This window comes from Mustelus asterias, chromosome 11 (genome assembly GCF_964213995.1).
Source record: "Mustelus asterias chromosome 11, sMusAst1.hap1.1, whole genome shotgun sequence".
Taxonomy (NCBI): domain Eukaryota; kingdom Metazoa; phylum Chordata; class Chondrichthyes; order Carcharhiniformes; family Triakidae; genus Mustelus; species Mustelus asterias.
The window spans coordinates 54,219,788-54,508,145 of NC_135811.1; positions in this window are offsets into that span (position 1 = coordinate 54,219,788).

Below are 288,358 nucleotides of genomic sequence, written 5' to 3' on the forward strand. Positions count from 1 at the left end.
GAGGGAGAATTTAGCATGGCCAATCCACCTAACCAGCACAACTTTTGGATTGTGGGAGGGAACTGGAGCATCCGGAGGGAACACACACAGACACGGGGAGAACGTGCAAACTCTGCACAACAGTGACCTAAGCCGGGAATTGAACCCAGGTCCCTGGTGCTGTGAGGCAGCAGTAGTAACCACTGTGCCACCATGCCGGAAGCAGAAGTAAAGAAGTTGAGAGTGCTGATGACTTTGACAGCCAGTGGTAAAGCGTTACAGGCAGCTCCACACAGGCGGGTCCTCTTCTAGCAGGCTGCTTCAGCCATCATCTTGACACAAAATCCTGGTTTCCTGAGGACTGATGATCCAACACGTCCAGGAAACTGATTCCCTGCCTGTACACCCTGTGTGGTAGGTATTTCCTCCTGCAAACTGCTCATCCCCTCGCTCTGGTGGGGTGTCGAGTCCATGTGGAAAAGGCAAGCTGTTCCCGCTGTTGCTGTTGCTGTGCTGTTCATCTTGAGCCTCATCTGCAGTCCAAGCTGATGCAGCATAAATGGCACCCATGCTGATCTGATAAATCGCAGCTCCAAAGTGAAGGTCAGGCATACAAACCTCCTGAATATCATCCAAAATAGTGAAAGTCACCTCTCAAAGCAAGTAACATGAGCAAATGCCTTTCACACAATTAGGCAAGAAATCAACTGTGAGGTTTCAGTGTTTATGAGAATTTTTGCCTATCATTTCACTAGCCCCTTCAGTTTCTGCTGTGTTCTCACACTCCGCATTCACTGACGTGCTTAAGGAGCCACAAGAACCCCATGCACCCACAGTTAATTCCCGTAATCCATGTTAGAATCTCGATTAATGGGCTATTACCATATTGACAATGACAAACTGCCTCTCCAGAGGAGTTGCTCACACTGCTGTTCGGTGTTCAAGTTGGTTGTCGGAGCTGGCTTTCTGGCACACTGTTAATTTCAGCACTTTTAACCTCCTGTCCTCTCTCAAACTCACTGACCCCTGCAAGTGAACATTCCCCCAATTAAGTCTGTTGATACATTGGCAACTCCAAGGACTGTGCAGATGTAAAAATGGGCAACTTGAATTTTACTGTTAGTCTGCATCAAGCCAACTTGTTCTTTTCAATGCTGCCAGTCTGACATGGAGAATGCGACTGAGTATGTGCAGGAAGTGCTCCTCCTAGTGTGGTGGTACAACTAAATACAGACTCCACTAAACAATGGAGTATTGGGGGTGATCGTGGGCCCACTCCCGCAGTCTGTGAGAATGTCGGCAAGCGCTCAGGATCTGGAAGACACAGATCTCACCGGCGAGATTGCGATTTCAGATCTTCCCCACCCCTCGCCGTCAATGTCATCAGGTTCACATCATAACAGGCTATGAACCTGATTTACATTCATTTAAATATATTTTAATATTATTACCACACCCCCTCACTAAATATTGACTGCCCCATCATATATGGAAACTGCACCAACATGACGTGATGTCAGCGCAGTTTACAGCAGATTCACCTCGGTGTGAACCTGCTGTAGGGGTCTCCCCGGGGGCATAGAGGGAAGTATAACTCCCGGGGAAGAGGGACATGGCCAGGTAATGGACTGGTAACGCCCCCAGCCAATGCCCACTGGCACAGGCTGACACTGCCAGGTTAGCATCATGCCCATGACAAACTGGCAGTGCTAATCTGTGCCAAGGGCGGACCCAAATGGAAGCGTTATTGGGGAGGGGGGGGAGGAGGGATAAATTCATTTGTATGTAGTGGCAGATCAGAGTGGGAAGGGGAGCGGGGGATGCCAGCAAAGGCCTTTTGGCAGGGGGTGGGAGGAGAAATGAGCTAATGATCAGGGGGAAAGGGGTGCTGGCTTTGATTGGAAGGGGGAGGAACTGATGTCTTGGACAATGGAAGTGGCCAATGATCATGGGGGACAGGGCATTAGAGTGAATGCTGGCTCCAATCGGAAGTGGGGGGGAGTGGTGGAAGGGCAGCGTAGAGCTCCTGAGACCTCCACAGCGAGGTGGGGGAGTATTGTTGCTTTTCTAATCGGGACACCCTTAAAAGATGGTGCCCGATCTCACAGCAGCCGGACTTTGCCAATGTGTTGAGGCCTCGATCCCCTGCAAGATAGCTTGAAATACACCCCCTTGGTTTTTTTAGGCAGAGTATAGTAAGATCTGGAGAGAAATCCGACCTTTTCTCACTGGAAACAACGGCCTGCCATTTTCTGGTAAAATTTCACCCGCACTGTGTACAGTTTTGGTCTCCTTACCTAAGAAAGGATGTACTTCACTTAGAGGGAGTGTGGCAAAGGTTCCCCAGACTGATTCCTGGATTGGCATCCCACAAAGAGAGACTGGGTCAACTCGGTCTTTACTCATTGGAGTTCAGAAGAATGAGAGGGGATCTCATTGAAACGTAAAAGAAATTCTGACAGGGCTGGATAGACTGGATGCAGGGATGTTGTTTCCTTTGCTTGGATGGGGTTTAGAACAAGGATCACAGACTTGGGATACGAGGTAGGCCAATTAGGACTGGGATGAGGAGAAACTTCTTTTCTTGGGGGTAGTGAACCTGTTAAATTCTGTACCACAGACGGCTGTGGAGGCCAAGTCACAGATCGTATGCAAGAAGAAAATAGATTTCTAGACTTTAATGGCACCAAGGGGTATGGGGAGAGAGCAGGAGTATGGCATTGAGATAGAGTATCAGCCATGGTCATATTGAATGGTGGAGGAGGCCCAAAGGGCTGAATTGCCTATTCTTGCTCCTATTTTCTATTTTTCTATGCAATACAACTCCACTTACATTGCTTCACACCTGCCTAGCTAGACTCCCAATCATGCTGGCCAGCAGGAAGCTCCACACATGCCTGGATAAACTATACATAGAGCCTTCTTTTAGCCATTTAAAAAGCCAATGTTCATTAAGAGACCTGGGAGAGGAAGAATCCCATCTTTAAAGTTTTAAACAGAGGTCAAGTCAGCTTAAAACGATCCCAGAAGATCCAAAGAACTCCTGAACACGTTGTACACCAGGTTGGTTGTGGAGATGGATTAACACTTGCCTCTGGGGAGTCTCGCTTAGCTCTGCTCTCGATTCAGAATGGGCCCCGATCCCAGCGCTACACTGCCAGTTTAGTATTAATGCAAAACACAGATTACTCCAAACCAACTCCACATTTGAAGTGAATGAATTAATTTAATACTTGTGCTTGCATAAGTGAGGATAACAGTGCTGGTGAATAGAAAATGTTTTCATTCTGTATCCAATGAGTATATTAAAAATTCAAATGGTACTTATGGCAGTATCTTGATTTTCCAGGGAGTCATGAAGAACGCCATTAATATTCACAGCACACGACAATTACTGACCAATTTACACACATCGTTTTTGTTGCATTTTCAAGAACTGTGGAATGTGCACAGGGCCATCATTGAAAATTTATGTGATTTGATTTTTAACATGAGAAAAATTGAAAATAAACATTCGTTATTGAACACAACAGAATTAATTTTCTTTTTGGTGAAATGTCTGTGCTTCTCAAGGTAAGATGCTGGGGATGAGCTGCCAAAGAAAGTGGTTGAGGCAGATGCAAGAGCAACATTTAAAAAAGCATTGGGATAAGTACACGGATGGGAAAGGATTAGAGGGATATGGGCCAACCGCAGGCAATTGGGACTAGCTGGGAGGGCATGGGAGAGTTAGGCTGAAAGGCCAGTTTCCGTATGTATTGCTCTATCGCCACCTTTCTCACTTAGTATGGATGCAGCTCCGGAAGATGCACAGCAGTGTGAGTTTCACCTGTAGAAAATGAAGTGAGAGGAACGTCGCTCCTGTTTGCACCTGAGATTTGAATGCCAAGTACATGTCAGCTGCTCCAAAACCCAATCTTGCATGTTGTGTTTAAATAGCCAAAAAAACCCGCAAACATTATTGCAACAATGGCCCTGATTTTACCATAAGAAGTCTCACAACAGCAGGTTAAAGTCCAACAGGTTTATTTGGTAGCAAATACCATAAGCTTTCGGAGCTTGCTGCTCCTTCGTCAGATGGAGTGGTCTCTGTTCTCCAACAGTGCACAGACACAGAAATCAAGTTACAGGATACTAATTAGAATGCAAATCTCTACAGCCAGCCAGGTCTTAAAAAGTACAGATAATGTGGTTGGAGGGAACATTAAACACAGGTTAAAGAGATGTGTATTGTCTCCAGACAGAACAGCTGGTGAGATTATGCAAGACCAGGGGCAAGCTGTGGGGGTTACTGATAATGTGACATAAATCCAACATCCCGGTTTAGGCCGTCCTCATGTTTGCGGAACTTGGCTATCAGTTTCTGCTCAGCGACTCTGCGCTGTCGTGTGTCGTGAAGGCCTTCACGACTGGTGCTTACCCCAGTCCAACGCCGGCATCTCCACATCCTGATTTTACCGGCATGCCCGCCCTGGAATCAGGGTGTGCAGAACGGCATTCTCCGTTGGCCCCGGGCGTGATCTTACAAGCCTTGGGCAGGCGTGCTGGTACAATTCCGGCAAATATCTGGTTTGTTGTCAGTGTTCCAACAATGCTCTGCCCATATCACAATTTAAAATGTTCACATTTGATTCAGTGCTCATAAGTACAGGATTCAAACCATCAGGTGCCATGGTTATCCCTTCAAGGTGGCAGCGTTGCTGTTTACACACTGCTTCCACTGATGCTGCAATGCAGAAAATACATTTCACTGCAAGACTAAGGATGGGGTGTGAATATATCCTAAAAGTCCCAATAATTTTGATGGTCATGCCTTCAGTCAACAAGTTTGAGAATTCCTTCCCTAAGTCTCTCCATCCTTCTATACTTCTTTAATGCCCTCCTTCAAACCCTCCACCTTCACCAACTTTCTGCTCACCTTGATTAACCTCTCCTTCTTGGGATCAATGGCGATTTTGTTTGATTGCGCTCTCTGAAGGTCCTTGAAATTTTTTTTTTCTACACGAAACACACAATGTGCAAGTTGTAATCTGCTCTAACCACTTATAGTTTCTCATGCCAGCCATTTCAAGGACCTCTCTGAGTGATCCTGTGATGCAGGGTTAACCAGCTGAAAAGGAGCTCTGGTACTCAGCAGTTGAAAGGAGTTCAGTCAATGTACAAGGTTGGAATAATCAACTCATTGAAACCTTGAACAATGCTAGTGGCTATTGGTAATAATTCCCTTATCATTTGACTTCATCACTCTCCTTGCAAATAAATTGGTTCCTGTAAGTGCGTTGTCAATATTTACTGTTTACACATAAATATTACAAGAATATTTTAATGAATTGTTGAGGAAAGGGTAGAATTTCAACGTCAATCAAGACTTGTATTATTGGTTTTCCTTTTCAAAAATTGGAACGAATAATAACATTTGCTTTTTTACTACCACTTACCTCGATCAATGCCACGCCAACATCTACCCTGCAATTTAAAAACACCAAAGGTGATTCCTAGGTACCTGGTTCACCATTAGTGTCCACGTAGTGCATAGAACATAGAACATAGAACAGTACAGCACAGAACAGGCCCTTCGGCCCACGATATTGTGCCGAGCTTTATCTGAAACCAAGATCAAGCTATCCCACTCCCTATCATCCTGGTGTGCTCCATGTGCTGATCCAATAACCGCTTAAATGTTCCTAAAGTGTCTGACTCCACTATCACTGCAGGCAGTCCATTCCACACCCCAACCACTCTCTGCGTAAAGAACCTACCTCTGATATCCTTCCTATATCTCCCACCACGAACCCTATAGTTATGCCCCCTTGTAATAGCTCCATCCACCCGAGGATGCAGTTGCGAATTCTGTTGTAGGTTTCCCTTTAAGGCAGCAAGGTCAATGCTCAACAGACCAATCGATTCATTATTCAGTGGTGAAGACGTAAATACCACATACTGCTATATTTCCATTTTAATCAATCCTGGTGCCTGTAAAATTCAATCACTGATACAACCTAGCTCAACTGTAATCATTCCAAAATTGCGCCTGTCCTTCGACAAGTCAGATTGTTCTCTAATAACCCAGGTGTGATTGAATGATCGCAATGGGCCTGGCAGTGGACTATAATCAAGGACAGCAGACTGATTGAAGGACCACTTTTGAAGTCCTTTAATGAAGTTCTCTGTCAATTCCAGCTAAAGGTCATTGTTTTTTTTACTGCTTTTCCCCATAAACTCATTGTTTTTTTTCATGCAGGTACATTGGTTAAAAATAATTATCTGCTGTCTTAAGTTTGCAAATATCTCAAATCTCCAACTATTTTGAATTAAAATAGTCTCCAGCTATGTACTTCACAGTTGCCCAAATGTCTAACTTTAATTGGTGATCTGTGCATTACAACGTCTGCTTTTCTAACGACGAGGAGCAGGACTCTGGATAATAGATCCCTGAGGTAATCAGCAGTGACTTTCCAGTCTGGAGTATAATCAATCCAAACTGGGAAAGTCTCAATTTGTCTTCAAAATTCAATGAGCACTTTTGTGCTTCTTTTCACCTGTACTGAGGTTTTGGATGATGCTGACAAAGCGATAACTTTAAAGTTTAATCATGTACCACACCAAATTTCTTTTTTTATATTTATATTCATTCCTAGGATGTGAACGTTGCCGGTGAGGCCAGCATTTGTTGCCCATCCCTAATTATCCTTGAGAAGGTGGCAGTGAAGACTTCCTTCTCTAAAAGGCATTATTAGTGAGACAGTTGAGTTTTTGCAAGCATCAGGTTGCTTTTATAGAGTAAATGAGGTTTACAAAAGAGAAAGAGGCCATTGAGCCCATCATACTCAGGAGCTATCTCATCGTACTTCAGGAGGTATCCCATTGAACCTGAGGAGCTATCCCATTGAACTTCAGGAGCTATCCCATCATACCTCAGGAGCTATCCCATCAGACTTCAGGAGCTATCCCATCGAACCTCAGGAGGTTTCCTATCTACCTCAGGAGCTATCCCATCATACCTCAGGAGCTATCCCATCGAACCTCAGGAGCTATCCCATCGAACCTCAGGAGCTATCCCATCTACTTCAGGAGCTATCCCTCATACCTCAGCTGCTATCCTATCTACGTCAGGAGCTATTCCATCATACCTCAGGAGCTTATCCCATCGTACCTCAGGAGCTATCCCATCGTACCTCAGGAGTTATCCCATGATACCTCAGGAGCTATCCCATCATACCTCAGGAGCTATCCCATCATACCTCAGGAGCTATCCCATCGAACTTCAGGAGCTATCCCATCATACCTCAGGAGCTATCCTATCTACCCCAGGAGTTATCTCATCATACCGCAGGAGCTATACCATCATACCTCAGGAGCTATCCGATCAAACCACAGAAGCTATCCCATCGTACCTCAGGAGCTATCCTATCTACCCCAGGAGTTATCTCATCATACCGCAAGAGCTATACCATCATACCTCAGGAGCTATCCGATCAAACCACAGGAGCTATCCCAACGTACCTCAGGAGCTATTCCATCTACTTCAGGAGCTATCCCATCATACCTCAGGAGCTATCCTATCATACCTCAGGAGCTTATCCCATGATACCTCAGGAACTATTCCATCTACCTCAGGAGATATCCATCGTACCTCAGGAGCTATCCCATGATACCTCAGGAGCTATCGCATGGTACCTCAGGAGCTATCCCATAGTACCTCAAGAGCTCTCCAATTAGTCCCATGCCCCACTTTTCCCCTGCAGCCCTGCATTTGTTTTTAAAGTGTTTATCCAATTCCCTTTTGAATGTTACAAGCGAATCTGCTCCATCCTTTCAAGCAGCGCATTCTATTTCATAACTCACTGTTGAAGAAAAGCAATCCTACTCATTGCCCTTCCGGCCAATTACCTTAAAACTGTATCTTAGAGTTCCTGAACCTCTTGCAGTTCTTTATACGTACTCTATCAAAATGCCTTGTAATTGTGAAACACCCTCCCTGTTGCAAGAAGACCAATCCTCTCTCCTTTAATATTGCCTTTCTTTCATTCCCCAACCTTTCTTTCATAGTGATATTTCTGCTGCCAACCTACAATATTTACCAGTCATAGATTTCAATTTCCCAACTCATTGTGGTGTGGGTCCCTGATGGTCTACAGTTGCTATTCTGAAAGGCTTTAAATTACATAAATGGGCTGAAATATGATTTTTTTTCCCAAACTAATAGTTAGAACCAACGCACAAGCATACAACACTGACCAGCAGGAAGAGTAGAGCTGGTTGATCAAGCCTGCCCCACAGTGTGATTACTAGAGTATTGTAACAAAACACTTCTTTAGTCCCCCAATTCTCATCCCCCCATTGTCACTACCCACAGTGACACCCCCAGTCGCAACTCTCCAACTCCCGTCCCACCATCCATGTCCCACTCCCAGCAACAACCCTGGGAAGGGGCAAAATAAGAAGTTTAACAACACCAGGTTAAAGTCCAACAGGTTTATTTGGTAGCAAAAGCCACACAAGCTTTCGGAGCCCCAAGCCCCTTCTTCAGGAAGGTGGCTTGGGGCTCCGAAAGCTTGTGTGGCTTTTGTTACCAAATAAACCTGTTGGACTTTAACCTGGTGTTGTTAAACTTCTGACTGTGTTTACCCCAGTCCAACGCCGGCATCTCCACATCAAGGGGCAAAATAACAGAGAAAATAAACAAGGCTTAAAAAAACGCTGGAAAATTCTATTCCAACTGAAATCAGTCCAGAATATCGGGGGTAGCTTTGAGCCAGAGTTCTCCGTCCATGGGAATGGGACTTTCACTCAAAGTCTGGAGAGACTCAGAAAGCATAATTCGCAATGGTGAGTTTCTGAGTTCCGACCTGCCTCCACTGGCAGAGGAGCGTTAAATATACTGCGTGACCCCAGGAAGCTCATTTTGATACATTAGCATATCCTTAGCCAGCATTCTCTCCGGGACTTGCCCTCCCCCTCAGCCACGCCAATTACAACAGGTTCACCTGGAGGTGAACCTGTCGTGGGGATCTCCCCAGGGCAATAAGGTGAATATAGCCCCCTCCCCACACCCCCAGGGAGAGCGGCATGGCCTGGCAGTGACCTGGCAATACCCCCAGTACTGCCCCCTGGCACAGGTTGGAACTGCCATGTTGGCACCGTGCTGACCTGACAGTGCCAAACTGGCAGTGCTAGCCTGTGCCAAGGGGCAGGCCACAGTGGAAGCCAAATGGGAGATGGGGGGATTCATTCGGGTTTGGTTATGTGCTGGGAGCATACGGAGGAGCAGGGGGATGCTGGCGATGGCTGTTGGTGGGGCCGGGGTGGTGGGGTGGAGTGGGGTGGGGGAATGCCAGCTCCGACTGTGGAGCAGGGGCTAGGGGGGAAGGAACTAATGACCAGGAGGGGGAGGGTGGGTAGAGAAGTGCCGATTCTGATCGGGGGTGGGGCGGGGAGCCCCTGAGACCTCCGTGGTGGGCTGGGGGGAGAAGTTTATTCCTGTTATTATGGGGGGCCCTTTAAAGATGGCACCCGATTTCTGTGTATCCGGGTTTTGCCAGTGTGTTGAGGCCATGCCCCTGCGTGACAGCATGAAACACGCCCCTCGTGATTTTTTTTAGGCAGCGTGTTGTAAAATCTGGAGAGAAAATTGATTGTTTCTCTGCCATTTTTGGATAAGATTGCGCCAATGTAGGAAGGCATTTCTGAAATTTACAAAAAGCCATTGTCATACATGCCCACCTGGTTCACTAATGTCCTAAACATCGCTGGTCTGGCCTACATGTTACTCCAGAACAATAGGAATGTGGTTGGCTCTCAAATGCCTTCTGAAATGGCCGAGCAAGCCACTCAGTTCAAGACAAACTTGCTCATCCAGTGATCCCCACATCCCATGTATGAACTTGATAAGGAAAAGATCTCAAACATAATTGACAAAATGAATGTCAGTGCGGGTCGGTAGGAGCAGCACGGTGGCACAGTGGTTAGCATTGCTGCCTCACAGCGGCAGGGTTCAATTCCAGCCTTGTGTGAGTCTGTATGGAGTTTGCACATTCTCCCCGTGTCTGCATGGGTTTCCTCCGGTCTCCGGTTTCCTCCCACACTCCAAAGATGTGCAGGTGGATTGGCCATGCTAAATTGCCCCTCAGTGTCCCGAGAAGTGTTGATTAGGGGGATTAATGGGGTAAATACGTGAGATTACCTGGATAGGGCCTGGGTGGGATGCTCTGTCAGAGAGTCAGTGCAGACTTGGGTCGAATGGCCTCCTTCTGCACCTTAGGGATTATATGAACTTCTGTGAAGTGTGGAAACCAGCCAAGCAAATCAATGGTGCACTCGCACTTCACCAAGTGAATTAACATTACTCTGACACACCAGCCACCTCACTGGTACCTCCTGAACATGTTAATTCTCAGCCGCCATGGTGTCTGATGCTCATAAACCAGCCCGAAAAATATAAATTAGCCTTGAGTTTGGCTTTTGTGCAGAGTGTGTTAGGAAACAGGCTAACGTACGTTCCTATGTTCCTATGATCACTTTACTGAGTCAGATGCAGCAGGCAATGAAGATGTAACAGAAGGCGAAGGAGGTTGCTGGAAAGTCACAGGACAGGGCAAGGCTCAGGTGTGCGGGTCGCTGCAGTGCAATGCTGAATGCATTAACAGCAGTTCATTCACAACTTCAGGCAGCAACTTCAGCCACACTCTGCATGCAGGGCAGAGGTGGTCATTATCATTAATGTCATCATGCTGCTTATGCGTTAGACTTGAACCAGGAGCCCTAATACGCTCCTTCAAGTGCAATCAGACATTTACCACTTAAATCTTACACCGGAAGTATCAGTGTTAATCAGGCTGATTAGTACAATGAATGCGAGATCTATCCTGCTGCTGATTTCTCAACACGTGACCAGATATAGATCTCTATGGAATCCCAGGTTTAAGTGACCAATAGTTGCTTTGCCAAATCGATTTTGGGCTAATCATCAACAATTTGATCACAATTTGATTGTACAGCCAATATTTAGGGAAGGCAGTGGCGTTGTGGTATTGTCACTGGACTAGTAATCCAGAGACCCAGAATAATTCTCTGGAGACCTAGGCTCAAATCCCACCATAGCAGATAGTGAAATTTTAATTCAATTAAAATCTGGTAGTTGAAAGTCTAATGATGACCATGAAACTATTGTCGATTGTTGTAAAAAACCCACCTGGTTCACAAATGTCCTTTCGGGAATGAAATCTGCCATCCTTACCTGGCCTGGCCTACATGGCACTCCATATTTACAGCAATGTAGTTGCCTCTTAACTGACCCCTCAACTAGCGATGGCAATAAATGCTGGCCAGCCAGTGATGCCCATATCCTATTAAACAAAATTAGCTGCCCTGCTCTAACATAATGTGGAGATGCCAGCGTTGGACTGGGGAAAACACAGTAAGAAGTCTCACAACACCAGGTTAAAGTCTAAAAGGTTTATTTGGCAGCACAAGCTTTCGGAGTCTCAGGCTCCTTCTTCAGATGAGACTCAACCTGAAGAAGGAGCCTGAGATTCCGGAAGCTTGTGCTGCCTAATAAACCTGTTGGACTTTAACCTGGTGTTGTGAGACTTCTTACTTTGCTCTAACATACCCATAGAATCCCTACAGTACAGATGAAGGCCATTCAGCCCATCGAGCCTGCCTCAACTACGATCTCACACAGGTCCTATCCCTGTAACCACGTATTTACTCTGCTAATTCCCCAGACACTAAGGGACAATTTACCAAAGGCAAAATGACAGAGAAAACAAACAAGGTTTCAAAAAAATGCTGGAAAGTTCTATTCCAACTGAAATCAGTCCAGCATATTGGGGGTAGCTTTGAGTCAGCGCTCTCCGTCCGTGGAAATCATCTTTGGACTATGGGGGGAAACCGGCGGAAAGCCACGCAGACATGGGGAGAATGTGCAAACTCCACACAGACAGTGACCCAAGGCTGGAATTGAACCCGGGTCTCTGGTGCTTTGAGGCAGCAGTGCTAACCACTGTGTCACCGTGCCGCCCAAATTTGGACTTGAACTCTTGGAGAGAAATGATGTCTACCACCGCCACCCCCCCCCCCGCCCCCCCCCTTCCTATAACGCAACATTACAGATCAGCTGTTGGGACATGCCAGAAAACTGCTTATAAATTGCTCTCTGTCTTAAGCCTAACTCCAGCAGCAATGCCTCATTACAAGTTAACAAATGCCAATGTTTCACAAACACTCCAAAATGGTGTGTTATGAAAGATGAGGTCTCGGCATTACACCATCTCGGGCATGCTGTACTGTGACTCAGCTTGTTACTGCTGGCAGAATACCTTGTACACAGCTGAGTGCACTGCGTTTTAGCGATAACATATTGTCCCTGAAATGGGTTGGAAGCCCTCATGTAGAACCAGTGTTAGCTTCGAAGACTGTGACCTGGAGTGAGCTGCTGCATATTTTAGCGCAAACGTCAGATTGTGAACACAGTCTGCAGATTACATTTCATTTGCCAGTACATTTGGGAGAGGAGAACCAGCAGAAACAAGAAAGAACTGCCCATGATGTTCTGTCACACACAAGCTGTATTGTCAGGTGCACTGTTAACACTCTGTTCAGCGTGTTACAACAATCCCAATCTAGTTACATGGCCTTTAAGGATGGCACGGTGGCACAGTGGCTAGCACTGCTGCCTCACAGTGCCAGGGACCTGAGTTCAATTCCTGGCTTGGGTTACTATCTGCACATTCTCCCCATGTCTGTGTGGGTTTCCTCCAGGTGTTCTGGTCTCCTCCCACTGTCTGAAAGGCACGCTGGTTAGGTGCATTGGCCAGGCTAAATTCTCCCTCAGTTATACCCAAACAGGCACTGGAGTATGGCGACTAGGGGATTTTCACACTAACTTCATTACAGTGTTAATGTAAGCCTACTTGTGGCACTAATAAATAAACTTTTAATGTAGCCAAATGGATCCAGACACTTCACAGGAGCATTATCAAATAAAATTTGACATCATGTCAAATAAAGGCATGAGGACACGTGATCAAATTATTTATCAAAGGGTTTAAAAACTGTCTTAAAGAACTGCAGAGAGGTTAAAGGAGTGAATTCTAGAGTTTGAGGCCTGAACAGCTGAAACCATGGCCATGAATCTGGAACTAAAAGGAAAGCAAATTCCTAAGAAAGCTAAGGTTTTCCTACTAAGGAAATATTTAACATCCAGATAGCATTGCCAATGGATGGGGAAATCATTTTGTTAGTAGCATAGGAACATAGCAATTAGGAGCAGAAGTCGGCAAATTCAGCCCTTCGAGCCTGCTGCGCCATTCAAACAGATCATGGCTGATCTCTTCCTGGTCTCAAATCCACCTCCCTACCTGTCCCCCATATCCCTTTAACCCATTTTTAAAAATCAGAAATCTATCTATCTCCTTCTTGAAACCATTGAACGATTCAGATTCCACTGCGCTATGGGGTAGTGATTTCCACAAATTCACCACCGCGTGCGAGGTTTTATATCTACTGCCTCTCAACCTATACAAAGAACAAAGAACAAAGAACAATACAGCACAGGAACAGGCCCTTCGGCCCTCCAAGCCCACGCCGCTCCCCGGTCCAGGATTGATTCCTGAATCCAGGATCCCCGCCCAATTTTCCAGCCTATCTACATACCAATATCCTATCCACCGAGCTGTCCCTCACAGCTACGATGCTTTGTTCATCACAACCTATTAACTCACCCCCACCCCACCATTCCAGACCATGTGATCTCCAGGGAGAGGCGAAAACCCAGAGTGAAAACCCCAGGGCCAATATGGGGGAAAAAAATCTGGGAAATTCCTCTCCGACCCCCGAGGCGATCGAAACGAGTCCAGGAGATCACACTGGCCCTGATCGGAAAATGCTTCCCAACCCTAGTCATTTCCACTTCCACGAACACCATATGAATTCCCTGCCCCCGAGACAGGTTCCGAACTATCCGCAGTCTCGCTCTGTACTGGCACCAGCAAGATGATCATAGAATGAAGCCTTGAAACGAGAAACAAGGAACAATTAGCCCGCGCCGCTCCCTGGTCCAAACTAGACCACTCTTTTGTATCCCTCCATTCCCACTCCGTTCATATAGCTGTCTAGATAAGTCTTAAACGTTCCCAGTGTGTCCGCCTCCACCACCTTGCCCGGCAACACATTCCAGGCCCCCACGACCCTCTGTGTAAAATATGTCCTTCTGATATCTGTGTTAAACCTCCCCCCCTTCACCTTGAACCTATGACCCCTCGTGAACGTCACCAACGACCCGGGGAAAAGCTTCCCACCGTTCACCCTATCTATGCCTTTCATAATTTTATACACCTCTATTAAGTCTCCCCTCATCCTCCGTCTTTCCAAGGAGAACAACCCCAGTTTCCCAATCTCTCCTCATAACCAAGCCCCTCCATACCAGGCAACATCCTGGTAAACCTCCTCTGTACTCTCTCCAAAGCCTCCACGTCCTTCTGGTAGTGTGGCGACCAGAACTGGACGCAGTATTCCAAATGCGGTCGAACCAACGTTCTATACATCTGCAACATCAGACCCCAACTCTTATACTCTATGCCCGTCCTATAAAGGCAAGCATGCCATATGCCTTCTTCACCACCTTCTCCACCTGTGACATCACCTTCAAAGATCTGTGGACTTGCACACCCAGGTCCCTCTGCGTCTCTACACCCTTTATGGTTCTTCCATTTATCGTGTAGCTCCTCCCTACATTATTCCCACCAAAATGCATCACTTCGCATTTATCAGGATTGAACTCCATCTGCCATTTCCTTGCCCAAATTTCCAGCCTATCTATATCCTTCTGTAGCCTCTGACAATGTTCCTCACTATCTGCAAGTCCTGCCAGTTTTGTGTCGTCCGCAAACTTACTGATCACCCCAGTTACTCCTTCTTCCAGATCATTTATATAAATCACAAACAGCAGAGGTCCCAATACAGAGCCCCGCGGTACACCACTAGTCACAGGCCTCCAGCCGGAAAAAGACCCTTCCACTACCACCCTCTGTCTTCTATGACCAAGCCAGTTCTCCACCCATCTAGCCACCTCCCCCTTTATACCTGTGACCTCTTGTCCTAGATTGCCCCACAAGGGGAAACATTTTGTCTATGTTTACTCAATTAATCCTTTTTAAAATTATATATACCTTGATCAGATCCCCACTCATCCTTGTTCTTCAATGGTTTGTTAGGAACAGGGATGACAGAGAACTGAAACTCCAGTTTGCTCTCCATACTATCCATAATCAATGTGTTTTTGAAAATGAAGATGTGTGTGTTTCTTAACCCTTAGGCTTGTGGTCAATTTAAATAGCCAGCAGCAAGCTTTCATGGGTTTAAATAAAGGGGATTATTTTTTCACACATTCAATATGCCAGTCTAACATGATGTCACTCACTCAGCACTTATACATATATACAGATACATACATACACATTCAAGAAAAATACACTTAAAGAGAGTCGTGCATTTTTACAAATGGCAAACATAAAAATAATTCATAATTCACATTAGGAAAAAAAAGCATTGCAAGCCCAGCGAAGAAGGCATTTCATTCCTGAAGAGTAGTCTAGGTGGGATCAGTAGACAGAGTTGATTATCAGAATTATTGCAGTATTCCCTCGAAGAGATGGGTTTTTAGCAGGTCATGAAGTTAGTTACTTGCAGTCTTCTTACCAGGACATCAAGTTCCTGTACTAGTGGGCTTTTTAATATATTCTTTCATGGGATTTCAGCATTGGTGGCAAGGCTAGCATTAATTGTTGATCCCTGCTCGTCCTTGAGAAGGTGGTGTTGAGCCCCCCTCTTGAACCGCTGCAGTCCATGTGGTGTAGGTACATACAAAGTGCTGTTAGGGAGGAAGTTCCAGGAATCTCACCCATGGACCGTGAAGAAATGGTAATTATAGTTCCAAGTCTGGATGGTGTGTGATTTGGAAGGGAACTTACAAGTGGTGATGGCCCTTGTCCTTCTAGATGGTAGAGATTTTGGATTTGGGCGGTTTTGTTGAAAGAGCCTGAGTGAGTTGCTGCATCCTATAGATGGTGTACACTGTACTCATTCTATGCCAATAAATTAGTAATTAAAGTACTGATTATGTGGACTGCTTTGCCCTGTTTGATGTCAAGTTTCTTGAATACTGTTGCTGCTGTGCCAAAGTGGAGAATATTTAATCACACTTGTGACTTATGTCTCACAGGTGATGAAGAGGTTTTGAGGATGCGGGTCTGCCACTCATTGAAGAACACTCCGGCCCAGATCTGTAGCATGATGGAGCAATTCTCTGAAAATGGCTGAAAAGTCTCACCGCCAAACCCGGCACTTGCGGGTGCGTGAGCGTAGTCATGCCAAGTTTCACGCAAGCGTAATTCATGTAGGTAGCTGGTCATTTGAAGCACAGCTGCCTGAACAGAAGTGGGATTTTGGAATTATTGGAGCAGGATTTTCTGGCCATTCCTGCCAGAAGGATTATGCGGTCCCGCCAACGGCTTGCCCCCCGCCCTCCACCATGGGTTTCCTGGTAACGGAGGGTGCAAACAGCGGGCAAGCCCATTGACTGTGGCAGGACCGGAAGCTCCCATTCCAGCCAACGTCAGGCCACTTCCGCAAAACACACCGCAGGGGTCTGGAAAATCCCAACCCGGAAGAGTGAGCAGATTAAAACAGGTAAGAGGACATATGGACTTGGTGGATTTGTTTGAATACCCAGGGTACCTCTTTAGAGAGGTACGGTATCGCTTTGCAAAGGGCCCCAGGACAGATTTAGGAGAGGCAAAGCATTGTTACATTGTTAAAATTAAAGATGATTATGCACCTTTTAAGCACATACTCATTGGAAATATTCAGCTGGCAAGGAATCTGTCAGGGAAATGTCCAGCTGTCAAGGAAGTGTCAAAGCTGTTAAGAAAGTGTCCAATAATACTAGGCGAGTTCGACAGGGAAAGGTTGGTGGGGAGCAAGGATTGGGACAGGTTGGCATGGATGGGGCATTGGCAATCTGTGGGGGGGGGATGAAGGCTCAAGTGCTTTTTTTAATTTGAGACTTTTCTTTCATTTATTTAAACATAATGTCAATGCACAGACGCAGGTCTTCCATCCTGCCCGCCTCCTCACCCTGCATCCTCTGCACTCATTCTGGGGTCACCGGCCTCGACCCTTAATTCAGTCCGGCCACCAACACCCCCCATGACTGAAAATTCGACCTGTGGTCGGACATTTTTAAAGGCCGGATTCACAGAGCCTGGAAACCCAACCTGGATATGAAAACCTAGGCCTCAGTCTCTGACCTAATCTGGTAGGCTGGTATTCATGGGGCTGGTCCAGTTTAGCCAACAATGACCTCCTTGACATTGATATTGAGGGACCCTGGTAGTATGGGAATCATAGATTCTTCCCATTTGTTGGCTCATTTACCATTGTGAGCCTTCAAGCTCCATCCCTAATCTACATATCGAAAATAGGAGTATCTTAGTTAAATCTGTCACATTTGTAGAAGGAAAAGTAATCCTCGATATTGCACCAACAGCAATTGCTGGCTTCTCTCCCTCTCCAGTGTAAAGGCAATTGGCATCTGTTCAATTGCTCAGCAGTGACACTGAGATTGAGAACTCAGCGAAAGATTGAAGTTGTATTCCATCAGTCTATAGTGAATCGCAAAGTGCTGTGTCAAACTGACCTGAAGATTTTATTTATGAGTGAGGGTTTAGTGAACTGGCAGAGGTGTAATGGCTTAATGGTTCAATTTTCCTTGGCCTGTGTCTTAACCCTTTGCTAACATGACTACACCATCTTATTATACCTACTTCAAATCCAAATATAATACATAAATGTGTCGAGCCCCCACACCCCCGTGAAAATAAACAGCCAGAAACAAACTCAGCAGGTTCCTTCCTTTTTCTATGGCTTTCCAAAGATGACTTTCACCTTCTGACATCTCTTAAAACAGCATTCAGTTTCAAACCTCAGCTCCCAATAATAGATGGATGGCATTAGTTTTCACCCAAGGAGAGATAGCTCCAGTTTTACCTACAGATGAATGGGTGACCCCATAAATCATCGTGGCACAGGCAGCTGGTGGTGTAGGGGCTTCATCTGAGAACACATAGATAACACCTGACTATACCCAAGGATAATAGCTTCTCAGAGCTTATTTACTTCAAGGAAACACACAAGCTATAACTTGTGCATCTCTTCTGTCAATCTGTTCTGATGAAACTAAAAGAAAAACTCAACCACAATCATCGTTGCAATCTTACCAGAGTCGGAGAATAGTTTAAATAGACACAGAAAGTGCTGGAAACGCTCAGCGGGTTAAAGTAGCATCTGTGAAGAGAGAATTAGAGTTCAAAATTTTGGGCTTCAAAATCTTCTGTCAAACTTTGATCTAAATGTTTCTCTCTCCACAGGCACAATCTGACCTGCTGTGCATTTTGATTTGATTTTGATTTTTGACTTGATTTGATTTGATTTATTATTGTCACATGTATTGGTTTTGTTTCTTGCGCACTATACAGACAAAGCATATCATACATAGAGAAGAAAAAGAGAGAGTGCAGAATGTAGTGTTAGTCATAGCTAGGGTGTAGAGAAAGATCAACTTAATGCGAGGTAGGTCCATTCAAAAGTCTGAAGGCACCAGGGAAGAAGCTGTTCTTGAGTTGGTTGGTACATGACCTCAGCTGGTGGTGTAGGGGAAGAAGGTGGAAGTGAGTATGTCCAGGGTGCATGGGGTCCTTGATCATGCTGGCTGCTTTTCCGAGGCAGTGGAAAATGTAGACAGAGTCAATGGATGGGAGGCTGGTTTGCGTGATGGACTGGGCTTTGTTCATGATCCTTTGTAGTTTATTGTGGACTTGGACAGAGCAGGAGCCATACCAAGCTGTGTTACAACTGAAAGGAATGCTTTCTATGTTGCATTTTTAAAAATTGCTGAGAGTCGTAGCGGACATGCCAAATTTCTTTAGTGTCCTGAGAAAGTGGTGGGCTTTTTTGCTGTCTTTATTTTTGGATATCCGGAATTCTCAGAAGATGGACAGTCCATCAAATCCAGCAGTCCCGGGACTGAAGTTGTGCTGGATTTCAGATATCGATGGATTTCAGGTCAGGCGATTTGGGCCATAGGCATTTCAGGTCAAGCCAACTCGGGTGGGGTCAAAGATTGTTTGGAGCAGGGAATAGAGCAGCAGTCAAAGTGGCGATGCTGGTAATCAGTCTGCAGGCACACTATGTCAATGCAGCGCCAAGCTGCATTGTCCAAGTAAGTTATTTTATCAAACTTTTACCCAATTAAATTAGATGCATGGAACATTATAAAAGTGTTCTGTTTTCAGACAGTCCGATTTTGGACTGCCAGATTTGAGACACTATACTTGTAGTTTGCTTTTGTGATGCGGAGTAGTTTAATATTCTGCCCCAAAGTAAGCACATTTGGATTTACATTATCCCAATCCTGGAGTTGCACACACTCTATAATTTCTCATGTTGATAATGAAAACAATTTAGTCAACTTGCACCACAAATAAAGTGCGCTTCATCCAAAAGTAGAGAGATGGTATTTGAAATATTTTAAACTAGCTTTGTAATTAAATGTGACTTTTCTGCTTGTAATCCAGCCCTTTGCCCAAATTCCAAATTGGCCTGATCTGTGGTGTGCAAAACCCCTCAAGCAGGTCTGGAAATATCTTTGTAACATTTCGAAGGTCTAAATGACAGCGGTACAAATATAACATCCAGATTTCATGTTTTTGTCCAGTCGAGCTTGGTTAAACTTGCTCACTACTTTTTAAAAATGTAAACTGGCTAAGGAACAGAATATGCCAAATATAATTCATGGTCTAATGAGGAACCAAGTGGTAAAGCTGTCAGCCTTGTTGCAGTGGTTGCATGTCTGATGCAGAAAGGTTATGGGTTCAGGCTTGCTCCAGAAATTTATGTCCGTATCAAACCGATACTTCAGTGTAATGCTGATGGAGTGCTGCACTGGCAGATGTGCCAACTTTCCGATGCGATGTTAAGGTAAGACCCCATCTACCTTTTCAGGTGGACATAAAAGTTTCTGTTGTAACATTCAAAGGACTAGGGCAACACTCTCTCTAATAGCTGCACTGCACAGCTCCCTTTAATATTGTCACCCGGACATGCATGTACACATCTTAAAGGAACCACTGCTTGTGTGTGAGCCTGCGTGGCATATTCCCAATTGCTGCAGAACGGGACAGCCAGGCAGCTTAGAGGGAACATTGCCAAGGGAACGTTCTCCCAAGGTCCTGATTAATATTTAACCCCTCATTAACATCACATTATCTATCCATTAATTCATTGCTGTTTGGGGGAATCTGATCTATGTCAATTGGCTCCTGCATTTCTCTGCAGTACAATAGTAGGTGCATTTCAAAAAGGTACTTCAGTGGTTGTAACCCACATTGCCGTGTCCTAAAGTTAAAATAAAGGTGCTATGTAAACTTATAAAGAATATTGGTTAGCCCACACATGGAGGACAGTGAACATTTCTGGTCTCCACATTATAAAAAGCATATAAAGGCACTGAAGAAGTTCAAAGAAGGATTTACTAGAAGGATACCAGAATTAGGAGGTTGCACCATTTAGAAAAGATTGAACAGAATGCAGCGCTTTACTTTAGAAAATAGAAGACTGAGAGGTGACTTAATAGAGGTCTTTAAAATTATTGATAGAGTAGTCTTAGGAAGGAATCGAAGACTATGTTGATGGAGCTAGATGATGAACAATGCAACACAAACACCAGCATGGTTGTTTGGTCTGATCTACATCATCTACAAGGCACAAGTCAGGAGTGTGATGGAATACTCTCCCCTTGACTGTAGAAGTTTGACACCAACCAAGATGAAGCAGCCTGCTTGAATGGCACCCCATCCGCTACTTAAATATTCATTACATCCACCACCGACTACAGCAACTCATCAAGGCTCTTTCTTCAGCACCTTTCAAACTCACGACCTCTACAGCCTGGACAGACAGGGGCAAAAGGTGCACGGGAATACCACCACCCACAAGTTCCTCTTCAAGCCACTCGCCATCCTGACTTGGAAATATAGCGCTGTTCCTTTACCGTCACTGGGGAACATTCATGGAACTCCCTAACAGCACTGTGGGCGCTCCAGCACCACATGGACCGCAGCAGTTCAAGAAAGTGGCTCACCACCACCTTCCATTTGAGGAGTGGCAACAAATGCTGACCTAGCCAGAGATTCCTATGTTCCATCAACTAATAAAAAACCTTGGCCTTTTTCAGTGCAGTAAATATTCTCTAATACTATGTAATAAATTTAAGTCTTTTTCTCTCTTCATAAGTTAAGGATGTAGCTCTTGAATTTTCATCCAAATTCAGTTAATGGAGAGCGTGCCTGAGTGATCTTCCAATTTATGGTGCTATTGAAGCAACACCCATAATTAATTTTAATGAATGACTAAGTGTCCTGGAACATATCATTCAATTCCTCACCATTCCCTGGGTGTTTATATAAGAGGTTAATTTCGATGTGTGTGTGCTTTGCTCTGCCTTTTCTCAAGGAAAGGCTTCAGTTACAGTTGGCTTCTCGGGAAATTAGTGGACAACATTCATCTATTTCAGGTTTCATTGAAACATTACTAGCGTTTCCTCTTCAGGAACACTGCTGTAGCCCAATCAAGCAGAATCCATTATGTTGGCTCCTCAACTACCAATGCCTTTTCTACAATTTCTGACCCATGGTGACAGGGCAACCAATGTGTTGTAAGTAGGCACATTTTGTGAGAATACATCCTTAGGACAAATCAGCCTGTTTGATTGGCACCCCAACCACCACCTTCAACATTCACTCCCTCTAATGCTGATGCACAGTGGCAGCGGTGTGTACCATCTACAAGATGCTCTGCAGCAACTCACCCCATTTCTTTGACAGCACCTTCCAAAGCCGTGACCTCCACATCTAGAAGGGCAAGCGCAGCTGATGCATGGGGAATACCACCAGCAGCAAGTTCCCCTGTAAGCCACGCACCATCCTGACTTGGAACTATCTCACTGCTCCTTCGCCGTCACTGGGTCACAATCCTGGAATTTTCTTCCTAACAGCACTATGGATGTACCCACATGGCCTGCAACAGTTCAAGAAGACAGCTCACCACAATATTCTCAGGTGTAATTAGGGATGGATAATAAATTCCGGCCTAACTATTGATGCTCACGCTCCATGAAAGAATTTTTAAAAACACTCCTTAGCAAGAATGGATACCCAGTATGCCATATGGCAGTCCTGGCATCCAGAGTGGCGATGGGACTTCAGCAACTAAAGAGCTATCTTTCCTAATGCAAAACAGAAAGTTTGAACGAGAGAAAGCATTTCCCTCTGTCTCACACCAGAAATAGCAGCGGGAGCCCATCAACTTTAATCTCATTCTTTAAATCCTGCCCATGAAAATAACATCACTATTTCATTAAAAAGAAACAGCAGCCCCTACCCACTGTGAGGAAAAGGCAAAGCAAAAAAGAATCATTTTTAATAAAAGTGTGACATAAATTAGTCACTGAGGCTGGTGCTAAACATGTCCTCTAAAACTGGGAGGGGAAGTCTGCAAAGTCTCAGGATCTGAGTCCAAAGATGTGTAGGTTAGGTGGATTAGCCATGGTAAATGCATGGGGTAGGATGAGGGAGAGGGCCTGTGTAAGAGAGTCAATGCAGACTTGAGGGGCCGAATGGGCTCTTCTACACTATAGAGATTCTATGATTCTATAATCTAAGGGCTGCCTCACTTATTAAGCTTCATTAATGCCAGCGCCAATTGGTGAAAGAAAATAAAATGTCCATCTCTTGAGAAGGATGAAAAATCATGCTGGGCTTCATTTCAATGTATTAGAATATTTAAAGCAAACTATGACAGTAACTAATTAGACTTGTCTAAATGACTTACTGGAATATTGGGATTTATCAGTGACAAAGAAGAATTGTGAGACTGGCACCCTCAACATCAAGGTAGCATTCATCTGAGTATGGCACAAGAAAGCAGAGCAAAACTGAGGTTAATGGAGGTCACGAGGAGCACCCTTCAGTGAAGCATGGTTGTTGGAAGTCAGTCATCTCAGTTCCAGGATATCGGTGCAGATGTTCCAAGGGGTCAGTCCAACCTCAGCTGCTTTATAAGGTCAGGAATGGGGCTGTGAATGATTCCAAAGTGTGTCACTCCACTCACAACACTTCCAATAATGAAGCTCCTGTCGACCCACAGAAAGGTCAGGATAATATCCATCGGCCAAAACCAGGCAATATCTGTGCCTTGTAAATGATTGGCTATGAGCAAAGAGACAACCTACATATCTCTCAGAGATGTTCAAGAGCATCAATAAGACACCAGCAATCTTCTCGAAGTCATCATTGACAAGAACTTTAACTAGATCAGCCATAGAAACACTAAGACTACAGGTGCAGGGCAAAGGCTGGGTATTCTGCAATGAGTAGCTCCATCTCCAGACCTTTCATAAGCTGGTGACAGTCTGGATGGCTGATGTGCCAAATGTCATGGAAAACCCAACATTCCAAAGATGGTTGCAACTGCAATAACATTCAATAATTCCAAATCTCAGCATATTCAGGATAGAGCAATTCTCTTGTTGACTGTACATCACCCCAGATGCAATATCCTCCCCATCTCCATCACTCACATACAGTGGCTGTAGCATGTACAGGGTGTACTGCAGCAACTCACCGAGTTTACTTTAATAACACCTGCATCCCATTCAGTCTCCACTACATAGGTGGGTAGAGCAACAATATCATGAGAATATCATCACTTCCAAGTCACAGGCTGTCTTGACATGGATGTATATCATCCTTTCTTCACCAGTACTAGGACAGTATCCTGGCAAATTCTCCCTGATACAGTTCATAAAGCAAGCCCACCATCATTTTCTCAGGGCAACTTGGGGGCAGCACAGTGGTTAGCACTGCTGCCTCACAGCGCCAAGAACCAGGGTTCGATTCCTGGCTTGGGTCACTGTCTGTGTGGAGTTTGCATATTCTTCCCATGTTTGCATGGGTTTCCTCCTGGTGCTCCGGTTTCCTCCCACAGTCCCAAGTTGTGCGGGTTAGCTTGATTTGCCCTGCTAAATTGCCACTTAGTGTCAGGGGGATTAGTAGGGTAAATACATGGGGTAATGGGGATAGGGCCTGGGTGGGATTGTGATCGGTGCAGACTCAATGGGCTGAATGGCCTCCTACTGCACTGTAGGAATTCTATGGTTCTAAGTATACAGTCTTGCCGTACAGTCTATTCTCTGACAACAATTTATTTTTAATCCAGGTGTGTGTATCTGAGTCAGTTTTTCCAGTCCCCTGACACCAGTTCATGTCATCAGCGTTTGCAACTTCAGGAGCTTCAGCTCAGAGTCTTTGAGCTAAAGGCCGAGCTGCAGACGCTGCGATGTATCAGGGAGGGGCAAAGTTACCTGGACACACCCCTTTGGATAGAGTCTTCTCTGATTTGGTCAGTGGCCAAGGTCAGGAGGGCATGACTGCGAGTGAGGCAGTAAGGGGATTGAGAAGGCCCTGCAATTGTGCAACAGGTTCAAGGTTCTTGCAATCTGAAAGGATGAAAACAATGGCTGCAGGGTGGTTGCACAAACTGAACATGGAATCATAGTACAAGAAGCCATTCCAGTGGGGGCTGGTAGTTGTGTTGCCAGCCAAATGCCAGGATTTGGAAGATCAACTCTGGGCTGGAGAGGAACTTTCAGTGGTGGGGGAGCATCCAGTGGTCATGGTTATGTAGTTACCAATGACATAAATAGAATGAGGAAAGACGTTCTGCTGAGTGAGTATGGGCAGTTTCAATAAAAAAGCAGAATATCAAAGGAATATCTCTGAGTCATGAGCAAATTTCTGTAGAGTAAGTAAGATGGGAGAGTTCAATGCATGGCTCAAATGCTGGTGTGAGAGAAATGGGTTTTGATTCATAGGGTACTGGGTACTGGGGAAAAAGGGAGCTGTACCATTGAGGTGTTCTTCACTTGTACCATGATGAGGCCAGTGTTCTAGTGAGTCATATAACTAACAGTGCACCAGCAGATAACCAGCGAAGGGTAACAAACATAGTAAAACAATAGAATTAAAGTCTCTGTATCCGAATGCATGTAACATTCTTAACAAGCCAGATGAATTGATAAGGCAAATAGAAATAAATATGTATGATCTCATAGTCATTACAGAGACATGGCTGCAAGATAACAGAGACCAAGGACCTGAGAACTCAGGGGTACATGATATCTAGGAAGGACAGGAAACTGGGAAAAGGTGGAGGGGTAGCTCTGTTAATTAATGCTGACATTGATACAATAGGTCCTTAGGGATGGGATTTACGAACATTTAGAAAGATGCGGATTAATCCGGGATAGTCAGCATGGATTCGTGAAGGGCAAGTCGTGCCTCACAAATTTGATAGAATTTTTTGAGGAGGTAACTAAGTGTGTTGATGAAGGTAGGGCAGTTGATGTCCTATACATGGATTTTAGTAAGGCGTTTGATAAGGTCCCCCATGGTCGGCTTATGATGAACGTGAGGAGGTGTGGGATAGAGGGAAAGTTGGCCGATTGGATAGGTAACTGGCTGTCTGATCGAAGACAGAGGGTGGTGGTGGATGGAAAATTTTCGAATTGGAGGCAGGTTGCTAGCGGAGTACCACAGGGATCAGTGCTTGGTCCTCTGCTCTTTGTGATTTTTATTAATGACTTAGAGGAGGGGGCTGAAGGGTGGATCAGTAAATTTGCTGTTGACACCAAGATTGGTGGAGTAGTGGATGAGGTGGAGGGCTGTTATAGGCTGCAAAGAGACATAGATAGGATGCAAAGCTGGGCTGAAAAATGGCAAATGGAGTTTAACCCTGAGAAATGTGAGGTGATTCATTCTGGTAGGACTAATTTAGAAGTGGATTACAGGGTCAAAGGTAGGGTTCTGAAGACTGTGGAGGAACAGAGAGATCTTGGGGTCCATATCCACAGATCTCTAAAGGTTGCCACTCAAGTGGATAGAGCTGTGAAGAAGGCCTATAGTGTGTTAGCTTTTATTAACAGGGGGTTGGAGTTTAAGAGCCGTGGGGTTATGCTGCAACTGTATAGGACCTTGGTGAGACCACATTTGGAATATTGTGTGCAGTTCTGGTCACCTCACTATAAGAAGGATGTGGAAGCGCTGGAAAGAGTGCAGAGGAGATTTACCAGGATGCTGCCTGGTTTGGAGGGTAGGTCTTATGAGGAAAGGTTGAGGGAGCTAAGGCTGTTCTCTCTGGAGCGGAGGAGGCTGAGGGGAGACTTAATAGAGGTTTATAAAATGATGAAGGGGATAGATAGAGTGAATGTTCAAAGACTATTTCCTTGGGTGGATGGAGCTATTACAAGGGGGCATAACTATAAGGTTCGTGGTGGGAGATATAGGAAGGATATCAGAGGTAGGTTCTTTACGCAGAGAGTGGTTGGGGTGTGGAATGGACTGCCTGCAGTGATAGTGGAGTCAGACACTTTAGGAACATTTAAGCGGTTATTGGATAGGCACATGGAGCACACCAGGATGATAGGGAGTGGGATAGCTTGATCTTGGTTTCAGATAAAGCTCGGCACAACATCGTGGGCCGAAGGGCCTGTTCTGTGCTGTACTGTTCTATGTTCTATGTTCTAATAGAGAGAGTGATGATCTTAGTTCTGGAGATCAAGATGTAGAATCAGTTTGGGTTGAGATAAGAAATAGTCATTTCTGAGTGATTTATTGGCCCAGTAACAGTAACCACACTGTAGGACGGGTATACAGGAAGTAATAATGGGCACTTGTGAGAAAGGCACAGCGATAATCATGGACAATTTCAATCTATGTATAGATTAGATATATCAAATTTAGCCTTGATGATGAGTTCATAGACTGTTTTCAAGACAGTTTCTTAGAACAGCATGTTCTACAGCCAGCCAGGGGGCAGGCTTTAAATTTGCTGATGAAACAAAGATAGGTAGGGAAATAAGTTGTGAAGAGAACATAAGGAGAAATTGCAAAGAGATATAGCAAGTGGGAAAAAAGTTGCCAGGTGGAGTATAATGCAGAAAAATGTGAATTTGTCCATTTTAGTTTGAAGGACATAAAAGCAGCAAATTACTTAAACAGAGAGAGATTGCAGAACTCTGAGGTACAGAGGGATCTGGGTGTCCTGATGCAGGAATCACAAAAGGTTAGTATGCAGGTACAGCAAGTGATTAGGAAGGCAAATGGAATGCTGTTGATTATTGCAAGGGGAATGAGATAAAAAGTGAGATGTATAGGGCACTGGTGAGACCACATCTGGAGTATGGTGTACGCTTTTGGTTTCCTTATTAGAAAGAATATAAATGTGTTCAATACAATCCATGGAAGGTTCTCTGGGCTGATTCCTACGATGGGGGAATGATCTTATCAGCAAAATCTGGCCCTGTATTGACTGCAATTAATAAGCAGAATATCAAAGAAATATCCCTGAGTCATGAGCAAATTTCTGTAGAGTAAGTAAGATGGGAGAGTTGAATGCATGGCTCAAAGACTGGTGTGAGAGAAATGGGTTTTGATTCATAGGGTACTGGGTACTGGGGAAAAAGGGAGCTGTACCATTGAGATGTACTTCACTTGAACCATAATGGGTCAGTGTTCTAGTGAGTCATATAACTAAGAGTGCACCAGCAGATAACCAGCGAAGAGTGACAAAAATACTAAAACGATAGAATTAAAGTCTCTGTATCTGAATGCACGTAACATTCTTAACAAGTCAGATGAATTGATAAGGCAAATAGAAATAAATATGTATGATCTAATAGACATTACAGAGACATGGCTGTAAGATGACAGAGACAGGGACCTAAGAATTCAGGGGTACATGATATCTAGGAAGGACAGGACACTGGGAAAAGGTGGAGGGGTAGCTCTGTTAATTAAGGTTGACATTGATACAATAGAGAGAGTGATGGCCTTACTTCTGGAGGTCAAAATGTAGAATCAGTTTGGGTTGAGATGAGAAATAGTCATTTCTGAGTGATTTATTGGCCCCGTAACAGTAACCACACTGTAGGACGGGTATACAGGAAGAAATAATGGGCACTTGTGAGAAAGGCACAGCAATAATCATGGACAATTTCAATCTATGTATAGATTAGATATATCAAATTTAGCCTTGATGATGAGTTCATAGACTGTTTTCAAGACAGTTTCTTAGAACAGCATGTTCTACAGCCAGCCAGGGGGCAGGCTTTAAATTTGCTGATGAAACAAAGATAGGTAGGGAAATAAGTTGTGAAGAGAACATAAGGAGAAATTGCAAAGAGATATAGCAAGTGGGAAAAAAGTTGCCAGGTGGAGTATAATGCAGAAAAATGTGAATTTGTCCATTTTAGTTTGAAGAACATAAAAGCAGCAAATTACTTAAACAGAGAGAGATTGCAGAACTCTGAGGTACAGAGAGATCTGGGTGTCCTGATGCAGGAATCACAAAAAGTTAGTATGCAGGTACAGCAAGTGATTAGGAAGGCAAATGGAATGCTGTTGATTATTGCAAGGGGAATGAGATAAAAAATAAGTTGTATAGGGCACTGGAGAGACCACATCTGGAGTACGGTGTACGCTTTTGGTTTCCTTATTAGAAAGAATCTAAATGTGTTCGATACAATCCAGAGAAGGTTCTCTGGGCTGATTCCTGTGATGGGGGAATGGTCTTATCAGCAAAATCTGGCCCTGTATTGACTGCAATAAAAACAGAAAGTGCTGGGAATCCTCAGCAGTCCAGCTCTGTGGAGAGAGAAGCAGAAATAACACTCAAGGCTCTTATCCATTAGAGTTCAGAGGAATGAGAGGTGATCGTATTGAAACATATAAATCCCTGGAGGGGTTTGACAGGGTAGATACTGAGAAGATGTTTCTCCTTGTGGGAGAGACTAGAACCAGGGGACACAGTTTACAAAAAAGGGGAATTTGCGATAGAGATGAGCACAATGTATTTCTCTCAAAGGGCAGTGAGTCTTTGGAACTCTCCTCTCTAGAGAATGGTAGAGGCAGAGTCATTTGTTACTTTAAGGCAAAGATAGATGGATCCTTGATTAATAAGGGACTCAAAGGTTACTGGAAGTAGGTGGAATGAGGAGTTGAGGCCACAAGCAGTTCAACCATGATCATATTGAATGGCAGAGCAGGTTCAATGGGCTGAATGGCCTACGTTCACAGTTCCATTCATAGAATCATAGAATCCCTACAGTGTTGAAGGATGCCATTCAGCCCATCGAGCCTGCACTGACAACAATCCCACCCAGGCCCTATCCCCGTTACGCCATGTAATTACCCTGCTAATCCCCCTGACATTAAGCGGCAATTGAGCATGGCCAATCAACCTAGCCCGCACATCTTGGAGTGTGGCAGGAAATCGGAGCACCCGGAGGAAACGAACGCAGACAAGGGGAGAACGTGCAAGCTCCACACAGACAATTCACTCAAGGCCGGAATTGAACCCGGCGCTGTGAGGTAGTAGTGCTAACCACTGTGCCACCGTGCCACCCATTTCTGCACCATTACCTAAAGTGATCAGCTAAGATACCCCTTAGTGAAGCTTTATAATGTTCCATGAAACAGTGATGAAATTGGCCCGCTAAATTAGAACTCTAAAGTAAGTTCAATGCCTCCGTGACAACAAATGGAACATGGGTTAGAAGTAGAACGGAAACACGATCTCCAAGCTGCACTGCCTTCCAGCACTCCTCTCAAATGGGAAGGAGAGATTCAATTTACTTACTTCGTTTATCCCAGAAATTATGTTGTTGGCTTTATTGGACAAACACTTAATGCATTTTTATAACATTCCTCACTCCATTACAGCAATAGAAGCAGTGAAAAGAACTTAAATGTGGCTGCAAGTCTCTAAAGGAAAGACAAAAAAAATACTCCAGCTACAAAAAAAACAAAATTTTTGGGTTCCTTTTGTTCTTGGAATTCAAGTTAAAAGACCAAGCGTTTGATCTCTCAATATTTGTGGACTAAAAAGAACACTAATTATGTGTCTCAGCCTTCAGTAGTATAAAAATCATCCCTGCTAAGTAATCAAAAAGCGATTATAATGTTATAACAATCTACATTATGACCAGTGGTAGAGACTCGAGGAGGGCCAGTAGTATTTCCTCTATGTGCACCAGACAGGCCCTGCATTAATAAGAGCGCCATAATACAGAGAGTTACATACAATCTAAAATCAGGCCATTCAATCCAACTGGTGTTGTTTATATTCCTCACAAGCCTCCTTCCACCCCTCTTCATATATCCTTAACAGCTTAACCCTCTACTCCTTGCTTCTTCATGTGTTTTCCCAGCTTCCCCTTTAATACATCCACATTGTTCACCTCAGCTCCTTCTTACGGTGGCAAGTTCCACATTCCAAATAGCCACACTCTGGATACAAACGTTTCTCCTGGATTTCTATTGGATTTGTGACTGTCTGTTCATGGCTCCCTGTTTCGAACTCCCCCACAAATATTACTAGAATCAGTCAGGGTGGCAAGGTGGCACAGTGATTAGCACTGCTGCCTCACAACACCAAGGCCCGGGTTCAATTCTGGCCTTGGGTGACTGTCTGTTTGGAGTTTGCATGTTCTCCCCGTATCTGCGTGGGTTTCTTCCAGGTGCTCCGGTTTCCTCCCACACTTCAAAGATGTGTAGGATAGGTTGATTGGCCACGCTTAATTAACCCTTGGTGTCAGGGGGTTTAGCAGGGTAAACGCTTGGGGATATGGGGATAGGGCCTCTGTGGGATTGTTGTTGGTGCAGGCTTGGTGGGCCGAATGGCCCCCTTCCGCACTGTAGGAATTCTATGATTCTGTGATATGAAAATAGGGGAACTAAGTAGTTAAAATATAAAATGGAAGAACTGGAACAGAGTGTGGACTATTTCCCAAAGCAGTTGTTTATAATCAAGGTATGAAAATGATTATTGATTGTGAAATCATACATCTATTTTCAAATGTATCTGGGAGAAGCCCATTCCCCATGTACAGCTTTTCTCATCTTGTATTTTTAATAAAACATTTATTTAAATTGCTGGCAAGTGTTATTTTTATTTTGGTTATAAGCGATGAATGAATTGCCCTCTGCACAAATTCAGTTTGACCCAAGGTAACGAAACCTCAGCAATCCCACTACCCTCCCTGCCAGAACTGGAACTGTTAACACTGATATTTCTTACACAGTAAGCAGTTACAGTATAAAGTTATTAGCACCATGTTAGCTCTTATAAACAATGAAAAATCCTGGGCATTGTGTCCACACAGGAATGCACATTTAATTCAATTGAAGCTGAAAATATCGAATGTAACACTCCCCTTGTTGGCTTAAATTGCCAATGTGACTAATATTGATTTGCTGAAACATAGATCAGCAAAGATTTCACAGAAACAGACAACAAGGTAACCACTTGAAAAGCTAAAATTTGGACAAGTAACCTTGCCCGGTTTCCTTTTCTTTTCAAAATGCTTCCAGCCACTCTCTCTAATTTGTCCCAGCTGAATGTCTGGGCAGATGAGAGCTTTCATTTCTTTTTGGCCTCAGGACACTCCAAAAGGATTCAGAGGCAATCAACTTCCTTTGAAGTGTGATCAATAAATAGCCAACAAATTATGGTGCATAATGGTCGGGTAAAGCTTTTGCAAAGGACATAGTGAGAAGCAAGGAGAAGAAAAATAACTGAGAAGATTTAGGTCAGAATTTTATTCTGGAGGCAGGTTTCATAAAATCCCTACAGTGCAGAAGAAGGCCATTCGGCCCATTGAATTTTCACCGACCCTCCGAAAGAACAATCATAGAATCCCTACAGTAAAAAAAGAGGCCATTCGGCCCATCGAGCTCGCAATGACAACAATCCCATCCTATTCCCATAACCCTACATATTTACCCTGTTAATGCCCCCGAAACTAGGATCAATTTAGTATGGCCAATCAACCTAACCCGCACAACTTTGGACTGTGGGAGGAAACTGGAGCATCTGGAGGAAACCTACGCAGACACGGGGAGAACGTGCAAACTCCACACGGACGGTGACCCAAGCCGGGAATGGAACCTAGGCTCATTCTCTGCCCTATCCCCATAACCCCATGCATTTACCATGGCTAACCCACCTAACCTACACATCCTTGGACACTAAGGGGCAATTTAGCATGGCCAATCCACCTAACCTGCACATCTTTGGACTGTGGGATGAAACTAGAACACCCAGAGGAAACCCATGCAGACACAGGGAGAACATGCAAACTTCATACAGTGACCGGAGGCTAGAATCGAACCTGGGTCCCTGGCATTGTGAAACAGCAGTGCTAACCACTGTGCCACCATGCCGCCACTCAGATTCCTTATGAGAGGTTCTAATGTGTGAGGAGAACCTGAAAGAATGGGTTTCCTGAATGTCCTGCAGAATTTGACAGCAGGGTTCCTTCACATTTTCTCTCTTGTGGTCTTCCCACCCACAGGCAGTCTGACAGGATAGAAGCCGTTCTTAGTGACAGGGCTGGGCCACAACGCAAGGCAAATGTCAGGTGATAGTTCTATCTTCCAATAACAGCCCTGTCACACCGCAGTAGACCTCATAGTTTGCTCAATTATTTGCTGGTATCTTCCTAGACTTATTGCCAACATAAGCTTGTGAAGTCAATCATCCCAAGTCAAGATTTACTCCCAGGTCTATCAGGATTTGGTTATTCTTCATTTGGAGGAAAAATACTTTTCTCTCCTCCTCCTGTTACTCCTCGCTAGGCACGTACTCCAAGCCTATTCTCTCACACATGCATGGCATGCACTCATCATTTTTTATTGTAGATAACTAGGAATACATTTGAGGACAAGAGAATGATGTTACTTGCACCTTCAGCAGATTTTTTTAATGTTGTATAATTGATATTGCAATCATTACCTTCAGGAAGGAAGCTTTCTATATTGCAGCTGTGTGCTCAGAGCTGAAGGGCATCTGCGCTGGGCAATGGAGCATTTTCCTCATTTTAGCATTTCATTTCAGTATCACACATACCCAGGTCAGGTATTGCACAACGAGGACCAAAATAAAACACACTCTGCTCTAACCTAATGCTGAATCTTGTTTTCAAATTGGAAAAAAAGGTTTGTCTTTTCTTTTGTTGCGTTTTTCTATTCAGTCATTCCATTTCTGCAGCTTTCTAAATGATAAGTGAAGTTAATTATTATCACCCCATTGCGAGTAGATTTAGCGTAATCCCCTGCCTGACAGAAATCGAAATGAGGCTATCCGATGAAGCCTTAGCATCAACAAAAAATGGAGTTTCATTTGTTGACTCTCAGCTGGATTCAATCCCAGCTTCCTGGACAATGTTCACACTTAAGGCATTGTCCTTTCCCTTCACAGATATACCATTCTGCACTGCCTCGGCAGTCAAGCTTTCACTTCAAGCTAGCTTCCATGTCATATTGGTTCTAGTCTGGTCACCCACTCACAACTAAATGAGCCTCCCCTGTGTTCTTTCCCTGCCTTTTATGGTCCTTTTGCAGTTTTGCCATCTCTGTTAAAGTGTCACTTTCACCAATTTGACATGGAAATAAAATCTATCGCATGTTCGTGCTCCTCTTTGAACAGATGCTACCTATTTGCTCCAACAGTTCAGCCAGCAAGAGAGAGGTCCATGGAATGATTGAAGGCAGAAACAAACATTGTTTGTCCATGTGACAATTAATTTATTCAGTTCATCACGACTGGCTTGCACCTAAGGTCACTCCGACTGAATATTTAGCATTCATCATGGTCTAACCTGACATTAAAGCAAGTCGCCATTGCCAGTTAGGGACCTAAAGAGATACATCAACTAGTCACAACTAGATAAATGAATTCCTTCTCTTTGTTTAATTACTGCTAATATTCCACAGTTCAGGTCATAATGCTTAAAGTCACTCATTTAACTCCAACCAGATACCTCTCCAGCTTTATCATAAAGTTTTTTTTTCAATAAATGTTTACCTAGGGATCAGTGAAGACTGAAAATCAGGCAAGGTTCAATCCTCGCAGGCCTTGCTAATTATTCCCTGCTTGTGAGCTTCTCTTTGAGCTTTACTAAGCAGATAACAGCTGCATATAATATGTTAATGCACTGCTTATGAACAAGTTCATGCCCAATCTTCCAGGCCCTGAATTTTACATTCCGAGGTTGGGTGCGCTTATATTTGTGTGAAATGACAATGGGAGTGCGTCCCAACGTCATTGTGCACTTCTGCAATCTTGAATTTCGTGGGTGCACGGGGGAGTCGGATCCAGGCCCACCAACAATTAAAGGGCCAATTAAGGCCATTAAAAAGCCTATTGATCACAGAAATCCTATAGTGCAGAAGGAGGCCATTTGGCCCAATGGGTCTGCACTGATTAGAACATAGAACATAGAAAACCTACAGCACAAACAGGCCCTTCGGCCCACAAGTTGCGCCGAACATGTCCCTGATTCTCTGACAGAGTATCTTTGCTAAGTCCTCTCCATTGTCCACTCCCCGTAACCCCACACATTTACCATGGCCAATCCACCTAAGCGTGAGGTGCATACTTAAACCATCTGTAGTTTCTAAATCAAAAGAGATTGTGGGATGAGGAGCAAGTAGGATGTAGAAAGATGAATTCGGTAAGAAATACCATCATCTTCCATGGTATTGGTTATGGTTTTGGTCCTCATATCTTTCAAGATCAATTAGTACACAAGTAGATACAGGAGGTGATTAGCATTGCAACTGTTCTTTACCGCTGTCACAGTCAAACAAATAAGAAAACATGGATCCTGCAATCCCATAATGCACTAGCTTGCAAAGTATGGCAAGCTAGACAAAACATGGGGCGGCACGGTGGGACAGTGGTTAGCACTGCTGCCTCACAGCACCAGGGACCTGGGTTCGATTCCCAGCTTGGGTCACTGTCTGTGTGGAGTCTGCACGTTCTCTCCATGTCTGCGTGGGTTTTCTCTGGGTGCTCCGGTTTCCTCCCACAGTCTGAAAGATGTGCTGGTTAGGTGGATTGGCCATGCTAAATTCTCCTTCAGTGTACCCGAACAGGCGCCGGAGTGTGGCGACTAGGGGATTTTCACAGTAACTTCATTGCAGTGTTAATGTAAGCCTACTTGTGAAACTAATAGATAAACTAAACTAAAACTAAACTAGCATACAATACATAAATATTCCTCCCCCCTTACTGGAAATGTCCGTTTAACAAAACATTTTCTGAATTAGGGAAAGACGGTAGGCTACCTGAAAAGAAATACGTGAGTTCACCTTAACTGCAATTCAGATGCTCAGGAGATCTTCTGTGCCGGTGTCGGTTACAGTGACGTCTGGCGCGTTTACAGAGAAACGTTCATTGGAAACTGATGTCAATTTAGGATTTGTAGCATAATTTGAAGTTTTACCTGATGCCAGTGAAGGTGGGACAACTTCAACTTCAGTCGAGCTAATTGAAGAGTCGGCATTCCTTGATTTGGACGTGGCGCACTAGATGGTGAAATCAGGTTCTTCGATAGGAGCAGTATCCTTAGATGGAGCTTGACTTGGCAAAAGTTGGTCAACATAACTCCGCCAGTTTGGACTGTGTAAGAAACAGGTCCTGTCCAAGAAATCATAGTACACGAATCCATTCAGACCATAAGACCATAAGATATAGGAGCAGAATTAGGCCATTCAGCCCATCAAGTCTGCTCCGCCATTCAATCATGGCTGATGAGTTTCTCAACCCGATTCTCCCACTTCTGCCCCGTAACCTTTGATCCCATTACCAATCAAGAACATATATATATCAATCTTAAATATACTCAATGACCTGGCCTGCACAGCCATCTGTGGCAATGAATTCCATAGATTCACCACCCTCTAGCTGAAGAAATTCTTCCTTATCTCGGTTCTAATCTTTAACCTGAGGCTATGCCTTTGGATCCTGGCTTCCAGTAGCTCCAGCAGCATAAATATGAGCGAGAACCTCTTGTCCTGAACAGAAAACTCTGGCTTTGATCTTTGTGCTCTTTTCTCCATTTGATCACACTGTTGCTCTTGCACAACCTGTTGTGTTTTGGATAGTTTCAGCAGATTAAAGCAAGTATGCAGTTACGTGTCCCATTAGCAGAAATGCAGAAGGTGCTATAGTCGCAGCATGAACATAGAACATAGAACAGTACAGCACAGAACAGGCCCTTCGGCCCACGATGTTGTGCCGAGCTTTATCTGAAACCAAGAGCAAGCTATCCCACTCCCTATCATCCTGGTGTGCTCCATGTGCCTATCCAATAACCGCTTAAATGTTCCTAAAGTGTCTGACTCCACTATCACTGCAGGCAGTCCATTCCACACCCCAACCACTCTCTGCGTAAAGAACCTACCTCTGATATCCTTCCTATATCTCCCACCACGAACCCTATAGTTATGCCCCCTTGTAATAGCTCCATCCACCCGAGGAAATAGTCTTTGAACGTTCACTCTATCTATCCCCTTCATCATTTTATAAACCTCTATTAAGTCTCCCCTCAGCCTCCTCCGCTCCAGAGAGAACAGCCCTAGCTCCCTCAACCTTTCCTCATAAGACCTACCCTCCAAACCAGGCAGCATCCTGGTAAATCTCCTCTGCACTCTTTCCAGCGCTTCCACATCCTTCTTATAGTGAGGTGACCAGAACTGCACACAATATTCCAAATGTGGTCTCACCAAGGTCCTGTACAGTTGCAGCATAACCCCACGGCTCTTAAACTCCAACCCCCTGTTAATAAAAGCTAACACACTATAGGCCTTCTTCACAGCTCTATCCACTTGAGTGGCAACCTTTAGAGATCTGTGGATATGAACCCCAAGATCTCTCTGTTCCTCCACAGTCTTCAGAACCCTACCTTTGACCCTGTAATCCACATTTAAATTAGTCCTACCAAAATGAATCACCTCACATTTCTCAGGGTTAAACTCCATTTGCCATTTTTCAGCCCAGCTTTGCATCCTATCTATGTCTCTTTGCAGCCTACAACAGCCCTCCACCTCATCCACTACTCCACCAATCTTGGTGTCAACAGCAAATTTACTGATCCACCCTTCAGCCCCCTCCTCTAAGTCATTAATAAAAATCACAAAGAGCAGAGGACCAAGTACTGATCCCTGCGGCACTCCGCTAGCAACCTGCCTCCAATCCGAAAATTTTCCATCGACCACCACCCGCTGTCTTCGATCAGACACAGTAAGAAGTTTAACAACACCAGGTTAAAGTCCAACAGGTTTATTTGGTAGCAAAAGCCACACAAGCTTTCGGAGCTGCAAGCCCCTTCTTCAGGTGAGTAGAGTCACCTGAAGAAGGGGCTTGCAGCTCCGAAAGCTTGTGTGGCTTTTGCTACCAAATAAACCTGTTGGACTTTAACCTGGCGTTGTTAAACTTCTTACTGTGATTACCCCAGTCCAACGCCGGCATCTCCACATCATCACTTCGATCAGACAGCCAGTTACCTATCCAATCGGCCGACTTTCCCTCTATCCCACACCCCCTCACTTTCATCATAAGCCGACCATGGGGGACCTTATCAAACGCCTTACTAAAATCCATGTATATGACATCAACTGCCCTACCTTCATCAACACACTTAGTTACCTCCTCAAAAAATTCTATCAAATTTGTGAGGCACGACTTGCCCTTCACGAATCCGTGCTGACTATCCCGGATTAATCCGCATCTTTCTAAATGGTCGTAAATCCCATCTCTAAGGACCTTTTCCATCAATTTACCAACCACCGAAGTAAGACTAACCGGTCTATAATTACCAGGGTCATTTCTATTCCCTTTCTTAAACAGAGGAACAACATTCGCCATTCTCCAGTCTTCTGGCACCATCCCCATGGACAGCGAGGACCCAAAGATCAAAGCCAAAGGCTCTGCAATCTCATCCCTTGCCTCCCAAAGAATCCTAGGATACATTTCATCAGGCCCAGGGGACTTATCGACCTTCAGTTTATTCAAAACTGCCAGGACATCCTCCCTCCGAACATCTATTTCCTCCAGCCTATTAGCCTGTAACACCTTCTCTTCCTCAAAAACATGGCCCCTCTCCTTGGTGAACACTGAAGAAAAGTATTCATTCATCACCTCGCCTATCTCTACTGACTCCATACACAAGTTCCCACTACTGTCCTTGACCGGCCCTAACCTCACCCTGGTCATTTTTTTATTCCTCACATAAGAGTAAAAAGCCTTGGGGTTTTCCTTGATCCGACCCGCCAAGGACTTCTCGTGTCCCCTCCTAGCTCTCCTAAGCCCCTTTTTCAGCTCATTCCTTGCTAACTTGTAACCTCAATCGAGCCATCTGAACCTTGTTTCCTCATCCCTACATAAGCTTCCCTCTTCCTTTTCACAAGACATTCCACCTCTTTCGTGAACCATGGTTCCCTCACTCGGCCATTTCCTCCCTGCCTGACAGGGACATACCTATCAAGGACATCCAGTATTTGTTCCTTGCATGTGGCATGTTCCGACGTGTCAACGGAAATGTGTCCAGATGCTTTCAAATAGAGGAATATCCTTGTGATGACCTTCAAGCATGTTTCATGGTTTGAACAAATCTCTGCTAATTCAATGGTGGATGAGTGGTATAGTGTTAAGGGTGATGTGATGAATTCTGTTACATCTCAAAAAATTCTCAAAACCCTGTTGAGACAAACTGAAGTCCACTGTCTGTCACAAGTTGTTCTGGTAACCTGTAACAACTGAACATTTCATGTGTCCAGATGTGGCCAGGTGTCCAGACCACCGCCAACCTGTCCTGGTCCCCCCATGCTGACACTATCGTTAAGAAAGCCCACCAACGCCTCTACTTTCTCAGAAGACTAAGGAAATTTGGAATGTCCGTTACAACTCAAGCATTCTATCTGGTTGTATCACAGCTTGGTATGGCTCCTACTCTGCCCAAGACTGCAAGAAACTACAAAGGGTCATGAATGAAGCCCAGTCCATCACTCAAACCAGCCTCCCATCCATTGACATTGTCAACACTTCCCACTGCCTCAGAAAAGCAGCTAGCACAATTAAGGACCTCACACACCCCGGACTTACTCGATTCCACCTTCTTCCGTTGGGAAAAAGATACAAAAGTCTGAGGACACGTACCAACTGACTCAAGAACAGCTTCTTCTCGACTGCCATCAGACTTTTGAATGGACCTACCTTACATTACATTGATCTTTCTCTACACCCTAACTATGACTGTAACACTACATTCTTTACCCTCTCCTTTCCTTCTCTATGAACGGTATGCTTTGCCTGTATGGTGCGCAAGAAACAATACTTTTCACTGTATACCAATACATGTGACAATAATAAATCAAATCAAATCAAATCAAATCAAAAGGTGGGATAGCTTTGTCTTCGCTGAATAAACCTGCTGAATAATGGTCAGACACAATTGAAAAATGTTACCTGTGTGGGTGTTGGTGAAACTTCTTGACACCAAACACAACCAACAATGTTTCTTTCTCCAGCTGGCAATAGTCCTTTTCAGCCTGGGAGAATGTTCTTGAAACCTAGCCACTGTGCTTTTCTGATCCGTCCTCCATTCGATGGGACAGTCCGGCTCTTATGACATAGCAGGGAGGGTCAAGGGTCAGCACTCACTGTGCTTGGCTGTACATTATAACCCAGCTAAAGAGTGATTGAAGCAGTTTCTTCAGTGCTGTAATGGTTTTTTCTTGCTGTGAACTCCATGACCAGCAGTGGTTCTTCCTCAGGAACAGGGGGAGTAGTGCAAGCACAGTGGACAGATTAGGTAAGGATTGGCTGTAGTAATTTATCATCATTAGGAATGACTGATGTTCTGTAACTTTACAGAGTAATGATGCATTTTTAATAGCTTGTAGCTTGTCTTCAACAAGATGGGGGAAGTGATGGACCAGTGGTATTATCACTAGACTATTAATCGAGAAAGTCAGCTAATGTTCTGGGGACTGGGGATTGAATCCCACCATGGTCGGTGGTGAAATATGAATTCAATAAAAAATATCTGGAATTAAGAATCTATTGATGACATGAAACCATTGTCGATTGTTGGAAAAACCCATCTAGTTCACTAATGTCCTTTAGGGAAGGAAATCTGCCATCCTTATCTGATCTGGCCTGCATGTAACTCCAGAGCCACAGCAAAGAACAAAGAACAAAGAAACATATAGCACAGGAACAGGCCCTTCGGCCCTCCAAGCCCGCACCGCACCCTGGTCCAAACTAGACCATTCTTTTGTATCCCTCCATTCCTGCTCCGTTCATGTGGCTATCTAGATAAGTCTTAAACGTTCCCAGTGTGTCCACCACCACCACCTTGCCCGGCAGCGCATTCCAGGCCCCCACCACCTTCAGTGTAAAATACGTCCTTCTGATATCCGTGTTAAACCTCCCCCCCCACTCACCTTGAACCTATGGCCCCTCATAAATGTCACCACCGACCTGGGAAAAAGCTTCTCACCGTTCATCCTATCTATGCCTTTCATAATTTTATACACCTCTATTAGGTCACCCCTCATCCTCCGTCTTTCCAGTGAGAACAACCCCAGTTTATCCAATCTCTCCTCATAACTAAGCCCTTCCATACCAGGCAACATCCTGGTAAACCTCCTCTGCACTCTCTCTAAAGTCTCCACATCTTTCTGGTAGTGTGGCGACCAGAACTGGGCGCAGTATTCCAAATGCGGCCGAACCAACGTTCTATACAATTGCAACATCAGACCCCAACTTTTATACTCTATGCCCCGTCCTATAAAGGCAAGCATGCCATATGCCTTATTCACCACCTTCTCCACCTGTGACGTCACCTTCAAGGATCTGTGGACTTGCACACCCAGATCCCTCTGCGTATCTACACCCTTTATGGTTCTGCCATTTATCGTATAGCTCCCCCCTACGTTAGTTCTACCAAAATGCATCACTTCGCATTTATCTGGATTGAACTCCATCTGCCATTTCTTTGCCCAAATTTCCAGCCTATCTATATCCTTCTGTAGCCTCTGACAATGTTCCTCACTATCTGCAAGTCCAGCCATTTTCGTGTCGTCCGCAAACTTACTGATCACCCCAGTTACACCTTCTTCCAGATCGTTTATATAAATCACAAACAGCAGAGGTCCCAATACAGAGCCCTGCGGAACACCACTAGTCACAGGCATCCAGCCCGAAAAAGACCCTTCCACTACCTCTGTCTTCTGTGACCAAGCCAGTTCTCCACCCATCTAGCCACCTCCCCCTTTATCCCATGAGATCCAACCTTTTGCACCAACCTACCATGAGGGACTTTGTCAAAAGCTTTGCTAAAGTCCATATAGACGACATCCACGGCCCTTCCTTCGTCAACCATTCTAGTCACTTCTTCAAAAAATTCCACCAGGTTAGTGAGGCATGACCTCCCTCTCACAAAACCATGCTGACTATCGTTAATGAGTTTATTCCTTTCTAAATGTGCAAACATCCTATCTCTAAGAATCCTCTCCAACAACTTCCCTACCACGGACGTCAAGCTCACCGGCCTATAATTTCCCGGGTTATCCTTCCTACCCTTCTTAAATAACGGGACCACATTAGCGATCCTCCAATCCTCTGGGACCTCACCTGTGTCCAGTGACGTGACAAAGATTTGCATCAGAGGCCCAGCGATTTCATCTCTCGTCTCCCTGAGCAGCCTTGGATAGATTCCATCAGGCCCTGGGGATTTGTCAGTCTTTATATTCCCTAAAAAATCTAACACTTCCTCCCTTGTAATGGAGATTTTCTCTAACGGGTCAACACTCCCCCTCTGAGACACTCCCAGTCAACACATCCCTCTCCTTTGTGAATACCGACGCAAAGTATTCATTTAGGATCTCCCCTACTTCTTTGCGCTCTGAGCATAATTCCCCACTTTTGTCCCTGAGACGTCCGATTTCTTCCCTGACAACCCTTTTGTTACTAACGTATGAATAAAATGCCTTGGGATTCTCCTTAATCCTGTCTGCCAAGGACATTTCGTGACCCCTTTTTGCCCTTCTAATTCCTCATTTGAGTTCTTTCCTACTTTCTTTGTATTCCTCCAGAGCTCCCTCCGTTTTTAGCTGCCTGGACCTAACGTACGCCTCTCTCTTCTTTTTGACCAATCCCTCAATTTCCCTGGTTATCCACGGTTCTCGAATCCTACCCTTCCTATCCTTCTTTTTTACAGGCACATGCCTATCCTGCAGCCCTAACAACTGTTCCTTAAAAGACTCCCACATGCCAGATGGGGATTTACCCTCAAACAGCCTCTCCCAATCAACAACTGCCAATTTCTGCCTAATCCCACTAAAGTTAGCCTTCCCCCAATCCAACAACTTACCCTTGGGACACCACTCATCGTTTTCCATCACTATCCAAAAGCCAACAGAATTGTGGTCACTATTTGCCACATGTTCCCCTACCGAAACTTTGAAGATCTGACCGGGCTCATTCCCCAGTACTAGGTCCAGTATAGCCCCCTCTCTAGTCGGGCTATCTACATATTGTTCCAAAGAACCTTCCTGTACGTATTTTACAAATTCCTCCCCATTCAGACTCCCAGCCCTACGCAATGTGGTTGACTCTCAGCTGCCCTCCAAGGCCAACTAGAGATGGGCAATAAATGTTGGCTCAGCCAGCAATGCCCGTGTCGCACAAGTTAATAAAAAAAAGGTCAAGGTAAGTGTGGTGAACCATAGTTGGTTACCACTATGAGTGCTGAACCATAGATGGTCAGCACTATGGGTACTTGTAGATATGTTACTGTTGTCACTGTTGGGGTTAGGGTTGGGGTGTTCTACCTGTTGATATTGTTCTGTGGTACACTCCAGTTGGCTCCGCCTACCTGGAGGAGTATAAAGGTCACTGCACTGCCTGGTGACCCTTTAGTCTGGGATTGTATTGTATATAGTATGCTCCATTCTTGTTAGTAATAAAAGCCTTTATTTCCCGGGTACGATCCAGCCTCCCGAGTGATTTAATCGCGCATCAATTTTATTACTAATAAAATTTTGGTAAAAAAAAACCATGGAGCAAATGTTGAAACCCGATCGGCTTACTTTAGATCCACGTGCGGCGGGAGCGTCAAACACTTTCGACCATTGGTTAAAGTGTTTTCAAGACTACATCGATGCCTCAACAGCCATTCAAAACGACGCCGATAGACTGCGGGTCCTCCACGCAAGGGTAAGCGACACTGTATACTCATCAATCCGCGATGCCCAAGACTACAAAGGGGCCATCGAACTACTTAAGAAACTGTACAACAAACCGCCAAACGAGATCCATGCTTGACACCTTCTAGCCACTCGACGGCGGCAGCCCGGCGAAACGACAGGACAGTACCTGCGCGAACTTCAGCAGCTAGCAAGAGCCTGCAACTGCAAACCAGTGTCGGCGGCCCAGTATACGAACGACTTGATCCGAGATGCGTTCGTGGCGGGAATCGGCTCATCGTATATTCGCCTGCAGCTGCTAGAGCAAGGTAACCGAGACCTCGCTAAAACGGTGGAATTGGCTGACACGATGGAAACGGCCTCCAGAAGTCTAGAAACTTACCCCACCGACCACGTGGGAACATCGTGGCAAGTAGAGCCACCGACTCAACTCTATCCAGCCGCTCCGAAAAACTGCGTGATTGTGATTTCAACCTCGGACCTGACGACGGCGGCAGCTCCAGGAGGCCCACGGTGCTATTTCTGTGGATTGGCGAAACACCCTCGGCAGCGATGTCCAGCTAGAACGGTATTTTGCTCCGCGTGTGGGAAGAAAGGGCATTATGCCAAAGTCTGCAGGGCCAAACCACCCTCCAAGCATAGCAGCGCGGCGTGTGATTCTCCAGAGCCTGTCTCCTTGTCTCCAGCTTCTTCGAGGTCTTCCACCACGTGCGATTCCAGAGCGCCGCCATTCCTGACGACGAAGACGCAAGACACGTGCGACCTGCAGGGGCCACCACTTTTAGCGCCACCGACCACGTGCGATTCATGGGCGCAGCCATTTTGGTCGGCACCGACCGCAGACGACCAGCAGGGGTCATCATCCTCAACCATCTCAGCTGCCTGCAGTTGCACTCAAGACCCAACGGTGGCGTCAATCATCCTGGACCAGGCCAAGCCTCACAGACTCGACAAGTCCATGATGGGCATAGAGGTAAATGGACGCCTAATTCATTGTTTGTTTGACAGCGGGAGCACGGAGAGTTTCATTCACCCTGACACCGTGAAACGGTGCGGTCTCCGAGTACGGACTGTCAGACAGACAATTTCGATGGCGTCGAGGTCCCGGTCTGTTACCGTGCTAGGGAGCTGTGTGGTCAACCTAATGGTGCGGGGCACAGTTTATGTGAACTTCAGGCTCCTCGTGTTACCGCACCTTTGCGCTCCGATACTCCTGGGACTAGACTTTATGGTCCACCTGAGGAGTGTAACCCTCCAGTACGATGGGCCACTCCCTCCACTTTCAGTGGGAGCACAGCAGCCTCCAAATTGCCCAGCGCGCTCCACGAGTAGCCTCTCGACACTCAGAATCACCCCACCATCCTTATTCGAGAATCTCGTGCCAGGCTGCAAGCCCATCGCAACTAAGAGCAGGCGTTACAGCGCTGAGGATCGGATCTTTATTCGATCTGAAGTTCAGCGGCTCCTCAGGTTGGGATCATTCAACCTAGCACTAGTCCATGGAGAGCGCAAGTTGTGGTGGTTAAAACTGGAGACAAACCCTGGTTGGTCATAGACTATAGTCAGACCATTAATAGATACACACAGCTGGATGCGTATCCTCTCCCGTGCATATCTGACATGGTCAACCAGATTGCGCAGTACTGGGTGTTCTCCACCATTGACTTGAAGTCAGCTTACCACCAGCTCCCCATTTGCCCAGAGGACCGAAAATATATGGCATTTGAGGCGGATGGTCGTCTTTACCACTTTTTAAGGGTTCCTTTTGGCGTCACGAATGGGGTCTCGGTCTTCCAGCGTGCAATGGACCGAATGGTGGACCAGAACGGGCTGCGGGCTACCTTCCCGTACCTGGATAACGTCACTATCTGCGGCCATGACCAGCAGGACCACGATGCCAATCTTCTTAGATTTCTACGCACTGCATCTCACCTGAATCTGACCTACAACAGGGAGAAGTGTGTATTTAGCAAGCGCCGCCTAGCAATTCTCGGATACGTGGTGGAAAATGGGGTCCTTGGCCCTGATCCAGACCGTATGCGTCCCCTCCTTGAACTTCCCCTGCCCACTAGTATCAAAGCACTGAGAAGATGCTTAGGTTTCTTTTCATACTATGCACAGTGGGTTCCCAATTATGCGGACAAAGCCTGTCCGCTCATAAAGTCTACCACTTTTCCCCTAGCAGCAGAGGCTTGCTTAGCCTTTGAAGGGATAAAAGCCGACATCGCGAAAGCCACGATGCACGCTGTTGATGAGTCCATCCCCTTTCAGGTGGAGAGTGATGCATCTGATTTCGCCCTGGCCGCCACACTTAATCAGGCGGGCAGGCCCGTCGCCTTTTTCTCTCGCACCCTCCAAGGCCCTGAAATTCGGCACTCCGCGGTGGAAAAAGAGGCTCAGGCCATTGTGGAGGCCGTCCGGCATTGGCGCCATTACTTGGCGGGAAAACGGTTCACCCTGCTCACGGACCAGCGGTCCGTGGCGTTCATGTTCAACAACACATTACGGGGTAAGATCAAAAATGATAAAATCTTGAGGTGGAGAATCGAACTCTCCACCTACAACTATGATATCATGTACCGTCCGGGGAAGCTCAATGAGCCCTCAGACACCCTGTTGCGTGGAACATGTGCAAGTGTGCAGGAGGATCGATTACAGGCCCTCCACAATGATCTCTGCCATCCGGGGATCACTCGGCTCTTCCATTTCGTAAAGGCCCGGAATCTACTCTACTCAGTGGATGATGTCAGGTCCATAACCCGAAGCTGCCAGGTATGTGCTGAATGCAAACCGCACTTCTACCAACCTGACAGGGCACACCTCATTAAGGCCACTCGCCCTTTTGAAAGACTGAGTGTGGACTTCAAGGGCCCCCTCCCTTCGACAGATCGGAACGTGTACTTCCTCAACGTGATTGATGAGTACTCACGATTCCCTTTTGCCATTCCCTGTTCAGATATGACCACTGCCACGGTTATCAAAGCATTACGGTATCTTTTCACCCTGTTCGGTTACCCCAGCTATATCCTCAGTGATAGGGACTCGTCGTTTATGAGTGACGACTTGAGGCAATACCTGCTCTCAAAAGGGATTGCCTCGAGTAAAACTACGAGTTACAACCCCAGGGGTAACAGGCAGGTTGAAAGAGAAAATGCTACAGTCTGGAAGGCTGTCTTACTGGCGTTGAGGTCCAAGGGTCTTCCAGTCTCCCATTGGCAAGAGGTACTTTCTGATGCGCTCCATTCCATCCGGTCCCTCCTGTGTACGGCAACCAACGCTACTCCACATGAGGATGTTTTCCTTCCCTAGGAAGTTTTCCTCTGGGACCTCATTGCCGTCTTGGTTGATGTACTCAGGACCTGTCCTCCTGCGGCGGCATGTTAGGACCCGCAAGTCCGACCCTTTGGTTGAACAGGTCCAACTCCTCCACGCCAACCCTCAATATGCCTATGTGGCATATCCTGACGGGCGAGAGGACACGGTCTCTATTAGAGATCTGGCGCCTGCAGGGGACTTGGAAACCACAGTCGCTCCCACACCCCTAGGTAGGGACCCCTTGACCTTTATCTCCCCTCCTGACACGGCGCGGGCAGTATCGGGACCACCACTTAATCCTCTTACTCCCGTGTACAGCTTGCCTGAGTCCAGGAGATTGTCGCCACCTCGAGGCATGCTCGAGTCCAGCAGATTGTCGCCACCTCATGGTCCACCTGTCCGTGAGGAACTGGAGGAGTCACTGGACACCGCCTTGGAGAGAAGGTCACCACGGTCACCAGAACCGGCGTTACCGCCAGTGTTGAGGAGGTCGCAGAGACGGTGCGGTCCTCCAATATGACTGAACTTGTGAATATATGAACAGTTGTTCTGTTTTTTTTTGTCCCGCCGGCCTTTGTTTTAAAGGAGGGGTGAATGTGGTGAACCATAGTTGGTTACCACTATGAGTACTGAACCATAGATGGTCAGCACTATGGGTACTTGTAGATATGTTACTGTTGTCACTGTTGGGGTTAGGGTTGGGGTGTTCTACCTGTTGATATTGTTCTGTGGTACACTCCAGTTGGCTCCGCCTACCTGGAGGAGTATAAAGGTCACTGCACTGCCTGGTGACCCTTTAGTCTGGGATTGTATTGTATATAGTATGCTCCATTCTTGTTAGTAATAAAAGCCTTTATTTCCCGGGTACGATCCAGCCTCCCGAGTGATTTAATCGCGCATAAGTTACCTGAGACAGAAACAGAAAATGCTGGAAAATCTCAACAGGTCTGACAGCATCTATGGGGAGAGAATAGAGCCAATGTTTCAAGTCTAGATGACCCTTCATCAGAGCTTTGGCGATTTTTCAGTTTTTGTTTCAGATTCCAGCGTCCGTAGTATTTTGCTTTAATCGTAGGTTACCAGAGGCCTGGAATGTGTATTTCTCCTGTTTCAAATGCACACATAATTCCATAAAACCTTTCAACATTTCTTCGAGATTAGGTAAAGGTTCAGCCTCAGTCAATCCAGTGATGAGGACGTCATCTAAGTATACAAACACACATAGAAATCCCTATAGGATACTCCTCGTAGTTCACTGAAAAATGGCACATGTGGACAAAACTTCAAAAGGAAGCTGAGCATACTGGGTATTGATTGTCACATACTCTCTTAACGGGTGCTGTCCAATTCCAACTGCTGATGGACATGACTCATATCTAGCTTGGTGAATGACTTGCCTTCTGCTAATTGGGTGTACACATTGTCAATTTTGGGAATGGGATATTTGTCTAACTTTGTTGTTCTGTTGATCATCAGTTTGTAGTCACCACATTGACGTATGATCTGGTCTCGATTGAGAACTAGGGAGAGTTTCTGTGTGGATATGGCCCACTCAGAAAACTGAACAGGCAGAATTATTCCCAGATTTTCCAACCTACAAACTCTGCTTCCACTTTTTCTCTGAGGGTGTAAGACACCTAGCCTTGAAGAAATGTGGTGTTGCCTGGGGATCGATGTGTATTTTAGTTTGCGTGCCCTTCAGTTTTCCAAATTCACCCTAAAAAGCAGTGCCATATTTCTTCAAAAACTCTGGAATTCCATTGGTTTTTAAAGCATTTTTTAAAGTTTATTTATTAGTGTCACAAGTAGGCTTACATTAATACTGCAGTGAAGTTCCTGTGAAAATCCTCTAGTCACCACACTCCAGCACCTGTTCGGGTACACTGAGGGAGAATTTAGCATGGCCAATGCACCTAACCAGCACGTCTTTCAGACTGTGGGAGGAAACTGGAGCATCCGGAGGAAACCCATGCAGACATGGGGAGGACGTGCAAACTCCACCCAGACAGTGACCCAAGCCAGGAACCAAACTTTGGTCCCTGGTGCTGTGAGGCAGTAGTGCTAACCACTGTGCCACCATGCCGTTGGACGTCAAGTGAAATATTTCTGGCCAGTCGAGGTACATTGCTTGCAGCAAATCTCAACCCAAAAGGCTGGGACCCTCCCCATCTATGACCATCACAGGAAGCTGGCCTATTCGCTGTTTGTAGCAGACTGGAACAGCAACAATGTCCTTGAGATGAATGGCCTGTCCAGGGTAGGTTCTCAGTTGGGTGGATGTGTACTCCAATGTCAGTAGCGTTCTCCCTTCGGAGAGGTACTTGAATGTGTGCTCCTGAACAACAGGAGCTGAAGCACCTCCCACTGCAGTTGCTTGCTATTCACCTGCACTGTCATTGCAATGGGTGCAGGTTAAACAATGGTCCCCTGATGCAGAGGGTGTGCAGCAGCAGCATCAGTTTCTGCAGTGTCAGTTGACTTGATCAGATTTGCACTGTGCTCTGCTATGGGTTTATTCTTTGTTCTGCACTTTCTAGTCAAGTGTCCTCTCTTGTGGCAATATTTGCACAATGCATCTGTTCCATGATTCCCTGCACACCTATAGCAAATGTCAGCTGATGCATTGTAAACAGGCTTCCTGACTTGTCGTTTTGTAGACATGGAATTGCCGTTAAATCTGCTTTGCCGCCCCCTGCGCTATGCTCAGCGGCAGGTTTCTGCCTAATGTGATGCAGTGCTCCATTGTTCACGTGCTGAAAATACTGAAAGTCTCTTGTGACACTCTCCACAGCGAAAGTTCCAGAGTGCGTTTGAAATCAATGATATCTGGTTTGGCAAGCAAACAGCATTGGATGGTGTTTCCGTTCACCTTGCATACCAGTCTGTCCTGCAGCAGATCATTCAAGACATCCCCAAACTCACAGTACTCAGAGAACTGTTTCAGGTCACCACAAAGTTGGCAATAGGTTCCCTGAACTTGTGTTGAACTTGAACCTTTGCATAATTCCAGACAGTTTTGGCTGAATATGGAACTTCACAAGCTCCACTGACTTGTTATATGACTTAGTATGAGGTGCATCCAGGCAGTTAGACTTCTGATAAGGTTATATATTTTTATACTCACATTCAGCAGGATAACTTTACCTTTACCTTCGTCAGTAATTTCATTCTCCATGAAATAGAAACTGAGACTCTCAACATGCCGAGTCTTGTCCTCAGCATCTGCATCAGATGGGTTGACCCTTCTGCAGGTGCTGGCCACGTTCTTCTTTTTGCCATAGAAACCGTACAGTGCAAAAGGAGTCCATTCAGCCCAGAAAGAGCATCTTTACCCCACCCTATCCCCATAACCCCTTTCATTTACCATGGCTAGTCCATCTAACCTATACATATCTTTGGACTGTGGGAGGAAACCGGAACTCCCGAAGGAAACCTACGCAGACACGGGGAGAATGTGCAAACTCCACACAGATGGTGACTCAAGGCCGGAATTAAACCCAGGTCCCTGGTGCTGTGAGGCAACCGTGCTAACCACTGTGCCACCGTGTCACCCTTTTTTTGAATGTACTTACCACTCTAATAGCACTGCCACTTTAAGAGCTATCTCTGTAGCTTACTGATTGTTTCTCTATGCTTTATCCATCCTTTTCTGACCTAGGCAGACTCCCCAGTGATTGTGGGCCTTCTTGCCAAAGAAAGAGCATTCATTTCTTTGTTCTCTATGCAGGTCTGGTGTATTTTGAATTCTGTCTGCTTCCATGGCTTTGATCTTCCCATGTGTTTGAAACCTCAGCAGATACACTCTTTTTTAAAAACTGTTTCCTGTGTTAAAACAAATGCTGCAGCAACCTGTTGGACATCAAGGGCAATTATTTGGGTTTTTTTTGCAAAGCAGCAGTTGATTTTTCCTGTCTCTATGTTTCCCGTGCCGTTTCCAGAATTCCCTTCGAACATGCCAAGTCTTTAAAACATCTCTGCTGTTTCTGGACTTTGTGGTACTCACAGCGACCAGGGTGAAGCACACGGCATCAGTCAGATTTATCCTCGTCGCCAGTGTAATAGCTTGAGGCAGGAGGTGGTTTGCTGCAAACAAATGTATACTTTATTGGGAACACACATTGAGATGTTTACAGGCTCGACACCATCTTACTACCCAGAGCACAGCATTGGCGCCATCCCCTGGTTGATTGGCAGGAGCGAGGGGCAACCAGTCCCATTACTACAGAAATGTGACAGTGAGTGTGGGGTAATGCGCTTGGATGATATATCTGCCACAGGTGAATAGTTGACAGTATGAAAGCCGAGATGCGAGGGTGAGACTTGCAACAGTGCTAAGTGAGTGTGAAGTGAGGCAATGAACATTGGCGATTTCAGTCATCCTTGATTAAGACTGTTGATTGATAAGTGAAATGGGTGCGGTGAATGGAGCAGTTGGTGGGGCTAGCGGTTCATTTGGTTTGCTGACCTTGACCATGCACGAGAGATCATTAATCTTTTTGTGCCACTGCCAGTGACACCTATTTGCTCCCACTGTCTTTGTAATGTCTATCCGGGAGGCATCCTGGTCCCCTCAGGGAAGAGGACATCACTCCCACCCCTCCGTCCTTTCCCCCCTCCCTGTCTATCTGCTGCATCCAGTGTTGCAGCAGGGAAGCTTTGGGGCATGCTCTCTGCCCCGTCTCACCATTTGCGCTCTTTTTGCTCATAGACTCTTTGACAATAGTGTCCATCATCTGCTGCAGCCGGAATGCCCTGCGCCTTTCAGAGGTGCAGACTGGCTTTAATTAATGCAGGCTTGTTTAAATGATGCTAGCCTTGCACAAATGTTGGCCCTTTCCTAGACATGCAGCAACTCAGTCGCACATTTAGTACTGGGCTGCACACTACTTGCATTGTAATTAGCAGGCAGTACGATGTTTGCGCATTGTGACCCCTACGCCCATTTTCAGGAACAATCACATTTTTAGCCTATTGATTTGAATGACTCCCGCGGGGATGTTCAGCTACTTGTAAAGCTTATTTGCTAGTTGGATGTTAGACGTGATGCTGTTAGATCGTGACTCTTATACAGGAGGACACTGATTAAGTTGCTTAATTCTACAGAAAATATTTGTTTACCTTTAGAACTCACAGTGTAATCTTTTCTGTCAAAGAAATTGATAGATATAATGCAACTAATGCAGTTGTAAAATCATTCACTGTTTGGTGTCAATTTTAGTGATTTTATTTCAGGGACACATTGAATGTATACCTGGTCTGATCTTTCTTTTAAGTGTTTGTCAATAGAAAGCGCTGACAGGGGAAAGGTACTCTTGGAAAGCCATGGTAATGACATCAAATACTAATCAGCTTCTATTCCAGAGTTTCAATCTCATTCAGTTAGTTCAAAGCATTCACGTCAGCATCCTGTAACTATGGATGTAGATCACCTTTTATGATTTTATGCAATCACTCTATCCTTTCTCCCCCAGTGCCTGGCAATGGTTAGAAACCAGCTACAGCCAGGATTTAGGTATCTATCAGTTTTGTTCTGAGATACAGGTTAGGAAGAATCACAGAATCCCTACACTACAGAAGAAGGCCATTCGGCCCAATGAGTCTGTACCAATCACAATCCCACCCAGGCCCTTTTCCCGTAACCCCACGCATTTACCCTAGTTAGTCCCCCTGACACTAGGGTCAATTTAGCACAGCCAATCAGCCAAACCTGCACATCTTTGGAGTATGGGAGGAAACTGGAGCACCCGGAGGAAACCCACGCAGAGAGGTGGAGAGAATTCCACACAGACAGTGACCCGAGGCTGGAATTGAACCCGGGTCCCTGGCGCTGTGAGGCAGCAGTGCTAACCACTGTGCCACTGTGCCGCCCAAGAAGCCTGAGTCCAGGGACGAACCTAAACAGTAGATATGTATCCTTGCCACTGAAGTGCACTTAAGATGGGAGTATCCCTCGAAACCGAGTAAGAGCGGCACCCACAACATATCCTCAATTGAAGTCAGCTCCTTCATGTGGAGAAAGACACTGAGGACAGTTTTAACACAATCCCCACCCCCCTCCCCCAGCCGCCCACCATCAGGATGGGGTGCAATGTTGGCTTTATATTCCGCACAATGTTACGCTCCATTGATATCAATGTGGGTGTAAATGGGCATTCCACCTGATCCCAATGTGTTTCCCATTCAGGGAGTTACATTATAAAGAACCCCCATGTAATCCTCAGTTTTTTCTCAAAAATATACTCTATTCAGGAATTTCACAAATGCACATTGTAAAACATTTCAAGTTGAAAGTGCCATGAAATTCAGCTTGACTCATACAGTGTGTTCCAATCTAAGGTGCCTCCATACAATTGAAATTCTCTTGATATTTACAATATGCATTCCACGTCAGACATACAACCTGAAGGCAAATATATTTCAAATTGAAAACTGACAGAAATTGCAATAGAATTCAACTTTCCTTCATGCAGCATGTTGCACTCTGAGTTTCAATACTCATGATATTTACAAAGTACATTCAATGCCAGGTGTACAGCCCAAGGTGTTCTACAAACTTTCCAGCCCCTCAGTTCACTATGGCAGAAAGGTTCTGGACAGCAGAACCTTTCCCCATTGTACCTCTACCATGGCTGCCTCAAGCTTGAGGTTTTTGTCAATGTTTCGCCCTGGCAGACAAAAGAGCATCTTTCACCGAGTTTATGATTCTCTAGATGCAGTTGATATTTGTCTCCATGTGCATTCCTGGGAACAACCCATGGAACTCAGAGTCCTGCATCACGAAGCTGCCGGGGCGAAACATTGACAAAAACCATTGCATCTCTCTCCAGACCTTCTTTGCAATGGCTCATCCCCGAAAGCAGTGAACAACAGTCTCCAACAGCATTGTCTCCATGGACTGCCTTTCCACCATAGCTGAGCTGAGACTGCGAATGCAAGAGGACAGGAAGAAATATATTGGTGCTTTAACACACTGTACCATGTCTACCTTGGCCTAACCCGACATGTTCATATAATATGACCTGGAAAATAAATGAATTTTACGATCCAAGCAATTGCTATGTTCTAACCAAGATCATAGGGCTGTAATAAGAACCTGCTGTAATTGGACATTTTATGAGAATAACCTTCATATCTGTTGTGGATTTGTATTCGCAGTTCTAGTATAAACGAGTTTTAAACATCCTGTCACTCTTTCACACAATTCACCAAATGGATCCCAGAGGAGTGTGATAGTGTGTCATCATTCATAGCCTCTCTGCATTAAATCACTCAGTCCTGTGCTTAACTGTAAAGCACTTTTATAAGAGATTCCCCTGTTCAGGAATAATTTGAGATGTGCTGCTTTCTAAGTCTCTTTGCTCCTGAAACCCCACTGTGGTATGTTAATGTAAGGATGTTTAATGGTATTTTAAACAGGTTACAATCTCCACTGAAACAGCGCAGAGAGACTTGAACTTCACTTGCTCCACAACCCTCGTTTATGCTGGGGCTTGACTTCCACGTGCCCGAGTGATGTGACACGGCACCATCCCACTCCCTGGGACCGGGGAATTTAATTTGAGCCTGCATCAATGCTCCTCACAGGTGTTAAGTGAAAACGTTTTTATCGGCTGTCCCTTGATTCAAGGATGAGATCTATTTATGTAACTGAACAGGCCAATTCTCAACCCAACAGATCACAAGGATCACAACTGGTCTCCGAACACAGGAAGGCCCCATCTGTCTAAAGTTAACAGGGGCCGTGGATGGTGGGTCTGGGGAGGTTGGGGGGCGGGGGGGAGCGGGTGGAGTGGGGTTGGGGGTGGAGTGATAGTCAGAAAGACAACAGGTTTTGCATCACAAGGTTTCTCACCCTATTGCATGCCTACCCCCATCCCCCAACCCCCCCCATCCCCCAACCCCCCCTGCCCCTCCCACCCCCCGGCGCCACCCCTCCACACTCCGTCCCACCCAACCTCTTGCCTCCCAGCCAGCTCTCAGGGGAGCATTAGTTTCCACCATCCATGTTTGAATTCCTCCAGATAAGTTGCCACCCTGTTATCAGGCCAAATTCACAAATGACATCCTATATGATTACAACAAAAGGAAACCATCCCTCCTTATCCTTCTTTGACATAATTAACCACGCCATCCACCTCTGACACTGCACCATCATCAGCTAACTGCATACACCCAGTTCCATTCTGATCTATCTAAGCCAGAGAATCGCCTGCTATGACTTCTCTTCCCACTTCTGCCCCATTTCATCTTGTGATCCCAAGGATCTATCCTTGGGCCTCTCTTATTTGTCAATTACAGTGACATCATCTTAAAACACAGCATTACAAGAACACAAGATAAACTTATTTAAGATTCCTTACCTGAGAAAGGATATACTGGCACTGGAGGGGGTGCAGAGGAGATTCACTAGGATGATTCCGGAGTTGAGAGCGTTGGCTTATGAGGAGAGACTGAGTAGACTGGGACTATACTCATTGGAATTTAGAAGAATGAGGATGGATCTTATAGAAACATATAATATTATAAAGGGAATGGATAAGATAGAAGCAGAGAAGTTGTTTCCACTGGCAGGTGAAACTAGAATTAGGGAGCTTAGCCTCAAAATAAGGGGGAGCAGATTTAGGACAGAGGTGAGGAAGAACTTCTTCACCCAAAGGGTTGTAAATCTGTGGAGTTCCCTGCCCAGTGAAACAGTTGAGGTCGAAATGGTCGAAAGCTTCATGTTTTTAGGTGTCCAGATCACCAGCAACCTGTCCTGGTCCCCCCATGCCAACACAATAGTTAAGAAAGCCTACCAATGCCTCTACTTTCTCAGAAGACTAAGGAAATTTGGCATGTCAGCTACGACTCTCACCACCAAAGAACAAAGAACAAAGAACAATACAGCACAGGAACAGGCCCTTCGGCCCTCCAAGCCCGCACCGCTTCCTGGTCCAAACTAGACCATTCTTTTGTATCCCTCCATTCTCACTCCGTTCATGTGGCTATCTAGATAAGTCTTAAACGTTCCCAGTGTGTCTGCCTCCACCACCTTGCCCGGCAGCGCATTCCAGGCCCCCACCACCCTCTGTGTAAAATACGTCCTTCTGATATCCGTGTTAAACCTCCCCCCCCCCCCCCCCTCTCACCTTGAACCTATGACCCCTCGTGAACATCACCACCGATCTGGGAAAAAGCTTCCCACCGTTCACCCTATCTATGCCTTTCATAATTTTATACAGCTCTATTAGGTCACCCCCTCATCCTCCGTCTTTCCAGTGAGAACAACCCCAGTTTACCCAATCTCTCCTCATAACTAAGCCCTTCCAGACCAGGCAACACCCTGGTAAACCTCCACCAGGCAACACCCTGGTAAACTTCCTCTGCACTCTCTCTAAAGCCTCCACGTCCTTCTGGTAGTGTGGCGACCAGAACTGGACGCAGTATTCCAAATGCGGCCGAACCAACGTTCTATACAACTGCAACATCAGACCCCAACTTTTATGCTCTATGCCCCGTCCTATAAAGGCAAGCATGCCATATGCCTTATTCACTACCTTCTCCACCTGTGACGTCACCTTCAAGGATCTGTGGACTTGCACACCCAGGTTCCTCTGCGTATCTACACTCTTTATGGTTCTGCCATTTATCGTATTGCTGCCCGCTACGTTAGTTCTACAAAAATGCATCACTTTGCATTTATCTGGATTGAACTCCATCTGCCATTTCTTTGTCCAAATTTCCAGCCTATCTATATCCTTCTGTAGCCTCTGACAATGTTCCTCACTATCTGCAAGTCCAGCCATTTTCGTGTCGTCCGCAAACTTACTGATCACCCCAGTTACACCTTCTTCCAGATCGTTTATATAAATCACAAACAGCAGAGGTCCCAATACAGAGCCCTGCGGAACACCACTAGTCACAGGCATCCAGCCCGAAAAAGACCCTTCCACTACCACCCTCTGTTTTCTGTGATCAAGCCAGTTCTCCACCCATCTAGCCACCTCCCCCTTTATCCCATGAGATCCATCCTTTTGCACCAACCTACCATGAGGGACTTTGTCAAACGCTTTACTAAAGTCCATATAGACGACATCCACGGCCCTTCCCTCGTCAACCATTCTAGTCACTTTTACAGATGCACCATAGAAAGCACTCTTTCTGGTTATATCACAGCTTGGTATGGCTCCTGCTCTGCCCAAGACCGCAAGAAACTACAAAATGTCGTGAATGTAGCCCAATCCATCACTCAAACCAGCCTCCCATCCATTGACTGCCACAGAAAAGCAGCCAGCATAATTTAGGATCCCACGCACCCCGGACATACTTTCTTCCGAAGATACAAAAGTCTGAGTTCAAGTACCAACCAACTCAAGAACAGCTTCTTCCCTGCTGCCATCAGACTTTTGAATGGACCTACCTCCATTAAGTTGCTCTTTCTCTACACCCTAGCTATGACTGTAACACTACATTCTGCACGGTCTCCTTTTCTTCTCTATGAACGGTATGCTTTGTCTGTGCAGCGCGCAAGAAACAATACTTTTCACTGTATACTAACACGTGTGACAATAATAAATCAAATCAAATCAAATCAAAATCAAATCTCGTTGAATGTTTTTAAGGCAAAGATAGATAGATTTTTGAACAGTAAAGTAATTAAGGGTGATGGTGAGTAGGCAGGTAAGGGGCTACATCCATGAAAAGATCAGCCATGATCTTATTGAATGGCAGAGCAGACTCGAGGGGCCAAATGGCCTAGTCCTGCTGATAATCCTTATGTTCTTACACTCTTATATAGAAGCAGGAATAGACCACAAGGCCCATCAAGCCAAATTCAATGTTATCATGGCTAATCTTGGGCTTCAAAATTTCCCATCCACCCCCCATATCCTTTAATTTGCTGAGAGACTAAATATCTGTCCATCTCAGTCTTAAATGTATTAAATAATGGAGCAGCCCCAATCCCCTGGGGTGGAAAATCTCAACGATTCACAACTCTCTGAGTGAAGAAATTTCTCCTCATCTCAGTTCTAAATGATTGACCCCCTATCCTGAGACTATGCCCCCGTGTCTTAGATTTCCTGACAAGTTGTGCTCACTCAAAGACCCGAAAATCCCACCCAAGGTCAATGGACCTTTCCATGGTCTGCCCCCCTGCCTGCTACAATTCCTGTGGCGGCGGGACAGGAAAACTCCGCCCAATCTTTCAGTGTCCACTCTATCAGAATTCTGTACAGCCCCGATTGATGGCCCCACCACCAGCCCCCGATGCAGAGTCCCTCCTTCCCTCCCTTCCCCTCCGGCCTCTCCCCATCTGGCTCCTCCCCATTAGACCTGCCCCTGTGAGGACCTGCCCCCTTGGCACTGCCCCCTTGGCACTGCCCAGTGTCTGGTGGGACCTGCCAGTGTGCCAGCCTGGCAGTGCCAGGGTGCCAGGCTGGTACTGGCAAGGTCCTAGGCTAGCAGTGCCAGGCTGACACTGCCCAAAAGGCACTGCCCCCACACCCCCACCTTCCCGGGAGGCCTCAAAGGCCTCTGGTCCCACCAGCGAGGCCATCACGTCTGGTCCCCCATTGCTGGGGATCAGCTGTGATTCTCGCTGGTGTGGACCTCCACTGGTGAGGTTGGAAATCCACATTAGCCCGAGCAATGGTGTCCGGAGCTCCATAATCAGATTTATATGAGGTTCTGAATATTTAAATCGGCCTATCGCCATTCCCCAGCGCATGGCTGATTACATTTTAAAAAAGGCCCGGGAGAATCGCGACCAGCCAGATGCTGGGCGGGAATCAGATATTTGTGGATCACATTTAAATTTCTGGCCCCGCCCTGCTGCTTGAGTAACTTAACGGTTCAGGAAAATTGCACCCCATATCTTTGTTACCACATTCTTGACTATTCTAACCCTCTCCTCACCAGCCTTCCATCCATCTATTGGGCGTCATAGTGGCAGGGACCCGGGTTCGAGTCCTGACTTGTGTCACTGTCTGTGCGGAGTCTGCACGTTCTCCCTGGGTCTGTGTGGGTTTCCTCCGGGTGCTCCGGTTTCCTCCCACAGTCCGAAAGACGTGCTGGTTAGGTGCATTGGCCATGCTAAATTCTCCCTCAGTATACCCGAACAGGCGCCAGAGTGTGGTGACTGGGGGATTTTCACAGTAACTTCATTGCAGTGTTAATGTAAGCCTACTTGCGACACTAATAAATAAACATCTTTGTCATCCAATCATGTTTTTTTTCACATCAAGTCCAATTCGTTTATCATCTCTATGCTCATCAACCTACACTGAGTCACATCACAACTATAAAGCAGTCATCCTTGTTTCAGTTCCTTCTATGATCCCGTCCCTCCTCACCTCTGTAATATCCTCCAGCCCTACAATATTCCAAGATATCTGTGCCTCTCTAATCCTGCCTGCATGAACCTGCTCAGTTTTGATTGCCCCACCATTGGTGCTGTGTCTCCAGTTGCCTAGACAGCAAGCTCTGGATAGCCCTCTCCCTGCACCTCTCTGCCTCGCATTTCACCTTGAACTCAGTCCTTAAAACCTTTGGGTCATCTGCCCTAATGAGTGTTAAATTTTGCTCTATAATTCTCCTGTGAATCACTGTGGGATGTTCTAAGATGTAACAGTCGGGAGAAGTACAGGTTGTTGTCATTGCTCTGTGTATCACATTCAGCAACTGCAAAATTCCCTACGCGGTTGGCAAAGATAGTCAAATCTCACCTTTCACCTGCAATACGCATGAATTACGAGCTACTCATGCTCCCGCAATGGCTACCTTAACTCACCTTTCACTGGTAACAGCTATTCGCCATTACCTTGTCTCACGGAATCTAAAAATGTTTTTCTATGAGAGAAATAGATTGAAATTGCAGCTGAATATACAAGATAGCCAGTATAGTACATGACAGTTGAAGATGTATGTATTACTGCAGTAGATCAGAGCCTGCTCACTTTGGTAATAAACTAAAAGAGAATAGTACAGATCTTAGGTTCGATACATGATTGCAACTGCACTAATTTATTTCTTGTCATTGCTGCATGGAAGCTTGTGATTTATTGGTGCAGATGAAAACAATCATCCCTGTAGCTTTCATGGTTTGAGGCTGGAAAGCAAAATAGCGTAATTTATCTGCAACATCTTTACATTCTCAAACAGTTCATAATCTTTGCTTTGCAGCAGAGCGTCCATTAATACATTTAGATTCCAGTCATAGCTTCTGAGCTTTGCTTAGATCCGTTGTTGTTATTTTCTCTTCCTCGTGTTTATTTGTTAACAGCACTCATTTTCTGCACCTGATTTACCGCTGATGCCATTCTGGCTCTGGGTTTTTACCACATTAGACAGGATTTTCCATGGCTTTTACAAAAGGCTTTCTAAAGCATTTGTGCAGGTGTTTATAGATATATCTTCACAGGAGGGATCCCTCAAAGAAAGTGGTCTGGAATTTGCGGAAGCCATTTGGAAACACTTTTTCCTGATTGCTTATTAGTTATTAGTACACAGGTCTTTGAGCAAAGATAAACACCCTTGCTCTCTGCTGATGTCTTGAACTGTTTATCTTGACTGGGATATGATGTGGGCACAGGCTGCCTCAGGACAATCCAACATTGCAGCAGGAACATGGGCAGCCTCAAGTACTATATCTGCATGTGCAAACGGTCTATTGCCTGCATTAGGCTTGGTAAAGGATGCATCTTACTCATCCTCACTCAATATGCCAGATTGTGTAATTCTTTTATTATTCATTTACAAGATTTGGATGTCACTGGATAGGCCAGAATTTATTTATTCCCCATCCTTAATCACCCTTCAGAAGGTGGTGGTGAACTGCCTCCTTGTACTGCTGTAGTCCACGTTGTGTAGGCACAACCAGGATTTTGACCCAGCGACAGTGAAGGATTGGTGATATATTTCCAAGTCAAGATGGTGAGTGACTTGGAGGGGAACTTCCAGGTGGTGATATTCCCAGATGGCAGCTGCCCTTGTCCTTTGAGATGGTAGCGGTCGAGGGTTTGGTGTTGCCTAAGAAACCTTGGAGAGTTCTGCTTTCACTATTCTTTGGTGGTGGAGGGATTGAATGCTTGTAGAAGGAATAGCAATCAAGTGAGCTGGTTGGCCTGGATGGTGTTAAGTTTCTTGAGTGTTGTTGGAGCTGCACCCATCCAGGTAAGTGACTTGACTTGATTTGATTTTCATTTGATTTATTATTGGCGCATGTATTAGCATACAGTGAAAAGTATTGTTTTTGCATGCTACATATCACACTCCTGACTTGTGACTTGTAGATGTTGAACAGGGTTTGGGGAGTCAGGAGGTGAGTTACTTGCTTAGTTTTACATACTATCATTAGTAATCCCTTTGTCATGAGTTCCATGTCACCATGTCAGTGTTCAACCAACACATCTTCACTCAACTAATCTACCAGAACAGACAGAATAGTAACTCCAGTATTTGTTGTTTGTGTTTTTTATGTGCAGATTTGCTGCCACGTTTATCCACATAACAACAGTGACTGCACAGCAGAAGTAATTCTATGGGTGGAACAGCCTAAGAGTGTGATTAGATTCTGCAAAATCAAGACTTTACTCTTTCTTGTCACTCTGCCATTCACTTTCAGAAAGTCTCTGTTGTGAAATAAAGACTTGCATTTATATTACGCCTTTCATGACCTCAAGATTTCCCAAAGCGCTTCCCAGTCATTGATGTATTTCTTAAATAAAAACAGAAAAAGTTGCATTGTGGCGAGAGTCCAATGTGATTCTCCTTCGGAGCTGCAGAGAAGCAGAAAAAGGATGTGCGCTATGCTGTTGAAAAAGTGGGCAAAGGGCATGGTGAAGCAAAATAGAAAGTCAGGGATAGGTTGGAGGCCAGGATAGATTAAATGACAAAGGTGATATGGAACTCAAGACAAAGGGATTGCTAATGATAGTATTTAAGATTAAACCTTTGGTCCAGAGTACATGCTAATAACAGAATAAAGATCAGCACAGTGATTAGTACTGCTGCCTCACAGCGTCAAGGACCCGGGTTCAATTCCAGCCTCGGGTCACTGTCTGTGTGGAGTTTGCATGTTCTCCCCGTGTCTGCGTGGGTTTTCTCCGGATGCTCCGGTTTCCTCCCACACTCCAAAGATGTGCGGGTTAGGTTGATTGGCCATGCTAAATTGTCCCTTAGTGTCAGGGGGATTAGAAGGGTAAATATGTGGGGTTACGGGGATAGAGTCTGGATGGGATTGTTGATAGTGCAGATTCGATGGGCGGAATGGCCTCCTTCTGCACTATAGGGATGCTATGGAATCAGCATTGTCTGAAATGGAGTGTGCAGCCTGATGCTTCCAATGTGCTCCCTCAATGGGGAAGCAGCTGTTGCGGAGGTGTCTGAGGGAGCTGCAGACCCGTGAACAATAAATAACAACCAAAAAGATGGGCAACTAGTCCCCAGATATTTTGGATACCTCAACCTCAGTCCCCAGATATCTCGGATATCTCAACCTCAGTCCCCAGATATCTCGGATACCTCAACCTCAGTCCCCAGATACCTCTTTAAATTTTATATCTGCCCTGACAACTGATCCTGCCCTGGATCGAGGTTGAAGCTAAAATGTAAAGGCCCCCTAGCCAATCAACCCATCTACCAACAGCAGAAACAGATGGGCCACGTAAAATTGTATTTAATTGGCCCCTTAATGGGCTAAACTGCCTATTTGATTGTCAGTGGGCATGCTCCTGACTCTCTCTCTCACGTGCATGCTGACCATAATATTGCGTGAGTGAATGATGATGATTTAACATGCTCCCGGGTCGGGGGTGCGCTCGCCCGAGCAACGTAGAGTTCTGCCCTTGCGAGTGGAACTTAAACCCACAGAACCTTTAGACTCAGAGGAGAGTGTGCTACCAGCTGATCTATGGCTGACACCTTGGATTTGCAAATGACTACATTTTAGCTCGATGTCACTTGAAAGCATTTTTCAAGTCATTACTTAAAGCGCAAATCGCACACATTGTCAAATCTCTGAAGCACCTTCTGACTTGAGTGGACGAATATATTACAGACCTTAGCAGATGTTCCTAAGCTATTTGTCAAGCAATATAACTGCGTAAGCACAACGTATGTTACTCACGAGGTAATTGGTGCACTACTCTATCAAAGTGGGATTTATATTCATGTGCAGCCAAAAATACACACATTGCATTACATATTCCAGCACCCGGCAACATAGTGCAGCATGTAATGTTGTGCAGGCTGCAGACAAGTGCAACAGCTAAAGAGGGTCCAGAATAACATTTATTGGGCAGAACAATCATCTTATAATAGGTTGATCTTTCTCTACACCCTAGCTATGAGTGTGACACTACTTTCTGCACCCTCCCCTTTCCTTCTCTATGAACGGTATGCTTTGTCTGTATAGCATGCAAGAAACAATGGGCGGTATGGCGGCACAGTGGTTAGCACTGCTGCCTCACGGTGCCAGGGACCCAGGTTCAATTCTGGTCTTGGGAGACTGTCTGTGTGGAATTTGCACATTCTCCCTGTGTCTGCGTGAGTTTCCTCCAGGTGCTCCGGTTTCCTTCCACACTCCAAAGATGTACAGGTTAGGTTGATTGGCAATGGTAAATTGCCCCTTTGTGTCAGGGGAATTAGCAGGGTAAATGCATGGGGTTACAGGGATAGGTTACAGTGCATCCTCGATAGGCCGAATGGCCTCCTTCTGCACTGTAGGGTTCTATGATTCTATGAATAATTTTCACTGTACCCCAATACATGTGACAATAATAAGTCAAATCAAATCAAATCTTCTCCATGAGATTCACAAACTGGAATCACTGCTATTGCTGTTTACATGTCTCCCTGTGAATGAGGCACCTTTTGCATTTCAATATTCAGGAATTTAGAAACCTCAAGTTCCCAGAATCTCAACGTCAGGGTAAATTTTAATAAAACATCCTGAAAGACCACTTGCTGGGTGAACAGTGGGCAATAAAGACAGACAGGAGATCGCAGTGGGTGAGATCTGCTCATAAATTTTCAATCATCCTGAAATCTCCAAGCGGTGACCTGGGCCATGAGAATGGTTACTGCAGTGCTTTTATTGACAGAGGGATAAACTGAGCAACTATCAATCAGTTAATGTGGCAACAGTTGGGACAAGTACATGGAATCCAACATTTGATCAAATTAGTAATCATGTAAGTCAATAATATTATCGACCATTAAAAATTTGTAAAAGGCAAACTGGGCTTGAGGAATTGAATGAAGTGTTTTGAAAATATGACCAATTGAAGATGAAAGTAGATGTCATTGTCATGGATTATCACAATGATTGACAAAGTGTCTCATGAGTGGCTCATTAGAAAACTTAAAACATGTAGGGCAGAATCATACGAGAATTTGTCAGTTCTGGTGAGGAAAGTAGCCTGGAACTCTCCAGCTGCACTGGCTAGTTTTTTCTCCAGCTCTTGTCCCTTTAACTGCAGAAAAAAATAGTGGGTGTAGTTTGCGCCATCACTCTGGCGAAGCGGAGACTCTTCGGGAACCCGCTCCACTGAGATCGTGGCGCCATCTTTGAACGGTGCCCCAATCACAAACAAATATTATACTCCACCCTTTCCCCACTCCGCCCCAACCCTCCCATCATTCCCAGCACCCCATCCCTCTCTGTATCTGTTCCCCCCCCAATACCACCACAGATAGATGAGACCCCACACACGAGGCTCCCCCCAAGTGGGCAACGCCAGGGGGCATTGCCAGGCCACTGCCTGACCATGTCCCTTCCACCAAGGGCTATACTCATCTTTGCGCCCCGGAGGGATCTCTACGACAGGCTGACGTCTGGGTGAACCTGGTGTAAACCTTGCTGATGTGATGTCACATCGGCGAGGTTTGAAAATCTCATGAGGGGGAATATCTGGCGAGGGGAGTGTTTAATTGTATTTAAATTTATAAAAATATATTGAAATCAATATGGCCATGAACCTGATTAAGTCACTGGTAGAGGGGCGGCGAAAATCAGATATCATGATCTTGCTGGCGACATTCCCGATTTCCAGCATGTGCTGGATCTTGATCTCCTGCCGGCAATCTCACGGACGGAGAATGTGAGCTCAAGATCCCCCCCATAGTGTATGAGAACATTTGGTTAACATACAGGAGAGTAAGTCTAAATGGGTGCAGACTGGAAAAGGTTTGAAATGGTACCCCAGAGGTCTGCATTAAGTCCACTTTTTGAATAAATAACTTATTTGGTCTTGGGTATAAGGAACATGATTTCAAAATGTACCGATCACACATCAAAGGTGCGAGGGTTGTGTCATCACAGGCAATAGGGCATGGAAGTCAGCAGGCCACCTCAATCTCAGCTGTGGATCCTGGAGAGACAGTTCGACGTAGAGGGAGGGTCAGTAAGATTAAGAAACTGTAGGCACTTAGTGGGCAAGGGTGAATATTGGCACTAGTGTATGTTTTGTTTTGAATGTTTGGTATTAAAATCACTTTGTTCACCCACAGAGCCTCCACGCTGTCTTTAATGCCACCAAGCTAGGGGGATCCACCGTGCTCACCCGGTGTGGGAGTGTAAAAATGGCAGTGTTATGTCCTTCCCACCCTCTTGCCGTCCCTCACTAAGGAAGGGCACTCCCTCAGCTGTGGTACAGACAGGAATCCAGGAAGGAGGGCACAGGAAGCGCTGCCTGAGTACCAGCCTTCACAACCCCTTTAAAGTAAGGGACGTCACCCCACCATGAAGGGAAGGTATAGGCCTGCAAGCAACCCCTCACGACCCCTCTCCCTGAAACTGCAATTCTGAGACCCCCAACCCTGGCCCCGAGTTGTACTTATCTGTGTCCCCAGGTCCTCTCCAGTATCCGTGAAGAGTGCATACTACAGAAGCTGCTGGCTGCCTGAGCGCTCAGCTCCAAAGTTCCCCTCAGAGGTGAAGGCGCCAGGTTCACGCTTACGGAGAGCTGTTATAAATGGCGCCAGCTCCTGCAGAATATCTGGTGAGGAGGGAAGTCCCGGAGAGAGAGCTCGCTAATGACATGCTAATGTATTAAAATGAGCTTTCTGTGGTCCCTCGGCGTGTTGCATGCCACTCCACCGTTGAGGGGCCGGTAAGATTGGAACTCGGAAACTCGCCGGCGGGAATCGCACTCTCCGGATTTTGAGTACGCAACGCCATTCCCACAGGTTGAGATTGCAGGCTCAAAATCACCCCCACAGTATGGGTAATGAGCCCAGAAAACCCTCCCAATGCAGAGGACTAATCATCCTTGTAATGATGCTTATGGTTAGGGAGGGAGTGTTCAAGATGTGAGCTGTAACCGGCCTGAGAATCCTTTTGTATCTTCACCACCATGGATAGATACAACAACAATAACTGTGTACTCTTTGAATAATGTCACGGTGGTCCATGCAGAGTTCATTTACAAAGGAGCAATTCTACGGGATTGAATAAGTTAACCGTCAACATTTTGTTTAATCTTTCTGCATGAAAATTTGCTGGCCTCGTGAAGGAGATAAACATTTTAACCATGGCAAGAATTGGAAAGTTCTTGCTCCCAATTCATCTGTTCATATGAAACAGATGGATGGAGGAGAAGGGGAAGGCAGCCAGCGATTTAGCCATAATTTATATATTGCATTACTTCTTAAAAGAATAACAACACCTTGACAAAGGGTCATCTGAACTCGACACGCCAGCTCTTTTCTCTCCTTCCAGATGCTGCGATTTTCCAGCATTTTCTCTTTTGGTTGAACGTTTTGCGGTTGTGATTAGTGTGGAAGAAGGCACAGAGAGATTGGAGGTCACAGGGAAATCACAGGATTGGCAGGTTGGATGTGGAGAAGATGTTTCCTCTTGTGGTAGAATCTACAACCGTGGCTCTCTGTTTAAAAATGAGTGATTGCTCATTCAAGACAGAGGAGACGAGAATTTTTTTTTATCTCAAAGGGCCGTGAGTCTCCAGAATTCTCTTCCTCAAAAGGCAGTGGAAGCAGAGTCTTTGAAAATGTTTAAGGCAGAGCTAGAGAGATGGTTAAAGGTTATCAGGAGTAGACAGGGATGAAGGGCTGAGGTTACAATCAGACCAGCAATGATATTATTGAATGGGGGAGCAGGCTCGAGGGGCGAGTGGCCTACTCCTGCTCCCAATTCGTTTGTTCATATGAAACAGATGGGAAGGAGGAGAGGGGAAGGCAGCCAGCGATTTAGCTATAATTTCTATATTGTATTACTTCTTAAAAGAATAACAACACCTTGACAACATCGGAAGAACCAATGACCTTAGCGAACTGCTTCTTTTTCTGGTTTGTAGCACCTGTCAAGGGTCAGTTTGTCTTTCTGTAATTTAAATAATGATACATGGAATAAACAAGGCCTCAGGTCAAAGCCAAGTATGAAAATAGTTCAGGTATGTTTGTTTTATCTGTGTCAGAGGAGGACAAACCTTGGCAGAGTGAGGTACTAATGAGTTCTCGAAGATCCAAAAAAAGCCGCCAGTTGTCAACTAATCTTGAGGTCTTTTTGCTACAGATCAAAGCAAACTGTTGCCCTAGAAAAATGGGATTAAATGATGCCAAAGGTTATTTTTAGAAAAAAGGACAGAAGAATTGTGATTTATTGAATTTGACATTTTCAAAAAATTATACCAGACTCAAAGGGCCACATAGATTTCTCTCCTTTCTCTCACCCTGTGTTATAGTAAAACTGCATCTATATAGTAAAACACAGAGTGATACCGGTATATTGGTAAATCGCATTTTGCATTGAGATGGAGGCTGGGATTTTACGGCACCCCAACGGTGGGTTTTCCAACAGCATGGTGGTACAGTGGTTAGCACTGCTGCCTTACAGTACCAGGGACCCAGGTTCGATTCCCAGCTTGGGTCACTATCTGTGTGGAGTTTGCACATTCTCCCCGTGTCTGCATGGGTTTCCGCCGGGTGCTCTGGTTTCCTCCCACAATCCAAAGGTGTTTAGGTTAGGTGAATCGGCCATACTAAATTGTCCTTCAGTGTCCCAAGAAGTGTAGGTTAGATGGATTAGCCATGGGAAATGTGTACGGTTACAGAGATAGGGTGGGGGAGAGGGCCTATGTAACATACTCTGTCAGAGAGTCGGTGCAGATTCGATGGGCCAAATGGCCTCTTCTACACTGTTGGGACACTATGATTTTATGTGGTGGGTCCCCACTGGCAGGTGGGTTCCTCGGCAGTGCGGCCTGTGAACAACATTAATGGCCATTGGCTTCGGCGGGATTGGAAGGTCCCACTGCTGGCCAATGGCGAGCCGACTCTGCCACCGGAAAACCTGCCACCTGAGGGGAACACAGCCTGAGGATTTATAATACGGTACGCAATTATCAGAGATAATCCTATCGGCATGGGAGGGTGATGCCAAGATTTTCAGCCAACAATCTACTTTTCAAGAGTAGTCATTCTTGGAAAGTGGGAAATACGCCGTCTAGTTTGCAAGCTGCAAGCTCCCACAAGCAGTGGCGACATGACAATGACCAGGCAATAGTGATATTCTGTCAGGGTTGTGTATTGTTTAGGATGCAAGGGGAAATTCCTCTGCCCTTCTCTTCAGTAATGTCATGGGATCTTTCATAAGCTGCTGAGAGGGTGGACAGGGCCTTAGTTCAATGTCTCATCTGAAAGGTGGCACACCTCTCTCAGTGCTGGAGTTTCAGTTTGGATTATGTGCTGAAATCACCAGTGGAATTTGAACTGACAAACTTCTGACTTGGAGAAGAGTGTGCTGATAATGTCTGACACTTTGGATTTGTGAATGCCGACATTATAGGTAGATGCCACTAGCTTGCACATATCATTAAATATCTGGACTGTCTTCCAACTACAATGGATGAATATATCACAGTCCTTAGAAAGTCTCAGTAAGATACTTGGCAACAATATCAACAAGGTAATCAGAATGAATGTTATTCACAAAATTGGTGCACTCTTATATCAAAGTGGGATTTATATTTCTATGCAGTCAGAAATAAACAGACTAGAGTACAGATTCAAGGACCGGCAGCAAAGTGCAGCATGTAATATATTGCACACTACGAACAAATCCAACTAAAGAGTGTCCAGAATAACATTTATTGGGCAGAGCAACCATCTACTTCAGGAGATTTGCAAACCATCATTCCTCATGGCAATGCCTTGACCAATCAGTCAACCCGCCTTGTTTCAATTTGAACAATGCTGGTCAGTTAACTGTTCCATTCTCCATGGCAACGTCTCCACCAATCAGACTCCGCTTGCCAACCAATCAACATGTTATTCTCATGCAGTATAAATTATTGTTTCCTCATTACTGTTGATCATTTCTTGTGAGCTGTCCTGTTGAGTGCAAGACAAAAAGCTTTGATAGCATGTCTCTTTTTTCAGCAATACATAATAAAAATGAAAATTTGCTCAACAGACAGGAAGTAAAGAGTTGGGGTAATTGGGTGTTGGTCGGACTGGAGAAAGGTTGGAAGTGATGAATCCCAGAGGTCAGAATTAGGTCCTCTTTTGTACCTGGATCATTTGGACTGTGGTAAAAGGAATACAAGCACACAAAGACATTTGCAACCACCTTCATCCAGGAATGTTGAGTGGATGATCCATCTCAACCTTCTCCTGAGTCATAAACATCACAGGTGTCATTCTTCGATTCACTCCATGTGATATGAAGAAACGGCTGAAGGCACTGGATACTGCAAAGGCTATGGGCCCTGACCACAACTTGGTAGTAATACTGAGGATTTGTACGCTGGAACTAGCCCACCCCGTTCCAGTCCAGCTGTAACACTGGCATCCACCCAACAACGTGTATAATTGTCCAGGTATGTCCTGTCCACAAAAAGCAAGACAAATCAGAAACAGATAGTTACTGCTCAATCAATCAATCTTTATCATCAGCAAAGTAATGAATGCTCTTCAGTGCTTGATATGGATTCTGTCGGGGCCACCCAGACCCTGACCTCATTATAACCTTGATCAAAACATGGACAAAAGAGCTAATCTCAAAAGATGAGGTGTGAGTGACTGTCTTGACATCAAGGCAGCATTTGGCTGAGTGTGGCATCAAGGAGCCCGAGCAAAACTGTAGTCAATGGGAATCAGAGAGAAAATCTCCATTGGTTGGAGCCATATCTGGCATAAAGGAAGATGGTTGTGGTTGTTGGGGGTCAATCATTTCAGCTCCAGGACATCACCGCAGGAGTCGTTCAGGGTAGTGCCCTAGAGCACTACCATCTTCAGCTGCTTCATCAATGAGTTGCCCTCCATCCTATGGTCAGAAGTGAGGATGTTTACTGATGATTACTCAATGTTCAGCACCAGTCACAATTTCTCAGATACTAAACTGTCCATTGCTGCATGCAACAAGACCTGGACCTGGAGAATATTCACATTTCATCTGATAAGAGACAAGTAACATTCATGCCGCACAAGTGCCAGACAATCACCATCTCCAAAAAGAGAGCATCTAACCATCACCCCTGACATTCAATAGAATTCCCATCACTGAATTTCCCACCATCAACATTCTGGGAGTTACTATTGACCAGAAATTTAACTGGACTGGCCATATCAATATTATGGCTACAAGCACAGATAAAAGGCTGGACAGTCTGCAGTGAATAACACAGCTCCTACCTGTCCACCACCTACAAGTCCAGAGTGCGATAGAATGCTCTCCAGTTCCCTGGATTAACAAGAATTTGACATACTCCAAAACAAAGCAGCCCACTTGATTGCCACATCAACTACCAATGTAAACATTCACTCTCCACCACCAATGCACAGTGGCAGCAGTGTGGACCGTCTACAAGATGCACTGCATCAACTCACCAAGATTCCTTCAGCAGCACCTTCCAAACCCGCAAACTCAACCATCTAGAAAGATCTAGAAAAGCAGCAAACACATGGTTCAAAGTCCTGGAACTCTCTTCCTAACGGCACTGTGGGTGCGACTACACCACATGGAATGTAATGGTTCCAGAAGTCGACTCACCGCCACCTTCTCAAAGGCAATTGGGGATAAGCAGCAACTGTTAGCCTAACCAGCGAGGCTAACATCCCATGAAAGAATAAATAAAACTGAAGTTTTGTCAAACAATAATGAGGACTGGAAAATAACTCAGGAAGATATGGATATGCAATAGACAGTAGCAGAATCAATTTAATGTCAAGCAATGTAGGGTGATACGCTGAAAGTGAACAAACAGGGAATTGGAAGAATGCATGCTATGGTGAGGCATTGGAGACTGTGGATAAATCATAGAGTACCTAAAGTGCAGAAGGAGGTCATTCAGCCCATCGAGCCTGCACTGACAACAATCCCACCCAGGCCCTATCCCCACAACCTCACATATTTACCCTGCAAATCCCCCTGTCACTAAGGGGCAATTGAGCACCATCAATCAACCTAACCGGCACACCCTTGGACTGTGGGAGGAAACCGGAGCACTCGGAAGAAACCCACGCAGACACGGGGAGAATGTGCAAACTCCACACAGACAGTCACCCGAGACCGGAATTGAACCCGGGTCCCTGGTGTGCGAGGCAGCAGTGCTAACCACTGTGCCACCCTGCCACCAGTAACCAGTGTGTTTTATGGATGACACCCACTTCATCGCACAGTTTGTTAACCTATCAACCCCCCTCACTGTACAGGACTAACCACCTTAATCGCCGACGTTACAGCCAGGAAAGGACTATCCATGATGTGAACTGTAATCAGCTTGAGAATCTTTATGTATCTCCACCACTACTCTTTAAGGGAAGAGTTGGAGATATAAATAATAAAAACTGAGTACACTTTGAATAATGTCATGGTAATCCATGTGGATTTTGATCTTTTAATCTACAGGATTGAATATTTCAACTGCCAACATTTTATTTAATCTTTTGTTTTCTGTGTGAACAGTTGATAGGAGGAGATGAACATTTTGGATTGAGGTAGAAGGGCACATAATGAGATTGGAGATCACAGGGAGACAGTGGGGAAAGGGAAGTCAGCCAGTCATGTATATATTATATCACAGTTTAAAAAGAATGACAGCACCTGGAGAATCAATAACCTTAGTGAGTTGCTTCTTTTCCTGGTCTGTAGCAGCTGTTAAAGGTCAATTTGTCTTCCTGTAATTTAAATAATGACACAAGACCTGAGGTCAAAGCTAAGTGTTGAAATAGTTCAGGTATGTTTGTTTTATCTGTGTCAGTGAAGGATAAACCTTGGCAGAGTGAGGTACTAATGAGTTCCTGCAGATTAGAAAAAGGATGAGGGATGTCAACTAATCTTCAGCTCTTTTTGCTACAAATCAAAGCGAACTGATGCCCTAGAAATGTGGAAACGTTAAAACTAAATGACGATAAAGAATGTGGAAAAAGGCAGGAGCGTTCTGATTTATTGCCTTTGACAAAATGTCATGTCGGACTCAATGGGCCAAGTAGACGACACCTGTTTCGACCATGCTGCTTGATAGTAAAAGTGCATATTAAAATTACATGGCAAGTAGGTGTGCCAGTAAATCTCATTTGGCATTATTCCAGATGCGATGGATTCCATAGAATCATAGGGCGGGATTTTCCAGCCATGCTCATCTCAAGGCCGGAAAATCCCTCCCAAGGTCAACGGGCCTTTGCATGGTCCGTGTCCCGCCCGCTATGATTCCTGTGGCGGGTGGGAGGGGAAGATTCTGCCCATAGAATCATAGATTCCCTACAGTGCAGAAGGAGGCCATTCGGCCTATTGAGCCTACACTGACAATAATCACACCCAGACCCTACCCCCTTAACCATACATATTTACCCTGCTAATCCCCCTGACATTAAGTGGTTATTTAGCAGCAGGGATTTCAAACAGGAATAAACAGCTCACTTTTCACAGGGTTTTATTTGTTGCTATCAGGCCTCAAAGATCTGTCTCCAAGCTCGCAACCACATACAGAAAAAAACACGGGTGGGGTGGGCGAGTTTCGCAGCTGTTAGCACTCAGTCCAAACTCCATGGGAATCATTGCGTCCTTGGAGCTAGCAATCCCAATATCTTGTCCTGTCACCCCCACTGGGAAGGTCATGACTCGCAGTTTGGAAAGCCCTGTCCTAAGATTTACAGCCTGGGGTACTGTCCCAGTGGTGCCAGCTGAAACTGAATATCTGCTTCCGATTGGCAAGTAATTCATGGGGACAGGCTACCATCTTTTAAAGGGTCAGGTGTTCCAATGGCAATTGCCCAGTAATTCCTTCCTGGCCAAACTGAAAATGCAGCTGGCAGTCCCATAAACGGCTCAGGTGGATTGTCCCTGAATTCTGGGTCTTTCACTTCAACAAAATTCCGGACAATAATAACACTTATTTCCAGGACTATGAAGAAAGTGCAGGGACATCGGTCCAATAGAACAGCTTTCAAAGGATCAGCACAGACCTGATAGGTCAAATGGCTTCTTTCAATGCTGTAGAATTCTTTCATTTTATGCATTAATGCTGGCATTACAACACTGGCAAACAATTGCATTAAGTCCTTATACACCAATATCTAGAATATTAGCACACATTCCATTCCTAAACAAATATTCTTAAGGAATTAACACAGCACCATTTGCTTTTGCCTGGAGTCCATCTCCATGGGAGTAAAATAGCTTTCAATTTTTCATTTTCATTGAGCCTTGTTATCTTTGTACTCTAGTACTACGATCACAGTCCAATTGAAATAAGCTGCTTACTTGTATATTATTCAGGCCTTTCACCATTCAGTTCACCCTGAACTCAGTGTAACATGCTTACAATTACCTTAACAAGGTTCCTTCACATAAGTAAGTTTCTGTAAGGGGTTAGATGCAATTTTATTAAGCAAAGAGATTATTTACACTTGGTTTGATAAGAGACAAGTAACATCTGTGCCACACAAGTGCCAGGCAATCACCATCTCTAACAAGGGTGTCTAACAATCACCCCTGACATTCAATAGGACTCCCATCACTGAGTTTCCCACCATCCACATTCTGGGGGGTTACTATTGACCAGAATTTTAATTGGACTAGCCGTATAAATATTATGGCTACAGGAACAGATAAAAGGCTGAAAGCTCTGCAGTGAGTAACACATCCCCTACCATCAACATCCTGAAAGTTACCATTGACCAGAGAATGAACTGGACTAGGCCTATAGATACTGTGGCCCAGAGCAGGTAAAAGGCTAGAAATCCTGGAGTGAGTAACTCACCTCTTGACTCCCCAAAGCCTGTGCAACATCTACAAGGCACAAGTCAGGAGGGTGATGGAATACTCTCTAGTTGCCTGGATGAGCACAGGTGCAACAACACTGTAGAAGCTTGTCACCATCAACAAGTTAGTTTGCTTCATTAGCACTCAATCCACAAGCACTCACTCCCTCCACCATCGAAGCACAGTGTCAGCAGTGTGTACCATATACAGGATACACTAAAGGAACTCACCAAGGTTCCTTAAGTAGCATCCTCCAAACCCACAACGACTACCATTTGTAGAACGAGGGCAGCAGATACATACACCACCACCTGGAGATTCCCCTCTAAGCCACTCACCATCCTGACTTGAAAATACACCGCTGCTCCTTCACTAGCGCTGGGTCAAAATCCTGGAACTCTCTCCCTGATGGCACTGGAGGTGTAGCTTCCCCACATGCAATGCAGCAGTTCAAGAAGGCAGCTCGGTGGGGCAATTAGGGATTGGCAATAAATGCTGGTGTAGCCAGCGACACCCACATCCTCTGAATGGATATAAAAAGGAGGATGAAACTGAGACAGAAATCTGGCACCTGAAACAAGGAGTTCTCCAAGGAATGTTTGGTGATATATCAGCAGGAACTACTGAAAGTAAATGGAAAGTTAAATCTATCATTAAAGGCCCAGTTCTTCCTCGCCATTTTCAGGTAACCGTGTAAGTCGATATCTTAACAGGCAGGGAGTTCTAAACTGGACATGCAACAGAAAACTTAACAGCACTCCATACTGCTCATCTGCATGAATTTTTACCCTTTTCAACTCTAAGGACACTTGGGATTCTCTAAGCATTGACTCTCATGCCCCTGCATCTAAGTTCTCTCAGCTTTGATAGTGGGAAACATTTCTATAGGGAGAGACCGTGCACTCTATATCAGGCAAGAGCTCTACTTATTTGGATTCCTTTGTAGTTCAGTCTCTTAAGCAAAGTAATGATTTTGCACACAGGACAAACACACAGCTGCGTCAACAATGATCTGAATCATGTTCCTTCTCATGTTAGTTCTTCAATGAAAACAAGTTCAGTTTGAAGAAAAGAAAGTATGTATTTGCATAAGGTATCTGTCCAGTAGCTGCACACACATAGTTGCAGCAGCTAACCAATAGGATGCTTTACTATCGCAGACACGGATAAATGAGGCAGACTGTTAGTCGCCAATAATAAAGATATATACTGGGAATTTCTGTGATCTTATCACAGGAATGCTTAATATCAGATTCCACCACCTTTATTCCACTTGCCATATTAAACCATTAGTTTTAAATAGATAATAACTCCATTAAAATCATGGGGAAAGCATGATAACATGGTTCAGAGAAATCTTAAAAGATATATTTCATGTTCATTTTTTTCTGTGCAATAATTTTCACCCTATGATGTATGTTATATAGAAAAACCTTAATGATGGCTGAGTGTTTAAAATCATTCTTGCCACTTAGTCAGAATGCGGTGGGTTCAAAGACCACTCCAGAGACCTGAGCTCAAAACTGAGGCTGACATTCCAATGCAGCGCATAGAGTGTGCTGCACTGTCAGAAGGTGGGCTTTTGGATTAGATACAAAGACTGAGGCCTTGTCTACCCCATTAGGTGGCCACAAAAAATACATCGCAGTATTCAAAGATGTGCCGGAGTGGTGGAGCTGGTTTGGGGGGGGGGGGGGGGGGGCTAGCGGGGGGTACTTAACTCTCTACCAGCATCACTAAAACAAGGGAATTACTCATTATCACATTGCTATTTATGGGATCTTGCTGTGCAGATTAACTGCCGCAGTTCCTACATTACAAAAGTAATTCATTGGCAGTAATGCAGTTTGGGTTCATAGAATCATAGAAACCATAGAAACCCTACAGTGCAGAAGGAGGCCTTTGGCCCATCGAGTCTGCACTGACAATAATCCCACCCAGGCCCTATCCCTGTAAACCCACATATTTACCCCGCTATTCCCTCTAACCTACGCACTCTGGGACATTGAGGGAGAATTTAGCATGGCCAATGCATCTAACCAGCACATTTTTCGGACTGTGAGAGGAAACCAGAGCACCCGGAGGAAAACCATGTAGAGAATATGCAAACTCCGCACAGACAGTGACCAAGCCAGAAATCGAACCCGGGTCTCAGGAGCTGTGAGGCAACAGTGTTAACCACTATGCCACCATGCTGCCCAGGCCATGGGACTAGGACACAAGTTGAGGAAAAAAAAACAATTCGGAAAGCAAAGAGGAAATATGAAATTAAATTATGGGGAGCATAAAACGAAGTCGTAAAATATTCTCCAGGCACAACAATCACATTTAAGATGAGAAAAGGAAGGAATAGACGAATCAAACTCAAAGAGGATGAAACTCTGGTCTGGACAGATTAATTTGAAATCCGGATATTTGTAAAGAATTTTGAGCAGAGAGAGCAAGACAATACTACACATGGTTAATAATTCGTTTGAAAAATATGCAGGTGCATAGTGAATATAACGTGTTTCTTTAAAAAGGGAGACAGAATGTACTAAGATAACAATAGACCAGTCAGCTTAACACTGGCGGTGGTAAAAATAATGAAATCCCTACTAAAGGAGAACATAGAGAAACATTGAGAAAGCAAAAAATGCAAAATGAATACTCAGCAGGACTTTCAAAAGGGAAAGTCTGAGTGACAAAACTTACTGAATCCTTTGGAAAGATAACAAAGAGTAGACAAGACCAATTCACAGAAGTATTAAGTAGTATTTAATGGAGATAAAGGGAGGTTCCATCCTCCTCTGGAGTGCCAGAGCGAGCCCCACATTGCTCCTGTCAGGACAGCTTGCCATATCATGTGCCCATCAGGCCAACGAGGGTCCTTTCCCCAGGACGCAGGGGCGGAGGTACCGCCCACTGAGAGTTGCTGGCCAATCAGAGCTGGCAGCTCTATTGAATGACAGTACCAATGGGGAGACAGTCGCTGCTGATGTATCCTCTATCATTGTGGCGTCCCTGGCCACAGATCACTATAGGTGGGAGAGGGGGTTGGAGGATAGGGACTGAGGGATTAGGAAGGGTGAAGTGGTTCAGCAGCAAGGGCCGGAGGTGGCTCTCAGCAGGCCAGGTTGCTTTGATCAGACACCTTTATACATGAGATTCCACCTCCGCTCCACCCCACAGAAACCCACAAGCAGCACCCACACGGGTTTGTTTATCGTGCTCCCCACATGACCAACAGCAGCAAGGTGAGGCTCTTGAGGGGACATTAATTATCCATTTCAGAGTCTCACTTGGTGGTGGTGGGGTGGGATGGCCGTCGCTATACCTTCCCGCCACGGACTTAATCGGGGCAGGATTCAACCCACCAACTACTTGCCTGATTAAATGCCTCAAAACGCGTTGTGGTGTACTGTGCTTTAGAGAGATGTCGAGAGAGGTCACACCAGGTTCTATTTGTGCCAGCGGAGATTTGTTCAATGCTCCAAAATGTCTCACACTTGCTTAGTTTAGCTTTTCTCTCTCAGTCACCACATAAGGGCTGAACTCATCACAGAGTGAGAGCGTTCACACATAATCAAACTGATTGAATTCAACACTATACTATGGGTGGGATTTTCCAGCCGCGTTCGCCCCAAGACTGGAAAATCCTTCCCGAGGTCAATGGACCTTTGCATGGTCCATGTCCCGTCCGCTACAATTCCTGTGGCGGGCGGGACAGGAAATCTCCGCCCTATATCCGTCATGGGGGAGGGCAATAAATACCACCCATGGAATCTTAAAACAGTACAGCACAGAGAAGGCCAACCGGCCCATCAAGTTGCTGCCATCTCTTGAAGAGAAATCCAGTTCGCTTCAGTGGTCTTTTCCCATTTCCCTATAATTCTTTTCTTGTTCCAGAATTTATCAAATTCTCTTCAGCTAAGCAATGGACATAGGCTGAAATTCTCCCATCTGGCCTGCCATGGGAATCGTAGTGGTTGAGACAGAAAATCTGGCTGATCATTTAAAGGTCCGTTGAGTTTGGATGGGAGATTCCAGTCTTGGGGTGCACGCAGCCAGAGAATATCGCCCATAATTTATCTCAATTTTGAAAAGTCTCGGTCAGATGTCATTTAATAAAGGAATGGAGAATGTCAGAGCATTCAGAGTGAAGGGATACAGAGCAGGATGGACAGCTCGCTTACAACAGCGGCAAGCTGGGGAGTAAGAATAAAGAATCACTATTCAGGATGTAGAAAGTAGGGGACAACAAGGAGCTGAGACCTCCGTACTCATCATTTATGTTAATGATTTAGACTTTGAACTCAAAAGTACAATTTCTAAATTCGTACATGAAGCCAGACTGGGGGAAATAACCAATGCTGTGGAGACCAACAACAAATTATATACAAACACTAATAAACCTACAGAATTATCATTTAATTGGCAAATTCATTTCAACATAGACAAGTGCAAGTTATTACATTTTGGCAAGAAAAATAAAGATTCCATATTTACTTGGAAAATAAGATTTGAAATGGGATAGAGGGAAAAAGGATCTTGGTTACTCATACAAAAATGATTTAAGTCGTGACACATATCAATCAAACTAAGCTCTGGTCGTCATATTATAAAAGGGATATGGAATCATAGAATCCCTGAAGTGCAGAAAGAGGCCATTCTGCCCATTGTGCCTGCGCCAACAACAATCCCACCCAAGTCCTATTCCCGTAACCCCACGTATTAACCCCGACACTAAGAGGCAATTTAGCATGGCCAACCCACCTAACCGGCACATCTTTAGACTTTAGATGCAGAAGCACTGGAGATGGTACAAAACTGATTTGCAATGGTCGTACCAGAAATCCAGGTCCCGTGACGCAGTGGGTGGTGTCCCTGTCTCTGAGCTGAAAGTTCTGGGTTCGAATCCCACCCTGGGACTAGTTGGCCAAGGAAGGTGCGTTCATAATGTGGCCAATACAAACTGGGTGGCATCCTCCTGCCTTTCTGCCAGCGGGATTTTCCAGTCCCAACAATAATGACCCAACCCTCCCATCCCCCCCCCCACCCCACCAACCCCCACCCTCCCCCCCCCCCCCCCCCCCCCGCTCCCTCCACCTCCCATAGCATGTTCCCTAGTGGCAGAACAGGCAAGCCACACAAAACACCATAGACATCGGCAGGACTGGAAGGTCCCACTGGCGGACCGTGGTGAGCTGCCTCCACTGTTGAAAAACACATGGCAAGGGGGCAGGAAAATCCCACCCATTGATTATCAGCTTGCAGGTCATTCCAACACACATGGCAGGCAGCAAGAGCAGGAGAGATTGCTGGTTAGCCAAGTGATGGAAAGATAATTGGAGCCCCTGTTATCACTATCCATAGCTCCAGACTACAATAAGCTGTAAACTGATACATGGATTTCCTCAGTGATCTGCAACATGCACACCAGAGATGCCAGTTTATATCTATTGGGGGAAGGTGAAGAGAATGGGTCGCCTTTCTATTGAAAAGAGGAAGCCAAGGGGGTGTCTTAATAGAGGTCTTTAAAATTCCGCAAGGTTCCAATAAAGTAGACACAGTGAGAGTGTTTTCACTTGTGGGGACGAGCAAAACTCAATGGGCTGATTTTACGGCCACGCTCGTCCCAAAACCATAAAATCCCACGCGAGGTCAATGGACCTTTCCATGGTCTGCCATTCACCCGCTCCAATTCCTGTAGTGGGCAGGACGGTAAAATTCCAGCCAATGACATCAAAATAAACCAGTTACCAAGAAACAGTGGAGGGAATTCAGAAGAAACTTCCTTACCCTGATAATGGTGAGAAGGTGGAGCCCACTCCAGAATTGGGTCGTTGAGATAAAGAGTATGGATCCATTTGAGGGGCGGCAAAATATGCACAGGAGGGGAAAAGCAGTAAAAGGTTATGCTGATAGAGCTTGACGAAGATATAAAAAGAAGGCTCAAGTGGAGTGTCAAAGTGGGCATACATGGCCTAGATGGCTGAATGGCCTGTTTTTGTTCTGTACTGGTTATGTAATCCTATGAAATTTGCTTTCCAAATGCAAGTCCTTTTTTTAAAAGTATGTGGTAGGTGGCTTTGTTAAATCTTCAAAGTACTTTGCAGTCAAGTGTTTGGCAAACAAGTATATAGCCACATCTATCACAACTTGAAAGTCAAGTGGCAGCAACCAATTGCTCTCTGATGTACCTTTCAATTATTCTACCATCAAGATGACACATGGTGAAATAGTAACGGCTGCTTATTAATATTCTGCGATTTAAGATGTTAAACTTGGGCTCCAGACCTTCTCCTCATTAATCCAAGTTGGTTAATATTTCAAGCAAATTCATTAGGTCTGTCAATTAATTGTCCAATCCAGTGGTGTTAAAATAATCATTTTGGAAAAATCATGCAGGGAGCTCCAGAAATCACAAACATGCACTAATTCAGATTGAGTGTGAACCCCACTTTGTACCTCAACTTTCTAAATCACTACTGGCAAACGATATTAGTTGCAAAATGTGGCTACATAGAGCCGGCACTACAGAAGCCACAGGCTCTCGAAACGGGGCTTCTGGCCACCTCTGGCACAGGCCATGTGACATCTCATGGATGCTAGTGCAGACATGTAACATAAGCTCTCACAGTGGGCAGATCGTGATGTCAAACAGCCTCACAAGCTGACTTAAGACATGATCGGTGCAGATCCAGTGAATGTCCTTTCCTAACCACTCACAGCATTCAACTAACTGCACCAGGAATGTCGCACTCAAGCTATCGTCATCCAACTTCAGGGAGTATAAGAACAGAAAACGCTGGATAAACTCAGCAGCTCTGGCAGCATCTGTGGAGCGAGAAACAGAGTTAACATTTCAAGTCCAATATGACTCTTCTTCAGAACTCTGAAAAAGGTCATAAGGACTTGAAACATTGGCCAAAATTCCCCCGTCTCACCCGCTGCAAGAATCATGGCAAGCGAGACAGAAAATTCAATGGACCATTCAAAGGTTTATTGAGCTCAGGAGGGAATTTGCAGTCTTGAGGCATAATTGGCCAGAGAGTCCTGCCCGTTAACTGTTTCCCTCTCCACAGATGCTGCCAGACCTGTTGAGTTGGCCAGCATTTTCTGTTTATGTTACATTTTTCCAGCATCCTCTGTATTTTCCTTTTATATCAGTAGGATTTTTTGAGGAGCTCTGGTGATTTGGTTGATTTGGAAGCAAGAGTGTTTCCTTCTTCATTCTTTGATGGAAGGCTAGTATTTGTTGTCCATTGCTAACTGCCCCTGAGCTGAGTGGCTTGCTAGGTCATATCTGAGAGCAGTTCAGAGTCAACCACATTGATGCAACATGTCCAGAAAATCAGTGGAGTTTTGTGACTTGTCCACAGAAAGGCTGCTGCAGTCCTGGGGACTACAGTTGCAGTCCCCCTCAGTAACATGCCATGGAAATGTATCTGAGACTGCAGAATGGGAAAACTCTGCACACAGGGAGAAGGAGAAGAAGGGATGGAGGGGGCATTCTCCACTGAAAGCTTATTTAGGGTCTTCAGGGACCACTTCTCCTATCTACACCTCAGACAGAAGAATTCACCAAGGAGGTGGTCACAGAACTCTGCCACTTCCTTGTCTGCCATTTGCCATCAAGGTCACCAATGCCCCCAACGTCTGCACGGCTGGGCAGGAACCAGAACATTGTGGAGCATTCCATTGGCATTCTCAAGCAGAGGTTCCACTGACTTGACCACTCAGTGCAGCGGGGAGCGTAGGGTGGGTGAGGGAACCCTACATTACTTGTTGGGTCATATTTCCAAATTTGCGGTTGTGTCCTATGTCCTGCTATTATAAGGGCACAGGCCACCAGTCATACAGAAGCCACCTCAGGAGGAGGAAGAAGAGAAGACAGGAAGGTGGTATGCTTGCCTTTGCAGCAATAGGCTGTCCGTCAGCATCTACACATACTCTGGTTCCATTTGAATGTTGTCCTATCATCATCATTGATCCAAGCTTCCCCATCTTCTCATCCTACTATGACATCTCTTTATAGAAGCTGAGTCAGAGAATAGTTATTGTAGAGGAGACCATTCTGCCCGTCAAATCCAAGCATGTGCTCATAAGAACAAGTCCCACTCCTCCACCTTTTCCCTGCAGCAATCTTTTCTTTCTTCTGGTGATTATCCAATTCCCTTTTTGAAAACCACAGCTGAATCTGAATCCACCATTCTCAGGCTGTGCATTCCAGATCCTAAACACCTGCTGGGCAAAAACATTTTTATTCATGCTACCTTTGGTTCTTTTCTCAACCACCTTAAATCAGGGTTCCCTGGCTTGTGACCTTTCTTCCAATGTGAACAGTTTCTCCCTATCCACTCTGTCTAGACTTCTCATGATTTTGAACACCTCTATCAGATCTCTTCTCAACCTTCTCTTCTCTAAGTAGCACAGCCTTTGCTTCTTTAATCTATCCAGGTCAGTGAAGCGCTCATTCCTGGAACCATTCCTACATTTTCTGCGCCCTCTCTAAATCCTTCACCACCTTCCTAAAGGATTGTGTTTAACTAACTGTAGTTTCTTGATGAGTTAAATGAGAAAGTTGATTTGAGTAGTGCAAGTGTTTTGTAAAGTGCCATGATAATGGGTTGCAGCCTATGGAAACATAGAATCATAGAATCCCTACAATGCAGAAGGAGGCCATTCAGCCCATCAAGTCTGCACCGACCATAATCCCACCCAGACTCTATTCCCATAACCTTACATATTTACCCCACTAATTCCCCTGACACAAGGGTCAATTTACCATGGCCAATCCACTTAACCTGCACATCTTTGGAGTGTGGGAGGAAACCAGAGCACTCGGAGGAAACCCATGCAGACATGGGGAGAATGTGCAAACTCCACACAGACAGTCACCCGAGGCTGAAATTGAACCCGTGTCCCTGGCGCTGTGAGGCTGCAGTGCTAACCACTGTGCCAACAGATAGCTCAGTCGGTAGAGGAATGAAAGGACGGTCACAGATTGGAAACTCTAGCTGAGTCTGAATGGCACAGTGGCACAGTGGTTAGCTCTGCTGCCTCACAGTATCAGGGACCCGGTTTCGATTACCGGCTTGGGTCACTGTCTGTGTGGAGTTTGCACATTCTCCCTGTGTCTGCATGTGTTTCCTCCAGGTGCTCCGGTTTCCTCCCACAGTCCAAAGATGTGCAGGTTAGGTGGATTGGCCATGCTAAATTTCCCTTTAGTGTCAGGGGGATTAGCAAGGTAATGCCTGAGGTTATCAGGATGGGGCCTGGGTGGGATCGTGGTCAGTGCAGATTCGATAGGCCAAATGGCCTCCTTCTGCACTGTAGGATTCTATGAACCAAGACTTTATAGCATCCTTGCTTTTGTAATCTCTCCCTCTGTTTATAAAGCTCAGAAACCTGTATAAATTTTTAACCACTTTCTTTAGATGGTAGAGGTCACAAGTTTGGAAGGTGCTGTCTGAGCCTCTTATAGATGGCACATACTGCTGCTACAGTGTGTCAGTTGTGGATGTGGTGCCAATCAGGTGGGCTGCTTTGTCTTGGATGATGTCAAGCTTCTTGAGTGTTGTTGGAGCTGCACCCTATATCCTATATCTATATCCTACCTTATATAGTCTTATAGTCCGCAAGAGCAGCAGTATGCAATTTGGGCCATCGAGTCTGCTCCGGCATTCAATGAGATCATGACTGATCATCCAGACAAATGGAGGATATTCTATCACTCCTGACCTGTGTCTTGTAGACAGTGGTACAATGGTATTTGCTACCAAATAAACCTGTAGGACTTTAACCTGGTGTTGTTAAAACTCTTATTGTAGACAGTGGACAGGTTTCAGGAGGTGAGTTACTCACCGCAGAATTCCCATCCCCTGACCTGTTCTTGTAGCCAAAGTATTAATATGTCTAGTCTAATTCAGTTTATGGTCAAGGATAACCCCGAGGTGGTGAGTAGAATGTTTGTAAGTGTGCTACAATGTTCAGATGATCTTCCTATCTTGACTGAATAGTATAATAATAGTGTACACAGGCTTCGAGAGAGGTGGATGCGAGATTGGCACTGTAAGTAGTCTCACAACACCAGGTTAAAGTCCAATAGGTTTATTTGGTAGCACGAGCTTTCGGAGCACTGCCCCTTCATCAGGTGATGTGAGATTGGCATCGAGAATATCATTTTGTAATTCCTCATTTCTTTCCTCATATTTTAAGTCTTTCTAATCTCTTCATATTCTCTTTTTCCTCATCCGTTCCTTTATTGTTGTCTACTCAGTGTAAGTCTTTTTCTTTAGTTTCAATGTTACTCTAATATCTTTGTTTCATGATTACTAGTTTGTTCTTAATTTTTCAGCAGAATACATTGCCCCTGAAAATATTTATTTTTAAATATTTCCAATTGCTGTTCTATCTCTTGATCATTTTTTTTCCAATTTGCATTTGCACAGAGGAGGCAGAATTCTCTAGTTTGTGAATTTAGTGGCTCATTGTGGAAAATGAACATAAAGTGAGTGTGCTGATTACAGGGATTAGGAAAACTGGCAGTGCTTACCTTCACATTCAGTTTACTGTTAAAAATGAGGCATCTACCTGACTGAACATTTAGCCCTTATTGCAAAGAGGGATGGAGCATAAAAGTAGAGAAGTCTTGCTACAAAGGGGGATGGAGCATTGGTGAGACCATGCCTAGAATACTGTGTCAACACAAACAGAAAATGCTAGAAAATCTCAGCAGGTCTGACAGCATCTGTGGAGAGCCAATGGGTGGGATTTTACGGCCTGGCTCACCCTGAAACTGTAAAATCTGAGGTCTGAGGTCAATGGACTATCCCATGCTCCATCCCTTTCCCGCTCCAATTCCCATAGCGGGCAAGGCGGTAAAATTCCAGCCAATGTTTTGAGTCTGAATGACTCTTTGTCTAGAGCACTGTGTACAGTTTTGGTCTTCTTATAGATGGAGAGGTATGTCTGCATTGGAGGCATTGATTCCTGGGATGAAAGGGTTGTCTTATGAGGAATGCAGGTGGGCTTTAATCATATCATAGGATCCCTTCAGTGCAGGAGAAGGCCAATCGGCCCATTGGGTCTGCACCAACTCTCCAATAGAGCATTTTACCCAGGTCCACCTCCTGCCCTATCCCAACAACCCCACACATTTATCCAACCAATCCACCTAACCTGCACATCTTTGGATACTAAGGGGCAATTTAGCGTGGCCAATCCATCGGCTGTGGGAGGAAACACATGCAGGCACAGGGAGAATGGGCAGACTCTGCACAGACAGTCACCCAAGGTTGGAATTGAACCAAGGTCCCTGGCGCTGTGAGGCACCAATGCTAACCACTGTGCCACAATGCCGCCCTGTGCCACCATACCACCCACATTGGGGCTTAGGAGAATGAGAGGTGGTCTTGTTGAAATATACAAGGGAGTTTGACAGGGTAGATGCTGAGGCGAGGTTTTCCCTCGAGGAGGAATCTGGAAGCAGGGCACAGTTTTAAAATAAGAGATTTCCCATTTAAGAGAGCGGTGAAGAAGATTTCTACTCTAATCTTTGGATTGCTCTACCTCAGGGAGCAGTGGAGGCTGGGTCATTGGACTTATTCAAGGCTGATTTAGGAAGCCAAAGATTATTGAGCTCAAGCAGGAAGCCACAATCAGAGCAGCCATGATCGTATTAAATGACAGAGCAGGTTCACTGGGCTGAATGGCCTATTTCTGCTCCTATTTCTTAAGATTTTATATTCTTCTGTTGTGACAAGGTGGAAATTTACCCTGTCAATAAAAATCTGGACAAATCTCGTCCAGCCAATTACTACCCAATCAGTCTATTCTCAACCGTCACCAATCTGATGAAAGGTGTCATCCATGGTGCCCACAAACAGCACATACTCAATATTAACCCCACACATTTATCCTGACGCTCAGTCTGGGTCCTGTCTGGCCCACTCAGCTCTAGACTTCAGGACCTGGTCCAAACATGGACGCAAGGGGAGGCAGTGCTGTAGTGGTATTGTTGCTGGAGTAGTATAATCACCCAGGATGATGTCCAAGAGTTCTGGGTTCAAATCCCACTATGGCAGATGGTAAAATTTGAATTTAATAAAAATCTGGAATTAAAGTTCAAATGATGATCATGAAACCATTGTCAATTGTTGTAAAAACCCATCTGGTTCACTAATATCCTTTAGGGGAGAAAATCTGCCGCCTTTACCTGGTATGACCGACACGTAACTCCAGAGCCACAGCAACGTGGTTGACTCTTAAAAAAAGTGCCCTCTGAAATGACCTAGCAAGCCACTCAGTTCAAGGCCAATTAGGGATGGGCAACAAATGCTGGTCCAGCCAGTGATGCCCACATCCCGTGAATGAATTTTTAAAAAGAACAATGATGCTATCAATCATTGCAGTGTGAATGTAAGCCTACTTGTGACACTAAAATAAACTTTATGTCAGATCTTACTCAGCATAATGCTATCGAATGTTATCCTCTCTGTTTCAAGTCCTGAGGAAATCTTGCCCACATTACAAATGGATGTGTTTTCGTAGTAGCAGGAATAGTACACTTTGACCTAAGCAAACATTGGGGAATTATATTTTTTCAATTTGATTTTTTTGATTACATTTTGGAGATACCTTGGCCCCAATTTGCTGGGTATATTTACTGAAAATTCAACAGACCCGCGGCAGAGAAACAATGTAATATGGCAGTAATGGGCTTTTTCAGCCTTATCACTGCTGGCCAACTTTGTCCCTAAAAGCTGACTGCAGTTTATGACACAAATGAATGCCAGAGGTGAGCTGAGAGCGACTGAACATCAAGACAGCATTTGACAGAGTGTGACCTCAAAATGTCAATCTAAACATGGTGGGAATCAGGGGAAAAGCAGTCAACTGCCAGGCCTGCAAACTCCACAGACAGTTACCCGATGCTTGAACTAAACCCAGGTCCCTGACGCTGTGAGGCAGCTGTGCTAATCACTGTGCCACCATGTCGCCCCATAGAATCCCTACAGTGCAGAAAGAGGCCATTTGGCCCATCGGGCCTGCACTGTCAACAATCCCACCCAGGCCCTATCCCCATAAGACCATGCATTTACCCTGCTTATTTATCCTGACACTGAGGGGCAATTTAGCATGGCAGGTTTCCTCCCACGGTCCAAAGATGTGCTGGTTAGGTGCATTGGCCATGTTAAATTGTCCCTTAGTGTCGGGGATTAGAATGGTACATACATGAGGTCACATGGATAGGGCCTAGGTTGGATTGTTGTCAATGCAGACTCGATGGGCCAAATAGGCTCCTTCTGCACTGTAGGGGTTTTATGATTCTATGATCACCTAATCTGCTCATCTTTGGACTGTGGGGGGAAACCGGAGCACCCGGAGGAGACCCATGCAAACACTGGGAGAACGTGCAAACTCCACACAGACAGTCAGCCAAAACTGGAATTGAACCTGGACCCTGGCACAGTGAGGCAGCAGTACTAACCACTGTGCCACCGAGCCACCAAATCATCACTGTCCCAAGGCATCGCCGCAAGATTCCCTCATGGTAGTGTTCTAGCATCAACCAGTTATCAGCTGCTTTGTCAATGACCTTCCCTGCATCAAGGTCAGAAGTGGGGCTGCTCACTGATGATCGCAAAATGTTCCACTCACAATATTTCAGATATTAAAGGAGTCAGTGACTGCATGCAGCAAGACCTGGACTTCATTCAGGGTGGTCTGATAAGTGGGAAGTGCATTGGAGCAACTTCACCTACAACTTTCCCTCCAAATCACACGCCACCCTTAGTTGGAACTATATTGCCATTCCTTCCCCGTCGCTGAATCAGAGTTCTGGAATTCCTTCCCTAACAGCATTGTGAGTATCCCTACACCAGATGAATTGCAGAAGCTTAAGATGATAGCTACCACAACCTGATCAATAATTCATTCTGCATCATTAACATATCTAATCGAAAGAATTAAATGTTGATTGGAACTAAACCCGTTGATCAGATTCACTCCAGGCTGTGTGTATGTATCTGATCAGGAAATTATCCAGTGACTTGTGATCTTTAGTTTCTGAGTCTTTTGGCTCCAGGTTGAGTCCTGGACCACTGAAAGCCACTGAATGTGAGAACACTCCCGAGTCTCAGTCAAATTCAGTGCTGGTACCAGATGCTCAATGGACCCAATCAATGCCCCCCGATTTAGCATTGCCCCTCAGAAGACAAACAGATGCTGTGGAATTTTTCCCAAGTCTCTTTCTATCTCACACTCCTTCAGAGGAATCTGAAATGCTCTCACCTCCTGAGCTCAGACACACCCAGGCCTCTGAGGTTTTCTCTGGCTCTTCACTGGCCACCCTGTTCATCACCAACTGCTAACTGGGAGAAAGATACCCCCCACCCACCACCACCTCGTTCTCACTCCCTCCCCAAGCTCACTGATTCTCCACTCACAGATTCTCTCTCTCCCATACTTGCAGCTCCAATAATCACATCTGCACTTTTCCCCAGTCTCTCTCCAGCTGCACTCATTTCCACTGTGGGATTTGGTGCTCAGCCCACATCCCCTGCTCGAACCTGTCACGAGTGATATATTTATTTCAAAAGGCAGTCCATTCAAGATTCAGATTCACTCCAGGCTGTGGGTGTATATCTGATCATGAAGATCCATGCTTAGTGCTGTTATGCACACATGCATTGTAGAGGAAACATTGGTTATGATCACTATTTCCTCACTGTTCCAGCACACTCACTTCAATTGCCTGCTCTAATCATTTCTAGATCCAGCAGTGATTCCTCTTTCATAATAGAATAGAATAGAAAAGTGCAGAAGGAGACCATTCGCCCATTTTGTCTGCACCAACAACAATCCCACCCAGGCCCTAGCCCCATAACCCCACATTACTTACCCCGCTAATCCCTCTAACTTATGTATCCCGGGACACTAAGAGACAATTTAGTACGGCCAATCAACCTAACCCACACATCTTTGGACTGTGGGAGGAAACCGGAGCACCCAGAGGAAACCCACGCAGACACGGGGAGAATGTGCAAACTCCACACAGACAGTGACCCAAGCCAGGAATCGAACTGCTGTGAGGCAGCAGTGCTAACCATTGTGCCACTGTGCCACCCTTTTGTTGGACTACTGGATAAGAAAGGAGCTCTGAAAAGGCTATTAAAAACTCCAAGGGTGGAATTTTATGGCTTTGCTCAGTCTAAAACCGTAAAATCCCGCCCGAGGTCAATGGACCTACCCATTGTCCGCCCCTCGCCAGCTCCGGTTCCTGTGGCGGGCAGGGCAGTAAAATCCCAGCTCATTTCTTTTTATCCTTTCCTTACAGCTCCTCTCTCCAGTTACGTGGAGAATGGTTGATACCTTTCATGATTATTATTCTGTTTTTACTAATTCCATATATGTGCTTACATACTGATTCCTCCACTTCACTTCCACTATATAGCATGAGATGGTCTGTTGAAAATCTCTATTAGCATGGATCCATATAGATTCCGTTTCTCTCTTAATGTTTATGCCTCTTTTTCATTCTGCCATTATGCTATCAAATGTCAGACCTCACTCGGCATAATGCTATCAAATGTTATCCTGTCTGCTTCGAGTCCAGAGGAAATCTTGCCCACATTACAAATGGATGTGTCTTCACAGTAGCAGGAATAGTACACTTTGACCTAAGCAAACATTGGGGAATTATATTTTTTCAATTTGATTTTTTTGATTATATTTTGGAGATACCTTGGCCCCAATTTGCTGGGTATATTTACTGAAAATTCAACAGACCCATGGCAAAGGAACGATGTAATATGGCAGTAATGGGCTTTTTCAGCCTTATCACTGCTGGCCAATTTTGTCCCTAAAAGCTGACTGCAGTTTATGACACAAAGAGTAATTCCAAAAGGAACTTCCAATTATTTCATTACTCAGCCCAGTCCTTTCTCTTGTGCAGTGTTGGTGACCATGTCGAAATTATCAAAAATCTGTCATTGTACTTAGGATATTTGACTTGTTTTCATTAAACTATGGAGCATATCAAGGATAATCCTCTCTCCCCATAAGATAGACACATGGTATTGCTTTATGATAATACCAGATTGGAAGAAATGTTGTACCTGCATGTGCCAATAACCAGATGGGACAGATTTAAGGTAATTGACAAAGAATTAGGGACGAAATGAGAAATGAAATTCTACACAGTGAGTTGTGATGGCCAGGAATGCAATACCAGAAAGGGCAGTGGAAGCAGATTGAACAAATTTTGAAATGGAATTCAATAACTATCCGACAACGTATTGGACTATGGAGAGAAAGCTGGGAAGTTGGACTAATTGGTTTATGGAGAGACAATGGTGCAGTGGTAATGTCATTGGGCTTGTAAGCCAAAGATCCCGATTCATGCACTGGGAACAAGGGGTCCAAATCCCACCACAGCAGCAGGTGGAATTTTCATTCACTCAAAAATAACTTCTTCCCTGCTGCCATCAGACTTTTAAATAGACCTACCTCGCATTAAGTTGATCTTTCTCTACACCCTCGCTATGACTATAACACTACATTCTGCACTCTTCTCCTTTCCTTCCCTATATACAGGATGCTTTGTCTGTATGGCACGCTAGAAACAATACTTTTCACTGTATACTGAGGCGGCACAGCAGCACAGTGGTTAGCACTGCTGCTTCACAGCTCCAGGGACCTGGGTTCGATTCCCGGCTTGGGTCACTGTCTGTGTGGAGTTTGTACATTCTCCTTGTGTCTGCGTGGGTTTCCTCCGGGTGCTCCGGTTTCCTCCTACAGTCCCAAAAATGTGCGGGTTAGGTTAATTGGCCATGCTAAATTGCCCCTTAGTGTCCCGGGATGCGTAGGTTAGAGGGATTAGCGGGTAAATATGTGGGGATATGGGGATAGGGCCTGGGTGGGATTGTGGCCGGTGCAGACTTGATGGGCCGAATGGCCTCTTTCTGCACTGTAGGGTTTCTATGATTCTAATACATGTGACAATAATAAATCAAATCAAAATCAAATCAAAAACCTGGAATTAAAAGCTAGTCTCAGTAAGTGTGCCCAGTTGGTTCACCAATGTCCTTTAGGGAAGGAAAGATGCCATTCTTCCCTCGTCTGACCTATAGTGGAAGGGAAATGGAGGAATCAGTATGTAAACACATATATGAAATTAGTAAAAACAGAATAATTATGGAAAGTTTCAACTATTCCCCAAAATAACTGGAGAGGAGATGGGACACCAGACCCACAGCAATGTGGTCAACTCTGAGCTGCCCCCTGAAATGACCCAGCAAGCCAATCAGGGCAAGGATAATTAGGGATGGACAAAAAATGCTGGCCTTGCCAGTGACTCCCACATCCCATGAAAACAATGAAAATAAACTTTGAAAAAAACCAGCACAGCCACATTGGGGCAAATGACCTCCTTCTCTCCATTGTCATTCTGAAAATCTGTAACTTCTGACTAATGTTAAAGCCCGCTGAAAGTTTTTATTTCTCCTCCATTTCCTGCCTACTTTGTTTTGTCACTATGACCAGTTCTGCCAAAATACAATGCAAAATTCCCAAAAACTATTTAATGCAGGTTTTCAATGGTTTGAAATGAAATGTCATTTCAGTTTCATTAACCAGCTGAGGTTCCAAATAATTGGAAAGTCTTGATATCATAGAACCATAGAATCCCTCCAGTGCAGAAGGAGGCCATTTGGCCCATCAAGGCAATGGTGCTAACCACTGTGCCACCATGCCGCAATATTGTCCCTACATCTCCTTATTCAACTAAATTCTCTTCACTCAATCATTCCTAGATTGCATATTGGGATAGATTGTGAAAACTCAAAAAGATGTGCCTGCAAAAAAACTCATTCGTATTCAAAACAAGTTTAAAATTAAGTCTCTGAGTGGAACACCAATCATTGGAACTATTTCCATATTAGCACTTCAAACTCTAATTCAATTTGGGCTAACATATTGCTTAAAATGGATCCTAGAACAACCAACGATCCTTTAAAAGAGTCTGTCAATGGTGTATTTTAGAGAGAGAGAAAGACCTGTTGAACAGCAGACCCCACAAAGTCTTAGTGGGGCATTGCCTGGTTGCAATGATTAAGTGAGCCAGTATAATTGAGGATGAGGCCATTCTGCAACCTTCCATTCACCTTCGCAGCCATCAACCGATCTATGTACCGTTAAAGCATTTTGTTGTGGTCGGACCTATTGGATGGCAGCCCATATTCATCATGTCACAGGGTGCTGTAACATAGGATACGGGGGTTTTGAATGATGTGGAGGCCTCTACCTTGAGCCACCCCATCCTAAACACCCTGCAACTGCTTATTCATCAGGAGAGGTCCTGCTTATAATCAGTTAGCCTCCATATCTGGAGCATTTGCCACTCACCAATGCGTTGGTAACTCAGCTCACCCAACCCTGCAAAGGAAGGAGCACAGACACACATTTGTGGTTTTGGTTGCATTTTCAACTCGGTCAGTTGTGCCAAATACAACACTACCATGAACTTTCCAAAAGTAAAGCAACACTTGTTTTAATATCTGCAAAATCCAACCCATTCATCAATCACCAACAGCAAGAAATTTGTCAAGCTAATTGAGAGGTTTTCTCTTATCCTCAGTGATAAACACAGAGAAGATTGAAATGAAAAAGTACTGTTTGGCTCCTTTCTTCCAAAGGCCATGTGAAAAGTTGTATTGTTACAGAATTTTCTGCAGGAGTTTAAACTCCATGTAAAAAGAAATTTCATGAGATTTATTTTTGATAAAAACACCAAGATGCATAATTAAATTCTGGCAAATTGGCTATGGGAGCCCAAGCCACAGTATTCCATGGCCTGAATGTTCAAGATGGCGAATGCTCGGTGCACACTATCCTGAGAGTGGGTGTGTAACACATCCCTGCTGACTCTGGCAGGCCCACTGCCATTTCACGCTCAATTCAGCATTGAGCTGCGGAAAGCAGGACTTCAGTCCACCCTTGGAAAACGGTTGGCCAATTTGATTGGCCAACAGCTCTCTAGCCCATCCAGGCACAGCGCTACAATGGCCAGAAGAGGTACTGCAGCACTGTGCATCAGCTTAAGGTAAGTCCAATGGGTCCGAGGGGCAGGGGGGTAGGGGTTGTTCTGGGTGGTTGGTGGGGGTGGGGGAGTGATCTCAATGTCGGGGGATGGGCCTGAGTGGGAGGGGTTGCTACGGAAGACCGGTGCTCCCAGGTCCCAAGAGGGGATGCACCCCAGATCTGAAGGAGCCTTCAGATTGAGCGACCTACCCTCCTCCCTCCATCCCTGCCACACTGCACCAATCCTGTCCATGCAATTTTACACTCCCCCTGCCCCCCTTCCAGTCTCAGAACCAGCCGAGAGAGGACGAAAGTCTGGCCCATGTCTACAAGATTGTTAAAATTCAACAGCATTCTGACTAACGATATGAATTTGAGAAAATAAAAAATAGGAGCAGGAAAAATACATCCATCCCTTCGAAACTGCTCCACCATTCAATAAGATCACGTTGTTAAAGTATCACCCCTGGATCGTTTGGCAGCACTGTCGCCTCTGAGTCTCAAGGTTCTGAGTTCAAGTCCCACTCTCACCCTCCAGTTTATTCAATCAAGGCTTATAATCCATACAATGCAGAGGGAGCCCTGCACTGTTGGAGCTGCTATGTTTTGGATGAAATGTTAAACCAAGGTCCCGTTAGCCTGCCCAGGTGAATGTATAAACGATCCCAAAGTGTCTTTTTGAAGACAAACTGGGGAGCTATCCCTGTGTCCTGGTCGATATCTATCTCTGAACTCGATATCATAATGAAAACAATTATTTGTGACACTGGAATACGGACGTTTGTGATGTCAACACAGGAGCAGAGGCTGATCTTCAACCTGATTTTTACCTTCCCACTCTATCCCTCATTCATTTAGTATGCAAAGAGTGAAGTCAAGGATTTTTCTGTATATATTCCTCAACAGGACATGGGTGTTGCTGGCTAGGCCAGCATTTATTGCACATCCCAAATTGTCCTTGAGAATGTGGTGGTGAGCTTCCTTCTTGAACTGCTGTAGTCCCTGAGGTGTAAGTACTTCCACAGTGATGTTAGGGACAGAATGCCAGGATTCTGATCTTGCAACACTGAATGGCAGTAAATTTCCAAGTCAGGATGGTGAGTGATTCGGAGGGGAACTTGTTGGCGGTGGTGTTCCCAGGTACCTGATGCTCTTGTTCTTCTGGATGGGAGAGCTTGTGGGCTTGATAGGTGCTTTCTAAGGATCCTTGGTGAGCTGCTGCAGTGCACCTTGTAGATAGTACACACTGCTGTCACTGTGGTGGATAAAGTTTATGGTAGTGGGTGGGGTGCCAATCAAGCAGGCTGCTTTGTCCTGGATGGTGTCAAACATGTTAGAGCTGTATTCATCCAGATAAGTGGAGAGCATTCCATAACGCTCCTGACTTGTACTTTATAGATGATATACAGGCTTTAGGAAGCCAAGAGGTAAGTTACTCACAGAATTCACAGCCTCTGACCTGCTCTGGTAGCCAGCGTATTTATATGGCTGGTCCAGTTCAGTTTCTGGTCAACGGTGATCCTCAGGGTGTTGGTAGTGGGGGATTCAGCGATGGAAAAGCCATTGAATGTCAAGAGGCCATGGTTCAATTCTTTCTTGTTGGGGGTGGTCATTGCCTCAACTTTTATGATGTGAATGTTACTTGCCACTTCTCAGCCCAGTGTTTAGATCTGGTAAATGCAATGGAATTAAAACAATCAGTGTGTGCTGTAATGAATCATTCACGGATGTGAATGTTGTAGAAACCAATCAAATGAATGCGACACATTAAGCACTGGGATGCATTGAAGGACATTGGATCCTAAGTCAGATACTGGTTCTTATAAACTATAAATTGGCAAGACCACTTCCCAAATGTTGTGTTAAATTTCTGAGCTCCTTCCTTCAAAGAAATATTGCTGCATGCGACAAATTCAATAAAGGATAATGAGAATGAATTAGGAAACTGTGGCTCTGAATGATAAAGAAGTGGACCAGAACAGAACTAGTTATCATTGAAAAAGGATTAAGAAGGGACATAATTCAAGTTGGTAAAATGCTGAATTGCATGAATATTGTTGATGTCAAACAGGTTATTTAATCCAATCTGTGATTGCCAAATTGAACAGTACAGGAAACAAATCTGGCAAGATTCACACAGCACTGAAGATGCTAAGAATGTTTACCCTCATATTTATTAGTGGATGCAAAAACAATTTAAAGATAACTGATTGGTTAACCGGTTAGGAATGCAAATGAAGCCTGCAATGATAAGAACAGACAGGGTTGGTCAAATATCTTGTGGTAAATGTGGGGGAGAAATGGACATGGACAGGCCGAAGGGCCTGTCTCTGTGCTGTGGATTCTAAATATTGAGTAGTGCAGCATAAACTGGACATCATGATATGAACGAGTGCCCAAAGTTCTAGTCCTGAATTTTCCGACCGTTCACACCAATGGGATTTTCCCATCCTGCTGCAGTGAACGGAGATTTGGCCGGCCACCAAATTCTCTCAACTTCACTGCAGCGGGAGCGTGGCGTGAGTGGGCGGTAAGATCGCCACCCTTAACTCCATTCCCATGTAATCAGGGGGTGTTGCAGATACCAAACTCATTGGATGGGATTTTACGGTCTCGCTCGTCCCAAAACCGTAAAATCCTGCCCGAGGTCAACGGACCTTTCAATGTTCTACCCCTGGCTCGCTCCAATTCCTGTGGCGGGCGGGGCAGTAAAACCTCAGCCATTGAGTCAGTCATTGACCCAACATCATCATAAATCATGCATTGGCTGTTAAACTCTTTGAGACAGATTGAGAGCCTGAAATGTGCTGCATTACTCTATATTCTTCCTTTCTTTCACATGGGCGGATGTTCACAAGACTCTGTAGGTGAGGGTCACTGTTTGGCATATTTGGGTTCATCCATCCAGAATGACACTGAAGTCTCCTGCTGGGTATAGCCAGCTTCTTAAATTATTTTAGGGTTTTCACTTTCATTATTCTACCCAAGAGTCGATACCATTTATTGATCATTCTTCTGGTTGTTATATCATATATATATACATCAAATATTTATGTCAATATTGATTTTAATCCATCAGCTGGAAACATAAACCTGGACTATGAGAAGACAGAATTTGGTGAAACAGTGTTTAAAATTTAAAAGTTTATTTATTAGTTTCACAAGTAGGCGTACTGTTGTGAAGCTGAGCTTATAAAGATGTAAAGAATGTTTGTAAATAATGTAAAATACTATAGGGAAAGAAAACAGTGCGTGGTCCCTTTAAAAACTGGTTTTGAGTTCATTGCTTGGATGCAGAGTACACACAGACTCTAAGTTGCAACATTTGTTTCGAGGACCAAGCATCAGGATTGCCTTCGTAGCAGGCTTTTGCATTTTAATAGCCTATCAATTTTTTAAAAGACAATCAGCTATTAAGAGCCCATCAGATTTGAATTTGCTGTTGTTGACAACCTTAGATCAATCATGGTGTAAGAAAATTGCGGGGTCATCACAAGTATAAAGGCCAGAGCAACAGCCATCTCAGAGGAACATCTCTAGAGTCAGAGCCAGGGCCAGGTCCACTGAAGCAGTTAAAGGCAGTTAGATCAACTGAAACCGTTAGTTCTTAACTCTACCAGCTTCAGATATGTCTTAAGGAAACTCACCATTTAACCAGTGAAAATTGTCAAATCAGACAGCGCTTACAGATAGTGGACAACTACAGAAGAACTCCAAATCTTTTCCGAAAGCCATCAAGCCTGCTTATACATTTTTTGAGAGGGACTAAGATTCTGTTATTACTGTTTTGGTACTGAATGGTCCTTGTCTTTATTTGAACAGCATTTCAATCGTACCATCCTTTAATTAAAATGTTACTGGTTTAGTTAAAGTTCCTGGTTGGTTGAATAAAATAAATTGCTAATTATCCACTGAAAACGAGCTTCAAGTCTTTATATTAATGAACCTCTAAACGTTAATGTAAAACAGTTAACACCTTTCCAAGCACTTTTACCAGATTATGAAGCGAAGTAAAGGGGATTAACCTCTGCATCGCAACACTTACATTAACACTGCAATGAAGTTACTGTGAAAATCCCCTAGTTGCCACAACCCAGCGCCTGTTTGGGTACACTGAGAGAGATTTTAGAATGGCCAATGCACCTAACCAGCGCGTCTATTAGACTGTGGGAGGAAACCGGAGCGCTTAGAGGAAACCCACGCAGACACAGGGAGAATGTTAGACACCACACAGACAGTAACCCAAGGTGGGAATCGAACCCAGGCCCCTGGCACTGTGAGGCAGCAGTGCTAACCATTGTGCCATCACGGGCGGGATTTTCCCATCCTTTCAGTCCCACCGATGGCGCAACCCTGTTGCAGGTTTTCTGGCAACATGGTGTGGATTCAATGGGAAATCTCACTGACAGCAGTGGGACAAGATGACCAACACCGGGCCACCTCCCACCCTCGAGAAACACGCCATGCGGGGGCGGGGGGCAGAATATCCCACCCAGAGACTTTAAGTCACAGCAAGATGGCCAGCATTAATTTACATTACTATATATTTCACATCCAAACTCTGTAGAAAAGATACAGCAAGTCTGTGAAAACCATCAGACAATGCTGCCCCTCACCCCGAGTTTTGTGAATGACCTTCTTTCCTGCCCTATCAACAAGGCCTATGGAAGCCACCTACAGTATTCAACAACTGATGATGAACTATTCAAAGGTTAATTCCTTGGACACAATGACCTTTGAGAAAGCTCTCCAAATGAGCTAATTGAGTTATAATTGGAATACAGAATTATGTTTGAATGTTTGGTAGATGGAGACATAACCAGTGCAAGTCTTCTGTGTAAGCAAGTGCATATTGTTCTAGGTACAACCTGATCAGCAGTTGAATTATGCGGGGCTCCTGCTTCCCTCTTTCTCTCTCCATCCAACTAACAAATTTGAACCCTGTCCATGAATTTGCCATTGTCTCATTCTGCAGTAGACAGAGATTTATAAAGAAAGAATTCAATTCCACATCTACGTCTCCAGGAGATTAACCAATTCTGGAATCTATAACTTTAAATTGGAAGCATCAAGACCATTGAATTCAGCCTGAAGCCAGTAGAGATTCGAAGCTACAAACTGTGACCTTTCTTTATTTCTTACATACTCTAATTTGGCAAGTCTATCCTCTGTTGTGTGTGTGTGAGAGAGGGGGGAGAACATGTATGTGTGCGTGTGCTTGTGTGAGAAAGATGAGTATGAATGTGTGTACATGTGTGTGTGTGCGCGCATGTGTGTGCATGTATTTGAGAGGGAGAGGGTAGTATATATGTGTGTATATGTGTGCGTGTATGTGTGTGTGTGTATGCATGTGTGTCACCGTGAGGGAAGTATGTATGACGACAAAAATCTCTCCCTCAATGTCAATAAAACGAAGGAGATCATCATCGACTTCAGGAAGCGTAGAGGAGAACATGCCCCTGTCTACATCAATGGGGTGAAGTAGAAATGGTCGAGAGCTTCATGTTTTAGGTGTCCAGATCTCCAACAACCTGTTCTGGTCCCTCCACGCCGACACTATAGTTAAGAAAGCCTACCAACGTCTCTATTTTCTCAGAATTTTCTAAGAAAATTTGGCAGCTATGACTCTCATCAACTTTTACAGATGCACCATATAAAGCATTCTTTCTGGTTGTAGCACAGCTTGGTATGGCTCCTGCTCTGCCGAAGACTGCAAGAAACTACAAAAGGTCACGAATGTAGCCCAATCCATCACCCAAACCAGCCTCCCATCCATTGACTCTGTTCACACTTCCCACTGCCTCGGCAAAGCAGCCAGCATAATCAAGGACCCCACGCACCCCGAAATACTCTCTTTCACCTTTGTCCTTCGGGAAAAAGATACAAAAATCTGAGATCACTTAGCAACCGACTCAAGAACAGATTCTTCTCTGCTGCCATCAGACTTTTCAATGGATCTACCTCACACTAAATTAATCTTTCTCTACACCCTAGCTATGACTGTAACACTACATTCTGCACTCTCTCCTTTCCTTCTCTATGAACGGTATGCTTTGTCAGTTTAGTGCGCAAGAAACAATACTTTTCACTGTATACTAACACAAGTGACAATAATAAATCAAATCAAATCAAATCAAAATCAAATCATGATAACCAGACAGATGAAATAATTTCTTGCTAAAACAGTAAAAGTTGGCAGAATCCCTCTTCGAGTACAAGAGGGAGACCCCTCTGTAATGGCAGATGTGAGGCGCTCGACGTCTAACAAATATCCCATATTACCGCTGCTTTTTTCAAATGACAAAACCTGTTATTCTGAAATGTTATTCTAGTTCAAAGAAATAAATGTAACGAGTGTGGACAGAACAGTAATCCTCAGTGCATGTCCTGTCAGCCAAAATATTAACTTATCCGGTGATCTCATTCAATTTTCACCATAACACAACATTGTGCTTCGAAACAATCAAATTAAATAATATAAGATGGGCCAGTTACAGATTATGTGACAGTCGATCAACATCTGGCACCTTCAGCTGAGAATAAATTTGTAGATTTTCAGAAAAGGGGGATATCTGTATTGGCAGCGTTTTCTGGTCCACCCCACTAACATCAACATTGCACGTGGGAGAGCCCAGAGATGCCTTCCCTCAGGATCAATAGAAGAAATGTAACTGCTGACAAATACCACACTACAGCATCCTAAAATGTGAAAGCAAACCATCTTGAGGGATGTAAAGCTAGTACAGTTCCAAAGGTTTCCTTCATAGAATCCTACAGTGCAGAAAGAGGCCATTCGGCCCATCGAGTCCGCACCAACCACAATCCCACCCAGGCCCTATCCACATATCCCTACATATTTACCCACTAACCCCTCTAACCTATGCATCCTGGGACACTAAGGGGCAATTTAGAATGGCCAATCAACCTAGCCCGCACATCTTAAGACTATGGGAGGAAACCGGAGCACCCGGAGGAAACCCATGCAGACACAGGGAGAATGTGCAGACTCAACACAGACAGCGACCCGAGCCGGGATTCAAACCCAGGTCCCTAGAGCTGTGAAGCAGCAGTGCTAACCACTGTGCTACCGTGCCGCCCCAAGGTGCCACAGTGTCAAGGGAAAGGGAGCCTGACTGAGGGCTAATATGGACTTAGTGATTAGCTTGCTGCCCATGTGGGTGTCTGATTGCCTACTCTACAATACTCCCAACTGACACACCCGACACACATGTTAATGTCCTCCCCAAAATGACATGTATGTTGAATAGACACCAGTACTGTCATTTTGGAGATCAACACTGGCTTAATGCAATCTCTTAAACCCTCACAGTCGAACATGCATACAGTAGCAGGAATGACTCCCCACCAGTGCTAATGAACGGGATCATTTAGAGCTTGTAGATTAGTTGCTGACTGATTTCTGTTGGCACTGCCTGTGGTTATAGAGGGGTTTGGTAGGTCCTGGAGTTCTTTAAAGCTGCTGAAATTTAAAGGCATGCAAAATGCATGCTGAAAGACATTGCCCTGACTTCAAGAGTACGCTACAAAGCTTTAGCTCCCAGGCATGCGTGTAATAGATTATATTCCCCTTGGACAGCATAACAGGGAGAATGAGCAGAGGTGACATCATGTAGGACATGTTGTTGGAAGGAGGAGGAGGAGGAGGGGGAGAAAGGTACTTAGAAATACCAGAAGTGTACGCACATACCAACTTGAAACCGAAATGGCCCGGGTAGTGCCAAAAACAAGTGCTTCGAAGTTGAATTTTGTTGCTCGTTTTAGGTGGGTCAATGGTCATATTGTATGTGGAAAAATACAATGAGGAAAGTACAAAGGGAAAAAAAGACCTTTGCTGGCACTGACGTTCAGTCTTGAAACATACATCAATGTTTTCATTCCACTGGCCTCCTTCTTCACCACATTAATATTTCATTAACAAGCTGTCCTGTTGTTTTCTGTTCATTAAATGCTTTCAAAGATTTTTTAATGGGTTTTCAGCTGAGCACAGCCAGCTAAGTTGATCAAAAAAGAAGCTCACCCAGGTCTTCATCATTCTGCTCTGCATCAGCTGTCCCTGAGGCTATACCCATCTGGAAGGAGGAGAATAATGAGAATATCAAATCTATCTGGCTACAAGGGAGAAAACCAATGTTAACCATTAAGGATCCATCATTCGAGAATCTGTGTCCTTTTCACTCATTCACAGGATGTGGTCTTCACTGGAAAGACTAATTTACTTCGAGAAAGTGGTGGTAAGTCACCATAGAGTCATAGAGTCGTAGAGGTTTACAGCATAGAAACAGGCCCTTCGGCCCAACTTGTCCATGACGCCCTTTTTTTAAACCCCTAAGCTAGTCCCAATTGCCCGCATTTGGCCCATATCCCTCTTTACCCATCTTGTAACTGTCTAAATGCTTTTTAAAAGACAAAATTGTACCCGCCTCTACTCCTACCTCTGGCAGCTTGTTCCAGACACTCACCACCCTCTGTGTGAAAAAATTGCCCCTCTGATACTTTTGTATCTCTCCCCTCTCACCTTAAACCTATGCCCTCGAGTTTTAGACTCACCTATCTTTGGGGAAAGGTATTGACTATCTAGCTGATCTGTGCCCCTCATTATTTTATAGACCTCTATAAGATCACCCCTCAATCTTCTACACTCCAGAGAAAAATCCAGCCTCTCCTTATAACTCAAACCATCAAGTCCCGGTAGCATCCTAGCAAATCTCTTCTGCACACTTTCTAGTTTAATAATATCCTTTCTGTAATAGGATGAACAGAACTGTACCTAGCTTTCCAAGTGTGGCCTTACCAATGTCTTGTACAACTTCAACAAAACGTTCCCAACTCCTGTATTCAATGTTGTGACTAATGAAACCAAGCATGCTGAATGCCTTCTTCACCACTCTGTCCAACTGTGACTCCACTTCAAGGAGCTATGAACCCGTACCCCTAGATCTCTTTGTTCTGTAACTCTCCTCAATGCCCTACCATTAACTGAGTAAGTCCTGCCCTGATTCAATCTACCAAAATGCATCACCTCGCATTTATCTAAATTAATCTCCAGCTGCCACTCCTCAGCCCATAGGCCCAATTGATCAAGGTCCCGTTGCAATCTGAGATAACCTTCTTCACTGTCCACTATGCCACCAATCTTACTAAACATATTTCCTATATTCTCAACCAAATCATTAATATAAATGACAAATAACAATGGACCCAGCACCGATCCCTGAGGCACACCGCTGGTCACAGGTCTCCAGTTTGAAAAACAATCCATGCTTTTCTCAACAGTAAATACTGATGAGAAATATTCATTTAGGATCTCACACATCTCTTGAGGATCCGCACATAGATGACCTTGTTGATCCTTAAGAGGCCCTACTCTCTCCCTAGTTACTCTTTTACCCTTTATGTATTTGTAGAAGCTCTTTGGATTCTCATTTGCCTTATCTGCCAAAACAATCTTGTGTCCCCTTTTTGCCCTCCTGATTTCTCTCTTAACTCTATTCCTACACCCCCTATACTCTGCAAGGGATTCACTTGATCCCAGCTGCCTATGCATGTCATGTGCCTCTTCCTTCTTCTTGACCAGGGCCTCAATATCCCGAGTCATCCAGGGTTCCCTACTTCTACCAGCCTTGCCCCTCACTCTAAGAGGAATGTGTTTACCCTGAACCCTGGTTAACACACTTTTGAAAGCCTCCCACTTACCAGACGTCCCTTTGCCTTCCCACAGACTCCCCCAATTGACTTTTGAAAGTTCCTGCCTGATACCATCAAAATTGGTTTTGCCCCAATTTAGAATTTTAACTTTTGGGCCAGACCTGTCATTCTCCATAGCTATCTTAAAACTAATAGTTATGGTCAGTGGTCCCAAAGTGAACTAACACTTCTGTCACCTGCCCTTCCTTATTTTCCAGGAGGAGATCAAGTTTTGCCCTCTCTCTAGTCGGGTCATCCACATACTGAACGAGAAATTCCTCCTGAATGCACTCAACAAATTTCTCTCCATTCAACTCTCTAATACTATGGCTGACCGAGTCAATGTTGGGAAAGTTAAAATCCCCTACTATTACCACCCTATTTTTCTTGGAGCTATCTGTAATCTCCTCACATATTTGCTCCTCAATTTCCCACTGACTATTTGGGGGCCTATAGTACAACCCTATCAAAGTCATTTCCCCCGTCTTATTTCTCAGTTCTATCCATATAGACTCAGTGGCCGAACCCTCGGATATATCCCCTATCAGTACTGCCGTGATGTTTTCCCTAATCAAAAGTGCAACCATCTTAAACTTTTTTTAAAAATTCATTCATGGGAAATGGGTGTCTCTGGCTGGCCAGCATTTATTGCCCATCCCTATTTGCCCTTGAACTGATTGGCTTGCTAGGTCATTTCAGAGGGCAGTTGAGAGTCAACCCCATTCCTGTGGCTCTGAAGTTACATGTAAGCCAGACCAGGTAAGGACAGCAGATTTCCTTCCCTTAAGAACATCAGTGAACCAGATGGGTTTTTCCGACAATCAACAATTGCTTTATAGTCATCACAAGATTCTTAATTCCAGCTATTTTTTATTGAATTCAAATTCCACCATCTGCCTTGGCGGGATTCAAACCTGGGTCCCCAGAACAGTTGCTGAGTTTCTGGATCACTTACTAGTCCTGTGATAAAACCACTAGGCCATCACCTCCCCACAGTTGTACTGTGTACTGCTGTTGTCCATGTGGTGCAGGTAGACCCAAAGCGCTGTTTAGTGACAAGTTCCAGGATTTTTGATGCAGCAACAATGAGAGAACGGTGATATAGTTCCAAGTCGGGATGATGTGGAGGGGGACTTGAAGGTAGTAGTTTTCCCAAATGCGTTCTTCCCCTGTCCTTCCAGGTCAGGGGTTTGGAAGGTGCCGCCAAAGAAGCCTTGATGAGTTGTGACCTTACAAACTCATAGACTGCTGCCACTGTGGGTCAGTGGTGGAGGGAGTGATGATTTAAATCAGGAGATAGGTTGCTTTGATGTGAATATGTCAAAGCTTCTGAATGTTGTGGGACCTGCACTCATTCAGGCAAATGAGGAGTCACAATATTGACTTGAACCTTTTCGGATTGTGGAAAGGCTTTGGGAAGTCAAGAGCTGAGTTACTTGTTGCAGAATACACACCCTCTGATTGATCTAACAGCCACAGTATTTAGGTGCTTGTTCAGATGTGTTTTTTGTCAATGGCAACCCCCAGTATGTTGATGATGCGCGATTCAGCAACGGTAATGCCAATGAATGTCCAAGGGTGATGTCTCTTTCTTTTTGGAGTTGGTCATTGTCTGGCATGCGAATGGCATAAATGTTACTTGCCACTTATCAAAGATCAGCAAGCATCCTCACTCCAGATCTTTTGATGGAGAATAGCTCATTGATAAACAGCTGGAGTTGTTGTTGTGCATGACCCTGAGGAACTCCTGCAGAAATGGCCTGGGGCAGAGATGGTTGGCCTTAGACACCAGTGTACACATTGGTACACAACACACACAGCTGGATTCAAAGTAAAATATTCAGAGAGAATTTCTCCCAGGCTAGGTATTTTCAGCCAATCAGCAAGAGACCAAGGCCTGACAACAGTGTGACAACAGGACTTAATCTCTACAAGACAGTCCAGTGGTTCCTCATACCAAAACTTAAAGTTTATTTATTAGTGTCACAAGTAGGCTTACCTTAACGCTGCAATTAAGTTACTGTGAAAATCCCTGCACACTCCGGTGCCTGTTCGGGTACACTGAGGGAGAATTTAGCGTGGCCAATGCGAAACATCTTTCATACTGTGGAAGGAAACCGGAGCACCCGGAGAAAACCCACACAGACACAGGGAGAACGTGCAGACTCCTTACGTTGGGGAAGCTGGGAATTGAACCTGGGTCCCTGGCGCTGTGAGGCAGTAGGGCTAACCACTGTGCCACCATGCTGCCCTGTTATGGTCAGAAGCATCAACAAGAAGTTAATTGTTGAGAATGAGATTAAACCATTTTTCCTTTTGTGTTTTTTTTTCTCTATCCATCTACGACCGGCCCAGTCAGGTAATTATGTCCTTCAGGATTTGGCAAGCTTGGTTAGTTGTGGTGCTAACTTGGTTAGTTGTGGCCCCACCCAGAATACATTATTTACCTTTGTTACAATCAGTGCTGCCTCCAAGCAGTGTTCAACAAAGAAATATTGACTCATCAGCTAAGAGAGGGCAGTAGGTGGTTATCAGCAGAAACTTTCCTCGCCCATGTTTGACTTAGTGCTGGGACCCCCACTTCCCCACCTCCCCCCCACCGCCCCACCCACCCACCCCCCGCACCCCCCCCCACTCCCCCCACCCCCCCACTCCCCCCACCCAGCCCCTCCCCACATCCCCCCCCCCCCTTCAGGGTCTCCTGCCTCTCACTGTATACCACTATGCCACCACTTCCGATGGGTCTGTCCTGTCGGTGGGACAGGACGTACCCAGGGATGGCGAAGGAGGAATCTGGGACATTGGCTGAACAGTTATGTTTCTGTCTTCACCCTGGGTGGTTTGGGGATAGGAAAAACTTTCAACCTTCAAAGTTCACCTAACCCTTCAAACTCCAAAGATGTGCGGGTTACCTGGATTGGCCATGCTAAATTGCCCCTTAGTGTCAGGGGGACTAGCTAGAATAAATGCATGGGGTTATGAGGATAGGGCCTGAGTGGGATTGCCTCCTTCTGCATTGTAGGGATACTATGATTCATGATTCTATCCTCCCAGGGCCAAAAATCACTAACAACACTTTCATGGACTTGTCAATCACAAGGGGCAAGTGACAAAGCTGTAAACTATCACCTCAGAGACTCCGTGATATTGTAGAGTGAGTGTTTGATAAGCCATCGAAGGAATTTACTTTCAATGTTCTCATAACATTCTGATTTTTGCTGCTTTGATTGGTGAATTAACCAACATTCTTGGAGTTGAATTTTATGTGCGTTAATATTTTCTGGGACCTCATTTTAAACTCGTCTTAATAGATGTGGGAGAGAGGGGATGGCAATTAAAATAAGGGCAGTTACTTACCTCCTGTGATCTGGCCGCCTTCCAGTGGGCCCCAGTATTAAACTGCTCTTTTAAACACATGAGCAGCTTTTTAGGCTAATTGGCAAAAGAACCGGAGGGGATACGAGGAGAGATTATTTTGCACAGCAAGTGGATGTGTTGCCTGAAAGGGAAATGGAAGCAGATTTAATAGTAATGTTCTAAAGGGAATTGGATATCCACATGAAAAAGAACCATTTACAGGGCTATTAGGAAAAAGCACAGGAGTGGGACTAAATAAATAGCTCTCTCAAAGAACTAGTATAGACATGATGGGCCAAATGGCCTCCTTCTGTGCTGCACTATTCCGTGACACCATAAGGAAAGCTTTCTTTAAATATGAAACTCAGATTGCAATGAGCAATGGGGTCGTGATGCTTTTTCAATCAGTTCATTCCCGTCACAAGTCAGACCAGGGACCAGAAATGGCCCGGGCAGGGTCAATGTCATAACTTCTATTTTAGATTTCCTTGAGAAATGCCCCTCTGTGCTTCACCAAGGTAATCTTGCACCTTCCTTACCTCAGCCAACTTCCATTCCCCTGATTGCAATTGCTCCCCTCCCCCCCCCCCCCCCCCCCCCCACACACACACCCCTCCCCTCACTACTTACCAGACGAATGGGGTGCACTAGGGCACAGGGCACTGACATTGACTTCCTGCTGCTTCCACCTGTCTGCCAAGCAGTGTACCCGGACACGTTCAGGCCGAGCTCCAATATAATTTTAGGAAATGACACCTTGCTATGAAATCACTCGCAACTTGTTGCATGGGAGAGCAGAGACTGCTCCAGCTCTTAGTTCTTATGTTCTTGTGCATCATCCACCACTCCCCCTAACCCTACCTTGCTCCTCCATTAAAGTTGAGGCTTGGTTCCACCACTCCATAAGACAGAACACATCTGTGTAAACCAGATCAACAGTATTAAATGGAAGTCATGAGCATTGGGGAAATACTCTTTACTCTTGCCTTTTGCCATGCTGCAATGTTTTGGACTCTTGATGACATTCTGTCTGCTATCACAATGTTTTGAAACTGCTTTACGCCTCTGTTAACTGAGAGATGTCATTTGAATTCTTCCAGCGTGTCTGGGTCGTTTATATCACAAAGAGTAAGGGAGCTTTCCAGATGACACACCAGACAGAAACAAGAGGTAGTGACAATGGTGACTTGGACCATTTTCTCACCAACAGCATAGCCGATGCTACCACACCAAGGGACCATCATTGGGTGGAAAGCAGTGCCAGGCAGCATGCAAATCGGAGTCCTACGATGTATGCAGTATCCCGTTTGCCATTTTAGAACTCAACTATTAGCATGGTGGCATAGTGGTTAACACTGCTGCCTCACAGCGCCAGGGACCCCAGGTTCAATTCCAGCCTCTGGTCACTGTCTGTGTGGAGTTTACAATTCTCCCCATGTCTGCGAGGGTTTCCTCTGGGTGCTCCGGTTTCTTCCCACAGTCCAAAAAAGCTGTGTGGGTTAGGTTGATTGGCCATGCTAAATTACCCCTTCGTGACAGGGGGATATGCAGGGTAAATATATGGAGTTATGGGGATAGGTTCCTATTGGATAGGGATAGGATGTGATTATTGTCAGTGCAGGCTCGATGGGTTGAATAACCTCTTTCTGCACTGTAGGGATTCTATGAACTGGGTGGAGCCTGCATTGTAAGTGTTTGTTCCACACATGAAGTCCAACTGAAGTGAAACCCAAAAGGTTAAGTTTTAACTTTTGTTGCGCATCCTACTATTTCTGAGATAGGTGATAGGTCAATAGGAGCCCCCCCCCACACTCCCCCTCCACCACCACCATGCCACATCCCATCCGCCATTGTGGCGATCTGAAATCAGTCCTTCGTTAATAAGATCCAGTGCTTGAAATGGACCAGACCTTCCCACTGGCTGTGAAAATGCAAAGAAAGACAACTTCCAGGCTCTGGTCCCAGAATGAGTCACGAACATAATAATGATTTAAAAATAACTCCTCATTACAGTCATGACCATACGCCTTGCACAGCCTTCATTACACTTGCTAGCTTCCTGTAATGTTTTGACCCCGTGCAGTTTGCTACCTTGTGCTTTTTGCAGTTAAGATCCAATGATCTGGAATGACATGGGTAGCGTGGTTCATTCAATTTAGAAAAAGGGAAAATCAAGTACAAGTAATCCAGTGTTTGGTGTTAAAGGATAGCCAGAACCACTTGGGAGCTGGAATCATTTTAGCTGCAACTTCACACAAAGCTGCAGCTTTGAACGAGAATGACTAGAAAGGTGTCATCCTCAGGATCACAAGTGCCATTCCATCCCATTCTCATCTCTCTTCAAATGATTGGATCAATACTAACTGTCTCTCCAGGGAGCCTGTTGCATTGATTCACCATGCTTACTCACCGTCACTTGCTCACTTCCTGCAACCTGCCCCGTGTGAAAGGATCGGCTTCTTCAGAAGATATCCTCTCATCAGACATTTCTCCAGTCATTTGCTGCTGCTGAGCCTTCCTATTGGACAACCCATGATCCGAAGGGGAGAAATTTAACAGTGGGCTCCAACGTGGATGATGACGATCATCATTAGATGGGTAAAGCACCCAGGGAATTCCTGGACTAGTTTCAATCATATGGAGTCTGTGTGGAGTCTGCAGGTTCTCCCCGTGTCTGTGTGGGTTTCCCCCGGGTGCTCTGGTTTCCTCCCACAGTCCAAAGATGTGTGGCTTAGGTTGATTGGCCATGCTAAATTGCCCCTTGGTGTGCCAGGATGTGTAGGTTAGAGGGATTAGCGGGGTAAATGTGTGCGGTTGTGGGTATGGGGCCTGGGGTGGGACTGTTGTCGGTGCGGATTCGATGGGCCAAATGGCCTCCTTCTGCACTGTAGGGATTCTATGTTTCTATGTAAGGAACTCAGGTGTTAAGCTGTTTCAAAAAATTATAAGAATTTTCCCAGATGTTTTCCCAAATCACCTGTTTGTATTTATTTTATATTCATTTTACAGAATGAAGACATTGCTAGCTCGACCAGCATGTATAGCCCATCCCTTAATTGCCCTCGAGAAGATGGTGGTGAGCTGCTTCTTGAACCGCTGAAATCTATGTGGTGCACCCACAGTGCTGTTAGGCAGGGAGTTCAGTATTTTGGCCCAGTGACAGTGAAGGAAAGTCAATATATTTCCAAGTCAGGATGGTGAGTGACTTGGAGAGAAACATCAGAGGTTGGTGTTCCCATGTATCTGCTGCTCTTGTCCTTCTAGATGGTAGTGGTCATGGGTTTGGAAGGTGATGCCTAAGGAACCTTGGTGAGTTCCTGCAGTGCATCTTGTAGATGGCACACATGGCTGTCACTGTTCAGCGATGGTGGAGGGATTGAATGTCTGTGGAAGGGGTAGCGATCTAACAGACTGCTTTGTCCTGGATGGTGTCAAGTTTGCTGAGTGCTGTTGGAGTTGTTGTAATCCAAGCAAGCATTCCATTACTCTCCTGACTAGTAGATGGTGGACAGGCTTTGGGGAGTCAGGAGGTGAGTTACTTGCCATAGGATTCCTAGCCTTTGACGTGCTCTTGTAGCCACAGTATTTATATGGCTGGTCCAGTTCAGTTCTGGTCAATGGTAACCATTTAGCAATGGTAATGCCACTGAATGTCTAGGGTGATGGTTAGATCTTCTCATGTTGAAGATGGTCACTGCCTGGAACTTGTGTGGCATGAATGTTATTTGCCAAATGTCAGTCCAAGCCTGCATATTGTCCAGGTCTTCCTGCATTTGGATGGGCTGCACAGTGACACAATGGTTAGCACTGCTGCCTCCTGCCAGGGACCCGAGTTCAATTCTGGCCTTGGGTCACTGTCTGTGTGGAGTTTGCACATTCTCCCCGAGTCTGTGTGGGTTTCCTCTGGGTGCTCCGGTTTCCTCCCACAATCCAAAGATGTGCAGTTTGGGTGGATTGGCCATGGTAAATTGCCCCTTAGTGTCCCAAGATGTGTACGTTGGGGGCGTCAGTGGGATAAATGTATGGGGATATGGGGATAGGGCAAGGGATGGGCCTGGGCAAGATGCTCTGTCGGAGAATCGGTGCAGATTCAATGGGCCAAACGGTCTCCTTCTGCACTGTAAGGATTTATGATTCTATGATTCTCTGACATGAACCGTTTCAGTACCTGAGGCGTTGCAAATGGTGCTGAACATTGTGCAATCATTACTGCACATCCCCATCTGGATCAGTAATGCAGGCACTCGGGGTAATTCGCTGGGGACCCAGGCTCGGATTTTACCATGACAGATGGTGAAACTTGAATTCAATAAAAAACTTGAATTAAAAGTCTAATGATGACCATGAAACCATTGTCAATTGTCGTAAAAACCCATCTGGTTCACTAATGTCCTGTAAGGAATGAAATTTGCTGTCCTTATTTACTGGCCTACATGTGACTCCAGACCCACAACAAATAAATAAATGCCCCTCTGAAATGGCCTAGCAAGCCATTACATTCAAGAGCAATTAGGATGGGCAACCAGCCCAGCCAGCAATGACCACATCCCATTAATTAAATAAAAGAACTTCTGACCTTATGATGGAGGGAAGGTCATTGATGAAGCAACTGAAGATGGTTCAACCTGGGACACTACTCTGAGGAACTCCTGTAGTGATGTCCTGGAGCTGAGATGATTGACCTCCAACCACCACAACCATCTTTCTTTGTGCCAGGTATGACTCCAACCAGCAGAAAGTTTTCCCCCTGGTTCCCATTGACTCCAGTTTTTATCTGATTTCTTGTCTAGCTTAGGAGATCACCTGACTCTGGGTGAGGTGGGGAGTTTATAAATTGTAATGAACATATGAATGTATAATTGTGGTAAGTTTTCATAATTCAAATGTTCTTATGTATCACCACTTTACAAAATGATCCAACAATTCCAAGGTTCTCTAATTAGACACCCAGCATCTTATGAGACCATATTGCTCTGTGCTTGTTCTCTCTCCTTCTCTGCTTTGGGCCTCCACTGTTATTACCCATTCCCCTGCATTGAGTAAACCCCTCTTTCAGGGCTACAGTAATACAGGAGATACAGTGCTGCACATCCATCCCCAGCTGCAGCAAACTGCCCACGCTAAACTCAAAGAAATCAAACATGTTTTCTTCTCCTGTATTTTCTGTCTGAAGACAAATCTGGTCTGAAGTCAATCCATTGGCCATAGTCTTGTCAATTGGTGTGAGCTTGTAGCCCCACCAGATCTTTCTTCCTGCCATTTCTACTTGAGCCTCACTTTGTGACGCTTCCTCAGACTCACTAACTGTAGTGATTGTGGTGTCTGTCTCTTTAAGGCAGTACAACAGAAAGGGGTCACCTGACTTGAGGGACCAATGGGAACTGAGAGTGAATGATCACCCCAGAGGGTGAAGTCCTCTCTCATGCAGAATACATCTGGAAACCATGTAGTAACCATGTAAAGACTGGAGAGTCGAGGGCTGCAAATCCCTGTACCAAATTTCTCTTTATTGATAAATATATTCTTGTTCCTAATGAAGGCTAAAATCTCTTGACGAAGCCTGAGTGTCACTACATAACACTAACCATATCCTTTGAGGTGTGTGAAGTTGGGGGAGACAAGGGAGAAGGCTTGGCACATTAAGCAGTGTCATCCTTTTTGTTTGCCTTTTAGGAAGAAGCTAAAGGAAGAGGCAGAAGAATTTCTGAGACTCCTTTAATGAAGACAGCTAGGATCCTAGTGTTTTAGTGCAAATCCCTGATGTCAAAAAAGTGCCAGCATGTGATTCTCGCCAGCTTGAGGAGTGGAGGGAGGGGGGCTCTGATCGCAGAGTTCTCTCCCACCCTCCCAACCCGATCACCACCCCTTCTGCAGAATTCCCTCCCTCCCTCCCTCATGCTGTTCAGCCCCTCCTTCCCTCCTACCCTGGCAGAATGCCCCACCACGTCCCTCCCACCCTTGCAGAGTTCTCATTCACACCCTCCTCATCATAGCTCCACCCCACAGACTCCACCACTATTCAGGCCCACCTGTTGGCACTGCCCTGGCACTGTCAGGGTGCCAGACACGCAGTGCCAAGGTGCCAGGCAGGCTGTGCCCAGAGTGCTAGGTGGGCAGTGGCAGGGTGTTAGGTTGACAGTGCAAGGGTGCTTCATGGGTACTGCCCCATAGGCATGACCTGGCTCTGCCCCCAACCACCCGGGGAGCTTCAATGGCCTCTGATCTCCCGGGCGAGGCCATCACATCTGGTCTCCACTGGGGAGAACCTCGAACAGCAAGATAGTTAAGGTAAGTAAGCATGGGCGATAGCATCATTAATATTAGCAGATAACAGGACTGATAGGATCGGATGGGGGGCGGGGGGGGCGGTGGTGGGGGGGGGAGCGGGTGGCGGGGGGGAGCAGGGGGAGGTTGCGAAAAACTGGGCGTGTTTCTGATTTTCTGATGATCCTGGCCGATCTTACCACCTTGCCTCACTGAAAGTCGGGCAGGACATGGTCTTAAGATTGTGCCTTTCTGGTGGGTTAGACCCTGACATTGAATAATAATGTAAAATAAGCGACAGCGCGTCAGTTACCTGTTTTACAGCTCTCCTCATTTTTATTTCCGCTGATTCACTTTCCAGCCTCTGGAATGAGGCTTGACTCCAGAAATGCAAGTTCCCTGAGTTTGCCCTGTACAATCTTCTACTTCAAGTCATACTGAAAAAATAAGGCAGCACCTTCCTTTGATATGACTCCACTTATGATAGTGTGAGCATTATGTATAGTCCCATTACACATAGTTAGCTTTTCCTCATTAATAAAATGCTTTTGCTGAGATGACGCCCAAATTCTCCAGTAAGTCAATTTTGATGGTATCAGGCAGGAACTTCCAAAAGTTAATTGGGGGAGTCTGTGGGAAGGCAAAGGGACGTCTGGTAAGTGGGAGGCTTTCAAAAGTGTGTCAACCAGGATTCAGGGTCAGCACATTCCTCTTAGAGTGAAGGACAAGGCTGGCAGAAGTAGGGAACCCTGGATGACTCAGGATATTGAGGCCCTGGTCAAGAAGACGGAAGAGGCACATGACATGCATAGGCAGCTGGGATCAAGTGGATCCCTTTGAAGAGTATAGGGGATGTAGAAGTAGAGTTAAGAGAGAAATCAGGAAGGCAAAAAGGAGACACGAGATTGTTTTGGCAGATAAGGCAAATGAGAATCCAAAGAGCTTCTACAAATACATAAAGGGCAAAAGAGTAACTAGGGAGAGAGTAGGGCCTCTTAAGGACCAACAAGGTCATCTATGTCTGGATCCACAAGAGATGGGTGAGATCCTAAATGAATGTTTCTCATCAGTATTTACTGTTGAGAAAAGCATGGATGTTCGGGGCCTTGGGGAAATAAATAGTGATGTCTTGAGGAGTGTACATATTACAGAGAAGGAGGTGCTGGAAGTCTTAAAGTGCATCAAGGTAGATAAATCCCTGGGACCTGATGAAGTGTATCCCAGGACATTGTGTGAGGCTAGGGAGGAAATTTCAGGCACCCTAGCAGAGATATTTGAATCATCGATCGTCACAGGGTGAGATGCCTGAAGATTGGAGGGTGGCAAATGTTGTGCCTTTGTTGAAAAAGAGCTGCAGAGAAAAGCCTGGGAACTACAAGCCAATGAGCCTCCCATCTGTGGTGGGTAAGTTGTTGGAAGGTATTTTGAGAGACAGGATCTACAGGCATTTAGAGACACAAGGACTGGTTGGGTACAGTCAGCATGGCTTTGTGAGTGGAAAATCATGTCTCACAAATTTGATTGAGTTTTTTGAAGGGTAACCAAGAAGGTAGATCATAGAAATCATAGAAACCCTACAGTGCAGAAAGAGGCCATTTGGCTCATCGAGTCTGCACTGACCACAATCCCACCCAGGCCCTACTCCCATATCCCTACATATTTACCCGCTAATCCCTCTAACCTATGCATCTCACACTAAGGGGCAATTTTAGCACGTCCAATCAACCTAACCCACACATCTTTGGACTGTGGGAGGAAACCGGAGCACCCGGAGGAAACACGAGGAGAATGTGCAAACTCCGCATAGACAGTGACCCAAGCCAGTAATCGAACCCAGGTCCCTGGAGCTGTGAAGCAGCAGTGCTAACCACTGTGCTACCGTGCCATCGTGCCGATAAGGGCAGTGCAGTTGATGTTGTCTACATGGACTCTAGCAAGGCCTTTGACAAGGTACCGCATGGGAGATTGTTGCATCAGGTTAAATCTTATGGGATCCAGGGTGAGGTGGCTAAATGGATACAAAATTGGCTTGATGACAGAAGCCAGAGGGTGGTTGTAGAGGGTTGTTTTTCAAACTGGAGACCTGTGACCAGCGTATGCCTCAGGGATCAGTGCTGTGTCCACTGTTAATTTGTCATTTATATTAATGATTTGGATGAGAATATAGGAGGCATGGTTAGTAAGTTTGCAGATGACACAAAGATTGGTAGACAGTGAAGAAGGTTATCTCGGATTGCAACGGGATCTTGATCAATTGGGCCAGTGGGCTGATGAATGGCAGATGGAGTTAAATTTAGATAATTGTGAGCTGATGCATTTTGGTAGATTGAACCAGGGCATGACTTACTCAGTTAATGGTAAGGTGTTGGGGAGAGTTACAGAACAAAGAGATCTATGGGTACAGGTTCATAGCTCCTTGAAAGTGGAGTCACAGGTGGACAGAGTGGTAAAGAAGGCATTCAACATGCTTGGTTTCATTGGTCAGAACATTGAATACAGGAGTTGGGACACCTTGTTGAAGTTGTACAAGACATTGGTAAGGCCACACTTGGAATACTGTGCACAGTTCTGGTCACCCTATTATAGAAAGGGTATTATTAAACTAGAAAGAGTACAGCAAAGATTTACTAGGATGCTACCGGGACTTGATGGTTTGAGTTAGAAGGAGAGGCTGGATAGACTGGGACTTTTTTCTCTGGAGCGTAGGAGGCTGAGGGGTGATCTTATAGAGGTCTATAAAATAATGGGGGGCATAGATCAGCTAGATAGTCAATATCTTTTCCCAAAAGTAGAGGAGTCTAAAACTAGAAGGCATAGGTTTAAGGTGAGAGGGGAGAGATGCAAAAGTGTCCAGAGGGGCAATTGTTTCACACAGAGGGTGGTGAGTGTCTGAAGCAAGCTGCCAGAGGTAGTAGTCGAGGCGGGTACAATCTTGTCTTTTAAAAAGCATTTAGATAGTTACATGGGTACGATGGGTATAGAGGGATGTGGGCCAAATGCGGGCAATTGGGACTTGCTTCGGGGTTTAAAAAAAAATGGTGGCATGGACAAGTTGGGCCGAAGGCCCTGTTTCCATGCTGTAACCTTGATGACTCTCAGTCATCGCGCTGCTGCTGTTTCTTCTCCTGCACTGATGCGTGGTTTTCTATCAATGCTCTCATTTCAAAATTGCAATGTGTGTGCTGCCTGCACCACTTAGATGCTGCCTTCATGTTCCTTGAGCCTGAAGGAATAGTGCTGGCATGCTCATTAACTTGTACTGCAGCCTGTCTTCGATCTGGGGGAGCGCTGCTTGGATCTGGGAACATTGGTTTGCATCGCTGTTTCAGTGACATCAGCAATAGCATCTTTATTTTTGTACCTCACCTGAGAAGCAGAGCTGAACACGTAATAATAAAGGCCAACCATTTGGACCCTGAATTCAGTTTACACGAGTGACAATTCACCGGGTTAGATGTGTCTTCATGTGACAGTGCACAACACGAGATAACAAATCGGTGACCGCTTTTCACATAGCTCCTGAATTTAATTTCCACTGAAATCATAATAGACGGACAATCAGACATGTCTCAAGAGAAGACAGGAGTACAACAAGGCTTTGTAGTGTTGTCAAAATTATTTAGTCTGCGTGCAGTACAGATATTCAGAGAATTAGATGTACTTCTAGGAGTAACATCTTAAGGCACGACATAAACTTGCTTAACACAGCGTTACTTCAGAATCAGAAGAGGCTCTACAAAATATCGCAGATCAAATAAATGCTAGAATATGTGGAATATGGATTTAATATGAACACCAAAAAGGTAAAACAATGGCAGCGAGAAGGAATACATTAGCAGAAACAAGAGTGAAGATTGAAGTGAATGGTGCCACACTGGAACAAATGGATCAAGTTGTCTACTTATGACAAATGATAGCAGAAAGGGGTAGATGTGATACTGAAGTCAGAAGAAGGATAGAGATAGCCAGAAGATGAAGGGTATATTAACAACAAGAAAACTCAAACTTGCACTAAGGGGCAAACTCACGGGATACTGCTATCTATCCACTTGCCTGTCTGCCTCAGGAACCTGGACAAACCATGGCATTCCCTCAGTATTGCATGGAAATACCAGTCCTTCTGACTCAAATATGAGTACTACTAACTCAGCCATGACCAAAACTTCCCACTTCATTGTTCGATTCCAGGCCCCAAATTTTTTTTAAAATCACAGAGACATGCCACTTACGATAGGCGGCAGGGTGGCACAATGGTTAGCTGGGTTCAATTCTGGCCTCGGGTCACTGTCTGTGTGGCGTTTGCACATTTTCCCCGTGTCTGTGTGTTTCCTCCGCGTGCTCGGTTTCCTCCCACAGTCCAAAGATGTCGGGTTAGGTGTGTTGGCCATGCTAAATTTGACACCAGTTCTGGGGGATTAGCAGGGTAAATATGTGGGGTTACAGGAATAGGGTGGGATTGTGGCTGGTGCAGACTCGATGGGCTGAATGGCCTCCTTCTGCACTGTAGGGATTCTATGAATAGATTTAAACCTATTTCCCTGTTTCTGCTGGAACTTCTTCCCAACATGAATTGTTCAGTCCCTTTTCCAATCGCATGTACTTCCTTCCTTTTTGGGGGGGAGCGATCATTCACGGGCCAAGTGACCAGGCTGGAGCGCAAGCATGCGAACCCGAGCCAATTGGGAGTGAGGGCGACCAGTCCCGGGGCTGGAGTCTGCAGTTGGAGTCAGGGCATTGTTAGGAGTAGACCTGTATTCGTCATGATTTTGAATCCTTCATTGTATATAGTTCTTCTCATCAATAAATCCTTTAGTTAGTAGTTTGCCACATCGAGTCACCTCGGGTTCTCACATTTCTAACCCTCCTATTTTTACCAGCCTCACGAGATTAAATGCCCCCATTAGCCATCAAACTGGATATCATTTGTAGAATTTTACTTCCTCCCCGGTAGTGAAGGGTGGGAGATTTACCCATTAGCCTCCCGCCCTGATCCTGCTGACTGAAATTTTCACTGTCTGAAAAGCAGGTAATTTCAATCTTCCTCAATGGCAGTACAAAAAACTTCTCGTACATTATTCAAAGGATTTTTTCTCTGCCCAGTTGTCTGGCCTTATTTAAACATGGAGAGCTCCTCTGGCAAAATGGCGCTTGTCAAAATGGAGGATCAGGGGAGGCCTCACATGGTTACTTTCTGTTTCCTCATGGGCCAAGATGAACTAGAGCACTTGCCCGGAACTCAGCGCTCCAATGTCACGGGCTTCCCACTTCCACCGAACATTCCATTGTCATTTTAGTGCCAGAGACCGTTCCCCTGGATAATCTCCTGCTGTGGAGATGCCGACGTTGGACTGGGGTAAGCACAGTAAGAAGTCTCACAACACCAGGTTAAAGTCCAACAGGTTTATTTGGTAGTATTTATGGTATTTGTGGTATACTTATATTATATTATACTTATGGAGGTATATATATTATACTTATACTTATATTATATACTTATGGTATTTGCTACTAAATAAACCTGTTGGACTTTAACCTGGTGTTGTGAGACTTCTTACTGTAATCTCCTGCTGCCAGAAGAGCCACCACGGATTACATGGATGAGGGCCTGGAGTTAAAATCTCCCAGACCCCGTAGTGTGGAGGACTGAGGAGTTTGCCGCCCACCTCATCTCCTGGCTTCACCAGTCCTGCACACTCCTTTAATTTCAGCAGCAAACCAATTCGTCACTGGGTGAGGTGAGACTTGAAAAGAATAAAGACTTCCAGTTATACAGCACACACACCTTTCCATTTGAATACCACCTTTCCATTTGTATAGCACCTTCCTATTTATACAGCACCTTTCTATTTATACAGCACCTTTCCATTTGAGTAGCACCTTCCTATTTATATAGCACCTTTTCATTTGAATAGCACCTTTCCATTTGTATAGCACCTTTCCATTTGTACACTTTTCCATTTGTATAGCACCTTTCTATTTGTATAACATCTTTCCATTTGTACAACACCTTTCCATTTGTATAGCACCTTTCCATTTGTACAACATCTTTCCATTTGTATAGCACCTTTCTATTTGTATAACATCTTTCCATTTGTATAGCACCTTTCTATTTATATAGCACCTTTCCATTTGTATAGCACCTTTTCTGACATACCAAAGCATTTTGCAACCAATGAAGTACTTTTGACACATGGTCCCTGACATAATGTAGGAAACACAACATCAAATTTGAGTATAGCAGGACCCCACAAACGGTAGTGAGATAAATGACCAGATGACCTATTTTAATGATGTTGGTTGAGAGATAAATATCAGGACAGCAGTGAAAACTAACCACCACCCCACCCACCCCCCCCCCCCCCCCACCCCCACCACCCCCGCTACTCTTCTACAAATAGTGCAGTTGGATCTAATAACAAATGCCTGCAAGGTAGACAGATTCTCATGTTAATGCCTCATCCAAAAATAAGCACCTCTGACAGTGCAGCACTGTACCAGGGGTGAATGATGAGGTCCATGACCTTCTACTTCAGTAGCAGGTGTCCTTCCCACTGAGGCATGGCCTACATGAATTTAAAACTGAGCTGGCATGAACAACAAACCTCTCTCTCTCCTACACTGCCTTTTTTGTCGACTGTGCTCTACCCTACTTTCCCCACTTGGCACTTTCTTACTTTTCTAGAACATGAAACAAAGACTGCAGCATGTGTGTATCATTAGAAACTACTATTTACTGTTGCCATTCATATATGCAGGCACTGGTGTTAAAAGGAAACCTGAACTGTGTGTACCACTGTAAACTCAAATAAAACTAAACACAAATCTCTAGGTATTTTTTAATCATTGTGCATTCAAGAGAAGTATTACTTCAATAATGTTTTTGATATTTATCCTCGTGTTTTTCAAAATTATTTGAAGAGTTAATAAATCAAAAGCACTGGTAGTTGAAGAGAAACTCGCCATCAGTGGTGTACTGTACCTGGCTAACTGGTACAAGTGCATCCTGGAAGATTGGATAGACTGTAAGTGTTCCAGCTAATTCAACTCACAGTCATATTTCCATAGCCCAAACAAATCCAAAGGCAGACGTTTGGAGAAAATTGAGAGTTCAAGTTAGAAGCTTAATGAATATATTAACTCCAAGAGTTGGCTGTGAAGGAGCCGTGCTTTTATTGCACAAAATGAAAATAAACAATAACCACAAGCCTGTGGTGAACACAGCAGATCCCAGCCGGGACCAGAAGGATAATGGACCCTCTCAGGGTCTTGCTTTATACAGGGCTCGGCATACGAGCTCCGCCTAGTTGACTAATTACCAATCCCCAGAGAGCTTGTACCCAATGCGCCCAACTGGGAGGTCAATTTGTGATTCCCCATGCAGATCATGGGGTTTACCACAATGAAGACCATAGAAAAGACACCAATGATAATTTGTGGGGATCATCATGTTACTGCGAAATATCCAATTTTAAACTTTTTTTTAAACCCTTATTTCAGACAGCAAAGAATTCAGATACCGAGAAAAGAAATGGTAATTGGAAAAAAAAACACAGTGCAGAAAGCATCTTAAGTGGTTCCTGGGAACTTGGTGGCCATATAATCGCAAAGTGATAGATTCTCATTGTAAATGGCAGCTAATGCATGTGGCACAGCGTGACATCCTTCATATTGAAAATGCTTACCCCAGCGCCACCTGCAGGAATAACCAGTACTGCAGGTACTTAAAATTAGTGCCCAATGAAACACAGTTCTACACGTTAAATTTAATACATGGCAGATACATGTTCTCCAGGCCAATTAAATGGAATTTCAAATAAAATGGAAGCATAGAATAGGTCTCTGCGATGCAATTTTGAAAAAGCAGGCAATTAAAATCTACTGATTTGCATTGCAAAAATGTGAATACCTTCTACAAGGGGTTAAATAGGGTATTCTGCTGTTGTGCTGCATCTCATAAATCATTCAACTTCAATCCATGTACCAATTTAGATATCTTTCCCGTGTACATGTTATTAGTTCCTTGTGTGATAAGATGCCCCACTTCTCACTGAAACAAGATCATACTGTCCTTAGAAGAATGTAAAATGAGGTATGGTGCATTCAGGGCCCAACATTACTGTAATGATCAATGCTGTGCATACAATGAAAAAACACGCAGTAAATCCTTTTTATTCCTGGCTCTCCTACACAGAGGGAATCCAGCTTTCATCAAGATTATGACTTTATTTGGAAAAGCACTCTAAAACCTAATAAATCTTCTCAGAAATGTTTTATAAATTTAAGATCTAAGCAATTGAAATGCAGGTGATGTATTTTGTAGTTTTATGAAGTAAATTTCTCCCCACCTCAGGTTATTATGGTTTAGAGTGAGATCTACGTTCACATAATAGGCTTTCAAAACAGTCACTGCTTATTACTTATTTCGAAAGCTGCTTCTTGCATTACCTTAGCAGAGTTTCAGTATCCCAGGGGAAATGAGCTTCTGCTGGCAAAGTTGATAGACTGTCACATCAAGAGGGGGCTAGAGAAAGCACACACTCCTCAACATTCACTCATTCAGCTTTGCAACTTCTTAACTCTTATGCTAGATTGTTTAACACTAAAGGATCTTGGTGAAATTACAATCACGAGGGAAGCAGGACTGAGCAAACTGATGGAACTGCGGGCAACAATTCTCTGGGTCCTGATGGACTTCATCCTAGGGTCTGGTCTTAAAAGAGATGGCTAATGCGGCAGCAAGTGTGTTGATGTTAATTTTCCAAAGTTCATTAGATTCTGGAAAGTTTCCATCAGACTGTAAAGAAGCAAATATAGCCTCTCTATTCAAGAAAGTAGGGAGGCAGAAAACAAGAAACTATCGGCCAGTTAGCTTGAGACCTGTCACGACGAAGGCATTAGGATTGATCATTGAAGAGATTATAGCTGGGCACTTGACCAATGATGTGGAGATGCCGGCGTTGGACTGGGGTCAGCACAGTAAGAAGTCTCACAACACCAGGTTAAAGTCCAACAGGTTTATTTGGTAGCACAAGCTTTTGGAGCGCTGCTCCCTCTTCAGGTGAATCACCTGATGAAGGAGCGACACTCCGAAAGCTTGTTCTACCAAATAAACCTGTTGAACTTCAACCTGGTGTTGTGAGACTTCTTACTGCACTTGAACAAGCTCAAGGTATTTGGGGAGAATCAACTTGATTTTATGAAAGAGAAATCATATTTAACGAATTTACTAATTCTAGGAAGGAGTAACATGCTGTGGATAGAGGGGAACCTGTAGACATAGGGCCCGATTTTACCAACAATTTGCGCCCATTTTTGGGCGCGAAATCGCAGTAAAGTCGAGTGTGAGGCCTTTATCGCGATCTGCACCCGCGTCCGCGCAGATCGCCACTTTACTGAGACCTGCGAGTGGCGGGGATCCGTTCCGCGCCCAAATCATGCACAACGACAATTTAAATGCATTTGCATGCATTTAAATTGAATTAATGAACTGCCCGCCCAACTCTATCAGCATTTCCCCCTTTACCACCGCGTTTGCCGATCCGGAACCGCGCTTTTAGGGACCTGCTGAATAAAAGTCTGAGTCGGGTGCTCCAGCCTCTGAAGAGCGCGTTCAGTGTTTCCAACAGCTCTCTGAGTCAGATCAGTGGTCAGGGGGAGGAGGGAGTCGGGTCAGATCATTCTCTGGTTGGAGGGGGAGGAGGGGAGTGAGGTCAGATCTCTGGTGGGGGTGCGGGGGGTGCAGGGGGGTCTGCTGCCACTCTGTGGGTGATCGGTGGGGGGGAGGGGGCAGGGGTGGCGATCGGTCTGGGGGGGATGAATAAGAGGGACACACACACATCACTGTCCCCCTTATCCACCACCCCCTGCTACCCAGACCGATCGCCACCCCTGCCCCCCCCCCCCCACCGATCGCTCGCAGTTCTGGTCGCCGCATTATAGGAAGGATGTGGAAGCATTGGAAAGGGTGCAGAGGAGATTTACTAGGATGTTGCCTGGTATGGTGGAAAGGTCTTATGAGGAAAGGCTGAGGGACTTGAGGTTGTTTTCGTTAGAGAGAAGAAGGTTAAGAGGTGACTTAATAGAGGCATACAAGATGATCAGAGGATTAGATAGGGTGGACAGTGAGGGCCTTTTTCCTGGGATGGTGATGGCTAGCACGAGGGGACATAGCTTCAAATTGAGGGGTGATAGATATAGGACAGATGTCAGGGGTAGGTTCTTTACTCAGAGAGTAGTAAGGGCGTGGAATGCCCTGCCTGCAACAGTAGTGGACTCGCCAACATTAAGGGCATTTAAAGGGTCATTGGATAAACATATGGATGATATTGGAATAGTGTAGGTTAGGTGGGCTTTAGATTGGTTTCACTGGTCGGCGCAACATCGAGGGCCGAAGGGCCCGTACTGCGCTGTAATGTTCTATGTTCTATGTTCTATTCTGCATTCTCTCATTTCCTTCTCTATGAACAGTATGCTTTGTCTGTATGGCATGCACGAAACAATACTTTTCACTGTATGTTAATACATGTGACAATAATAAATCAAATCAAATCAGGTAGCAGTACATGTAGATAATGTTGTAAAGAAGGCATATGGAATGAATGATCTCCTTCATTGACAGAAGTATAGAATACAAAAGTAGAGATATAATGATACACCTTAATAAGACACTGGTGAGGCCACAACTGGGGTTCTGATCACTACATTACAGGAAGGACATAGTTGTTCTGGAAAGAGCGCACAGAATATTTACTAGAATGTTGCCAGGACTGGAGGATTGTAACTACGAGGAGATATTGGAGAGGTTGGGATTGTTTTCCTTGGAACAGAGAAGGCTAAGGGGTGACATGATTGAGGTATACAGAATTGTGAGAGGTAGGGAGAGGGTAGACATAAGGAACCTGTTCCCCTTAGCAGAGAGTTCTAAAACCAGTGGTCATAGATTCAAGCTAAGTGGCAGAAGGATTAGAAAGGACGTGAGGAAGAACTTTATTACACAGGGGTGGTAGATGTCTGGAATTCGTTGCCTGAGTTTGTGGTGGACCAGAAACCCTAAACACATTTAAAAAGTACCTATATCTGCACCTTAAGTATTGTAAGTTGCAGGGTTTGGGGCCATGAGCAGGAAAATAGGATTAGAAAGGCCACCTGGGTGTTCTTGGGTCAGCATGCACTAGATGGCTAATGCCTCCCTTCTGTGCTGTATCAGTTCTATGCTTCTTGATGCTAAGGGGATCAAAGGTATTTGGGGATAGATGGGGAAAGTGGAACACAACACAAACAGATCAGCTATGATCTTATTGAATGCAGAGTAGACTTGAGGAGCCAAATAATAAAGCCCATGGTAAACATTGCTAGTTAAAGGGGGAGATTTTTGACACTCTACTTTGCTGCCCATCAAAAGTAGTGGATGGAATAGGTTGCCCATTTTCTTCTTACACACTCTAGAGCACCACAGAGCAGAACATTCGCCTTTAAATCCCTTCTTCTATTCCCCAGAATTAAATTTTATATTTATTTTTCCAGTTGCTGCAGGAGAGGTGAACAGAAGGGACAGGAGGGTGAGGTGGATTGTTTCCCCCGTTGTGGTTCTCAGGATATTACTCCATTGATCTGAAGTGTTGAATTTTGAGAAGCGCAGTGTTGTGCATACTGCTCACTTGAAGCTACCATGCGCGCTTGTACCAGCAGAGAGAGTCTGCAAGCAGAAGCAGGGAGTCTGAAGAAGCTATTTAATAAAGAATCCACGTTGCTCATACTGACCCGTCTCTGGCTGTCTCAAGTTCCAAGGACCTCATACTAAGGACGAGGATAATGCAAAATAAGAGGGTCTGAATCTTTTCAGAGGGTTTGTCAACTCTCTGCAGGGAAAACAACATTTTGAGCTACAGGCACGATTTCAACGTGCGCCGAGAACAAACACTCAGGCTGTGTTGAAGGCCCCCCCGAATCGGATCAAGCAAAAGGTTTTCCAGATAAGTTTTCAACATGCTGATGAAAATGGCATTGTCTATCTATGATGTGGAGATGCCGGCGTTGGACTGGGGTAATTGTCTATCTATGCCCAACATACTCCTTTTTTGAAGTATATTTAGAGCCACTATCTGTCTTCCTACATTGGTCAAAGTGTGTGATGTGTTAAGGGGCAACAGCAAGCTTGGCCTTCACGGAGGATGAAAGGGAAAATACATTAATTTTCCACTAGGGCAGTTAAGTTAGAAAACATTTATGAAGCATTTACACCTGAGCAAAATGACTAAACTCAGCTATAGAGAAACACAATATACAAGACATTAAACTTCAGATGCACAAAGCAAGAAGCCGATGGGACAACTGACCAGGATTGCATACGCTTGAGGTGACCAATAACCAAATGTGACTTTAATGATGCTGAACAGATTGAAAGACAAATCTCTGGCCAACTATGCTGGCAAACTTGAGAAAGACAGAAAGCTGTTTGAGTTTTAGTGGAGCAAGCAAGGTCACTAAAGTCAAAGCTGCCGAAAACCACACTCTAAGTTCGACTCCTGCGAACACTTCAGGGTTCATGTGCCAGGAGACCACCGACAAAGCAACATCAGCAGTCCCACAGGCATGGCTGTGACTTGTCCAGACAATTTTCCCATTGTGGCAGTGCTTATCCACACTGGGCAGAATGGTAAACTACTGGTAAACACTGCAAAGTCTGTGAGGAACTCAACAACTTTGCTCATGTTTATTGCTCATCAGTAAAACCTACTGCTATGACTAATACCAAGAGGAGGGTGCTACCTAAGTGTAACACGGCAAAAGGGTGAGAGAATATAGAGGCTGATGACCCTGGACATACTTTTGTGCTCTCTGTCAGACACAGAAAACAGTCACATGCGACAGGGACCACTGGCTGCCCGGGGATTAGATGCTGTCATCGGCATAGGAGCATCCATTGATGTCATGGGAGACAAGATCATAGAATCGTAGAATCATAGAATCCCTACAGTGCAGAAGGAGGCCATTTGGACCATCAAGCTTGCACTGGCAACAATCCCACCCAATCCCTATTTACCAATCTTGTTTAAAGAGACCAGAATGAAGGCTGCATTTTATGTTGTTGAAGGAATTGAACGAACAGTCCACGAGACTGTATAGAGCTTCAACAAAATGGCTTTATTCAACGTGCATGAGGGAGAGCAGCGCTCGGAGCTGTAATTCCAGCTTGTTTCCGAGCTACTCTGCGAATCATAGGTTCTTACACATTCTTGTACTTTTTCACGTTACAATATGTTACATGCGAGGTTTCAATTAGGTCATCATCTTGTTACCTTAAGCTTGTTGAAGTTCTGTTTTTATCACAGTGTGCCGCTCCATTGTCCTGTGTGCTTTTATCTTTAATTGTTATTTTCCACATATCCTGACTATTTTGTTATAATGTTGAAGCCCTGCAGTTTCCTTCTGGAATGCAAATTTCAACTGTGTATGTCGATTGTCCCCGTCTCCCAGATACTTGATTAGTTTTCGGGAGGCACAATGGAATTTATACATCCTCTCTAGACATAGAGGTGATTCTCTCTGAAGAGTATCACCTGGGGTGTGACTGCCTCGTGCAGTCTGGGAGGTAGTTATTTGCAATTTGTCACGTGTCCACGAGCAGTGAGTTTTGATACAACAGCCAGGCAGCCTGTTTAACCCTTTCTGCTCTTTCCTACCTTGCTGCAGCCCATACTCCCTGGGAGCCCTACCGCAATGTCATATCCAGAGAATATGACACATTTAACAGTTTGCACCCAGCAACATAATTGTTATCACCTACTCAATTCCTATGCACAGCAACAGCATTCTTGATCCTGAGGGATCTTAACAGGATGGATGTGGAGATGATGTTTCCACTTGTGGGAGAATCTAGGGCAAAGGGTCACTGATTAAAAATAAGGGGTTTCCTGTTTAAAACAGAGATGAAGTGAATTTTCTTTCACTCAGAGGATGGTGAGACTTGGGAACTCTCTTCCTGTAAAGGTGGGGGAAGCAGAGTCTATGGCGATCTTACCAGCCATTCACGCCAAACTCCCACTGCAGTGAGGTCGGAGAATTTGGTGCCCAGCCAAATCTCTGTTCATTGCAGTGGGAAGGGAAAATCCTGCTGGCATGAATGGACGTAAGATTCCGGCCTTTTTAAGGCAGAGATGGATAGATTCTTGGTAAGCAAAGGAGGTGAAAGGCTATCGGGAGTAGGTGGGATGCAGATTTGAGGTTATTAGCAGATTAGCCATTATTAAATGGCAGAGTAGGCTCGATCGAGGGGCTGGATGGCCTTCTCCTGCTCCTTGTTTATATGTTCTTATGTTTGCATTGTATGCTCACAGCTTCGGGGTATTGGCAAACCGAAAGGCATTAAATGTAGACCCCAATATTCCCCCAGTCATGCATTAACAATGATGAATACCATTTCATACCAGGAAGCAGACAGAGAAGGAGCCTCAGGACTTAAATATTATTGAGAAAGTCGGGGTTGAGCCGACCCCTTTGAGCTCATCCATATGAGTTGTCAAGAGACCCAAGAGCAACCAGATTAGAATCTGCATTGATAACGCAGACAGCAAAGCTAGCCGTATGACAAGAAAGACGCCAGACACCAACAATTGACTACGTCATAGAGAAAGTGTACGGAGCTGTGCTAAACTCCACCTCAGTGCAGGATACTATCAAATCCAGCTTGCAGAAAGTATCTTTCAGTATTGTGCATTCACGTTGGACTTTATCAATACAAGAGATTCAACTTTGGAATCAATTCAGCAGCTGTGGTGTTTCAGCACCTGATTCAGTCTGTGCTTGGAGGAACACTGAGCATCAGTAAAAACATTCTCATCTACAATTGCACTGAAAGTGAATGCGAGATACGCCTGCCTTCATGCGTTCTTCAGTTCTGTGTTCAGTGGTGATCTGATTCACAGAAATTTGAAGCTTTTGCAAATGATGTGGATCCTGCAAACACCTAGAAAGTCCAGAGTCTTCGAGGACTCATAGAATCTCTACAGTGCCGAAGGAGGCCATTCGGCCCATCAAGTCTGCACCAACCAGGCCCTATCCCCATAACCCCACATAATTACCCTGCTAATCCCTCTAACATACACATCCTGCGACAGTAAGGGGCAATTTTGCATGGCCAATCAACCTAATCACACATCTTTGGACTGTGGGAGGAAACCGGAGCACCCGGAGGAAACCCACGCAGACACGGGGAGAATGTGCAAACTCCGCACAGACAGTGACCCAAGCCGGGAATTGAACACAGCTGTGAGGTGAGGCAGCAGTGCTAAACACTGTGCCACCGTGCCGCCCCTCATCATGTACTGTGGTCGCTTCATTCCTGACTTCACTACATGATCTTCCCCACTACCTTACCTGAGGAAAGAGAGCGCCAAATGGGACTGGGCTACTTCACAAACAGGCTGTAAACACCAGATCAAACAATGATTGTCAGCAAGTTGCACAAATGTGTATTTCAACCCAGAGAAAACCACTCAGCTAGACATGGATGTAAGCCAGATTGGTCTAGGTGCAATGCTCAGGCAAGCTGATCGCTAACATGCTTCAAACAGAGAGGAGCACTCTCAATCACATGAGGCTGTCTTAAATTATGGCTCTGAAGCCATAACTGATTTTAGAGTATTCAGGGCTTGCGCTAGCACTAAAGAAAATAAGGTGCTTTCCTAACGCAGGCAAGGTTTGTGCAGGGGGAGTGGGAGGGGGATGGTAACAAACTGTTGGCTTTTGTAAAAGTTCGAAACTGAAAGGCAGCCTGGGGTCAGGAAGCTGCCCGGGGGTCAGGAAGCTGTCCCATGGGTCAGGAAGCTGCCCGGGGGTCAGGAAGCTGTCCCAGGGGTCAGGAAGCTGCCCGGGGGGTCAGGAAGCTGCCTGGGGGTCAGGAAGCTGTCCCAGGGGTCAGGAAGCTGCCCGGGGGGTCAGGAAGCTGCCCGGGGGTTCAGGAAGCTGCCCGGGGGGTCAGGAAGCTGCCTGGGGGTCAGGAAGCTGCCGGGGGGTCAGGAGTAGCCCAGGGGTAGGAGCAGCCGTTCCTGCTCGAACAGTTTCAGACGGACTGGGTGAAATTCCAAATGTTGGACTAAAGCCGTTCATGGGAACTCGGGCGTTTTTAGGAGCTCGACTGGACATCCCACAATGGAAGCACAAATCAGTAAAATAAAGACTCCCGGAAAGCTCCATATGTTACCTTCTGAAATTAATTCATTTTAAATTCCTAAAAAAAACCCATAAAGATCGGCCCCTCATTGTTCTCTCATCCCCTGTTCCAGAAGATACCTTAAATCATATTAAGCATTTTTCTTGCTTTCCTTTAATTTGTGCATACACTAGCCTGTCAAGGTTTAAGTCTATCGTTTTAATCACAATATATAATTACACAAAGTGGGGGGCGGGGAGGAACATTTCAAGCAAAACATCCCAAAAGTTCTTTGCTAAATCTATCTCAGCAAACGGGACAATACAAAACATTCTTCTCGATAAGAGTGTACACCACATTAATTAAACTTCAACTTTTCTCAATGGACCTTAAGTTTATTTTCCCCACAAATTAACATTTCCAAAAGGACTGTATTTGACTGCGGTGCTATACAAACGTTTTGATTAACTTGATACTGTTTGAATGTACCAAGGTGACAGTATGTGTCACATGCTGAAGGTGGGTATCAGATTTGGAGCAACGCGAGCCTACGTTTTAACTCATTCACCTTCAGCAGGTCACTGTTTAATACAACACAACTGAGATAGTCGAGAACAGCACATGCCTATGATCATATTTGATTTCCACGAGTAAGTATATTGGGCAGGGTTGTTAGATTCAAGGACAGGAAAGGTGTGCTACATAAAAATGAATGAAGACAAACACTAGCCGATTTTGCTGCGACAGTTTTGGATGCGATGATTCCTCTTTCTGGAGTAGTTACAATACAAAGCACAGTTTGGAATAGTTGTCCATTTTCTGCAGAGGTTGTAAATGTACACTACAAATATTAACACTGCTTTATTAATGCACCAAAGACATGGCTTTGCAGCTTTGTATCAAATCGAAAGTCCACATTTATTGATCCAATCTAGTGGACTTAGATTAATTATATTGTGGTCAAAATACACCAGTTCCGATTTAAAGAACAACTTTTGGATGGCATCCAAAATTTATCGACACAAAAAGGAATGTTTCAATGTAAAGTGAACTGTGCTTAGAAGTATAGCATGCCAGTGTCATGTCAGTGATGGTCCATACATATTCTTAAATTAGTTATAGTTTTAAACTCAAATACTGTGTTTGAAAGTTTGGCAATGTTTTGGTCTCTTCACCTGCTGTGTCTCCTGCCAGCTTACTAAATGTCACTTGTGTTTAGTAATGACTTTGTATGAAGCACATTTGTCTTTGTAACCTTATTGTCCCAAACCGATTCAAATTAAAGACCCAACGTGGATGGATTTATAAACAGAAATGTGAAACACAATCTGATATTTATGCACTAATTGAAACCATCTGGAAAAGTGGCGCAAGCACAAAACATGTTTCTGTTCCCTTCAAGGGATCACTGAAATAAGCTGCAGTGGGGTTCAGAACGCTTGAGCAGGTTTGGTGATTTTGAATTTCAGGTTATTCTCAGGCGGGTTAGGGTTTGGTTCTAATCACAGAGTTAAAACAAAGACATTAATCTCCCTGAAGCAGAGTGTGACCATGTTGTACCTGTCAGCGTGAAGGTGATGAGGTTGATGCTGCCATCGGCTGTTTCTAGCCGGGACTGAGACACCACTCAGAGGGGGAGAGTTGCCCGAGGTTTGGAACACGTTGTCAGCGAGGAGACAGGAACAATTGCAGGGAACTAAAGAGTAAATAATGTGAGAAAGTGTAGGTCCTCTTTTGGAAATTGATTCAGTGCAGATTGTCAAAAATGCCAGTTCCATGGTTTCAACCAATCAGAAAGGTGGATCGCCTGGTGATGCGATGTTGAGGCCTGGCCAGAGGTGTAGGGGCAGCACTGAAGGAACATGCTGCAGGACAGTGGAGCCTGATACATGAGCCAGGACTGGCCACAGGTACAACTGTCTGTGGATTCATTCAATTTCAAAAGTGAATTGGGTGGTGCCAGGTTGAAGATTCACCTAGGGCAGCAAATATCTTTCTGCCAGTCCCAAGACTATGACGCTCATTCCACAATCCACACAGCAAGCACCTACTCAAATAGACCCTCAAACTGGAAGAGTATGGGTTCCATCTTGAATATCAGCCAGGAAAGTTTAACTTGGCGGGCTATCTTTTGAAACATCCATTGTCAAGTAATTGTGAGGAAAAAGTTGGTGAACAACACTTTAACTACATATGTCTAACGTGGTACCAGTCGCTAAAACCAGCTAACATCAAAGCAGCAATGAACCAAAATGAGGTGTTACACTGATGTATACTGGTTATGGAATCAGGAAACTGGAAAGATGAGACGGGGGCACGGTGGCCCAGTGGCTAGCACTGCTGCCTCACAGCACCAGGAACCCGGGTTCAATTCCAGCCTTGGGTGACTGTGTGGAGTTTGGATGTTTTCCCCGTGTCAGCGTGGGTTCCTTCCAAGTGCTCTGGCTTCCCCCCACACTCCAAAGATGTGCGAGTTAGGCAGATTGGCCATGCTAAGTTGCCCCTTAGTGTCAGGATTTTAGGATGGGGTTGCAGGGATAGGGCATGGGTGGGATTGTTGTTGGTGCAGGTTTGATGGGCTGAACTGTAGGGATTCTATGATCCTATGTGAGTGAAAGAGTGTCTACACGCCAAAATCGCTCACACACAACAAAAACTTCACAATGACTGAAATAAGCTCACAGTTACAGCCACATCTGAAGCTTATGTTACACAACAACTGCATTGTCATTCTCCAATCATTGAGGAAATATGTTGTCGATCCAGCACATGAAGGTCACCAGGGAATTGTCAAAGCCAAAGAACTCCTCAGCACAAAGGTATGTCTCCCAGGAATCGAACGCATGGTAGAACACAAAATCAATTTGTGCTTGTTATGTCAAGGAACCACAATGTCAAATCTTCGTGATCCTCTCAAGGTGTCTGAACTACCTCGAAGAACATGGATTGAAGTTTGTGTTGTTTTACCCACTTGTTACTGATGAATACAGCTGATTCCCAGTTGTGGAAATAGCTGTATCAAACTCAACAAAAGCAGTCATCCTAAAATTTGATCAGATCTTTTCTTTGAGTGAATCCTTCAACAATAAGAAGTGACAATGGACCCCCATTCAAAAGCGATGAGTTCAGTAAACATGCAGTCTAACTCTGTTTCTCCCATCGAAAAATCACAGTCCGTTGGCAATGAGCTAATGGGGAAGTCATCAGTACCTTTAAAAAAGTGACACACACAGCTAGAGCTGAGAGCAGATCATGGAAGCAAAAGTTACATCTCTTTCTTCAAATTTCAAGAGATTCCTCACTCGACTACTGGAAAGTCTCCAGTTACATTCATCTTTGCACGTCCTATGCACACACATCTTGCTCAGTTATCCCCATGGAGCTCACGATCGACAGCTACACAAACACATTTGAGAAGAGAAGGATCGAATGAGAGTAACTGTGAAATGTAGAATCACACCATGGAAGCCAGGTGATAACGTGCTTGTGGAATGTGATGGTCATGTTGGAGAGCAAACAATTCCTTACGACATCCAACCATTTGTTGTGACCAAGTCAAATTGATAAATGATCACTGCTAAATGTGTTCACAAATCATCAGACAAAACCTGTCATTCTTCAAAGCAAGAAGTTTAACAACACCAGGTTAAAGTCCAACAGGTTTATTTGGTAGCAAAAGCCACACAAGCTTTCGAGGCTCTAAGCCCCTTCTTCAGGTGAGTGGGAATTCTGTTCACAAACAGAATTTATAAAGACACAGACTCAATTTACATGAATAATGGTTGGAATGCGAATACTTACAACTAATCCAGTCTTTAAGAAACAAAACAATGGGAGTGGAGAGAGCATCAAGACAGGCTAAAAAGATGTGTATTGTCTCCAGACAAGACAGCCAGTGAAACTCCGTCCTCCGGACAAGCCCTCCGTATACACAGGATCTGCTCGGATGAGGAGGATCGCAACAGACACCTCCAGACGCTGAAAGATGCCCTCATAAGAACAGGATATGGCGCTCGACTCATTGATCAACAGTTCCAACGCGCCACAGCGAAAAACCGCACCGACCTCCTCAGAAGACAAACACGGGACACAGTGGACAGAGTACCCTTCGTCGTCCAGTACTTCCCCGGAGCGGAGAAGCTACGGCATCTCCTCCGGAGCCTTCAACATGTCATTGATGAAGACGAACATCTCGCCAAGGCCATCCCCACACCCCCACTTCTTGCCTTCAAACAACCGCACAACCTCAAACAGACCATTGTCCGCAGCAAACTACCCAGCCTTCAGGAGAACAGTGACCAAGACACCACACAACCCTGCCACAGCAACCTCTGCAAGACGTGCCGGATCATCGACACAGATGCCATCATCTCACGTGAGAACACCATCCACCAGGTACACGGTACATACTCTTGCAACTCGGCCAACGTTGTCTACCTGATACGCTGCAAGAAAGGATGTCCCGAGGCATGGTACATTGGGAAAACTATGCAGACGCTGCGACAACGGATGAATGAACACCGCTCGACAATCACCAGGCAAGACTGTTCTCTTCCTGTTGGGGAGCACTTCAGCGGTCACGGGCATTCGGCCTCTGATATTCGGGTAAGCGTTCTCCAAGGCGGCCTTCGCGACACACGACAGCGCAGAGTCGCTGAGCAGAAACTGATAGCCAAGTTCCGCACACACAAGGACGGCCTCAACCGGGATATTGGGTTCATATCACAATATTTGTAACTCCCACAGTTGCGTGGACCTGCAGAGTTTCACTGGCTGTCTTGTCTGGAGACAATACACATCTTTTTAGCCTGTCTTGATGCTCTCTCCACTCCCATTGTTTTGTTTCTTAAAGACTGGATTAGTTGTAAGTATTCGCATTCCAACCATTATTCATGTAAATTGAGTCTGTGTCTTTATAAATTCTGTTTGTGAACAGAATTCCCACTCACCTGAAGAAGGGGCTTAGAGCCTCGAAAGCTTGTGTGGCTTTTGCTACCAAATAAACCTGTTGGACTTTAACCTGGTGTTGTTAAACTTCTTACTGTGTTTACCCCAGTCCAACGCCGGCATCTCCACATCATTCTTCAAAGCACCATTCATCGGCATAGAATCTGATTTCGGCATCAGCATCTCAGCTGAAGGACGTGAATCAACCGAGACCACACCTGATATCCTGCTCATGGAGGAAAATGTCCACCATGCTTAAGTGATTATGATACATAGCAAGCTATCTTCAGTGAGTGAACACATTTTTCATCTCTCTGGGCTGAACTGTACATCCACCCAGCAGGCATGTTTTCCACTGGGAGGACAGGTAAAATGGGGTGGGTGCTGCCCACCCTGCGGCCCACCCTCATAACATCGAATCCGTAGCCCATCTGCCATATTTAAATAATCAAAGGTCATTTGTTTAGGTTACAATTGTTACCAATTGGCTGTTATTGAGCCAATTGACCCCAATAACATGCTGCCCATGCCATAAGACAGTTGGTGTGGGCAGCTGGGCAGGGACGAGCAGTCCGATTGTTTTCACTTACTTGTTTGAAGGGTATCCAAATTCTCCCGGCCCATGTACTGAATTTCAGCTGCTCTGGTGATCCATGCACCAAGATCTTCTTCTGAAGTCCTCGGAGCTGCTATTGACACTCTCCTGGGACTGATGCACCAGCCGACCAACCCTATTGGCTGACAACTCCAGAGGGCCGAACTTCCTTCCTGGGAGGAATGGAAGTCCCACTCAGCCCTCGTCAGTCTGCCTCACAATGCTTATTGGCTGCAAGGAGGATTGGCATGGAGCATGCCATGGGACCTGGGTGGGATTGTTGTCAGTGCAGACTCGATGGGCCGAATGGCCTCCTTCTGCACTGTAGATTCTATGATGCTATGTTATACAGTCCTGGCTATATAACTGAGTGCCTTGTTAAATAAGTACAACAGATAGAATATGTAATGTGAATATTCTAGTTATGCTTACGTTTGTTGTTTATACTTTGGAGATGAATTATTGAAACATACTATGCTTCTCACTTACTAAGATGGAGAGGGCTGCTGTGTTTAGTTCTGAAAAGTACAATGTTGCACAAATTGTTCATTTGAAATTACTACACAGAATTGTACCAGCAGTGGGAGTCCGCAAGCCAAAGTACAGAGTCTGAAGAAGCTGTTTAACAAAGGAGCCATGTGCTGACTTACTTTTAAATCTAGTCTGACTCCGGCTTTTTAAAGTTCCAAAAACCTCACACACTGGACCCTCTTCCACTCAGACCCTCAATGTCATGTGCAAGAATCTGTGTACCCACTCCATGTGTTTCATACGCTTTCCTTCATTTTGCTTTTGCTGTTGTAGTCCAAAACGATGTATCTTATATGTTTTCTTAACTACCTTACAACTCGAACAATCACTTTCAAAAAATTATGAAGAGGCACTGCCAAGTCCACTGGTCTCGAATCTCGTTCCCCCCAATGACCTCTCATACCCTTCATGTCAACTCATGCCAACCCTTGTCCCTATCCACCATCCTTTCCCTTATACCCTTCCATGCCAACTCATTCAGCATCTACCTTAGCACAGATCTGCTGAGTTACGTTGAGATGAAATAAAATATCAATACAAATTTCACTAGAATAAAAAAACTCCCATTCATGAAAGCCCATTCAAAACTTCAAAAGTTTCTCAGTACTTAATCACTCATGAAAAGAAGCAACCCCAAATCAAAAACAGCTCATCTGTGAATAACCTGTTTGAGTTATAAATCAAATTATGAATTTACAATCCTTCCCCTGGGATAATTGTAGATTGTGGAAAAACAGCCAAGCATTAATAATGGTATTAGTGTAATCTCAAGAAATAGCTATTGTAAGCGCTAGAACAGAGTTTTACATCTCACTGACACAGTCAGGTTATTTTTATTTCCAAATTTTCAAAGGCTAAAGATTTAAATAACTTCACAACTTGAGTTCTTTCAAATGTTAATGACATAGGCAGGCTTTTTATCGTTTTTAAAGGGTTGGAGATTTAAATAACTCGACAGCTTGACAGCTTCTTCAGGCCTTATCCACTCTTCATGATGGATATGTCTCCTCCATAGATTAGTGACTCCCAGACTGTGGGTTAAGACCCTCATTATAGTAAAAACAGGGTATGTTTGAACTCAGCACTGAGTTCAATTGGTCCCAATGAGTTCAGGTTTCTCTCATGTGAGCCACACCCTGCTCACTTCCCCTTCTGGCAAAAACAGGATCTGTCACAAATTATTATATCGTGGGTGGTCCATAAGTTACATGAAGGGGATCAATCGACCCTTCAAGTTTGCTAAAACCGGGAGAACAAATGTGCCAGAAGAAAGATAGAGTTTAACACAATCTCCATCCATTGACTATCTTCGAAGATGGGTCCATGAGGGCCTGGTTTTTAACAATCAATTAATAAAAAAATTGCAAGATATAGAGTTGGCACTGAGAAATTGACAGAACAGACAAGAAAGGCATGAGAATCCCTGTTGCACTGCTCCCTATCCCGTGGTATCTCCACTGACATTGACTCGCTTATAGTGTCAAAGTGCTCTCTCTCATTTGAATCCACCTGGCTTCTGTGGTTTTATTTGTCACAGCTTCAGGCTGTGGGTTGTTTGATTAAAATCCCCAATTTCCTCTCGCTCACCTTGAAGAAGAAATGATGTACAAAATCATTCACTCAATTCCCATAAGCATCTCACAATTCCTCATCCAGTAAATTTAATTTCTGAATACTTAGTGTAGACTTTAGGTGCAAATCTTAACAATTTGTTTCTTTACCTGTAACTTCTTTGGCCGCAGATTTTGGTGCCACCCTGAATATTAATCTCAGAAAATTCTGGAGTTCGACAATTGGCATCTTCTGGAGATTTGGAGAGAGGATCCCGAATGACTGCAATACCACCAGCTAAACAGGATTACTGGCACAAGAGGAGCTGCCTGATATAATTGGAGTGCTTTTGATGGCACTACCTGAGCTAGCAGATCTGGGAAATCCTTGACAAGGCAGGAATTGTCCACAATATCAACAACACCTGGGTTTAAGAGTCACTCCCCGACTCCTTCATCCTTGTCTGAGGTTAAATTTTAGTTTTAGGTTTTCTTATCACCCTCGCTGAGCTGTTTTCAAATCCTTTCTTCTTTTCTGTCTCTGTATCTATTCCCAATCTAGGGGCCAGTTAGCTTAGATGGATAGCATGTGATCCAGAATAATGCCAATAGTGTAAGTTCAACCCCTGTTCTAGCTGAAGTAGACTTGGTTGCTCGCCCATTGTTTGATGTGGAGTGGTGTCCCTCAAGCTATATAACCAATTGTCTCTCTCTAATGGAGAGAGATGCCTACAGTTCCTCATGGACTATGATCAATCGTCAGCCTATTCACTATCTCCAACTCTCCCTCTGGCAATGTCTTTTGTGTTTTTCCAATGCTTCCATTTTCTCCACTATTCTGACTGAGTGCGAACAATTTAGAATACGTGCAGTTGATTTTCGCAATGAAGAAAATAAACTTTGAGTTTTGCAACTCAGGATCAGTTGAGGCTGGCGTGTGGGCAGGCTGGATTTGGAATCGTGATGTTCAGTCCCACTGTTTTTTTCTCCACTGCAAATTACAAAGTATACTCCTAATCCCACTTCTGATGAGAATCTGATCTCTGCTTCTGCCATCTCAGGTACTCCAACACTCCCACCACCTCGTATATTGGAATGAGCAGAGTGAGGAACTCCCAGGTAGAATGAGAGCAGCATGCAGCACAGAAGGAGACCATTTGGCCCATCATGTCTGTACTGATTCTCAGAAAGAATCTAATTAGTCCCATTACCCAGTGCTTCTCTCTGAAAATGTACCTTTGCAGGTATATATCCAATTTCCCGTTGAAAGTTAATACCTGGGACTGGATGAGGAAGGAGCAAAGCAGCTCCATTGCGATTACTGCCAAGGAGGAACATCCAATCTTAAATTTCTACTTAGTCCAGTAACCACTCTCCAAGCCTTAGCCTACCTGGGGTGAAGTCACAGGAGATCCCACAGTGACAACAAATGAAGCACACCACCATGTTGTATCTATGTTACTGGATCAGTGTAAATGTTCACATGGTGGCATCTGCTCAGGTTGCTTGCTGGAACAAATAACAACAATCCTCGTCCATTGACCATGATAAAAGTTCCAGCCATAAAGCTAAGGAAACCATCCACAGCAACAATCTTCCGACCGAACACTGCCAGCTGTCGAGTCATTAATTGTTCACATTTCCTTCACAAAGCAAAGCTGTTTATTTATTCATTCATGGGACATGGGCATCGCTGGCTGGCCAGCATTTATTGCCCATCCTAAACTGCCCTTGTTCAGAGGGCAGTTGAGAGTCAACCACATTGCTGTGGGTCTCGAGTCACATGTAGGCCAGACTGGGTGAGGACGGCAGATTTCCTTCTCTAAAGGACATTAGTGAACCAGGTGGCTTTTTCCGGCAATCGACAATCGTTCATGGTCATCAGTAGACTTTTAATTCCAGATTTTTGTTTTGTTGAATTCAAACCCCACTATCTGCCGTGGTGGGATTCGAACCTGGATCACCAGGATGTTAGCTGAGTTTCTAGATTAATAGTCTAGCGATAATACCACTAGGCCATCCATCGCCTTCCCACAGGTCTTCAGATGTTCAGATCCTCTCTTCAACCAGATTCACCCCTTGGTAGATCAGCCAGTTGCCGCAATCCCTCCTCTAAACTCAGCCTCCTGCCTCATACTTATCCAGTTTACAAACCTATTGTGATGTCTAATCTCTCTGTGACCTGCGGTGTGAGGGCAAGGTTTACCTTGTGATGTCACGATTTGGCCTGTCCAATCGAAAGGTCCTTTAATGAAAAAGTGTCGACAAAACTCTTGGGTTTATTTTCGGTCACAAAGACATGGATGTGCCAGAGTGAACCTCTATTTCCATTTGCTTTAGCACTCAGAGAACAGGATGATGGCAGTAATGGGGCCAGTTACTTTCTGCCATGCCATTGCAATGATTTACAATACCAGAAAAAGGCTATTTCATGTTTTGAAATTGAACTAATCTTAACATCTCTGGGAAGGAGAGAGTTTCAGATTTTCACTATCTTTTGTATAAAGAATTGCTTCCTGACTTTATCCTTGAGCGACCCAGCAGCCTCTTAATATACAGTTATTTTTCAATGATCCGGACTCCTCAGCCTGGGGATATAGTTTCTCTCCATCTAATCAATCATATCCTCTTACCATCTGAAGTGCCTTAATTAGATCATTTGTTCATCTTCTGCATTCAATAGAATGCAAAGAACCATATTTTTCCTCTTTGAAGCAAGAATCACGAGTCAATCCATTTCCTGATATCCAGACATGCCCAGCCATGCCATTTTCATGGTGGGGTGAAAGGATCAAGGCTGGGGTTCAGGGCTGCCACCTCCAAAAGCAGGCCCGAGGTCGGAAAAGAGATGGGTAGATACTGAGACAGGCAGGTTAGATGGTCCACCTCTTTCACTTGAACATCAGTCCAGTTCTGAACATGAGTGTTAGTCACCCTAGCCCTCACCCACCCTCCATAATGCCCATGCCCTTCCCCATATCTTATATCCCCTCCATACCCCCATACTCACTCAGCCAGTATCCACTATGGACAGAACTCATGAACCCTGTAATAACATCGGGAAATCTTTGAGATGCTCATAATATCTCATAGGAGCTCAAAACAGTGACAATCAAATACACAGCCATTCAAACCTCTGTTGAAAAGGTTAACCCACTTATGTGCTCAGTAAAATGTCAAATGAACAAACAACCATTCACAAACCTCTTCAAAAGAATGCAATCCTGTTCATAAAACTGTCAATCAAAACAATGTCCTCATTGCTGCATCAACAATCCCTGCTGCGCTGAATGTGTGCGAGCAGAGGCACTATAAAGGGTGAGACCAGTGGCAGAAAGACAATGAGAGTGGCAGCTGTAGAAAGGGTGTGGCCAATAGCAGATAACAGAGTGAGAGTGGAATCAGTTTTATCAGTAAGACTAGCAGCAGGACCACATGTGGCAGAGTAAAAAGTACGGGACAACTATATAAAGAGAAAAGCTATTGCGTTCAAAAAGAAAATCAGAGCATGACTACACAGGGAAACAGCTGAGCGATTTTGCCTGTTTTAGGAAGGCCCACCACTGTGAGACTGCCAGGTACACCCTCCCAGCAGGTTCTGGGATTTATAAAAGAGCAGGAGCTGGTCAACAAGAGTGTGTGGAATCGGGCTGTCCCAGACTTGAAGTGAGGTCACAGGACAACGTTTTAGCAACGTTGAATTGATCAAATATTAAGTAAGGCTAATTAGTAATTAATGCAGATGCCAAAAATTGAAGCAAATTTCATAATGTATCAAATAATTACAAATAATGCTCCAATCAATCCGATCTAAAGGATAACATTGTAATTAGATAACAAGGGTCAGTAATGCTAAAATGTTCTATTTTTTTCAGTAAATTAGAATCTAAGAATTGAATAAACATTTGAGTTAACATCGCTAAATTTAAATGATATCAGAAGAGATGCAGCTGATTGGTGACTAGCTGGTGAGCTTTTTTCACAGTAAGTTTTTTATTTCATCAATAGAGGAATGGCAGGGCACCATGAAGCTTTGGAGTGCACATCCTGTTTCACGTGGGAATTCCAAGATGCTTCCTGTATCCTGGATAACTATATGGGCTAGAAGGGTCATCAGTTATAGCAGTTCAAGCTCTGGGTTTCAGAGCTTAAGCAAATTTTGGCATCACATTGGTGCAGCCACGAGGTTGAGAGCATCATGATTAGCACGTTAAAAGCTTAAGGGTTTGCAGGGAGTGGGGGAATAGGTGACCTCAGCTGCACAGGGAGGTATGAAGAAGTTTGGAAAAGCAGTAGTGATAAGAGATTCAATAGTTAGAGGACCAAACAGGCACTTCTGTAGCCGCAGATGTGAATTCATGGTGGCATATTGCCTCCTAGTACCAGGGTCAAGGATGCCACTTCGCAACTCCAAAGCATCCAAAGGGAGCAGGATGAACAACAACAAGCAGTTGTGATCCACATTGGTGCCAATGACCTAGGTAGAAAGAGGGATGCGTTCCTACAGTTGAATATAAGGAGATAGGTAGGAAAATAGAAACAGGACCTCAAAAGTAATAATTTCCAATTACTCCCAGTACACATGTAGAAGTGAATATAGAAATAGAAAGGCAGAGCAGGTGAATGCACAACAGGAGATATGGTGCAAGAGGGGGGTAGGATTTCGATTCTTGGGACATCTAAACAGAGCTGGAACCATTTTCCTCATGGGGTGATTTTCCTGGTATTGTTGGGGAGGGTTTATACTTGCAGGGGTGTGGTAATACTAGAGAGGAATACAAAGGTGTGCAGAGTATGGGGAGAGGCAAATGTCTCTAAATGAGGAAATAGTAAAGCATTAGGTAGAATCAGAGTAAAAGGAAAAGTGATAACATCCAAATTAGGGTCACTATGCACAGATGTGAATGTGCAGGGTGTGGTAGGTGGGGTTGGTTAGCTGCAGGCATTGATAACCATGTGGAAATAGGATGCTGTGGTGATAATAGAGCCCTGGCTCAAAGAATGATAGGACTGGTTAATAAATATTCCTGGATACAGGGTACTGAGGAAAGATAGGAAAACAAGGAAAAGAGGAGTGACAGTATTTGAGTCAGGAGAGCATTGCAATCAGTGCTGGAGAGAGAGGATGTCCCAGAGCAGTCATGGACAGAATCTATTTGACCAGAGCTAAGGAACAAAAAAGGTGCAATTCCATTGCTCGATGTAGTCTATTGGCCATCCCAGATAGCAGCAAAGACGAAGAGGATGTGGTGGAAGCAACATTTAAGATGCATCTGGATGGGTACATGAATAGGGAAGGAATAGAGGGTTACAGGCCGGGTAAGGGCAGAACATCTTTTTCTTTCGTTTAGTTAGGGCATCATGATCAGCATGGGTTTGTAGGGCCAAAGGGTCTGTTCCTGTGCTGTACTTTTCTTTGCTCTTTGTTAACACACACACACGCACACACACGCACACGCACACACACACGCACGCGCGCGCACACACACACACACGGATTTAGAATCCAATAAAAAGGGTAAAATAACATGCAGTTAAGTGTCCTTTGTCCTTGAGGCGTAGATTTTAAATGTTGTGATCAATTTAGGTTAGCTGGTTATTTGGATCCAGTCAACTATAGAAGATTTTTCAATTACTACAAGATTTTGGTTCATTGGTAGATTTCTGGTCATTGGCTTGTTGAACTGAGAGACAAAGAACAAACAACAAAGAAAATTACAGCACAGGAACAGGCCCTTCGGCCTTCCAACCCTGCATCGACCATGCTGCCCGCTTGAACTAAAACCCCCAACCCTTCCAGGGATCATATCCCTCTATTCCTATCCTATTCATATATTTGTCCAGACGCCCATTAAAAGTCACTATCGTATCTGTTTCCATTACCTCCCCCGGCAGCGAGTTCCAGGCACCCACCACCCTCTATGTAAAAAACTTGCCTCGTACATCTCCTTTAAACCTTGCCCCTCGCACCTTAAAATTATGCCCCCTAAAATTGACTCTTCCAACCTGGGAAAAAGCTTCTGACTATCCATTCTGTCCATGGCCCTCATAATCTTATAGACTTCTATCAGGTTGCCCCTCAACCTCTGTCATTCCAGTGAGAACAAACCAAGTTTCTCCAACCTCTCCTCATAGCTAATGCCCTCCATACCAGGCAACATCCTGGTAAATCTTTTCTGTACCCTTCCAAAGCCTCCACATCTTTATGGTAGTGTGGTGACCGGAATTGAACACTATATTCCAAGTGTAGCCTAACTAAGGCTCTATGAAGCTGTAACATGACTTGCCAATTTTTAAACTCAATGCCCCGGCTGATGAACCGGTTACATTTTCCTCCAAGTCATTTATATATATTAAAAACAGCCCTCCATTCAGAAACGCACCCTTCCACTGCTACCCTCTGTTTTCTATGACCGAGTAAGAAGTCTCATGTTGTGAGACATCTTACTGTGTTCACCCCAGTCCAACGCCGGCATCTCCACTTCTATGACCGAGCCAGTTCTGTATCCACCTTGCCAGCTCACCTTTGATCCCATGCAACTTCACCTTCTGCACCAGTCTGCCATGAGGGACCTTGTCAAAGGCCTTACTGAAGTCCATGTAGACAACATCCACTGCCCTACCCTCATCAATCATTTTCCTCACTTCCTCGAAAAACTCGATCAAGTTAGTGAGACATGACCTCCCCTTCACTAAATCATGTTGCCTCTCGCTAATACATCCACTTATTTCCAAGTGGGAGTAAATCCTGCCTTGAAGAATCCTCTCCAATAATTTCCCTACCACTGGCGGAAGGCTCACAGGCCTGTAATTACCTAGATTATTCTTGCTACCCTTCTTAAACAAAGAAACAACATTGGCTATTCTCCAATTCTCTGGGACCTCCCCTGTAGCCAGTGAGGATACAATGATTTCTCTCAAGGCCCCAGCAATTTCCTCCCTTGCCTCTCTCAGTATTTTGGGATATATCCCATCAGGCCCTGGGGACTTGTCTATCTCAATGTTTCTCAAGAACCCCAATACCTCCTCCTTTTTAATCTCAACATGACTCAAACTATCGACACACCCTTTCCCAGATTCATCATCCACCAAGTCCTTCTCTTTTGTGAATACTGGCGCAAAGTACTCATTTAATACCTTGCCCATTTCCTCTGGCTCCATGCATAGATTCCCTCCCTTGTCCTTGAGTGGGCCAACCCTCTCACTGGCTACCCTCTTGCTCTTTATATATTATAAAAAGCCTGGGGATTTTCCTTAATCCTGCTAGTCAATGATTTTTCGTGACCCCTTTTAGCCCTCCTTACTCCTTGCTTAAATTTCTTTCTACTTTCTTTGTATTCCACACTTGCTTCATGTGTTCCCATCCTCCGAGCCTTGACAAATGCTTCCTTTTTCTCTTTCATAGAAATCATAGAAACCCTACAGTGCGGAAGGAGGCCATTCGGCCCATCGAGTCTGCACCGACCACAATCCCACCCAGGCCCTATCCCCACATATTTACTTGCTAATCCCTCTAACCTACGCATCCCAGGACTCTAAGGGGCAATTTATTTAACCTGGCCAATCAACCTAACCCGCACATCTTTGGACTGTGGGAGGAAACCGGAGCACCCGGAGGAAACCCACGCAGACACGAGGAGAATGTGCAAACTCCACACAGACAGTGAGCCGAGCCGGGAATCGAACCCGGGACCCTGGAGCTGTGAAGCAGCAGTGCTAACCACTGTGCTACCGTGCCGCCCCACGAATGAGCCCGGCCAGGTGGTCGAATGTGACGAAGCTCACAATATCTCTCGTTATCCGAGGTTCCCAAAACTTGCCATACTTATCTTTCATCCTTACAGGAATGTGCCGGCTCTGAATCCCTATTAACTTACACTTGAAAGGCTGCAACATGCCAGATGTTGATTTGCCCTCAAACATCTGCCCCCAATCTACATCCTTCAGTTCCTGTCTAATATTGTTGTTGTTAGCCTTCCCCCAGTTTAGCACCTTAACTTGAGGACTACACTTTTCTTTATCCATGAGTACCTCAAAGCTTACTGAATTGTGGTCACTGTTCTCAAATTGCTCCCCTACTGAAATGTCGACCACCTGGCCGGGCTCATTCCCCAATACCAGGTCCAGTATGGCCCCTTCCCTAGTTGGACTATCTACATACTGTTTCAAGAAGTCCTCCTGGATGCTCCTTACAAACTCTGTCCCATCCATGCCCCTTGCACTAAGTGAGTCCCAGTCAATATAGGGTAAGTTAAAATCTCCCACCACAACAACCCTGTTACTTTTACACCTTGCCAAAATCTGTCTACATATCTGTTCCTCTATCTCCTGCTGGCTGTTTGGGCGGCCTATAGTAAACCTCCAACATTGCGACTACACCCTTCCTATTCCTGAGCTCTATCCATATTGCCTCACTGCATGAGCCCTCCGAGGTGTCCTCCTGCAGTACAGCTGTGATATTCTCCTTAACCTGTAGTGCAACTCCCCCACCCCTTTTACATCCCCCTCTATCCTGTCTGTATCATTTGTATCCTGGAATGTTAAGCTGCCAATCATGTCCATCCCTTAACCAAGTCTCTGTAATAGCAACAACATCATAGTTCCAAGTACTAATCCAAACTCTAAGTTCATCTGTCTCACCTGTTACACTTCTTGCATTGAAACAAATGCAGTTCAGTCCACCAGACCATCTTTGATTAGTAACCACACCCTGCCTGCTCTTTCTCTGAGTCTTACTGGCCATACTCTCTGATTCCCCTTCAGTTGATTCATCTTTGCTTTGGTTCCCACTCTCCTGCCAAGCTAGTTTAAATCCCCACGTGTGACACTAGCAAATCTCCCGGCCAGAATATTTATGCCATTCCAGTTTAGATGCAACCCATCCTTCTTGTTAGAGACCCCAATGGTCCAGATATCTGAAACCCTCCTTCCTACACCAGCTGTTTAGCCACGTGTTGAGCTGCACTATCTTCCCATTCCTAGCCTCACTGGCACGTGGCACAGGGAGTAATCCTGAGATTACAACCCTAGAGGTCCTGCTTTTTAACTTTCTACCTAACTCCCTAAACTGCTGCTGCAGGACCCCATCACTCTTCCTACCTATGTCATTAGTACCAATATGTACCATGACCTCTGGCTGTAGACCCTCTCCCTTCAGAATGCTTTCTGCCCATTCAGAGACATCCTGGACCCTGGCACCAGGGAGGCAACATACCATCCTGGAGTCTCTTTCACGTCCACAGAAGCGCCTATCTGCACTCCTAACTATAGAGTCCCCTATAACTATTGCTCTAGTGCTCTCTGTCTCGCCCTGCTTAACAACAGAGCCAGCCATGGTGCCACTGCTCTGGCTGCTGCTGTTATCCCCCAATAGGCCATCCCCCCCAACAATATCCAAAACGGTATACTTGTTAAATAGGGGAATGACCACAGGGGATTCCTGCACTGACTGCCTGCCCCTTCTAGCAGTCACTCATCTATCTGCCTGCACCTTCGGTGTGACCACGTCTCTAAAGCTCCTATCTATGACGCTTTCCGCCACCTTCATGCTCCTAAGTGCATCCAGCTGTTGCCCCAACCTATCCATGCGGTCTGTAAGGATCTGCAATTGAGTGCACTTCCTGCAGATGTAGTCGTCCGAAACGTTGGAAGCGTCACGAATCTCCCACATTTCACAAGTGCAGCACTTAACCCCACTGACCAACATTTCTAGCACCAATTAAATTATTTATGAAAATTTATAAAACTCTTGCCTTCACTTTTACTTTCTCACAGTGGCCTTTTATTTGTTAGAGGAGGAGGGAGGGAGGGAAACACTAATGTAGTGTTTTGGGCTTACCGCTCCTTGATACCAGATCTTCCGCTTCCCACTTTGTCGTAATTGTTGCTGGGCCGACTTCTCCCAGAATGCACCAGTGAAGTCCCTCAGCCACCTCTACCAGCGGCTGTAACCCCTGTTTATCACTGGAGGTGATTTCCACTTCCCACTTCTTAGTCGATGGCAGCCTATAGTAAACCCCCAACATTATGACTACAACCTTCGTATTCCTGAGCTCTACCCATATTACCTCGCTGTATGAGCCTTCCAAGGTGTCCTCCCGCAGTATTTCTTCGTGACATTCTTATCGCAAAAGAGAGTGGAAGAGATTGCAATCGTCAGCCTGTTTCCTCTGCTGAGGTATTTCTTGACACTGCCTGTGCCACTCGCAATCTCTCTCTAGTGGCTGGCTACCTTCCCTTGAAATACTCCACCTGTTGTGCATTTCCAGGGCTTATTGGGTGTGTCTGTCTGTGACAGCCATTTTTTCAATTTCCAGAATTTTGTGGTTTAACGTCTCTTCCTTAGTTATGAGTTTTGATGGGTGTCTGGATTACAGGAAATGTCTCTCTCTTCACACTCCCCTGAGGATGATTTATTTATTTCTCACTTCCACCTTGGAATGCGGCCTCACAGTTTGCTTTGCTTCAGTTCAAAATTCTAAAGTTTCTGTCTAGTTAGTTTAAAAATCATATTTTCAAAAGCAAAGTAGCATCAGCCTCGTGATACTTCCCTCATCACAAAGAAATGAAATGAAAATAAAAAATTCCCTCATCACAAAGAAATGAAATGAAATAAAATGCAGGCAATTCCATTCACTCTATTAATCTAATTGTTTTGTTCTGTTCTACTATGTTCTTGATATTCAGATGACCCGAAATTGCGTTAGATCCTGGGCAACATGTTCTTTCATTGCTTCTTCCCTTTCAGGCAGTTGGTTGCTAACAAAACCTGTCTTCATTTGAAAAGTCAAGGCCTCTGAAGTTGCTTTATCTACTTGGAATGACAGATAATTTTGTCAGAACCCTGTGCCTTTTCTTTGCTGTGTCTCCAGATTAAGTATCATCTTTTTCTCTCCTTACAGATGCTGCCAGACCTGCTGAGATTTTCCAGCATTTTCTCTTTTGGTTTCAGATTTCAGCATCTGCAGTAATTTGCTTTTATCCGAGGAGTTTGGTTGGTTTACCAGGCTGTTAGTTTCCAGATTGCTGTTAACAGCCGAACTGTTCTGGGTTACCTGACGGCTATTCTGTACCTTCCCACTGGCCCCGGCTTCATGCTGTTGAGCGCAGAGACGTTTAATATGCAAATGTTTCTGATTGCCCAGCCAGGTCTGCTTCTGATCGGTTTTAACCCCTCTTTTTAAACTATAGAGGCTACCCGCCTCTATAACCTCTGAATTTATTCGCTCAAACCAGGGCACTTCTACAAATCTGATTTCTCGGAGGTTGATAAGTTGTAATTGGATTTTTGCCTGCTGTAGGAATTCCAGATTATTGTTCGGCACCTCACCTTCAGTGAATTTTCTAACACTGTCCTGGCTGAGGTTTACGGTTTGATCTATTTCTATTTAACCCTGCGTTGGTTTGACTGCGATTCCCCTTCTGATTTCCACAAATGTTGCCTGCTTTAGGGTACATTCCTTTCTCTTCCTCTTTTGTTTCAGGAATGGGCATTCCCTAAACGTGTTCGATGTTTCCTGGAACACTACTGCCCAAGTGGATGTTCCGTTCCTGCTGAACTCCACTGAGGCTCTTCAAATGAGTGGGGCATCACCCTCACTCTTCCTCGGTCTATGTGGGAACTTCCCTGGCCCCCACTTAAATCTGCCCTGAAGATGTTGGCCAAACACATCACTGGCTCTCTTTCCTCTTACTTTTTAAACTTTGCAGGCCGTTCATGGACCTCCTCTGGTTTGGCTCCTGTGCTTTAAACTTCAAATAGCTTTTCCATAGCTACCGCAACTGCCACTGGTTCTATCCTGAACTGTTTTACATCTATTGGCCAATCTTTGGCATTTTCCCTAGCAATTCCAACTCCCAAATTCAACGACAGACAGCTGTCCCTTAGTGAGGGACAATAGTCAGGGGTCTAAGAGTACGGCTAAGTAACCATTGTTAAACAAGATCCAAGGTTCAAAGACCCTATGAGTAATGTCATTGAAGAATTGTTAATTACTTAAAATCCAACTATTCCACCCTACCTCACATCAACATTACTGGGACTGTGAAACTCTTCCTATTGCTCATTACAGTAAAATCTTATTTAAAGCTGCCGTGCTCTTGGAAATGCAACTTTAAGTGAAACAACTTTAAGCAAATCAGATTTTCCCATTACAACCAATGTAAAAAAACATTAAAACATTATGCCCCTGTAAGTAGAAATACCATATGGATGATTCTTATATTAGTAAATTAAATAATTTTAAAAATAAAATACATTTAAAAACATAAATGGGATGCAACTGCTAAATTTCTACTTACCTCCTACTTGCCATCAATCCTGTTTCCCAAAACCTTTGCTGCTCCCTAACCCTCCCTCTTATTGCCAACCCTCCAGGACATGACCTCTACTGTTCCTTGACCCTTCCGTCACACTACTGACCATCTGGTGACGCAGCCTCTGCCACCTCCTGGCCTTCCCTCCCACTGCTGATCCTCTGGACATGCTGCCTGTGCCGTTCCCTTTCACAAATCCTCCCTCTCACTGAACCTGCGGCTTCCTGAATCTGTCACTCATCATGTCCTTCTCCAAACCCTCACTGAGAAAGTGCTCTGGAGATGAGCTGCAAGAGAGTGGAGGAGCAACTTCAACTTGCAGGAGGTAAGTCTTGAACTGGTGAGTCAACAGCAAGAGAAAGGGTCAGGAAGTGGCAGATTCCAAAATACCGCCTGTCGGGTCATGTGGCCCTGTGTCAGACTCAACGCAAAATGACTTTAAAGCAAAACTCACAACAATAAATGTGAATACAGGTCCAATTAAAGCAAAATGACTTAAACAGGGCAATTTATAATGGGGACTTACTATACTACTCCATAAATAATACAGGATAACTATGGTAAGCTGATTGGGGGAGGGGGGGTGGTGAGGGTGGTGGCATAGTTCTATTGTCACTGGACTAGTAATCCAGAGATCCAGGGCAATGCTCTGTAATAAGGTGCTGGTGAGGCCACACCTGGAGTACTGGGCACAGTCTGGTCTCCTTACTTGAGAAAACATGTTCTGGCACTGGAGGGAGTGCAGAGGAGATTCACTAGGTTGATTCCGGAGTTGAGAGGGTTGGCTTATGAGGAGAGACTGAGTAGACTGGGACTATACTCATTGGAATTTAGAAGAATGAGGGGGGAATCTTATAGAAACATATAAAACTATGAAGGGAATAGAGAAAAAGTAGTTTCCACTGTCGGGTGAAACCAGAACTTAGGGGACACAGCCTCAAAATAAGGGGAAGCAGATTTAGGACTGAGTTAAGGAGGAACTTCTTCACCCAAAGGGTTGTGAATCTGTGGAATTCCCTGTCCAGTGGAGCAGTTGAGGCTACCTCATTGAATGTTGTTAAGTCAAGGATAGATAGATTTTTGAACAATAAAGGAATGAAGGGTTATGGTGAGCGGGCGGGTAAGTGGAGCTGAGTCCACAAAAAGATCAGCCATGACCTTATTGAATGGCGGAACAGGCTTGAGGGGCCAAATGGCCTACTCCTGCTCCTAGTTGTTATGTTCTTATGTTCTTATGTAATCTGGGTTCGAATCCCACCACAGCAGATGGTGAAATTTAAATTCAATAAAAATCTGGAATTAAATGAATAACAACTATGAATCAATTACTGATTGTCTAAAAACCCATCTGGTTCACTAATGTCCTCACCTGGTCTGGCCTACATGTGATTCGAGATCCAGATTGGATGGATTCTTAAATGCCCTCAGAAATTGCCTGACAAGCCACTCAGATCAAAGGCAATGCGGCATTGTGGGTGTACCTACACCTTGGGGACTGCAGTGGTTAATGAAGCCTGCTCACCGCAACTTTCTCAAGGACAACTCGGGATGGGTAATATATGTAGCCTAGCCAGCGACGCCCACATCCGGTCAATTAATTGCTTAAAAAGATGGACCTTTCAACCTCCAAACCTTCTGCTGCTTGGCAATGTTTGCCTTCCCTTCAGAAAGTAAATCTGTTCCATTTGCCTATCTGATAGTATCCACTCCTGCATAGATCAGACTGCAGTCAAAATCAGGGCAGCTCCATCCCCTTCACTTCAACTGATTATCTAGCCTCCTGCCTCAAATTTATCCAGTTTACAAAGCGATTGTGATGTCTGACCTCACTGTGAGCTGCAGTGAAAGGGTGAGGCTTACCCCATGATGTCATGGCCTGACCTCCCAGTTAAGGGGACCTCACTGTGAGCTGCAGTTAAAGGGTGAGGCTGACCTCCCAGTTAAGGGGACCTCAGTGTGTGGCAATTCATATAATTAGAGAAAGTCCTTCAGGAATGCAATCAGAAAGAACCTTATCACATGAAGGCTCGGAGAAAGCTCAAACATGAAGCTGCCTAAAGGCTGTGAGTGCTGAGGGATAATTGAAGCTTTGAAGACGGAAATTAATCGATTTTTGTTGCATGAGGGTATCAAGTGGTCTGGAGCAAAGGCAGATAAATTGAGTTGAGGTACAGATCAGCCATAATCTAACTGAATGCAAGAACAGAACTCAAAGGACTAGATGGCTTAATCCTGTTCCAACTGTTCTTCTATCATACATTATTGAAAACCCCATTGATTATTCTGTCCTGACAAGGTGGAAGTGACATTGTAGCCTAAAGTGTGTCTGGTTGCAATCTGAGCACTCAGGTGTGAGGTAAAAGCAGACATTGTGACCTCTGCGATAAGGGGTGGCACAGTGGCACGGTGGTTAGTCCTACTGCCTCAAAGGCAATGTGGCATTGTGGGTGTACCTACACCTTGGGGACTGCATTTAGAAAGATGCGGATTAATCCGGGATAGTCAGCACGGATTCGTGAAGGGCAAGTCGTGCCTCACAAATTTGATTGAATTTTTTGAGGAGGTAACTAAGTGTGTTGATGAAGGTAGGGCAGTTGATGTCATATACATGGATTTTAGTAAGGTGTTTGATAAGGTCCCCCATGGTCGGCTTATGATGAAAGTGAGGAGGTGAGGGATAGAGGGAAAGTTGGCCGATTGGATAGGTAACTGGCTATCTGATCGAAGACAGAGGGTGGTGGTGGATGGAAAATTTTCGGACTGGAGGCAGGTTGCTAGCGGAGTGCCACAGGGATCAGTGCTTGGTCCTCTGCTATTTGTGATTTTTATTAATGACTTAAAGGAGTGGGCTGAAGGGTGGATCAGTAAATTTGCTGATGACATCAAGATTGGTGGAGTAGTGGATGAGGTGGAGGGCTCTTGTAGACTGCAAAGAGACATAGATAGGATGCAAAGCTGGGCTGAAAAATGGCAGATGGAGTTTAACCCTGATAAATGTGAGGTGATTCATTTTGGTAGGACTAATTTAAATGTAGATTACAGGGTCAAAGGTAGGGTTCTGAAGACTGTGGAGGAACAGAGAGATCTTGGTGTCCATATCCACAGATCTCTGAAGGTTGCCACTCAAGTGGACAGAGCTGTGAAGAAAGCCTATAGTGTGTTAGCTTTTATTAACAGGGGGTTGGAGTTTAAGAGCCGTGGGGTTATGCTGCAACTGTACAGGACCTTGGTGAGACCACATTTGGAATATTGTGTGCAGTTCTGGTCACCTCACTATAAGAAGGATGTGGAAGCGCTGGAAAGAGTGCAAAGGAGATTTACCAGGATGCTGCCTGGTTTGGAGGGTAGATCTTATGAGGAAAGATTGAGGGAGCTAGGGCTGTTCCCTCTGGAGCGGAGGAGGTTGAGGGGAGACTTGATAGAGGTTTATAAAATGATGAAGGGGATAGATAGAGTGAAGATTCAAAGACTATTTCCTCGGGTGGATGGAGCTATTACAAGGGGGCATAACTATAGGGTTCACGGTGGGAGATATAGGAAGGATGTCCGAGGTAGGTTCTTTACTCAGAGAGTGGTTGGGGTGTGGAATGGACTGCCTGCAGTGATAGTGGAGTCAGACACTTTAGGAACATTTAAGCGGTTATTGGATAGGCAGATGGAGCACACCAGGATGATAGGGAGTGGGATAGCTTGATCTTGGTTTCAGATAAAGCTCGGCACAACATCGTGGGCCGAAGGGCCTGTTCTGTGCTGTACTGTTCTATGTTCTAAAGCTCCAAGGACCTGGGTTCAATTCCGGCCTTCGGTCAGTGTCTGTGTGGAGTTTGCACATGTCTGTGAGGGTCTCCTCTGAGTGCTCCAGTTTCCTCCCACTGTCCAAAGGTGTCTAGGTTAGATGGATTATCCATAGTAAATGTGTGGGGTTACGAGGATAGGGTGGGGCAGAGAGCCTGGGTAAGACACTCTGTTAGAGAGTCTGTGCAGACCCAATGGACCAAATGACCTGTAGGGATTCTATGGCCTCTGCTTACCCCTTGCATAGGAGCCCAACAGATGATGGCATGGAGACCATTCCACTGTCTCACGTGTTTGAAGTCTCTGGAACAGCTGACAATCTGCTCTCCCTACTTCTTTTTAAATGTGGCTCCGCCAAAATAGAACCTGTTTCCTCCACTCTCCAGCCACGTTTCTCCTGCCCCTCAGTCAGCTCCCTCCATTCATTCACATTTCTTCACTCTTGATCTATTAATTTCCCACAAATTGAATAACTCAATCCAATCCCCATGCTGGGAGACCTGCTGCTTCCTGAGAGATTGAAAGATAAAATGATTTCTTGAGATTACTGGAAAGTTTATGCAATGGATTGACACCAGAAACAGAGAACTGTAATTAACTCCAATGTTTTGCACAATTTTTCATCAGATGTGTGAATAGCTGGCAATGCCACCAATTCTTGATCATCTCTATTTGACTTCGAACTGTGCGGCTTGCGAGGTCAAGCTTTCAATTCCAGATTTTGTTAATTGGATTTATGGCCGCGACTCTCCCATCGCAACCCGCAACTTTTCTAGGGGTCCCGGTGGGAGACACACGTCTCCGGCCTTGAACAGGGATTTGCGGATGCGCCGGGAACACATGCGCTCTTCTCAGAGCTGGCGAACAGTCACCAGACAGAGCATGCTGGAAACCGGCGGGAAGGCAGGTTAGTCATTTAAATCTTTTCCGCATGTATTTTAAATATGTTTATTAATTAATTATCGGGACCTTTCAGATCCCGATTGAATATCCCTCGCCGCCAGGAGTACTTCATTCCGGCAGGGTTTAGACTAGTTCCCCACATTCGGGAACTAGCGGGAGACCCTGTCAGAATGAAGGGGGGAGGAAATCGGGGCCCCTCCAGGGGTTGGGCGGTGGGGGGTTTGTTCCCCCTGGGCATGGGCACCCTGGCAATGCCAGTCACTGCCCCTTGGCACTGTCCAAGGGACAAAGTGCCCATGCCCAGGGGGTACCTTGGCATCGCCCATCGGGCATTGGGCAGTGCCAAGGGGGTGGGGCCTATTGTGGGCAGGGCCCTAAGGGTGATCGGTAGGGGTGGGGGGTCCCACTACCACTCTGCAGACAGAATCGGTCTGGGATGTAGGGAGGGCAATGATTGGGGCAGGCTGAGGGGGGAACGGTGGTTTGCCGGGGAGGAAGGGGGGTTTCCTCCGGGGCAGGTGTGTCCCCGGGAGGGGGGGGGAGGGGTCAGCGACAGTGGGTCTGCCAGGGTGAGGGGCATGGGGGGATCGTCACTGCTAGTTATGGGGGGCTGTGCATTGGGGCGCTCTGGGACGGGGGGACGGGGGTCAGGGCTGGCCCGGGAATTGCTGTGGGGGGCTGCAATTGGGCTGTGGGGAGACTGGAGGGGCAGCACTGTGGGGGTCCCGGGCTGGCCAGCGATCGGGAGGTTGACAGTTTGGGGCCACTGCACATGCTCAGAGTTCCAGAACTGTCAAACTCTGGCACAAATAGCCCCATCTCCCTGGGTTTTAATGAGATTCACAATTAGAACATAGAACATAGAACATTACAGCACAGTACAGGCCCTTCAGCCCTCGATGTTGCGCCGACCAGTGGTACCAATCTAAAGCCCCTCTAATCTACACTATTCCAATATCATCCATATGTTTATCCAATAACCACTTGAATGCTCTCAACGTTGACGAGTCTACCACTGCTGCAGGCAGGGCATTCCACGCCCTTACTACTCTCTGAGTAAAGAATCTACCTCTAATATCTGTCCTATATCTCTCACCCCTCAATTTAAAGCTATGTCCCCTCATGCTAGCCAACACCATCTGAGGAAAAAGGCTCTCACTATCCACCTTATCTAATCCTCTGATCATCTTGTATGCCTCTATTAAGTCACCTCTTAACCTTCTTCTCTCTAACGAAAACAACCTCAAGCCCCTCAGCCTTTCCTCATACGATTTTCCCACCATACCAGGCAACATCCTGGTAAATCTCCTCTGCACCCTTTCCAACACTTCCACATCTTTCCTATAATACGGTGACCAGAACTATACGCAATACTCCAAATGCGGCCGCACCAGAGTTTTGTACAGTTGCAGCATGACCTCCTGGCTCCGAAACTCAATCCCTCTACCAATAAAAGCTAACACACCGTACACCTTCTTAACAACCCTATCAACCTGGGTGCCAACTTTCAGGGATCTATGCACATGGACACCCAGATCCCTCTGTTCATCCACACTATCAAGTATCTTACCATTAGCCCAGTACTCTGTATTCCTGTTTCTCCTTCCAAAGTGAATCACCTCACACTTTTCCGCATTAAACTCCATTTGCCACCTCTCAGCCCAGCTCTGCAGCTTATCTATGTCCCTCTGTAACCTGCCACTTCCCTCCACACTGTCTACAACTCCACCGACTTTAGTGTCATCCGCAAGTTTACTAATCCATCCTTCCACGCCCTCATCCAAGTCATTAATAAAAATGACAAACAGCAGTGGCCCCAGAACAGATCCTTCCGGTACACCACTAGTAACTGAACTCCAGGATGAATATTTCCCATCAACCATCACCCTTTGTTTTCTTACAGCTAGCCAATTCCTGATCCAAACCACTAAATCCCATGTGTCCGTATTTTCTGCAAAAGCTTACTATGGGGAAACTTATCAAACGCTTTGCTGAAATTGGGACCTCTTCAGTGCACAGAGTGCGGAGATTCAGGTGAGAAGATGAACTGACAGAACAGTCAGGATTTAGAACGGTTCTCCTACCAGTTCAGCACTTTTGGGAGAATCGCGGCCTATATTTCACCAGCTGAGATTTTGAGCCCACGTCCTCAGAGCATTAGCCAGGGCCTCTGGATTGCTAGTCTAGTGACCTTACCACTACATCACTGTCTCCCCCGATGGATCTAATTGGGTGGTGGCTGTGAGCAGAGTTCCTCAGGATCCATTTCTGCTCATCATTTTTGTTTTCAATCCACAAGCGGATGAAAAGGGATATTCTAGAATCACTGTTAATTAATGCAGACAGGGTTAAAATTGTTGGTGAACAGGCCCATGCGGGGCAAATATTACTTTACAAAGACATTACAGTGTAGAAGCAGGCTGTTCAACCAAGCTACCTCCACTGCTCATGCTCTGCATGAAGTTTAAAGTTAATTTATTAGTGTCACAAGTAGGCTTGCATTAACACTGTAATGAAGTTACTGTGAAAATCCCCTCGTCGCCACACTCCCACGCCTGTTCGGGTGCACTGAGGGAGAATTTAGCACGGCCTAACTAGCACGTCTTTCGGACTGTGGGAGGAAACTGGAGCTCTTGGAGGAAACCCACGCAGACTCAGGAAGAACATACAAATTCCACACAAACAGTGAGCCAAGCCGGGAATTGAACCTGGGTGGCGCTGTGAGGCAGCAGTGCTAACCACTGTGCCACCATGCTGCCTATGCCCATGAACCTCCTCCTGTTAATGTTGCAATCCTGTCACAATTAAATGTGAGTGCCTGTTACTAACTGGGGAAAGATTAGGAAATTATTCTGGAGTATATATGAGAACTGGTTTCCACCCGTGCATGGGGGAAAAGGAAAAGGGAGTCTGTACCTCTACTTTGGGGGTTTTGTGAATAAACCAGTTAAGAAAAGAGAAAGTTCCAGATTACTCCTTTACTCAGTGAATGAGCGGAGAATTACATAATTCTCCTTCACATAATTATTGACCTTCCCTTTAAAAGCATTAACATGCCTCATGTGGTAGCAACATTCATATCCTTCCCATTCTCAAAGTAAGAATGTTTCCTCTATTATTTTTATTTGCTACATGTGTGACTACCTTATAATTATGGCCTTTAGTTCAGGATTCCCCACTCAAAAAGTTGAATCATCTTTATGTCGGCCCTATTAAACCCTTTCACAATTTTAAGCACTCTGTGTGTTATACTCTATTGGTGGGACTACTGAGGGCAAATAAAAAATAGTCTACTCAGGCCAGGGCATATCCACATGCAGAGCATTGCAAACAGTTTTCAGCCCCACGCTTGATGAATGACATTAAGGCAGTGGCAAAGATGCAGAAAGAGTAATACAATATTATTAAATCTCCAAACTCTTAGGCCGGAACTTTTCGGTTGTTCATGCCAGTGGGATCTCCGGGTCCAGCCAACAACACACCCCCACTGTGGGTTTCACAGAGGTGAGGGGTACATCCAATGGGAAACCCTGTTGACAATGCTGAGCGCAGAAGATCCCGTTGCTGGCCAATGGCGAGCTGCCTCATATTAAAAAATATGTAATCTATTATAGTCCCAATATTCATCCCAGCTCACTTTTCCAAAAACACCTGATGGAGTCAGACATGAGTAGCAGCAAAGGACAAAATGAAATTCAACACTCAGCGGGTGACATGGTAAATGCCACCCGTTATTGGGATAGACTGTGGGAGTTGGAGGTTACATGTTCACCCATCAGCCCTGTGATTACTAACTTACCCTCCCGGTCCATCAGCTAGGATTTTCCAGCCCTTCCCACTGATGGGATCCTCCGGTCCCACCAAAGGCAACCCCCATGATGGGCTCCCTGATGGTGAGGCTGTTAACCAACACAAATGGCCATTGTCATTGGTGGAACTGGAAGGTCCTGCTGACAGCCAATAACAAGCCATGTCCGCCACTGGAAAACACATTGTGGCGGGGGTCACCTTCAGCAGAACCAGAAAATATGCTATGGAGATTCTCCGACTCATTTTCAAATCCTATGCCATGGCCTCACCCCTCACTATCTCCACCTCTACGTGTCCTCAAGGTTTCTGTACTGCTCCAATTCCAGCCTCTTGAATGTTGAATCGATTGTTAGTTAACCTACATCCTCCTTCTATTGTTCACGAGTTGTTTGGTACAAGCATAAAAGACTTAATAGTGGAGTATATAGTACAGGCTTTATTCAGTACAGTGTATCGGTGTACTAGGGGTACAAGGAAGCAACTTCAAATTCCTCTCCCCCTTGAGCTGTCCAGCTAACTCTTGAAAACAATTCTCCTTTACACATCTCTTATTTCAGGTAACCTTCACAGATAAGACCTCAAGATTTAAAAGTTCTTAAGTACTTGATTTGATTTATTATTGTCATATGTATTAGTATACAGTGAAAAATACTGTTTCTTGAGCGCTATACAGACAAAGCATACCATTCATAGAGAAGGAAAGGAGAGGGCGCAGAATGTAGTGTTACAGTCTAGCTACGGTGTAAAGAAAGATCAACTTAGCGCGAGGTAGGTCCATTCAAAAGTCTGATGGCAGCAGGCAAGAAGCTGTTCTTGAGTCGGTTGGTACGTGACCTCACCTCAGACTTTTGTATCTTTTTCCCGATGGAAGAAGGTGGAAGAGAGAATGTCCGGGGTGCGTGGGGTCCTTAATTATGCAGGCTGCTTTTCCGAGGCAGCAGGAAGTGTAGACAGAGTCAATGGGTGGGAGGCTGGTTTGAGTGATGGACTGGTCTTCATTCACAACCCTTTATAGTTTCTTGCGGTCTTGGGCGGAGCAGGAGCCATACCAAGCTGTGATACAACCAGAAAGAGTGCTTCCTACGGAGCATCTGTAAAAATTGGTGAGAGTCGTAGCTGACATGCCAAATTTCCTTAGTCTTCTGAGAAAGTAGAGGCATTGGTGGGCTTTCTTAACGATAGTGTCGGCATGGGGGGACCAGGACAGGTTGTTGGTGATCTAGACACTTTTAAGAACATTTTATTTACTTAAGCAGCCTTGCTTACTGCAAATCAGACTTTGAGCTCAACCTGTTCCAGAAACCTGTTGAGAACAGTTTATTGAGAGCATATGTACCCAAGAATATACTCTATCTGTGGTTAATTGGCCACTGTCTTTGTTTATTCCACTAGTCACAGATGCTATATATTAATCATGCATGATCAATATATTCCCAGTCAATTATTTCCTTGCAAAGACCTTCCTTGTCAATAATAATCGGACATTTGGAGTAAAACATAATACATCCTTCCGTTTCACATCCTCATTGTTCCCCTGTTTATTTTAGGAAGCTGGATGCACTACAAGCCAGTTTGATTAATAAGGCAGTAAGAAATAGGAACAGCAGTGAAAGGGTTAGCAATCATACATGCTTAAAATCACATAAGCTGTAAGCTGTATCTCAGTCACACAGGACAAGCTGTGTGAAAACCACAGGTCTTGATTAAAGCAGACTCAGATAAGAGTCAAGGGCCATTCAATTGAATGGTTTGCAGCTGCAGCACCTGTTTGTCTATCAGAACAGGGAACACTGGAAAGGGAGGTTGATAGGCCATTGGTCAGAGATATAGCTATCATTGCTTGATGATTTTATAATTAGGAAGACATGCACAAGTTATAATTGGACATCTATACCTTTATGCACGCATGATGCTAACCTAATTGATAGTTGTGAGTGGATTTAGATATAAATTTTCTGTGAAAATGTAAATCTTTGATTAGTATAAGCTAATTACTTGTATTCGAATTCAAAACAATAATTTCTTATGTATTTCTGTATTTTGCACTCTGACTTGTCTTAATGGCGCAGTCGGAGTCCTGTAGCACTACAGCAGTCAATAAATCATCTTGAACCGTTCCATGACTTTGTCTGGCTACTTGAGGGGAACGTAGTTTTAATTACAACAACACGTGAAACATCATAGCAGCCTCGCAACAGATTGGCGACAAAGATGCAATTCACTCTGTCCAGGAAAAACTGTGACAACATTTTAGTTTGGTGAGTATTTTCTTTTGATCATACTCACAGCTGGGTGCTGTTGTTAACGAATTGTAGCCGATTTATAGAGTGAAATCTTGACCCCAAACTAAAGTGAACTAGATAAGGGAAGTAGAATAGAATCATAGAATCCCTACAATGCAGAAGGAGGCCATTCAGTCTATCAAGTCTGCACCGACCACAATCCCACCCAGCCCCTATCCCTATAATCCTACGTATTTCCCCTGCTAATCCCCCTGACACTAGGGTCAATTTAGCACGGCCAATCCACCTAACCCGCACATCTTTGGACTGTGGGAGGAAACCGGAGCACCCGGAGGAAACCCACACAGACACGGGGAGAATGTGCAAACTCCACACAGACAGTGACATGAGGCCGGAATTGAACCCGGGTTCCTGACGCTGTGAGGCAGCAGTGCTAACCACTGTGCCACCCCAAAAGGTGAAAAGATGAAAAATGGGGATACCCTGGTTTTTGTAAACAAAAAAGCGATGGTCAACGAGACAACAGACCATGGTGAAAGCCGAGAAGGTGAATGCCAACAAGACAAATGCCAACCAGGCGAGAGCCCGGAAGGCGGAACTTGAATTTATTATTGAATAGAGACGAGACGCAGTAAGAATGTTGGTGACTTTTTTTTAAAAGGTCTGAGAAAGCTGCCAAGCTTGCATTTAAATCTGGATTCCTACTGTAGTGCAGGTCACCGCAGCTGTAGAATCAGTAAAAGTTAAAACATAACCACTTGTTGTACTTAAAACTACCGCTCCCCTCAAGTAGCCAGACAAAGTCATGGAGTGGTTCAAGAATGATTTATTGACACCTGTAGTGCTACAAGACTCCGACTAAGCCATTAAGACAAGTCAGAGTGCAAAATACGGAAATACACATGAAATTATGGTTTTGAATTCGCTTACAAGTCTAAAGGATGTTTGGACTGTTTTAAAATTGAGCGGATTGAGTTGTAGGTTTGAATTAGAGCTATAAAAGTAAGGAGTTGCACTTGGTTTATCTGGACATTCGTAGATTTGTTTATTTTTGGTTTTGAATTCAAGGTTTTTCGATCTGGGGAGATAACTTTGCTGGTTTTGAATTATAGGAATTTAGAAGGTTAAAAACAGAACCACAAGAATGTTTACGGAATTCATTGTTGCTTTAAAGTGTGCTAAATTTCTCTGCATGTGTGTGGATGATATTTGTGAGTTGTATGTTTCAAGCTTTAATATTTTCAGTATGATATTGTGATTTTGTGATCATAGTTTAAGTGATTTAAGTCAATCAAACAAATGGCGAAGCATAATTAATAAAGCTTTCTTTTCATAGGTTATGGACCTGGATTCATGTTTCAATAGCCATAAGCATGATTCCAGGATATTCTGAGAAACATGGGGATTCTAATCCAGATACAAAATCAGACATGTGAGAATGAGATAGTTTTAATTAGTAATGGTTAATTAAAATTTGGGCTATTTGAAATGATTAGGATGGCACGCTGGCACAGTTGTTAGCACCGCTGCCTCACAGTGCCAGGGGCCCGGGTTCAATTCTGGTTTCAGGTCATTGTCTGTGTGGAGTTTGCACGTTCTCCCCGTGTCGGCGTGTGTTTCCTCTGAGTACCCACACAGACACGGTTTCCTCCCACACTCCAAAGATGTGCAAGTTAGGTTGATTGGCCATGTTAAATTGACCCTAGTGTCAGGGGGATTAGCAGGGTAAGTATGTGGGGTTACGGGAATAGGGCTTGGATGGGATTGAGGTTGGTGCAGACTTGATGGGCCGAATGGCCTCCTTCTGCACTGTAGGGATTCTATGATGACAAATCCTGTGTTGGATTGGTCTTGGGTTAAAACTTCTTGTCAGGCTGAAAGATTTATTCCTGATACAACTGACACTGCAAAAAGGAAAATTCTGGAATGGGATACTGGTGAAAAAAGTTTAAAAGGAGAGATTATTAAATAGAAATGAGTCCTGGACCATGGGTGATTTATTTATTAGTGTCACAAGCAGGCTTACATTAACACTGCAATGAAGTTACTGTGAAAATCCCCTAGTTACCACACTCCGGCACCTGTTCGGGTAATTGAGGGGGAATTTAGAATGGCCAATCCACCTAACCAGCACATCTTTCAGACTGTGGGAAGAAACCGGAGCACTCAGAGAGAACACGAGGACTCCACACAGACAGTGACCCAAGCCGGGAATCGAACCTGGGTCCCTGGCACTGTGAGGCAGCTGTGCTCACCACTGTGCCACCATTGTGTGTTGTCATCCATTTGAGAACTGTACTCCACCCCTTTTGAAACTAGAAGAGAATTAACTCTTCTCTGTTAATAGCTGAAGTTCGTCGCGGCTGTGGTTTTTTTTAAGCAGAAACTGGGACTTACAAAATGTTAAAGTTTTGAACTGTCAGATACATTCAGATGAATTAACGCATTCTGCCCCAAGCAGGATGGATCTTTTGTATTTTTGTTTTCAGGTAACTGCAAATTAAGCAAGATTTGCAGTAGCTTCAAGACATTCAAGAATTTATCTATAGACTTTAAATATGGCAGCAATCGTCAGCCGGAAGCAAAATCTGGTAAAAGGGGGGAGTGCAAAGTTGCATTCAACACTATTGAACAACTTTTATCAACTGCACCAGCTTTATCGCTGTCAGATAATAATGAGAATTATTACACTGCCGTAGTGACCCAACAACCTTTTAGTTGGACTGCGTGGTGTGGGTGGTCAAAGTTAGTCATCCGATCACAGTGCTGGGAGAAGTGATTCTACACGCAGAGCACACCCTCGTAAAATTCGAACATGGGAATGCTGAACACAGCGTCTGACACCAGAAGAACTCAGTGGGAGAGCTTACTGCTCCTCACAAATAGGCAGTGTTGTGGGAAAAATCCACCAGTAGTCAGACTTCGAGATTCAGAAAATACGATTTATTAAACGGAGCTCCGGGAGATAAGGCACTTTGTTCGTAGAACACCTTTTCTCAATTGTATACCGGGAGCGGTTCATTTTTATATCCTTTACACAATGGGCATACCGGTGATTCGAACATTATCACATTGTTTAAGTGAGTACAAGTATTTAACATTTCATGAATGGGTACATTTCCCCATGTTTACAAGAGTACAAACAGGTATAGACATTTAACATTTTATGAATGGGTCTATCAATGGCTAGTTTTGTCTTGTGCAGGTGCTAATCGGTTCCCTCGCATTTATATTTCCCGCGTTCCTGTAACGTTAAGCTAGGCTCTTTGTTTAGGGGTTTCCTTATCTTAAAAGATGTTTCGACCCTTGGCTTTGGCTTCCTGAGGTGTTTGTTTGCTATGAGTCACTGTCTGAACTTTGTAAGTGGTTTGTCTGTCAGGATTCTGGCTTGACGTTATTTCTGAACAGCGGGAGCCTGTGGCTGTCTTTCTGGCTTCTTTCCCAGTTAACCCTGTGTGTGCCAGGCAGCCATTTTAGAGTTGCTTTCTTGTGTTGCCATTTTAAAGTGTGCCCCCCTTGTATTTTCCCCTTTACAGGCAGGATAAAGTTAAAGGTGGAATCTATTTGATGGATTACGAGAACAATTATATTTTTTAAAAAGACATTTGAAGGGGTTCTAAGAAGGAAAAAAAAAGACATACACAGTTTAGGTGGTTTCTATGGATATAAGAACAAAGTTTCTTTTGAAGAAAAAATGAAGCTTTCTTTCCTTCTATTCACTAATGTTTCCCAGTCCATCATGGCCAATTCATGTCTCATACCATCATAGTTCCCTTTATTGAGATTCAGGACCATGGTCTCAGAATCGAACTACATCACTATCGACCTTGACAAAGAATTCTATCATATTCTGGTCACTCATCCCCAAGGGTTCTTGCACAACTAGATTGCCAACTAATCCTTTCTCAATGCACAATACTCAATCCAAGATGACCTGCTCCCTTGCTGGTCCCTCCATATATTGATCCAAAAATGAAGTGGAGATGCCGGCATTGGACTGGGGTAAACACAGTAAGAATTTTAACAACACCAGGTTAAAGTCCAACAGGTTTATTTGGTAGCAAATGCCATTAGCTTTCGGAGCGCTGCTCCTTCGTCAGATGGAGTGGATATCTGCTCTCAAACAGGGCATACAGAGACACATAATGAAGTTACAGAATACTGATTAGAATGCGCATCTCTACAGCCAACCAGGTCTTAAAGATACAGACAATGTGAGTGGAGGGAGCATTAAGCACAGGTTAAAGAGATGTGTATTGTCTCCAGACAGGACAGCCAGTGAGATTCTGCAGAGGGGCGGTGGGGGGAGGGGCGGGAGTTTCATGGAAACGGACAAAATAGTTGGTGATAATAGGAGGGTTCCGGGTCTGGGGTGATGGCAAGGAGATAGATGCAGGAGAGATATGTAAAGTAAGTAAATTTATTTATTAGTGTCACAAGTAGGCTCACAATCACACTGCAATGATATTAATGTGGAAATCCCCGAGTCGCCACTCTCCAGCGCCTGTTCAGGTAACACTGAGGGAGAATTTAACATGGCCAATGCACCTAACTAGACATCTTTCAGACTGTGGGAGGAAACCGGAGCGCCCAGAGGAAGCCTACGCAGACACGGGGAGAATGTGCAAACTCCGCACAGACAGTGACCCAAGCTGGGAATTGAACCCAGGTCCCTGGCACTGTGAGGTAGCAGTGCTAACCACTGTGCCACCGTGCTGAGACTCAAGTGTAATGGGGTGAGGGGTCATGGGGACGGGGGTTTGAGGGGGGGGAGGGGGAACTTCAAGGCTAACAGAAGGGAGGTATTGTTATATTGGGTAAGGTGAGGGGGGAAGATGGTGGTTGACATGGGGGAGGGTGGCTGGACACATATGCACTAGTTTCTCAAATCTCTTCTTCACAGTGCAGTTGCTACTGTACAAGTGAAGGCTCAAAGTAGGAGGAGGATCTTTTTGAGTGGAGGGAGTTAAAGGTGAGCACAATTGGCCAAATGAAGGCACATCCTAACAATTATGAGTTAACTGGATGAGAAACAGGCTTGGGTGTTCTCTCGATGGTGAAGCCACACAGACACAGTTTTTCTCTGTGTCACATGGGTCTCATAACATTGAGATTCTAGCAAGATCGAGAGCAACAGTAAAGTCTGTGCTGCAAGACAGGTGGGTAGGAATGAGGGGTTGGTGGGATGGAGGGAGAGAGTGAGTAGTTAACTCCCAGGGGCCGGGTGAGTGGAGTGGGTGGCAAAAACAATGTGCCAGTTTACAACCTCAGGGACCACAGGTAATGGCTGATAATGGGGTGGTTGGTATGCGCCACAGGGATCAGTGCTGGGGCAACAATTATTTACAATACATATTAATGACTTGGACAAGGGAAGTGAACACACTATTGCCAAGTTTGCGGATGATACAAAAGTAGGTGTGAAGGCAAGTGGTGTGGAATACAAAGGGATATAGACAGGTAGGATGAGTGGTGAAGACATAGCAGATGGAATATAACAGTGGAAAATGTGAAGTTACGCACTTTGGTAGGAAGAAAGGAGCTGAATATTATCTGAATAGAGAAAGACTGAAGAAAGCTGCAGCACAGCGGGATTTGGGCATCTTCGTACATAAATCACAAAAAGCGAGCATGCAAGCTCAGGTAATTGGGAAGGCAAATGGAATGTTGGCCTTCATTTCAAAGGGAATGGAGTTTAAAAGAGGGAGGTCTTGCTAAAACTGTACAAGGCACACCTGGAATACTGAGAAAAGTTTTGGTCCCTTTATCTATCTAAGGAAAGATAAACTGAAATTGGAGGCAGTTCAGAGAAGGTTCATTAGGTTGATCCCGGGTATGGGGGATTCTCTTATGAGGAGAGGTTGAGTAGGTTGGGTCTGTACTCATTGGCATTTAGAAGAATAAGAGGCGACCTTATTATGACATATAGGATTCTCAGGGGGCTTGACAGGGTAGATGCTGAGAGGCTGTTTCCACTGGTGGGAGAGTCTCAGACCAGAGGGCATAATCTCATTTAAGACAGAGATAAGGAGGAATTTCTTCTTTCAGATGGTGGAATTTTTTACCGCAGAGAGTTGTGGGGGCTGGGTCATTATGTATGTTTGAGATAGACAGATTTTTAATCAGTAAGGGAATCGAGGGTTATGGGGAAAAGGTGTGATAGTGGAGTTGAGGATTATTGTATTAGATCAGTCATAATCTCATTGAACAGTGGAGCAGACTTGATGGGCTGAATGTCCTACTTCTGCTGCTCAGTAGTATGATGTTATTGTCTATGATGGCAAGGCAAGGGTCCCTCAAATGTGTCTTGCGGGTGATCGAGGGTAGCCCAATAGTTTTGAGGGAGGGTGTGCGGACATGGCTTTTATTACCCTAGTCAATATTGTAGTCACCCTACACATGAATGCGTGAATGAGTGGAGAACTCAGCTGTGGTCTCCCAGGATAGTCCTCACTGTGGTGAGATTGTGGGAGGAGGACATGGGTAGGCTGATGCTCGCTACAGGGCTTCCCATTGGCTGAAATGCTCAAAGCCAGAGAGACATATACTAATTAGGTGAATCACTGCAATTTGTTCACAGATCACTTCAGGCATTCAGGACGCTGCCTGGAAACCCTGCTGCATACTAGCAACGTTCCAACTGAGGAGGAAATGGACTCGCTCCTCTCACTTGCAAATAACACGCATGGCCAGTTAGCATGTCCCCAAGAGGAAGTCATTCCCATTTCTGCTCCTGCCTCCCAATCTTTACTCCAGACAAGAAGACTTCACCCATTGTTTTCACAAAACTAACATCTCAGCCAGCAAATTCTGGATGTTTGAGTTTCACATTCATCTGCCCCTTGCCAGGAGTTGTTGTACCGTTTGCACAGTGATGATGGCGAATGCCATTAACCTCAGCTTTAGCCTGGCACCGTAATCGGGACCAATGGCTCCCTTTAGATTTGCTTGTGCCAGAATCACCTGCCAGCTATCGGCTCTATGAGTTTCCTCTGGGTATTTCCTGCTTCCTCTAGCCCCAAATTCACACAGGAACAATTGCAGCAAAATAAGCGTTAAGTCCACTTGTCAATATGTGGAGACTGCACAAAGTAATCACCCACAGGCACGTCAGAAACTAATGGTGGTCTCACGGCACAGTGGTTAGCGTCAGGTCCTGGGTTCAATTCCCAGCTTGGGTCACTGACTGTGCAGAATCTTCACGTTCTCCCCATGTCTGCATGGGCTTCCTCCAGGTGCTCCAGTTTCCTCCCACAGTTAGAATGATGTGCTGGTTAGGTGGATTGGCCATGCTAAGTTCTCCCTCAGTGTACCTGAACAGGTGCCGGATTGTGGTGACATGGGGATTTTCACAGTAACTTCATTGCAGTGTTAATGAAAGCCTACTTGTGACACTCATAAATAAACTTAAAAACACTATACCTTTACATCTCAGCCCTTGCCAAGTTCTATTCTTGTTAGAGTTTAAAACCCACCATATTTTCTTGATAGATTTTTTTTGCCCTCTTTCTGGACTGTCCTCCCTTATTTGTTCGTACCGACCGGTGTGCTGATATTTTCCTCAAATGCATTCAGTCTAACAAACGTTCACACATTGGAGAGGAGACCATTAATCCTTCAGCTAGACCCATCGTCCGATTGGCTAACACAGATACAGCTTGAACTTTACACAACTTCTCAAATGAAGAAGGTGGCACCAACATCAGTATTCCATTCCTTGAGGGACAGCACAGCAAGAACCAAATCCTAATTACAAACTCAAAGTCATCAAGTCTCACCTTCGAACCGCTGGGTTACTATTAACTGCCATCGTTTTCATTAGGAAAGATCAGCGTTTGCACGATAAAATCAAATTAGTGAGTAGAAATCATTTTGTTGGCAAAAACATAGTCAATGTGGCAACTGTTGGAGATTTATGTTTTACGGTGTTAATGCAGGCCCATAAATGTGACACTTACAGCAATCAGAAACAGCCAGATATGTTTTACTAGATGTGTTATGTATGAGTAGCATTAATAAAAACAGGTTTGACCTAAATAGATATCACAGCATGTGAATAAATGGTCATGGAATTATCATAATTTGTCAGGAGATAGGAGATACCAACAGTTTTAATCCATTTTTGGGATGTTAGGTACCACTGGCAAGAACCAGATTTTATCGCCAATGCTGGGTTGCCCTAAGGTGCTAATGGTGATTGGCCTCTATTTTAAGCACATCTTTGCACCCACACAATAGCCAAAATCATCTGTCCTCGTTTGCGGCTGGGATTTTCCGGTGCTGCTGACAGTCAATGGAGTTTTGATTGGAGTGTCAAATTTTTCGTTCTTGCTCACAACGGGTCCTGTCACAGGCAAGACTGAAGAATGCACCCGCTGTTGTTTGCCCTTTGGGGAATAGTGGGGGAAGTGGTGGAAGGATTTCCGAGCTGTTTATCAGCCCATTGAATGGCATTATGGATGCTCCTTCTGTGGCCAACAGGTCCTGGAGTTGGACTCGAGCCCAGAGTTTCTGGCCCAGCAGTAAGGGCACTACCATGGCACCACAAGGTCTCCATTAGCCATCTTGAAATGCTGCCACTCTTTGGCCGAGATCTTCTGGCCCCACCATGGAGGACGCGGAGAGCCATTCAAATCTCCGTTGACTTCAGCAGGACTGGAAGACCCTGCCGGTGGGAAGAACTGGAAAATCCCACCCTTTAATGCAACATGTGGGCTGCAGTGGTTCAAGAAGACAGCTCACTACCACCTTCACATGGGCAAGTAGAGAAGGGCAATACATGCTGTTCTAGCCAACAACACCCACAGCCCATAAACAAATCGTTAAAAACTGAGAGGCTTCCTTGTAGCACAGTTAAGAATCAGCCATATTTCTGAAGGAGTGGCCAGATCTAGTAAGGATGGCAGGTTTCCTTCCCTGAAGAACATTGGAGAACTCGTTGAATGATTACGACAATCAAACAGCTTCATTATCTCTTTTATTTTAAATAAAATGGAATTCAATTCTTCATACAGCCACGATAGGATTTGAACTTGAATTTGCTGAACACATTAACATGACCACTACATCAACGTACCCCAATCATACCTTGCAAATCTAATACAAACAAGTTGAGGGATTGCTTCCTTATAAAATGAAGAGCTTTTAAAGAAAAATAGCAAAGCTATTATTAAGTTTAAGTATTAGTGTAACAAGTCGGCTTACATTAACACTGCAATGAAGTTACTGTGAAAATCCCTTAGTCGCCACACTCTGGCGCCTGTTCGGGTACACTGAGGCAGAATTTAACATGGCCAATGTACATAACCAGCACGTCTTTCGGACTGTGGGAGGAAACCAGAGCACCCGGAGGAAACCCGCGCAGACAGGGGGAGAACACACAGACTCCACACAAACAGTGACCCAAGCAGGGAATCGAAGCCGAGTCCCTGGCACACTGAGGCAGCAGTGCTAACCACTGTGCCACTGTGTATGTAGACTTAATAAGAAGTTTAACAACACCAGGTTAAAGTCCAACAGGTTTATTTGGTAGCAAAAGCCACACAAATGTTCTCCCCCTGTCTGCGCGGGTTTCCTCCGGGTGCTCTGGTTTCCTCCCACAGTCCGAAAGACATGCTGGTTATGTACATTGGCCATGTTAAATTCTCCCTCAGTGTACCCGAACAGGCGCCAGAGTATGGCAACTAAGGGATTTTCACAGTAATTTCATTGCAGTGTTAATGTAAGCCATGTGTGGCTTTTGCTATCAAATAAACCTGTTGGACTTTAACCTGGTGTTGTTAAACTTCTTTCTGTGTTTACCCCAGTCCAACGCCGGCATCTCCACATTATGTCGACTTAACACAGGGCTCAGAGCTAACAAATCTCAGAAGTGTTGTTGCAAAAGTTATATAGGCCTGACACAACGATTAGAGGATAATGTGCATGATAAAGTATGTAATATGGGAAATTCAATCAATTTACAGACCAGTTACAATTTTGTGTTACATATCATTGTTCATTTCACTAAAGGCCTCTTGCAGCTGCTAAAACCCAAATACTTTAACGTGTTTTACTTTCCTCATTGATTTCCGACATGCCTGAAATCCAGATTTAACATTCACAATTAAAACCCTGCATTGCAACTTCAGCATCCCAACTGTACTCACGCAGTGAAGAAAGGATCGTCGACAAATAAGGTGAGACGCAGCGTAAAGTGAAAAAAACCTCACACAAATGTAAAGAAAAGCAACCTGTCAAAGCGATAAAAAGCAACAAAGTAAAACAAAGAAGGTAATAAAATGTGCAAGAGTGCGGGAAAAAAACTTGCAAGGGATATCAAAGCAAGCAGTAAATGTTCTTATAAATATTTTAAGAGAAAGGGAGAAGTAAGGGGGAATATGAGTCTAATAGAGGCAGATGCTGGAGAGACTATAATGGATAATAAGGCAATGGCATGCATGTTGTGTAAATACTTTGAAGCCAGTTAACCACAGACTATCGTCAGTTTTAATGAGGTCACTTGACCCTATCATTAGGGACTGAGTGACTGAGCATTTGGACAGATATCAAGTAATGAAAGAGAGTCAGTGTGGATTTGTAACTAATCTAGTTGAACTTTTTTTGATAAGTTCACCAGCATTAAAGATAGATGCAGGAGAAAATATAACAAAGTATAATGTGGAAAGGGAGCAGCTAATGGGTGATGCATATAGAGTTCCAGAAGGCATTTGATAAAGCTTTGTACAAAAGATTACAATCACAATTTGGAGCACATGGAATTTACCCTCATGGCATGGAATGGTAATTGTTTAGGACAGTGTTGCCCAATTGGATTTTGATGTTCATCATGGTTAGGTCACCATATTCGCCCTATGATACAAAATGTATGCAATATCACTAAAGGAAAGGCACAATCTTCTGAAAATAGATCTGAGAATTAAAAGCATCAGCAATCAAAATTGATGCTTTCACTGCCAGAGCCAGGATAACAGCTTCAAGTGGGTTTTCCAACCCAAGCACAGGGTGGTGACAATCTGTTAACTGAAGTGTTCTATTTCTGACAGTGAGCTGCTGAATATTGCAAAAAATCAATACCTCTATGAGTAAACTGTCCCTATTCAAATCAGAATTTATCTGTTAGGAAATGACAGACATTCACATATGAGCTTCCGCACTCTGAATCTTGCCTTGTTTATGCTCTTTCACTTGCCATTTCTGAATACAGCATTTGGACATTTAAGGGACCATTGTCTCATGGACAACCTCCTGTAACCTCTCATTTCATGCCAATAGCGCCCTATTATTTTCAATCACTCATTTCAACAGGTATATTAAGATGAAAGCGTTCCACATTTGGATGTTGCTGCACCATCCCAGCTTGCAAAGATAGCACACTTCAGCCCTCACTGGTAGCCATGCAGCAGTGACCATCACTCACGCACCTCAACTTCTTTGCGAAAGCTGCTAACTACCTGTTGAACAAAACCAGGTTCTTCAGTAAGTATACTGTGCCATTAGATTTCCCCAAGAACATGTTGACATCTCTCCGTCTTTCTGAAGACCAGTCCTGCTTTCACAACGTTTAAGAGAACAATTCCACAGACCAAAATGTAGTATCATTTAGAGACACCCAGAAAGAACAGGAACAGAGCGGATAACAAAATGGCCAATCACTTTCCTTCTTTCATTAAGTAGCCGTTCAGCCTCTGTGTCGCTAAAAACCTGAGTGAATCCATGAGAGTGAGTAAGTCTGTGTGTGACTGTCTCTCTCCCTCCCCTCTATGTTTCCCTCTCCCTCTTGTTCCCACACCCCTTATTCCCCTCTATGAACCCCTCTTATTCTCCTCTTCTCCCCTCCCTTTTATCCCCCTCCTCCTTTACCCCTCCCCTCTTTGTCTTGCCCCTCCAAAATTGTCTTACCCTGCCAAAATTTGATCACCGGGTTATTGAATGAGAAAAAAATTAAAATGTGCACCCCCACCACTTCCCCCTCCACCCCCAACCCCCGCCTCACATGAGAAGGTTGGACAACCCTGTGTTTAGGACTTCCTTCTCAGGTTGGCAGGTTATGGCCAATGGCCTTCACGAGGATCTGCCCTGAAGTTTCGGCTTTTCATTATTTACATCAATGAGTTAGATAAAGGGCTGAAGAGTTGCTTATCTAAGTTTACAGGTGATTCAAATTTTGGGGGTTGGATAAGCTCGGAGATTGGGAGAGCAGGACATCAGAAGTATGCGCGGTGTTCCAACTTGGATACTTTTTTAAATGAATAGCCCTCAATGAGGCTGATGTGTTTTAACAAAAACGCCCAACAAGGACTGAAGAAAGTGATCATGACATACATTGAAACTGACTTAATGAACAACCGAGGTGCGTAGCCTGCATGTTCCACTGCAATCACATTGGCTTTTAAATTAAGTAAATGGATATTGCCAGATTTCTTTGAAGAAGTCCTTAATTATACATTTAAAAGTAAATTCATTATCAAAATAAAATAAACATGAGGTATATTTAGGGGTATTTTATATTCAGGAAAGTTATTCAACAGTTTTTTTTTCTTTTTTAACAACCTAACGCATTCTGTTCTATTTTTACCTGGTGAAGATTCTTAAATTACCGCAGTGACTTCACTCCAAATGATCTTAATTTAATGTAAAGCATTTAAGATGTCTTCAAATTGTGAAAGGCATTGTATGAATGCAAATCTTTTAACCCATGATGTATTAGTTAGCTATCACTATTAAGGGGGTTTTCCAAATATTTCCGGCATTTTGTGAAGTGGAGATTTCCCTCTAATTTAATTTCCTAAATGATAGCAAAGGAAAAGCAGCAAGATATGCTTGATTTGATTTGATTTAATTTAATTTATTATTGTCACGTGTATTGGTATGCAGTGAAAAGTATTGTTCCTTACATGCTGTACAGGCAAAGCATACTGTTCATAGAGTACATAGGGGAGAAGGAAAGGAGAGAGTGCAGAATGTAGTGTTACAGTCATAGCTAGGGCTTAGCGAAAGAGCAACTTAATATAAGATAGGTCCATTCAGAAGTCTTATGGCAGCAGGGAAGAAGCTGTTCTTGAGTCGGTTGGTATATGATCTCAGACTTTTGTATCTTCTTCTCGACGGAAGAAGGTGGAAGGGAGTATGTTCGGGGTGCATAGGGTCCTTAATTAAGCTGGCTGCTGGCAGCGCGAAGTGTAGATGGAGTCAATGGATGGGAGACTGGTTTGTGTGATGGACTGGGCTACGTTCGCAACCCTTTGTAGTTTCTTGGAGTCTTGGACAGAGCAGGAGCCATACCAAGCTGTGATACATCCAGAATGTGTGATTCGTATGTCAACGTTCTGCCCTGGAATGAACCTCCAGCAACCGCTGGAGTCTATCCATTGAAGCCAGCTTACCTGTGTAAGGGGGGCATGTAACCACTATCACTGCCACATCAATTCACCAAAAGACAATACCGAGTTGGAGTCACAGAAGGTGAGGCGGAACCATAAATAAAGCATCTGATCATTCAAATTAATCCTCGTCCACCCACGGGAACGAAAAGAGCACAGGACGCAATCTGCAAGAAATCCATCAACAAATCTGAAGCAAAAGAAAAGTAAATAAGTGAAATGTACACAATCATTCTATATTCACAGAGCCATGAAAGGGTTTTGACAGCATGAATATTTCAGAAGAGAAAAGGCAACATAGAAACTCAGCTACCTCGTTATATTGAATATAATGTCAACAGTAAGACTACTTGCACATTTTTGGTTCTATTGTGAATGCTTCTGAACCCAACACCCTCCCCCGCTCCTCTGCGTTGTCGCCATTGTGTGACTGCAGATATATATTTTTTGTACAGTGGAAAGGTAATATGAAGCTGTGTGAGCTTAACAGAGTTGTGTACCAATGCAGTCTGTACTTTGCTTTAATATGATTAATGGCTGGGAGCTGGAGAGATAGCAGACAAGGAACCGCGGTCAACTGGGTCGGAAGCAGTTGCTGTGAAGCGTAGGGCAGGCAAGACTGCTGATCAGGGAGGTTTCAGAAATGATAAATAACAGCAGAGAAAGTGTGTCTTCTCAAGGCAGAACTGAGAGCGGGAGATGCTGCTATCAGCTAACTTGTGACTGGGATTCTTTAGTGGAATTATTAACAAGCTCCGGTTTCTCTTTCTGAGGATAATGGGGGAGTAGGGGGAGTGGAATAAACATTACAGCATCATATTCTAAAATGAAAAAGTTAAATCATGTTTAACTTGTACTAATACACAGCTCAGGCCAATGCATAGGTTTTACAGCATCAACACGCAGGTGATTCTTTCACAGAGTCATTTTACAGCACAAAAAGAGGCCCTTTGGCCCGTCATGTCTGCGCTAACGTAACGCTTACACTTGGGTTCAAATTAAAACTCCATTGTCAATGTTCTGAGCTGAACTGGAGTCCATGCTCTTCACAGTAAGGGTTATCAGTACTGTTGTACCCACACCATTATGTTTATTCAAGGTCACCACATCAGTGAAGATCAGTATATAAAACGCTACCATGAGAATGTCCTCTGTTCCTAATGTTCCTCTGTGGCAAATTTCTCTGCCATCTCTCCCATGGCACCAAAGATGGAAACCGAGGTCGGGAAGGGATGGTAGTCTGCTCCAAGTTGAATGAGATTCACAGGGTGGTCCTCGGTTAATGAGAATTTTTAACTGCAGGCCATGTTTTAAAAACATTCAGGTCAACGCCAATCTGCCTCACAACCCACTTGTTTGGTGTTATGATTTGTGCTGCAGATTAATGACTAGACTGATGCACTCCTGGGCAGTTTCCAACCTCTATTCTCCCTAAACATCTGCCCATCCAAACCTCTGCTGCCTGTATTTTAATTTGCATCAATTCACCATTGCCCCTGTACTCTCACTGCCATTAACCCCCAATCCAACCACGCCTCAAATTTCAAATCTCATCATTGTTTTGCAATTCCTCCATAGCCCTCATCCCTCCCTATCTCCATAACCTCCTCCAAGATCTCTGGACTCCTCCAATGCTGGTTTCTTCAGCATTCCCATTTTCCACCATTCCACAACTGGTGGATGTGCCTTCAGCCTTCAAGATTCTAAAATCTGGAATTTCCTATCTAAAACTTTCTACATTTTTATCTCTCTCTCTCCTCCTGTAAGACCCTCTTTCAAACCTCTCTCTCTTTGATCAACCTTGCTCAAATATCTCCCACTTGGACTCCGGATCTATTTCCGTCTGATTATATTCCTGTGAAAGAAGATATATTTCAATACACATAAAAACCATGAGATGAACCTGGTGTTGTAAACTCTGCATCTAATTTCCTGAGTTGCACTTTCGTCACATGGAGATAAATTGGAAAATTTACCTCAAGCTGAAAGCCTGATGGGAACAAGCAGCTGTTGTTAGGTCAGAATTGGATATCTAACTCATGTCTAAGGTCTTCCACATATTCCAGCTCACCTTGCACTGAAGCTTCCTGTGGCTGCTGATATCATCCAGATGTGATTTTAATTAATTTCAGATTTATTGCCCCAATAAAGAAGAGAACCCTTTTTATTGAGGTCTTGCTGGTTGTCAGTAAGTCACAAGTTCTGTTTATTCTTGTTCAGAACCTATAAGTACATGTTTTATTATAATCATTTGGAGGTACAGAACTCGAGTATTGCTGATAGAGAGATGTTGTCGATACCTCGACAGCATGTTTGATTATGGTTGATGAAGGAAACATGCATCACTCGTATGACTTTCATACACTGCCAATTTTACTTATCTTTAATGTTATAGCGTGGAAGTTGTTGCTGATGATATAAGTGGATAAACCCTAAGGGGACCGTGTCAGATTAGAGACTAAGTCGACTGACTGACAGGAAACAGAAAGTGTCAGTGAACGATTGTTTTATGGACTGAAAGATATATAGAGGAGTTTCCCAGAGGCCAGTGCTCGGCCACTGGCCTGGTAAATTAATGACCCATGCTTTGGCATACAGGGCACAGCTCAAAATTTGTGGACGGCACAGTGGTTAGTACTGCTGCCTCATAGCACCAGGGGCCCGGGTTCAATTCCAGGCTTGGGTCACTGTCTGTGCGGAGTCTGCACATTCTCCCCCTGTCTGCGTGGGTTTCCTCCGGGTGCTCCGGTTTCCTCACACAGTCCGAAAGGCAAGCTGGTTCGGTGCATTGGCCATGCTAAATTCTCCCTCAGTGTATCTGAACAGGTGCCAGAGTGTGGCGACTAAGGTATTTTCAAAGTAACTTCATTGCAGTGTTAATATAAGCCTTTGATTTTTGATTTTATTTATTATTGTCACATGTATTAACATATAGTGAAAAGTATTGTCTCTTGCGCGCTATACAGACAAAACATATCGTTCATAGGGAAGGAAACGAGAGCGTGTAGAATGTAGTGTTATAGTCATAGCTAGAGAAAGATCAACTTAATGCAAGGTAAGTCCATTCAAAAGTCTGACAGCAGCAGGGAAGAAGCTGTTCTTGAGTCGGTTGGTACGTGGTCTCAGACTTTTGTATCTTTTTCCCAAAGGAAGAAGGTGGAAGAGAGAATGTCCAGGGTGCGTGGGGTCCTTAATTATGCTGGCTGCTTTTCCGAGGCAGCAGGAAGTGTAGACAGAGTCAATGGATGAGAGGCTGGTTTGCGTGATGGATTGGGCTACATTCACGACCTTTTGTAGTTCCTTGCAGACTTGGGTAGAGCAGGAGCCATACCAAGCTGTGATATAACCAGAAAGAATGCTTTCTATGGTGCATCTGCAAAAGCTGGTGAGAGTCATAGCTGACATGCCAAATTTCCTTAGTCTTCTGAGAAAGTAGAGATGTTGGTGGGCTTTCTTAACTATAGTGTCGGCATGGGGGGACCAGGACAGGTTGTTGGTGATTTGGACACTTAAAAACTTGAAGCTCTCGACCCTTTCTACTTCGTCCCCATTGATGTAGGCAGGGGCATGTTCTCCTTTACGCTTCCTGAAGTCGATGACAATCTCCTTCATTTTGTTGACATTGAGGGAGAGATTATTGTCACTGCACCAGTTCACCAGATTCTCTATCTCATTCCTGTACTCTGTCTCGTCATTGTTTGAGGTCCGACCCAGTACGGTGGTGTCGTCAGCAAACTTGAAAATCGAGTTGGAGGGGAATTTGGCTGCACAGTCATAGGTGTATAAGGAGTATAGTAGGGAGCTGAGAACACAGCCTTGTGGGGCACTGGTGTTGAAGATGATCGTGGAAGAGGTGTTGTTGCCTATCCTTACTGATTGTGGTCTGTGAGTTAAGAAGTTCAGGATCCAGTCGCAGAGGGAGGTGCTTGTGACACGAATAATAAACTTTAAACTTTAAAATGTGGAAATATTGTGAGTTATGAGGAGGAGAGTAATAAACTTCAAGAGGACTTAGACTGATGGGATGGATGGACACATGGCAGATGAAACTTAATGCAGAGAAGTGTGAAGTGATTCATTTTGGCAAGAAGATTGAGAGGCAGTATAAAATAAAGGCTACAATCCTGAAGCAGTGCAGGAGCAAAGGAATCAAGAGTATACACATGTACATCATTGGAGTGGCAAGGCAGTTTGAGAAAGTGGTTAATAAAGCGCATGGGATCCTGGGTTTTATTAATAGGGGTGTAAGGTACAAAAGAAAGGAAACTGTGACTGTATAAAAGCCTGCGTCAATCTCAATTGCAGTATTGTGTCCAATTTGGGTAATGCACTGTAGGAAGGATGTGAACACATTAGAGAGGATGCCGAAAAGATTCACAGCAGTGGTTCCCAGGCATGAGGAACTTTAGCTTCATAAAAGCTGGGGCTGTTCTCGTTGAAAACAAGGCGATTAAGAGGAGAATTAATGGAGGTTTTCAAATCTTAAGGGGTGAAGTAGATAGGGCAAAAGCTTTCTGTTAGTAGAAGAGTCAAGAACCAGGGAACACCCAAAGAAGGAATGGTGACATGGGGAAAAACTTTTCAGATTCAAATGAGGCTTTCAGGTGGGAATTGAAAAGTAATCGGGAGCAAAAAGAAACTTAGGGCTTCTGGCAAAAGGTGGGAAAGTGGGAAAGTGCAACAATGGAGTGAGAAGCCAGAAATGCTGATGTTATTGATCAACCTTTGGCTACATACTATGATCCAATTATGTCTGATATTATGGAAGAATATATATAAGGCGTGCTATATTAGGTCGAATTGACCACTGTTGAATTTGCTAGCTTAACCTTTATTGGAACACTAGGAGTAAAAGATAGTCAGGAAAACCTGGGCATTTCACCTGCATTCCTAAAGCAGCAATAACATGACCAAAGGCTGTAATAGTAGTAGGATGAACATAATTAAGGAAATCCTGAAACTACCTCTGGTTTTGTGGGGTTATCATTGTGCTCAGGGGAGCAAGAACCAGAGTGAGCATTTACCTGGGGGAAGCTCATCAACCATGTAGCATGTTTATCCCTTTGGCAGGTGGTTCTTGCAACATTCAAAAGGGGCATTGTGAAACAGTTCACAGACACTGTCCATGAGAGGCGACATTACCCTTTGACCATGCAAGGAGTAACCAATCCCTGATCGCCACAACTTCTGCACACATGGATAAGAAAGGCGTACTTTACTTTGCTCCTCACTCTATAGGCAGACGTTGGGACGAATCACAACTTATACCTTTTATGCTGGGTGTCTGATCTGCCCCCCAAGTGTGCACAGAGACCTGAAGGGACCTGCTGGACTGGCTATGGTCAGTATCATACAGGGAATTTGTCACCTTTTAGTCTCCTGGTTGAGTTAAAGCAGAGAGCTGGAGGGGAAGCTTCTCCTTGGTTGTGTTAAAGACAGAAGGCCCAGGTGAAGGAAACCATTGTTCTCTGTGGGTTAAAGATTGAGGAGGAAGGCTGGGGACAATGTGAAAGATTCCACTTTGTGAGTGCCGTCCAGCCAACTGGATATGTGAACCTTTAATCACACAGAATTAACTAAGGCAGGGCGCTGGAGGAAAGAGAGCAGGTCCTGTAATTTAAAAGGTAAAACGCAAACTGGATTGGGAGAATTCAGCATCTGTGGGGTATTTATGAAATGAGGACGCAACTGAATTGAAAGTGATCAGATTGTAAGTTTTGTTTTTCATTGATAGATCCTGCATGCTGCTATTCACCTATTTGTATTGGTATGGTTTTGAAACATAGTTCAATGAAGTTAGTTTGAGTATTTTGTAATCCTGTACCTTTACCAATGTCATTATTTATTCTATTCAAGTTTATATCCTCAGAACAGTTCAGGTGTTACACTAGGTAAATTGCTCTTTCAGGGAGGGGGCTGGCATGGATATGACAGACCAAATGACTCCTTCTGTACTGTAACCATTCTATGGTTCTATGGTAAGTGGGGAAGCTGTTCCTCTGACTGCGAAAGCATCAGTATCATCTAAAGAGAAGCAGGTTAATATAGAGGGTTGGTGGGGGGCTGCCATATCAAGCTGTTCAGACTGTGCTTAATAAATCAGAACTCTCGGGGTCTCTCCTCTTATCCTCTGCTTATTCAGGTCAGGAAAGTGGTGAAAATTCCAGTTCTTTGATCCTTCAGATGTTTGCCAATGGCCCTTTGTGCTTGTAAACAGTTCAAAGTATAAAGTAAAGTTCTAGAAAGAAGTGTTTGAATCCAATTTGTTATTCAGAGTGACAAGAATTTGGCCATTTGGTATTATGATAACAGAACGTTGTCACGGCTGCAACTGAACTTTTATTTCATTGTAGAATCTTGCAGACTGATCAATAGATAACGTTATCTATGGTAAGAGTTATATCAAATTACTGTATACAGAAATGGTAGCATCGAAACTGGCTATTGGGCCTACCAGAGCTGTGCAAGTATTTTTATTCCACATAAGCCTCCTCCCATTCTATTTCATCTTTTTTATTCATTCGTGGGACATGAGTGTCTCTGGCTGGCCAGCATTTATTGCCGATCCCTACTTGCCCTTGGAGGGCAGTTGAAAGTCAACCACATTGCTGAGGGTGTGGAGTCACATGTAGGCCAAACCAGGTAAGGATGGCAGGTTTTCTTCCCTAAAGGACGTTAGTGAACCAGCTGGATTTTTCCGACAATCGACAATGGTTTCATGGTCATCAGAAGATTCTTAATCCCAGATATTTTTTATTGAAATCAAATTCCACCATCTTCCGTGGTGGGATTCAAACCCGGGTCCCCAGAACATTAGCTGAGTTTCTGGATTAATAGTCTAACTATAGTACCACTGAGCGATAGCCTCTCCTAACTCTATCAGCATAATATTTTCTTTTCTTTTTCATGTGTTTGCCTTTCCCTTAAATGGATCTATTGTGTTCGCCACAACAACGCTTTGTGAGTTATGTGTTAAAGAGTTGACTTTCAGTCCATAGACTTGACAGTAGCTGTAGGGAATTCTGTGCTGCCTGAATCAGCCTTTTATTTTTTGTTCATGTTGGCAGCTCATACTCAGTGTTCAAAACAGCTAAAATACACCAGGGTTGGTTCTCAGATGCATGCTTGGACCTAGTGAAAATGAGCACCCATGCTTTGGGATGTGTGTTGACCTCACCAGGACTGCCCATCACATTTTAGCAATCCACACAAGTTCCCCATTTGACTGGGAGTTCAGAGGGAAACAGCAGATTGGAAACTGATGTGCTGTGGGAATTCAAGTCCCACAGCATTGTCTTAAAGGGAATATCTGGTTTATCAATGCCAAACAGAAACTCGCCTTGAGGGGGAGATCCACAGATTCTCCAATGAATGCAGGAATGTAGATTGAGTGAGGTGCACTGAAAGAAGGAACAGCATTCTAAAACATGGGCCATATCGACAAACTACAAGGATTGTATAGAAGGAGGTAACTTGGCACATCCCTGTTAAGTCAAACACTCAGAGAAGCCGGAGGGAGGTCTAGAAAAAGCTAATAAGCCTTGCTTGATTACCCATGACACAACTACTGACTACATTATTATATTCATTAGCTGTCCAAAGTGCAGATTGTAGAAGGTTCCTCCCCCTCACACTATCTTGTAGCACTTTGAAGGTTTCCATGTATAGCTATTATGCCTTAGAGAATAATTGGTTTCTTCAGGCACATCCTTAATGAATCTGTTGTGTAATGTTGTCTTTGGGCTAAACTATAATGTTCATGTAGATGTGAACTATTTCATCGAGGTATAGATCCATCATCAGGGTTGGACTACTCATCTCAATTTACCCCTCATCAGATGTCAGACAGATTCAAGGCACATTTGGTTCCAGGTACCTTTAAATCCATTCAAATCTGATCAAATGTAGCAGGCTTGCTGGGTCAGGATAATACCAGCGGCTGCCATTTTGTAGCCTTGAAAAAGGATAGCAGTCATTTGGAGGGTGGGTGTAGTAGCTGGTCCCTTTAAGGGGCATCAGGAGGGTCATGTGATCTGATCGCCCAGTGGGGAAAGAGTGCAGGGAACTTGGCGCGGAACGCAGGCTTTAGCAGTCAGAGTAGGTCCGAGAGCTGGAATGTTTAAATATTTATTTATTAGTGTCACAAGTAGGCTTATATTGATGAAGTTACTGTGAAAATCCCCTAGTCACCCCACTCTGTGCCTGTTCGGGTACACAGAGGGAGAATTTAGCATGGCAAATGCACCTAACCAGCATGTCTTTTGGGCTGTGGGAGGAAACCGGAGCACCCGGAGGAAACCACGCAGACATGGGGAGAACGTGCCGACTCTGCACAGACAGTGACCTGAGCCGGAATTGAACCCGGGTCCCTGGCGCTGTGAGGCAGCAGCGCTAACCACTGCTAACATCGAGAAAGAACTTTGTCTATTTATATATATCTGTTTATAAATAAAGTATGACAGTCTGTTATATGCTAACTGGTGGTCACCAATCCTTCCAATTACTACAGGGGGAGAGTTGTTACTGCTCTGAAAGCAATGGGTAAAATCAAAGATAAAAGGGGGCAGCTTTCCCGTCCCCCGCCCACCACGGGAATCGTAGCAGGTGGGTGGGGGGGGGCTGGGGGAGGGGGGGGGGGGGTGGACCATGCAAAGGTCCGTTGACCTTAGGCAGGATTTTCTGGTTTTGGGGCGAGTGTGGCTGGAAAATCCCACCCAATGTTTCAATATTTTGTCTCAAGGTGACATCTGACAGCACAGCATTCCCTTGATGTATAAATCCAGATTATGTGCAGTTCCAAGAATGGGGTTTAAACCTATGATTTTCTGTCGCTGAGATGAGAGTATGACAAAACAAATCACATCTCTGGGTGATACCTGCTGATTGCAGGAGAGAATTGATCCAAAGTACCAATTAGGAAGGATTTTTACTGGATCTAAGCTTGCAGTTTCAAAAGGACAGCTTCACCCCTACCCTGGATGTTCACTCTGGCATCAGTAATGTCAGCAAACAAAAAATGATGCCCATACTATTCAATTCAGAGTCAATGTTCCCTGACAGATATCCCTGAAGCTATATATTTGACCCAGAGAGAACATACTTGTCTCGATTCAATAGAAAAGCACAAGGTTTTGTTCAACCAAGTGCCACTAATTACAGATTAATCATTCACTGAGTCAAACAAGTCAAACAAATTCCAAAACAAGTTTTATTCATGACACAGTTTAATTATAACTCTAACAAAATGAAGCAGCTTTTTTTTCTACAGGTAATCAGAATGTCTGGCAGGAATCCAGCTCAGATGCTGGGGCAGCAGGATAATTACTCATTTCAACATTGCAAGGGGTTATGTTAAGTAGAGTTAATGTACTTTTGTTTACTTAACTTCCCCTGGGATTTCAGATTAGAGTGATTGAAAGGGTGATGTTGTGGTTTATGTGCAGTTCTGGGTCTATAGGAGAAAGAAACAGGCTTTTGCAGAAAAGAGTTGCAGTTTGGCTATTCTGGTTGAAGTTAGGACAATTTTGCAGGCTTCTGAAAGCTTTATATCTCTCTGAAAACTCCAAAGCTTTCTACACTTATTATAGCAAGTATATTTGTGATTGCTAACTATATTTAAAGCCTGGCCTCCTACACACTGATCTCCACAAATTCCACAATCTTCAAAGGTTTTAAGTCTGTAAGAAGAATGTTGCTTATTTGGAATTGAACTGGTGATAAGATAGAGATTAGAGTTGTTTCTTTTCATGTTTGAAGATTGTTCCACTGTTAAGAGTTAAGCTGCTTCATTTTGTTAGAGTTATACTTAAACTGTGTTATGAAAAAAGTTTGTTTTGATAAATGATCCCTAATTTGTCCGTGGAATTGCTCCTGGAGTGAAGCATCCTATCTTCACATTTAGGCCAAAACAAAAAATATTTGATGGTCTAGTCTGGCTTCATAATATACTTTTGATTCTGGTTCGGGACTCTAACACCATCCAGGCGGCATCACCCAAAAGCAGATCATTAGTTTTACATGTACACTGATGCCACCCAACTCCACATTGGCATCACCTCTCTTGACTCCTGCTCTGTTTATAAATTGTCAGGTCATTGACATCCAGAACTGGATGAGAAGAAATATCTCCCATCCCAATATTGGGAAGGCTGGCACCTTTCTCTTCAGGCCAGCCAGAAATTGTGTTCTCTCAGCATCCATTCCATCCCTCTTCCTGGTAACTGTCTGATGTTGAATCAGACTATTTGCACTCTTGCTGTCATACTTGGCCTAGAGGTGAGTTTTCAGACCATATATCTGGGTTGTCACTAAGACCGCTTATTTCCACCTCTGTAACAGTGTTCCTGCCTGTGTTCATCCGCTGTCGAAACCCTCATTATTGCCTTTGTGCCCTCATGGTTTAACTATTCCAGTGCGTTCTTGCCTGGTCTCCCACACATTGCTCTCCACAAATTCCACAAACTCCTCTGCCTGTGCCCTATCTCGCTCCAAGTCCCATTCCCCCATCATCCCTGCGACCGCTGACTTATACTGACTTCCCAGCGAAGTTACACCTCGATTTTAAAATTCGCACCTTTTTTTTCTAATCTCTCTACAACCTCATTGCTCTCTAACTTTATAATCTCCTCCAGCTCCACAACCCTCTGAGACACATCAGGCCAAATAAACACCTTCTGTGCAGTCAGCATTCTATGAATCTATCCCATTCTGGCCTCTTTTTAATCAGTCCATCATTGGCAGCTCTTCCTGGAGCTGTCAAAATTCTGGAATTCCCTCCTAAACCTCTTTGCCTCTTTTAAGACCCTACGGGTGCGATTTTACAGCCCCGACAAGGTATGTTTTATGCAGCTGAGATAGCCGGCAGCAGATTTTCCAGTCCCGACACTGTCAACGGAGTTTCCCATTGCTTGCACCCTCCACCACTGGGGTAACCATGGCAGGAAATCGCCGGGGCTGGAGGCACTGCTGTCCTACAGTTCCAGGGACCTGGGTTCAATTCCGGTCTCAGGTCACTGTCTGTGTGGAGTTTGCACATTCTCCCCGTGTCTGCGTGGGTTTCCTCCGAGTGCTCTGGTTTCCTTCCACAGTCCAAAGATGTGCGGGTTAGGTTGATTGGCCATGCTAAATTGACCCTAGTGTCAGAGGGATTAGCAGGGTAAATGTGCAGGGTTATGGGAATAGGGCCTGGGTGGGATTGTGGTCGGTGCAGATTCGATGGGCCGAATGGCCTCCTTCGGTATGTCACAATCCACGATTGTGGAGTGTTATGGCAAGGTTATATAAGGCATTGGTGAGGCCGAATTTGGAGTATTGTGTACAGTTTTGGTCACCTAGTTACAGGAAGGATGTAAATAAGATTGAAAGAGTGCAGAGAAGGTTCACAAGGATGTTGCCGGAACTTGAGAAGCTGAGTTACAGAGAGAGATTGAATAGGTTGGGACTTTATTCCCTGGAGCGTAGAAGATTGAGGGGAGATTTGATAGAGGTGTATAAGATTTTGATGGGTATAGATAGAGTGAATGCAAGCAGGCTTTTTCCGCTGAGGCTAGGAGAGAAAAAAACCAGAGGGCATGGGTTAAGGGTGAAAGGAGAAAAGTTTAAAGGGAATATTAGGGGGGGCTTCTTCACGCAGAGAGTGGTGGGAGTGTGGAATGAGCTGCCGGATAAAGTGGTAAATGTGGGGTCACTTTTAACATTTAAGAAAAAGTTGTACGGGTTCATGGATGAGAGGGGTGTGGAGGGATATGGTCCAAGTGCAGGTCAGTGGGACTAGGCATAAAATGGTTCGGCACAGACAAGAAGGGCCAAAAGGCCTGTTTCTGAGCTGTAATTTTCTATGGTTCTATGGTACTGTAGGGATTCTATGATTCTTCTATTCCACTGGCGGGAACGGCTGGAAAATCCCACCTACCTCTTTAGGTCATCAGTCCCAATGTGGCTTGGTATCAAATTTTGTTTAGTAGAATGATTGTGAAAGAACTTGGGACTGTGTTAAAGGAGTTTAATAATATCACATGGTGTTATTATAAAAGGATTATATTTTCTAGGGACAGTAGTGGAGACCGGTGTGCCATTCATTGCAATCGTGTCTGATCTGTGACTTCCATAAATCCACCTTTGCCCCTAATCCCTTAATACCTTTCATCAACCAACACCTATCAATCTCAGATTTAAAATTAACAATTGATCTAACGTCATTTATCATTTGCAGAAGAGATATCCAAAGTTCTACCATCCTATGTGTGTAGAAGTGTTCCCTAATTTCATCCCTGAATTCCCATTTTTAGCCTCTATCTCCCAGTCCTGGCCACCCCAGCCAGTGGGAATATTCTCTCTCTATCCACTCTACCTGTTCCCTTCCTATCTTGAAAACTTCAACAACCCATCCCTCAAATCCCAATGAATACAACCCTAGTTTTGTATAATCGCTCATCCTAATTTAACCCTTGGAGTTCAGGTGTCATCCTGGTAAACCTCCACTGCCCTCCCTCTGGGGCCCTTTAGGGTGTGGTAGAATTAATTTTGTTCTTAACTTAAATTTGTACCATTGATCAGAAAGAAGGATTCAAATTTATATCAAGCTTGTCAGAGAATCCCATAGAATCCCTACAGTACAGAAGGAGGCCAGTCAGCCCATCAAACATGGGGAGAAAGTGCAAACTCCACACAGACAGTGACCCGAGGCTGGAATTGAAGCCGGGTCCCTGGTGCTGTGAGGCAGCAGTGTGCCATCATGAGGCAGCACTGTACCACATGCCGCCATGATCTTAGAACATTCTAAAGTGTGTGGCCGCCATGAAGCAGATTTATTTAGTACATTCACTGTTGTAGTGTAGGAAATGTGACACTCCAATTTGGACACAGCAAGATTCCACAAACAGCAACTAAAGAAATGGCCAGAAAATCAGCTTTATTGATTTTTGTTTGCAGGGTAAATGTTGGTCACTAGGCGACCAGGAAGATCTCTCTGGCTTTCCTTCACAATACCGTGCCTTGGGATCTTCTCTGTCCTCCAGATGGGGGCGTTATTAAAAGTCTCACCTAAATGTCAACACCACTGACAGTGCAGAACTCTTTCAATTCCTGCACTGAAAGGTCAGTCCAGAATTAAATGCACAAGCCTATACATTGAAACACTCTGGAGGTGTGGGTGCTACCATTGGGCCACAGCTGAACAGTAATCGCACCGATTTAAAGGAAAACATTAATAAACACTTATTGAAATGTCATTTTATATATTAATAGGAATCAATGATGTCTTGAGGAAATGTTAAGCAAATACAAATGTGTTTTATAGATTCCATGACAAGCCTTTGAAAGGGTCCCTGATACTGGCATGTAATGGAAAGATTAACTATCTGGAAAAGTACCGAAAGGTGCCAAACTCAAAAGAAATAACAATCCGACTGCCTCTGTACAGGAGAATTTTAACCCCGAAAAACAACTATGGGTTCATAGAATCCATAGAATCCTACAGAGCAGAAGGAGGCCATTCAGCCCATTGAGTTTGCACCGACAACAATCCCACCAACACCCTATCCCCATAACCCTATACATTTACTCTAGCTAGTCCCCCTGTCACTAAGGGGCAATTTAACATGGCCAATCCATACATCTTTGGATTGTGGGAGAAAACTGGAGCACCCAGAGGAAACCCATGCAGACACGGGGAAAACTTGCAAACTCTAGACAGACAGATACCCAAGCCGGGAATCGAACCCAGGTCCCTGGCGCTGTGAGGCAGCAGTGCTAACCACTGTGTCATCGTGCCGCCCCAAGTTGTGATAGATGGGGTAAAAATGATTGATTTTTGGAGGGTGAGCACAGCCCAACTCTAACACCGCGCTTATCAAAGGCAAGTTTGAATGCAAGCAAGAAACCTACTTATTTAATGTCAGGAATTTTTAACTGAATGTTTGAGGTGTAATTACTGCCATGAGGAGATATCAAAATTATTTTTAACTTGACTCAAAAATTGTACTTCAGCAGCATGTGTTTCTCAGCAATTTCTCGCGAAATTGGGGGTGACTTTTAAGTCGGGGTTCAGTTATCCCATCTGAATAAAACCTTACTATTGCAGCTGCTGTCTCAGATCCCCCCCCAAACACTTGACAGGGAGTGCTTAACTGGTTGCAGCTCTTCTCAACCTTTGAGAGTTTCAAGTTGACTGCTTGGGGATCGGAGGTACCCTGGATGTGTCCTGGTGAGAGATTAGCAATGTAAGACCATCCCCACTGGTGACAGCAAGGACATGAGATCACCACATGTGTAGGGGAGGGGTCTGGAGGTGGCAGGTGGAGGAGGTCAAATGGACTCATTACTCATCTTAAATGAGGAGACTGTGAGGAGAATGAGGAGGAAGAGGATGAAGATGGACTGTCCATCGCAATACCAGCCACTGATGTTGCAAATGTTCATAGAATCGATCATTAAATCCCTAAGGTGCAGAAGAAAGTCATTCAGCCCATCGAGTCTGCACCAACTTCACAACAACTTAAATCCCATGGCCAGGACCACTCCTGCTCGTTTTGAATTAAACACTCCATCAACAACACATCCACCCATTGTACATGTGTCCAATTGGTCCATCATGCTTGCTATTTATCAGGACACAGTTAGTAAGAGAGCAAGTTAACCTTCAAGATGCAATGAGCAGTTAGGTGGTGTCAATCATTACATTTATTGTGATATAATTAGAAAAGGAAAGTTTAACATGATCTTTTTATCAAACACCCATTTGCATCTTGTTGAATTAACATTTCTTTAACTTCCTGTCACTTCTCTGTGGTACATCCAATCTGGCTGCACAGAAACCAATTGTTCAGATTCCTTCAGCAGGGCTCGAGCAGGCTGCTCAGATTGCTGCCCTGACTATTGAGGTGCTTCGGCCATGTGGATTTTTGAAGCCACAAAGGGTCCCATCAAGTGCTCTTCCACAATGTGCAGCCGCACATTCAGATATCTTGAGAATAGGGAGCGTATTGTGTACTGACTGGGGTGAACAGGGGGTGGGAGGCACTGGCTGGGGCGAACAGGAGGTGGGAGGCACTGGCTGGGGCGAACAGGGGGTGGGAGGCACTGGCTGGGGCGAACAGGAGGTGGGAGGCACTGGCTGGGGCGAACAGGGGATGGGAGGCACTGGCTGGGGCGAACAGGGGGTGGGAGGCACTGACTGGGATGAACAGGGGGTGGGAGGCACTGGCTGGGGCGAACAGGGGGTGGGAGGCACTGACTGGGATGAACAGGGGGTGGGAGGCACTGACTGGGATGAACAGGGGGTGGGAGGCACTGGCTGGGGCGAACAGGGGATGGGAGGCACTGGCTCAGGCGAACAGGGGGTGGGAGGCACTGGCTGGGGTGAACAGGAGGTGGGAGGCACTGGCTGGGGTGAACAGGAGGTGGGAGGCACTGGCTGGGGCGAACAGGGGATGGGAGGCACTGGCTCAGGCGAACAGGGGATGGGAGGCACTGACTGGGGTGAACAGGGGCTGGGAGGCACTGACTGGGGTGAACAGGGGCTGGGAGGCACTGGTTGGGGTGAACAGGAGGTGGGAGGCATTGACTGGGGTGAACAGGGGATGGGAGGCACTGGCTGGGGTGAACAGGAGGTGGGAGGCATTGACTGGGGTGAACAGGGGGTGGGAGGCACTGGCTGGGGTGAACAGGGGGTGGGAGGCACTGGCTGGGGCGAACAGGGGGTGGGAGGCACTGACTGGGGTGAACAGGGGATGGGAGGCATTGACTGGGGTGAACAGGAGGTGGGAGGCACTGGCTGGGGTGAACAGGGGGTGGGAGGCACTGGCTGGGGCGAACAGGGGGTGGGAGGCACTGGCTGGGGTGAACAGGAGGTGGGAGGCACTGGCTGGGGTGAACAGGAGGTGGGAGGCACTGGCTGGGGTGAACAGGGGGTGGGAGGCACTGGCTGGGGCGAACAGGGGGTGGGAGGCACTGGCTGGGGCGAACAGGGGGTGGGAGGCACTGACTGGGGTGAACAGGGGGTGGGAGGCACTGGCTGGGGTGAACAGGGGGTGGGGGCTACAATTTGAGTGGAATTCCACACGCAGTTTTCTTTTTGTTGTTAAATCTCTCCTGAGTCCAAGCCACACACCACTCCCACACTCTGCTGCAGACCAGCTTGGTAGAGATCAATGACCATGGATAGAGAATCTACCACCCTGTTTAATGCAACAGACAAGCTGGAATCTTAAACCTGCACTGCTGTATTGCTGGCCTCCATGGACTCATTTGAGAGCAGTGCCTGAAACTCCATGGAGGCATCCACCCTCTCCATAGCACACATCCTCGTAACTCCCTGCACTACCAGTCCACTAGCAATCGTGCTGGATTCCTCTGTACTCTCCAGTATTATGCAGCGTGTGCGTGGCTCTTCTGTCAGTGTGTAGAAACATTGTTGATGCACCTCTAGCATTTTCCATCTCAACGATTGCCCCAGGGATTCAGTATCTCTCTCCAGCTGAGTAATGAGAGGATTGTGCCCCCCCCCCCAACCCCCATAACCCCTTCCAACACAAGCTCTTCACATCTGTCCTTGTCACCAGCGTCAGGTTATCTATTCATGTTCATTTGTGAAGTGTGAATCCCCATCTAAAAGATCAAATCGCTGTCTCCATTGGTGCATAGTTGTACCTCCAGTGATGGTGCACCTTCAGAAGTCATGAGGTTCTTTGAGGAATCCTCCTCATAGATGTCCTGTGATACTTGTGAAAGTCCTGGATACAGAAGAAAGGGATGTTATTTAGTTGTGGCAAAGTCGCAATCTTGACCATCACCATTCCCTGTCTTCTCATAGTTCAGTCATTAATGGAATTAAATCAGCATGTGTCAAATGATAGTTCTGTCACCATCTATTTGCTAGTCCTAAGTCTATCCAACTCTAATTGAATGGAACACAGTCGTGTCACTTATTTCCAGGTCCTTCTCCTCTGCATCTGCGAACTGGACAATTTGTGATGGTTCACCTCCAGTCCTCTCCCTCTCTATAAGACCATAAGACCATAAGACCATAAGACATAGGAGCGGAAGTAAGGCCATTCGGCCCATCGAGTCCACTCCACCATTCAATCATGGTTGATTTCAACTCCATTTACCCGCTCTCTCCCCATAGCCCTTAATTCCTCGAGAAATCAAGAATTTATCAATTTCTGTCTTGAAGACGCTCAACGTCTCGGCCTCCACAGCCCTCTGTGGCAATGAATTCCACAGACCCACCACTCTCTGGCTGAAGAAATTTCTCCTCATCTCTGTTCTAAAGTGACTCCCTTTTATTCTAAGGCTGTGCCCCCGCGTCCTAGTCTCCCCTGTTAATGGAAACAACTTCCCTACGTCCATCCTATCTAAGCCGTTCATTATCTTGTAAGTTTCTATCAGATCTCCCCTCAACCTCCTAAACTCCAATGAATATAATCCCACGATCCTCAGACGTTCATCGTATGTCAGGCCTACCATTCCTGGGATCATCCGTGTGAATCTCCGCTGGACCCGCTCCAGTGCCAGTATGTCCTTCCTGAGGTGTGGGGCCCAAAATTGCTCACAGTACTCCAAATGGGGCCTAACCAGTGCTTTATAAAGCCTCAGAAGTACATCCCTGCTTTTGTATTCCAAGCCTCTTGAGATAAATGACAACATTACATTTGCTTTCTTAATTACGGACTCAACCTGCAAGTTTACCTTTAGAGAATCCTGGACTAGGACTCCCAAGTCCCTTTGCACTTTAGCATTATGAATTTTGTCACCGTTTAGAAAATAGTCCATGCCTCTATTCTTTTTTCCAAAGTGTACGACCTCGCACTTGCCCACGTTGAATTTCATCAGCCACTTCTTGGACCACTCTCCTAAACTGTCTAAATCTTTCTGCAGCCTCCCCACCTCCTCAATACTACCTGCCCCTCCACCTATCTTTGTATCATCGGCAAACTTGGCCAGAATGCTCCCAGTCCCGTCATCTAGATCGTTAATATATAAAGAGAACAGCTGTGGCCCCAACACTGAACCCTGCGGGACACCACTTGTCACCGGTTGCCATTCTGAGAAAGAACCTTTTATCCCAACTCTCTGCCTTCTGTCTGACAGCCAATCGTCAATCCATGTTAGTACCTTGCCTCGAATACCATGGGCCCTTATTTTACTCAGCAGTCTCCCGTGAGGCACCTTGTCAAAGGCCTTTTGGAAGTCAAGATAGATAACATCCATTGGCTCTCCTTGGTCTAACCTATTTGTTATCTCTTCAAAGAACTCTAACAGGTTTGTCAGGCACGACCTCCCCTTACTAAATCCATGCTGACTTGTCTTAATCCGACCCTGCACTTCCAAGAATTTAGAAATCTCATCCTTAACGATGGATTCTAGAATTTTGCCAACAACTGAGGTTAGGCTAATTGGCCTATAATTTTCCATCTTTTTTCTTGTTCCCTTCTTGAACAGTGGGGTTACAACAGCGATTTTCCAATCCTCTGGGACTTTCCCTGACTCCAGTGACTTTTGAAAGATCATAACTAACGCCTCCACTCTAGTTTTGAAAGATCATAACTAACGCCTCCACTCTAGTGTTGCCCCGAGTTCTACCAGGAGAGAGAAAAAGACCTATGAGTCTGTGAAGGTCAGGCATTCACCCCTTAGCTGCAGTGCATTTGGTGAGGATCACAACTGGGCCACTTTGTCTTAGCACTGGAGTGAATGGTGTTTGAATAAATGGGGAGGTGATGCAGCGCATCGAGAATGAAGACTGGATGCTGCTGAACTTTGAATGGGTGTGAGGAGCAATGTGATGGCGAACACTTAGAAAGGCAGAGTGTGTGCGTGGGGTGGGTGGGGGGAGGAATAGAGAACAGGATGCAGTTAAATCAGTAAATATACTCCCTTTTCTTCACCTGATTAGGTACATAAAGCTCTCCCTGCACACCATCCATGATCATAGAAATCATAGAAACCCTACAGTGCAGAAGGAGGCCATTCGGCCCATGAGTCTGCACCAACAACAATCCCACCTAGGCCTTTCCCCCACTACCCCACACATTTACCCCACTAATCCCTCTAACCTACACATCCCAAGACACTAAGGTTCAATTTAGCATGGCCAATCAACTTAACCCGCACATCTTTGAACTGTGGGAGGAAACCGGAGCACCCGGAGGAAACCCACGCAGACACGGGGAGAATGTGCAAACTCCACACAGTCAGTGACCCAAGCCGGGAATCGAACGCAGGTCCTTAGAGTTGTGAGGCAGCAGTGCTAACCACTGTGCCACCGTGCCGCCCAATCTAGAAATGATCTGGGCATGAAACTGCCACTACTCACTGTAGGGATATTTCGAGGGCAGTGATTATGAGGATACATTCCCACTTCCAAGGAGCAACTGTGATGATAATCATCTGCCTCATCAAATGGATCACATAGAACCATAACCACAAGTTCTTGATTCTAAATGTAGTCATCAGAGATCTCCATATCTCAATGAATATTTCTGTACGTGAAGAAAACAAATAAATTGAACCATAGTGATAGTGGAGTCAGACACTTTAGGAACATTTAAGCAGTTATTGGATAGGCACATGGAGCACACCAGGAAGATGGGGAGTGGGATAGCTTGATCTTGGTTTCAGATAAAGCTCGGCACAACATCGTGGGCCGAAGGGCCTGTTCTGTGCTGTACTGTTCTATGTTCTATAAGAAATTATCATTTGTACATTTACTTATTGTTTAGGATGGTTAAATTTAAAATAAGGTGTTTAGTTTTACAAGAGGGAAAGAATGTAGTGTTCAATTGATCTACATTTGATTACATGAATCTGCTTACAATTGATGTTCTCTGTGTTTGATTGGTTAAACCTAGGTGTTGACTCAGAGAAAAGTTTGCAACATGGAAGCTATTAGAAGCTAAATGTAGATGTTTTTAACTTTTGTGTAAAACTTTGTAAAGTTCCTGCACACTTAGCAACTAATGTCACCTCTGCATTTTTGGTAGGAAAGCCAAGTATGTAAAATATGCAATCACCTCCTCAGCTACCTATAAACATTCCTCCTTCGTGGGAGCAACAGTTTTCTTCTTTCTATTGTTTCCTCCTGTTCTTGACTCCTTCAGTGATGCAATATTAAATCCAGATGCTCTGCTTACATTCATTATCCAATTGTCCATGCTGAACTCAATGGAGTTTAGAAGGATGGGGGGTGGATCTCAGTGGAACTTACAGAATACTGAAAGATCTGGAAAGAGTGGACGTGGGGAAGGTGTTTCCATTGGTGGGAGAGACTAGGATCCGAGGGCACAGCCTCAGAGTAAACGGGCGACCCTTTAAATCATAGAAATCATAGAAACCCTACAGTGCAGAAGGAGGCCATTCGGCCCATCGAGTCTGCACCGACCACAATCCCACCCAGGCCCTACCCCCACATATTTTACCCACTAATCCCTCTAACCTACACATCTCAGGACTCTAAGGGGCAATTTTTAACCTGGCCAATCAACCTAACCCGCACATCTTTGGACTGTGGGAGGAAACCGGAGCACCCGGAGGAAATCCACGCAGACACGAGGAGAATGTGCAAACTCCACACAGACAGTGACCCGAGCCGGGAATCGAACCCGGGACCCTGGAGCTGTGAAGCAGCAGTGCTAACCACTGTGCTACCGTGCCGCCCCTTTAGAACTGAGATGAGGAGGAATTTCTTCAGCCAGAGGGTGGTGAATCTGTGGAATTCTTTGTCACAGAGGGCTGTGAAGGCCTGGTCACTGAGTATTTAAGACAGAGGTAGATAGGTTCTTGATTGATAAGGAGATCAAAGGTTATGGGGAAAAGGTGGGAGAATGGAGTTGAGAAACTTATCAGCCATGATTGAATGGCAGAGCAGACTCAATGGTCTGAATGGCCTAATTCTGCTCCTATACCTTATGGTCTTATGAACACTTCCAATTTTCATTTGTGGAATGTCTATTTAAACACAGCTGTGATCACAGTATGCTGGTCCACATCAGGTATATCTTGCAGACATGAAACCCAGAAATCTAAAACAAATTGACTCAATTAAGTTGCGCTGGCAGATTCTGACCAGTTCAGTTGACTTCCTGGTTTCCCCTGGGTGATTCTACGCACACGACTCAATTTGGAAGAGATCTTCAAGATTAGTATCAGGGCCATTGTGTCGCTTTGTTTGATTGATTGGGAGCTGATTTGGATCCAAGATATCCAGCACGTACTACACCACAATCCGCGGTAAGTGATCTGCCAATGCATGAACCACGACACGTTACTGATCAGCTTGCACTGCGCTCGCTAGCACCCTGAGACCACAGGGCAACTCACACCTTGTAACCCTTAACTAGCACAATCCCCTCTTCCACTGTTAAAGCTGACAAGATGTTCAATGTCAAACTCTGCAAAGCAATGATTTACACAGAAGGAGTTTGGTACAGCTGAAATAAAGCAACTGCAAATTGAGCCTATCCCTGTGGGCAGGAGAGCTTTCTATCTTTTGCTGTTTTCATTCAAGTGCTTATGATGGCTGTGGTAGAGGGTTGGCAGCTAGGTGCTGTTTCCATGCAGATTAATATTTCAGTAGAATGCAATGCAACCATTTCACTGTCACACATTCCTGTCAGGATGCAACTGTACCTAATTTGATAACCCTTAGGCTGTGCGATCTGGCAAATTCCAGACTCTCTAAGTTGATCATTCCTTTTAAGTTTTTAGTTCCAAACCTTTATGGAACCACTTTTGCAACTTAGATACTATCTCAGAGTATAGCAGAAGAGTTCTTCCCCGTGTCCTGACCAATATTTATTCCTCGTACAAAATCACTCAAAAAATTATCTTTCCATCCCTCTCTTCCACCTACACTATGCTTTAGGTCTTAACTTCCAGTAGAAATATGGAAAAATAAAAACTAGAAGCAGGTGTAGGCCATTCAGCCCTTCAAACCTGCTCCGCCATTTATCTTGATCATGGCTGATCATCGAATTCAATATCCTTAACCTCCCATATCTCTTGATCAGTGTTGCCTGTTAACTTTCCTCTGAGTGAACATCCAGGCTTAACCAATCAAGCACGGTGAGCATCAATTGTAAACAGACTCATGTATTTAAACACAGTAAATACACTATATTGCTGTTTGTGGGATCTTGCTGTGCACAATATTGCTCTCACATTTCCTACGTAATGACAGTCTATGACAGGCACATCAACAAGTATTTCATTGGCTATAAATTACTTTGGGATTGCTTGAAGTTGGAAAAGGCACTATATAAATGCAAATTCTTTCTAGTTGTTAAACATCTGGAATAATTTGACTATTTTGTTATGAGTCTTACAAATTGCACCTTTAAAGTACAATCACATCATGCGCCATATTCTCATTTGACCACCTCATGCTCCTCCCATTTAAGCACTTCTCTTATCCTGCTTTATCCGCCCCTTAGTTCCCTGTTTCTTGGAGAAGTTTCAGAAAAACTGGCAGCATAAAACCATAGGACATAGGAACAGAAATAGGCCATTTGGCCCATTAAGTCTGCTCCACCATTCGATGGGATCATGACTGATCTGATGTGATAATCCTCAACTCCACTTTCCTGCCTTATCCCCATAACCCTAAGTTCCCTTACTGATTAAAATTCTGTCTATCTCAGCCTCGAACACACTTAAAGACCCAGCCATTGCAACTCTCTGCAGCAAAGAATTCTACAGATTCACTACCCTCTGGGAGAATTTCTCCTCATCTCTGTCTTAAATGGGTGAGCACAGTAAGAAGTCTCACAACACCAGGTTAAAGTCCAACAGGTTTATTTGGTAGCAAATTCCATAAGCTTTCGGAGCGCTGCTCCTTCGTCAGGTGGAGTGGAAATCTGTTCTCCAACAGTGCACAGACACAGAAATCAAGTTACAGAATACTCATTGATCCACTGGAGCAAGCTGAGAGGGGTGATTGAAGGCAGCAGTGCTGGTGAGAGATTAATTGGATTAATTGAATTGTTTATTTATTTAATTAGTCAGCTAGTGTGTGTATTTTTTTGGCCTTTACTTTAACAGCAGGTTTTCAAGTTTAAAGTGAAAAATAGAAGTGGGCAGCAAAGGAGTCTGGGAAGGGTTTTTATTTTAACTTTAAAAGTCAGTTACCTGGGAGGTTCCCCCTCATTGATCCACTGGAGCAAGCTGAGAGGGGTGATTGAAGGCAGCAGTGCTGGTGAGAGATTAATTGGATTAATTGAATTGTTTATTTATTTAATTAGTCAGCTAGTGTGTGTATTTTTTGGCCTTTACTTTAACAGCAGTTTTTCAAGTTTAAAGTGAAAACTAGAAGTGGGCAGCAAAGCTGTCTGGGAAGGGTTTTTATTTTAACTTTAAAAGTCAGTTACCTGGGAGGTTCCCCCTCATTGATCCACTGGAGCAAGCTGAGAGGGGTGATTGAAGGCAGCAGTGCTGGTGAGAGATTAATTGGATTAATTGAATTGTTTATTTATTTAATTAGTCAGCTAGTGTGTGTATTTTTTTGGCCTTTACTTTAACAGCAGTTTTTCAAGTTTAAAGTGAAAACTAGAAGTGGGCAGCAAAGCTGTCTGGGAAGGGTTTTTATTTTAACTTTAAAAGTCAGTTACCTGGGAGGTTCCCCCTCATTGATCCACTGGAGCAAGCTGAGAGGGTTGATTGAAGGCAGCAGTGCTGGTGAGAGATTAATTGGATTAATTGAATTGTTTATTTATTTAATTAGTCAGCTAGTGTGTGTATTTTTTTGGCCTTTACTTTAACAGCAGGTTTTCAAGTTTAAAGTGAAAAATAGAAGTGGGCAGCAAAGGAGTCTGGGAAGGGTTTTTATTTTAACTTTAAAAGTCAGTTACCTGGGAGGTTCCCCCTCATTGATCCACTGGAGCAAGCTGAGAGGGGTGATTGAAGGCAGCAGTGCTGGTGAGAGATTAATTGGATTAATTGAATTGTTTATTTATTTAATTAGTCAGCTAGTGTGTGTATTTTTTGGCCTTTACTTTAACAGCAGTTTTTCAAGTTTAAAGTGAAAACTAGAAGTGGGCAGCAAAGCTGTCTGGGAAGGGTTTTTATTTTAACTTTAAAAGTCAGTTACCTGGGAGGTTCCCCCTCATTGATCCACTGGAGCAAGCTGAGAGGGGTGATTGAAGGCAGCAGTGCTGGTGAGAGATTAATTGGATTAATTGAATTGTTTATTTATTTAATTAGTCAGCTAGTGTGTGTATTTTTTTGGCCTTTACTTTAACAGCAGGTTTTCAAGTTTAAAGTGAAAAATAGAAGTGGGCAGCAAAGGAGTCTGGGAAGGGTTTTTTAAGCGCGTGAAGTATAAAAGGTAGGCTGCAGTATACAGCGGGCAGCGTCGGGAGCGGGCAGTGGAGTGTGTGGGAAGCAGAGTGTGAGCTATAAGACTTTGTCTCACAGGGCTTAGGCTGAAAGGGCGAGCAGGGGTGAGTTGAATTCATTTTTGCACTTCCTACCTGGTACTGGCAAGGTATCTAGAGGGGATGGGTGTGCAGGCAGTGCAATGTTTCTCTTGCACTATGTTTGAGGTGAGGGACGATGACAGTGTCCCTACTGATTACACCTGTGGGAAGTGCACCCATCTGCAGCTCCTCCAAAACCGTGTTAGGGAACTGGAGCTGGAGTTGGATGAACTTAGGATCATCAGGGACGCAGAGATGGCCATAGACACAAGCTTTAGGAATACAGTTACTCCGAGGATTGAAAACAGATGGGTGACGGTGAGAGGGGCTGGGAGGAAGCAGTCCGTGCAGGGATCCCCGGTGGTCGTTCCCCTTAGCAACAAGTATTCCGCTTTGGATACGGTTGAGGGGGATGACATACCAGTGGGGAGCCGCAGTGAGAGGATCTCCAGCACTGTGTCCGTCTCTGTGGCTCGGGAGGGAAAGGGGGAGAGCGGGAGGGCGATAGTTATTGGGGACTCGTTAGTTAGAGGGATAGATAGGAGGTTCTGTGGCAGCAAAAGAGACTCACGGATGGTATGTTGCCTACCGGATGCCAAGGTCCGTGATGTCTCAGACCGTGTTTTCCAGATTCTGAAGGGGGAGGGGAAACAGTCACAAGTCGTGGTGCACATTGGTACCAATGACATAGGTAAGAGAAGGGACGGGGATTTAAAGCAGCAATTTCTGGAGCTGGGCTGGAAGCTGAGAGCCCAGACGAAACATGTGGTCATCTCTGGTACGTTGCCGGTACCACGTGATAGCGAGTTGAGGAACAGGGAGAGAGTGCAGTTAAATATGTGGTTGCAGGGATGGTGTAGGAGGGAGGGTTTCAGATACGTGGATAATTGGAACACGTTCTGGGGAAGGTGGGACCTGTACAAACAGGACGGGGTGCACCTGAACCAGAGGGGCACCAATATCCTCGGAGGGAAATTTGTTACGGCTCTTCAGGGGGGTTTAAACTAATTTGTCAGGGGAGTGGGAAAGGGAGTTGTAGTCCAGAAGTCAGTGAGGGTGGTGAGGTATTGGGGAAGGTATCAGGGTCAAGGGTGGGTACTGGTAGACAGGAAGGTGGGTTGAAGTGTGTCTACTTCAATGCAAGGAGCATCCGGAACAAGGTAGATGAACTTGGGGCGTGGATTGGTACTTGGGACTACGATGTTGTGGCCATTACGGAGACGTGGGTAGAACAAGGACAGGAATGGTTGTTGGACGTTCCGGGGTATAGATGTTTCACTAAGTGTAGGGAAGCTGGTAAAAGAGGTGGAGGAGTGGCATTGTTAATCAAGGATAGTTTAACGGCTGCGGAAAGGCACTTCGTGGGGGATCTGCACACTGAGGTAATATGGGCTGAAGTTAGAAATAGGAAAGGAGCGGTCACGTTGCTAGGAGTTTACTATAGGCCCCCAAATAGTAATAGAGATGTGGAGGAAGAAATTGCTAAGCAGATTATGGATATGTGTGGGGGTCACAGGGTAGTTGTCATGGGGGACTTTAACTTTCCAAATATTGATTGGAACCTTTGTAGGTCAAATAGTTTGGATGGGGCAGTTTTTGTGCAGTGTGTGCGGGAGGGTTTCCTGACACAATATGTGGATGGGCCGACTAGAGGTGAGGCCACATTGGATTTGGTACTGGGAAATGAACCGGGCCAAGTGTTAGATTTGGTTGTGGGAGAGCAATTTGGAGATAGTGACCACAATTCGGTGTCTTTTGTAATTGCAATGGAGAGGGATAGGGCCGTACGGCAGGGCAAGGTTTACAATTGGGGGAGGGGTAATTATGATGCGATTAGGCAAGAATTAGGGGGCATAAGTTGGGAACAGAAACTGTCAGAGAAAGGAACTAATGAAAAGTGGAACTTTTTCAAGGAACAAATACTGGGTGTCCTTGATAGGTATGTTCCTGTCAGGCAGGGAGGAAATGGCCGAGTGAGGGAACCATGGTTCACAAAAGAGGTGGAATGTCTTGTGAAAAGGAAGAGGGAAGCTTATGTAGGGATGAGGAAACAAGGTTCAGATGGCTCGATTGAGGGTTACAAGTTAGCAAGGAATGAGCTGAAAAAGGGGCTTAGGAGAGCTAGGAGGGGACATGAGAAGTCCTTGGCGGGTCGGATCAAGGAAAACCCCAAGGCTTTTTACTCTTATGTGAGGAATAAAAGAATGACCAGGGTGAGGTTAGGGCCGGTCAAGGACAGTAGTGGGAACTTGTGTATGGAGTCAGTAGAGATAGGCGAGGTGATGAATGAATACTTTTCTTCAGTGTTCACCAAGGAGAGGGGCCATGTTTTTGAGGAAGAGAAGGTGTTACAGGCTAATAGGCTGGAGGAAATAGATGTTCGGAGGGAGGATGTCTTGGCAGTTTTGAATAAACTGAAGGTCGATAAGTCCCCTGGGCCTGATGAAATGTATCCTAGGATTCTGTGGGAGGCAAGGGATGAGATTGCAGAGCCTTTGACTTTGATCTTTGGGTCCTCGCTGTCCACGGGGATGGTGCCAGAGGACTGGAGAATGGCGAATGTTGTTCCTCTGTTTAAGAAAGGGAATAGAAATGACCCTGGTAATTATAGACCGGTTAGTCTTACTTCGGTGGTTGGTAAATTGATGGAAAGGGTCCTTAGGGATGGGATTTACGACCATTTAGAAAGATGCGGATTAATCCGAGATAGTCAGCACGGATTCGTGAAGGGCAAGTCGTGCCTCACAAATTTGATAGAATTTTTTGAGGAGGTAACTAAGTGTGTTGATGAAGGTAGGGCAGTTGATGTCATATACATGGATTTTAGTAAGGCGTTTGATAAGGTCCCCCATGGTCGGCTTATGATGAAAGTGAGGAGGTGTGGGATAGAGGGAAAGTTGGCCGATTGGATAGGTAACTGGCTGTCTGACCGAAGACAGAGGGTGGTGGTCGATGGAAAATTTTCAGATTGGAGGCAGGTTGCTAGCGGTGTGCCGCAGGGATCAGTGCTTGGTCCTCTGCTCTTTGTGATTTTTATTAATGACTTAGAGGAGGGGGCTGAAGGGTGGATCAGTAAATTTGCTGATGACACCAAGATTGGTGGAGTAGTGGATGAGGTGGAGGGCTGTTGTAGGCTGCAAAGAGACATAGATAGGATGCAAAGCTGGGCTGAAAAATGGCAAATGGAGTTTAACCCTGATAAATGTGAGGTGATTCATTTTGGTAGGACAAATTTAAATGTGGATTACAGGGTCAAAGGTAGGGTTCTGAAGACTGTGGAGGAACAGAGAGATCTTGGGGTCCATATCCACAGATCTCTAAAGGTTGCCAGTCAAGTGGATAGAGCTGTGAAGAAGGCCTATAGTGTGTTAGCTTTTATTAACAGGGGGTTGGAGTTTAAGAGCCGTGGGGTTATGCTGCAACTGTACAGGACCTTGGTGAGACCACATTTGGAATATTGTGTGCAGTTCTGGTCACCTCACTATAAGAAGGATGTGGAAGCGCTGGAAAGAGTGCAGAGGAGATTTACCAGGATGCTGCCTGGTTTGGAGGGTAGGTCATATGAGGAAAGGTTGAGGGAGCTAGGGCTGTTCTCTCTGGAACGGAGGAGGCTGAGGGGAGACTTAATAGAGGTATATAAAATGATGAAGGGGATAGATAGAGTGAACGTTCAAAGACTATTTCCTCGGGTGGATGGAGCTATTACAAGGGGGCATAACTATAGGGTTCGTGGTGGGAGATACAGGACGGATATCAGAGGTAGGTTCTTTACGCAGAGAGTGGTTGGGGTGTGGAATGGACTGCCTGCAGTGATAGTGGAGTCAGACACTTTAGAAACATTTAAGCGGTTATTGGATAGGCACATGGAGCACACCAGGATGATAGGGAGTGGGATAGCTTGATCTTGGTTTCAGATAAAGCTCGGCACAACATCGTGGGCCGAAGGGCCTGTTCTGTGCTGTACTGTTCTATGTTCTATGTTAATACTAATTAGAATGCAAATCTCTACAGCCAGCCAGGTCTTAAAGGTACAGTCACGGGCATTCAGCCTTGAATCTTCAGGTAAGCGTTCTCCAAGGCGGCCTTCACGACACACGACAGCGCAGAGTCGCTGAGCAGAAACTGATAGCCAAGTTCCGCACACATGAGGACGGCCTAAACCGGGATGTTGGATTTATGTCACATTATCAGTAATCCCCACAGCTTTCCCCCTGATTTTGCAGAATCTCACTAGCTGTTCTGTCTGGAGACAATACACATCTCTTTAACCTGTGTTGAATGCTCCCTCCACCCACATTGTCTGTACCTTTAAGACCTGGCTGGCTGTAGAGATTTGCATTCTAATTAGTATTCTGTAACTTGATTTCTGTGTCTGTGCACTGTTGGAGAACAGATATCCACTCCATCTGACGAAGGAGCTGTGCTCCGAAAGCTTATGGTATTTGCTACCAAATAAACCTGTTGGACTTTAACCTGGTGTTGTGAGACTTCTTACTGTGCTTACTGTCCAACGCCGGCATCTCCACATCTTAAATGGGTGACCCACTTATTCTAAGATTATGCCCTCTGGTCCTAGGATGTCCCACAAGGGGAAACAACCTCTCAGTATTTACCCTGTCAAGCACCCTGAGAATCCCATATGTCTCCATAAGGTCGTCTCTTATTCTTCTAAACTCCAATGTGCACAGACCCAAACTACTCAACCTCTGTTAACCATATTATATATAGAACCATAGAATCCCTGCATTGCAGAAGGAGGCCATTCCACCCATCCAGTCTGCACCAACTCTCTGAAAGAACATCTTACCAGGCCCATCTCCTGCCTTATCTCCGTACCCCTGCGCATTTACCATGGCTAATCCACTTAACCTACACATCTTTGCACAATAAGGGGCAGTTTAGCATGACCAATCCATCTAACCTGCACAAGATCAGCTTAATATACGGTTATGATGGAAGCAGTGAAGAAGCTGTTCTTGAGTCGGTTGGCATGTAATCTCAGACTATTGTATCTTTTTCTCGATGGAAGAAGCTGGAACAGAATATGGTCGGGGTGCATAGGGTCCTTGATTATGCTGGCTGCTTTTCCGAGACAGCGAGAAATGTAGATAGTGTCAATGGATGGGAGGTTGGTTTGCGTGATGGACTGGGCTACTTTCACAACCCTTTCGGTTTCTTTCGGTCTTGGACAGAGCAGGAGCCATACTAGGCTATGATACATCCAGAAAGGATACTTTCTATGGTGCATCTGTAAAAATTGGTGAGATTTATAGCGGAATTGCTGAATTTATTTAACCTCCTGAGAAAGTAGGGGCATTGGTGGGTTTTCTTTGATTTGATTTGATTTATTATTGTCACATGTATTAGTATACAGTGAAAAGTATTGTTTCTTGCACGCTATACAGACAAAGCATACCGTACATGGGGAACGAAAGGAAAGAGTGCAGAATGTAGTGTTACAGTCATAGCTAGGGTGTAGAGAAAGATCAACTTAATATGAGTTAGATCCATTCAAAGGTCTGATGGAAGCAGGGAAGAAGCTGTTCTTGAGTCGGTTGGTATGTGTCCTCAGACTTTGTATCTTTTTCCCAATAGAAGAAGGTGAAAGAGAGAATGTCCAGGGTGTGTGGGGTCCTGGATTATGCTGGCTGCTTTTCCAAGGCAGCAGGAAGTATAGACAGAGTCAATGGATAGGAGGCTGGTTTGAGTGGTGGACTGGGCTTCGTTCTCAACCCTTAGTAGTTTCTTATGATCTTGGACAGAGTAGGAGCCATACCAAGCTGTGATACAACCAGAAAGAATGCTTTCTATGGTGCATCTGTAAAAGTTGGTGAGAGTTGTAGTGGATATGTTAAATTTCCTTAGTCTTCTGAGAAAGTAGAAGGGTTGGTGGGCTTTCTTAACTATAGTGTCGGCATGGGGGGACCAAGACAGGTTGTTGGTGATCTGGACATCTAAAAACCTGAAGCTCTCAATCGTTTTTAAATCGTCCCCAATGATGTAGACAAAGAACAAAGAACAAAGAAAATTACAGCACTGGAACAGGCCCTTCGGCCCTCCAAGCCTGCACCGACCATGCTGCTGACTGAACTAAAGCCCCCTACCCTTTCAGGGACAATATCCCTCTATTCCCATCCTATTCATGTATTTGTCCAGATGCCCCTTAAAAGTCACTACCGTATCTGCTTCCACTACCTCCCCCGACAGCGAGTTCCAGGCATTCACCACCCTCTGTGTAAAAAACTTGCCTCGTACATCTCCTTTAAGCCTTGCTCCTCGCACCTTAAACTTATGCCCCCTAGTAATTGATTCTTCCACCCTGGGAAAAAGCTTCTGACTATCCACTCTGTCCATGCCCCTCATAATCTTGTAGACTTCTATCAGATCGCCCCTCAACCTCCGTCGTTCCAGTGAGAACAAACCAAGTTTCTCCAAACTCTCCTCGTAGCTAATGCCCTTCATACCAGGCAACATCCTGGTAAATCTTTTCTGTACCCTGTCCAAAGCCTCCACATCCTTCTGGTACTGTGGTGACCAGAATTGAACACTATATTCCAAGTGCAGCCTAACTAAGGTTCTATAAAGCTGCAGCACGACTTGCCAATTTTTAAACTCAATGCCCCGGCCGATGAAGCATGCCGTCAGTCTTCTTGACTACCTTCTCTGCCTGCGTTGCCACTTTCAGTGACCTGTGTACCTGTACACCCAGATCCCTCTGCCTATCAATACTCTTAAGGGTTCTGCCATTTATTATATATTTCCTATCTTTATTAGACCCTCCAAAATGCATTACTTCACATTTGTCTGGATTAAAGTCCATCTGCCATCTCTCTGCTCAAGTCTCCGACCGATCTATATCCTGCTGTATCCTCTGATGGTCCTCATCACTATCAGCAAATCCACCAACCTTTGTGTCGTCCACAAACTTACTAATCAAACCAGTTACATTTTCCTCCAAATCATTTATATATATTACAAACAGCAAAGGTCCCAGCACTGATCCCTGAGGAACACCACTAGTCTCAGCCCTCCATTCAGAAACGCACCCTTCCACTACTGGCCTCTGTCTTTCATGACCGGGGCAGGTCATGCCCTCCACTGCGCTTCCTGAAGTCAATAACTATCTCCTTCATTTTGTTGACATTAAGGGAGAGATTATTGTCATCGCACCAGTTCACCAGATTCTCTATCTCTTTCCTGTACTCTGTCTCGTCATTGTTTGAGATCCGATCCACAACAGTGGTGTCATCAGCAAACTTGAAAATCGAGTTGGAGGGGAATTTGGCCACACAGTCATAGTGGGGGGCTGAGGACACAGCCTTGTGGGGCACCGGAATTGAGGATGATCATGAAGGAGGTGTTGTTGCCTATCCTTACTGACTACAGTCTATGGTTTAGGAAGTCTAGGATCTAGTTGCAGAGGGAAGAGTTGAGCCCCAGGCCACGAAGTTTGGAGATGAGTCTCATAGGAATAATGGTGTTAAATGCTGCGAGCCGGAATCAGGGTGGGCAAGGCTCGCAGAATGGCATTCTCCACTGGCCTCAAACGGGACCTTACGAGCCTCGGGTGGGTGAGGCGGTAAAATTCCTGCCATAGTCTATGAATAGAAGTCTGATATAAATATTTTTGTTATCTAGGTGTTCCATGGTTGGGTGTAGGGCCAGGGAGATGGCTGTGGACCTGTTGTGGCGATAGGCAAACTATAGTGGATCCAGCAGTCTGGGAGACTGGAATTGATTTGTGTCACAACTAACCTTTAATTATAGCATCAGTGTGGAGGAACCAGGACAAGGTGTTGGCGATCTGGACACCTAGAAACTTGAAGCATGCAACCATTTCCACTTCATCACCATTGATGTAGACAGGGTCATGGAGACAGGGGTACGCTTCCTGAAGTCGATGACTATCTCTTTTGTTTTACTGATATTGAGAGAGAGATTATCTCATCGCACCAGTTCACCAGATTCTCTATCTCTTTCCTGTGCTCTGTCTCATCGCTAAGATTGAGATTGTTTGAGATTGTTTGTGAATGGGAAATGTGCACAGGAATACATGCATGTTCTCCAGACTTCCTGTTGCTCCATGCTTAAATAAGATAGAATGCTCACAGCATAATTCACCAGTTTGAGAAGTTTTGATGTTTTCCACCAATCCCTGCATCAGCTTTCACCCGTGTTATAATGCTTCATAAGCTGTTACAACAGATCGAAAATTGGAAAATAAAAATGGAGACATGCCAGCGGTGCAGAGTGTTAGCAAATGAGTAATGGATTTTAAATCCAATGCTTTGGTGATTTTGACTGACATTAAGGGCTGGCCCAGCATCTCCAGAAATTGGAGATTAATCTCTCAGACACGGCTGTGAGTAACCTGGGGAAAAGTCATATCGACAGTAAAGAAATTGTGAGGTCTTTTTTTCATCTTCTTTGAACACTTTCATATATTCATCACAAAGTTCTGGAGTGGGAGAAAGGGGTGTTTATCTGACATTGAAGAATCACCCAGTTGCATGACAAAGCATTTGCTTACTTGCCAGTTGTCAATAGAACCATAGAATCCCTACAATGCAGAAAGAGACCATCCAGCCCATTGAGTCTGCACTGACTCTCTGAAAGGGCATTGCACCCAGACCATCCCCACTACTCTATCCCCATAACCCTGTGACCTTACCCTGGCTAATCCATCTAGCCTACACATCTTTGAACTCTAAGGGGAAATTTAGCATGGCCAATTACCTAACATACACATCTTTGGACTGTGGTGTTAGAATGTAACCGGTGACAACTTTGATTGGATGTAATGTGACCAATGTGATGTAAGGGTCAGCTGACCCAGTAAAACATGGAACCAATTACAGAGTGATGTAATAGTCAGCTGACCAGCTGATTTAATATAAATAAGGAACTATTTAGAATTGTGGAGAGCTTGGAGTGGCCCAGGGTGAGGCCCCAAGTTTGGAGTAATGATGTTTCTCTATTAAACCTTTTCTTTGATTTATAAGTTGGAGTAAGTTTTTTGTATTTTCATTGGCTGCATTTTGAAGAATTCCTTCTGAAGAAACATGTGAGAGGAAATCGGAGCACCCAGAGGAAACTCCAATCAATCTCCTCCTAGCCAAGGACAACCGTTTCGCCAATCTATCCACATGACTGAAGTCTCTCATCCTCTGAACCATCGTTATAAATCGTTTCCCTACCCTTTCTAAAACATTCACATCCTTCCCATTGAGGCTCAACCAGTGTTTTACGAAGGTTAAAAGCACTTGCTTTGTACTCTGTGCCCTTCGCTAATGCAGGATTCAGCATAATTTATTAACTGCTTTCTCAACCTGCCCTGCCACCTTCAATGATTTATGCACATGTACACTCAGGTCCCTCTGCTCCTGCATTTCCTTTAGAATTGTACCCTTAACTTTATGTCAACTCTCCTCATTTTTCTGACCAAAATGCATCACTTTACACTTCCCTACATTAAATCTCATCAGCCATGTGGCTGCCCATTCCACCAGCCTGTCTATATCATTTTAAAATCTATCACTACACTCTTCACAATACTTCCAACTCTTGCATCATCTTCCCTAATTGTCCTTGAGAGAATGGTTGTGAGCTACCTTGTGGAACCATTGCAGCCCTCGTAGTGCAGGTGCACCCACAGTAACGTTAGGGAGAGAGTCCCAGGATTTTGACAGAGGTCACAACTCTGATAAACCTTCCTCCGGAGGTCACAGCACATGACCTCCCATATCCACCTTCCCTATCACCCCACTTTCCATCCATTGGTTCCCTGATATGTCTATCATCATGGCAATTAGAGCATGAACAATTTATTTGTGACTTGATTACATATGGCATATGTACATACAAACAAGGAGCAGGAGAAAAGGTTTTAAAATTAAAGTTTATTTATTAGTCACAAGGAGGCTTACATTGACACTGCAATGAAGTTGCTGTGAAAATCCCCTAGTCGCCACACTCCGGTGCCTGTTCAGGTACACTGAGGGGGAATTTAGCATGGCCAATCCACCTAACCAGCATGTCTTTCAGACTGTGGAAGGAAACTAGAGCACCCGGAGGGAACCCACACACATGGGGAGAGTGTGCAGACTCCACACAGACAGTGACCCAAGCCGGGAATCGAAGCCGGGTCCCTGGCCGTGAGGCAGCAGTGCTAACCAGTGTGCCACCGTGCCGCCATTCAGAGTAGGCCATTCAGCCCCTCAAGCCCACACTGCCATTTAATAAGATCATGGCTGATAATATTGTGACCTCAAATCTGCATCCCATCTATCCACGATAACCTTTCACCCCCCTTGCCTACCAAGAATCTATCCACCTCTGCCTTAAAAATATTCAAAGCCTCTGCTTCCACCAGCTTTTCAGAAAGAGAGTTCCAAAGACTCACTGCCCTCTGAAAATATTTCGCCTCATCTCCAATTTAAATAGGCCACTCCTTATTTTTAAACAGCGACCCATAGTTCTAGATTTGCCCAAGAACCTCAGAACCTTATATGTTTCAATCAAGTCGCCTCTTACTCTCCCAGACTCCAGAGTTTACAAGACTCGCCTGTCCAAAACTTCCTCATAAGATAACCCACCCCCATTCCAGGTGTGAGTCTGGTAAACCTTCTCTGAACTGTTTCCAATGCATTTACATTTTTCCTTAAATAAGGAGGCCAATATAATACACAGAACTCCAGATGTGGCCTCACTAGTGCCCTATGTAATTGAAGGAAAACCTCCCTAATTCTATATTGGATAATTCTTAACAGTCTGTACAACAGTCATCCAGACCCCATCTCCATAATTCATATAACTGGTAAATAAAAGATACTCAATGAAACTGTAAAGTAGATAGACATCCTTTACTTCCATTCCCTTGTTATTTGTCCAAGGGATTCATATTGAATTCCTGGAGACTCCAAGGCAACTTGGAGAGAAGGCAGTTCTCTTCCTTCTGGCTTCCTAGCCAAGGATCTGGACTTTGCATTGCCAGCTGTGGGCCTTATCTCCTGTCAGACTGCACGTGACTTTCTGACCATTGAAGGTGTATGCCCAACATTCTGATTCGCACACTCTGCCCACAGCACCAAGCCGGAAAGCTACCCTCAATGGGACTTGTTGTGAGCACAGGTACTTCCTTGTCAGTGATCTGTGCAGCAAACATTTTGCTGATCAACTATTCAGCCTGAAGACTTGTGCAAGTTTGGGAGAATGCACCTGTGTGCATGTTGATAAATGACAAGAGGTGGTAAAGAAAACAGAGCGCAATACAGAACTGGGCAACTGCGATTAGGAGAAATCTTTCAGCAGACTTTGTATCTTTGGAATTCTCTTCCACAGAGAGCCCTGGATACTGAATACTTGAGTATATTCAAGGCTGAGATCAATGGATTTTTCCACTCTAAGGCAATCAAGGGATATGGGAATGGGCGGGAAAGTGGAGTTAAGGCAGAATATCAGCCATGATTGTATTGAGTAGTGGAGCGGGCTCAAGGCACCATTTGGTTTACTCCTGCTCCTATTTCTTATGTTCCAGTCATCACCACCCCTGTCCCCCAACTGCACCACCCCCTCCCACCACAACCATCCCCAACCTCACCACACGAATCCTTCCCCACATTCCTATTACTCCTCCCCCACTCACCAGTATCTCCTCCTCCCCCATCATAAGTACCAATCCCCATCACCACCATCACTACCCGCCCCCATCAATTCTTGCTCCCCCATCCCCTGTTCTCCCCCATTCCTGACTCCCTATCTGCCCAAAACATTCCATGCTGATAGGGTTGGGATTTTGGGGGTTTGTGGTAAACTCTCCAGGGATTTTCCCTTCTGCCCTCTTTTAAATTCTAGAATCATAGAATGGTTACAGTACAGAAGGAGGACATTTAGCACATTGGTGGGCTCTTGGCAAGATGTGCATCAACCTCTAGGACGTCAAAGTTCAGAATTTCCTGAGCAGGAGCAGGTCATGGTGAGAGAGCCACTATCAACATCTTGGGGATTGCCATTGACCAGAAACTGAACTGGACTGGCCGTAATACTGTGGCTACAGGAGCAGGACAGAGGCTGTCCTAGGGTGAATAACTCACCTCCTGACTCCCCAAAGCCTGTCCACCATTTACAAGGCACAAATCAGAAGCCTGATGGAATTCTCTCCACTTACCTGGATGAATGCAGCTCCAACAACCCTCAAGAAGTTCAACACCATCCAGGACAAAGCAGCCCACTTGATTAGCCACAAAACATTCACTCCCTCCACCACTGACATACAGTGGAAGAAATATGTACCATCTACAAGATGCACTGCAGGAACACATCAAACCTCCTTAGACAGCACCTTCCAAACCCATGACAACTATCATCCAGAAGGACAAGGGCAGCAGACACATGGGAACACCACCATCTGGAAGATTCCCTCCAAGTCACACCATCCTGATCTGGAAGTACATTCACTCTCACTGCAACTCCCTCTGGAACAGCACTGTGGGTGTGCCTATACCACATGGTCTGCCGCAGTTCAAGAAAGCAGCTCACCACCACCTTCTCAAGGGCAATTAGGGAAGGGCAATAAATGTTGCGCTAGCTAGCGATGTCCACATCCCAAGAATAAAGAAACAGTGGTCGCTATTTTATGACCTTGCTCGGGCGAGGCTCGTAAAATCCCGCCTGAGGCCAACGTAGAATTCTGTTCTGCGAGCCACGCCCGCCCCGATTCCAGGGCGGGCATGGCGGTAGAATTCCGGCCAGTGTTACCAAACCTCCCATTGGCAGGTCAGAGCGCTTCTACAACTGGTGGCAAAGATGTGTCAGTTCTTTCTACAAATGTTGATTTACATGAGTAAATTTGTGCATATCCCTCCAACCAGTCATATCGCTGGGAGTCCGTGCTATTTTAATTTTTTTTATGTACTCCAAACATATTTCTATCAGAGAGGATAAAGGCTTTAGTTATCTCAGCCACAGGCTGTACTGAGGAAAGCGATCTTTGCTGACAGAGGGACTGCAGCATTCCAGATAGAGTGTGACCTCTTGAAGTTTTATAATTCAAATGGCCATGCTTTGCATATCAAAGCGGGCTGGCTGATTGAAGTTTATTGTTCTGAATGCTTAGTCTGCTCCACTTTCAGTAACAGCAAATATTAAGTAGCTGCACATCCCTCAGTCTAATTGCAACTTCTTCCTTTCATCCCCAGCTATTGCACTGGATAAAAATGATCCCTTAATCAATTGGAACAACATGAATATAACCAAAAGAAAAATGTTCAGAGAATTTAGCCTTTTCATTACGGGCAGAGAGGAAGATGGCAGACCATATTTTTGGCTGTACTCGGTCAAAATACAGTGCTGTTCATATCAGTTACACGGAGATCTAAAGCTGCCTTGAAAGATAAGAATCCCATCACAGGCTCAGAGTCCGCGCCAAGCTGCTAAACCAGGTTTTGTAGTAAATGTCACGGAGTTTCACTGACAAAATTAAGTTATTATACCTCAATTTACCTCTTTGTATCCCTCCTAATCACTTTGGCCAATATCATAGAATCCCTACAGTACGGAAGGAGGCCATTCGGCCCATCAATTCTATACTGATTCCCCAACAGAGCATCCTACCCAGGCCTACACCCCACCTTATCCCCATAACCACATTAATCCCCCTAACCTATACATCTTGGGACATTAAGCGGCAATTTAGCATGGCCAGTCCATCTAACCAACACATTTTTGTAATGCTGCACTCCATGTTCTGTGGATTTTGATCCAGCAACGGCGAAGAAACAGTGACATATTTCCAAGTCTTTGGAAACCGGAGCATCCAGTGGAAACCCATGCAGACACAGGGAGAACGTGCAAACTCCACACAGTCACCCAAGGCTGTAACCAAGCCTAGCACTGTGAGGCAGCAATGCTAACCACTGTGCCACTTTGCTCCCCTTATATTGAACCATCGACTGCTTCATCAGAGAAGGAGGCTGTTCTGCCCACCATACCAGTGCCAGCTCTTTTAACGAACCATTAAATTAGTCCCATTCCCCCTCCTCTTCCCCCACATAACTTTGCAAATGTGTTCTTTGTATATCCACATCCTTTTTACTACTGAATCCCTTTCCACCCCAACCTTTCAGCCAGTGCGTTCAGGGTCAAAAGCCCATTCAATTCCTGAACGGTTTTATGAATTTATCCATCCTCAAAATATCATTTGCATCCAAAACACGCCCTGTAGATGTATCCATTCCAAAACACGCCCTGTAGATGTATCCATTCCAAAACACGCCCTGTAGATGTATCCATTCCAAAACACGCCCTGTAGATGTATCCATTCCAAAACACGCCCTGTAGATGTATCCATTCCAAAACATGCCCTATAGATGTATCCATTCCAAAACACGCCCTGTAGATCTATCCATTCGGCTCCCACTTCCAGGTGGATTATATCTAAAAGTGGTCACATGGTGGTCAGTGCAATCTGGCTTCTGGATGATTAACATGTGCATTCCTGAGGGAGTGCAGTTAATGAAACTACATGGGAAGGAGAACAGGGAATGGCGAGTTCACAGTGAAAAAGTGCAGTGAATTTCAATAAAAGCAAATTACTGTGGATGCTGGAATCTGAAACCAAAAGAGAAAATGCTGGAAAATCTCAGCAGGTCTGGCAGCATCTGTAAGGAAAGAAAAGAGCTGACGTTTTTCGAGTCCAGATGACCGGGTTAGCTCTTTTTCTCTCCTTACAGATGCTGCCAGACCCGCTGAGATTTTCCAGCATTTTCTCTTTTGGTTTCAGTGAAGTTCAACCATTACGTGCTGTGACCAACAAGGTCACATTGTCAGCTGAATGGAAAAGACAGTCTAATGGAGCAGGAGATGGTTGTATCATAAAGTGAGGTAAAGATGGTTGTGGGAAATGGCACAGAAAAGGAGTTAAGGTTGGCATAGATCAGCCATGATCGTGAGTGGAGCAGGCTTGAAGGGTCTGGTGGCCTATTCCTGTTTCTAGTTCTTGTGTTCTTATTTCAAGTTTTGTTCAGCAATATTATTTTGAAATTCCGCTGCGTGGTCTGAAATATGATAACAGTTTAAAATATGCTTTGAGGAAGAAAACCTGCCATGTATATGTGACTCCAGTCCCAATGTGGTTGACTTTTAATTAGCTGTTGAAGTGGCCCAGCAAGCTGCATTATCATATCAAACTCGAAGAAATTGTGACAGCACAAGAAGCACACCACCAGCTTCTCGGGGAAACGAAAGATGGACAATAAATGCCCATCTTGCCCGCAACATGCACCAACCCAAGAAAAATGAGAAAAAGAAATACTGATATACCCTAATTGAAATTCCACTGGCAGAGTTGAATGCAAGCTCATTTAAACACAGGTATATTTACTATTAAGAGCGAGAGATGGTGGCACAGTGGCACAGTGGTTAGCACTGCTGCCTCACAGCGCCAGGGACCCGGGTTCAATTCCAGCCTCAGGTCACTGTCTGTGTGGAGTTTGCACGTTCTCCCTGTGTCTGCGTGGGTTTCCTCCAGGTGCTCCAGTTTTCCCACAGTCTAAAGATGTGCGGGTTAGGTTGACTGGCCATGCTAAATTGCCCCTTAGAGTCAGGGGGATTAGGACTGTAAATATGTGGGGTTATGGGTATGGGACCTGGGTGGGATTGTTGTTGGTGCAAACGCGATGGGCAATCCTCTCAGTGGCGTCCTTCTGCACTGTAGGGATTCCATGATTCTATAGTTCTATGGCGATGGAAGCTGCATTTTAAGGTGATCTAAGGTGTCCCATGGCAAAAATGTGAGATGTAGCATTTACTTTCTGAAACTCGGGAAAAGTATTAATGCATATGTTCTTGGCAAAGAAGTGTTGCTATAAAATCAGGTTTATATGAATATTATGCTTTAGGACTGTCTCATTAATTTAAAATCAATAAGGAAGGAGCTCATGTGACCTGTTCTGACATTGCCGAACAACAGGCCTAGCTGTGAAAGAAAATGGAGGTCTGGGTTATTTTGTTTGAAAGATGGTGTAAGGTGTTCATGCTTGGGGATAATAGCTACACTTGTGTTTACAGTGATTAAACTACTAATCTTCAAAGTTCCAGGCAGATGTTGAAAATGTTAGGTTGTCAATAGTTACGCTTTAAACCGTCCATTCACTTCCAAGATAAAAGAGAGTTGGGGTCCGATAGCTAATCAGCTTTTCTACATGCCCATACAAGGCCCATGTGATTCATGTTGCCATGGTGGTGGGCTTTGAGAGGGGATGGGTCGCTAAGACATCTATGAAACTCACAGATACAGTTAGTCTGCCAAGATCCAGGAAAGGGGGAGCAGCTAAAGACCAAGGGCGGGATTTTCCAGCCGCACTCGCCCCAAAAGTGGAAAATCCCACCCGAGGTCAACGGACCTATGTGTGGTCCACCCACCCACCCACCCACCCACCCACTCCCCCCCCCCCCCCCCCCCCCCCCCGCCCCCCGCCCCCATGCGCTACGATTCCTGTGCTGGACAGGAAAATTCCCCCCCCCCAAAAGTCTCCATGATTCACTGTGAAATAATACCGGAGGGATCTCACGTTCGGATTCACAAGGCCAAATTTACAAGGCGTTGGAACAAAGTTGGGAGATTTGCCTAGCTTGTGACAGGGACAAAATCTCTCAAACTCTCACCTTGAAGGACAGTTCTGCAATTACCAGTTACCAGGCTGAGAAATATAAAGGACAGTAGTAAACCCTTGGGAGCTAAGAATCACTTTACTGGATCCGGGAGAATTGAATATCTACTTCAAGGACAACGTAATGTATACCTGTAAAGTTGTTTCTTTTTTTGGCGGTGTTTAAATTACAGAACAGAACCTTCCATTTTTATTTTTACATATATGTGGCCTTGAAAAAAGTGCTTACTCAATAGTGCTTTGAGTATCCTGTTACGGTAAAAGTCTTAAAATGGGAAATTCTATCTCATCATTTATTCTGCTATTAACTGGAAGTTTGAATTTCTTTTTAAAAGTTATCAGTCTCCACAGGGCTCAAAACAGTATTTATTGAAATCTTGAGAGATATAACTATTTGATTTCAGTGACATTTTTAAAATGCAGAGCAAAGGCAGGCAAAGAATTTTCCAAACATTCAAGGCTTTACATTGTTTCAGGCTTTGGGTACCACATTAGCCTCTCCCAGTACAGTTAACAACGCTTTCTCAAAACTAAGGGAATCATTAAATAAATTGAATCCTGATTTTGAATTCAGAATCCAGAGAAGTGAATGAAATGATTTGATTTGATTTTGATTTGATTTTATTTATTATTGTCACATGTATTAACACACAGTTAAAAGTATTGTTTCTCGTACGCTGTACAGACAAAACATACTGTTCATAGAGAAGGAAACGAGAGAGTGCAGAATGTAGTGTTACAGTGATAGCTAGGGTGTAGACAAAGATCAACTTAATCAAGGTAAGTCCATTCAAAAGTCTGACAGCAGCAGGGAAGAAGCTGTTCTTGAGTCGGTTGGTACGTGACCGAAGACTTTTGTTTCTTTTTCCCGAAGAAAGAAAGTGGAAGAGAGAATGTCCGGGCTGTGTGGGGTCCTTAATTATGCTGGCTGCTTTGCCAAGGAAGCGAAAAGTGTAGACAGAGTCAATGGATGGGAGGCTGGTTTGCGTGATGGATTGGGCAACATTCATGACTTTTTGTAGTTCCTTGCGGTCTTGGACAGAGCAGGAGCCATACCAAGCTGTGATACAACCAGAAAGAATGCTTTCTATGGTGCATCTGTAAAAGTTGGTGAGAACCATAGCTGACATGCCAAATTTCCTGAGTCTTCTCAGAAAGTAGAGGCGTTGGTGGACTTTCTTAACTATAGCGTCGGCATGGGGAGACCAAGACAGGTTGTTGGTGATCTGGTCACCTAAAAACTTGAAGCTCTCGATCCCTTCTACTTCGTCCCCATTCATGTAGACAGGGGCATGTTCTCCTTTACGCTTCCTGAAGTCGATGACAATCTCCTTCGTTTTGTTGACATTGAGGGAGAGGTTATTGTTGCCACACCAGTTCACCAGATTCTCTATCTCATTCCTGTACTCTGTCTCGTCATTGTTTGAGATCCAAGTCACTATGGTGGTGTTGTCAGCAAACTTAAAAATCGAATTGGAGGCGAATTTGGCCACACAGTCATAGGTGTACAAGAAGTATAGTGTTGAGGATGATCATGGAGGAGGTGTTGTTGTCTATCCTTACTGATTGTGGTCTGTGAGTTAGGAAATTCAGGATCCAGTCGCAGAGAGAGGTGCCGAGGCCCAGGCCACGGAGTTTGGAGATGAGTTTCGTGGGAATAATAGTGTTGAAGGGCTTGTCGTATGAGGGACGGTTGAGGACTCTGGGTCTGTACTCGCTGGAGTTTAGAAGGATGAGGGGAGATCTTATCGAAACTTACAGGATACTGCGAGGATACTGCGAGGCCTGGATAGAGTGGACATGGAGAGGATGTTTCCACTAGTAGGAAAAACTAGAACCAGAGGGCACAACTTCAGGCTAAAGGGACGATCCTTTAGAACAGAGGTGAGGAGGAATTTCTTCAGCCAGAGAGTGGTGAATCTGTGAAACTCTTTGCCTCAGAAGGCTGTGGAGGCCAGATCATTGAGTGTCTTTAAGACAGAGATAGATAGGTTCTTGATTAATAAGGGGATCAGGGGTTATGGGGAAACGGCAGGAGAATGGGATGGGAAAAATATCAGCCATGATTGAATGGAGGAGCAAACTCAATGGGCCGAGTGGCCTAATTCTGCTCCTATGTCTTATGGTCTAAGTGGGTTCTTGAATCATTTCCAACATGTGATGGTCTTTCAAACGGTTTTCCTTTGCCTTGCAAAGCTCACTTGCTTCACCTTAACTATTTCTTGTTCTGTCCAGTTTGTACATATACATTTATGAGAGATGGATTTTTTACTCATCTTGCGCAAGAAGGTAGATTGTGCCTTTGTGTGATTGTATAGTCCAGGGAACAGTGAGTAGCAGCCCTGTTTATATCTGTCCCCATTTCTATGTCGATTCATTTAAATCTACACAATATTATTTCCACTTACTCCAAGTTGTTTAAAGTTCATTTATTAGTGTCACAAGCAGCCTTAGATTAACACTGCAATGAAGTTACTGTGAAAATCCCCTAGGCGCCTGTTTGGGTACACTGAGGGAGAATTTAGAACGGCCAATGCCCCTAATCAGCACGTCTTTTGGAGTGTGGGAGGAAACCAGAGCACCCAGAGGAAACTCACGCAGACACGGGGAGAACATGCAGATTCTGCACAGAAATTGCCCCAGGCGGGAATTGAACCCGGGTCCCTGTTGCTCTGCTAACCACTGTGCCACCGTGCCATCCCAAGTAAGCACCGCTGTTTACATCTGTCCCCGTTTCTGTGCCAATTAATTCAAATCTACACAACATTATTCCCACACACGTAACCCCAAGTTGAGCATTGATCCCAGATCTGACCTTATGAATTGATTTGATGTACCAAGTGCTGATAATCTGCTTAAACTTGAAGTGTACAAGCATTGTCTGTAAAACAGGAGGAAAGAGAAAAGTTTAAATTTTCACTGGAGGGATATATAAGCTGAATAATTGAAGATGCCAGAATGTCAGAACCATTCTATTAACAGATTTGAGTGCCTGAGCCTCACTTGTGCACTGCCTGCTAAATGGTGGATCAGTACTAACATCTGCAACACATCGGATGAATTTGGTTCTGTGATAATAAGTTGCTGTTAATTACCACTGACTATATATAACCCAGGCAGAAGCCACAAAACATCCTTGCTGACACCTGTGGGTAACACATTAATTAAGTGTTTTTGTTCCTATTGCTAAAGGCCCAACTAACTCGCCACTATTTCCTGTCTTTGGTAGTTTTCCAGAATTTATCCGCACCCCATCATTTTATTGCCTCCCACACTAATGTCACCAATTTATTTTGCCCTCAGCCCTTTTGTTACACCAGATATGAACTCTGGATTTAATATTTGAGTCAGGACGCTTTAATTACCGGTTACTTGTGGAGGACGTTAAAAATGAAATAAGCGTGTCTGCTGTTCTAGCTAAAAATCCTAATCAAGCTCCTGATGCTTCCCCTTTCCCTGAAGGTTCACCCAGGCTGTTATGCAGCACATCAAATAAATATGATTTGTGGCACTGCAGAGGGAGAAGCTGCAAAGAAAACAACATCTGATGATTAATGCTGACAGTGCAGGTTATAGTCAGGAGTGCCACAAAAAGAGAAGAAACAGATTTAATAGGAAACACTTCCGAACATGAGGTATTAGATGCTAACAAGAATCTTGGACTTTAAGAGAGGAGTGTTCGCCCCTTTTTGAATTGAATGGTGACCTGCAGTTGAAGGAAAACAGAATGCTGACCGCTTTGACAAGACGTTGAATTGGCCATATTTAACAAGTTGGAGCGCCGCATCTGATACTCCAGCTCTGCAGAGCTGGTCCCAGCCAAGAAACCATGCAGAATTAATTAACCCAGCTACTGTGTACACCAGCTACGTGACTCTGGCTTCGAACCCTGCGGATGGATCCAATCTGTCAGCAGGAACTGACTCGTGTGGTTATCAACGACGTTACAAAGTTTCTCCCCTGCCTCCCCCCTCCCCCCCCGCCCGCCCACCCCAGTCTTATCTCAGCGGAGGTGAAACAGCTTCATGGGTTTAATCAGGACCCACTGGCTTCAGGTCACACTGCTGACAGGGTCTGTAATTGGAATATTCGACATCCCGAAGGTAAAATAACATTTATCAAAGTGTCTTTCCAGAACAGGCCTGTCTTGTCTGAGGAAGTCTATCATTGTTGGGTTTTTATTTCACGCTGCTGCAGTTTGCGATCATATCCAGTACCAAATCCACAGCAGAAAGCCTCCATCCCACACACAGCAGCACTGTGCCAAAATTAACACTCTGAAAGCCCCAATCAATTAATGTACAGCTGCATGCATTAAAACAGAGCCTTTCCTGTTGCACAAATAATATGTTATTGTAATAACTCAGGAAGCCCGACTGGAAAGGAACACCATTTATTTACAGAAAACAAAGTAAAGCCACAGCTGTGGTGTACACACACTAGTCCCTGTAGTTCAGCAGGCCCAGTCCTGGGCCTGCCCTATAAAAGGCCCAGGTGATGAGTTCCAGCTGGGCAGGTAACTCACTACCTGTTACCAGGGGAACTCATACTCAACGAGCCCCACAAGGAGATCAATCAGTGATTCCCCATGGACCTCATTGAGGTTATCACAGTTATTCCAAGGTACACAACAATACAATCCTACAGATTAGTCAGACAATTTTAAAGACTGTGAAATTGCACTCCGTAGGGGATGGCCAATAGATAGAACACACCATTCTTCCAACCACTACCAGTTTAGCCCGGGCATTGCCCCAGGCTGCGAAGGGTGCTGGTGGGTTCATGCCATGTGTAAGTCGGAAGCACCAGGGTGGTTGCATTATGATGTCAAGTAGCTATTCGAGCTGATTTGACACGCTCTATGGGAAGGTGGACCACACGGATCCCGTGAACACTTGTAATCACACCCCATTGAGCATGCATTCAGCTGCATGAGGAACCTCCCACTGTCTCTACTTAAAGGGACAACCTTCTAACTTTCACATTTTGAATTTTGGTAAATCGGTGCATCCATTCATTGAGGACAGAAGGTTTTGTGTCCTGTCTGCACAAGGGTTGCAACAGCTATGAGAGGGGGAGGAGGAAGGGGCACAGAGGATGCAGCCAGGACCACTTGCTCTGCATGCGTTGTCCCAGAGTGCCTGCTCAGACTCCGCTTCCCAGTAGAATATCCCTTCACCACCACTGAGGCTCCAACATTCCCCATCTTATCATTGATATGGGATTCCTGATCACTTGCACTTTCCCTTGCACAAGATCTCACAATAAAAGTGAGATGTATGAGGAGAGATTGACTAGGTTAGGATTGTTGTCGCTGTAGTTCAGACAAATGAGGGGGGATCTCACAGAGACTTATAAAATTCTAACAGGACTAGACAGGGTAGATGCAGGGAGGATATTCCTGATGGTGGGGGAGTCCAGAACCAGGGGTCACAGTCTGAGGATTCAGGGTAGACCATTTAGGACGGAGGTGAGGAGACATTTCTTCACCCTAAGGCGTTCTATAAATATGTGAAGAGTAAAAGGATGAGACGTGAAGGAATAGGGTCTATAAAAGGTGAAGGTGGGAAAATCACTACGGAACCAGTAGAAATGGCAGAGGTGCGTATTTTGAGTATTTTGAGTTTTGGGCAAAATGAGTATTTTGCTTCGGTTTTCACAGAGGAGAAGGACATGGGTGGATGTACTGTGGGCTTGCGGTGGAATGAAAAGATTGAGTATGTGGACTTTAACAAAGAGGTTGTGCTGGAATCTTTGAATGGCATCAAGATAGATAAGTCGCCGGGTCCGGATGGGATGTACCCCAGGTTACTGTGGGAGACGAGGGAAGAGATTGCAGAGCCTCTGGCGATGATCTTTGCATTGTCGATGGAGACGGGAGAGGTGCCGGAGGATTGGAGGATTGCGGATGTGGTTCCTATTTTCAAGAAGGGGAATAGGGATAGCCCAGGGAATAACCGACCGGTGAGTCTAACCTCAGTGGTTGGTAAGCTGATGGAGAAGATCCTGAGGGACAAGATTTATGAGCATTTAGAGAGGTTTAGTATGCTCAAGAATACTCAGCATGGCTTTGTCAAAGGCAAATCGTGCCTTACGAGCCTGGTGGAGTTCTTCGAAAATGTGACTAAACACATTGACGAAGGGAAAGCGGTGGATGTGGTTTATATGGATTTTAGCAAGGCGTTCGATAAGGTCCCCCATGCAAAGCTTCTAGAAAAAGTGAGAGGGCATGGGATCCAAGGGGCTGCTGCCCTGTGGATCCAGAACTGGCTTGCCCAAAGGAGGCAGAGAATGTGTATAGATGGGTCTTTTTCTAATTGGAGGTCAGTCACCAGTGGTGTGTCCCAGGGATCTGTTCTGGGACCCTTGCTGTTTGTCATTTTCATAAATGACCTGGATGAGGAAGTGGAGGGATGGGTTGGTAAGTTTGCCGATGACACGACGGTTGGTGGGGTTGTGGATAGTCTGGAGGGATGTCAGAAGTTACAGAGGGACATAGATAGGATGCAAGACTGGGCGGAGAAGTGGCAGATGGATTTCAACCCAGATAAATGCGTAGTGGTCCATTTTGGCAGGTCGAATGGGATGAAGGAGTACAATATGAAGGGAAAGACTCTCAGTATGGTAGAGGATCAGAAGGACCTTGGGGTCCGGGTCCATAGGACTCTAAAATCGGCCCCGCAGGTGGAGGAGGTGGTTAAGAAGGCGTATGGTGTGCTGGCCTTTATCAATCGAGGGATTGAGTTTAGGAGTCCGGGGATAATGATGCAGCTATATAAGACCCTCGTCAGACCCCACTTGGAGTACTGTGCTCAGTTCTGGTCGCCTCATTACAGGAAGGATGTGGAAAAGATTGAAAGGGTGCAGAGGAGATTTACAAGGATGTTGCCCGGATTGAGTGGCATGCCTTATGAGGATAGGCTGAGGGAGCTCGGTCTTTTCTCCTTGGAGAGACGTAGGATGAGAGGAGACCTAATAGAGGTGTATAAGATGTTGAGAGGTATAGATCGGGTGGACTCTCAGAGGCTTTTTCCCAGGGTGGAAATGGCTGCTACGAGAGGACACAGGTTTAAGCTGCTGGGGGGTAGGTACAGGGGAAATGTTAGGGGTAAGTTTTTCACACAGAGGGTGGTGGGCGAGTGGAATCGGCTGCCGTCAGTGGTGGTGGAGGCAAACTCAATAGGGTTTTTTAAAAGACTCCTGGATGAGTACATGGAACTTAATAGGATGGAGGGTTATAGGTAGGCCTAAAAGGTAGGGATATGTTCGGCACAACTTGTGGGGCCGAAGGGCCTGTTTTGTGCTGTAGTTTTCTATGTTTCTATGTTTCTATGTTAAAGAGCTGTGAGCCTGTGGAATTCATTACCACAGAAAGTAGTTGATGCCAAAACATTGAATGTATTCAAGATGCGGCTGGATATAGCACTCGGGGCAAATGGGATCAAAGGTTATAAGGAGAAAGCAGGATCAGGCTACTGAGTTGATGATCAGCCATGATCTAATGAATGGCGGAGCAGGCTCGAAGGGCCGAATGGTCTCCTCCTGCTCCTGTCTTCTATGTTTCTATGTTTCCATGACATAATCTTTTGTGCCATTTTTGTCAAAAAGCACATTCACTTACACAAACACCAATTGAAGCCTCCATTCTTGTACATTCCCTGGTACCTGTCTTATGAAGCATCATCATAAACAATCCCAGGGTGTGTTTAACAGAGACTGCTGAAAACAAGGCACCCAGGAACTTTATTAACTATATCTCACTATGTACAGGGATCAGTAAACACAGGACTCCTTCCAGAAGCATCTCTCTCTGCGTTCCAGTGACACGTGATCTAACATCACTAATGATGTATGTAAGTTATTAGCATATAGATATTAACCCCCCCCGCAGAGAGATTCCTGTTTAAGGTGTACAGTATTCCAATTCTCTTCCCACATCTAGTGATGCACTAAGGCAGAGTTTTGTCTGTTTCCATAGCTAGTAATTCCCAGAACAGATCTGTAGTCAGTCGTCAGAGGCTTATAGCTCATAGTGTGTGGCTGACCAGGAGTCTCTCCCGCTCTTACTGCCAGCCATTGGCATGTTTGGAAGGATTTGCAGGTTGACACTCAACCTGTTTGATCACTTTTTGAACTCACCTTCTGATGCGCGATTAAATCACTCGGGAGGCTAGATTGTACCCGGGAAATAAAGGCTTTTATTACTAACAAGAAAGGAGCACACTATATACAATACAATCCCAGACTAAAGGGTCACCAGGCAGTGCAGTGACCTTTATACTCCTCCAGGTAGGCAGAGCCAACTGGAGTGTACCACAGAACAATATCAACAGGTAGAACAGCCCAACCCTAACCCCAACAGTGACAACAGTAACATATCTACAAATACTCATAGTGCTGACCATCTATGGTTCAGTAGTCATAGTGGTAACCAACTATGGTTCACCACATTCACCCCTCCTTTAAAACAAAGGCCGGCGGGGCAAAAAATAACAGAACAACTGTTCATATATTCACAAGTTCAGTCGTATTGGGGGACCGCACCGTCTCTGCGACCTCCTCAACACTGGCGGTAACGCCGGTTCTGGTGACCTTCTCTCCAAGGCGGTGTCTAGTGACACCTCCAGTTCCTCATGGACGGGTGGACTACGAGGTGGCGACAATCTACTGGACTCGAGCACGCCTCGCGGTGGCGACAATCTCCTGGACTCAGGCAAGCTGTACACGGGAGTAAGAGGATTAAGTGGTAGTCCTGATACTGCCCACGCCGTGTCAGGAGGGGAGATAAAGGTCAAGGGGTCCCTAACTAGGGGTGTGGGAGCGACTGGGGTTTCCAAATCCCCTGCAGGCACCAGATCTCTAATAGAGACCGCGTCCTCTCGCCCGTCAGGATATGCCACATAGGCATATTGAGGGTTGGCGTGGAGGAGATGGACCTGTTCAACCAAAGGGTCGGACTTGCGCGTCCTAACATGCCGCCGCAGGAGGACAGGTCCTGAGTACATCAACCAAGACGGTAATGAGGTCCCAGAGGAAGACTTCCTAGGGAAGGAAAACATCCTCTCATGTGGAGTAGCGTTGGTTGCCGTACACAGGAGGGAGCGGATGGAATGGAGCACATCAGAGAGTACCTCTTGCCAACGGGAGACTGGAAGACCTTTAGACCTCAACTCCAGTAAGACAGCCTTCCAGACTGTAGCATTTTCTCGTTCAACCTGTCCGTTACCCCTAGGGTTGTAACTCGTAGTTCTACTTGAGGCAATCCCTTTTGAGAGCAGGTATTGCCTCAAGTCGTCACTCATAAATGACGAGCCCCTATCACTGTGGATATAGCTGGGGTAACCGAACAGGGTGAAAAGATCCCGTAATGCTTTGATAACCGTGGCAGCGGTCATATCTGAACAGGGAATGGCAAAAGGGAATCGTGAGTACTCGTCAATCACGTTGAGGAAGTACACGTTCCGATCTGTCGAAGGGAGGGGGCCCTTGAAATCCACACTCAGTCTTTCAAAAGGGCGAGTGGCTTTAATGAGGTGTGCCCTGTCAGGTCGGTAGAAGTGCGGTTTGCATTCAGCACATACCTGGCAGCTTCGGGTTATGGACCTGACATCATCCACTGAGTAGGGTAGATTCCGGGCCTTTACGAAATGGAAGAGCCGAGTGATGCCCGGATGGCAGAGATCATTGTGGAGGGCCTGTAATCGATCCTCCTGCACACTTGCACATGTTCCACGCGACAGGGCGTCTGAGGGCTCATTGAGCTTCCCTGGACGGTACATGATATCATAGTTGTAGGTGGAGAGTTCGATTCTCCACCTCAAGATTTTATCATTTTTGATCTTACCCCGTAACGTGTTGTTGAACATGAACGCCACGGACCGCTGATCCGTGAGCAGGGTGAGTCGTTTTCCCGCCAAGTAATGGCGCCAATGCCGAACGGCCTCCACAATGGCCTGGGCCTCTTTTTCCACCGCGGAGTGCCGAATTTCAGGGCCTTGGAGGGTGCGAGAGAAAAAGGCGACGGGCCTGCCCGCCTGGTTAAGTGTGGCGGCCAGGGCGAAATCAGATGCATCACTCTCCACCTGAAAGGGGATGGACTCATCAACAGCGTGCATCGTGGCTTTCGCGATGTTGGCTTTTATCCTTTCAAAGGCTAAGCGAGCCTCTGCTGCTAGGGGAAAAGAGGTAGACTTGATGAGCGGACGGGCTTTGTCCGCATAATTGGGAACCCACTGTGCATAGTATGAAAAGAAACCTAAGCATCTTCTCAGTGCTTTGATACTAGTGGGCAGGGGAAGTTCAAGGAGGGGACGCATACGGTCTGGATCAGGGCCAAGGACCCCGTTTTCCACCACGTATCCGAGAATTGCAAGGCGGCGCTTGCTAAATACGCACTTCTCCCTGTTGTAGGTCAGATTCAGGTGAGATGCAGTGCGTAGAAATCTAAGGAGATTGGCATCGTGGTCCTGCTGGTCATGGCCGCAGATAGTGACGTTATCCAGGTACGGGAAGGTAGCCCGCAGCCCGTTCTGGTCCACCATTCGGTCCATTGCATGCTGGAAGACCGAGACCCCATTCGTGACGCCAAAGGGAACCCTTAAAAAGTGGTAAAGGCGACCATCCGCCTCAAAGGCCGTGTATTTTCGGTCCTCTGGGCAAATGGGGAGCTGGTGGTAAGCTGACTTCAAGTCAATGGTGGAGAACACCCGGTACTGCGCAATCTGGTTGACCATGTCAGATATGCACGTGAGAGGATACGCATCCAGCTGCGTGTATCTATTAATGGTCTGACTATAGTCTATGACCATCTGGGGTTTGTTTCCAGTTTTAACCACCACGACTTGCGGTCTCCATGGACTAGTGCTAGGTTGAATGATCTCTTCCCTGAGGAGCCGCTGAACTTCAGATCGAATAAAGATCCGATCCTCAGCGCTGTAACGCCTGCTCTTGGTTGCGATGGGCTTGCAGCCTGGCACGAGATTCTCGAATAAGGATGGTGGGGTGATTCTGAGTGTCGAGAGGCTACACGTGGAGCGCGCTGGGCAATTTGGAGGCTGCTGTTCTCCCACTGAAAGTGGAGGGAGTGGCCCATCGTACTGCAGGTTTACACTCCTCAGGTGGACCATAACGTCTAGTCCCAGGAGTATCGGAGCGCAAAGGTGCGGTAACACAAGGAGCCTGAAGTTCTCATAAACTGTGGCCCGCACCATTAGTTTGACCACGCAGCTCCCTAGCACGGTAACAGACCAGAACCTCGACGCCATCGAAATTGTCTGTCTGACAGTCCGTACTCGGAGACCGCACCGTTTCACGGTGTCAGGGTGAATGAAACTCTCCGTGCTCCCGCTGTCAAACAAACAATGAATTTGGCGTCCATTTACCTCTATGCCCATCATGGACTTGTCGAGTCTGTGAGGCTTGGCCTGGTCCAGGATGATTGACGCCACCGTTGGGTCTTGAGTGCAACTGCAGGCAGCTGAGATGGTTGATGATGATGACCCCTGCTGGTCATCTGCGGTCGGTGCCGACCAAAATGGCTGCGTCCATGGATCGCACGTGGTCGGTGGCGCTAAAAGTGGCGGCCCCTGCAGGTCGCACGTGTCTTGCGTCTTCGTCGTCAGGAATGGCGGCGCTCTGGAATCGCACGTGGTGGAAGACCTCGAAGAAGCTGGAGACAAGGAGACAGGCTCTGGAGAATCACACGCCGTGCTGCTATGCTTGGAGGGTGGTTTGGTCCTGCAGACTTTGGCATAATGCCCTTTCTTTCCACACGCGGAGCAAAATACCGTTCTAGCTGGACATCGTTGCCGAGGGTGTTTCGCCAATCCACAGAAGTAACACCGCGGGCCTCCTGGAGCTGCTGCCGTCGTCAGGTCCGAGGTTGAAAGCACAATCGCGCAGTTTTTCGGAGCCGCTGGGTAAAGTTGAGTCGGTGGCTGTACTTGCCACGATGTTCCCACGTGGTCGGTGGGGTACGTTTCTAGACTTCTGGAGGCCGTTTCCATTGTGTCAGCCAATTCTACCGTCTTAGCGAGGTCTAAGTTACCTTGCTCTAGCAGCCGAAGGCGAATATACGATGAGCCGATTCCCGCCACGAACGCATCTCGGATCAAGTCGTTCGTATACTGGGCCGCCGACACTGGCTTACAGTTGCAGGCTCTTGCTAGCTGCTGAAGTTCGCGCAGGTACTGTCCTGTCGTTTCGCCGGGCTGCCGCCGTCGAGTGGCTAGAAGGTGTCGAGCATGGATCTCGTTTGGCGGTTTGTTGTACAGTTTCTTAAGTAGTTCGATGGCCCCTTTGTAGTCTTAGGCATCGCGGATTGATGAGTATACGGTGTCGCTTACCCTCACGTGGAGGACCCGCAGTCTATCGGGGTCGTTTTGAATGGCTGTTGAGGCATCGATGTAGTCTTGAAAACACTTTAACCAATGGTCGAAAGTGTTCGACGCTCCTGCCGCACTTGGATCTAAAGTAAGCCGATCGGGTTTCAACATTTGCTCCATGGTTTTTTTTTTACCAAAATTTTGTTAGTAATAAAATTGATGCGCAATTAACTCACTCGGGAGGCTAGATTGTACCCGGGAAGTAAAGGCTTTTATTACTAACAAGAAAGGAGCACACTACATACAATACAATCCCAGACTAAAGGGTCACCAGGCAGTGCAGTGACCTTTATACTCCTCCAGGTAGGTGGAGCCAACCGGAGTGTACCACAGAACAATATCAACAGGTAGAACAGCCCAACCCTAACCCCAACAGTGACAACAGTAACATATCTACAAATACCCATAGTGCTGACCATCTATGGTTCAGTACTCATAGTGGTAACCAACTATGGTTCACCACACCTTCCTTGACCATCAAGTCCTGGGGTGGGGTTCGAACCTGGATCTTCTGGCTCAGAGGCACGGATGCCACCCACTTTGCCACAAGACCTCCTAAGGTGTACAACATAAAGGCGATGATCAGTCTCCTTTATAAGTTGCACTTCTGGCTGCCCTTTCTCAAGATGTGGAGATGCCGGCGTTGGACTGGGGTAAACACAGTAAGGAGTCTAACAACACCAGGTTAAAGTCCAACAGGTTTATTTGGTAGCAAATAAATTCATTCATCCGTTGTCGTAGTGTCTGCATGGTTTCCCCAATGTACAATGCCTCGGGCATGGTACATTGAGTACGATGAATGAATACCACTCGACAATCACCAGGCAAGACTGTTCTCTTCCTGTTGGGGAGCACTTCAGCGGTCCCGGGCATTTGGCCTCTGATATTCGGGTAAGCATTCTCTAAGGCGGCCTTCACGACACACGACAGCGCAGAGTCGCTGAGCAGAGACTGATAGCCAAGTTCCGCACACATGAGGATGGTCTCAACCGGGATCTTGTCACACTATCTGTAACCCCCACAACTTGCCTGGACTTGCAAAATCTCACTGGCTGCCTGTCTGGAGACAATACACATCTCTTTAACCTGTGCTTAATGCTCTCTCCACTCACATTGTCTGTACTTTTAAGACTTGATTAGCTGTAAAGACTCGCATTCCAATCATTATTCATTATTCTGTAACTTGAGTTTGTGTCTTTATATGTCCTGTTTGCTGTTTGTTAGCAGATCTCCCACTCACCTGACGAAGGAGCAGCACTCCGAAAGCTAGTGGCGTTTGCTACCAAATAAACCTGTTGGACTTTAACCTAGTGTTGTTAGACTCCTGATTTTTTTTTCCCTTTCTCAAAGCAATGAGGCTTGGTCAGTTTTTGTTAAGGTTTGTAATGGGTCTGTGCTCTGCTGATCCCACATTTCCATTGACTGGCATAAGTATCCATTGTGAAGTACACTCAATAATTCCTGTACCAAGAATGGAGTGCTGTGCAATCCCAATGTCATGTTCAGGAATGAATTAGATGTACAAACAGAAGAATGAAGAATATTCTCAAGTGGGGTTGATGCGACCTTTGTTAGCACCCTCAAGTTTTGCCTTTCTGCTTGTGTTTGTTTGGCCAGTGGACACTCTGCTTTCACATCACTATGAGTTTACTGTTCACAAGATATTGGTATTGCTAGAACTTCAACAGTTAAGGCAACGGCTGAATGTCACCTCAGGTTCTGTCACTATACAGTATTTTACTAGATTAGGCTGTTCTGCTGTTTTTACCAGATTCAGAAAATCTTTGTATATCTGAAGTGTGTGAGATCAGTGTACATCAGTGGTTTCAGTCACTTCCTCTTCTGCCCTGACATCAGGGGAGCTAGTTTTGTGTTCTGCAATTGTCTCACTGGCCATTTTAGTTGCTTCTGTTCCTGTTTTCTCTTTGTGAGGGTCAGTGCCTGCACCAGATTGTTCTACATCACTTCTCAGAATAGTCAGGTGGATTGTATAAAATCCCTACAGTGCAGAAGGAGGCCATTTGGCCCATCAAGTCTGCACTGAGCTCAATCCCACCCAGGCCCTATTCCCATAACCCCTCATATTTACCCTGCTAATCCCCCTGACACTAGGATTAATTTAGCACGGCCAATGAACCTAACCAGCACGTCTTTCAGACTGTGGGAGGAAACCGGAGCACCCGGAGGAAACCCACGCAGACACGGGGAGAATGTGCAAATTCCACTCAGACAGTGACCCAAGGCCGGAATTGAACGCAGGTCCCTGGTGCTGTGAGGCAGCGGTGCTAACCACTGTGCTACCGTGCCATATCCCGGTCACACACATCAATGCTGTCTTGTTTGTCGTCAGCCTCGTCCCTTCTCTCTTCCAATACAGCATGAGGTCCAAAACTTTTTCCTCTGGCTGGTCTCTGTCATTGGTGGTGATTCGCTCTCCTTCTTCATCCACCCTCTCCTCAAAGGGTAACACAATTTCTCTGCTGTCCTCCTGTGGCTGCGTGCGTGGAGCTTTCTCGATGGAGATTCATTCAAACTGTTCTGGCTAGTGGTGAATAAAAAAGTGGCAAAGCCACACAAGCTTCGCTGCTTCGTAAAGAAAGTTATTGATTATCAATAACATCAAGAGTGTCAGTAAGGTCTCGGCCTTTACATCAAAATGCAGCATTCATCTGACCTTTCACCTTCAGTGGGATGCTCCCCTGGATCATGGGGATGAACGGGAGATGGTTTGAGGATCTCAGATTTCAGCCAGGGCACTGGACCAGAAAGGATGGACCCTCTTGAGCCTGTGTCTGCCTTAAAATTAATCTTGTAGCCATATTGACTACGATATCGGCACTCCAAAAAGTCACCTTGGAATTTGCAGCTTCACCCAAGCAACACACTTTGTGTTCCTCTTTATCCTGTATTTCCTGAGTACTGCTTGATCGTAGAATCATAGACCCCCACAAGGAGGCCATTAGGCCCATCGGACCTGCAGCAACAACAATCCTACATCAGCTCTTCTCTCTCCTTACAGATGCTGCCAGACCTGCTGGGATTTTCCAGTATTTTCTCTTTCGGTTCAAGACCACATCGTGGTGGAAGTGCTTGATGAAGCTTTATCTGATTTTCTGCAATCTTACTGAAATTCCATCAACACTATGACAATGAAATAGAGTCTTTTTAATCCTTGCGTGCAGTGTGGGTGTTGCTGGTAAGACCATCATTTGTTGCCCATCCCTAACTGTCCTTCCATTGAGGGACTTGCTGGGCCATTCCAGAGGACATTTAAGAGTCAACCACATTGCTGTGGGCCTGGAGTCACATGTAAGCCAGACTGGGTAAGGACGACAGATTTCCCTCCCTAAAAGACATCAGTGAACCAGATGGTTTTCATGACAGTCGACGCTATTTTCAAGGTCACCATTACTGAGACTAGCTTTCAATTCCAGAGTTTAATAATTGAATTTGAATTCCACCAGCAGCCACGGTAGGATTGAACCCGCGCCCCCAGGGATTAGTCTGGGTCTTTGTAATACTGGTCCAGTGAGATCATCACCGTGCCACTATTGCTGACCTGCTCTATACCAGGTATTTAAAACCAAGGATCTGTAGGTTGTTTTGATTTGATTTATTATTGTCACATTGGGATACAGTGAAAAGTATTGTTTCTTGCGCCCTATACAGACAAAGCATACCGTTCATAGTGTACATAGGAGAGAAGGAAAGGAAAGGGTGCAGAATGTGATATTACAGTCATAGGTAGGGTGTAGAGAAAGATTAACTTAATACAAGGTAGGTCCATTCAAAAATCTGATGGCAGCAGGGAAGAAGCTGTTCTTGAGTCAGTTGGTATGTGACCTCAGACTTCTGTATCTTTTTCCCGATGTGTGCTGCTGGTTCAAGTTGCTACTCAGCATTACCGCCTGAGAAACAGCCTGACTTGCTTCGACTGCGTAGGAATGGCTGCCTGGACCCGTGTGCTTTCCCCACTGGCCCCTGCAGGGTGCACTCCCCCCACCGTCACCTCAGCATCTCCACATGAAGCACTCAGCAAGCTCAGCTCAGCTCAGCAGTAGCCACTGTCTGCCAAAGCACCAGCTCTTCTCTACTCTCCACCAGTTATGCAGCATCAGGAGTGATTCCTGCTTCTCTGGCTGCAGGTCCATGTTGGAGTTAAGAAGAGTAAGAAGCGACTTGACTGAAGCACATAAGACCCTGTGGGGGCTTGACAGGGTGGATGCCAAGAGGATGATTCCTCTTGTGGAAGAATCTAGAACCTAGGGGTCCCCCATTTAAAATGGAGATGAGGAGAATTCTTTTTCTCTCGGAGGGTTTCTTGAACTCTCTCCCTGAAAAGTGGGTGGAGGTAGAGTCTTTGAATACTGAGGTGGATAGATTCTTGGCATGCAAGGGGGTGATAGATTATTGGGAATAGGCAGGATGCAGATTTATAGTTACTATCAGATCAGCTGTGATCTTATTGAACGGTGGAGCAGGCTGGAGGGGCTGAATGGCCTACTCCTTGCTCCTTGTTCAGATGTTCATATATCGTAAGGCCCCCTATCGAGAGAACTGACAGCCAGGAGTGTGGGTCACACTCTATAATCACACACTATAACCAACCACCGGTATGAGATTGTGCTCCTGCCCCATCAGGGCTGGGCACAGGCAGGTCGCAAATAATAGGAGCAAGGAGCTGGCCATTCAGCCCCTCAAGCCTGCCCCACCATTCAACTAGATCATGGCTGATCCTCTACAGTAGCGCCATTTTCCTGCACTAACCCCATATCCCTTCAATATTGTTAAAATCTGGAAATCTATCGATCACTTTTCGAATAAATTCGACAACTGAAGCTCCACAGTCCTCTCCAGTAGGGAATTCCAAAGATTCGCCACCCTCTGAGTGAAGATTTTTTTCCTCACCTCAGTCCTAAATGGTCTAATTCCCCTTATTCTGAGATTGTGTCCCCTGGTTTTGGGACATCCCCATGACCCCTGAGCCTGAAAACGGGCGCAGGTGAACCTTTACCCCTTTCAAACATGATTTTGTTGCCAAAGAGACAGTAAAGGTTCCTACTTTTTAACTTTGAAAAAGTAATTCTCCTTCCAGTGTCCCACATTGCATCCGCAACACATCCCCATTTCTACCACCATGTGCACGATGTGTTAAATTCCTTTCAAAATGTTGCGAAGTTTCAGGAATGATTAATGAGAGCCATTGTAATGGACTGCAGCTGGATGTCACCTCGCCAATGTTTCTAAAGCAGAATTGCTACTGAGGGGAGGACTGTATTAGAGCAGCAATCGCTTCTCTTTTTAAATGAGGTGTTCTCAGCTCGACTGACCATTAGAGTTTGCAGCCTCTATGAGAAGCTGGTCACCCCTTGCTGTCTGCCTGCCCCTCATGTCCAACCACTGGGCATGCGCTTCCAGTGAGGTGCTGTTGTGGGAGAGGCGAACTGGGCTCAACAGGGGGCCAGGAAAATTAGCAGCACCCTCATTGTGCACTGGTTGTCTCTGCATATACATGAAATAGTCAGCGCAGACAAAGGGGATATTTCACTATATCTATCAACAGGACACAGCTGAATGTCCTTGCTAACAGCACTGAAACCATTATTAAGACATGATTAAATGACCATTGTCTGAACGGACATTCCATCCATCTACCACTAAAGATTATGACATTACCAATGGGACGCGATTAAACAACTATTGTTTTGGCCCTACCTCTTTGTATCATATCTAAATAATTTACCGGTGTGTGCGTGACTAGAAATAGTTATCTTTACTAGAAGTTGTGTCCTATAAAAAAAGCTGACTGTACACAATTGGGCAGGACAGACTGAAGAAGACTTAGTAAATCTACAGTTCTCCTCTCCTTATCGATAAGAAGGCAATAAAGGATCTATCACTCATGAACACTGTGACCGAATATCTATTTAGCTCTGACACTGCGCAAGAACAGATTAACAAGGAAAACAGTCCTAATCTGGAGCTGCAACCCACAAAAACCTTGGCACTGTATACCTTCAAGACATCAAACTATATAATATGAAAAAATGAACTTGAAAGAAACTGTTTCCAATCTCACCTGATCGAGGTGTACAAGATTATGGGGGTCATGAACAGAGTGGATAAGGAGCAGCTGATCCCCTTCGTTGAAGGGTCAGTCACAAGGGGATATAGGTTCAAGGTAAAGGGCAGGAGGTTCAGAGCGGATGTGAGGAAAAACATTTTTACCCACAGGATGATGAAAAACATTTTTACCCCAGAGGGTGGTGATGGTCTGGAAGGCGCTGCCTGGGAGGGTGGTAGAGGCGGGTTGCCTCACGTCCTTTAAAAAGTATCTGGATGAGCACTTGGTACATCATAACATTCAAAGCTATGGGCCAAGTGCTGGTTAATGGGATTAGGTGGGAAGTCGGGTGTTTCTCACATGCCAGTGCAGTCTCAATGGGCTGAAGGGCCTCTTCTGTACTGTATGATTCTATGTCCCAAAGCACTTTATTGTGGATGAAGTCTTTTCGAAATGTCGTCACTGATTTAATGTAGGAAATGCAGTAATTTGTTCCCACAGACAGCAGTGTGTTACAGTAATGTTGACTGGGAGATAAATATTGGCGAGGACACCAGGGACAACAGCCTGCTCGTCTTCAAGTCGTGCCACGGAATCAGTGACACCCACCTGACAGGCCAGATGGAGCCTCCGTTTCACACCTCATTGAAAAGACAGCACCTCCACCGCCGCACTGAAGTGTCAGCCTAGGTTTTGTGTTCAAAGGTCTGGAGTGAGACTTGAACTTAAAATTTCAGCTTCGGGGGTAACTCTGGAGTATGCTCAAATATTGCAATGAATGCACTCCCATCCCACCCAAAAAATCGTGGGATCCCATAAGAGAGTAAACAGAAATAAAAAACATATAGATTTGGGGATGAGGGTTAGGGGGTGCAGGGGGGGATCTCTGTGAAATCTCTACCTAACCCTGGTTTGGAGGGTAGGTCTTATGAGGAAAGGTTGAGGGAGCTAGGGCTGTTCTCTCTGGAGTGGAGGAGGCTGAGGGGAGACTTAATAGAGGTTTATAAAATGATGAAGGGGATAGATAGAGTGAACGTTCAAAGACTATTTCCTCGGGTGGATGGAGCTATTACAAGGGGGCATAACTATAGGGTTCATGGTGGGAGATATAGGAAGGATATCCGAGGTAGGTTCTTTACGCAGAGAGTGGTTGGGATGTGGAATGGACTGCCTGCAGTGATAGTGGAGTCAGACACTTCAGGAACATTTAAGTGGTTATTGGATAGGCACATGGAGCACACCAGGATGATAGGGAGTGGGATAGCTTGATCTTGGTTTCAGATAAAGCTCGGCACAACATCGTGGGCCGAAGGGCCTGTTCTGTGTTGTTATGTTCTATGTTCTATAACCCACTTGGCAATCAGAAGCAGTCCAAGAAATTACTGTAACTCTGAATTAGAGGGAGATAGTGGTAATGTCACTAGACCAGTAATCCAGGCCCAAGTTAATGTTCTAAAGACATGGGTTCGAACCCAACCATGACAGCAGCTGGAATTTAAATTTAATTGATAAAATCTGGAATTGAAACCTTGTCAATGGTGACCATGAAGCTATCATCGATTGTTGTCAAGGTCCATCTGGTTCGCAAGGGTGGAATCTGGTGGCACAGTGGGTTAGCGTCATTGCTTTTGAGCCAGAAGTTCTGGGTTCGAGTCCTACCCCAAGACTTGATGGCCAAGGAAGTTGCATTCAAAGTGCAAAATCCTTTCAATGCACCAAAGGGCGGGAGAGACTCCTAGTCAGTCAAATTTGATGCAGAGTGATGCTCCTCAAGGTATAGGTAACATCGAACTGTCTAATGACCTGTTCCAGGAAAGAATTGTGATGGATTCAGACAAGGTCTGCCTTGTGCAGCATTTGGGGCAGGATGTTTTTTTTAAATGTATTCATGGGACATGGGCATCACTGGCTGGCCAACATTTATTGCCCCTCCCCAGTTGCCCTTGAATGAGTGGCTTGCTCTGCCATTTCAGAGGGCCATGATATGGAGATGCCAGCATTGGACTGAGGTGGGCACAGTAAGAAGTCTCATAACATCAGGTTAAAGTCCATTTGTTTGGAATCATGAGCTTTCGGAGCGCGGCTCCTTCATCAACCTGGTGTTGTGAGACTGATTTCAGAGGGCAGTTGAGAGGGCATTGCTGTGGCTCTGGAATCACATGTAGGGTAGACCAAGTAAGGATGGCAGATTTCCTTCCCTAAAGGGCATTGGTGAACCAGATGGGTTTTATGACAATCAACAATCAACAATTGATTCGTAGTCATCAGTAGATTCTTAATTCCAGATATCCAGAAACAACATTGTCCTTTAGGGAAGAAAACCTGCTATCCTTATGTGGCCCGGCCTACATGTGCTCCCAGACCTCAGCAATGTAGTGGAATCTTAACTGCCCTCTGAAATAATCCAGCATGTCACTCAGTTCAAGGGCAGTCCAAGATGAACAACAGATACTGGCCTTGCCAGCGATGCCCACATCCTGAGGAAGAATAAAGAGTTCCTTGCAATGACTGTACCATTGTTGTCAGGTTATCATTGCCCTGGCCAAAAACAGAACCAGTTTTCACTTAAATAAAACATAAAAAAATTAGACGTACAGTTTGTGTGGCTCCATGAGCTATAATATGCCAACTGCATCCACCAAATAATTTAAAAATGTAGCCAATATTTGCTACTGTGAACTAGGGCATTGGGCGGGAGGGGGGAGGTTAGGGAGATAACCAATACTAGTTTCATCTGGGGGGTGGGGAGCAGAGAAGAGACTCACTGGTCTATGGAGTGAACAGAACCTTCTTATCAATACAAAGCCATCTAAATCATTTGAAAACAATATAACAACAGAAAATAGCAGTGACTATCTGAAACAATCTGTGATAGCTCTGAACGGGTCAAAGAAAAATTCCCACCACAATCTATCATATTGCAAGTGGAGAAATGGCAGGTTTATCTGCAGTTTATGTTATGGTAACCCGAAGCCAACTGCGCTTTCAGGATAACTGCTTGCAATTGGCCTCTGTTCCGGACTCTTTTTGAACTGTCAGCTCTTTTGAGGCTCTGTCAGCCTTTTTTCTTGTTTGCTAAGTTGGAATGTAAGCCTCAAGGAGGCTCCGAAATGTCTGCAACATCTTCCAGGAGCGTGTGAGCATGACCTATTTTCCCCTTGATTTTACTGAGAAGGACCCCTCTGCTCATCATCTCCCTCTGTACAATGGCAGTTTGGGAACTGGGAATAGGAAAGGTGTGGTGAACCATCGTTGGTTCCCACTGGATAGTACTGAGCCAGGGTCTGGCCAGTACTACAAGGATGTACATATGTTACTGTTGGGTTGTGCTACTTGTTGCTGTTGGGGTTAGGGTGGGGTTGTTACACCTTTGTACTGTAGTGTTGTGGTACATCCCAGTCGGGCTCCGCCTCCTGGGAGAGGTATAAAGGTCCCTGCTCTGGCTGGGACCCCTCAGTCTGGGATCGTGTATATAATTATTGGCTGCTTCATTACAGTAAATAAAAGCCTTTATTTCCCGAGCATCTAGCCTCGTGTTTGATAACGCGCATCAATTTTATTTACTGTTGTTAAACTCTCGTCGAAGAAAAAAAAAAGAGAGAGTATGGAGCAGATCCTGAAGCCAGAACGCCTTACACTAGATCCACGTGCGGTGGGCGCCTCTAACACCTTCGACCACTGGCTGAAGTGCTTCGAAGACTACCTGGCAGCCTCCGCAGCGGTCACCACAGATGATGACAGACTCCGGGTCCTCCATGCGAGGGTAAGCGACACTGTCTACCTCGCGATCCGTGCGGCCACCGATTACACAAAGCCCCTCGAGCTTCTGAAGAAGCGTTATATCAAACCGCCCAATGAAATACACGCTCGTTACCTCTTAGCCACTCGACGACGGCAGTCTGGCAAAACGATGGAGGAATATGCGAACGAGCTCCTACAGCTAGTCAGGGGCTGTAACTGCAAAGCTGTGTCAGCTGAGCAGAGTATGAACGACCTCGCCCGAGATGTGTTTGTGGCGGGAGTCGGATCGTCGTACATTCGACTTAAACTATTGGAGAAAGGTAACCTTGACCTTACCCAGGCAATCGAGCTAGTGGAGATGCTGGAGACAGCCTCCAAAAGCTTAGTATTGTATCCGGAAGACCACGTGGAGACAACGTGGCAGGAGCAGTCGCCAATCCCTCCTCGTCCCTTGGGTTCGAAATGCTGCGTGATGGCGTGCTCACACTCGGGCCAGACGACGGCAGCAGCTCCGGGCGGCCCGCGGTGTTACTTCTGTGGGGGAGTGAAGCATACTCGGCAACGGTGTCCCGCTAAGGCTGTGTTGTGCTCCGCCTGCGGTAAGAAGGGGCACTATTCGAAAGTGTGCCGATCTAAATCTAGGAACGGCAGTGCGGCCTGTGATTCTTCAGAGCTCGGCTCTTCGTTGTCGAAATCATCGAGGGGTTCGTCCATGTGCGAGGCCAGGATGACGCCATTACGGTCGACGGAGTCGGAGGTGTGTGACCACCAGGGGTCGCTGAGTTTGGCGCCATCACCCATGTGCAACCTATGGGAGCGGCCATGTTGGTCGGCACCCACCTCGATCGACCAGCAGGGTTCCTCCTCGTCGATTTCAGCTGCCTGCAGTGGTGCTCATGAACCAACGGTGGCGTCGATCATCCTGGACCAGGCCAAGCCTCATAGACTTGACAAATCTATGATGAACATCCAGGTAAATGACCACATGATTTATTGTCTGTTTGACAGCGGGAGCACTAAGAGCTTTATCCACCCAGACACTGTGAAGTGGTGTGGACTCCGGATTCAACCTGCCAAACAGACAATCTCTATGGCATCGTGGTCCCGGTCTGTCACCGTGCTAGGGAGTTGCGTGGTAACTTTGACGGTGCAAGGCACAGTTTACGAGCATCTCAAGCTCCTAGTGTTGCCGTACCTTTGCGCGCCAATACTTCTCGGACTAAACTTCATGGCCCACTTGAGGAGTGTAACCCTACAGTACGGTGGGCCACTCCCTTCACTGGCAGTGGGAGAACAGCAGCCTCCAAATTGCCCAACGCGCCCCGCCTGTAGCCTCTCGACGCTGAAGATCACCACACCCTCCCTGTTCCAGAATCTTGTGTCAGGCTGCAAGCCCATCGCGACTAAAAGTAGGCGTTACAGCGCTGAGGATCGGATCTTCATTAGATCTGAGGTTCAGCGGCTCCTCAAAGAAAGGATCATACAACCCAGCGCTAGTCCGTGGAGGGCGCAGGTCGTGGTGGTCAAGAGCGGGAACAAACCCCGCATGGTCATTGACTATAGTCAGACCATTAATCGATACACGCAGCTGGATGCGTATCCTCTCCCGCGCATATCTGACATGGTCAATCAGATTGCGCAGTACCGGGTGTTCTCCACCATAGACCTCAAGTCTGCCTACCACCAACTCCCCATTCGCCCAGAGGACCGACAATACACGGCTTTTGAGGCGGATGGTCGCTTGTATCACTTTCTCAGGGTTCCCTTTGGTGTCACCAATGGGGTCTCGATCTTCCAGCGTGCTATGGACCGAATGGTGGACCAGAACGGGCTGCGGGCTACCTTCCCGTACCTGGATAATGTCACCATCTGCAGCCATGACCAGCAGGACCACGACACGAATCTCCTGAATTTCCTACGCACTGCATCTCGCCTGAACCTGACCTACAACAGGGAGAAGTGTGTGTTTCGTACACGCCGTTTAGCCATCCTAGGGTACGTGGTGGAAAACGGGGTCATTGGCCCTGATCCAGACCGTATGCGCCCCCTTTCTGAACTTCCCTTGCCCGCTAGTGCAAAAGCACTGAGAAGATGCTTAGGCTTCTTCTCTTATTATGCGCAGTGGGTTCCCAATTACGCGGACAAAGCCCGTCCGCTCATTAAGTCCACGACTTTTCCCCTAACGCCAGAGGCCCGATTGGCCTTTGATAAATTAAAAGCCGACATCGCGAAAGCTACGATGCACGCTGTTGACGAATCCATCCCCTTTCAGTTGGAGAGCGATGCATCTGATTTCGCCCTGGCCGCCACACTTAACCAGGCGGGCAGGCCCGTCGCATTTTTTTCCCGCACCCTCCAAGGTCCCGAAATCCGGCATTCAGCAGTGGAAAAGGAGGCCCAGGCCATTGTGGAGGCCGTCAGGCACTGGCGCCATTACTTGGCGGGAAAACGGTTCACCCAGATCACGGACCAGCGGTCCGTGGCGTTCATGTTTAATAACACGCAGAGGGGCAAGATCAAGAATGACAAGATCTTGCGGTGGAGAATTGAACTCTCCACCTATAACTACGACATCATGTACCGTCCAGGGAAACTCAATGAGCCCTCGGATGCCCTCTCGCGTGGAACATGCGCCAGTATACAGGAGGACCATTTGCAGGCTCTCCATAATGACCTATGCCATCCTGGGGTCACTCGGCTCTACCACTTTATAAAAGCCCGCAACCTGCCCTACTCGGTGGAGGACGTCAGGTCCGTAACAAGAAGCTGTCAGGTTTGCGCGGAATGCAAACCGCACTTTTACCGACCTGACCGGGCACATTTAGTCAAGGCCACTCGTCCCTTCGAGAGACTGAGTGTCGATTTTAAGGGCCCCCTTCCCTCAACAGATCGGAATGTGTACTTCCTCAATATCATTGACGAGTACTCTAGGTTCCCTTTTGTTGTTCCCTGCTCTGATACATCCGCTGCCACGGTTATCAAGGCATTCCATGATCTCTTTACCCTGTTCGGGTACCCCGGCTACATTCACAGCGACAGGGGCTCGTCGTTCATGAGCGATGACTTGAGGCAATTCCTGCTCTCATACGGGATTGCCTCTAGTAGGACCACGAGCTACAACCCTAGGGGTAACGGACAGGTGGAACGTGAGAATGCTACAGTCTGGAAGGCTGTCTTACTGGCGTTGAAGTCAAAAAGTCTTCCAGTCTTCCGTTGGCAAGAGGTGCTCCCTGATGCGCTCCATTCTATTCGCTCCCTCCTGTGTACGGCAACCAATGCTACTCCCCATGAGAGGATGTTTTCATTCCCTCGGAAGTCTTCCTCGGGGACCTCATTACCGTCTTGGTTGACGTACTCAGGACCCGTCCTCCTGCGGCGACATGTAAGGGCCCGCAAGTCCGACCCGTTGGTCGAACAGGTCCATCTCCTCCACGCCAACCCTCAGTATGCCTATGTGGCATACCCTGACGGGCAAGGGGACACGGTCTCGATCCGAGACCTGGTGCCAGCAGGGGACGTAGCAACCCCTGTCGCTCCCATACCCCCTGTCACAAACCCCTTAACTCTTGTTTCTCCCCCGGACACGGCGCGGGCAGCATCGGGACCATTGCTTAACCCTTTTACTCCCGTGTACAGCTTGCCTGAGTCCAGAGCATGGTCGCCACTGCAGGGCGTGTCAGGACTCCATGGACTACCGTCACCTCAGGGTCAACCGGCCTGTGAGTCCGTGGAAGAACAGCTGGACGCCGCCTTGGGGAGAACGCCACCGCAAGTGCCTACTCCGGTGTCACCGTCGGTATTGAGGAGGTCACAACGACGGTGCGGTCCCCCTGACCGTCTGAACTTATAGACGGATAACACTTTATTCTGTTTTTTGTACCCCGCCGGCCTTTGTTCTCAAAGGAGGGGTGAATGTGGTGAACCATCGTTCGTTCCCACTGGATAGTACTGAGCCAGGGTCTGGCCAGTACTACAAGGATGTACATATGTTACTGTTGGGTTGTGCTACTTGTTGCTGTTGGGGTTAGGGTGGGGTTGTTACACCTTTGTACTGTAATGTTGTGGTACATCCCAGTCGGGCTCCGCCTCCTAGGAGAGGTATAAAGGTCCCTGCTCTGGCTGGGACCCCTCAGTCTGGGATCGTGTATATAATTATTGGCTGCTTCATTACAGTAAATAAAAGCCTTTATTTCCCGAGCATCTAGCCTCGTGTTTGATAACGCGCATCAAAAGGTAAGTTGGATGTAACAGTGCACAATGCGTAGTAAACAATAACATGGGATTTTGGCTGAGCTGAACTTTCTGGAAACACCAAGCTCCCCATCTTCTTTCGTGGCTCTGCGAGATTCACTTATTGCAAAGCAGTTCTCTGCTTTAAGAAATGACAACTTCAGGCAATGGTGGTAATCCCTACAATGTCGTATTTTTAAAAGATTTTGACAGAATGTGACAAGGCATTTCTTGCCCATCCCTAATTGTCCTTGAACTGAGTGGCTTGCTCGGCCATTTCAGAGGGCAATTAAGAGTTAGCTACATCGCTGAGGATCTCAATTCACATGTAGGCCGGAAGGGGTAAAGACGACAGATTTCCTTCCCTAAAGGAGATTAGTGAACCAGGTAGGGCTTTATGACAGTCAATAATGGTCACCATTACTGAGACTAGCTTGCAGCATGTTAGCACAGTGGTTAGCACTGCTGCCTCACAGCGCCAGGGACCCGGGTTCAATTCCGGCCTCAGCTAACTGCCTGTGTGGGTTTTGCACATTCTCCCCGTGTCTGCATGGGTTTCCTCCGGGTGCTCCAGTTTCCTCCCACAGTCCAAAGATATGCAGGTTAGGTTGACTGGCCATGCTAAGTTGCCCCTTAGTGTCGGGGGATTAGCGGGGTAAATATGTGGGGTTAAGGGGATAGGGCCTGGATGGGATTGCCGTGGGTGCAGGCTTGATGGGCCCAATGGCCTTTTTCTGTACTGTAGGGAAGCTATGATTCTGTGATTGTTTCCAATTAACTGAATTTAAATTCCAGCAGATACCATAGTGGGATTTGAACCCATGATCCCAGGGCATACTCGCCCAGAAACGTTACCACTAAGCCACCATCTGCTCTGTACTTACAGAGAGGGATCCAATAATGTTCCAAGTTACTAAGTAAAGTAAGTTACTCAGTGAGGTTACTAATTAAATACAAAGCTGGAAGGATTCAAAGGAACTCTTAGGTTATAGATAAGAGATTGCTGAAGAGGGGAGAACAATGGTTACTGCTTCGAGGAATAATGTCAGGATGGAAGCAGGACTGAGTGGTGTACCCCAGGAGTCTGTTTTGGTCCCACTGCTATTTCTAACTTACACCAATAAAGAAAAAAACTTGCATTTATATCATGTCCTTCACCTCAAGTCTTCCGAAAGCACTTTACAGCCAATGAGGCAGTTTTGAAGTGTAATCACAGTTGGAATGTGTGAACTGCAACAGTCAATTTTCACACTCACTGCAAACTCCCAGAAACAGCAATGTGATAATGGCCAGCGCATCCTGGAGAATTTTCAGGTGTCGGTTTTGAGGGATAAATACTGGCCAGGACGCTGGAGAGAGCTACCGTTCTTCTTCAAAATGGCGCATCAGGATCTCTTACCTGCACTCAAGAAAGCACCTCAAGAAAGCAGACAGGACATCAGGTCAGCATCTCATCTGAAAGATGGCACTTCTGAGAATGTAGCATTCCCTCAGTACTGTCAGGCTAGATCTACTAGATTCAGAAATTCAATGCAAATTGATTTAATGATGATGATCTCGGGTGTCTTTGATCTTTCTCTGTCTGTCTCATATGCACGGTGATAACCTAGTTATAAGTTGAAATCAAAGCACCTGTTTCGAAACCTGATAAAGCTGCTCTGAAAAAATGGGGTAGATGTCATGAAACCATGAACCTAGCACAGAGCCTCGAGCAATGATTAATGCTTAGAGATTCTTGTGACTCAGTCGCATTCTGACATACTCTTGATTGACTTCATAAACTTCATTGAAATGTCCATCTCAGGTGTAATAGAGACTTAAGAGTTACTCTGAGGGAGGCCATTCCTCTCATCACTGTCTCAGTATATTGCTAGAATCCAGTATTAATCCCATTGCGCCAGTGTCTTCCCATAACTTTCTCTACTTCAATACAGGGGGCAAAAGATGATGCTTTTGATCTTGAAACATTCTATGCAGGAGTTTCAATATTTATTCATCAGCTCCTTCTCTAACGTACGGTTTATGTTTGTGTAACCAGCCAGAACAAATGAGAATCTACTTCATGATGACCAGAAGCTGCCTGAATTGCCACCAATTCACTTCATAGTGAGCTCTTTCTAAAATTCTAGGTAAGAATAATAGCGATAGAAAAATAAGTTATAATTACAATAATTTCTTTCCCTAAATTTCTACGAGAAAAAACCCGTGGCAGTGTTTCCGTAACTGTTAAGCACTCGGTTATAAATAAAGGGAGATCCTTAAAGGTCTTTGCATGGTTGTGAAATGGGATTTTTTTTATATGGGGAAAAGGCAGGTATTTAAATCATTTTCCAAAGATGTCATCGCCTCGGGTGCTTTGCTTTAATTTTGAAACACAATTTAAAGAGATAGATTAGAGGTGATACTTCAGTGACGGTACCAGAAGCCTTCTCTCTACCTGTGCTTATATTTCCATTTCTCCCTCAGTAATTGTATCCCAATGGCAGCTACTTCCAAACCCCCGTCAGTGTTAGAAGTTATCATCAGTCGGAACAGAGCGCATTTGACACGATGGTATTATCGTTGCTGCACTGTTCGAGCACATCAGTCTGACAAATTGAACTTCCTTCATTTGCAGTGCTGATATTTGCTGGTGCCATATCTCAATCTGATAAATGATTAATATTTTGAACTGTTATTTATAATTCATGCCTTGCGGTTAATTCTATTTTACATTCCATTCCTCTTTTCATTAACATAATAACTAACTGAAATGGAACTGTGCTGCAATCCTATTTAAGCACCTCCAATGTTGGCCAAGATAAGGATACTCAATCTTCTTTCTCTGTTATTGTTGCTTGAATTATTGGTGTCTTGTGAATATGCTTAAATGATAGTTAGAGAAAAGCTCTACTTCCTCCTCTGCCCACTCACAAGCTGAATGATGTGATTAACGATTGGGCAAATCTGACACGTAGGATAGAAAGAGAAACATTAAAAACAGACAATGCTTTTTCTTGGGGGATTACTCCACTGCTTCGTTCCCACTTTGTGTGATGCCTGTTTGTCTGAGCTTTATTATAGCCTAACATCCAGTCCCTTCATTATTTTGAAGCTTAATTCTAAATTGGTAACCGTTTCAACACTGGGTAAGATGGATATAGAGCGAAATGGGCCAAATGCAGGCAATTGGGACTGGCTTAGAGGTTTTAAAAAAAAGGGCGGCATGGGCAAGTTGGGCCAAAGGGCCCATTTCCGTGCTGTAAACCTCTATGACTATAACTCTATAACCTGGGAAATGGAGAAAGGACTTTGACTCTATATCACTGACTGAGCTCTCCAACCAAAGCTCTGCCTCCCTATCAGCGGTGGACTCAGTGGTTATGCTCTCACCTCTGCACCAGGAGGTTGACACACCGAGGGAATGCCGCACTGTTGGCAGTGCCGTCTTTCGGATGAGGCATCAAAGAGAGTTCCCTGTGTGCCGTCTCAGGAATATCATCCAATGGCACTATTTGAAGAAAGTAGGCGAGGCCGGAATATATCATAATATTCAAGGATAGGGGCAAGTGCAGGAAAATGGGGTTAGCGCGACTTTAGTGATAGATATTGTCGGTGCAGACGCAATGGGCCGAAGGGCCTTTTCTGCACTGTACAACTCTAAGGCATCACAGATCTCCCCAGGGTCCTAACCAATGTTTATCCCTCAAACAACATCACTAAAAGACTCTACCTGGCCATTGTCACACAGCTGTCTGTTGGATCCTTCTGTGCAAAGCTTTTCGCCTTGCACTTCCTGCATTGTGGCAGTGACTACATTTCAAAACTACTTCACGGATTGTGAAAGCTTTGGAACATCCTGAGGATGTGAAAGGTGCTATGCAAATGGAAATTAATTCTGTTGTTATTCATATCTCTTAGCTCCTCGAGGCATGTCAAACAAACACTCCACATGCGAATCAGTCACAGGCCTCAGTTCCTCCCCCCTTCTTATTTCTCATCTACATGATGCCTTTGGTGACATCGTCCCATTGACATGGTGTCAGTTTGCACTGGTACAGCGATGAATCTCAGCTGAAGGTGTTTTTCCGGATAGTGGGTAGGAATGCTGGAAAGAACAACTTATATTTATGTAGCACCTTCAACATGAGAAAACATCCCAAGGCATTTTACAGGAGCATTATCAAACAGAATTTGACACATAAGGAGATCATAGAATCCTACAGTGCTGAAGGAGGCCATTTGGCCCATCAAGTCCGAACCAACTCTCTGACGGAGCATATTACCAAGGCCTTACGCCCATAAAGCCACATATTTACCCGGCTAATCCTCCGAACCTGCACATTTGGGAGATTAAGGGAGAATTTAGCATTGCCAATCCACCAAACCTGCACATCTTTGGACTGTGGGAGGAAACCCGAGCACCCGGAGGAAATCCATGCAGACACGGGGAGAATGTGCAAACTCCACACAGACAGTCATCCAAGGCTGGAATTGAACCTGGGTCCCTGGTGCTAATCATTGTGCCACCATGCCGCCCCAAAATTAGATATGAAAGCTGTTGATCACATAGGTATGATTTTCAAAGAAGGAAGATAGAGAGGTGGAGAGATTAAGGGAAAGAATTCCAGAGTTCAGGGATTTGGCAACTAAACGCACAGCCGGCAATGGTAAAGTGATTAAAAATGCACGTCAGAATTGGAGGAGCACAGAGATGTCAGATAGGCTGGAGTGAATTAAAGAGATAGAAAGGGGCAAGATCATGGAGCAATTTCCAAACAAGGGTGAAAACGTTTGACCAGGAGCCAATGTTAGTCAACATACACAAGGGTGACGGGTGATTGCAATGGTGTGAGTTAGGCCATGGACAGCAGACTCTAGGATGATCTCAAGTTTACACAGTGTAGAATGTGGAAGGTCTGGACAGATGGCATTATGTAGCCGGAAGCTTATCTCTAGATCAAATATGACACTAAGGTTGCAAAGAGGCGGCTTCAACCTCAGACAGTCTCCAGGAAGAGGGAAGGAGTCAGCGGGGATTGGAGTGCGAGGAGGAGGCCAAGTGTTGGCTGTAGTCTTCCCAGTAATTAATTGGAAGAAATGTTTGGTCATCCGACAGTAGATGTGGGACAAGCAGTCGGACAATTTAGAGACAGTGGAGAAATCAAGAGAGCTGGCAGTGAGGTACTATGCGGATTTAGGGTGTGTTATTGGACAATGTCACTGAGGGCATCAAGTAAATGAGAAATAAGAGGAGGACAAGGATAGATCCTTGGGGAGCATCAAAGGTGATGACGAGGGAGCAGGAAGGGAAGCCATTGCATCAGATTCTCTAGCTATAACTAAATAGATGAAAATGGAACAAGATGAAGGTAAACTGGCTAGAAATAGTGCAGGAGGATGGTATGGCCAACCCTGTTAAAGTCTGCAGGCAGGCCAAGAAAGACAAGAAGAGAGAGTTTACCACTGTCACAGTTCCATGTCATTGGTGACTTTGTCCCAACACCAGTAACTTGTAGAAATATCCTTGAAAACTGGGTACAATTTAACAGCATTAGAGCTGTAATGTATGTGGCATGGGGAAGATGGAGTTTATTTTGTCCTGCTCAAATCGTAGCCCATTTCACACACTGAATTACTGTCATGTCGACAGTTGTAGAGAAATCCATCAACTAGACTGCAAAGCCCTTCAAAACAGAGGACATTGATGAAAGAAGCCGGCTGAAAATCCCAAACGTTTTGGAGAGAATTAGGAGTGAATTTAAATTTTTTTGAATCAATGTTTCAGGGGACAATACATGCAACTCCAAATCTTTGGAGAGGGGTGAAAAGACTTTGCTCTTTGGTGCTGATGGGTATCTCGGGAAAAATTACAACAGGGCTAAGAATAAAATTGGAAAGTCAATCAACTGTAATTCACAAGTGGACAGGACAGGATGAGTCGGGTGTGTGTGTGTGTTTGTGTGTGTGTGTGTGGGAGGGTTTACATGTTGCTGATGCACTGGATTCTCTGGCCTCCCCATGCATTTTCCTCAGCAGCGGGAGACAGCACACAGGATCTCTTCTGGTCCTGCCGTTGTCAATGAGATTTCTCATTGAGTCCACCCCACGCTGCCAGGAAACACATGGCGGGGTGCGCCATCGGTGGGACTAGAAGATCCCGCCACACCGTGAGGAGCGGGAAGATCGCATCCACTGAGTTGGATCTTTCCCTCAACAGAACAGCCTGAGGACCCAGATCCCGTAGTCCCTGCTTCTACAGTCAATAAAGAACCTTCTCTTGGAAGTGTAGTCACTGTGATTTAGTAAACATAGCAGCCAATGTGTGAACAGCAAGCTCACACTAACTGCACTGCGATAATGACCAGAGTACATTCTCCAGTGTTGATTTGGCGGAATAGATATTAACCAGGAAAACTGGGGCGATTACCCCTGTCCCTCACCTAAATAAAAGGATCGACCTATTTCTCTTTAAAAAAAAGGGAAAGAGGGATATAGGGAGCTGGTGGGGAGGTGGATTTGAGACCAGGGAGAGATCAGTCATGATCTGATTGAATGGCGGAGCAGGCTCAAAGGGCTGAATCTGCCTCCTTCCGCTCCTAATTCCTATGTCCCTATGTTCCTAATGCCTTGGAATCTTTGACATAAACCTGAGAGCAGACAGGAACTCAGTTTCATTACATCTGAAACACAGCATCTTCAGTGGGGCAGCCCCCCCCCCCCCCCCCCCCCCCATTTTTTGTGCACTTAAGTGTCCACCCAGAATTTGATGCTCAATTCGCTGGAGTTGAACTGAAAGTAATATCAGCTGAGCAACCCACTAATCCTGAGGTGCATCACTTATCTGTCTCTCCTTGAAAAACACTTTGCTTTGAATTATTCCAACAAAGGCATCAATCCTTCACACACACACATATCTGAAAGTTGGGTGGCGATGCAGAGTTAATTCCAGGCATGCTAATTCGGTTTAGATCTCAATAGCAAAGCACAATTTGCACAAAAACTGCAATTCTTACACTGCATTTTAAAATGTCACACTTCACTTAATTATCTGCACAGAATGTCGCACTTTCACAGGCAGTGTAGCTGATGAAACTTGCCATTTCCTCCTAGATTTATTACAGTAAGATTGTGGATTTATTACCGACGGTAGCTTGCACTTCTTAATTACAAAGCAAATGATCAACTTCATTTAGCAATGACTTATCGTGGGTTTAATTTAAAATGGGAACAATTTTCAAGCAAGCCTGGAAACGGGGCCTGTAAACCCAGATCTCTCTGAAAGATTCACACACTGATTTTCAAACAAGCTGCAATGTTGTTTGTGAGAGGCATTCAAGAGGCATTAGGTGATTATTTGAATGGAAACAATGCGCCGGGGTACTGGGAAAAGGCAGGGAGGGGTATTACACTAAGCCACAATGCTCGTTTGGAGAGCTGGTGCAGACACGATGGTCCAAATGGCCTCTTTCTGCATTGATTTGTGGCACAAGTCACTTATTTATCACAGAATCACAACTTTGTGGTTAATAAATGATTTGTGCCACAAGTCAGTCTACAAATAGCCACCCACCTGCCCTCAATTTTCAAGATGTGGAGATGCTGGCGTTGGACTGGGGTAAACACAGTAAGAAGTTTAACAACACCAGGTTAAAGTCCAACAGGTTTATTTGGTAGCAAAAGCCACACAAGCTTTCGGAGCCCCAAGCCCCTTCTTCAGGTGTTCAGAAATTCAGAAGTTCAGAATTCAGAAATTCTTCAATTTTCAAACCAGGGCTCTATGTATTCCCTGAGCACCATTTGCAAACATGGAGTGGGATTTTACAGCCTTGCTCAAGCAAGACTGGAAATTCCCGCTGAGGTCAATGGACATTTCCGTTGTCCGCCCCTCGCCCGCTCCGATTCCGTGGCGGGCGGGGCGGTAGAATTCCGGTGATGGTTTCCTGCAGATTTACAACTCCATGAATTCAAGAGGGTCGACCCGTGGTAACGTCACAGAAATAAATTTCTAGCCCTCCCCTCCGGCAGAACTTTCCGGTCCCGCTGAAGTCGACCCCCGCTGCGGGTTCCCAGCAGCAGGACGAATAAGCCATGCAAATTGCCATTGACTTCAGCAGGACTGGACGATCTCGCGGCTCGCCAATGGCCAGCAGCCAATGGCAGACCCTGCTGGGAAGCCTGCCACAGGGATGGGTGTGGAAAGGTCAGGCCAAAGCTAGCTTTGTTGCCGGAGTAGGAATGGGATTTGTGCCAGAGTTACACCCACTTCTAAAGGACAGAGCGAATTCTGGTTTTGCATGCTAACAGAAGGTGTCTTAGATCCTGGATATATATATCGCCAACAATGTACTTTTGCAAACTTGCATGATGTTATCTAATAACTTTGTGAGGTTGACACTGAAACTTGCGTTTCTTGGTCAGATCCAGGGTTAGCGAAATACTTCATGAGTATATAACCTCGTGTAAAGCCCATGATTCACAGACACCAATCACACTCAGATTTATTTTGATCTATTATGTACCTCTCAGAGCTCATGCCAGGAGAAGATATTAATTATGGTGCTAAATTAATTTGACACAGTTTAATCAACTTATCTCAGAGTTGGCTCCTTATTTAGCCCAATAGATCCATTTTGGTCTTTAGCCAAGTTCCAATAAATATTGTAGGCTGTGTTAGTTCAGTTGTAGGGCAGTTCTATTCATGTATTCTTCTGTCACTACTCAATGAATCCTGCTCCTATCTGCAAACACTCAAACTGTCCCCTCTCGCTACCACCTTATACCAGTGACTCACATTGCACTATCTACATATAATGGGTTAGCACTGCTGCCTCAGAGCGTCAGGGACCCAGATTCAATTCTGGCCTCAGGTGACTGTCTATGTGGAGTTTGTACATTCTCCCCGTGTCTGCGTGGGTTTCCTCCAGGTGTTCCGGTTTCCTCTCACAAAGATGTGCAGGTTAGGCTGATTGGCCATGCTAAATTGACCCTTAGTGTCAGGGGGATCAGCAGGGTCAATATGTGGGGTTATGGGGATAGGGCCTGGGTGGGATTATTGTCGGTGCCGGTTCAATGGGCTGAAAGGCCTCCTTCTACAGTGTAGAGATTCTATGGGATTCTATTCTATGGGAGAGTATCAGAGCATATCGACAAAGAGCAGGGATTAGAGTAGATAGGCCACAGGCTCGATCATGTGAACAACCTCGATCTGTGTGAAATGTCCTATGGTTCTATAAACAATGATCGCAGGGTTGTGAGGACACAAGCCTCAAGCAAGGTTAACAATTAGAGAGAAAAAAATATTCTCTTCCCCCAAGCAGCAGCGGATCTGTGAACTAGCCAGCCTGAGGTCGATTGACACTTGGATCAATATCTGTTGTGAAGGAGATTGAGAGTGATCAAGAATTATAGAGATATTGCTAATAGTGCGATCGTCTTGGTTTTCTCTGAGGACACTGGTGAAGGAACTTAGATGATTTTCTTTCACTTTGAGCTTCCTAGGATCTTGAATGCAGATTTTAATGCATGGTGCTATTTCAGTGTCACTCTCCATCAAGAATCATAGAATCCCTACAGTGCAGAAGGAGGCCATTTGGCCCATCGAGTCTGCACCGACCACAATCCCACCCAGGCCCTATTCCCGTAACCCCACATATTTACCCGGTTTCAAAAATGTTTCACAAATGCTTTAAAGCAGACACTTTACAGAACTACAGACTCTGGGACAGATCAGGTTGTGTTTTATTGGAAAATGTACCCCGAATAATTATTTTATTGAGAGGTTCATTTACACTTTGAAAAATTTAAAGGAATGACAGCTCACAGCAACAGAATGGCAATGCTTAAAAAAGTGCAGAGATATTGAAAGTCGTGTTGTCCCTTGCCTAAAGGACACTTCTTACTTTGTGAGTTAAGCAATATTAGGAGTTTAATTATGTGCCAAGCCTGGCAGTGAATCAATGCACTGATGTGAGAGTGGATAACAAGAAGGGACGCTCCAACAAACTGCACAACACAAACAAGACACATCCAAGAAAGAGAGAAGATCAAAAGTCTTTTCGAGATCATCGATGCTGACAACTTCCCCCTAGAAACACAACATTTTGCATATAGCTCAGGCAAACACAAGACAGTGCTGTAACTCAGCTGCATCGCCAGAAATAAAACCATTGATAATGGGATAACATAAAAGCACTAGCTGAAACAAACAACTCAATCCATTTCTGGTACATCTGGTGTACGAAGGTCATTTCAGAATGAAGAAGGAACTTGCATTTCCATAGCCCGTTTCTTTCCTCCAAGATGTCCAAAGCTCATGCTGCGCTAAATAAATAAACTAAACATTTATGAAGTGATACATTGAATGCTCTGATATGTCTTTTGTTCTTTAGCTGAATTAAGTAGTATATTTTGAAAATATTAATCAACAGTTTTATCATATTATTACAGCCGCATGGTTAAATTGGAAGCATTTAATAAAGAGATGCTCTTTTCCAATGTCATATATAATTACTTAGCAATCTCTCCAGTCTTAAGGAGGGGCATTTATCTAATTGTACGCAATCCTGATTCCATTTGATTGTCTGACTTACTGATGTAATATTAAACCACAAACTCATCATTGCAAACATCCTGATATTTAATGAATCTTGGCCGTGGTACTCTTATAATGGAATTGCACATCCACAATAAATGGCAGTCCTATCATAGCTACTTGAATATCACAGGTATGTAAAATTATTTATTTAATGCTTAATCAATTTATAATTAAAAGTTTTACAATTAATATCCCCCTCAGAAACTTCAGTAAATACACATGGTGACATGAAGACAGATTGTTTGCGTTAATAGTGTTCTATTTAAAACTTGCTAATTTGCCCCAGTGTATATCATGACCATAATCTCTAATGCATGTCAGAACAGGAATAGTTCAGTTCAAACATTCATTGATAAATTAATTTCAAAACACAATGGATCAGAATTCGCTGCGGCAGGGTATCTAATGGTGTCTGCTGTTAATTCATTTGCCCCCTGCATACTTCAGCTGAAAGACATAGGGCAGCACGATGGCACAGTGGTTAGCACTGCTGCCTCACAGCGCCAGGGACCTGGGTTTGATTCCTGGCTTGGGTCACTGTCTGTGTGGAGTCTGCACGTTCTCCTTGTGTCTGTGTGTGTTTCCTCTGGGTGCTCCAGTTTCCTCCCACAGTCCGAAAGACGTGCTGGCTAGATACATTGGCCATGCTAAATTCTCCCTCAGTGTACCCAAACAGGTGCCTGAGTGTGGTGACTAGGGGATTTTCACAGTAACTTCATTGCAGTGTTAATGTAAGCCCACTTGTGGAACTAATAAATAAACTTTAAGCTTTTTTTGCACGCGACGTTGTTGAACGTGTGTACTGACAGCAGCAGAGAAGCAGGGCACCTTGGTCCAGGGCGAACAGGGCAAGCAACAGGACGTCTACTTAACCAACCAGTGTGAAGGACTGGAAAATAAACAAGGAGAAGGAGGGCGAATTAGAGTGGGCAGATTCATCGACAAATCCAGTACAGAAAGAGAAATAAAGAGAGGGAAAGAAAAATTGGATTAGGAAATTTTTTAAGAGACAGAAGGAAAAGTAAGAAAAACACACTTTCATAATCTCTGAATTCACAAACTGGAGAAATGAGAGTTGATCATTAACAATTATCATGTTGTTTATGAAATTACTCACGGTGCTATTTACTAGATCTAAATATTGGTGACAGGTTGAGCCCGTACCTATCTGCAAATACAACAACTTCACATTCAAAACTTTTCCAAGTTGAGGCAGTGAGACAGAGACAGAGAGAGAGCTGGCATTTCCACAAAGCTAACAGTAGGGTGGCACAACCTGGCCACCAACGTTTGGATATTCAGACCTCACAGTTCATCTGCCCCTTGCCAATTACACATAAACAATGGTGAGCCTTAGCCTCCCTGTCACTTTGACAGCAGAGTCTGGCCCATTTCCTGCTTCAATGCAGTTACGGACATTGACATAAAAACAAAAAATGCTGGAAATACTCAGCAGGTCAGAGAGCATCCGTGGACAGAGACAGAGTTTACGTTGCTGGTTGCGATGCCCTGTCGTCAGAACTGAAGAAAGATAATGGGGGAAATTTACCCGTCCCGCCCATCACGGGAATCGTAGCGGCGGGGGAGAGGATCATGCAAAGGTCTGTTGACCTTGGGTGGGATTTTCCGGTTTTGAGGTGAGCGCAGCCGGAAAATCCTGTCCAACACCTCTGCTCACAAAACAAGCTGTCCATTATCCATCACAATTCTCAACAATGTCGGAAAGGGTGGCACGGTGGCACAGTGGTTAGCTGCTGCCTCACAGTGCCAGAGACCCGGGTTCAAATCCCTTGGGTCACTGTCTTTCTGAAGTTTGCACGTTCTCCCCGTGTCTGTGTGGGTTTTCTCCGGGTGCTCCGGTTTCCTCCCACAGTCCAAAGATGTGCGGGTTAGGTTGATTGGCCATGCTAAATTGTCCCTTAGTGTCAGGGGGACTAGCCAGGGTAAATGCATGGGGTTATGGGGATAGGGTCTGGGTGGGATTGTGGTCGGTGCAGACTCGATGGGCCAAAATGGCCTCCTTCTGCACTGTAGGATTCTATGAAGTTTAACTTGGTGTATAAATAAATATCAATTTGTCTCAGTTTTGTTAGACACTATAGGCAGAACTGTTTGCCCATTGAAAAATCGGAGGCATTGGGAGCATTTCTGGATCCTGACCCCATTCAGAAATGCTCCAATCTTCGAGGATGAAGTTCATTAGCAGGCCGGACGCACTCAGCATCCAATTAAAGACAACAGGCTCCTACATGGAAGGTCCACTAAGAGGGCTCGCGATGAGGCAGGTAGGAAAAGCTGTGATTTGATTTGATTTGATTTATTATTGTCACATGTATTAGTACACAGTGAAAAGTATTGTTTCTTGCACACTGTACAGACAAAGCATACCGTACATAGAGAAGGAAAGGAGAGAGTGCAGAATGTAGTGGTACAGTTACAGCTAGGGTGTAGAGAAAGATCAACTTAGTGTAAGGTAGGTCCATTCAAAGGTCTGATGGCAACAGGGAAGAAGCTGTTCTTGAGTCAATTGGTATGTGTCCTCATACTTTAGTATCTTTCTCCTGATGGAAGAAGGTGGAAGAGAGAATGTCCTGGGTGCATGGGGTCCTTAATTACGCTGGCTGTTTTTCCGTGGCAGCGGGAAGTGTCAATGGGTCGGAGGCTAGTTTGAGTGATGGACTGGGCTTCATTCATGGCCCTTTATAGTTTCTTGTGGTCTTGGGCAGAGCAGGAGCCATACCAAGCTGTGATACGACTAAAAAGAATGCTTTCTATGGTGCATCTGAGAGTTGTAGTGGACACGCTGAATTTCCTTAGTCTTCTGGGAAAGTAGAGGCGTTGATGGGCTTTCTTAACTATAGTGTCGGCATGGGGGGACCAGGACAGGTTGTTGGTGATCTGGACACCTAAAAACTTGAAGCTTTCGACCCTTTCCACTTCGTCCCATTGATGTAGACAGGGGCATGTTGTCCTCTACGCTTCTTGAAGTCGGTAACTAACTCCTTCATTTTGTTGACATTGAGGGAGAAATTATTGTCATCGCACACATCGTGTGGGTTACTCAACACAGAGGTACCTTTGGAAACCTGTTGAATATCTGAAGTAAACAGAAGGCCTGCATCCCGTGGGGCCATCAGTGTGGAGGGGACACTCTGCCACGGGCAACGTCATGGCAGAGGCTGCGGCCGTCCCACTCTTCTGGCACATTCATGGACTGCGGGGGGTGGGGGGGGGGGGTGTCGGGAGGTCATCACCTCGGAGACCTGGCCCTAGACGAAAGCTTGAAATCTTGCACCTGGCACCGTCTCCAAATTCACCTCCATGGTCGCAAAGATTTGACCTATTAGAGCAGACCCTTCACACTCGGGAAATGAATCTCAGCCAGATCCGGTGATCAGTACACAGTGGGGTTTTGTATGTAAAGCACTGTGGAACTCTGAAGTAAGCAAACCACATTACACTGTGAAGACTGACTATGTTAGGTGTTGTAGACATTGAAAACAGAATTAAAATGATAGGCCCCACTGAGTACAAAGAGATTTCTTTCCCCTTTACTGAAAGGAGGATTCAGATTTGCTGTCCACGTTTCTATTGTATCTGAGCTAGGACCTTGTGTGTTCAGAGGTTCTATTGTCTCTGAGCTAGGACCTTGTGGGTTCAGAGGTTCTATTGTCTCTGAGCTAGGACCTTGTGGGTTCAGAGGTTCTATTGTCTCTGAGCTAGGACCTTATGGGTTCAGAGGTTCTATTGTCTCTGAGCTAGGACCTTGTGGGTTCAGAGGTTCTATTGTCTCTGAGCTAGGACCTTGTGTGTTCAGAGGTTCTATTGTCTCTGAACTAGGACCTTGTGGGTTCAGAGGTTCTATTGTCTCTGAGCTAGGACCTTGTGTGTTCAGAGGTTCTATTGTCTCTGAACTAGGACCTTGTGGGTTCAGAGGTTCTATTGTCTCTGAGCTAGGACCTTGTGTGTTCAGAGGTTCTATTGTCTCTGAACTAGGACCTTGTGGGTTCAGAGGTTCTGTTGTCTCTGAGCTAGGACCTTGTGGGTTCAGGTCCCACTGCAGTGACTTAAGCACAGAATCCTGACATTTCACTGCGGTGCTGAAGGAGTGCTGGACTGTCAGAGGTGCTGTTGAACCCAGGTTGTCTTCGGTGAATGTAACGTAGATTTTATCTCTCAACCACATCATTGAAAAAGATTGTCTGCTTGTTGGCATGATTCCCACACCCTGGAGAGGGCTAGAACATAGAATGTAGAACAGTACAGCACAGGAACAGACCATTCGGCCCATAATGTTGTGCTGAACATGACGTCAAATTAAACAAATCCCTTCTGCCTGCCCTTGGTCCATATCCCTCCATTAGCAGGCAGGGTGAAGCGAACAACTAGATAGTATGGTGACGGGTGCCGTGTCCGTCAGCAACCCACTCCTGCTAGCATTTTATTATGTGGCCCGCTCACCCTTAGGCCAACTGAGGAGGCCCCATCTCCCACGGCCATTGGTTACTCCAGCCAGTCCCCACGTGTTGACCCACTGCCCTCCTGATATCACCCTCCCCTATCACCATTGAATGGTCCTGGTGGGAGCCAGCCATTCATCTTGTAATCCAGCTCCATCGATAGTCATCGCTGGGGATTGGCTGCAGTCCCAGCAATGGCCACTACTCCTGGTGGCACTGCTGGAGTGCTGGCGGCCCGCCATTTGATTGGCTCCAGTAGGCGGGACTTTCTCACAGATGTGTCACCCTGAGCCAATCAATCAAAATCAGTTCAATATCTTCCAAGCACATGGGCTTGTTCCTCACCTCTTCCGGGTAAAATTCCAGCCATTGCATCTTTCCTCTCTTTGGGATCTTGCTGGGTGGAAATTGGTTGCTATGTTTCCTACGTGGTTATAACCTTGATTACACTACACATGGACTTCATTGGTTGTGAAGAGTTTTTAAAGTTTGAAATTTATTTATTAGTTTCACAGGTAGGCTTACATTAATGCAATGAAGTTACTGTGAAAATCCTCGAGTCACCACACTCCGGTGCCTGTTTGGGTACACTGAGGGAGAATTTAGCATGGCCAACGCACCGAACCAGCACATCTTTCGGACTGTGGGAGGAAACCGGAGCACCCGGAGGAAACACACACAGACACGGGGAGAATGTTGCAAACTCCACACAGATAGTGACCCAAAGCCAGAACCGCACCTGGGTCCCTGGCGCTGTGAGGCAGCAGTGCTAACCACTGTGCTACCGTGCCGCCCATGAGGTATTTCTTCAAGATTTCAGTCGCTAAGTTATTGGATTTACGTCGTACATTTGGAGCAAATAGGCTAAAGGGTTCTATCACGGTGGCACAGTGATTAGCACTGCTGCCTTACAGTGCCAGGGACCTCGGTTCAATTCTTGGCTTGGGTCACTATCTGTGCAGAGTTTGCACATTCTCCCCGTGTCTGCGTGGGTTTCCTCCGGGTGCTCCGGTTTCCTTCCACAGTCCAAAGATGTGCTGGGTAGGTGAATTGGTCATGCTAAATTCTCCCTCAGTGTACTTGAACAGACGCCCAAGGGGGATTTTCACAGTAACTTCATTGCAGTGTTAATGTAAGCCTACTTGTGAAACTAATAAATTAACTTTAAGAGCTACCTGGACTACAGGCACCAGCAACATGACTGACTGACCCACTCATGTTGATTTTCTTTGTTACACTCAGCCTGCCTCAGTTTACTTTCCAGAGGACTGCTGAGAAAGGTTAAAGGTGACATCACTTGTTAGCTGAAAGTCAAGCCTTCAAACGGCACACATTTAATCAGTGCACAAAAAGAGAGGCTGAGGTTGCTGAAGATCCTTGTTATCGCTCCAGAATTCCAAGTCCATGTGTTTCCCAAGGTAGTTGTACCCTTGTGGTAACATGGCCCCTTTAAGGGATGACCCTACGTGGGCCGGAGCCTATTGGAGTACAAGAATACAGAGCTGAGCCAATCAGGAGTGAGGCAAAGCACTCCCGGGAGCTGGAGGGCTTCAGTTGGAGACAGGGCATTGTTAGGAGTAGACCTGTATTCATCATCATATTGAACCCTTCATGTATATAGTTCTTATTGTTAATGAACTCTTGTAGTTAATCGTTGCCACATCGAGTCACCTCAAGTTATTACACTGGCGACGAGTAAAAGTTGGATCAGTTGTTCAGAGCCTGCAGTGCAGAGTTGGAGGGAGAGGAGAGTGATCACTCGAAGTCAAAGAGCAAATCAGAAGGGAAAGACTCTGGGCACGATTCTACCAGAAAAATTCCAAGAACGGAATTTTATGAAAAATATTCCAAGTACCGATTGAGCGTGAAAGCGGGAGAGACTCGCGTTTGTTTTTTGCGTGAGCTCCCAGAGGCAATCGTATGGCACTTAGTTGTTTTAAAAAGTGCCAGATTGCCCCCCTGCAAGTTGCCCCTAACCTTACAATCACCATCCGCCCACCAGGGGTTCCCCCCACCTTGGGTACCTGTCAAGCTGTAGGCAGAGCTTCCCCTGATCGCCCCCCCCCCACAGAGTTCCCCCTATGCTCCCAATCACCCCCCCCCTGCAGAGCTCCCCCCGATCACCCCCCCTACAGGGTTCCCCCTACCCTCCCAATCACCCCCCCCTCCCCGCAGAGCTCCCCCCGATCGCCCCCCCTGCAGGGTTCCTCCCCCGATCACCCCCTCCTGCAGAGTTCCCCCTACCCTCCCAATCACTGCCCCTGCAGTGTCCCCACCGCCCCCCCCCCCCCCGATCGCCTTCCCTGCAGAGTTGCCCCTACCCTCACAATCACCACCCGTCCCCCCCGTCCCCCTCCCCCCCCGGTCCCCCAGGGGCTCCCCCCACCTTGGGTACCTGTCCAGCTGTCATTGGTCAGGGCTACATGAACACATGATTGACATAGAGTGAGCAATCAGCCCCTAAAAATAAAGTATGTTAATGGGTGCCCGAGAGGGCAATCTTCATCAGACAGGAGACTGGGAAAAAGCTTCCACACTTTGGCTAGAAAGAGGAAGGCTGCTGCAAACAGACAGACAAGAGATTGCCACCAAAACTGCTCCCACCTGTCACTATTCATAGTTTTTTTTCTGTGGTCAAGGTTTTCCAGTCCTTGCAAACAGTGGGATCTTCCAGACCTCCCGAAGTCAACAACAATTTGAATGGTTTGCTACATCGCCTTGGCAGAATGGGAAAATCACGAGCAGACTTTTTACCTGAAGCATCGTATTTGTTCAGTCACTTCTCAAGAAACTACTTTCAAACTACCCCTGACTATAATCCCATTTTGGGTCATCAGCAAATCCCAAATTCAACCTAAATCATACACAAATGGAAGTTTGAAGCCTTATAATTAATAATGAGCTCTTGGTCGGAGGTCTTGATGAAAGCCTACTTCAGCGTCACTAAGTTATTTCTACAAAATGGAGAAAAATGTTGATTTGCCACATTAACTGAAACAAAAAATGGAAAGCTCAAAAATGAGGCAGAGTTCAACATCGCTATTTCTGTATTTCAATGTGTCCGTGCATACTGCTACAAACCATTGGGGTTGGCCAGTGGGACACTGAGATTCCTCTCACTGTCTGTCTTAGCTCAGTGATATTATTCCCACATCTGAATCAGGAGCCTATGAGTTCAAATTCCACTACAAAGCCCTGAGTATTTAATCTTGATTCTGCAGTACGAAGGAAGACTATATGAAAGATCCCTATGACACATTCCCGAGGAAGTCTCCTTGTACCGTGGCCAATATTTTGTCCTCAACCAGCATCATTAACATGATACGGAAAATGCAGGAAAATCTCAGCAGGTCTGACAGCATCTGTGGAGACAGAATAGAGCCAACGTTTCACATCCAGATGAAACATTGGCTTTATTCTCTCTCCACAGATGCTGTCAGACCTGCTGAGTTTCTCCAGCATTTTCTGTTTTAGTTTCAGATTCCAACATCCGCAGTATTTTGCTTTCAGTAAGACAGATTATTTGTGGGTCCTTACTGAGGACATGTTGCCTGTGGTACCCCACATTTCCACAGTGGCTACACTTATAAGTACTTCAGTAAAACACTCTGGGACATTCCTAAATTTCTTTCTTTTTCATAGCAGTTCCAGATGTGCACCTGTTGTGGAGATATTGACTAGCACAGCAGCTTAATTGGCAACATAGTCAATAGATGGTCTCTCACTGATAGTCACCACTTTATGTTACACAAAATTAACTTGTCTAAAGTCTGTTTACATCATTCAAATTCTTTTAGTTGCTGACTCGGCAATCGGCTACTTTGAATGACTTACAATGACAGCCATTCGTTGGTGAAAATATCCAATGTACATAACACAAAATACCATGGTGGAATTCAATGCCCTCCTCCATGGGTGCATTTGGTGACGGGGGCCATTTACTCAGACAGGAGGATGGTGACTAGAGACCCCCACCTCCACTGAGCATCGCAGAAAGGTTACAGCACAGAAGGAGTCCAATTTTTTTTTAATTCATTCGTGGGACATGGGTGTCACTGGCTGGCCAGAATTTATTGCCTATCCCTAGTTGCCCTTGAGAAGGTAGTGGTGAGCTCCCTTCTTGAATAGCTGTTGTCCATGTTCTGTGGGTTGACCCACAATGCCATTAGGAAGGGAATTCCAGGATTTTGACCCAGCGACTGTGAAGGAACGGCGATATATTTCCGAGTCAGGATAGTGAGTGGCTTGGAAGGGAACTTGCAGGTGGTGGTCTTCTCATATATATTTGCTGCCCTTGTCCTTCTAGAAGTGTCATGGGTTTGGAAGGTGCTGTCTAAGGATCTTTGGTGAATTGCTGCAGTGCATCTTGTAGACAGTACATACTGCTACTACTGAGCGTCGGTGGTGGAGGGATTGAATGTTTGTAGATGTGGTGCCAATCAAGCAGGCTGTTTTGTCCTGGATGATGTCAAGTTTCTTGAGTGTTGTTGGAGCTGCACCCTCCAGGCAACTGGGTAGTATTCCATCACACTCCTGACTTGTGCCTTATAGATGGTGGACAGGCTTTGGGGAGTCAGGAGGTGAGTTACTCGCCGCAGTATTCCTAGCCTCTGACCTGCTCTTGTAGCCACTGTGTTTAGTCCAGTTGAGTTTCTGGTCAATGGTAACCCCAAGGACGTTGACAGTGGGGGATTCAGTGATGGTAACACCATTGGATGCCAAGGTGCGGTGGTTAGAGTGTCTCTTATTGATGATGGTCATTGCCAGACATTTGTGTGGTCTGAATGTTACTTGCCAATTGTCAGCCCAAGCCTGGATATTGTCCAGATCTTGTTGCATTTGAGTATGGACTTCAATATCTGAGGAGTCGCAAATGTTGCTGTACATCATGCAATCATCGGCAAACATCTCCACTTCTGACCTTATGATGGAGAGAAGGTCATTGATGAAGCAGCTGAAGATTGTTGGGCCTAGTTCACTACCCTGAGGGGCTCCTGCAGAGATGTCCGGGAGCTGAGATGACTGACCTCCAACAATAGCAACCATCTTCCTATGTATCAGGTATGACTCCAACCAGAGTGATTGCCCCCTGATACCCATTGATTCCAGTTTCACTGAGGCTCCTTTATGCCACACTCGGTCGAATGCAGCTTTGATGTCAAGGGCAGTCACTCGCACCTCACCTCTGGAATTCAGCTCTTTTGTCCATGTTTGAACCAAGGTTGTAATGAGGTCAGGAGCTGAGTGAACCTGGCGAAACCCAAACTGAGCATCAATGAGTAGGTTATTGTCTAAACAGATGCTCACTGTCTCTTCACTTAAGTCATTAATATAAATTGTAATATAGATTATCAAACGTCTTTTGGAAATCCAGGTACACAACATCTACTTGTTCCCCTTTATTTACACTATTGGTTACATCCGCAAAAACCTCTAATAAATTTGTCAAACAGGAATTCCCTTTAGTAAAATTATGGTGACTTGTTCTAATCATACTGTACTTTTCTCTTAGTACATTGTTGGGACTTCCTTAATAATTATATTCTGGCATTTTCCCAATGACAGATATTAAACTGACTGGCCTGTAGTTGACTATTTCCTCTCTCCTTCCCTTCTTGAAAAGCAGTATGATATTTGCCAACTTGCAATCTGATGGAGCCATTCCCAAATCAAAGGAAGTTTGGAAAACAATGTGTTTAGAAAACTGAAGATTGAAATGTGCATTTCCAACACATGATGTGGGTTTCTGGTGCTTCATATTGGTGCATCATTGCACTGCTTCATCACCTTGTGTTGGCTTATTAAGTTATCTTAGAATCGTGGAACCCCTATAAAACAGACGAGGCCATTTGGCCCATCTAGTCTGCACCGACTTTCTGACAGGGTAACTTACCCAGACCCTCCCCCGCCATATCCCCATAACCCCGCACATTCTAGATGGCTAATCCATCTAACCTCCGTGTCTTGGGACACTAAGGGGCGACTTAGCATGGCCAATCCGCCTAACCCACACATCTTTGGACTGTGGAAGGAAACAGGAGCACCCGGAGGAAACCCACGCAGACACGGGGAGAACGTGCAAACTCTATACAGACATTCACCCAAGTCCGGAATTGAACCTGGATAGCTGGAGCTGTGAGGCAGCAGTGCTAACCACCGTGCCACCCTGGGATGGGACCAGTTTTTATATCTAGCTGCTCACTGTTGCCTTGTACCATTTAATAATATGTGGGTTAGTTACAATTTGAAGTGCTCTGATTTGAAAGATTAAGGAATCAGATGATAACTATGGGTGGGAACTATCCAAGCAAACAGGTAGAAAATAGGTTTTTCTTATTCCAAAGGCTCCTATTCTAATAGGAATCTTAAATTAGATCTCTGCAGAATTAGTCATAATCCTGAAACTGGTTTCCGTGATGTTGTATAACCCCTTCATACACTGACTGGGAGAGTTGATTTTGGAATTTTAATGATGTCCTTTAGTGTGGACCCCTGTGAAGATGCTATCCACTGCTGCTGTCCCTCTATATTTAAACTCTGTTGGAAATGATCACAGTCAGATAGTAAAAGGTAAAGTCCCCACTGTCCCAGATGACCATAGGCTGCTCTCCCCTTTGAGAGGGAGAACTGACTGGTGGCGATTTAACCTGAGAGTCACCACACTTCAGGCAAGGGGCAAGGTTGAGAAGGTTTAAAAAGTTTAAAAGTTTATTTATTAGTCACAAGTAAGGCTTATATTAACACTGCAATGAAGTTACTGTGAAATTCCCCTAGTGGGCCTACATGAATTCCTTTTAGAACTTCATTTTATCCTTACTGTTGGATCAAGTAAACAGGAAGTGTAAGTTTTAATCTAGTAATGAACCTGAGTCAGATTTCCACCATGTTGTTCCTTGTTTGTTACCTAATTGCTCCACTTGTTAAAATTGATATCATTCTAGAGATTTGACAAGAGCTGGTGAACTATTCTTTTTTTATGCTGCTGTGATATTATTTACTCAGGCAACAGATCTCACACATCTTGTACGGTTCAGGGTTTCGAGGTATAAAACCCTTCTAATTAAAAGAACTCCGAATTCTTCATTTCTAAGAGTTGTGTTTGACCTACAAGGTACTAATAACTACTATTAATGACTCAAGTAGAATTTATCCAGCAGGATTTTTCACACACTCAACAAGAAGCAGTGAAGACAAGATAGAAATTTCTCATTGCTCAAGATCCCTGAAATTCTTGGTGTTGTTAGCACAGCCAATGCCTCTTTCTTTTGTCTTTGAAATTATGTTGAGCTGTGTCCAGAATAGTCATACCCAGAAGTCAATATATCTGTGCCAACAAAGATACTAATTCTCCAACTTTTATCCCTCGGACTCTCACTTCACCTTCCTGTTTTTGGAGATGGTCCAGATTCATCCCTCCTATTGGCTACAAAGTGCAAATCACCTGGTGTCAATCCACCCTTGTAACCCTTGTTTTATGGGTCATAAACTGAGGCACAGCTCGATCACTTATTTCCTCAGATCCCAGAAGTTTACATTTGATTACAAATAAATGATATGTTTCCTTTTGATAGCAAACGGTCATAAATTAAGTCACATTCTATTGTCAACATACTTTAAGCCTCGATTCAGAAAATAACGGTTCCTCTCTGGTACAGATCAATTAAAGCAATACATGGTTTGTTTAAACATAGTGTCATTCTAAGTTCACTAAGCTTTTTTAGCCATTCCTTCAAACTGATCTTTGAAAATAAAGCACCTAAGTGTATTGTGGATCATAAAACTATTTACAGGACAATTGAACGTGGGGGTTAATCAGGGGTAAAGGTCTGATATTGAGATTCAAATTGATGTAAATGGGTATCCCAACTTTTAAAGTCATTATTCTCATTACGTATTGGCGGATGGGCAGGAACAATCGAGCACGAAAATCCCGCCGGCATAAAAGCCACGTTAGGTCTCCCAGTCACTTCTCCTGCCACCCCCACCCCACCTCCCCCCCTGCCCCCCCCCCCCCCCCCCCCCCGCCCCCCCAACACCCTGACCCCGAATTTAAACTGTGGTTATAGAACAAAATCCATAGGTATTGCAGATTCAAAAAAGGAATAGAATTATCAAAATCTTACCACCTCCAACTGATAGATGTGACAGTACTGTGCCTTTAATTAATGTATTTTAAAATGTATTCACAAAACACCTTGGAGTTTCTGGCGATGGCCTTAACACAGATACAATGTGCCTTAAAGGGGAAAAGCAAGGAGTGTCATTGCTATATTAGTTGATGGGTACAGCTTGGAAGAATTAATTAATTGATCGATAGCAAATCTGAATCAACCATGAATCAACTGAAGACATTGAGCCCATAAGGCACCATAGACACAACAAGTGTGAGTAGTGTTGGATATAACCAATGATAACATTGGATCTACTGTAGTGACCAATGGTAACATGCTGTCAGGGTCAGCTGACCCAGTAAACTATGTAACCAATGACAAAATGATGTGGTGGTCAGCTGACCAGCTGACTCAGTATAAATAAGAAGCTGCTGAGGTTTATGAGAATTTGGAATGGCCCAGGGTGAGGCCTCAAGTATTGGAGTAATGATGTTTCTTTATTAAACTTTTTTCTTTGATTTATAAGTTGGAGTAAGTTCTGTTTCAGTTTATTGCCTATAAAACGGAAGAGTTCCTTCTGTTGGATGAACATTTAGTAGTGTGTCTGATAAGTCTTGTCAGATGGGAGCATGGGTTACAGGTAGATCAATAACACCTTTGTGCTAATTGTACATCCATGTGGCTCCATGCTGGGAGTGAAGTCTCTCTAAATTAGTCCTTAAATATACTCAGCCTTCATAACACAGTGGTTAGCACTGCTGCTTCACAGTGCCAGAGGCATGGGTTTGATTCCTAGCTTGGGTAACTGTCGGTGTGGAGTTTGCATGTTCTCCCTGTGTCTGTGTGGTTTTCCTCCCACATTCTGAAAGACGTGCTGGTTAAGTGCATTGACCTGAACAGGTGCTGGACTGTAGTGACTCAGAGAATTTCACAGTAACTGCATTGCAGTGTTAATGTAAGCCTTATTTGTGACTAATAAATAAACTTTAATAATTATAGGATTCAGAAATGCAGTTTAACTTTAATTGTAAGACTCAGGGGTCTGACTAGGTATGAGACCACTCTAGGCACAAGTGCGTTCAGACCAGATACACCAATTTATTAAGTTATCAAAATTACAGCAGAAATGACACTTAATCAGATTGTAGATGTAGCCTTGATCCATGATCCTTTACTCTATCCTAGCTTAGGCATGTGGGAGTCTTTTAAGGAACAATTGTTAGGGCTGCAGGACAGGCATGTGCCTGTAAAAAAGGATAGGAAGGGTAGGATTCGAGAACCGTGGATAACCAGGGAAATTGAGGGACTGGTCAAAAAGAAAAGAGAGGCGTATGTTAGGTCCAGGCAGCTAAAAACGGAGGGAGCTCTGAAGGAGTACAAAGAAAGTAGGAAAGAACTCAAACGGGGAATTAGAAGGGCGAAAAGGGGTCACGAAATGTCCTTGGCAGACAGGATTAAGGAGAATCCCAAGGCATTTTATTCATACGTTAGGAACAAAAGGGTTGTCAGGGAAAAAATCGGACCTCTCAGGGACAAAAGTGGGGAATTATGCTTGGAGCCCAAAGAAGTAGGGGAGATCCTAAATTAATACTTTGCGTCGGTATTCACAAAGGAGAGGGATGTGTTGACTGGGAGTGTCTCGGAGGGGAGTGTTGAACCGTTGGAGAAAATCTCCATTACAAGGGAGGAAGTGTTAGGTTTGTTAGAGAATATAAAGACTGACAAATCCCAGGGCCTGATGGAATCTATCCAAGGCTGCTCAGGGAGACGAGAGATGAAATCGCTGGGCCTCTGACGCAAATCTTTGTCTCGTCACTGGACGCAGGTGAGGTCCCAGAGGATTGGAGGATAGCTAATGTGGTCCCGTTACTTAAGAAGGGTAGGAAGGATAACCCGGGTAATTATAGGCCAGTGAGCTTGACGTCCATGGTGGGGAAGTTGTTGGAGAAGATTCTTAGAGATAGGATGTATGCGCATTTAGAAAGGAATAAACTCATTAACGATAGTCAGCATGGTTTTGTGAGAGGGAGGTCATGCCTCACTAACCTGGTGGAGTTTTTTGAAGAAGTGACCAGAATGGTTGACGCGGGAAGGGCCGTGGATGTCATCTATATGGACTTTAGTAAAGCGTTTGACAAAGTCCCTCATGGTAGGCTGGTGAAAAAGGTTGGATCTCATGGGATAAAGGGGGGGGTGGCTAGATGGGTGGAGAACAGGCTTGGTCACAGAAGACAGAGGGTGGTAGTGGAAGGGTCTATTTCCAGCTGGAGGCCTGTGACTAGTGGTGTTCCGCAGGGCTCTGTATTGGGACCTCTGCTGTTTGTGATTTATATAAACGATCTGGAAGAAGGAGTAACTGGGGTGATCAGTAAGTTTGCGGACGACACAAAATTGGCAGGACTTGCAGATAGTGAGGAGCATTGTCAGAAGCTACAGAAGGATATAGATAGGCTGGAAATTTGGGCAAAGAAATGGCAGATGGAGTTCAATCCTGATAAATGCGAAGTGATGCATTTTGGTAGAAATAATGTAGGGAAGAGCTATACGATAAATGGCAGAACCATAAAGGGTGTAGATACGCAGAGGGACCTGGGTGTGCAAGTCCACAGATCCTTGAAGATGACGTCACAGGTGGAGAAGGTGGTGAAGAAGGCATATGGCATGCTTGCCTTTATAGGACGGGGCATAGAATATAAAAGTTGGGGTCTGATGTTGCAGATGTATAGAATGTTGGTTCGGCCGCATTTGGAATACTGCGTCCAGTTCTGGTTGCCACACTACCAGAAGGACATGGAGGCTTTGGAGAGAGTACAGAGGAGGTTTGCCAGGATGTTGCCTGGTATGGAGGGGCTTAGTTATGAGGAGAGATTGGGTAAACTGGGGTTGTTCTCCCTGGAAAGACGGAGGATGAGGGGAGACTTAATAGAGGTGTATAAAATTATGAAAGGCATAGATAGGGTGAACAGTGGGAAGCTTTTCCCCAGGTCGGTGGTGACGTTCATGAGGGGTCATAGGTTCAAGGTGAAGGGGGGGTGGTTTAACACAGATATCAGAAGGACATATTTTACACAGAGGGTGGTGGGGGCCTGGAATGCGCTGCCGGGCAAGGTGGTGGAGGCGGACACACTGGGAACGTTTAAGACTTATCTAGATAGTCACATGAACGGAGTGGGAATGGAGGGATACAAAAGAATGGTCTAGTTTTGGACCAGGGAGTGGCACGGGCTTGGAGGGCCGAAGGGCCTGTTCCTGTGCTGTATTGTTCTTTGTTCTTTGTTCTTAGGCAACCATGAGGCCAGGCATCAGCATACCCCCAGTGCAATGGGCTAGCCTCAGCCCCCTGATCATGGTTTCACCCCTCTCCAAGATACTTCTTTCTTTGAAATTCTATCTTTGGCTGTGCGCGGTCTCACCCGAAAAACAGACCTTATTAACCCTTTCCAAATCACAGCCACAGCCTGACCCATGGTACCCCTGGGCTATATTTGCCTCATGATTAGATTCTGATTGGCTAGTTGAGGCATGTACAGTGCACAGTCATCTCCTGATGTCCATTCTTCTGGGATAGGAAGGATGATTAGCTCATTGTCTCAGACCCTGCATATTTAGTGTGAATTCCCAATTAAATCTTAGTTATCTTATAGTGTCTGTAAGAGTTGTTGATTAGATCTGTTTTTAAATGTTGTTCTGCTTTTTGGAAAGCCTCCTGCTTGGTGATATATTTTACTGTGGCTGTTGTGCTTAGAGTGGCTATTTTACTTTTGAGACAGATTGCAAAGTTGTTTATAATTTTAAACAAAGCAGTATCAACCTGATACAGAGAATTACTCAGTGGCTAACACTTTGATGCACCATCAATCAAGCAAAGGCTAGTTTGTATGCAAGAACAAATAGGCTTTTATTAGCAAAAGACTTGGAGCACACCCATGCCGATGAACCGGTCCAGAGACTGAGGCAGGGGGTGGGGAGCAGTCACTTTATACCTAGGCCAGGGGGGGAGGAGTCCCAGGCAGAGCCGGCAGGGACGTGTCCAGGCATGTCACACACACAGGCAATAAGCTAATAGTGGTTTACCACATTCACCCCATTTTTAAAAAAGAGTCCGGCGGGGGTGAGGTGGTTGGAACGATATTTACAGAATTACAAATTTACAAATTGAATCTCTCTGGGGGCTTGATCTGCCGCTGCAACCGCCGTAGTGCTGGTTGTGGTGTCGGTTCCGATGGCCGCTGTGTTGTTTCAGGCGCCAGGCCGTAGTCGCTCGCGTCGTCTGTAGTCCCTTCCGATTGTCGGGTGCGTGGTGGCGTCTCCTGGGGCTCAGGCGTGCTGTATACGGGGATTGGGGTGTGGGGTTGTGGGTCGTAGTGGTCCCTGGTGCACCTGCAGGTGCCAGGTCTCGAATAGAGACCGTGTCCTCCCGCCCGTCGAGGTACGCCACAATAGGCGTATTGGGGGTTGGCATGGATAAGTTGGACCCTTTCGACCAGGGGGTCCGACTTATGGGTCCTCACGTGTTTCCGGAGCAGGACAGGGCCTGGGGACATCAGCCATGACGGTAGTGAGGGCCCAAGGAGGACTTTCTGGGGAAAACAAACATTCTTTCATGAGGGTTAGCATTGGTAGCTGTGCAAAGGAGTGATCTAATCAAATGTAGTGCATCAGGGAGGACCTCTTGCCAACGGGTAACTGGAAGACCTTTAGATCTCAGAGCTAGTAAAACGGCCTTCCAGACTGTTGTGTTCTCCCTCTCTACCTGTCCGTTCCCCCTGGGCTTGTAGCTGGTGGTCCTACTCGAGGCTATGCCTTTGGAGAGCAGGTACTGTCGCAGCTCATCACTCATAAAGGAGGATCCCCGGTCGCTATGGATATAGCTAGGGAAACCGAATAGGGTGAAGAGGCTGTGCAGGGCCCTGACGAACGTGGCCGAGCATATCCGGGCAGGGAATAGCGAAGGGGAAACGTCAATATTCGTCAATGACATTGAGGAAGTATATGTTGCGGTCAGAAGAGGGGAGGGGGCCTTTGAAGTCAACGCCTAGGCGTTCGAAAGTGGCTTTTATGAGGTGTGCTCTGTCTGGCCGATAGAAGTGCGGCTTGCACTCTGCGCAGACCTGGCATTGTCTGTTATAGACTTGACTTCCTCAATGGAGTAGGGCAGGTTACGGGCTTTAATGAAGTGAAAAAACCTGGTGACCCACGGGTGGCAGAGGTCGTTGTGGAAAGTCTGCAATTGGTCTATTTGTGTGCTGGCACATATTCCCCAGGACAGGGCATCTGGGGGCTCATTGAGCTTCCCGAGCCGGTATAAGATGTCGTAATTGTATGTGGAAAGCTCAATATTTTATCATTTTTGATCTTGCCCCGCTGCGTGTTATTAAACATGAATGCAACTGACCGTTGGTCCGTGAGTAAGGTGAATCGTTTACCAGCTAAGTAGTGGCGCCAGTGCCGTACAGCTTCCACTATGGCTTGGGCCTCCTTTTCGACAGAGGAGTGTGAATTTCAGGGCCTTGGAGGGTTCATGAGAAGGCGGCCACGGGTCTGCCCGCCTCGTTAAGGGTGGCGGCTAGGGCGAAGTCAGACGCATCACTCTCCACCTGGAACGGGATGGATTCGTCTACAGCGTGCATCGTGGCCTTCATGATGTCTGCTTTGCTGCGGTCGAAGGCCAGGCGGGCCTCTGCCGTCAGGAGAAAAGAGGTGGATTTGATGAGCGGATGGGCTTTATCCGCATAATTGGGGACCCACTGGGCGTAATACGAGAAGAAGCCCAGGCATCTCCTCAGTGCTTTGAGGCTGGTAGGGAGGGGGAGTTCCAGGAGGGGACGCATGCGGTTGGGATCGGGACTGATGACCCCGTTTGCCACAACACAACCAAGGATGGCGAGGCGGTGTGTGCGGAATACGCACTTCTCCTTATTATAGGTCAGATTTAGGAGTGTGGCGACGTGGAGGAATTTGTGGAGGTTGGCATCGTGGTCCTGCTGATCATGGCCGCAGATGGTGACATTATCCAGGTACGGGAAGGTGGCCTGCAGCCCGTTCTGGTCTACCATTCGGTCCATCTCATGCTGGAAGACCGAGATCCCGTTGGTGACACCGAAGGGGACCCTAAGGAAGTGATAGAGGCGGCCATCGGCCTCAAAGGCAGTATATTGGCGGTCTTCCGGGCGGATAGGGAGCTGGTGGTATGCAGATTTTAAGTAAATGGTGGAGAACACCCGATATTGCGCAATCTGATTAACCATGTCAGATATGTGGGGAAGGGGGCACGCGTCCAGCTGCGTGTAGCGGTTAATGGTCTGACTGTAGTCAATGACCATGCGATGTTTCTCCCCAGTCTTAACAACTACTACTTGGGCTCTCCAGGGGCTGGTACTGGCCTCAATGATCCCCTCCCCTAGGAGCAGTTGTACTTCGGACCTGATAAAAGCTCTGCCTCCAGCACTGTACCGTCTGCTCTTGGTGGCGATGGGCTTGCAGTCGGGGGTGAGATTTTCAAATAGTGAGGGAGGGGCGACTTTAAGGGTCGAGAGGCTGCAGTTGGTGCGCGGTGGGCGATCTAAGAACTGCTGATTGCAAACGGAGAGCAGGGGAAAAGGCCCATTATACTCCATGGTGACGCTCTTAAGGTGACTCAGGAAATCTAGCCCCAGGAGTACTACAGCGCAGAGTTGTGGCAGCATGAGGAGCCTGAAATTTTTGTACACTGTGCCCCATACAGTCAGGGTCGCCACGCAGTACCCGAGGACATCCACCGAGTGGGACTTTGAAGCCATGGAGATCGTTTGCTTCACTGGCAGTACTGAAAGGGCGTAGCGACTCACTGTGTTAGGGTGGATAAAGCTCTCCGTACTCCCACAGTCAAATAAACAGTTTGTAATGCGACCGTTTACCTCAATGTCCATCATGGACCTGGCGAGTTGGTGAGGGCTGGACTGGCCCAGCGTAATCGAAGCCACCATTGGATTTTGCGACGTGCTGACGGCGTCCAAGATAGCGGCCCGCACGGCTCACACGCGGCTGAAGGCGTCCAAGATGGCGGCCTGCACGGCTCACACACAGCTGATGGCGTCCAAGATGGTGGCCCGCATGGCCCACACGTGGCTGAAGGCGTCCAAGATGGTGGCTCGCACGGCTTACATGCGGCTACCAGCGCCCAAGATGGCGGCCCCCGCGGGTCGCACGTGGCGCTACTGGGCTTGGAGGTCGATTTCGCCCTGCATACCTTCACGTAATGGCCCTTCTTTCCACACCCAGAGCAGATCGCATCCTTTGCCGGGCAGCGTTGTCGGGGGTGCTTCCCCAGGCCGCAGAAGTAGCACTTCGGGCCTCCGGAGACTGCCGCAGCGGTCGGGTCATTGGTGGGACGTGGCGTGGCGTAGACCTGCGGCCTTCCCGAGTACAGAGGTGGCGGCGACCGCGGTGTCCACGATGTGCACCCGTGGTCGGGGGTGTAGGCCTCGAGATTACGGAAGGCCACCTCTAACAAGTCGGCAAGCGCCACGGTCTTTTGTAGGTCCAGCCCACCCTATTCCAGCATTCGTTGTCGAATATAGTTTGACCTGATACCCGTGACATAGGCATCTCTGATTAAGTCCTCAGTGTTTTGGGCGGCTGTTACGGCCTTGCAGTTGCAGGCCCTGCCAAGTGCTCGCAACGCACGTAGGAATTGATCGCCTGATTTTCCCGGCTGTTGTCTGCGAGTAGCCAGAAGATGTCTGGTGTAGATTTCATTAGACTGTTTGTTGTACTGGCCTTTTAAAAGTTCGATCGCATCCTTGTAAGTTTCAGCGTCTCTAATCATCGAGAATACTTGATCGCTTACCCGGGCGTGGAACCCGTGTAGCTTGTCGGTTTCGGTCCGGACGACAGAGGAGGAGCTGAGGAAAGTTTCGAAACAGCGCAGCCAGTGATCGAAGCTGTTAGAGGCTCCTACAGCTCGAGGGTCCAGTTCTAGTTTATCGGGTTTTAGTATCTGCTCCATCCCAAAACTTTTGCTAATAAAATTGATGCACCATCAATCAAGCAAAGACTAGTTTGTATGCGAGAACAAATAGGCTTTTATTAGCAAAAGACTTGGAGCATACCCATGCCGATGAACTGGTCCAGAGACTGAGGCAGGGGGTGGGGAGCAGTCACCTTTATACCTGGACCCGGGGGGGAGGAGTCCCGGGCAGGGCCGGCAGGGATGTGTCCAGGCATGTCACACACACAGGCAATAAGCTAACAGTGGTTTACCACACACTTAAAATCTAGATAAAGTGTGTGTAACATAAGTGGATTACAATCATCAGCATAGAAAACTTAGCATTAACATGACTGATACTCAGATTAGCATAATGTATATTATCTGAACACTGGATAAGATATTTCTAGATTTTTGTAGAGCATGACTTGGTTTGATAGAACCTGATCAGACATGTACATATAATGAATGATACTCTTGAGAAACAGTCAATAATAAAGGAAGACTTTTCACCCACACATCTGCTATAGCCTGGTTTTGAGGGCTACTGGTAAAGAGAAGGGTGGTTAAGAATTGAATTGAGATAATTAAATACCGCACTGGACACAATGAAGTTAGTTTTGATCTCGCAGGGTGAAACCAGTGGGAGGTGATTGGGGCAAGAGCAGTGGCCACCCAGAGACATTCCAATTTCTCAATTGATTCATGCTCTAGATGAGTCACCAATACCAGTACGTTTACCATATGCATTGATTAGGAAGTTGAAAACTGAGCACCATTGCAGTTTCTTTTTTTAAATTAATTTATGGGATTTGGATGTCACTGGCTACACCAGCATTTATTGCCTATTCAGAGGTGCCCTTGAGAAGGTGATGGTGAGCTGTCTTCTTGAACAGCTGCAGTCTCCGAGGTATAGGTACACCCATAGTGCTGTTCGCGGGGGGGGGGGGAGAATTTATTAATTTTGACCCAGTGACAGTGATGGAATGATGCTGTATTTCCATGGCAGGATGGTGAGTGACTTGGAGGGGAATCTCTAGGTGATGGTGTTCCTAGGTATCTGCTGCTCTTGTCCTTCTAGATGTTAGTGGTTTTGGGAGGTGCTGCCTAAGGAATCTTTGTGAGTTTCTGCAGTGCATCTTGTAGATGACACACACGGCTGCCACTGTTTGTTGGTGGTAGAGGGATTCAGTGTTTGTGGAAGGGCTAGCGGTCAAATAGGTCGCTTTGTCCTGGATGTTGTCAAGCTTCTTGAGTATTGTTGGAGCTTTACGTATCCAGACAAGTGGAGGGTACTCTTAATGGCCTGGAGCAGCTAAAAACTGAACTGTTTTTTGTGCCTATGGTAGGGATGCTGCAGAAAGATACCGAGGGTGCAGAGAGTGTTCCAGCTGGACCCTGACATTGCCTTGCAAGAAACAAATGAGATTAGGGAAAAGGTCCTTTCACCCGTGGGTGATCAAGGGGTGTAGAGGTGATTATGACAAAATGGGAAAGTGAGCAACATTTTTTCCAGGATCTGGCTGCAGTGCATAAAGAAATGTTGCTGTAACCAAGGAAGTGTCATCCGTTATAAATAACGAGACATTGTACAATGGTGAGAACGATTGCTGTTCGGGAGGTTTTCTTGATTATTGTGGAAGCAGAGGTAAGAGAGAAACGTTATATTATTTTCCTTTGTTACCAAGTAAATTGAAGAATCAATGTTTTGAGAAATTGCACATAGTCTGTGGGAGTAGTGTTTGATGGTTTGAGACATTTGAAAGTGGGAATCGGCCATGAAAAGACAGATTAGATTCTAGGTTTATGCGAAGGACATCAAATGTGAGAAAAAGACAATCATGTCGTGCAACCCATAGATTCAGCTGCCCCCAGTTTGAACCATCCCATTATAGAAAGATAGTCATGGAAAAGGAAGGGAGAAAGATAGGAAGAGTCCAGCAAAGGCTCAGTAGAATGATGCAAGGACTTAGTGATTGTATAGTTACCAAGAAAGGGTTTCAAATAAAAGCTTTTGGCATTGGAACAGATACATTTATGCAAATTAATAGAGGATGCCAAAATTCGGGAAGATCTGTGAAGTTTTTACTGTTGGCAAATTGGTTGCAGGGAGGAAGATTATGTTTTTTTTCAGAGTCATTAGAGAATTGAGTATTTTACCACAAATGTCTAATGAGGCAAAGACTGTAACATCTTTTAAAATTGCATTGATTAGCCATTTGAAAAGAGAGAATAGAAACTGATGTGATGTGTAGAGTGAAAATATGCAGCATCAGTTGAAGAATTAACATCAACACCGATATAATGGACTGAATAGACTTCTGCTGTGCTGTAATCTCTATGGCTCTATGCCTTCATGTGTTTTAAGGTTAAAGTTGCAGAACGACTGCAAAATAATGGCCCACGTTGTTGAAGCTGCTCTTTTGTGTCATGAACTGTGTTTTTCAATTCCACAATCCTTTCAAAAAAGCACCTTTTTTTTTGTCGGTTGCTGCAATCACCATTTCCCTGTAGCACCTAAAGTAAAATCCCAGCGAGGCTTTGTGATAGCTAAAGAACCCCATTGCCACAGGAATGCATCTCAGTGTAACCAGATATGCCTACAAGCAGGGTCTATGTCAAAAACACCAGATTAAAATACCGAATGAAAACACAGGGAAGCAGTAACTGTGTGGAAAATGTCTGTGTGAAAATCTGTTCATACCTTACACTGACCTGACCTTGTAGAAGGCTGGAGTTTTGCATTGAAAAATGTCAGGAGTTAGTGATGGAAATATCCCTCATCTTTTTCTACACAGCGTGCTGTCTTTGGACATGCACAATACAGTCCAATACATGTCTTCATTGCAATAAAGAGTGTTCTCACTTTTCGTGCTGCAGTGTGAAATCCTGGAACATCTCTCCAGTCTCTGCGGCAAGGGAAACAGGTGAGCGAGTGGGCTGGCATTCATTGGACTCTTCAGGGTCACCGTCTCCTCGGGCTCCTCAGTTGAAGAACGTATTGCACCTCCAATGGCATCATCTGTCAGTTCCATCGCTCAGCACACTGTATCGTCCATCTCTGTATGTCTCCAGGGTTGTGTCTGCTGGAACTTCCATGCCAGCCTTCAGTAGATGAATAAAACAGCCTTATCCTCCGGTTGGTTGGCCTTACCCTGTTCATCCTCGTTCTTGGCGTCTTGTGCAGTTACCCTTGCACGGGGCGGGGGTTTCAATGTCAAATGATGGATTGCCCAGAATTTCATGATTTCGTCCTCTTGTGTGGTCCAAATCCATTCTGGTCAGTGGGTTATATACCAAGCTTAGACAAGTTTGGCTAATCTGGGGTTACCAGTGTGGAATTTCAGTTAATCACAGGCATCGTTTTGTGGGATTTGTATTCTGCCAGCGGGTATGGTTGATGACTTCATAATAACCAGATTTTTGTGTCATCCAAGTTTGACTCAATGTGATTTCACTGTATCTGTAAGCTCAGCTGGCATGTTCAACCACATTAGAATGTGGTTTGATATGAGTGGTCAATTATTAATGCTCAATATTCTAACGTCACTCATCGCAGATAGCCAGACTCAACCTTGTTGCAGTAACCATTGGGTCGATAGGATGGCTGCAGTTCAACATCTGCTTCAGCAATGACCACCAAGAAATTGACACAGGAGTCAAAGGTTATAGGGGGTAGATAGGAAACCAGAGTTGAGGCCACAGTCAGTTCAGCCATGACCTTATCAAAGGGAGGAACAGGACTGAAAGGTTGAATGGCCTACTCCTGCTCCTAGTTTGTTTATTTATTAGTGTCACAAGTAGGCTAACATGAACACTGCAATTAAGTTACCGTGAAAATCCCTTAGTGTTTGTAGATAGTGGGGAAACCTGTGATGATGGTGCCATTAAAAGGTGACTGACCTTGTTCAAGATATTAGCTGGCATTTATGTGCTGCCAATGGAACTGTCACTTCAAGCCCTGGCATCATGCGGATAGTGCTATAAGCTGGCATGGGTCGCTGCCAAGTGCAGTTAGAATTCTGCGCAGGTAGCATGTCCTCTGCCCTCTGCTTGTCCTATTAACTCTGCAACATTTGCCACACTCCCTTAATTGAACAGATTGGAACTACACTTGAGAGTTGATAGAGAAATCCTGTTGCGGCTGTACCTGAGTGGCTGGTGTTCCCGGGTGTCTAACACCTATTACACATGGCACCATGCCAAAGTCACAGTCAGCTGGAAACACTACTTCAGATGAGCCTCGTTCAAATGCCTTGTATAGTAAAATGCTTTCCTTCATTCGACATTGCACCCTTCTGTAGACCCAGTACTTCATTTGCCTCTTTTAATACAGCTAAACTCAACATCCCCAGTTTCACCAACCCAATAATAGAACCATAGAATGTCAGAGCAACAGAAGAAAGCTATTCAGCCCAGGCCTATGTGCAGCTAACATTTCCTTTCCCAGATATTTATCCACCTCCCTTTTAAAAACAATTATGGATTCTCTTCCCACCATGATTTCAGGGAGGCTGTTGCATGTCCCAATGTTCAGAACTGTTTCTAACCTTTCCCTTCATTTCCTTTTTGAAAAAGTAACAATTTTAAATGTATTCTCTTGGTTTCCCTCATTACTTTCACACCTACTTTTGTTGTATTTTACAATTTACCGGTAATTGCCAGCTCCAAGCAGTGAACTATCACCTACATAACACAACATCTGTTTCTAATGCCTTGTTATGAGGACTGATAATTCTAGGCTCACTGTTCTAGGGCAAAGGATTTCTAAATATAAATCAGTCAAGCAGCAAGTGGATTTCCTGCACTTGACAAGCATAAAATTATCACATTTGTGGCTCCAAAAAACTCAGGAACGGCATCACCCTCATATGACAGCGGCAGATATGATAAATATTGTCTTTCCATCAAGGGACTTTCAAAGTGATACAATGGAAAGATTTTTATTCACCGGCCCTTCCACTTCTGAAAGAATTGAGTCCTAACTAATAAGGGAAAGAAATAGAACATAGAACATAGAACAGTACAGCACAGAACAGGCCCTTCGGCCCACGATGTTGTGCCGAGCTTTATCTGAAACCAAGATCAAGCTATCCCACTCCCTATCATCCTGGTGTGCTCCATGTGCCTATCCAATAATCGCTTAAATGTTCCTAAAGTGTCTGACTCCACTATCACTGAAGGCAGTCCATTCCACACCCCAACCACTCTCTGAGTAAAGAACCTACCTCGGACATCCTTCCTATATCTCCCACCATGAACCCTATAGTTATGCCCCCTCGTTACCACTTCATTCACCCGAGGAAATAGTCTTTGAATGTTCACTCTATCTATCCCCTTCATCATTTTATAAACCTCTATCAAGTCTCCCCTCAACCTCCTCCGCTCCAGAGGGAACAGCCCTAGCTCCCTCAACCTTTCCTCATAAGACCTACCCTCCAAACCAGGCAGCATCCTGGTAAATCTCCTCTGCACTCTTTCCAGCGCTTCCACATCCTTCTTATAGTGAGGTGACCAGAACTGCACACAATATTCCAAATGTGGTCTCACCAAGGTCCTGTACAGTTGCAGCATAACCCCATGGCTCTTAAACTCCAACCGCCTGTTAATAAAAGCTAACACAATATAGGCCTTCTTCACAGCTCTGTGCACTTGAGTGGCAAACTTCAGAGATCTGTGGATATGGACCCCAAGATCTCTCTGTTCCTCCACAGTCTTCAGAACCCTACCTTTGACCCTGTAATCCACATTTAAATTAGTCCTACCAAAATGAATCACCTCACATTTATCAGGGTTAAACTCCATCTGCCATTTTTCAGCCCAGCTTTGCATCCTATCTATGTCTCTTTGCAGTCTACAAGAGCCCTCCACCTCATCCACTACTCCACCAATCTTGGTGTCATCAGCAAATTTACTGATCCACCCTTCAGCCCCCTCCTCGAAGTCATTAATAAAAATCACAAATAGCAGAGGACCAAGCACTGTGGCACTCCGCTAGCAACCTGCCTCCAGTCTGAAAATTTTCCATCCACCACCACCCTCTGTCTTCGATCAGATAGCCAGTTACCTATCCAATCGGCCAACTTTCCCTCTATCCCACACCTCCTTACTTTCATCATAAGCCGACCATGGGGGACCTTATCAAACGCCTTACTAAAATCCATGTATATGACATCAACTGCCCTACCTTCATCAACACACTTAGTTACCTCCTCAAAAAATTCAATCAAATTTGTGAGGCACGACTTGCCCTTCACGAATCCGTGCTGACTATCCCGGATTAATCCGCATCTTTCTAAATGGTCATAAATCCCATCCCTAAGGACCTTTTCCATCAACTTACCAACCACCGAAGTAAGACTAATCGGTCTATAATTACCAGGGTCATTTCTATTCCCTTTCTTAAACAGAGGAACAACATTCGCCACTCTCCAGTCCTCTGGCACCATCCCCGTGGACAGTGAGGACCCAAAGATCAAAGCCAAAGGCTCTGCAATCTCATCCCTTGCCTCCCAAAGAATCCTAGGATGTATTTCATCAGGCCCAGGGGACTTATCGACCTTCAGTTTATTCAAACCTGCTAGTACATCCTCCCTCCGAACATCTACTTCCTCCAGCCTATTAGCGTGTAACACCTTCTCTTCCTCAAAAACATGGCCCCTCTCCTAACCAACTTAGTCTCTCCTCATATGACAGACCTGCCGCCCCAGGAATCAGCCTGGTAAACCTTCGCTGTACTCCCTCTATAGCAAGGACATCCTCCCTCAGATAAGGACACCAAACATAACAATAAGGGACCCAGCACTGAACCTTGTGGTATGCCACTGGACACCAGCTTCCAATCACTCAGCCTCCTACCACCAACCTTTCTGTCATAATTTCTAACTTATCACTATTTTAGTTTCAAATAAGCACCATTCTTCTTACAGATTTGCAACTCACTTTAAATAAAGTTAGCAATCACAAATATACTTGCTGAAATGAGTGTAGACAGCCTTCAAGGTTTCATAGAGATCTAGAGCTTTCAGAAACCTGCAGAATTTCCCTAACTTCAACCAGAACATAATTCCCCCTTTTCGTTTTAGGCAGGGGTCCCACACAAACAATTAGAACCCTAGTAAAAGGTTCCTCAAATAGCAGGATGGGTATTAATGATCCGGGTTTAATTACCGCTTGAGGTTTTCCTATTGTCTGATATGTGTGACATGGCAAAATGTAACCACATCTTTATGCTGTCCAGGCCAATGAAAGTGTCTTTGTATTTTTACTTGAGTTTTCCTTACCCCCCTCGTGGAATCTAATGTGTTACCCACAAAACCTCCTTTCTATAACCAAATTCTTCTCAACTGTATTTTTAATCCAGATTAATGAACTTCTGCCCATTTTCCATCTGCCTGAATATGTAAAGATCTCAATTTCCTCATTAATACTTTATTTCTAATGTAATAACACTCCAGTATACACTCAGATTCTTCTTCTGTGTATGCTTTTTAATATATCTGTTTTATCTCTGCATCCTTCTGTTGTAATTCTGCCAACTTTACTGAACTAAAAATATCCACTTTATCCTCCACCTGTTCTTGTTCTTCATCAACCATCTGGTCAAAATATTGTTCTGATAACTGAGCCTCCGTCTAATTAACTTTGCTTTTTGATTTCTCCTCCTCCTGTCTCAACCTGTGGCTTTCTGGTCTAGTTACCAAACACTTGGGAAACATTCCAGGACATGCTTCCTACAACACCTCAGTTGTTTGACTTTCCTCTGGCTTTTCAACCACAATAGGCATCCCACCTGTGATCCAGCTATATCGTTACCCAGGTTAAAATGTAAAGGTAACCTCTAATACTCCTATCACCACTTCACCCCTTGTCACTGGACTCTCTAACCTTGCCTTACATAATGGAACACTACACCCTTCACCCCCAATTCCACATTTTACTACCTTTTCTGGTGATACTCCTTCCAAGCTACTATACCTCCTCATCTCGCATCATTAAAGATTAAATGGCACTTGCATCCCTTAATATCTTAATCTCTTTACCTACCTTACCTTGTAAATATGAGTAAACCTCACCCACACAAATCCAACAAGGCTGTACATTCTTTTTCAGATCTTCAGCTTCAACTGAAGAGGTGAAAAAGAGTTTTGCAAATTTAAGAAAGCTCACTGACTTATCTTGCCTTGACCTGTGTCATCCCAGTGCAAGGCCTTCAATTTTTTTTATTCATTCGTGGGACATGGGCATCGCTGGCTGGCCAGCATTTATTGCCCATCCCTAGTTGCCCTTCAGGAAGTGGTGGTGAGCTGCCTTCTTGAATCGCTGCAGTCCATGCTCTGTGGGTTGACCCTCAAAGCCGTTAGGGAGGGAATTCCAGGATTTTGACCCAGTGACTGCGAAGGAACGGCGATATATTTCCAAGTCAGGATGGTGAGTGACTTGGAGGGGAACTTGCAGGTGGTGGTGTTCCCATGTGGTGGTGTTCCCATGTATCTGCTGACCTTGTCCTTCTAGATGGAAGTGGTCGTGGGTTTGGAAGGTGCTGTCTAAGGATCTTTGGTGAATTGCTGCAGTGCATCTTGTAGATGGTACACACTGCTGCTACTGAGCGTCACTGGAGGGAGTGGATGTTTGTGGATGTGGTGCCAATCAAGTGGGCTGCTTTGTCCTGGATGGTGTCAAGCTTCTTGTGTTGTTGGAGCTGCACCTATCCAGGCAAATGGGGAGTATTCCATCACACTCCTGACTTGTGCCCTGCAGATGATGGATAGGCTTTGGGGAGTCAGGAGGTGGGTTACTTGCTGCAGTATTACAAGCCTTTGACCTGCACTTGTAGCCACTGTTTATGTGGCTAGTCCAGTTGGGTTTCTGGTCAATGGTAACCCCAAGGATGTTGACAGTGGGGGATTCAGTGATGGTTACACCATTGAACGTCAAGGGGCAGTGATTAGAGTGTCTCTTATTGGTGATGGTCATTGCCTGGCATTTGTGTGGCGTGAATGTTACTTACCACTTGTCAGCCCAAGCCTGGATATTGTCCAGATATTGTTGCATTTAAACATGGACTGCTTCATACTGATTTATACATAGAAACATAGAAAGTAGAAGAAGGAGTAGACCATTCGACCTTTTGAGCCTGCTCCACCATTCATTATGATCATGGCTGATCATTAAATTCAATATCCTGATTTCCCCCCCTTCCCCCATACCCTTGATCCCTTTAGCCCCAAGAGCAATATCTAATTTCTTCATAGAATCCTACAGTGCAGGACAAGGCTATTCGGCCCATCGAGTCTGCACCAACCACAATCGCACCAGGCCCTATCGCCATAACTCCATGCACTTACCCAAGTTAGTCCCCCTGACACTAAGGGTCAATTTAGCAAGGCCAATCCAACTAACCCACACATCTTTAGACTGTGGGAGGAAACCGGAGCACCCGGAGGAAACCCATGCAGACATGGGGAGAATGTGCAAACTCGACACACACGGTGACCCGAGCCAGGAATTGAACCCGGGTCCTTGGCACTGTGAGGCAGCAGTGCTAACCACTGTGCCACCGTGTCACATCTTCGAATAAGGCAACGTTTTGGAATACAGTGTTTGTCCACAGGGCGGCACAGTGGTTAGCACTGCTGCCTCACAGCGCCAGAAACCTGGGTTCAATTTCGACCTCGGGTGACTGTCTGTGTGGAGTTTGCATGTTCTTCCCGTATCTGCATGGGTTTATTCTGGGTGTTCCGTTTTTCTCCCATAGTCGAAAGATGTGCGGGTTAGGCTGATTGGCCATGACAAATTGCCCTTCAGTGTCAGGGGGATTAGCAGGGTAAATACATGGGGTTACAGGGATAGGACCTGGGTGGGATTGTTGTCAGTACAGACTCGATGGACCGAGTGCCTTCTGCACTGTAGGGATTCTATGTTCAACCTCAGGGACAACTCAATGTTTTACAGCCACTGAAGTACTTGTGAAGCGTATTCTCTCATATAACGTGGGAACTACAGCAGCCAAATTGTGCACAGCAAGCTCCCACAAAGATGTGCTAGTGACCAGAATATCAGTTCGAGTGAGGGATAAACATTGGCAGGGGAGAACTCCACAGCTCTTACTTTGAATAGTATAATGGGGTCTTTTATGTTCCAAATTATTCCGATTGCTTTTGTTGAGTGCAGATACTTCAGTACTTGTTACCAGACGCACAGTGAGTGGCATTCATGTCATCATCACCGTCACGGTTAGCGCCAAAAAAAATAATTATCTTCAATAATTCCTTCCACCTCCGGGCCCTGGCATGTTGAGAGGTACTTTAATTTGAGGTTTTATTTTTGGACTAGGTGGCACAGTTAGAAAGGGATCATGTGGGCACCTCCAGGGTAACACTTAGCACAGCATGATGCACGATATTAGTTACTGGTGAAAATTATGGTCGCTGTAATGACACAAAGTGCAGCGATTTAAGTTTAGAGGGATCTTCAGCAATTTGCATTCTTGTTGAAATGGAGATGGAAAGCAGTAGCAGCAAACCATCGCCTCACCCAAGGCAATCAAACTTTAAATCACTTTTAATGAGTCCTTTTCTCAACACGCAAGAAAAAAGCCACACAACAGGCCCTGATTTTCTGATGTGATTAGTTTTCTTCAGCTGAGTAATTATTGTAGGGCAAGCAAAAGATCACAATAACCCAATCGCACCATTCTCTCTCTTTTGTTGAGCGCTGCACTGTGTCAGCAGTTTAAAAATACTTTAAATCAAAGAAGCTCCTCTCAGCATTCAAGGTTCTGGAGGTAGGAACAGGAGGAATTGGTGTGTTAGATGTGTTGAGGTGATTGAATGACTAGCCTGTTAGCTCTGGTCAAATGGCACTGGTTTAACACACAATCATAATCAAACAATTGTTTCAAAGACAAAGCAAGTTGTTAGGAGAGATAATAAGCTGCATCTAAATGGGGTCGGATCAGGAGAAATATCTATTAGTATAAAGGAACTGAGTTTCATTTGAATGAAATGACAGGAGGAGGAGGATAAGACTTTTAATTATAGATAAGCAGAATTTGGAGGAATCCAGGGGAGGGAAGGAACATAAAATAATGAATAATTCCAGGCAGCGAGGAATACAATCAAGTCACTGGAAACATTGGGATAAGATGCTCGAGTTAGAGAATGATGGAACAGCCGAAACGATGTCGGAATTACAGAAACAGGGCTCACAGCAGGGGTAGAAGTGAATTCAACATCATGGGGTATAGGCTGATTAGAAAGAATTGAAAAGACAGCAAGGGAGAAGCAGGAGCTGTATTTAGTCAAGATTATTCAGAAATTAAGGGAATTGAATTTGACATTCCAGAGAAGACACATGAGACAGGACAGGCTGACTTTAATTAATGAAGCGCTGCAAAAGGACAAGATTAGATAAGAGTTTACAGCAAAGAACCAGGCCATTCAGCCCAACTGATCGATGCTGTCATTTCTACTTCAACCCTACTGCATCTCACCCTATTTGTGTATTCTCCTATTTACCTCATGTATTCATCCAATTACCCATTCAAGGCATATTTATTAAGATGTGGAGATGCCGGCGTTGGACTGGGGTAAACACAGTAAGAAGTTTAACAACACCAGGTTAAAGTCCAACAGGTTTATTTGGTAGCAAAAGCCACACAAGCTTTCGAGGCTCTGAGCCCCTTCTTCAGGTGAGTGGGAATTCTGTTCACAAACAGAACTTATAAGACACAGACTCAATTTACATGAATAATGGTTGGAATGCGAATACTTACAACTAATCCAGTCTTTAAGAAACAAAACAATGGGAGTGGAGAGAGCATCAAGACAGGCTAAAAAGATGTGTATTGTCTCCAGACAAGACAGCCAGTGAAACTCTGCAGGTCCACGCAACTGTGGGAGTTACAAATAGTGTGACATAAATTCTGATTCTAGGATCGCATGATAAAGACTCAGGAGGAAAAAAGCAGAAATATTTATGTGAAATAGTGTGACATAAACCCAATATCCCGGTTGAGGCCGTCCTTGTGTGTGCGGTTCCGCACACACAAGGACGGCCTCAACCGGGATATTGGGTTTATGTCACACTATTTCACATAAATATTTCTGCTTTTTTCCTCCTGAGTCTTTATCATGCGATCCTAGAATCAGAATTTATGTCACACTATTTGTAACTCCCACAGTTGCGTGGACCTGCAGAGTTTCACTGGCTGTCTTGTCTGGAGACAATACACATCTTTTTAGCCTGTCTTGATGCTCTCTCCACTCCCATTGTTTTGTTTCTTAAAGACTGGATTAGTTGTAAGTATTCGCATTCCAACCATTATTCATGTAAATTGAGTCTGTGTCTTATAAGTTCTGTTTGTGAACAGAATTCCCACTCACCTGAAGAAGGGGCTCAGAGCCTCGAAAGCTTGTGTGGCTTTTGCTACCAAATAAACCTGTTGGACTTTAACCTGGTGTTGTTAAACTTCTTACTATATTTATTAAGGACAAGGGTCTGGTGTACACTGCTCAGGAAGAGAATATAATATAATAAGAACGTAAGAAATAGGAGCTGGAGTAGGCCAGGCAGCCCCTCGAGTCCACACTGCTATTCAGTAAGATTTTGGCCAATCTGATTGTGGCTTTAACTCCACTTTCCTGTTTGTCTCCTATAACCTTTCACTCTCTGGTCAAGCAGAAATCTGTGCAACTTACACCTGAATATATCCAATGATCCAGCCTTCACTGCTCTCTCAAGGATCAACGACTTTCAGAGAAGAAACTCATTCTCATCTCCGTCTTAAATAGGAGACCCAATATTTTAAATTTCTCTGTCTAGTTCTAGATTCCCCTTTGAAGGGAAACATTCTCTCAGCATCTAACCTGCCAAGCTTCCTTCAATAAGATCACCTCTGATTCTTCTAAACTTCAGTAAGTACAGGCCCAACATGCTCAATCTTTTCTCATAAGACAACACCTTCATTCCAGGAATCAGCCTCATGAACTGCCTCCAATGGAAATATATCCGGCCTTAAATAAGGAAACCAAAACTGTACATAGTACTCTAGGTGTGGCCTCACCAGTATCCTGTTCAGGTGTAGCAAAACTTCCCTACTTTTATACATTCCCTTGCAATAAAAGCCAATATTTGATTTACCTTCCTATGTTACATGCCTCATTTTCCTAATTACTTCCTGTACAAAGACACCCAGATCCCTCTGTACTGCAGCATTCTACATTCTCAATCTATTTATATGATACCACACAATTGTTAATGATGTAGAAAGGGGCCATTTGGCCCATGTCTGCACCCGCTCTCCAAAATTCACCTTCAATCAGTGCCCTTTTGTGCTTGATCCTTTTATGAGGAGGAACAGTTTCGCCCTATCTACTCTCTGTCCAGCCCCCTCACCATTTTTTTCTGTTTTCCTATTCCCCCAACCAAAGTGGATGGCCTCGCGTTTCCCTACGTTGCCCAATCACTGTCGGTATCCTTTTGTAGGCTCTTTGTGTCCTCCTCACAACTTGTTCCCCAACTGTCAGCAAATTTAGCTCCAATACATTTATTTCCTTCATTTTATAGTGTCATCAATATAGTTTGTAAATAATGGAGGCACCATCTCTGATACCTGTGGTTCCCCCTCTAAATATAGTTTGCCAACCTGAAAATAACCCATTTGTCCTGCTCTCTGTTTCCCAATCAATAGTCAATTCTCTATCTATGCTAATGGGTGGCACGGTAGCACAGTGGTTAGCACTGCTGCTTCACAGCTCCAGGGACCTGGGTTCGATTCCCGGCCTGGGTCACTGCCTGTGTGGAGTTTGCACATTTTCCTCGTGTCTGCGTGGGTTTCCTCCGGGTGCTCCGGTTTCCTCCCACAGTCCAAAGATGTGCGGGTTAGGTTGATTGGCCATGCTAAAAATTGCCTTAGTGTCCTGAGGTGCTTAGGTTAGAGGGATTAGTGGGTAAATATGTGGGGGTAGGGCCTGGGGGTGGGATTGTGGTCGGTGCAGACTCGATGGGCCGAATGGCCTCTTTCTGTACTGTATGATTTCTATGATAATATATTACCCACTGCACCATGAATGTGATGACAGCAATGACATAAAGACAATCTTGTCACGAGTTATAGAGTCATAGAGGTTTACAGCATGGAAACAGGTCGTTTGGCCCAAGTTGTCCATGCCGCCCTTTTTTTTAAACCACTGAGCTAGTCCCAATTGCCCACGTTTGACCCATATCCCTCTGTACCCATCATACCCATGTAATTTCTAAATGCTTTCTAAAAGACAAAATTGTACCCGCCTCTACTACTACCTCTGGCAGCTTGTTCCAGACACTCACCACCCACTGTGTGAAAAAATTGCCCCTCTGGACCCTTTTGTATCTCTCCCCTTAAACCTATGCCCTCTAGTTTTAGGCTCCCCTACCTTTGAGAAAAGATGATGATCTATGCCCCTCATTATTTTATAGACCTCTATAAGATCACCCCCTAAGTCTCCTACGTTCCGGGGGAAGAAGTCCCAGTCTATTCGATGTGGCCTATTGTAAAAAATATAAAATCTTGGAACTCCCTCCCTAACAGCATTGTGGGTATACCTACACCTCAGAGGCTGTAGTGGTTCCAGAAGGCAGCTCACTGCCGCCTTAAGGGCAATCAGGGATAGTCTAGCCAATGACACGCACATCCCATAAATTAATTTTTTTAAAATTGGGAATGCTTAGATTGGAGTAAAATGACTGAATCAGAACTAGTGAATGTGCCTCAATATTGATGTTTGATTCCAAATGTGATGTCTCCGCAGGGAGTAGTTCACATGTAGATATGTTTCAAAGGTGGCAATTCATAATACTGAGTTTTTGGAGCTAGCAAAGCAATGCTGATTGAATTTAACATTGTCGGGTAACACCAGAGAGGCCTGACAACTTCAAAGAAATAATAAACATACTAAACAATATTAGCTGGAAAATACTGCTGAAAGATATGGAGAGAAACCAAAAATGGGATTAGGTCTTTTTATGTCACAAGTAGGCTTACATTAATACCGCAATGACGTGACTGTGAAAAACCCCAGTCGCCACACTCCGGTACACTGAGGGAGTATTTAGCACGGCCAATGCACCTAACCAGCACGTCTTTTAGACTGTGGGAGGACAAAGAACAAAGAACAGTACAGCACAGGAAACAGGCCCTTCGGCCCTCCAAGCCTGTGCCGCTCCTTGGTCCAACTAGACCAATCGTTTGTATCCCTCCATTCCCAGGAAAACGGTGAACCCAGAGAAAACCCACGCAGACACGGAGAGAACATGCAGATTCCGCACAGACAGTGACCAAGCCGGGAATCAAAACTGGGTCCCCTGGCGTTGTGGGGCAGCAGTGCTAACCACTATGGCACCGGGCTGCCCAATAGGATTGAATTTGTAACAAAACCAAAGCTGAACTGAAGAAGCCCTCATGTTGGATGCTGAGGGCAATTAAAATGGGAAATCAGAAAACATACGTAAGGAAAAAGAGTGGAGAATTCTGTGAGGCGTGGGCATCAAAGAAATACTAGAGACGTGAAAAGAAGGCAAGAAACAAGCTTTTAAAATATACAATTAAAGAAGATGAAAGTGTAGCACTGGAATTGAAATTAGAATATCAAATGAATATGTTTTAGATATCCTGTAGAAGACTAGAGATGGATTGTCTCACCATGAAGGAGTCATTGGATACTGTTGATGTTGCACAAACCTAGAATCTGGCAAACATAATGCCTGTACTTAAAAAGTGTCATTGAACCTGACCCTAGGGTTGTCAGTCTAACATTAGCAATGAGCAAAATAATGTTTAAAGTTTATTTATTAGTGTCACAAGTAGGCTTAAATTAACACTGCAATGAAGTTACTGTGAAAATCCCCTAGTCGCCACACTCCGGCGCCTGTTCGGGTACACCGAGGGAGAATTTAGCATGGCCAATGCACCTAACCAGCACCTCTTTCAGACTGTGGGAGGAAACTGGAGCACCCGGGGGAAACCCACACAGACACGGGGGGGAACGTGCAGACTCCACACAGACAGTGACCCAAGCCAGGAATCGAACCTGGGTCCCTGGCGCTGTGAGGCAACAGTGCTAACCCACTGTGGCACCATGCCGTCCTAAAAACTGAAGCCCCCAATACCATGTCATGGCCATCCCGCAATGCTGTGATTCTGATTCAAAACGAGGTTGCTGCAGCCACAATGCAGAATACGTGGGCGGCACGGTAGCACAGTGGTTAGCACTGCTGCTTCACAGCTCCAGGGTCCCGGGTTCGATTCCCGGCTCGGGTCACTGTCTGTGTGGAGTTTGCACATTCTCCTCGTGTCTGCGTGGGTTTCCTCCGGGTGCTCCGGTTTCCTCCCACAGTCCAAAGATGTGCGGGTTAGGTTGATTGGCCAGGTTAAAAATTGCCCCTTAGAGTCCTGAGATGCGTAGGTTAAGAGGGATTAGCAGGTAAATATGTGGGGGTAGGGCCTGGGTGGGATTGTGGTCGGTGCAGACTCGATGGGCCGAATGGCCTCCTTCTGCACTGTAGGGTTTCTATTCTATGATTTCTATGAGATCACGGCGAGTTACTCAAAATAATGAAAATAATTCGGAGCTGCTACAGATGACTTCAGATTGGGCCAGAGGACATTTATTTAAATAGGTGAAAAAGACACTTTTTTTCATTCAGAGTCCAGTGTTTTTGGGATGAGTTGGCAGCAAGAGAATCAGGACAGAACCATTCTAGGCAGTCGCAATGCATGAGGAGAAAGTAAAATAAATGTAAGATCACAAATTTCTTAATATACTTTCTAATGCTTAACACTTCATGTCTTATTAAACTAATTTAATTGAAAATGTCACTCCTTTCATGAAAAAAAATGGGGAGGGCAAAATTCTACTTAGTTGCATAAATTAGTTATTCCAGCAATCAGGGAGCAGCCATTGTGCAGAGACAGCTTTTGCATGGGCTTGTGAGAGCTCTGATCAGAGATCGCTGCTGGATTGAGAGGTATAGCTGACAGGCTGGTATTAACTCCTGCCAAAGTGCTCTCCCGCAAACATCTCTGACATCCAGTCCCCAACTGGCCTAATGCCATCTCAGAGTCAGGATTTCTAACCAATCAAGAAACAGATCACCAAAGTTGGGCCTCGTGGCGAAGGCGGTCTGTGAAAATATGTTTCTGGGCCATTCGTCAAGCTGTCTGTAACTTGATTTCTGTGTCTGTGCACTGTTGGAGAACAGAGCCCACTCCATCTGACGAAGGAGCAGCAAGCTCCGAAAGCTTATGGTATTTGCTACCAAATAAACCTGTTGGACTTTAACCTGGTGTTGTGAGACTTCTTACCATTCGTCAAAAGCAGGATGTATTTAAGACAGAGATGAGGAGGAATTTCTTCTCCCAGAGGGT